The following is a 251,268-nucleotide window of genomic DNA, read 5'->3' as shown; positions in this document are numbered from 1 at the left end:
GCAGCACTTCCTCACCAAATCAGAGAGAAACATATGCCTATTTTTGACCCAGAATGTGTGCACTCATACTGGGCCTTGATACTGCTTTTGACTAGTGTGACATTTCTAACATAAATCTGTTTCAATAGGTGCTTTAACTGGTTGTGGTCATGGAATATTTTTTGTTTATTCCTTTTGATTGAACTTATTAGGACAATACTGTATATTGGACACTGTATAAAATTATACAGGTTTCAGGTGCACAATTCTACAATGCAATATCTGTACATTGTATTGTGCATTCACTACTCTAAGTCAAGTCTCCATCTGTCACCATTTTTCTCCCAGACCCTCCTTCACCTCCCTCCAACCCCTTCCCCTGCATTCACCACAGTGTTGTCCAAGTTCTTCCTTTTTCTTTCCTTTTTTGTTCAATCCCTCCACCCCCACTAGCCACCTCCCTACCCCCAACAACTGTCAGCTTGCTCTCTCTTTATGAGTCTGTCACTATTTTGCTTTGTAGTTCATTTTGGTTGTGGAATTTTCTCTGAGTTATGATTCTGGAGATGTAATTTGTGAAATCTGTTAATGACCCCATAGTATGTATCCCAGTCATCAAATAAAGGGCCTGGAAATACTCAATAAAAGTATATCAAACGGTTGAGAGGCTATATTGGTATTTGTTTGTTTGATTTTAGATATACAGGGTCCAGCAGAAGTAAGACCTGCTTGAGTGTGGTTGGTAGGGTAATGATATGGATATAATGATTTATCATTTTAATTTGAACACTTCACCTAAAATGTCATATGGCATGCTTGAGTGTGACATTGTTATGTTACATGCTCATGATTTTGCAATAAAACATTTTGTAATAAAAAAGGTGTTATTTGTTCCAGATCCTATATATTCCTCCAGCAACCTTCTAATCTAATTTGGAGCACCTAACACTAGAGGAATAAATACTAGGTCAATGATCTTTAGAGTCTAGATCTTTATTTCAGAATTTTCCATTATCCTGGTTTTTTGTTTTGTTTTTCTGAAGTGTGGATGGATGAATGGACTTTTCAGTAAACACATAAATTTTCAAGTTCTCTAATTATCTTCCTAACCTACTAAAGTAGAGTTTTGCCAGTAACTGCTTGTTAAATTTTATTTAAAGATATTTTTTTTCTAAGTGTTCTGTTAGAGCTACAGAGACCAAATATGCCTACAGAATGTCCTTAAATGGTGGAAAGACTTGGAATGAATATGGCAGAATTTAAAATGAATAATTTAATTTTTGTTCCCTTCAGATTGCATGAAATTGATAGTTTTATAGGGACAAATTCTATATGGTGGTGTGGTCAGCTACTTCATCAGGCAATGTACATGACTGATCATTTGAAGTGGAGCTCCTGTCAAGATGGAAGTTGAATCATTTTTTTAATTAAGATTAATACCAATTTTTAGGTTTATAAAAACAATTGTTTATATAATTGTCTTCTAGACTTGATAATTCAAAATAGTATGTCAATACATTTACCTGTATGAGAAGCAAACCAAATGACATATAATGGAAACTGACTACCTCGAGGTATTTATTTGTGGAACTGAAACAAAGAAAAATAAAGTAGAAGATAGACTATAGAAATGAATGAAACCTTTGAATTTTTGTTAATATGAAATTAATTGTGAGAATTATCTTTTTACTTTGATAATGGAGTCAAAATATTCCTATTGTAACTTCTTGTCTTCTGTTTTACCTCTTTTATTAAGTAATTTTTTTCTTTACCGATGAAAGTTGACTAGAAGAGTGAAGAAGGAATCTCATTGCTAGTGTAAGCTGATGAAAATATTTGATATAGGGTATTTTTGTTAATTTTTTGCAAAACCATTTAAATTATGTCTTGATGAATTTTTACAAAGCTTTCAAAATCAAAGTGCAGGTCATTGAGATATGTACTTGTTGCATTTCTAAAAAATCAAAATTTCAGCCTCTATACTTATCCTACGTACAGTAACACTTCATTTAATAAGATCTGTGTGGATTTTTTTGTTACTACATTTAGCAATTTTTTTACTTTATTTTTACTGTTGACATTATTACAGATGTTCCACATTTCGCCCACTTTGCCCACCTCCACCCCCCTTGCATTCCCCACATTGTTGTCTATGTCCATAGGTCATGCATATATGTTCTTTGGCTAATCCCTTCACCTTCTTTCATCCAGAAGCATTTAGCAATATTTTAAAATAAAATTTTTTGAAAATTTGTTAATAATATTACTTCATAATGGAGAATGTAAGATTTCTATAGATAAGGATGTCAAGTTTATATTCAGTACCATATTCAGTACTTCACCCAAGATGATAAGCAAAATGAACAGACTTGTTTCTATACAAAGAAAACTCATGTAAGGAAAATAATGCTAATCTCAATTTAAGATTAGGCCAAGTCCCCATGTGAAAACTGTGGTTCATCTTATATGTCAGCAAGTATTGTTTCCAGCTGCTTTCGCTCTAATCAAAACATTTGCGCATAAGAACAGCTGCTTCTATGCCTTGTTTTTAAACTGTTTGCAGCAAATCTAACTGGGAACGACATGTACATAGTAAGAACGCTCAGGAGTCTGGGACGTGTATGTTCCAAAATTTCAAAATAAGGAAAAAGGAAAGCCAATTCACAAGACAATTATCTTTTTACTCTAAAGCTTTGTTTCACGAAGCCGTAATAAAATTTATAATCAACACTAACATAGTGCAGATAAGAAATTTATAAAATAATTGTTATTTACAGAATAGATCCATTTAAAATTGTATGTTAGATATATACAATACAGTACATAGCTTAAGTACTTAGATAAAATATTTTGGGAAAACAGAATATGGGAACTGAGTTTGTTATGTTTGCCAAAGAAATCATCTCTTTATACTTTTTAGGGAACAATAGTTGGTATTAGCTAATTTTGCACTGTTTGAGAAATAAATATGTAATTGTTAATGTCATATTTTTGTAAAGAACTCATTTTTCTTTGTAAGTATCATCATCACATCAAGTGAAGAAAGGAGTAATTTAGGCCAGACTAACCCATCTTAATTAAAGCATTAAAAGATGTGCGTTTGAAAGATCTCAATTCCCTCCACATGTTATAGAAACAAAAACCAGACAAAAAACACAATAAACCTTCTATCCCATAGAAGTCTGAATAACCGATTAAAAATTTCACCATCTGCTCTCATTGAAGCAACAAGACTGATAGATATTCCCATTACAAACCACGACATTCAGAATGTAACAGAATGAGAAACGCAAACATCTTTTTCCCCCTTTCTTATTTGCTGTTATGGTTCTTAATAAAAACTTGAGCTATACAAACAAAGGAAAGGGGAGGATTCTCCCCCGCCCCATCTCCTAATTGAGCACTTATATCCAATAGTAGCTTTTTGCTGCCCTGGGCAGCATGACATTGCCTCATTGGCCATGAACAGCAATTATTCTAGGAGGCAGCTAGTGAAGTGCCCCAATACATCTGCTCGCTTTTCATGGGCTGGTGCTTTCCTTGATGTTGACAGCTGTCTTAATATTCCTGAGCCACCTGCCACGTAGCAAATACTGTGCTCTAAGACATACAAAGTTCCCCCCTCTGGTGGACTTCTCAGGACAAAAAGCTTAGCATTTCTAAGTTCCACTTGCATCCTTGTTTAAATGCTTTGTGGATCAGCACTTTCAGTGTATTCTTATACTTTGAGGTCTATAGTGCTAATACTTTGGGATTTACTTACAATGTGATGGACTTCAGGGTTCCTGACATACCAAATAAGCTATAGAATTACACAGTTTGTGGAAGTCATGGTGGTCACACAAGGCGGAGATAAACAGAGCATACTCACAGTAACCTCCTCTAGTAAGCCTTCCTAAACCTTCTAATTAGTATCTCTCTCTCTCTCTCTCTCTCTCTCTCTATATATATATATATATATATATATATATACCTAGATTCCCTTAGAAAGATTAGATAGATGATAGATAGATAGATAGGTAGATAGATAGATGATAAATAGATAGATCTAGATATATGTACCTTATACATTCCCTTAGAAAGATTTCCACTGTCATACCCACTTTGCTCATGTCTCTTCCATCAAACATGCTCCTGAAGAGAAAGCATTTGGTCTTACGCATCTTTGTATCTCTAAGAATGAACATGTATCTGATACATAGCTGGTATTCAGGACAGAACTAAATTTTATGGTATCTGAAGATTTGTACAACTTAGGGGCAGCATGTTCCTCTTTAAAGAAAAATGATATAAAATTAAAGATTAAATGGAAAAGTGAATAAAAGGTAAATCATGCAAATTACTAATTTTAAAAGGTTGATTAATATTACAAATATCAGAAAGTCTAGAACAACAATATTTTTCTCCACTAACTGCCCAGCATACCCCTAAAATACTTATTTTCTAATATCTTTGGTGGTATGCACTTTGATAGACTTTCATATCACAATGATCTGTAATATAATTTTCTAAACATATAATGGAAAGAACTCAGCCTTTCCTCAAGTTCGTTGGGCATATTTATTATTGATAGAAGGGCTATGCAAGCAGGTAACACAATACACTCCCACTCACTCTGCTACTGCCACAGGTCTGTGCCTGCAAACAAGGATTCTGATGAATTCTATTTTACATGATTTTTATTAAAAAGTTTGGCATACTTTCAGTCATAAAAAAATGTATACACTGCATTATTGAACATGTTATTATGAGATTACATTAATTAAAAGTGGTTCTTCCTCTTTCAGTTTTGTCTTTTGATGCCTATAATAATTTTCCACAAGTCACCTTTTGCTATTGTACATTTCAAATCTTGTTTCACCTCTACTACCCACATTGTTGGAGTTAGGAGCCTTAGAATATGTTTATATATTGAATAGGATTTCTGGTAGAATGCTTAGTGTGTTACACAATGGATATGTTGGAATTTACTCAATAACTCTGGAGAAGTTTACAACCACGTAAATATATCCCACCAAACCCAAACTAAATGTATTCCCAACTCAAATTCCCCAGCTGATCCCAAAATGCCCCCGATAACTCCAATACCAACTAACTCTAGGACTAGTGTGATGGAGGGAAAATCCAGGTAGAGACTGGGGTCTTAGTGAACTTCAGTTAAAACATTTACTTTTGTAAATTTCCTAAAAACACAGGTACATGTAATCACATTTCTTGAGTCTATCTTTGCAAAAGATTGCTAGGGAGGGGCCTTGAGGCCTCAGCTTCATCAGCTCCATAGCTTATACGAGTCTACTACTGATACTAAATGTTTTCTGAACCACTGAGTGAATGAAGGCAACTGTGCTAAATTAGCATCTCTAATATCTTCACAACCCTACAACATGTTTACTTGCTTCCCAATTCAGTCTTAGAACTTAGTATTCAGAAATGTTATTATGAGCTCATAATATAAGGATGCATGACATCTAGGAACTGAAAAATATTTGAAAAGTAAATAAAATTTAGGAGTCACTGTTTTATGGCTTTAAGCTAATTTTTCATAGACAAAGTTTCCCTTAATGGATGCAGGGCACCATATGTATTACAATTCATTCAAGTGCTTTGTTCTAGCACAAAGTGGAGGTTAGATCATCATTGTTTATTTCATGAATTAGTTGCTTTTCAGAAAAATAAGTATATATTATCATTGGTCTATATTGCCCATTTAGGGACCTCTAATAACATTTATATTATCTTATATGGTTGCAGACTATCCATTAATAGAAGGGATTCTAGCTGGATGACCATTAGCATTATTTCTACTATTTATACTATCACCACCAACACTGTTAAATATTTCAATGAAGGGCTTTACACATCGTGACTCCGATGCCTTCTCACTTAGTAGGGATAGTGGCTATTGAAGAAATATGACTATTACAGCATTTTCCTTGAGAACTCTTTTAGAGAAATTCTTAGAGAAATTTATTAGTAGTTAAAATCATAATTCAGTAATAAATCTTACTGGCTCCCACCCACCTTTATCATTAGAAAGACTTTGTGAACAATCCCCCCTCTGGACAGACATGCGGGGTAGGGACTGTTTTGGTCACAGTACAGTGGGAGACACATCTGGTAGTCATTTGACTTTCCTTTGGGGAGATAAATTATTCTCTGGGCCTTCTAGCTAGAAGGAACAGATTGCTTCATTTTCTTCCTTGCTTTCCTATTCTCTGGGCTTCCTGGTAAATGGTCCTTAAATGGAGATTCTCCCCTAAAATAATACAATTAGAATTGGGAACTTCATTTGTCTTATTCTAGCCTTCTCCTATTTTCTCAGACTTTCAGAGAAGGCAGCAAGATTTGCAAAAGAGGACACAATGGTCAGTCTTGAGGGAGAGTCTAGGATAAACCCAGCTGAAGGAAACTGGTCTGATTAAACTTTGGTGGGTTAAATCGAGCCAGAACAAATTAGGGTGGGTGCCCTGGGCTCTGCTTCAGTTAGTAGAAGCCGAGGTGCTTCTAGGAGGCAGCTTTGGGGTGGCAGAGAGGCTCCACAGCCACCAGCTGGTGCTGAAATGGCCTGGAGTTTAGGCAGTTGGAGCTACTCATAAACAACCTTCTCCTCCTCCCCCAGCTCTCCGAAGCTAGAGGTGGGATGACCCTAAGATATATTTCTTCCCATCCCCAACTCAAAACTGCCTTGGACATTTCATGTTGAAGTCATTTATTTACATAAGATTTTTAGTGAACAGGCATGAGGTATCACTTCTCTGATATTTATTCCCTTTGAGTGGTAGTTTGGCTTTAAAACAAATTAACCAAAATGAAATCCCTGGGGTGAATGGGCCACAATGTCTTCTGCACTGGCCGCTAGGGTATTTTAAAACAACAACAACAACAAAAAAAACCCTAAGAAAATCCATACTACTGCAGCAGTGAAATAAGTCAGACACAGAAGAACAAATACTACGTGATACCATTTATATGATGAATCTAAAATAGTCAAATTCGTAAAAGCTGAGAGAAGGAATGGTGGTTGCCAGGGGCAAGGGGGGGCGGGGGGCAGGGGGGTGTGAGTCAAAGGGTACGAGGTCTCAGTTACGCAAGTCCTAGAGTTCTGCTCTATGGCCAAGTGCCTATAGTTAATAGTGCCGTATTGTGTACTCTAAGATATACTAAGAGGGCAGATCTTAAATGAAGTGTTCTTATCACAAAATAGAGTAAGAAGAGCGAGCGCAGGAGGAAACTTTTAGAGGTGATGGATAGGGTTGTGGCATAAATTGTGATGATGGTTTCACAGGTATACATTTATCTCCAAACTCACCAAGTTGTATCCATTAATTGGGTACAGCTTTTTGTACTTATAAAATTTTTCACAAAAAGAGAAAAATCCATACTCCTGTGTGTTTCAGCACTTTCAAGTTTGAATCCTACTTGTTTTTGATCCTGTCGTTTTTTGCAAGAGGGTTCGCATAGTAGTAGCGCGTCATGGAGTATGAGAAATTTAAAGCAAATCTGGTTTAGGCAAAGTTACTCCACAGGTAAAGTAAGCCAGCCGAATAAGAAACAGGTTATTGACAGAGCCAGAAAATCACTTCCTTCACTTCTGAGGCTCGGATTTGCAGGCCTGGTGGGAAACTCGGAGTACCTGTTAGCTGCAGAACAGCCCAGGTCACATAAATTTTAGTTCAATAACCTCTTTCAGAAGTCTAAAAATTCCGTGCAGCGACTAGGGGATAGAAAACAAATCAGTAATTGAAAGTCAAGATTGAGCGCAAAGCCAAGTAGGCTGCAGCCTAAGCTCGTTTATGCGGGTGACCCGTTCCTGGGTAGTAGGGGTCTCAGGCCGGCGCCTGCAGCTTGAGGACCCTGCCAGCCCTGGCGGACAGCGGCGGGGCAGGGGCGCGGCAGAGGCGGGGCAGAGGCGGGGCAGAGGCGGGGCCACGGCCGGGACGCGGGCTCTGGCTCCTCCCCGGGGCGTGCCGGCGGAGGTGGGAGGCGGAGCAGCCGAGCTACGAGACGGGACTCCGCGCTGGGAGAGCGACGAGCTCGCGGCATTCCCGCCCGGATGGACAGAGCCACGCCGGCGGTCCGCCCCGAGTCGCTCTAGCCCCCGCCGGGTCCTGCGGTGCCGGGCTGGGCTACGGACGCAGGGCACGTCCTCTCCCTGCCCTCGCAGACGGCCCGGGACCGGCTGTCGCTCCAGGGAGATGTCCGGTGGCCGGAGGAGGGGCGGCGCCCCCTGGCACAGCCTCTCCCGGTTCTTCGCTGTCCGAAGCCCTTCCCGGGACAAGGAAGAGGAAGAGGAGGAGAGGCAGCAGACAGGCCAGCCGCCTGCTCCGGGCCGGGTCCCTGCCAGGTGGGAGGCTCGGGGCGTCGGGGATTGGGGTGGGGGGGCGCCCTGCGCGGACTCGCCGGACCAGGGCTCCTCGCCCGACCGCCCGCTGCCAGCAGCTCTCGTGCCAGGCTGCATTTGGCTCGCCACTTTCTGTTCTCCTTCCTCCATTGCTCAAGTTTCCTCGTTCTCGCCCAGTTCCTGGACGGGACCTCTCCCCTCTCCGGGGTTAGTTAAACGCGGTGCTGTTGGTGACTCGCGGCCGGGCGCCTCCCTCACGGGCCCGGCGCAGCCGGCGCCCTTCCCACCTCCCTCCCCGTACGGGGTTCAGTTCCCGTTCCACGTTCGCGTCTGCTCGCCAAGTTCTGGGGCAGAGGCGAGTCCCCCCGCGCGCGTCCTGCCGGCAGTAATAGGAAACAGTTGTGGGCCGGGCCGTGCCATCAGCCAGGGCAGAAAGGGCGCGATCCGACCGCCACCGTCGTGGGGAAGGTGAAGCGTGGGACCGCCCCGCCCCTCTGCCCTCGCAGCTGTTATTTTGCCGGCTTATTTAAATGTTCCCAAAAAACGATTTTTAAAAAATCGTGATACTGAGTTTCCAAGACTTCATCAACATATTAAAACCTCTCTAGTTTTGTTTACCATTACCTGGACTTTTAAATGATGCCGCCCCTCTTTCTTTTCCATTTCTCTTCGGAAACATTTTCCTTCCCAAGCAGAGCCCAGAAACTAGTATTCGAACTGCTTGGTTTCAGTAATGAAAACGTACCCCTCCTCTGTAACCTTTTCTCTTTCCTCCACCTGCTGTAAAAATCGATTTTTTTTTTTGACGCGTCTCATTGGGAAAAAAAAAAACCCCAAAAACCCAAAACAAACAAAAGAAACCCCTTTCCGGAGTCTTTCCACCCGTCCTGAAGGAAGAAGAGGGGTTAAAAGTAAATACAACTTCCCATTTTAAACTGTTGATGAGAAGAGAGGCTTAAACTCTCTCCTTCCCCAAATTGCACTAGAAGAATGTGTAACCCATGTGATTAGAAGGACGGGCTTCAGAAAGCTATATTATATATTTCATATTTTTAAAGACTTCTTGGAGGACTTCAAAGAAAACTGGATAAGAAAGAGAACTGTAACTGTGACCGAGCTGGTTCCATTTGTATTAGTTTTGTGATTTGATTTAGTCGGTTTTGTATTCCTAAGTTTCCGTGCTTGTGAAATATTTGCCTTATTACCATCTGTTAATAAAATCCCACATCTTTTCAAGGAAGCTCCTACTAAATTGGTAGACTTCTCTTGAAAAGTTTCAGCTCTTATTACTATGACTGTTAATGGAGAATTTAAAGTGCAGAGTTACACAGTAGTTAAAAATAGTTGTGAAGTCTGACAGGGCTCAACCAGAATGTCAGATCTGCGGGTGTGGGCAGAGAGCCTGTGGTGTCTGCCATTGCTGCGACAACATGACAATCATGGATAATACCGAAGCAGTGTTTAAAAGAAATCCCAAGAGGACTCAACAAAAGTTGGAAACTCCAGTGTTGGCAGAAAGGAATAGGTAGGCCAATTTCAGGTTCCTATCAGAATTATTCTGGAACTCTGCCTCCATTTCTGCACTATTTTGACTTTAAGGCACTTCTCACATCTAATTTTTTCTCTGGAGCTAACCAGACTACCAGCTAACTAGTCTTTTGTCTACTTACTACTTCTCTATTCTTATCTCCAGACAGGCCACAGGCTGTGGCCTTTTGACAATGAAGATTTTAATTGTGTTTATATGAACAGTAATTTTGTCCACATCTTTTTTAGAATTTGCCAGATGTTATAGGGATAGTAGATAATCCTTTCTGTGGGTATTTTACCTTTTAAATGAGCTTAAATCTTTGTTTCCAAGGATATAAACACAAACAAAGCCTTTATTGAAAGTTTAATGAAACAAATGGAAATGCTTAGTGGTACCAAATGTCCTAGTAACACAACACCCTGGTGTTAACAAGATTGGAAACAGAATTGCTATTTGTCACCCTGATCTTATTTCAAAATGAAAGGGTATTTTGGCTGTTTCTCTTAGAGACAGTAAAAACTTTTAGTTTTAATGGGAGCCAGGTTTACCTTCTGTACTAGTGATTTTAGATGCAGAGGAGTCCAGTCAGCAGACATGCAGGGGTTGGTGTGGTGAGGATGTAAAGCTTCCATGGTGTGCTGTAAGTTATTTGGACTTCATGTGGTGTGAATACATCAGTTGTGTGTTGAGTTTGCTGCTGCTCTAGTCTCATTAACCTTTAGCAGTTAAAGAAGCCTGTTAGCATTGACCCTGTTGTATATGTGAATCCCGGTGTGAGCACTCCAATTGCTTTCCGTAGCACTCATCTCTTAGGTGGTTGACCACATCCAGAAAGTGTTTATATTCATTTATTTTAGATTATATAGGCACTGGCAAAACTAAGTTTATAGTTCATATGGAAAGTAATACAGTAGTTAATAAATAATACTGGAATAAACTCTGTGTTTTCGCATACTCACAACCGTAAACCTACTTTTGCCCATCCTGATAGAGAAAGGAAAACTGCAATTAAACTTTTACATGGATACTTGAGAAGTTTAAGTTCCGTGGCTCCCAGTTTGAGAGTCACTGCTATGTTTAGCCAGGTTGATGGCACACAAGGAACAGACTCATGATAGAGGAGAACACAGAGGGCTTTGTGGTGGACATGGTTTTTAATGGGGCCTTTGAGGCATTAGTGGTATTTCTATAGGTAGGAAATTTAGACATGAAGATAACGATAAATTGGAAACAGGTCTTCTGTGCTGAGCCAGGGCCTGCAGGTGGCTACAGTCTGTTAGGGGCTGTATACGTTAGTGGGACAGAGTGAAAAGAGGCAGTAAGAAAGTTAGGTTGAAGCTGGATTGCCAGAGTATCAAACAGAAGGTTTGGCTCTCGATTTAAAGTTTAGAGAATTTTTACAAAAGCCTGTTAAACGTGCCCTGCTAAAATGTGAAATTTGGAGGATACCTGCTTTGAGAAGGTGATTGTTCAACTCTGTTTCTTTGCCATACCACACATAGCGGACCTGTTCATAATGAGCTCTCTACAGTGTTTGTAACCTGGGAGAGGGATAGGACGGTGAGAACAGCATCTGTCAAGGGCTGACTGCCCTTCTGGCCTGGTAGTTTTTCTTACAGCATCTCACTTAAACCTCACCCTCAGCCTGGATGGTTGGTATGCTTACTGCTATTCTGACAGTTAAGGAGACTGAGGGTGGGAAAGTTCCTAATGGTGGACATTGTTCCATGTTGGGTGGAACAGTTCTTTGTTGAACTGGACTCTTCTGTCCTTTGCAAGACATTTGGCATCTGTGACCCTGCCCACTAATTGCCAGTAGCATCCTCCAGTCATTGGAATAATCCAGAACACCATCCAGGTGGGTGGGAGGGAGAGTGATACCAGTCTAGCGGAGAATGATTTACCCCAAATTATGATGGAGTGAAGTTCAGGAGTGAGGTGGGAACTTAGGTTTCCCTGACTCAAAAGCTCTGGTTCATTTTCTCTCTCCATCCTACCCACCACCCTTCTGAGCTATGCTCCTTCAAAGCACATTAATATGTAAGTCAATTGGACCTTTCTTTACTTTGCTCAAGGATGAGTGGCAGTGCGGCCGATTTCAGATATATTTTTCTGGGCTGATCCTTTGCTTGTCCCAATATAGTGTTATTGATAGAAGGTAAGACAGCATCACTAGACTCAAAGAGGGGGACTTTGTCCTATTCATCTTGATGTCTCCTTAACTAGGTCAGATGAATAGTGAATTTCTGTTTGTTGATGGAGCATTAAAGCACTTATTAGTGGTTTTTGGCTAGGGGTAGTACACACCCACCCTATCCTTGAGCGTTTAAAAACATAGAAGATCCTAAATGTCTCTAGATAGTTTGCCTCTCAATTTAAAGTTCAGAGAATTTTGCTTGTCACCGTGTAATAGCTGAGGCTGTTAAATGCGTGAAGCCAGGATGCTAATGGCTTATTGTATTGGGGATATTCTCATAAAAATTGTCAATATGCACCTGATGCATGAGATCCGTTGGCCTTAAATTAAAATACCAACCAGTGTTGGTATTTTATATGAGGAAAGGGAGCTTTGTTTTCTGAATTTTCATGGTGACTCTATTGTCATCAGTTTGAAAGCGTTATAGAAAATAATTAATAACTAGTTTAGTTGAATAGGAAATACCTGGGTGGAGTTGAAGGCCCACATCAGCAGTTCATACCTGTAGTAATTAAAGGTGACTGGAAAATTCCTGAAGTCCTCAGTGGTATGTTTTTCTAAGAACCTTGAGTTCCCAGGTTAATGGAAAGCACAGAACCCACTCTTAGCAGTGGAGTAGAATATAGACTGTTTTAGAGTGTGAAACTGTAGTATTTGTTTTCCAAGTGAAATATCTTTCTTTTAGATTTAACGGGGTGTATGCCAGCTGCCTAATTTGAGGATTCTGTTTCTTGCTGAGGGCATTCCTTGAAAACTAACTCAGTTGTTTGCCAAATGTGTTAGAGTTGCACACGTACTTCAAATTGGCCTGCAATAAATTTATGTAATCAGAACCTCTAACTGTATTGAAACAGTTATAACATTTTTGGTGTTACCCTTTTCATTAAAAAGGTAGTAGCAAATTTTGTAAAGAGGAGAATATTCCCTCAAGATGAAGCATTTCCTAACTAGAGTTCTGATGAATTTCAGTGAAGCCCAGATATACCAGAAATGCTAATACAACTGAGTTAGCAAGAAAACACAGGTTGATGGAAATTTAAACTCAGGAAAATAATGCGAGTTCGTTCCTGAAAAGAGGATCTGCATGAAATAAAAAGTTAAAGAAGTCATATTTATTTTGAGTCTTTTCAGTCCATTAATTTGAGTGTTTACTGTGTGTCAAATATGGTGCTAAGCAGTGGGAATATGAAAATGAATGACTGACCAAAACTGTCCAAAAAGAGGTCATAACTAACAGAGGAGATAAACATGTGCCTCTCTTCCCCATTTTAAGCTAACCATGGTTTTGGTGTGTGTGGATTGTTTGGTTGAGAACACGTTCACTGTTTCATGACTGTCAGATATTGCATGAGAACTTTAATTGGGCTTTCAAAATACCTTCCCATATTATTAACTTCTCTCCAAGCACAGTTTGATTTGCATGCTTCGCCCAGCCAGTGCAGGGGGGCGTTGTGATGGTAACTGTGCCAACAGGTAAGGAAATGCTTTCCCTCTGCCCCTCCTGCTGCTCCTGGACTCGGTAGGCTCAGCAAGTCCTAGAGATGCAGGCAGAAGAGCACCTCCTTTCAGGAATCAACACTCCGAGTGAGTGGAGATCCTTACACAAAATAGCTCAGTGTCGATAGAGAAACAAATTGAAGTTTGCAACCAGAAATAACTCATCTTTAATATTTATTTAGTTGGCAATAGTGAATGGCCAAGTAATTATATAATTTCAGCAGGAGTATCCCTCAGTGTTTAACCCCTGGGAGTATTTAATTGGAAGCCGTGAGACAGCTCCTTGCTTAGTCAGGTGATTTTTTGCCCGTCCAGATTAATGATGAGAGAAGTGATGAGTACATGAAACAGTTTAGTCTGTGTTGTTATTATCATATTATTTTCTGTATGAACAACTGTGAACCTACTTTTGCCCACCCCTATATTTATGTTCTCTTAATCCTCAGAGCAACCTTACTCCATTTTACAGATACATAATTTAAGTCATGGAGAAGTCCAGTAGCTAATCAAATTCTCACAGCATCTGTGACAGACTTAGGGGTCAAATTCTCCTTCCTGAATTCAAAGCCTTTAGCATTATGTGACAGCTTCCTCTGCTTAACTTGGGAAGACCTATTTAAAAAAAAAAAAATCTGGCCTTAGAAAATGGTTTTGAATGGAAATAAAGGACAATGGCATGCTGCTGGACATCTGCCCAGACGGCCTGGGTCAGTGCTCTCTCTGTACAATAAAGAATTTATAGTCTGGCAATTGAGAGAAAGGAAAATAAAATGTATATATTTATACAATTTATAAATTTATATTCAAACACAGAAAGGGTCAGACTCCTTCAGTAGAGTTACAGATTGAAACTATAGCAGGATACCATGTTTGACCTACTTGATAAGCACAGCGAGTTTGATGGGGGAAAACCGGGACTCTCAGACACTACTGTGGGAGCGTAAATTGATCCACCGCTTTGGAGGGAAATCAGACATGTTCTGTAAGTACTATACATTCACCTACTCTGACTCAGCAATTCCCCTGTAGGAATTTCCATCAGACATAGAGAACCTGTGAACAGGCCCAAAGTTGCGTATGCAAGTGTAGTCATTGCAATGTTGTTTTAATAATCAAAAGGTGAAAAATAAAGTCAAATCTCATCAGTAGTGGGCTAGTTGATAAATCATGGTACATCCATGTAATGGAATATTATTACACAGCTATCACAAAGTATGAGAAACCTTTTTTTGTACTGATAAGGAAATGTTGCCAAGATACATCAAATTTTTCTAAAAAGCAAGATGCAAACCATTGTGTATAGTATGCTCCCACTTGTACATAAAAAATGGGAGAGTATGAAATATGTCTGTTACTAGTGTTGTGTTAACTATATAGAGGGGATGGAAGATGGTGAAGGAATGAGGAAGAGAAGGGAGACTTCATTTTATACCTTTTATACTTAAAAAATTGTGAATTTCTATATGAGCAAAAATAAATGGCTTAAGATCCAATGAATACCTGCGTATAAAAGAATGGGGGGAAAAGACAATTTATAAGTGTTTCGCTCTCGCACCGATGTGTCTCTCCCTCTTTTTCTCACTCCCTTCCCCTCTCTCTAAAAATTTTTAAAACTAAAGAAATTGGTTAATTCCTCTATGTGATCCTATCATGTTGCTCATTTGATTGAAAACCTCATTGTTTACCAAAGAATTCATTTAGTACTGCTCGTACCAGGCCCTGTCCTAGTCCCTGGGAATCCAGCAGTGAGCGCCTTGCAACTTGGTTTTTGGCTCAGGCTCTTGCGCAGTCCGTGGGGAAGGCAGAAGGCAGAGAGCGCCTAAACCTTTCTTCCCCTCTTAAAGTACCAAGATGATATGCAGGGCCTGTGGAGCCCATTCTTGAGACTCCCTTCTTAGAGGAAACTGTTTTAATCTCAGTTAAGATGTTTGTTTTTCTGTACATGTATCTAAATAATGCTTTATTATTTTTTTGATTTGTAAACTTTAGACAATTTACATTGACTCCTGGTTATGGTGGATGACAACTAAGCTATTTTATGCCTTTTTCCACTTGCCTTTACTTATTCAGCCAAAATAATTGTTATAATTTGGGGATTAAATCAAAGGCCAATCTTTAGACTTATGTAAAATACAGTTTTGGTTTCATTATTGCAACACACTTTTCAGGAGAGTATTTTTTATATGTCCTTTGTAACCAGGAGCACAAGTGGCAGTGCCAGAAATGAGAGGAAAGTGGTGTTCCAGTGCTCTCGCAAATACTAGCTTCATGTCCTTTCCACCAAATGCGTGTTATAAATGTCTGCTTTACTCTTTGTATTAAAATTTATACAAAATGTGGAACTACCTTAAGTGGGGAGATCATGTTTTGTAACTGCCATGCTTCTTATAACAAGTAATAAACTTTTAAATTTTACATTTTGATTACTGGGAACAGGGTAAGTAAGATAAAAGCTCTTACTATTTTGTCTTGATTGTCAGAGCACCAGGGAGCAAACCCAGAGTGGAGGGGTGGCACTGTGCTGTGTCAGCGCACAAAGCTGGCCGCATTGTGACGCTTTGATGTTTTTTGTAGGTAGGCAGGCACAGATTTTATTTGGCAATGCTATATATATATATTTATATATATATATGTTTATATATATGTTTATATATATATGTTTATATATATATGTTTATATATATATATAACCACTTTTATATATATAAATGTTTTATATATATATACACACACACACATTACCATTACATATCAACTATTACTTATTTTTATTTGTCTAGTCTAAATTTATTCCTTGCACTTTTCCACAAACTTGTTTTTATTTGCTTTTTAAATCAATTATAGTACTTCGTATTTTTGTCTTTTTAATAGTAATATATGCTTTTGTGAAACAAGTATGAAATTTTAAGAAAATCAAAAGAAAAAAGCACACTCATAGACAAGTACTACTCTTCTAGATCATTCCCTATGCACATGTCTACATGTATATACATTTTTACAAAGAGTTTTTACAAAATCTCTTCAGGAATTTGAAATTCGTTTTTTTCCCCTCCACTTAACAATAGTGCTGTAACATTTTCTACAATAGTACATATATTTATACAAATTATAAAAATATCAATTTGATCCTTTGAAAAATCTTAGATGTGTCATCACTTTTCAGAATTTAGTTTTAATAACTAAATGAATCTCTGCTTACATAGGGTTTGTATTCTAATGGAAAGGACAGCAAATAAGCAAGTTAAATAAATTAATATGTAATGTGCTTTGAAGTAAAATACAGGGGGGTGAGGGAGCGGGACATGATGCAGGTAGTATGTTGGGAGTAAGGTGTAGACAGGATGGCCATGGAAGCTGCGTAACATCTATTGCATCACAGCTGAGTGAAGACCTGGATGATGTTTGAGAGTGGGACCTGAACAAATATAAGGAAGGAACTTCGCAGGCAGAGGGAACAGCTGGTTCCAAGGTCCTGGGGCAGGGTCATGACGGCCCCGATGCCAGAGAGGGCAAAGACAACGGATTGGGAAACAGAGTAGATGCTGATGACGTGGGGAAGGGCGCCGGGGCCAGGTGAGGTAGGCTATGGCAAGGACTGGAGATAGTGTTTACTTTCGAAAACAGTCATTTGGGCATGGCGGGGGGTGTGTGTATTCTCACATAGATTGTTGCTTTATCAGTGTCTGGAAGAATTTACAGAGGAGAAAGGATTGAAACTGTAAGTTGGAGGTGAGGTAGGTCAGCCTTGGTCAGGGTCTGGGAGCCCTGGGACGGCACAGCCTCTCCGGTCCCTGGATCTGCAGTGCCCCTCCCTCAGGACAGTCGGTTGAATGGGATATGAATGAGTGGCCCATTTTTAGAAGGCAGCTAGAACACTGTTTGAGTTGACATCACAGCAAGAGATTCGGGGTATTAAACCTAAGGGTATGAGGTAGAGGACTGTGGGAGGATAGAGCAGTCTCTCATGCCTTGTGCAGGCAGACAGCTCGGGTACACATCACACACACTGAAATTCTCACTCTGTGGCCTGTGGCAGAACTGTAATGATGGGTCTTGTTTTGGGGGTGTGAGATGGGGGACAGGAAGTAAATTAGCCTCAAGGAAGACACACCTAAATTATAGGAGACGGGCCGACATCATGGAGAAAGGGCTCGATCAGAAGAGTCTAAGATTGCAAAGCAGCAGAACTTCATAATTATGTCTATTACCTTTCCTCCCTTCTCCCGGCTTTTCTCCAAAGAGCTCTGAAATTCCAGGGCCAGATGTTTGAACTAAAATACATGCTGTTTGATGGCAGCTTTTAGTTACCTTTTAATTTGAAACCCAGAAATAGTGCCATAACCACCTGTTTTATATTCTGTTAATGGTCATTAAAAAAATACAAAATACTACTCAACCACTGGCTGTCACCATATATGAATGGACAGTTTTCCAGATGGTTGTTTGTAAATCATCAGTGTGGAACTCTGACTTTATCCCCATAGGAGCACGGTTGCAGATGCTGGATGGGGCTCAGGCTAGTGCAGAAGAGTCAGTTTGACTTACAATGTACCAGCAGTATGTCAGCTGGCCAAAGAGAATGCTAGGGGTATCATGTGAAGCTGTGTTTCTAAGGGAAAAAAACAAAAACAAAAACCCCAAGTAGTGTAATGCTCACCGAGACATGAGCAGGCCCTTCAGGAGGGTGTGGGGATAGAGTCCATAGTGTTTTTAAAGACCTGTTGAAGGCAGAGAGGGTAGAGTCTAAGGCACTAGCAGCGGCCTCAGTAACTTTAAAACAAGGGACAGGAGAAGCTTCTGCCTCTTTGTTATAATGCTCTGGTATTAATATTGATTCCGAGTTGGTTTCTTGGTCACAGTCTCTTCCTCTACCACAAAAACCTCAAGGTTAGGCTCTGTTCCTTTTTCCACTGACCCTGCTATTGAAGGATCGTGTGGGATTTTAGATCTGGCAGAGAGCTGATCTGACCCGTTCAACTTACATATTTGAAAAATCCGATCCAGAAAGGTGCATGTTTTTAAAAGACTGTCTCTAAAACAGACACATGTCTATTTTGAGTTTTTGCAAAGCATTTTGCTACTATTGACAGTAGGGATGGAGGTGGGTAGGTAAGACGCCTTCTTGTTCCATGTTACTTTTTCATTTAGTCCTTCAAAGTGAACTCACCTCTGGAGGACTGAAATAAGGATCAAGCACATACAAGGGAAAGCCAGATTCTGGGTTTCATAGTAGTAGTTGTGTCAAGTGCGCTCTGTGGTGAGGAGCAACGTGTCAGGAAGGGAAGCCTAATGAAGGCGCTATCGAGAGAGATGCTGCTTAGTGGGCTGGGCCTCTGGAACCAGCAGTTTCATCACTCGGGGAGGAGAACGAGATGGAGAGATTTGCCCAGATTCTCTTTCCCTGTATTCAACACTATTACCAGTTCCCCTACTGCAGACCGTACCTGTACGGTGGAAGTGAAAGCCTAGAGCAGGAGGAGGATTTCAGCCAGTGCCAGGCTGAGTGAGATGAGGAGGGGAACCCTCAGTGGAGGCCCCTAGGAGTGGTGGGAAGTCCCGGTGGACAGTGAGCCGGGGCGACTGTTTCGATGTCAGGGCACTCCCAAATCCAGGACTACCCCCTCTTAAGTGATCTTGTATTTCAGGATGCTCAGAATTACTGTCAGCAATGTCATCAGCACCAAAGATTGCCTCCTTTCCAGAAACGGTAAGGAATCACAGACTCCCGTGCCTGTAGAAAGCGGGCAAGCCTCCGGAGAGCAGTTACAGACACTGTATTCAGTTCTTTAACATTTCCAGATTTTTCTGATGCAGCCCTAGTGTTGACATGTAAGAAAAGACCGAGGAAGAGGCAGCTGTGTTTCAGGGGAGGAAAGAGTGAAGAGCTTTATGCTCCCTCGCTGTGCCTCTACCCGTCTCTGAGGACAGTGTGCGCACTGTTCCTGTGAGGCTCTCTGCTGACTGTGTAGGAAGTTGCATTCTTACCGCACGAGGAACTGACCGTGGCAGAGGCCCAGCCGCATCCCTGAGCTTCCATCTGTGGTATGCACTAACAGAACAGGATTTTTTCCTGTTGGTATCACGCCATACTCGCGATGCTCAACATGCTCATTAGGGCAGCAGCTCTCTGCTGGGGACAGGAGCTCTGACAGATGTCAGTGTTGGAAAATGGGTAATCTTTCACAGGAGTGAGTTTTTAAAATAATTGGTATCTACTCTTTAAGTATCAGCACTTAATACATTTAAATATTAAGTGGAGAGCCTTCTGATCAGACTCTTCTCTTCCCTATACAATTCTTACTTGTTGGTTTTAGCTTAATATAGAATGCTCTAGAACCATTGTAAAAAATGTGGTCAGAGGGCCACCTGTGTCAGAGCAACCCAGGGAAGGGGGAGTCCGTTGTTGAAAATGTGGATTCCTACCCTGGCCAGGTGGCTTGGTTGGAGCGTCGCTCTGTACACTGAAACGGTTGCGGGTTTGATCCCGAGTCAGGGCACAGGTTCCATCCCTGGTCAGAGCTTGTGCAGAAGGCAACTGATCAGTGTTTCTCTCTCTCCACACACACCCCCTTTCCCATCCCTCCCTCTCCCTCCTTCCTTCCCTTCCTCTCTAAAAATCAATAAACATATCCTCACATGAGGATTTTAAAAAGAAATAAAATGTGGATTCCTCGGCCTGACACCAGCTGACGTTCTTGACAATCAATGCCAACTGGGCCCAGAAATCTGTTTTATAAACACAATTGCCCAGGTGACTGGGCATCTAGATGGGGATTCTGAAGGAGTGAGGGCATGGACTTTATCTGGTATGTTCACTGCTCCACCAATAGCACCAAGAACAGTGCCTGGCACCTAAAATGTATGCAGTAGGTACCTGTTGAGTGAGTGAGACCATACATACTCGTGCCATTTTCTTCTTCTTATCTGCTATGGGTTAGGGAATCTTGTTAGAATTTAATAAAAAAAATAATAATATAAGATATCTTAAGTGACAAGATAAGGGTTCTCCTCTATGTAAATTATTTGGCATCTAGAATGATCATGTGCTCATTTTTTTCATGGCCGACAGGTTTATTTTGTGTGTGGCATGAAGTAGATAGATACTTAATGACTGTGTGTTGGATTCCTGGCTTTCAGTTATGTTATAAATAAGGTTGCTTCCAAACTGAGGAGCTTTGGTGTTATTTTGACCTTGATATTTATCTAGGTTATTTTGAAAGATTAATTTCCAAAGTTCTGTTAGCTAAGTAAGACGGAGCTATTTTTAAAAACTGCTAGGTAGTCTTTTTTGTGCCTACGTGTGGTTATGAATCCTGCCTCTCACACCCTGCTTTGAGTAAAATGTGTGCTTTCTAAAAATACTGCTATTGAAGTATTCCCAGGTCCAAAAGGGGGTTAAATTGTGAGAACAATAGGAACGCCTTGTCGTCTTTCATGTGGTTTGAGATTATCGGAATCTAAGTGTTTCTCTTTTCCTTGTATTTTTAAGAGTCCGAGAGTACCACTCCAAACCTTTTAAGTCGCTTGTTTTTGTTTGTTTGTTTGTTTGTTTGTACCAAGCAGACATCTAAGCATCCGTTGTTTTTAAGTATCTTTATCTATTCTAATTTTTGGATGTTTTGTTTTTAAACCAACTGAAAATTACCTTGTTCCTGTTGAGTAATTTTCTTCCCCCAGCCCCACTCCCACACCTTTAGAGAAAGATGATGCAGAATGAGAGTGAGTGGTACATTTCTTCAAGAGACACGTTTACACACACAGACACACACACTCTTAACACTTCATTAAGAAAAAAAGAGTATCGTGTACAATTACATTGTTTCCGATGGAAGTGTTTCTGGTAAAGTAAGCAGGCAGAAGTGGAGAACCTGTTTGATACCAATTATGTTTTTATTCTTTTAGGAAATGATACTTGCGTGCATTCACAGTGCCAGGCTCAAGGCTAGGCTCTAAGACAGAGACATAAATAGTATAGTTTTTTTAGTGGGTGCAAATTCTAGTTAGACAAATGGACAACCAACCATTGTGTTAAAGAGCAGAAATGTATTTATGAGACGCAGTGGGAGACAAGAAAAGTAAAGGAGAACTAGGTGGTATAGGATTAAGAGTTGGACAGGGTGGGGGCAAATCGTTGCAGGCAGAATAAAAAAGTGATTTGCTGGCATGTGAACTTGGCATATTCTAAGAATGGGAAGGGGTTCTCTGAACCACGTCATGAATAACTATATCTATGCTAAAGACTCTTCATTTTATTCATTAACTGAGAGTTGCTGAAGGATTTTTGAATAGCAATGTGTCATGATCAGATTAACCCAAGAAGAATGGGTGGAAGCAGAGCAATTGGAACATGCGAGAGACCAGTTTAGAAGGGACTCTTATCATCTAGAGGAGACGTGGGGAAAGCTTCAGTTGAAGCAATGCTTTTTTATAGCCAAACCAAAATTTTAAAATGTGTCGTTAGCTTTAAAACAACACATTTTGAAATTTTGGTTTAGCAGTAAGATTCATGAAACTTAAACAGAGGATATAAGTTTCAGAAAGTTTTATGAAGTGTCTGGTATTAACTTCTTTTGGTGATTTCAGCTTTGAATTCTCAACTGTTGGCTTAATACAGAGTAACTTCTGTGCCGACTTACAGAAGTGTTTTTCTGGTATTTGGTTTGTATTCTTAGCGGGGAAGTAATTACAGCTACTTGAAAATACTGAGTTCTGTCTTAATCCCATGGTCCCAGAGCTACATTTTCTGCAGAGCATTTGTGTTGGAAAGAAACGTTTACCGTTTCATTTATAATCTCACTAAGGCAGTAAGTTAATAGAAAGCCCTGTAAATACTAAATAAATAGAATTTCAGAAATCTGAAGCAAGTACTAGGAGACTAAAATTAAATACTTGTTGTATGTATAGGTAGATTTTAGGTATGTCATTGAAAATAGATTGTAGTTAGACAATACACTTACAATATCATCAAGGTCCGTATCATTCTTAATTATTCCCAAAATCCCTATAACATGCTCTTTTTACATGTATTTTGCCAAGCTCTCTCTTTTTAATTGGAGCTTAAGTAGGCCAGTATTAATTGACATTTAGTTAAAAAGAAAAAACTGAATTGTAAACAACTATTGCAAAAGATAAGGCTAATGAAATAGAAAAAAAGATAAGAACCAACTTACTTTAAAAATAACTATTTGAGACATTCTTATTCTATAGATATTCATACGTATATAGGTCATAATTCTGTATTGTACAATATTATTTTATTTTCTACATTTGTCTCTGGTTTTTCCTGAAGAATTTCCTTATGTTAAACTCACAGTTCATATCTTTATCTTGTTTACATGCTTGCTTCTCTTACTGACATTTAAAAGGTGTAAGAGCATGACTGGCTCTTATTAGTCCATCTCTTCCTGCATAGAGTCTGACACGTAATAAAAGTTAATCTATTATTATAGTTTCCAGGTGTTCATGATCTTTCTATCTTTTCTTTGTTTTTTGATCATTACCATTTGTTCCTTGACTCTGAGTAATTGAACTGGATTTTTTGGATGGAAAAATCTCAGTAGCATAAATTGTGTCCTCTCTTTCTTCCCATCTGGTTTGTGTGGCCTTTACCTGAATCTGAGCTGGTACCACCTCCTCCACATTCCCTCTACTGCCAGTCCCTACGATTCCCTATGTTTTTCCACATTCTGTCATCCTCCTGCTGCGTGCTTGTCCTCTGCCTGAGTGCTTGTAGGACAAAGGTCAGATTTTGTAACAGGTCAGGCAGGTTCTTCATGATCTAGCATCCACTAACCTCTGGTCTCAGTCTCATCTCTAGCATGGTTCCCTCTGCGTCACAAGTTCCTATGCGCCAACTTTACGTTAAGAACAAACAAAACATGGCTTTCCAAAAATGCCATGTTTTCTGTTATTCCCTGCCTTTGCATCTCCTCTGTGGACATTCCATTGAGCAGGCCACATTGCTGTTTCTTGATTCCTCCTTGCCTCCATAGCATTTTGTTCATTTAGCAGTTCAAGCTTGTATCAAACTGTATTGTTAGTTTGTGTGTCAGCCTTTCCTGCTAGGCTTAGTTTTACAAAGCCCCTGACCTACTTGTTCTTTATATCCTGGAGGCCAAACACAATTCCCGGCATATCAAGACAGTCATGATACTCTTGGAGTGGAGCTACTTAATTTGCCTGGGATTACGAAAATCTGAAAACAAGATAACTTACAGAGATATAAATGTTAGTTTATTATGCCATCTGAAAGGGCATCTGTGGAGGTATTCCAAACAAAACAATTAAAATCGACTATCTGGAAAATCAGATTCTTAGGGTGCCACCTGGGACACATTTGGGGCTAGATAAGCCTGCATCTATTTTGAGTATTCCCCGAACTTGCTAGGTGACCCAATATGTTCATAAAAATTTGCTGAGTAGAAATACACTCCAGATAACACTCAGCATAGGCATTTTTTTTTTAAAGCAGGCTGTGGAGAACCTTAATAGAAATAAAGGCAAAGCATGCTAGTCCTTTCCAAGATTATGATGGTTATTTGTACACTGGTGCTCATTACTGTGATGCTGATGATCAGCATAAGAAAACATAACACACAATGGACTCACAAAAATTTCTGAAGCCCAGATGAGCATTTTTTTAAAAATTTCAATTACAGTTGACATGCAATATTATATTAGTTTCAGGTATACAACATACTGGTTAGACATTTATGTAACTTATGAGGTGATCTCCCCAGTAAGTCTAGCACCCATCTGGTACCATACATAGTTGTTACAGTAGTATTGACTGTATTACCTATGCTGTACTTTACATCCCTGTGACTGTTTTTATAATTGGCTATTTGTACATCTCAATTCTTTTACCTTTTCTAAATGAGCATTTATGAATGTATTTTTTCAAGTGTAGAGATTCAAATCAACATATTTTTAGTATAACAATTCATATATGAATCCTTTGAGAACTGCAGATAAAGGACCTTTCAATTTTTGCTTTAAACACAGAAACTGTCTGATTTTAGTAATTCACTTTTAATTTCAAAAGAAACTGTGGTTTTTATTTTTCAGTGTTGAAAATGAGCCCATGAGTACAAGTCAGAAAAAGGAAAATGTACTTTCATCAGAAGCAGTAAAGGTATAGTTTTAAATTAACATTTTATATTAAGCAAATATTTTTCTTAATTTCTGCTCATTCTTATTTTTTAGATTCTGTCTTCTCATTTTACATTCCAAAAAGAGCACTTTATGTGGACATTCAACCCCGCTCTATCAGACACTGGTCTCCTGGGCTGGGGGGTGGCGGGGAGAGCAGGGCGAAGGGCGGGTGTGAGAGGGTTGAAGGGGTGTGGTGTTCTTATCCCAGCTTGGCCACTGACCAGCTACGTGGCCTTTAGCTGAGGCATTTAACCTCTTTGCTCCTTAGTTTTCTAATCTATCAATTGCATCACCTGACTTCCACAGTCCCTTTTTCTCTAGGAAGTTCTTTGATTTATGTTGTGTTTCCTCAAGTGCTGCTGACAATTAATAGTGCTTTTGAAAGTAGAAGTTAATAGCATGTTCTGACATGCCGTTAGTGTGTGATGATATGTTTGTTCAGCTCACATATGAACTAGCTTTCCTTGCTTCTAAAGTATATATAAGCTGTACACCTAGCTAGATAGATATTGACAAGTGTGCTTAAAAAACCTTGAAAATCACAAAACCTTTTAACATTTCTTTTTACTCATAGGGATTTTTTTATAGATTAGGTGTTTGTGTTGGTTGGTGATGTGAGGCCCAGTATATGATCATGTTTTGGTGGCCATCCCACATTCATAGAGTTTGATCCCAGTTGCTGTCTTTATACATGATTTGTGATAGTCGAGGAGAAAGTGTGCACTTTCCAGGGATTTCAGCCTAAGTTAGCCTGGTCAGGGGAAGGACCAGAAAGCCATCTGAATTCTTTGTTGCTGATGTGGGACACTTTTAAACACTGTATAAAGTCTAAACGCATTAAATAAGGTCAAGATAAAGCAGTTTTTCGTCTTAATCCTGCCTTCCCCATTATTGTAAACAAGGTAAATATTTTTTGAAAGAAAAATCAGTGTCTGGTTTTTGAAATACTTTATTGAAAGAAAAAATCAGGATCACCTTGCTTCCCTTATTTTTTCTTCCTTCCTTTGTGAGTTTGGCTACAAAATCCTGCTGCCGGGTTTTATAACATCTGCCTCCGGCTCCTGTGCAGCCAGTTGTTAGCCAACTTGCTGGTTTATCGCTGCGCAGCCTCTGTGGCTTCCTTCCTCCCCTGTGTTAATATGTCTTAAGTTGCCCTACTTCAAGATTCTCTCTTCTAATTCTGTATATACAACCTTGCCCTTAAATTGCTTCGCAGGAAGTGTTACTTGTGAGATCTCAAACTTCGAAGTTTCTTTGGCTGCCAACTTTCATCTTTCCGTATCTTAATCCCTCATTGTCTCTGTACCTAGCCTTGACCTTCACCAAACCTTCCTGCTCTCCTTGTTCCCTTCTCCCCTCTTGGTCTCTGCTTGTTTCTCTACTCAGCCTGTAACTGACAGTGCACTACTTCGGCTCTAATCTCACCATAAAAAACCTTCAGTCTTCAGACTTGGCCTTCAGAATTCAATTTCCAGTAGTGCTACTTTCCACCTACAGAAATTTCATCGACAAAGTTGCATTTTTGTGGATTCAGTAAATACATATGGTGGGCAAATATAGTGGCTGGACCTTCATGAGTACAGTTTTTTCTGTCCATTCTTAATGTCTTGTTTTGCGTGCCTAGGATAATTTCAGTTTGGGACCTGGGTCCCCAGGTAAATACAACTCAGTCATGAGGCTGTTGCTCTTTGTGTTTGGAGCCTATAAAGTTACTTATACATGGGCAGTCCAGCTAGCCCACAATAGAAAGGGCACCGCGGAACTCTCCCTGACGTAGCCTGAGCATTTTGGCACAGGTAACTTTTCTTTTATCTTCTAGAAACTACTGGTAGGATTTCTGCAGGGACCTGTTGCTGCCAGGCATCAAAAAGAAGTATTTTGATAATACCAACAGTCAGCCCCATACTTTGGGGGAAATAGATTAGCAGCAGTATTTATGATCTTCTTTCATATAGTCTCAATTTAAGTTTTGGCATTTACATTTAGCAAGCATCATAAAACATGCACCTGTTTACCTTCTAATTAATAGTTTCCTGAGACACAGCACTCCACTGTAATGTGACATTTCTTGCCATACTTCCATCTTATTGACCTGAATTTTATGGTAATGCCTTCTGTGGTAAGAAAAAATGTACAACATTTTTTCTTGAGTCTGAAATGTAAAAGATTTATGTATAATGATTATTCTTACACATTTCTTCTTATGAATATTTAGCTTTGAGATACCAAATCAAGATATTGAAGATTGTTTGGTTATAAGCTTAACCTACAAAAATTAATTGTATTTTTTAAACAAATAGAGACTGTAGAAGCTTTATATTCAGACATTCAGGTATTTTTAGTTCTTAAAATATCACTTACATGCTATATAGTCACATGCCACTTAATGACAGGTGGTATGTTCTGCGAAATGCATTAGGAGGTTTTTTTCTTTGTGCAAACATCACAGAGTGCAGTTAAACAGACCGAGATGGTATAGCCTGTACCACACCTGGGCTGTATGGTATGGCCTATTGCTCATGGGCTACAAACCTGTACAGCATGTTACTACACAAAACATAAGATTAAATCAAGCACAAGCTAAGATGATGCAATTGGGAGATGTAAACACCAACTGAGGCTACTGCTGGCATAACACGACACACTATTTACAGCAACCTTCTTTTTAATAAGAAAGAATAAACTCAGTTCTTATATCTGGTCAAGATGGTGGCATAGGCAGACATGGCTCACCTCCTCTCACAACCACATCAAAATTACAACTAAAATATAGAACCATCACTCAGAACCATCAGAAATCCAGCTGAATGGAAGTCTGACAAGTACAGAATTAAAGACACCATATCCATCCAGACTTGTAGTAGCGGTGCAGATGAGGAATAAGCTGGTCCTACACACACATGTGGTGGATAAAAATTCTGGAAGGCTATCTTGGGAGCAAGGAGTCTCAGAACCACACCAGGCCTCCAGACCACAGTTCCGGTGCCAGGAAGATAAGTCCCCACAACTTCTGGCTGCAAAAACAAGCAGGGATTGAGTCGGTGGAAGAAACTGCTGGAGCCCCAAGCAGTTTTAAAGAATCTATACATAGACGCACCTATTCAGACTCATTCCCTCTGAGCTCCAGCACTGGGGTGGCAGCTTGAAAGGCACCAGTGGCATACAGGGAGAAACTGAAGTGTCTGACATCAAGGTGAGCAGAGGCCATTGTCTCTTTTGTGAACCCTCCGCCCAAAGAGTCACAGACCCGCAAGCTGGTGCCATTTCAGAGACACCATCAATCTGGCTAACACTGTTGCCCCACCTTGGAGATCCCAGAGACACTGCCCCACCCAATTTACAGGCCCGCCCAAGCTGCTTTTCTCTATGAATGGTTGGTCTTGGTTCATGCTTCACAACTTCCTAAATCCTTTCAAACAAGTCACAGCTGGCCTCAGTGAGCCCCAGGCCTACCATTAGCAGCAGCCAGCCTAGATTCACAGCTTGGCTTTGCCTGGTGATCTCCAGACTCAACACAAGCAGCAGCCATCTCAGATTGCTTTATAGCTCTCACAGGGTGGCACTGGGCAAAACACAGGTGAAGCTGACCTTGACCTTCACCACCCCAGAAGCCCCTGAGCCTGTGTACCCAGTGGGCAGCTACAGCCAGTCATTGCAGCTGACTGGCCTTGGTAAATCCCTCCCATTGACCTGCCAAGAGCAATCAAGGCTCAACTACAAGAGGAGGGTGTACTCATCCCGCATGAAGGGCGCACCTCAAGTACCCCAGCTTGGGTAATAGCGGAGGCAGGGCCACTCGACCCTACAGGACACCTACTACATTAGGCCACACTACCAAGACCTGGCTTCAAAGCAGCTCTACCTAATATATAGAAGCAAACACAGGGAGGCTGCCAAAACGAGGAGACAAACATGGAGATAAGCAATCAGATGCAGAGTTCAAAATACTGCTTATAAGGGTATTCAAGGACCATAGTGAGCACCTCAACAACATAAAAAAGATCCAGTCAGAAACAAAGGACACACGAATTGAAATAAAGAACACTTTACAGCAAAAGAACAGTAGAGTGGATGAAGCTGAGAATCAAATCAATGATTTGTAACATGAGGAAGCAAAAAGCAACCAATCAGAACAACAAGATGAAAGATGAAAAAAGAGTCCAAAAAAAAAACAAGGATAGTGTAAGAAACCTCTGGGACAACTTGAGCATTCCAAAATTTGCATCATAGGGGCATCCTGTTATTGCATGTGCTATACTTTTATGTGACTGGTAACAGTAGATTTATTATAGCAACATCACCACAAACGTGAGCAATACCTTGCACTATAGTATAATGAGGGCTAGTGTCACTAGGCAGTGGAATTTCCATCTCCATTATAATCTAACGGCACCACTGTCATATATGTAATCTGTTGTTAATGGAAACACTGTTATGCAGCACATGACTGTACAAATTTTGCTATTTTGCTAACATTGGAGCTATTTCTTAGACTTGGATCTACTATTCCACTGTAATGTGAACATCTTTTTATATCCGGCTGGTAAAACTTCCAAGTAGTCCACATTCTACCTTTATTTCTATGTGGAGTCTACAAACTTCAGCTGTAGACTCTTGCTGCTTTCATATCTACTGTTATTTAAAAGAGAGGGACGTTCTTATGCCCTGTTCCCTTCTACGTACATCAGAGGAGTATTCTTCCCTCTCCCTGCCAAGGCCAGCTTCCTAAAGGCCCCTACCGGTGGTATTTGTCTCTTAGTCCCTGAAATGTGGAACTCGCCTTAGCTGCGTCCATCCCTGGCTTCTTCTGCTTCTCTCTAAATATATTAAAATTTTAAAACACATTTGCTTTTTCATTTTAGGAGTCTGGGTTTTTTTTCAGTCTATCATTTTATGCCATTGCTATCTTTTACCCCAAAATTTTTTATGAAAGCCTGTCTTAATCACTTAATGCTTTCTAATTGGACTCCTGCCTCTCCCCTAGTTCCCTCAGACGCGGGAAGCCTAGTACTGTGCCTGGCACACGTTATATAGATACTCAACCAGTAGGTTAACTGAGTGATGGTCATTCCATGAAACTGGTGACTTCTTGCTAACCACATTCAATGGCCTTTTCTTAGTTCTTATTTTATTTAATCAGTTGGTATGATTTTCCAAGTCTTGTCTCCTTCCCAGAAATTTTCTTTTTGTCTTGGCTTCCATGATATTGTACTTTCTTTTTCTAAGATTTTATTTTTTAGAAGGAGAAGGGAGGGAGAAAGAGTGGGAGAGAAACATCCATCAATTGCCTCTTGCGTGTGCCCCAACCAGGGATGGACACCACTACCCACGCATGTCCTCTGACGAGGGATTAAAACTGGTGACCTTTCATTTTGGCCAACCAACTGAGCCACACCAGTCAGGGCTGTACTTTCTTGTTTCAGTTCCTGCAGCCTTGGCCCTTTCCTTCTGTTCCCTCCGCTGATTCTCTTCTGGCTAAATTACTTTTCATGTAGATGTTTCTCTAAGCCCTCAGCCCTCCTCATTGTCAGTCTTCCAAAGTAATGCTTTCAACCTTATTGCTTCATATTTGGGTCTTAGATCTCTGCCCGACATCCCTCTTGAGCTCCTGACTTGATTGTCAGTGTTTCAGATATTTCCATACGGATGGCCTTTGATACCTCAAATTCAGTCTGCCCAAGTCTCAGTATCTTCAGAAATGTTCTCTATAATTCGGTTGAGAGGTAGAGTTGGTGGAAGGTAGGAAGAATCATGTAACTGCTTGGGATGAGGGAAGAGAGAGCCCTGGGGCTCAAGTACCTCATTTGGAGGTTTTCAACAAAACACTTTCCTTCTAACCCTGCCTCTCACGGTGCCTTAAGTGGTACTTAGAGTCCTCGACTCTGACCTTTTCCCGGTTGCTTGAGGGGTGGATTGTCTGCCTTCTGACCAGAGTTCCCTGTTGCAGACACTCAGGTGGACGCTTTCTCTGGTCAGTTGCTGTGACTGCATCTGCCTTTGCCTTCTCACCCTCTCCTGAAATCCCTTATCTGCTAATAGCGACTCTCTTCCTCCCTTTTTATGTATAAGTTAAGAAAACAGTCCCCTTACCATCATTTTAGAGGGTTTTGTACAATAAAAGAAATTAATGTGTGGTTTACCTACAGTGTTAATCAGAATTTTTATCTCTTTTTATAGTTGAAAGTGAATCTTAGATTGTCAGTTGCCAAAACTCACACTGTTAGTAGACAAAAGAATTCAGATGCAGTTCTCATGCCATCATGCTTCCCATTTGTGAACATAATTTATAAGGTACATTCATAGATTACATTTACCCAGAAGAAATCCTATTGAAAAATTCAAAGAGCTGTAGCAGTAAATCTGTTTCAGAAATGAGTCAAATAAAATAAATTAAATCTAGACCATAGGTTGTAGTTTCTCCAACCCAGGCCTAAATAAATTGATGATTATTGGACTTGTTTTCAAGAGCTTGGGATCTGCTTTATATAAAATTTAACTCTCATCCCATTTTAGAATTGTTGCCTATAACTAATTATACAACTTTGATGATGGTTATGGGATGTTATAAAAGGCAGTGGTTGGTGTATGCCTGTGATGTTCCTATGGATAATTAAGGGGTAACAGTACTGTTAGTTATTTGAGATTCATATACTTATTTTAGTCTTACCATAAGTAAGTCATTTACTACGAAGAGCCACACACTTTTTATTGTTACCACTGTTTATTGATGTATAAAAATAGAAGAATTGAAGTTCAGGATCATCTCACTGAGGAAAAATAGTCACTAATTGTTCTTTATATTAATGCCTATACTGAGAATATAGTACCATTTAGTAAGATGAACATATTAAATTTATGTACCTGTTCATATTTTGATTTGTTTAACTTTTTTTTCCTTATTTGTTTTTTTAAAACTCTTTCTCAGTCAGAATTGAAATGGTAGTCATATTTAAATGCATTAAATGTTCTCTTGGTTAGGGAAAAATTTATTACTGAACTAATTTTAAAAATAAATTGTGACCTTAATAAATGCTTGCTATTATTTTTTTCTCAGTGATACAGATATAATAGGAGCAATATGACATCAGTTTAGTGCAGAGATTTTCATATTTTTTAACACAGAAATTATTTTGAAAAATTTTTCAACTATAATCATTCTTGTATCTCTGTATGTAAACAGAATTCAAGCAAAGCGTCCCTGTTAATGACAGGAATGAGTGGCCTCTAGCCTCACAGCCAGCCACTGCTGTCTGCCTCTGCTAACCATGGCATCTTTTTGGAACAGTTTTAAAAGTATATGTGCAAGGACATATCTGGGCTAAAATCCTAGACCTCCATGTGGTAGTTGCTTTGTAACCTCGAAAAATATACTCAGCCTCTCTGAACTTTGGCCTGCTGATCTGTAGTAGAGGGGGTTCAGTCCTTATTTCATAGATGTGTTTTTGAATTGACTGAGATAACATTTATAGCACTGCACTATACCTGACACAAACTAGCTACTCAGGAACAGTTGCCTCCGTGCCATAGAAAGTGTGGCTAAAACTTAGAAATAACTCTTTGCTTGAGAGTGGTACTAATATTTTTTTCTGGGTGAATAGCACAGAAATCAGCTCTTACAAACATTGATTCTCTATAATATTTGAAAAGAAGGCATATGTGAAGGTATATATATATTGAACTTCAGCCAAAAGTCAAAAATTCCCACCCTCTGATTGCTTCTGTACAGTCTGAGTGCTATCGGGGTGCCTGAAATGGAGAAGGCACTCTGTCACTCTGCTGTCCAGTTGACAAAAGGGACAGCCAGGGTTTAAAAGCTTGTCGAGATGGCTGATGCTGGTCTGGGGCCTTGATAGCTGATATCTCAGAATCTTGGGGTGTTGGATATATTGTGAGGTACCTGGTTTGACTTGCAGCAGCACCCGCCTATCACTGACCTAGAGTGGCCCTACTTTGTGGTATGATGGAGCACCTTATCAAAATGGAACTGAGCACGATGAGTCATGTATACACTCCAGATTTTTGTGAGTAAATTCTCCTCCATGAGTGCCTGCTATTGAGAACATTGAAGGGGACTCCAAAAAACTCTCACAGAATTAAAAACGTTTTCTATTCTGGTCCAGTGTTTTCATTGGGGAAGTCTTTACACCATAGCAGGAAGGTATGGCTGTCCCCCTGTGTTACGTCATGCTGCTTCTTTCTCTTCGCACCTCACACACCTGCCTTGGTAGATTTGATTTCTGCCTATGTCTTAGCCTGTGACAAAGCCCATCTCTGTGCGGGCCCCCCCCCCGCCCCCGCCCGGCCCCCTCCTGAGCTTCAGGGTGATTGAACCAATTGGTTGATTGACTTTTCCTGTGAATGTAAATTAGATCAGCGATTTTTACCTTTTTTTCCCCCCAACACACATGCTAGATGACTATCTTGGGTCACCTGGAATTAAGGGCACTTACTTAGCACATAATATGTAACTGCATCCCTTTATCAGAAATTACATGGAAATGAAAAATTGAAAGTTACAGATCTATCACCTTGATTCCATTCTACAGCATTTTTAAGAAGTGAGATTTCAGCTTGCTAACTAATTTTAGTAACAAATTATTTGTGACATCTTCAGAACTGGTCACAACACTGATGTGTCATGACATAAAAGTTGCAGATAACTTATTCATTATGTTAAACGATGTCCAGCTCAGGGCAAAATAGTTGATGGCCAACCTGTTTGCCTGTTCTAAATTTTTAGTGGAAAAATAATTCTTTGATTAAAAGTTATCTTTCAAACAAAATTACTTTAACAATAGTAGTATAAATAGCTCATCTCTGCACCTCAACATTAGTGGTAAAGTCCATTTACTGAAAAATGTTGTTGATGCAAATATCTCTGTAGTCTGTATGGAGTTAATCAGACAACCCACCAGAAACCAAATTCCTTATGATAAAGGTAAATAAAGAGTGACTTTTATTTAAAATTTTAGCACCATTTAAACTATAGCTAACTCAAGATATCAGTAATAATTAACTGAGAATAAATATTTTCCTCAAAATTGAGAAAATTTCTATTCTTGGTGGTGGAATGTCAGTTATTGGCAAATTTGTCAGCAATGTGTTGTAGGCAGATGTCTTGGGAGAAAGCTAACTGGAATTTTCTATTAAGCAGTTGGTTTTTGTATATGAATGCCAGATTTTAGTAACTGTTAATAATTTTAGATAATAGTCCTACTCATGACGCAAGCCTATGAAATTGTTTGCCTTCACCTTGTGGTGAAAGGGAAAACAAAAGACTTAGGGGTGTCCATTGGAAGATCACATACGGGCAATTTCCATTGTGAGAAACTTGAGTTGTTGTGGGACTTTCCCAGTCAATGAGGGTAAGAGATAAGTGGTGTCAGCAGTAGGAATAGCACTGTGCAATTCCTAGAGAGAGGGGGAAGGAGAGAGGAGGGGGGAGAGAATGAATGAGTGCGTACAACGCCATTAGACATTGTAAGCATAGTGAGTGACCAGAGATGAAATTGGAGAACACAGGAGCTAGATCCACCAAGATCTTGAATGACATGCTGGAGAGTTTGGATTCTATCCTGATGGCAGTGCACGGCCGGCCGGCCGTTGAAGGCCTTTAAGGGTGATTAAATTTGAATTCTAAAAGGTTGCTCTGGCTTTTGTCTGGAGAGTAGACTGGGGGACTGTGAGAGCCAAGGGAGACAATAAGTCACGTCATTGCTCCCAGTACTCTCCAGGCTATGGCATCTGATGTTCTGTCTGACTTTTTTTAACAAGGGAAAGCTATAGTTTACAGAAAATGGAAGAATGGAAACATAGCCCGGTCAAGTTCCATTTGGCAGGTACTGAGTCTGAGGTTCCAGGGAAGCATCCAGGTGGATGTGAGTATCTGGCTGATAGTTGGATATGCAGTCTGAGTGGGAATCATCTGATTAATTGAATCTGGGAAATGAGATCGCATAAGAAGATGCAGACACATCCTATAAGACCAGGACAGGAAAAAAAAGGACATTGAATTATGAAGTGGGGCAGGGTCTCTGAGAGAGATCATGGTCACAGCACACGGGGGAGGAAGCCAGATTGCAGGGCCTGAAGGAGTGATTGCGGGGACCGGGAAAGAAGGTGGCGAGGGTTGCTCGCTCCTGTTTAAGGAGGTCAGTAGGGAAGACAGAGGAGAAGACTGTCCCCGGACATACGCTTTTGAATGGCGGGCTTCCAGAGGGACAGGTGCAGAGCTGAGGTTCCTGACAAGACATCATCAGGAGGCAAAGTGGTTCCCCAGTGGGGGAGCTAGCCTTGGCGGAGGAAGCCTTCCTCCCTTCACCGTGAGGGTGGGTGAGGGGGGCACAGGTGCTGCTGCCGTCCTGCGGGTGGGGGCGGAGGAGCCAGAACTGCTTGGGGTGTCTCCATAAAATAGAACGAGGGTGTGGGATAGTGGAGGAGGCGGTTTAAGGGATGTGAGAAACCTTAAGAATAGCAGCTGTGGAGAATGGGGGAAGGTTGCAGACTGATTGCCAGCAGGGCTGTAAATTGTGAATTGCTGGCAGTCTGAATCTGCATAGCTGTGCATTTTCCTGCGGGTTTTTAATGCAAGACTCCTTCATTCATATGGAAAAGATAAAACCCGGAATTTTTTTGGGTGGACATGACCAAGGAACAAACAAAAGAGGCTTTGATGTTAGTGGCCACATTTGATGTTTGGATAGGAAAGATAAGAACGTTTGTAGGAACTGAAAGGGGGGACTGCGGTAAGAAAGGACAGAAGCTGCGAAGAGGCAGCAGAGCGGGTGTGGTGGGAACCCCTGGGACACTGGTAGGCGCCAGCGAAGAGGAGATGGGGTGAGCCCTGGGGGTGCCTGCGCCTGAGGTTCAGAGGTGGCCGGTTATGGGCAGAGGCAGCCCGGGGTGGCCTACGGAGCAGGCAGAGGCACAGTGCGAGTGCAGCTCATTCGAGCTGAGGTGCTAAGGAACTGGGGGTGAAGGTGTTCTCAAGGATCGTCCTTCCTTACTATGTACAGTAAAGGTAGAACCTGAGGTAGAAAGATGACCAAGCCAGGGGCCGGAGACAGTACAGGAAGAGTCACCTGGCCCTTCCCTATTTTCCACACAACATACCCTTCCCTTGACGACACTCTTAATCCCTTGACATCCTTGACCTTGTTCCCTGTGCCAGTCACCATGTTGGGACAGCACCTGCCACCTGCTAGAGGCTACTCAGATGACAAACAAATGCCATTTGGACCCACAAATCAGTTTTTATACCATTAGAAGGTAGCAGGGCTTTGGGTGTATTTTTTAACTGTTGCATCTAAGCCCCTAGCATAGTATCTTGCTGTTCATTATTTATTAAAAGAGAGAATGCTTTCAAGTTTACATTGACCCTGACTGCTGCTTGGTATACCCAGTCTCAGCCAATTACTACATTTCCCAGAAACACTGTTCCCAGTCTCCTCTGCGTCCCAGCTCCAGCTTGTCATCCCTCTCCCTGCCTTACTGAGGTCAGGGCCGATGGTCAGACCTTCCTCATTGTCTCCTCTGCTTGCACAGAATTGCTCAGGCTTCGGCCACTTTCTTACCACTTTACTTGGAAGAGGAAATGTTCCTGTTCCTCTCCGAGGCTAATGCTTTCCTTTTATTAGAAATATTAGATATACAGATTGTATATGCAATATACAGATGATATCTCATAGAATTGTACACTTGAAACCTATAATTTTATTAACCAATGTCACCCCAATAAATTTAATTTAAAAATAAATAATACTAAAAAAAGTATTAGAGACTCCACTGCTCTCTTTATCTCATCATCTCCGCTTTTCTTTCTGGGGCCTGTCATCCTTCTCTCTCATACAGCACTCACTCCCTTTCTACCCAGTGAGGAGCTGATGTACAAAACATGAACAAAAAGCTATTTTGTATGTCTTGGACCTTAAACTGTCATCTGTGTCTTTTTTTTTTCCTAGTTAAAAAAAAAATCTCTCAGAAGTGTTCCCTTCCATTTTCAGCTAACTAGTCCTCTTTCCTTGCCACTTACTCAGTGCCTAGCACCTTGAGTTTGGGGGTGTGCTCACAGGATCCTGAGCTGTGGTGACTATTTCTCCTGCATTCTGAGGGCCTCTTTCTACTCCTCATCCCTTCATTTGTTAATCCGCCACATATTTGAGCATTTTTGGCTCTTATTGTCAGGCACTTTACAAGGTGCTAGAGATACTGCAATGAATAAAACAGACAAAATTCCTTGTCCTTGTGGCTTTCACATTCTGGAGGAAGAAACAGATTAGTTAATGTAAGTGTGTGTGCATGGGGTATGTGTGTTTGACTGCAAGAACAAGTAAGAAAAACAAAGCAGAAGGGATGTAGGTAGTTTCTGAGTGGAGGAGTTCATTCTTTTAAATCAGGTGTCTGGAGAAACTTCCAATGAGGAGGTAAGTGAAGGCCTGAAGGAGGTGAGCAGGAAGGAGTCCATGGGGGTGGGGGGGGGGACCTTCTAAGCAGAGAGAAAAGTAAACGCCCAGTTCCCCCGATAGGAGCGAGCCTGATGTTTTTGAAGACTGGTGACCAGGATAGCCCTCACCTTTCTTGACCTCACAGTGGAATTTGGCATTTACTCCCCTTTGCTTTTGGAAATAATCTTTGTCCTTATGCCTTTGGAGACCAGTATTCTGGAGGGGATGACCTGGTGCTGTTTTGGCCTTCTCTTTCACTGATTTCTTCTCTTCTTCATGTCTGCCTTTTCATCTTTTTTTCCCTAAGCCTCTTTGGTTGGTCCCCTTCACCCCTGCACATGCTGTGTATTGCCGACTACATTCTTAAACTGTGTTCTGGCTGCTTACCAGGATATCACCAGGGGACAAAAAATTCAACATTTGACATCTAAATAGTTTGTAAACAATCCCCATCCCCCACAAAGGCCCTAATCCCACCTCCCCTTATACTGTATTTCTTGTATCCATTTTGGCTTAACCACTCCAATAGTTGCCCAATTTAGAAAACGTAGTCATCTATGTCTGTTATCCCTCACCCTCCACTTCTATTTGGTCATCTTATCAACCTCATTCTCCATCTTCCATGCCCCAGTCTTCTTCAGCCGTAGCCCGGCCATAATAAACACAGCTGGGCACACAGCCCTCGTCAGCCCCGCACCGCCATGCAATGATGAGTATCTTACCAGACGGTAAACTCCGGAAGCCAGAGCTGTCTCGTTAATCAGTGTGCCTAACATTTTCCTGTATTTCCCTGTAATAGGCACAAAGGGAAGAGAACAGATGAATTTGGACCTAACAGTACTACATTACAATACATTGAGTATGAAGGGAAAAACTTTTAATTCCTAAGATACACATTCCTTCATCAGTAGCCTTTATATTTTACTTGTGGAATATCAACATCTTTGAGAAAACTGAAATCGATGTTTTTTCAGTGTTTGTGCAGATCCTGAGTGCTTTCGTTCTAGCACTTGGAACAATAGCAGACAGCCCTGTTGGCAGGCGACGCGGGCCGTAGCCTGTGGCCAGCTGAACTTGATTGTTGTGTGAGCGCAGGCGGGGCAAAGAGCAGCTGTTCTACAGCAAACTTAAAATTTTAATTACATGAATACAAAATGTTACTGTGTTTACTTGGAATTGCAGTGTTCATTTATGCTAGTTTTTGTTTATAAATTTAGATACTTTTCTCTGGCCGAGTGGATTCTAATTATTGATAAAAAAACTTCTCGTAAGATTATTAGGGAAAAGCTAAGCAACTGTGACATTTTAGGAAACTGAAAAAGTGCTTGTCAGTAGACTTAAGATTCAGGAACTCTGGGAAAGCAAAGAAGCTAAAAATTGAGGGGAAAGAGAAACCAGTGATTTTTAAAACTCTAAAAATTAAATGTGAGAGCTATTGTTAATTTAGCAAAACTAGTTTAGGAATTAGTCTGTTACACTTTGAAAGGAATTATCAGGTGAAAATAATAATTTAGACAGTGAAATAAACACTTTTTGACAGAAGTTATATGTCTTGAGATTTTGATAGTCAAGAAATGTAATCTTCTTGCTCTCTTAATTCTCCCTTTTTTTAACTATTGCCCCAATATGATAAGACCCTGTGACTCTCTAAAGCTTTTTAAGAATGCAGGGTTGGGCAAAAGTAGGTTTACAGTTGTGAGTACATGAAACACAACTTATTCTTATATTATTAATTATTGTATTATTTTTCCATATGAACAACTGTAAACCTACTTTTCCCCATCTGTATTTATGATGTTGTAATAAGTAATGACCCGGCATGAGCAGTCACTCATACTAGTTATTAGAGGGGGGAAAAAAAAAATCAGAGTTCTGTTAATGTTACAGTGTTAGTTCATTAGACTCCAGAGGAAACATTGTGGCCAGAAATTACAAGACATTAAAGGGAGTAAAGGACAAAAAAAAAATGTGAATCTTCCGTACACACGAGCATTTTTACAGCGTCACCCAGCATATCTCATACTGCCAGACTGAGAGGCGTTTACGAGGTTTATGTGAGGAGAGGACACAGCTGAGTTGGGCTCCCGTCCTGGCAGAAGCGCAGCGGGAGGAGGTGGGGATGGGTGGGGCCACGTGACATTTGAAACCAATAAAAGGTGGGACTTTAGTGACTCTAAAAGGCTGGCCATATTCTAAGTGTAGAGACTCTTAGAATATGTTATAAGAGTCTCACCGGTTATATTAAGGTTCTAACATACAGAAAAGTGCTATGTATGTACTCAAAACTACCCTGACACCCAGGGTGCGAACAAACATAAAATACTATTTGCTCAAAATTAATTTCCTGGACTAATGGGCTCTACACAGTTTCGCAGCCTTTCTTTCATATGCTAAATTTTATTAGTAGTGTGGGGAACCCCCTTTTAAACTGCTTTGAATTTGAATTAAAACATGGAACAAGGTAAACAAATAACATTATAATTACAATCCTCTTGCCTTCTTGAAGATCAGCTTCTTACAAAACTTTGTCATGTGAACCTGCAGTGAGTGCCCTAAGGTGGTTTTTACCTTGGTGTCCTGATCTTGTTCTGAGTCACACTTGAGCTTTCCTTTTATAAGCACTAGTGAGCATATCATCTGACAGATGCTCCTTTTTTAAGTAGGCGAGTGAGCATGTTTGAAAGGCAGGGCAAGTCGGTACATTGGCCTAAAGCTAGCGAGGCTTTAGGGAAGAGTGTGAGGTGGAAAGCCGGCATGTTCTTTGATATAGCAGTTCAATCTTTCCTTACACAGAGTACACATGAATGAGTCTGCTTTACTAATACCTAGTTATGGGCAGGTAAAACGCACTTCTGGAAGTGTGTAATATCTGCAAGAATTCCCTGTGCTGTCCATGGTTTGCGTTGAAGAGTTTTTACCTTGAAGAGTTTTTCTCTGAATTGATGGGCCATGTTGCTGTTTTTCTTCATCTTCTTCGGGAACAGTTTTATACAACGTAGCAGCTTTGTGGGTTAATACAAGGCCGAAATGATAAAGTCTGTTCAGGTGTTATTTGTTTAATGTACTGAGTGTTTGAAAATACTGTCCATTAGCTTTGTAATAATAAAGGCTAAATGTAAATACACATAAGGTTTGCCAAGATCTGTTCCTTTACTTGTGTCCCCATATTTAACCTCTCGCTCTTCTCATTCTGTACCATAACCTCCATCAGAGCTAACTCCTTCGAAGCTGGTACCTCGCTAAACACAAAGAAGGGGAAAGAGAGGCGAGACAAGGGGAGAGGGGAGAAGATGCACAGGCATCACAAAGCCTCTGTTTAGGTCTCCTTCAGAGGGCGTGTCCTCTAGGAAGCATCCCCTGAGTTACCTCCTGGGCTCTCACTGCCACCAAATCAGGACTGGTTTTCCCAGGTGTTCTGTGCCTCTCTCCCCAAGACAGTTACTGTGTAGCATTTTAAAGTTGTGCTGACTGTGCCCTTCAGTAGATTGCCAAATTCCCAAGGGCACAAAAGCCGTCAGTCTTATTCATAAATGTATCCCAGGGTTTAGCACAGAGTGTATCATGTATATCAGTCAGTCTGTGTTATTTTTAATGCTGATGCTTGTTATCCCCTTTTGTTTTCAAAGGTTCCCCAAAGTGAGCACAAAAGGAACCGTACTGAGAAGGTGACCCCTCTTCCAGTGCAAGAAGATGCCAGAAAGCCAAATGACCTTTCCAGCTCCACTCCAGACAGCAAGACAGGAGAAAGCGATCGGCAGCCAAAAGAAAGCTTTTTCCAGTTCCTTGGTAACTTATTCAATATCTCTGGAAAATCATCTCTTGGTGAGGCCAGGCAGTCTTCTTTAAAAGAGGACCATGACAGAACTGAGAAAGGTTGGCCAAGTGCCAGGGACCGTCATGACGACGGGGTCGAGGAGGAGAGGGAGACTGTCAGTGACTCCCTGGGGGCGCAGACACTTCCAGCGGAGGAACTGGAGACCACCGCCTCTGAGCTCTCGGATACCTTCTCTTTGGATACAACGCAAGACAGTGAACAGGAGACCAGTGATTTCATAAAGTAAGTTCAGACTTTATCATTTCAGCGAAACATAAAGTAAGTTTAGAATTTGAGCCAAAATGTGAGCTTTTGGACCTAGCTTTTAATCCTTAGTTCTGTTAATTAAAGGGATTGGGGAAAGTATTCAGTAATGTTCCGGCTAGTAGCTGAAAAATTGTATGATTCTGTGTACCATACATGTAACCTAAGGCCTTCGGAGCTATTTTAGGGTGTGATACTAATACGTTTTAGGTGTTAGATTTGTCAGAGTACAAGAGTTATTTCTAAATTTAAGACTTTCTTGAGTGGGAGTGTTTTCTGTTTCTGAACTTCGCCTGTATTAGGACAGGCAGTGCGTTCATTGTCTTCACTCAGGGAATGAATGGGCTTGTAAGGTTTTTATTCATGTTCTATCAGTATCTTTTCCTTGTGGAGTATAACTATAAGGTTAAGAAAAGAAATTAAATTGACTCAATCCATAAAATTAGCGTCATGACCTTTTCCACAGCTCTAAGAAACTGAAACCGTGTACAAATTTAAGGAGTACTATGCCACGCCGGTGTTCTTTACTTGATTAGCAGATAGTCACTAACTTTTTTTCTTTTACTCAGATGAGCAAGAAAGAATATTTTCTTTTTCTATGTTTCAATCACAGTTAATATTCAATATTGTATTAATTTCAAGCATATAGCATAATATTTAGATGTTTATATAACTTACGGAGTGATCACCCCAATAAATCTAGTACCCACATAGCACCATATGTAGTTATTACAATATCATTTACTCTGTTCCTTATGCTGTACTTTACAACCCCATGACTATTTTCTAACTGCCAATTTGTATTTCTTAATTCCTTCACCTTTTTCACCCAAACCCCCAACCCCTCTCCAATCTGGCAACCATCAGTTTATTCTCTGTATCTGTGAGTGTGTTTCTGTTTTGTTTTGTCGTGTTTTTGATTCCACATATAAATGAGATCATGTGGTGTGTGTCTTTCTCTGACTTATTTCACTTAGCTTAATACACTCTAGGTTCATCCATGTTGTTGCAAGTGGTAAAATTTCATTCTCTTTTATGAAAGAGTAATATTCCGTTGTATATCTATACCACTTCTGTATCAAATCAGCTATCACTGGACACTTAGGCTGCTTCCATATCTTGACTATTGTAAGTAATGCTGCCATGAATGTAAGGATGCGTGTATCTTTTCGAATTAGTGTTTTGGATTTCTTCATATAAACACCCAGAAATGGGATTAGTGAGTCATGTGGTAATTCTATTTTTAAATTTCTGAGGAACCGCCATGTTGCTTTTCATAGTGGCTGCATCAGTTTGTCATAGAAGGAATATTTTCAACCCCCCCAAAATGTTTATAACAATGTTGGGTCCATTAGACATTTTGTGTAACAAAAATGTTCAAAATCATTAAGGATTTTTTTTAAATTTTAATTTAACCTCTAAGAATTATTTTTATTATTTGAAGAAGTCATCAATAATACTATAGTCAAATATAGGTGATAACACATGTGTGTGCTTTCAGCTAATTTCTTGTAGCAAGCTTATGAGGTAGGTAGTGACCCAGCTTACAGCTGTAAGAACTGAGACGCCCAGGGGGATATGTGTTTGCCTGTCAAGAGTGACTTGGTGGGGCTTGCCCCGTCAGATGTTTAAATGTGCTAATAAAGCTACATTAATTGAAACAATGTCATGCTGATGTAATATTTGCTACATTTAAATGTAAAAAGCTATATTTCCAGGAATTGGGATGTATAACTGGCCCAGCAATAGACATATTAGTATATGTATATTTTGTATATTTTTTATTTGAACCATTAAATGTGATGGCATTACATACTCTTGTAGTAGAAAGGAGAACTTGGGAAATTGGTTAACAATTTGAAGAAAAAAATAAAAGCTAGATACTTATCTCATTTTTTTAAAAACAATTCACCTGAAGATGTTTATTGATTTGAGAGAGATGGAGGGAGGGAGGGAGGGAGGGAAAGGGGGAGACACTGATGCGAGACAGAAACACTGGTTATCTCTCATACCCCTTCAACCAGGGATCAAACCCACAACCTTTTTGGTATGCAGGACAAAGCTCCAACCAGCTGAGCCACCCAGCCAGGGCAATACTTATCTCATTTTTATATTAAAATTAATTAAAATGGAATAACGTGTTAAAAACACAAAACTAAAAGTAGCTAACTGAATTACTGTTTTGGTGAGAAACAATTTTCTAAGCATGATAGCAATGGAAAGTATCAGGAAACAGAAGCTCAGTAGAGTGGGTTACTTCCAATTTTCAAACTCCCTTGTGTCAAACAATATCATTACCAATGATACATTAAATTGGCAAATGAGAAAAGTATATACAAAAAATGTCAGGTCATGCTTGAACTGATAAGCATTTTAGATACTAACACCAATAGAATAAATGGGCAAACAGTATAAACAAATCAGAAATACAAACTACTGATGAATAAGTGGAAAAGTTTATTCTCACTAGCAAAGAAATGTAAACTAAAACAACTTTCCTATTAAATTGATAACAGTGATAATAATTGATCATACTCTGTATGAGTCATGTTGCTAATGGCTAATTCTGGTATGCACTGTTAGGAGTGGAGGACACATTTTCAGGCAATGTGTATCAAAAACCTTGAAATACTTGTAGGTTCTTTCTGGTAACGTACAAAGGTGTTTACTGAAACATTATTCATAAGAATGTATAATTGGAAACAAATGTCCAACAGCAAAAAAAAAAAATTGTTAGATTAGGGTACATTGGTAATAAAGGACCGTCTAACACAGCACTGTGCAAATGTGGCCCTTGGGTCAGCAGCATCTGCATCGCTGGGGAGCCGTTAGAAATGCAGGTTACCTGACTCAGACCCCCGGACTCCTCACCTCTCGGGTGGGACCCAGCAGTCTTCTCACCACCTCTCCAGGTGACTTTGGTTCTAAAGGAATTTAAAATGGTAAGGATCTTGAAGCTGTTATGTGGAAATTGGACAGAATGGAAAGTTTGTGCTTTTTCTTCTTCGGTTTTAGTGAATAAGTCATTAAACAACAACAATAATGAACTTCCATGGCTGCAGGTCTTCTTAAAAGAAAGCTTTTATGAGGCCATTGCTAGCAAAAAAAGAACACTGGGCCTGGGGCATGGAGTGGAACCCAGCAGCTGCATGGCTGGGCAGGAAGTGAGGCTGGAGAAGTCAGTGTCCGTGGTTCCTGTCACTGCCAGACAGACAAGGATTGACTCTAAATGGGCACTTTATTCAGGTGTCCGGCGATCTGAGAGGACAACTGGTTATATACCCCAAAAGACCATCTTACATTTCATCTCAAGCAGACCTTTTTATAAGGAAAAGAAAAATGTGGGTAAGGGGTTTGGAATTCAGGGAAAAGGTTAGTCAGATAAAAGCAGCAGTCCAGCAGTCTTCCGAACATCCTTTCGTCTGTTGACCAGTGATTCCTTATCTGTGTCCTAGGCAGTGGATGTCTCTCCCTGGAGCCCAGTGGCTCAGATGCTATCTTGATTGCTTGCAGTCCTCCCACATGCAAAGGTCGAATTGTTTGTGGGCCTCCTGGAGTCAGGGTGGGCCCAGTTATATATCCCAGAGCCTGGGACAGTAGCTTTTCACATGCATTTATTAATAAGCTTATTAACCATAACTTAAAGCTAAAGATTTTCCAACTTTTGAGTTCCTCCAGCATTCCCCCACTGTTAGTTTAAAATATCTTATTTCTGTGAGAGCGGTTTTGGATGGAAGTAATCATTTTGCTGTTGAGCATGTATCAGCATTAGACAGTCCGGTAGGGGGATTGGGGACCTAACTGCAGGTCCACGTGAGAGGACACGTTGCATGCAGCGACAAGCTGTGATACTGGAAAAGATGAGACAGATGAAAACAACAAATGCCTAAGACCAGTAATACTAGGCAGCCAGGAGGGCAGTTTAGACAAATCAATACCAAACAATCCCTCTCTTTGTTTCGTATCAGATACTACTTCATTTACTTGCTTTACCTTATGCTCTGGGAGCTGTGACTTATCCATCATGTTGAAACAGCAGAGTCCTTTAAATTTATCACATCCATGGTTATGTCAAAAAAGGAAGTGGTCTATAGCTGCGCAGTTTTCTAATACTGTTTCCCTAACCTGTTCTTGTTCTTGACTGATGGCATTGATGGCGCGCATGGTGACATTCAAAGCTTGTGTCATAGTGCAGGCCAGTCTACTTATCTCTGTATTCAAAGAGGTTACCATTAATAGCATTACACGTATAGTCAAAGATATATAATATATTCAGCGGGGCTAAAAAGGTGCAAATCACTGTTACAATCAGGTGTGAGAGAGAGTTCCCGGGGAGCCTGGGTGGTGTGGGGCTTCTGAGGCACAGACACCGCCAGTCTTCCCAGAGAGCGTGGTCCCCCCGGAACTGTTTGCTGGAACATAGGAAGAAATGGTCCTTCCACATATTAGAAACCATCCTGTAGGCGGTTTGATGTGACCAAAGGCATACATTAGTGGTGGTGTTGCACTTCATCTTCACATCTGCTGAAAGCACAAAACAGTTTTTAATACAGTTGACAAAAGTTGCACACTCTCCAGCTAGGGCTGCATTAGCGACTTTTAAGTAAAACATTTCCCTGTCCTTTAGAGTTACCACAGGTCCCCAGGTATAAATAACGGAGTAGATTATGCTCTTATTGATATCCTGAAACACCGTATAATTTCAAAGACTTTCCGAGCAGTACAGACACCCCCTAGACATGAAGTGAAAGCTTGTTCAACATAGATTCCTCCTGCAAAACAAAAGTCAGAGACATTTAGAACATTTTTGGCTAAATATGCCCAAATATTTTCATCTTGTTTGAAAGGAATAAGGTCTCCACAACAAGGAGTTAAATAAAAAGTAATGAAAACAGTATGATCATTGCTTTCTAAAGATAACTTTCAGGTCTTCTTGAGGTTTGGTGGTCCATTTGTGTTTCTGGTGCTTTCTTCACTCTGCTGTGATGAATCCAAGGTTGTATTCCTGCCGTTTTCACTGCAAATGGGGAGGTGAGGAGTACGTCCCCAAGGTCTGGTGCGCTTCTCTTCTAGTTGGCTTTTTGGAGAGCCTGTCTTCCAGACTGAGTAGCACCTTACCTTCAGATCGAAGGACTGTAGCGAACTTGTCGGGGAGGGGTCTCTAATAAAAGCAAGGTCATTAATCACAGCTAAGGTCTGATGTAAATGTTGTGCATAGTTCTTTACCTTCACTTCCTCATCTATATACATATCTTCCACCTCAGTCACAGCCAGAAATGATTGCCCATACACGATTTCATAAAAACTCAACTGAATCCCACTTTGAGGAACCACCCTTATCCTGAGCAGGGCAACATGAAAAGCTTGATCGCAGTGAAGATGAGTTTCTTGGCACAGCTTGGCTATATTTTTCTTCAAGGTGTGATTGACCTTCTCTGCCTTCCCAAAAGCCTCAGGTCTCCTGCTGTGTGGAGTCTCCACTTGATTCTAAAAATTTACTAAAAATTTACTAAACTTCCATGTCATTTCTGAAACAAAAGCAGGTCCATTATTGGTCTGGTACTGCCAGGGAGGCCAAAGCAAGGGATTGTTTCCTTCAGTAAGGTTGTCACTACCTCTGAGGAGTTCTCAGTTCTAGTAGGATAGGCTTCTGCCTGTCCTGAAAAGGTGTCAACAAAGACTGATGAATATTTCCACCCACAGATCCTTGGCACCTGGGTGAAGTCTATTTGCCAGTCCTCAAACAGTCTCTGTCCTTGGTATTTTTTCTCTTCTTTCTTTTGATAGGGATCTGCCTTAGGGTTATTCTTCTGGCACCTGACACACCTCGCAATTACTTTTCACATGGCTTTAGAAATTCCAGGGTGTGTGAGCCTCGGTTTAATATAGGTCGTTAAAGAGTCCCTTCCGTAGTGAATGGCCTTATGCAAATGCTTCATGATTGGCTCTACCAAACATTCAGGAAGCAGGATAACTCCTTTCTTATTCGTTCCCCATCCACTGTCAGGACCTTCATTAAAACCCCAGCTCTTCGCTTTCTCTAAGGCTGCAGTCAAATGTTCAGGGTCAAATTGTGACAAGTCTAGAGTAAGTACCAACGGTATCATAAACACTCCTTTAGCAGCCTCTTCTGCTGCTCGATCAGCTAGATTGTTTCCTTTAGCCACTTCAGGGCCCTCTTTCTGACGCCCCGGGCAGTGCGTAACTGCCACCCGTAAAGGTCTCTGGACAGCTTATAATAATTTAAAATTTTCTATTGCATGCTTAATTTCCTTTTTCATTGGAGGTTGATAGTCCTCTTTCCTTCCAGATGGAACTATGTGCATACAAAATTAGAAAAGCGTACCTTGAGTTGGTTTACACATTCATTCTCCTTTTATGCGACAGTTCCACTGCCCTAGTCAGTGTAATCAGTTCACTTTCTGAGCAGAGGTTCCCAGCAGTAAAACCTTGCCTCTACTATTCCTTCCAGAGTCACAGCTGCATATCCAGCCTTTCTGTTTCCTTTGTCCATGTAACTGCCTCCATCTGCATAGAGTCCAGTCTGCCTCTTCCAGAGGGTGGTCCTATAAATGAATTCTGCTTGAATAAACCTCACCAGTTATCTCAGCACAGTCATACATTAGTGTGGCCGAGTCAGGCTCTGGGACAAGGGGAGCAGGATTTAACATACAGTTTTGAGGGAGACGTTGGTATTGTTGAAGAAAATTGCTTGGCACCTGCCCATTCTTCCAGCAGTGAGCCACAAATTTCCCTTTTGCTCCCGCAGGCTCAGCACTTGGCGGAGGTGCATAAATGGTGATAGGCTGTCCCAAGGAAAACTTCTGAGCTTCCTTGAAAGCCTGCAGATGGCTGCCACAGCTCTCAAGCAGGCTGGCCACCCCTGGGCAGTGTGATCTAGTTTCTTTGACAAGTATGTGATAGGTTAGGGAATGTCACTCAGCATTTGGGTAAGGACTCCGAGGGCAATGCCCTGTCTTTCATGGACACATAATTGTAGTAGGTTTGGAAGCCCCAAGGGTGATGCAGAAGCCACGTGCACCCTCAGGGACTCCAAGGCTTGGGTGCACTCCTTCGTCCTCTCTAAAGGGCTGTAGTCTGGTCCTTTCAGAGCTTCATACAGTGGTTTAGCAATGAGCCCAAAGTTTGGAATACAAATGTGGCAGTAGCCCGCTGTTCCCAGTAATCCTTTAAACTGTTCCCTGGTATCGAGAATTCTCTTTTGAATTATGGTTTCTTTTCTGTTTCCAATAAGACTTCTTTTGCCAGGTTCAAGCAGGAACCCAAGAAACCTTACTGCTTGTTGGCAAATCTGGGCCTTCTGTGCTAATGCTTAATAGTCACAAGGTGCCAGATGGTTCAAGGTAGTTACAGTATTAGTTAAACATTGCTGAAATGATGTCCCAGTAATTAAGAAGGCATCTATATATTGTAACAGAGTTCCTCCTTAAGTTCTTGCTCAGGGTCTCCTCCAAAATTATGAGTGAGTTATTGAAGCCTTGTGGTAAGGACTGTCCAGCAGTTGTCAGTCTTGACCCGAGATTCTGGGTCCTGCCATTCAAAAGCAAACAGCGTTTGAGAGTCTTGATCTGCTGGAATACAAAAAGAGGCATCTTTAAGTCCAATACTGAATATTGGAGGCTGTTGCTTGGGTATGCTCTTCACCAAAGTAGAAGGATTGGGACTGCAGTGTGGATGTTGTGTACAATGTCATTTATGGCCCTTAAATCTTGTACAAATCAATACTCATTTGAGTGGGATTTCTTAATAGGCAACATGGGTGTATAATGTGGAGAGTGGTAGGGCTGAGTAAAACTGTATTCCTAAAACTTCTGAATTATTGGGTGTATTCCTTCTAGGACCTCTTTCCTCAAAGGATACTGCCTCTTATTGGGAGTCCGTGTTCCTGGTTTGAGGTCGGCTTTAACAGGGGAGGCTCACTTAGCCCTCCCTGGCTTTCCAGCAGCCCGCACAGTGGAGTTTACTTGATTCTCAATTTCTTCTGGCCAGGGTCATTTTTCCTCTTCCACAGTTTCGTGAGGAGCTGCCAAACATGCTCCAGAGCTGTTGTTCCCCTGGAGAAAAAGTGATCTGAGTGCAGAATTTTGACATCAAATCCCTTTCTAGGAGAGGAATTGGACACTCAGGAATATATAAAAATTTATGAGTTAAAATTGTATCTCCCACAGCACATTCTAATGGTTTCAAGAAAAATTGGCTTTCAGGGCTTCCAGAAATTCCAGTTACAGTTATAGCCTGCCACGGGGACTCAGAGGTCTATCAACCATGGAATATATTGCTCCAATATCAATCAAAAAGTCTATAGTTTGGCCTCCCACTGTTAGTCTTACCCGAGACTCCTGGGGGGGGTGACTTTAATAGGTTGTAATGAGAGAACCTCCGGGCCCCCGTCGCTCATTGTCAGAGCAATTTCCTTTTCCCAGAATAACTCTCAAGTTCTCAGACTCTGACCTCCTTTTCCTTCGCTTGGGACACTCATTTTTCTAGTGCCCCTTTCCTTTGCAATATGCACATTGATCAGTGGCAAGCATTTTAGACAAGGGTCAGGAGCCTCTTGCCTTCCTATGGAATTGCCCCGAGGCCTGTTCCAAGAAAATAATGGCCACTTAGGCCTTTTTCTGTTCTCTGTTATTATAAACTTTGAAGGCAATGTCTACTAATTGGGAAGGATTCGTGCCTACTCCTCCCTCTAATTTCTGAGGTTTCTTTCTGATGCGAGGTGTACTTTGAGAGATAAAGGTCATATTCACCGTTATAAAATTTTCAGGCACTTATGGATCCAAATGAGTTTTTCTATAGGCCTGATAGATTCAAGAAACTCAGGTCCTCTGGGGGCTATTTTGGTACCACCTGTACCATATTTACACTTTTCTGCTTAGGGGTTCCTTTTTTAAGTCCCTCAAGGATACATCTCTTATAGTGCTCTAAGAGAGGAAGGCCATTCTCACGAGGGTCCCAGCTGGGCTTGGTTAAAGGTAGGGTCAGGAGGCCCATCTGGATTTTCTTGGTACAGTCTCCAAACCCCTTCATTTGCCTTATACAATACCAGCCTCTGCTCATCCCCCATAAGCAAAATGTTTAGTAAGTTCTAGTAAGTTCTGTATGTCTGCCCAGTTGGGATGGTAGGTAGCAAAAACTGATGAAACTAAGTCAGTTATTTTAGTAGGATCACCCCTATAAGAAATATGAGCTTTTCTAGTTTAACAGATCTGATGCAGGAAACTGAGTCTGAGCTCAATAATAGCCAATGGGCTGGCCCATCTGGCCCTACTCTCACTGGAAGTCTTCGCAAAGGGTGTTGCCCTGCCCCAGTAGGGGTTTGCCCTCCACTGAATTTGGTTCCCCAACAGGTTCGGGATGGAGAGACCAGTTCAGGCTCACCTCCAGCTCCCTCAGCTGAGTAGGGAAGATCATCCTCCAGACCTGGAGGAGCTGTGGGAATCTTGACCATGCTCACTGTAGCCTAACATCCTGATCTTCCTCTGAGCATCTGCTCTCTGCCACAGCAAATTCCCTTTTCTCTGGACCATTAATCTATTTCCTGCATCTTTATTATGTAAAGTTATAAAAGCTGGTATAGAAGGCATTTTATCCCACTTCCCTGATCTTTGACAAAACAACTCTAATTGCAGTGTGATATAGTAATTTAAAGACCCGTTCAGTCCCCAGTGCTCTCCTGAGTCTAGATTATGCGTAAACCAAGTAGTATTATAATTTAAAAAAATCCTTTTCTTTTTAGTCATAGGTTTATTAGCATAGGTTGACCAATCAGCCAAAACCTGCCCCAACAGCTTTTTCCTGGAACAAAAGCTCTTCCCCCCATTCTACCAGACAGAGCTCTTTAATATCACACAAACCGAACCAGAAGACACCTTAATTCCTGATGTCCGATCTAAGTGGTGATCCGGGACTGTAACCCTGAACCAGCAAGCACCATGATTCAATCAGGAAGTGAAGGCAGCAGGGAGTGCTGAGAGCTAAAGGAGAGCCCCCAAGTGAAATCCCTTGGCAGCTGCCAGGGAGTCTCCAGATCTGCACTGAGGGCTGCCAGTCCAGGCAGCCAGAGGGACTCCCCACAAATACCCAGGCTTACCAGTTAGTCCCAAAGTCTGTCCTGGCAGAGTCACCAGAATATGAAACCAGAAAAGTGGGCACTGCCTGTCACTACCAGAACCAATAAGCAGAAACAGGGTTGAATCTTTATGGGCTCTTTATTCAGGCGTCCGGCGATCTGAAAAGACAATGGGTTATGTACCCTAAAAGACCATCTTGCATTTCATCTCAAGCCCACCTTTTATATAAGTAGAAGAAAAGTGTAGGTAAGGGGTTTGGAATTCAGGGAAAAGGTTAATCAGATAAAAGTTGCAGTCCAGCAGTCTTGCTAACATCCTCTCATCCGTTGACCAGCGATTCTTTATCTGTGTCCTGGGCTGGGGACATCTCTCCCTGCAGCACAGTGGTTTAGATTCCATTTTGATTGCTTTCAGTCCTCCAGGGGCACAAAGGTGGAACTGCATGTGGGTCTCCCAGAGTCAGGGTAGGTCTGGTTATACATCCCAGTTCCTGGAACAGTAGCTTTTTACATGCATTAATTACTAAACTTATTAACTACATCTTAAAACTAAACGTTTTCCAACTCTTGAGTTCCCCCATCAGAAAGACATAACCATTGTCTCCGAGCTTGTAAGCAGTTTTATACATCAAGTGCCAGGAAGGGGGAAGAAAGATGTATACACCATCTGAAAAAATTGCATTAGCTGTAGGCAAAGGGGTGGGAGAAAGTATGGCAGGGCCAGCTCTGGGATACGTGCAGAGGCTGCTCCTGTGAATTGGCGGTAGGCTTCAGTCTGCAAGTAAGCAAGAGGTGGAGGTTCCTTAAATTGATGATGCCTGATTAAAATAATGTGTGGAAATAGCCACCCAGAATTTAATCTGAGGTTCCCACAGATATACCGAAATAGCAGTCTTTTGCCAGAGCTGGTCCACAGCTATAAACAAGCTAACGGTTCTTTCTCTTTCACTCTCTGGGTGCAGTAATTTTAATCTAGAACACCTTAGAATTTCCTCCTTGACAGGTTTATTTCTTTGGTACTGGACAGTGGAAAATGGAAAAGGATACTGTACCCCTTAATGCTGGTTAGTAAAGCCCTCCTTGTTAACAGAATAATTGCCTAAGGCAATTCTCCAGAACTGCCTCAGCAAAGAATGCTGATTCTTTTTGTTTGTTTTAATCTATATTTTTTTAATAAGGAAACAAGGCTCAGAAAACTAAGTAACATCCCCCAAATCACGTAGTTTATAACAATAATAGGAATTAATAACAACAGGAATAGCTGGTAGAGACTATGTGAGAAGTTTCCAACTCCTCCAAGTCCAATTTCAAGGCCAAACACTGGCTATGGGACCCAAGATCACTATATTGGAAAATTCCACAGGAAGAAATTCATCCATCTGAGACAGCTATTACAGTCTTTGGATCTTTCATTTTACAGTGCTAAGAAAAGTGATCTTGACTTAGGAGGAAAGGAAAAGACCACTGGACTCCCAGATTGACTGAGATAACAGGCTTCTTCCAGCTCCCCCCTTTAGAAATTCTACAGGTTATCAGGTTTTGAAGTACAGTTTTAGTAACTTCCTGTCAATGATTTTTAATTTGTTTAGGAAGTATATAAAAGTTGAATACCATTTTGGTTAAGTTAGTTTATTTTGACAGTATACATAAAGACTGCTTATAACTGGTTTTAGATACTATTTAAATAATATGTCTGGAAAAGCAATTTAGTAATAATTTTGAGAATCTGCATTTTAAGTATTAAAATTGTTTCTTTGGTTCTGTGATATGAATTTATTGCAAACAAGGGTATATTTAATTTTTATTGAAATGAGAATATTTCAAGTATAAAATGTTATTTTTTTAAGAGTGAATTAATTGAAGGTGTTTCACTGTCTTTCTCATGTAAAAATGCCCCTTTTTTTCTTTATAAGTTTCTAAAAAAATAAACAGATGTATTTAAAAGGGCTAGTAGTTTAATTTAGACAAGTTAATAAAGTAACCCATGAAGTACGCTTAAAAGAAATCCTCCTCAAAAGTCATTGTGAATGGTCCTGGCCGCTGTGGCTCAGTTGGTTGGGCATCATCCTGCAATTTGAAAGATTGCTGGTTAGATTCCTGGTCGGGGCACATGCCTGGGTTGCAGGTTTGGTCCCCCATCAGGGCACATGCAAGAGGCAGCCAATTGATGTTTCTTTCCCCTCTCTTTCTCCCTTTCTTCCCCTCTCTCTAGAATCAAAAAAGGTGGCCGGGGGCGGGGGAAGCATTGTGAAGGATTTTTATCTTCATGTAATTAAAATAATAAACAGCTTTGTAATTGTTTTTATGTATAGTTGACTCTGCAGATATCATTTTTAATATCCATAAAGCCTTTATATATATTGGGTAACATTTTTAAGATTGTTTTCCGTATATTAACTCATGCTTCCAATGTAATTTATATAGGAAGCTACTACTTTGTTGGATTGAAATTCTATAAAAAGTATTTTAATTCTTATATTTTCAACAGATTTATATACATGATGAGAATTTCTAATACCAAAGCTTTATTATAATTTGAAAAAACTGTCGCTGGTTTTGTAGTTTTTCTCTACATAGAAAAGTTAAAAGCCTTCCGTATTATGAAATATACTTCACCACAGTTTCTGGGATTACTTACTGTTAAGTGTTTCTAATTATATTTTCTGACAGTCTCATGCTGTTTTTTTTCCCCCCGCAGACAAGCGGATGGTAAACCAGAGAGGCCTTCAGTAACTTATGCAACGTATCAAGGTCCCAGACAAATTAGGAAATATTTGAAGCAACAGAGCATGTTAGAAACTGTGAATCCCTTGGACAGAGAAAATGAAAGTTCCGACTCTAGTACAAATGCACACATTGGTCCTGGGAGTGAGATTGAGGCTGGGATACTGTCATCTTTGTCATCCTCTAGCACAGACCTATCTATGCAAGGGCATATGCCGGGAGACCCATTAGAAGACTCTGATTATAGCAGAACAGGTCTCAGCACAGAAAGCCATCCAACAAACAACCCAGAAGTGCTGAATATTGCTTTTTCTAAGGATGTTTTAAATAAAAATGGTCCTGGGGGGCCTGAGGAAAGTAGGTCATCCCCTTCTTCTGTGACTAACTCTGGCTTTGCTGTCGGAGAATCTGACTCAGAACACCATTTAAGTTGTGTACCAGTTTCTCAGACTGACAGGAACTTGGTATGTTCAGCATTGTTTACAGGACGTTCCATTAGCACAGTTCCTCACAGCCCAGACTTTCAGGGGATAACTTCTACAGAGACTACAGCAAAAGCAAACAGCTCCATCATGAGTGGTGGGACACCAGTGCAAAGAGCAGAGCGTGCTGGGCCCGAGAGCCCTACTGTTTCTGACTTCTCTTGTAGTAAATCTGATGGAAGAGACACTACCAAACAGGAAAGTGCAGATTTGCCAAGTCCAAATAAATCAACTAGGCATGAAGACTTGCAGTCTCCAGAGAGCAAGTGTTCTGACAAGCAAACTGTAGATAACTCATCAAAGCAGGGTGCCAGGCACACCATTGCTCTTCAGAGGCATGCTGCGACAGACACGGAACTTGTGCATGAAGGCAGTAGGTTGTCTGCCCAAGATGCACAGAAAAAGTTGGCTGTTACAGAAATCAGGCAAGAAACAAGAAGTATCTCAGTCAGTGAACCCTCAACCTCAAGCCATGCAAAAGCTCCAGAAGATGAAATTGAGTTATTATCCAAAGATACTGACCAGGTGTCTGTAACAGAAACCAAAAGCCTTGATTTGGGGCCACCTGGCAAAGTGCCTCACATTCTTAGAACAAATCAAAAGGACCCTGCTGCTGTAAAGTGTATCGGTGAATCAACAGTTGAAGCACACTTAGAAAACAAAATAACCCCTGAACTGACTTATGGACTTTATAGAAGTCACGTTTCAGAATCTTTCCCTGACTCTAAGAGTCCTCAACAAGCCAAAGTATCACCTAATACCAGAACATGTTTTACCGTTGACTGTAAAAAATCAAATTTCAGTGCTTCATCTCCTACCTTTGTTTCTGGAGTTGGCATACTGAGCAGGTCAGATCCGCCTGTTGTAAAGAATGAAGGGTCTTCCATGCTCATTGAAAGTGGGGATGTTGATATTTTTGGTGTTTCCAGTGAGCCTAATGAGTGTCAAGAAGAAAATGTAGTGAATCACGTTGAGTCTGCAGACAGGAAGAGTCCTCCAGCTTGCCTTTACCGTGAGCATGCGTCTGTGATTCTTGAATCAGAGGAAGTTCTTCCCGACAGGAAAAGATACCAGGTTCCCCTGGACCTTGAAGCCAGTGGTACCCATTTGACTAGAGGGGACTCGAGATTTGAGTATAAAAGCATCTCTGAGGACCACAGTTCCACTTCATCTCCAGGCCTTAACAGAGAAGAGTTAATGCTTTCCAACAGTAAAGCAAAGAAGAGCACTACAGAGAAGTCTGGTTCTCTTTCCTTGGAAACCAAAACTAGTAACATTGCTAAAGTTTTATCAAAAGCTGAAGTTGATGGTCAGAACACTGTTCCTATTGAGTCACATTCTAGAAGAGGAAAAACTGTAGCCCTTTCCAAGATATCTGTTTCCCAAACAGAGCCTAGAGGTATTTCTCAGGACAAAATTTCTCCTCCGTTTGAAATTATAGATGTGCCGGCAAAGCCTGTTTTATCAGAATTAACCCCTCTCGAGGCTGAACAGGACAAAAGTTATCAATTGGTAGACCATGAAGAGATTAAAGAGACGTGTTCAGATGCTGGGCTTAAAGAGAATTGCCAAGCTGAAGTTTCTCCTTCTGTCTCCAGATATCAAGGTGAAAAGGAAACAGAGGTAGAAGTGTTAGGTCATCCTCCTTTTATTCTAAAAAATAATACATATGGGATTTTACCTCCTGTTCATGATGAAAAAGCCAACACTTGTGTCATTTATGAACCTTCAGATATTTGTAGGACTGAAAAGATTTCAGGTTTTGCAGAAATGGAAGAATTGAGCTTAACTAATACTTGCCCAAAATTCCAAGAAACTGACAGCACAAAAGTAAGTTCACCTTTTCTGGGTTCTAATATCACTTTGGAAAAAAACAGTTTTGCATCTGAAGATTCAGGCTTTCTTAACGTTCCCTCTGTGCCTAGATCCACAAAGAAAGCCTCTTCTCACGGAAAGAAAGAGAACACCCATGTCCTAAGTGGTGGTACTGATAGCATGTCTTCCTCCAGCGCTGAAGAAGGCAGCATGATTAAAAGGTCACATCATCCCCAAAGTAATTTTAGTTCTGTAGAAGTTACTGCAGATGTCACACATGAAGGTGCCATCTTAACTAGCCTGCTGCACCCTGAAAGCTCCTATTTAGGATTTGAACCATCTATACCAACAGGGGCAGAAGTGACCGCATCTCAGGAACATTCTGATAATTACACTAGGGAGGTATCTCTTGGTTTCCCAACTGCTGCCCAGTTTGACAGGCCGATGGAAGGAGAGACTGGAGCAGTTGCTGGGGCCTCAGCGTCAGTTAACAGCTCAGGCCAGCAGTGTTCTGAAGCATCTGCTGAGCATGTAGCAGCAAGGAAGAGAGCACGTGACCAATTTTTGGACATCAAAAGTATTTCACTTAACAAGGCTGATACTTTGATTGGTGAGGTTATTAATTCTGTTAGGGAAGACCTCAAATCCAAACACACAGTTGATCTGTGCCAGGAGCATTTAGCCAAAAGTGGCATAATGAATCCTGGTTCCCTGAAAGGAGATGACACATCTGAGAAGAACCCATCAGATGTGACACTGGCAGGGATCCAAGTGACAGAGCATTTGGAAGAGCAGGACTTGGAAAACTTGTCAGGAGCCCGAGGGGAAGAAGAGACCTGTGTTTCACCTGCGCCTGGTGAGAAGAGTCTCCTTTTTGATTCCGATAGAAAGAATGTGTCTTGTTTGTTAGAAGATCAAGCTAGGGAATTAGTCAATGAGATTATTAATTCAGCCCAAGAACATATAACAAATGATGCTTTTGGAGATACTGAGAATACCTGGGTCTCTGAACTTCAGACTAATACTTCAAAAATTCTGAACAGTGATAGTGTTACGCCTCGTGTAAAGGAGTTCTTGGTGTCAGAACAGGTAGTAAATCAAAGCACATGTGAAATTAGTGAAAATAAGGTATTAGGTAGATTCTTCACTGGAAGCAACTTAGGTAGTGACACAGAGTCATTTAAAGGAAAAGAAGTTGTCCCTTATCCAAAATCCCCATCTTCTGGAAATGGAGCTGGACAGTCTGATGCTATAAACTTGCAGGACTCAGATACTGTTTTACTAGATGAAGACTTGCCCCATAAAGGCTTAGCTGATAGAGGAGAAGCACATTTACTTCTCAAAGAGGACTCTAAAGAGAAAACGGAAATAGAATATGTGGATAATCACAAAACGGGGAGAGAGGATGCTAGAACTCTGGTATTAAATTTGGCATGGCCTCCATTCACAGATGATGACATCCATGGACCTGGGACATCCAAAAGCAGTTTGTCTGACAGCCTTGTGTGTCTATCTGAAAAAGGCTTGCTGGGACACGGTAATAAAAGCACTCCCCTTGCCATGTCTGAAGTAGGGAAAGTACACAAAAAGGATACTGAAGTAAATATAGGAAAAATGGAGTTTATCCCTTCCATGTTAGAAATGGGCAAAACACACAAGGATGCTGAATTGACTAGTATGAAAAATGAGGCAGTCCCTCTTATGTCAGAGATGGGAGGAGCACATAAAAGGGATGAAGAGTTGAATAGCACAAAAACTGAGCCAACAGCCGACAGTTTTAAAATGCGAGAAGTATACCAAATGGATGCTGAGAGGTATGAAAAAACAGAGGGATTACCTGCCCGTTTAGGGATGGAAAAAGCTCATAAGATGGGGGACACTGAAAGAGATATTGGCAAAACTGATGTGATGCCTGTCGTGTCAGAAGTGAAAAGCATCTATCAGAAAGATGCTGAGGGAATTGCTGGAAAGACTGAAGTGATACCTGCTACATTAGGAATAGAAAATATGTACCAAAAGCATGCTGAAGGTGATGTTGGCAAGGCCGGGGTGACACCAGTTCTGTCAGAAAGGGAAACTACCTTCCAAAAAGATGTTGAGGAGATTACTGAAAAGGCTGAAGCGATACCGCCTACACTAGAAATAGAAGATATTTACCAGAAGGATGCTGACGGAGATAAGGACAACATTGAGGTGATGCCCGTGGTTTTGGAAGTGGTAAATGTCCACCATGAAGATGCTGAGGGGATCCCTGGGAAGGCTGAGAGGCCTGTGCTGGAAATGGAAAACACATTCCAAATGGATGCTGATGGAGTTACTAGGAAAACTGAAATGGCACCTTTTGGGTTGGAAGTGAAAAAAGCACACAAGAAGGCAGCCCCCGCCTCTTTAGAAATGGAAAAAGCATGCAAAAGGGATGCAGAAGGGACCATTGGGACCATTGTGTCCATGCCCTCTGTGATAGAAATGGAGAGAACATCCCCAGAAGATCCTGATGGGACTATTAGGAAATACCCCATGGTATCTGCAGGGGTAAGTGTGGGGATAACATACGGAGCAGGTCTGGAATTGCCCGTTACACAAGCAGAGGCCACGCCTCCCATATTTGAACCTGATAAAGGATCCCAAGAGTATGCTGAAGAGAGTATTGGAGAAATGGAGGAAGAGCTCTCTGAAGTAAAGGAAGGCTTAATAGCACATGACAATAGACTTGCTTCATATTTCAGGGGATATGAGTCACCTACGTTAAGTAAGGATTATGAAGGCTACCCAGCCTTAGCAATGCTAGATTTTGAACCTGTGGATACCATAGGAAGGCTAGACAACAGAACATATGTTACTACAGTGGATGACAATACAAGAGATCTAGGTGATTATAGTGATGAAAAAGAAGACTCTAATCTAGCCTTCATTTCGCAGGATGAACAAGAAAGTTCTTCCTTTACTATATTGTATGAAGAACCCCTTCAAGATGAGGACAGGTATGCTACTGCCAAAGTAAGAAGAGCACACAGTCTCTTGTTTCCTGACACACCCCCCGACAGCATGCCTGTCCTCACATGTGAAAGGTCTGAGAGTAGAACTGACCTGGTCCATCATTTTGAAAAGGGTGCTAAAATAGATAGTGATAGTTCAGAAAAGTTCTTATCAGTGGAGGCCAAAAGGTACAAAGTTTATCCTTTAGCTTTGTCTCCCATTTATGAGGATGACAGCTCTCAGGAGGACATTCTGTCCAACGAGGCCTCGCCTGGGCATCATGGTTCCACAAAATCTAGAGATGGTGCCAACCAGCCCTGTTCTGTTTTATCACTTCTCCAGTCAGTATCAGAGCGTTTAAAGATGAATTTTGATGAAGACGACAGGCAGGAGTTAGGGGAAGAGGAAGAAGAATCATTGCATAAAGGAAGTCTGACAGCTACAAGGGGGGAAACCGTTACCATCAAGCTGCCAGATCCTTCAGTCACCTTCTACCCTGATGATGACCAGGAAAGGACTGGAATTTCTAAGGGTTCATCTGTAAGGATAAATGAACCAACTACCTCCAATCTGCAGATAGGTCTATGGCCAGAAAAGGCCTCCTATCTACAAAAATCTGACCTTACCTCTAAACTCCATTCTTCTGTAAAGAGTGCTTATCATCAGTATTTGCAGACTTCGAAAACCCGTTGCTCAGAAAAAGGAGCCAGATTTGGTGGGACTTTGCAGGAACCAGTGTCAAAATATTTCCGTGCTCAAGACAACTCAGGCAGATTAAGCCCATTCACAGAGGTAAGTTATTTTGATTATTAACTAGTGAAGTGTACTTTTTAATCATAAATCATCTAGAAGCTTAAGAAAATCAATGTTTTGGTGTATAAGGATTGTTTTAAAAAATATCAGAGGTTACTTTATTCCTTGGTCAAAGTGTATCATAAGTTATGTATTTTAGCTGAACTGTTACATTGAGGAAAAATTGCCCAAAATTTAAAGGCAGTGAAGCAAGTTATTTTCAAATTTTTTTTTTGCTATATTTTCAAACTAAATTAAATGAAAAGATTCTGAATTTTTCAAGGGACCATATGTGAGAAATCATGAACATATTTCATAATAGTTAAAAATATTTTAAATACTTAAAAATATTTTGTTACTTTTTTTAATCCTCACATGAGCGTACATTTATTGATTTTAGAGAGAGAAAGAAAGAAACATCAATGTGAGAGAGAAACATGGATCTGTTGCTTCCTGTACATACCCCAACTGGGGGCCAAACCCCCAACCTAGGTATGTGCCCTGACCAAGGGTTGAACCCACAGACTTTAGGTGCATGGGATGATGCTCCAACTAACTGAGCCACCCGGCCAGGGCCTTAAAAATATTTTAGCTGTTTGGTTGACAGCCTCCTCTCACTGTAGTTGCTCATTGTTCATTCAAACCAGAACAATGAACAGCCTCATTCAAAGAAAAAGCTATAACACATTTGGAAAACGCTTTGAAATTCAGTTACATTTTTCTTTGACTTAAAAATGTTTAAATATCTAATGTAAAATATTCATTGAGGGTAGGACTTTCCTTTCTGGCATTCCCAAGATTATGGAACTTTCTCTAGGAGTCCCAAGGCCTGCATCTTTACCTGGAATGGCCTTAGGAACAAATAGTAATATTTGAATACCAATCAACAGCTTGCAAGGCAAAGTCATTTTAAAAGAAATGATGGGATTTAAAGAAATGTTTCTTTAATGGTTTCCCTGTTACTTACCAAATCAAGAAGAGTTCCCGCACTCTGTGATACACAGCCTCCAAATTTGGTTTATTCAGCCTTGCCTCCCTGTGCTCTGGTTATATGCCCTGTGTTTCCTACCACTGTAATTTTTTCCAAGATGGTTCTCTTCCTGGAATTTTTTTCTGGACTTCCCCTACCCCATGTTTTTTCACTTACTGAAATTCAGTTTTCCAAGGTCTTCTCCATACCACTTCTCAACAAGCCCCTTCTGAACCTTTGCCATCACCTCACCTCCATTACCCTGGTGCCGTTTCCCTTAATTTTCATAACCTGGCGTTTTTTTTGTGTTTTACCTGTGGGTTTAACTTAGCACCCCACTTAGAGGAGTCATGAGAGCGCAGTCAACTATTTCTTCCCTCCAAGCTCTAAGCTTCTCGAGGGTAGAGACAACACATTATTTTCCTTTATATTTACCTTTATTTCCTTGTAGCACCCAGAGGGACACCTTGCACATAATGTCACTAAGTAAGCGTGATAAATTGGACTTGTTTGTGATGGCTGAGAAAGTGAGTTGTATATCTTCCCACTGATCTTTCTTAAGGCTTACTCCTTTCACTTTTATTATTTCAGAATGTTGACAGACAAACTCTGAGATGTAACCCAAGACCTGGGAAGGTAAGCGTAAGTTGTTTACGTAGAGTAATATACAATATGAAAAGTGGAGTTATTTTTAGGTTGGGAGAGTTTTAAGTACCTACTTTGAACTGATTTAGGAAAGGGTTATTTTACTCAAAGATTTAACATCTAAAGTAATGTTTTCTTTACATATTCAGGACATTTTATTTTCTATATTCTAGGACTTTTTACAATTTTAAATGCATTTTTTAAGAATAGTTATTGGGCCTGTTTTCTCTATGTTTCAGATGGTTATCTATGATCTCCATGGAAGTAAATATAAACAAGAGGTCTATTGTAACATTCTCGATGCTACCTCATGGTCCTTTCCGAATGGGGTACTGATAAAAGTTGTAAGGGGCTGGTAAGAGATCTCTCAAAATTTTATAGCATTTCCCCTCCCCAAATTAAATGTTTTTTTGCCATTTGTATTTTTTATTAAAGTCACATTCCTTTCCCTTTTGCTTTTAATATAATATCTTGAAACATTAGTATTTTATAATTTAATTGTTCTATTTCCTGTGGCAGAAAATATACTCTGTTTTTAGTGCTTAAAGCTGGCAGTTAAGTACCAAGATCTACTGTATACAATATACCAATCAATACCATTGTGTAACTGCATTATTAGCGGGATAGATTCGGTAAGTTGTGCTGAAGGCTTCAGTTGAATGAAGCATAACTTTGGAAACAAGTTCAAAATTTGTGGGATGCTAAGGAATGAGAAAGCCACGTACTTAAAGTCATTTGTGCAGCTGCCTTGTTCAAAAAGTGAAGGATTCTTTGTATAGTGTAAAAATGAGGGAAAATCTCATTTGTTTTTCTGAACCTTGTCCAGTGGATCTGTTAGAGCTAGGATTTCTCTGTCCAGTATTTCTGTTACCAACTGGTCGGTATTCATGTTGTAAGCATTATGGTACAGTACTCTCTTCATGTGATAAAAGTGGGACACATGTGCTTTGTTAACCAGGGTCAAGCAAATTAGGATAGAAGTGGAATTTGGACTTGTTAAGCTGTTGTTCTTAATATAAGTTTATAACTTTGTGTATATAACACCTATATATCGCCTTTGTGTATATAACACACACACACACACACACATATCTATATATATATATAGTAGTACTACATTCAGGATGTATTATTTCTAAGTTCATTCTTTCTTACAGTGTTTGTACTTAAACTAGCATTTATCATCATTTCAAAAATAGGATTATATAGTAATAGTGGAAAATAACCCAGATTTAAAAATGCAACTAGATAAGATGGTCTATGACTTACTAAGTATCATTTGTTTTATGCCTCATTTCTTAGGACATTAATGATCATTGATCATGTTTTTGTATTTGTTCAGCTGGATTTTGTATGAGAAGCCACATTTCCAAGGTCAGAAATGTGTGTTAGAAGAAGGGGAAAAGGTATTAAATCGTGACTGGATCCTTCAGAACAGAAAGCGCCCACAAAGAAGTTTCGTATTGGGCTCTATCAAACGTGTCTTAAAAGTAAGAGAGGTGTTGATTTTCTTCCATTTTTCATCTTGTTTTGTTTGTCATGTAGTAAAGTTGTGCTTTGATCTAGCAGGTTTAGAAATAGTTGCCATAATTTGTGCTAATTTTATTCATTTTTATTATATTAATGATAATCTTTTTACATTATACATATAAAGTATTAAATGTTAATTTAAAATGTTACTGGTAATAATATATATATAGTTAATAGTAGTAGGAATATATCATCTGGGCATCTTTAGGAAAATAGTCAATATTTCAATTCAAATATACACTTTTTCTAGTGTAGATTTCTACTCCTTTGTGTAGTTCTGTGTGTGTATGTATCTATGTGAGTGAGTGAGAGAGAGAGAGAGAGAGCAAAGTGTTAGAAGAACACTTTATGTTTAAGCAATATTATTTAATACTAAGATGAAAACAGTCTTTCAGTATAAACAAAATTTTGTTGGAAGTGCTGTGGTAGTTTAGAGGAAGAGTGAATTAGTGATAAGGACAGATGTAAGATATGGAGAGAATTCTCCCTTTTTTTTTTCTTTTTTAAAAATTTTTCATTGTATTTTTTTCATTATCATTTAAACCCCTTGTACTCTCTCCCCACTGCAATCACCACACCGTTGTCCATGTCCGGGAGTCCTTTTTCCTTTTTACTGAAAGCCACTAATCTTCCCTCCCACTCCCAAGAACTGTCAAGCCTGCTCTCTATCTGTGAGTCTGTCTCTATTTTGCTTGTTAGTTCAGTTTGTTCACTGGATTCCACATGTAAATAAAATTATATGGTGTTTGCCTTTCTCTGACTGGCTTATTTCATTTAGCATAATGTTCTCCAGGTCCATCCATGCTGTTGCAAAGGATGAGATTTTCTTCTCTTTTACGGTCAAGCAGAATTCCATTGTGTAAATGTCCCATAGTTGTTTTATCCACTCATCTTTTGATGGGCACTTGGGCTGCTTCCAAATCATGGCGATTGTAAATAATGCCGCAAGGAACATAAGGGTGCTTATGATCTTTCAAATCAATGTTTTGTGTTCCTTTGGATATTTCCCCTGCAGTGGGATCTCTGGATCAAAGGCAGATCCATTTTTAATTTTTTGAGGTATCTCCATACTGCTTTCCACAGTGGCTGCACCAGTCCGCGTTCCCACCAAAAGAACAAAAGGGTTCCCCTTTCCCCACATCCTTGCCAGCGCTTGTTGTTTGTTGATTTATTGATGACAGCCATTCTGACAGGTGTACAGGTGGGAGATGATGTCTCATTATGGTTTTAATTTGCATTTCTCTGATGCTTAGTGATGTTGAGCATGTTTTCATAGGTCTGTTAGCCATCTGTATGTCCTCTTTGGAGAAATGTCTATTTAGGCTCTTTGCCCATTTTTTAGTTGGGTTGTTTGGGTTTTTTGGTGTTGTTTTGTAAGTTCTTTATAAATTTTGGATATTAACCCTTTATCACATGTATCGACAAATATGTCCTCCCATTCCATGGGGCTGTCTTTTTATTTTGTTGATGATTTCTTTGCTGTGGAAAAACTTTTTAGTTTAGTATAGTCCTATTTGTTTATTTTTTTCTTTTGTTTGCCTAGCATGGGGAGATATATCAGATAATATATTGCTACAAGCAATGTCCAAGATTTTACTGCCTGTAGTTTCTTCTAGGATTTTTATGGTTTTGGCTCTAATATTTAAGTCTTTAATCTATTTTGAATTTGTTCTTGTGTGTGGTGAAAAAAGGTACTCTAGTTTCATTTTTTTAGCATATATCTGTCCAATTTTCCCAGCACCATTTATTGAATAAATTATTTTTAACCTATTGTATGTGCTTGTTTCCTCTGTTGAATATTAATTGACTATCAAGGTGTGGGTTTATTTCTGGGCTCTCTATTCTGTTTCATTGATCTATGTGTCTTTTTATGCCTAACATGTAGTCTTAAGAGTACCTTCAGCAGAAACATAGCACATAATTTAGCTTAATTACTCCTATGGTAGTCAAGAACATACTTTTTTTACAAATTATAGAGATTTCTTTTATGCGCTTAAAACAAAAATTGATAGTTATTTGAGTTGATGTTATTAAACCCTTGAGAGTTGTGGTAGCATACAGAAAAACGTGTATTATCATAAAAGGGTGTCTGCATGTGTTTTATATGAATTAATACTTTGCAAAACTGTAGCAAACCTATGTCTAAAAATATCTGTGTCTGCTTTTGGACCCAGTACTGTGATGAGCACTGAGGATGGGAATACAAGTAGGATAGGCTCTCTTGCCTCAGGTTGCTTGAAGACCAGAGAGAGACAGCAGAGTCACATGACCATAGAGGTGAGATGGGCTCTGCAAGCCCCAGGGGTGCACCGAGCAGAGGCATCTCTCCTGGAGGAGGTGGCACCGACTGGACTCCTGAGAGAGCAAGCAGGAGTTAGGTAGCAGAGGAAATTCGAGGGGTTTCCTGCCAGAGGATTGGTGGCACTGCAGGGAGATTGATGGCTGTAGCGTAAGGGGCAGTGTTCCTTTGTAGTGCTCACTTAATTGGCTAACTCACTAGAAATTCCTTGAAGTGAATAATTAGTTTATAGGTGGAATCTTCTAAGATTTAAATAACTTGCGGTTTTGTGCCTGCCTTGTGAATGTCAGGTACCACGCCAGGCCTGGTGGGGGGAAAAAAAAGACGAATACGATATTACAAACAGCAACCTCCTCCCCCTTCCTTAATTAAACAACAGTGAAATCAAACAAAAACTCAATCTGTTGAGAATGGGTACATAAATGGGTATTTGCACATCTGCCATTTGCTTGGAATATATTACAAGAATAAATCATGCTTGCATTTTTTTCCTTCTTCCATTGTTCTTGCAGTCTTGTTTAAATTGCCTTGTTAAAATTGCCTTGTTAGGGCCCACGTATCTTGAACAGGCTAGGAACTTTTAGTGAGGAAGGAAAATAAAACTATTGAGCATCGAATGGAAAAGACATTAGCATTGTTCTAAATATTTAACAAAGTAAGAATCAAGCATCAAACTGCTTCCTTTCTCCAGCCGTGTCAAAATGCTGCCTATTGATAGCTTTACTTTCATGGTGGCCATTCCAAATTCACTTAGGCCTTATTTCATCGCCTTGTAGTTGCTTTAACATGACCAGTCAACATTTTGATGTTCTTTCAGGATAATATGCGAGGAGGGACAGCAGCCCAAGCCGATGCCATCAGTTGTCAGCAATGGTAGATTCTGCCCCAGGGCCATCTTTGCCCCCAGTGGAAGTGACTGGGGTGGGGCAGCAGTGTAGTGAATCTCGAGTCAAGTGCCTTCTTTTCTCAAACAGGAGAAATGGATATTGCAATTACTGTGTTTACTATGCATCTTTTTTAAAGGAATGACATTTTTGTTATAGTCAGAAGTTAATTCGGTTGTCCCTTCATGAATGAGCCAAGAAGAAAGAGATCGGTTGTTAGATCAGTGACCAAAGGTATTTTATGGAAGGTGGAGACAAGTGATCATCTTACTGTTTTTGTTGACTGTAATTCTTTCCCGCCCTTCTTCTCTCCTGTACCTTTGTCTCCCTTCCAGCTAATTGCTTTAATAGTCTAAGCTGGAAAATGTCACCAAAATATATTTGTAAAGTATATATCATGGCTAGAAAAGTCTGGGAGAAAGCCATATAAACTTTTCTAAGAGTAAACTGTTTATTGTTGCTAGGCTACTATAAAGCACCCTTGAGTCACTAATCGGTGAAATCCTTTTCAGTCAACTGGAGAAGGAAAAATTGATCCTCTAGTAAAGATAGATGACAGCATAAGCATTCTTATTTTTGTTTATTTTCCATTTTTTAGCCATTGTCATGCTTGTTCCATTATGCTGTTTCCTTCGTGTTGTGGTAGACTTGAATGCCTCTTAGCTTTTTCCCTTTTAAAGTACACCGCCCAAACATTGTTTGTATAACACAATGCAGAGGAAACTTATTTGCGTGCAACACTTAGTTATGTATTCTGTTACTGCACTGCAGATCCCTGGGGGAACATGAATATGGCAGCAATTCTGTTACTAGAACTCTATTATTAACAGCAAACAAAAGAGCCTTGAAGATTGACAGGTGACTGCTCTGGACATTTCTGGCTATTTTGAAATGAAACTTTAGAAAGAAATATATTTTTATACTTTAAAGAATATTTTAGGTAATGGCTTTTTACTGTATCTTAGGAGCTAACCTTCTGAAAATAAGATATATCAGTTTACTTTTACATATTGAGAATTATTAATAATGAATAATAGGAGAACTCAGTTTGGAGAAAGGTTAAAAATTAGAAAATTACAGTTTTTAAGATTACAAAACTGATTTTAATAAAAAATACAATTTTTCAGCCCTAGCCGGTGTGGCTCAGTGGATTGAGTACCAGCCTGCAAACCAAAGGGTCACTGGTTCAATTCCCAGTGTAGGGCACATGCCTGGGTTGCAGGCCAGGTCCCCAGCAGGGGGCGCACAAAATGCAACCACACATTGATGTTTCCCTCTCTTTCCCCCTCTCTTCCCCTCTCTAAAAATAAATAAATAAAATCTTTAAAAGAAAAAAATAAAACTTTTAAGTCCCATAAATGTCACCTCTGATTGTTACTGGATTTACCTATTTTATTAAAGCATAATCATTTGAATTTCACAATGTCCTGGGTGAGAATTATGCCACTGAAACTTAATTTATATAATTAAACACCCACCACTACTGAGGTAGATTGCAGTTCAGACAGAAGCACATCTGTAGTTTCAGGAAGGGAGAAATAATTGTGGTTTTGATTCCTTAAGAAAAGATGGAGTCATATTTTAGGTAGAACTTGATTCTTAAAAGATTTTCATAAGAACACAGAGAAATATCTCTTTTAATTTCAGTGGGGGAAACATTTACAAAGCTTAGAGAGGCCAGAGGGAGAGGTAAGATACAGCATGGAGACCACTATGACTGAGGAGTTGTGGGGAGTTAGTATAGATGAGTAGGTCGGTGCCGTATTGTAGAAAAGCAAACAAATAGAGGCTTGATGTGCTTGGGTCTTGAGCCAAGGGGTGGCATGAGGAAAGCAGTGTTCTAACAAGCCCGGCTGTGTGGAGAGAAGCTAGCACTTGGCTGGTGGTGTAGGCCCGTAATTGGAGTCTTGGTCTTGACGAAGGGCCTTGACCATGGGAGCAGATAAGAGACATATACAAGTGAAATTTTAAGGAAGGTTTGACAGGACATGGTGACATTGGATATAGGATGGAATGTAGGGTCAAGTTTCATAATGCCTTTCTTCTTCAAACCAACGTGTACTAAAGAAAATAAATAGAATACCGCAAGTAGGAAAACAGATTTCCTTTACCCTCACCTCTAATTCCTACCTCTTCTATCAATGTGAATTAGGTGTACTACACGGAGGGTGTAGTGCCTCTCTGTTATTTATTTTTAATGTTCCCCATGAGATCAGCTTTTATTTAACTCCCTTCCTCCCTATGGCTTTGTTGTGCTTCTAAGAAGGAAGGCATACAGACTTTTGGCACTCAGATAGTTTGGTAACTCCGAGCATTGCTTAATGGAACAAGACTTTTAAAATCAAAGCAGAAAATATTGGAGTAATACTTTTTCAATCAATAATATGTATAATTTTCATGTTATCAGTGTAATTCCTTAGAAAAATTTATTGGTTGCCAAATGAGAGAGGTTTTAGGGGCTGGGTGAAAAAGTGAAGGGATTAAAAAGTACAAATTGGCAGTTACAAAATAGTCATGGGGATATAAAGTACAACATAGGGAATATAGTCGACAGTATTGTAATAACGCTGTGTGGTGGTGCCAGTGGGGTACTAACCTTATCCGGGGTCACTTCATGAACTGTATAATGTGTAACCACTATGCTATATGCTGAAACTAATACAAAATAATATTGAATGTCAACTGTAATTGAAAATGTAAAAAAAATAATTTTTTTTTTTTTATTTTAAAAACTGCTACAGAGAAACAGTATTTCCTTTATGCTGCTGTTGTGAAGAAATTTAACTGGACAATGAGAACAACTGTAACTGCATGTCCAGGGTGTTGAGAATACTGGACTGTGTGTTTCTTTAGACGATTTCAAAGCCAATTTTTTTTTTTCAGGACTGCAGTATTCCAGAGATAGAACTTTGCCCACAGTCTGACCCAGCATGTTGTCCTATCTACATACAGCAAGCAGTCCCTAATTTGGAAGAGCTGAATATCCCCAAATCTGTGTCCTTCACTGTGAAGTCAGGAGTGTATGTATCAATTTCTCTTTATTACAGTGATTGATAGCCACGAAAGTTAACTTTTTGTTTCACATTTCAGTAGGTGACATACATATTCCTGAAGTGTTAGTTAATTTTATTTATACTCCTACATACCCAAGAAAGACTATTGCAGGGATTAAATAGATTCTGTCTTTCTCTAGCTCCTATTAAGTCTTTGATGTATGACTCACAGGAGCAGATAGAAATTCTCAGACATTGTTCTTGATAGATGCATCCATCGTCTTTTTTCCACACCAAATTTTAGGACTGAGAAATGAAAATATGTCCCTGGCCTAAAATTCTGCCGTCCAAACTATTTCCAGAGTGTCTCAGTGCTAGTGGTTTGTGAGTGCCACTGCAGTGCAGGGGTATGGTGCCTTTTTGTGTATCACTCCGCTTTTCCTGCCAGGCAGGGGAAACTACTCTCATGTTATAGAAGAGGAAATTAAGTGATTGGTCCCAGGTTAGGCCTTTCTGATTCCAAAGGTGTCTTCAGGAGTATGGCTCTGAGTTTTGTCTTTCATCAGCCTCAGACTGGCTAGAATCACAAATTCTGTGATGCCTGATTCAACATGGACCCCTCTTCTCTCATTCACTGTTTTCACCTGTTTTGACGATGATGATGTAGAATTTTGCGGTCATTGTAGGACATCTTTCTTCATCTTCACCAACCATGGATTAAAACTCTTGGGCAGACCCAGTAATTAATCCTGTTCATGAGCAGTGTTTATAACTATCAAATTTAAGTGGGAGCTAGTTGAGTCTTTTAGGAATCTAATATCATATACCATTGCTGAGGCAGCCAATAGGCTGATACTGATTCTAAAAATATAGGTCAAAGATGTAAGTTGCCTGGTGGAGTCCCTACCTCTGATTGTTCCAATTTTAAAAAGAACGGGATATAGTAGAATGATAGTAATACCTCACTTATATTCTGCTTGAATTAAAGGGCTCACACCTTTTAAGTATTAGAAGTTTGTAATGCTTGGAAAACATATGATAGACTTACTATAGGACAGGTAGTGTTTGAAGGTCTACTTAATAACATTTTAAGTCATTGTATGCTCCTTAGTGAAGTCACATTGAGTATGTTTTATATGTATAATTGTGGTGGGTTTTTGTTTTGTTTTTATGTAGTCCTTTTTACTTTTAATTTTTACAGAACCAGACTAAGATATTCCTGTTATACTTTAACAAGCCATTCCTTTCTTATTTAGTTGGCTTGCCTACCCAGATATTAATTTTAAGGGACAAGCTACAGTTTTGGAGGAGGACCATGGGCTCTTTGAGATTTCTGCAGCAGAAATGAAATCATTGCATCCACTTCAGATGGTAAGCAAATTTAAAAGGAAATGTTTTTCCAAGTACCTGTGAATCCAAAATTAAATAGTTATGATGATTGCTCATGCATCTCAGTCCTGAAAAATGTGAATACTACTGAATTAACAAACTATTGATTCATTGTTTTTCTGTTCCTTTATATTGTAGAGAATATCTATGTGAAAATTTGTAGTTATTTTTCAGAAGACAAATGTCTGAAATTACTTTGTGCCAAGTTTATCACAATACACGGAATTTCCTTTTAAGTGTTGTTCTGTGAAATTTTTGAATAGTTAATAAACTTCTGAATTTTTTTTATGCTTATTATAAGTCACTTGTAAATTACAGTCTTCCCTTGTAGTGATGCGTGATAAGCTCAGCATTAATAATAAATGGCAGGTCTATCAGTGGGGGCTTTCTTAAAGATGAGTCTGTGCAGCATTTATTTTCTTGCAAACAGTTTTATTGAGGGACAAACTGTGAATTAAATGTTCCATATTTGTTGTTTTGTGCCTTTTAAAAATATAACAAGAAGAACTAAGATGTTTTAGGAAATTTCATAATGTGGGATTGTATTAGAAACAAGTACATTATAGAAGTAGAGTTTTTGTGAAGAGAGAGGTACTTTTTATGCTCTACAACCTTGAGCCACAAAGACATGAACCGTGATAAAAAGTATTGACAAAACTTGCAAGAAGAAGTGCTCTCTTTAATTTAGAAAGCCCAAGCAATTGTAGAGAAGACATTTCATAATAAGTGGTTTGGAAATCTCCTCTGCCAATTGAGAGTTTTTTAATTTACTAGTGCTTCAACTTCTGGTCAAGATGGTGGCATAGGTAAACACATCTTGCCCCTTCACACAACCACATCAAAATTACAACCAAAATATAGAACAACCATCACTCCAAAGCATCAGAAATCAAACTGAGTGGAAGTCTGACGACTATGGAATTAAAGACACCATATACATCCAGACTGAGATGGCAAGCTGGTACCATGTCTGAGACCACATCAACCTGGCTAACACTGTTTGGCCTGCCTTGGAGATCCTCAAAGACACTGCCCCATGCAACTTACGGGCCCATCCAGGCTGCCTTTCCATGAGAATGGCTGGTCTTGGCTCATGCTTCACAACTTCCTAAATCCTCTCAAACAAGCAACAGCTGTCCTGAGTGAGCCCCAGGCCTGGCACTAGCAGCAGCCAGCCTAGATTCACAGCTTGGCTTCCCCTGGGAACCTCCGAGCCCAGCACAAGTAGCAGCCATCTCACATTTTTCTATAGCTCAGACACAGTGGCCCTGGCAAAACACAGTTCTGGGCTGACCTTGGCCTGCACCAACCGGGAAGCCCCAGGGCCAATGTACCCAGTGGGCAGCTACAGCCCACATCAAGGCACCACTACCCTGCTCCTGCACAGCTGATCCTCTACAGAGGATGGCGGTTGATGTCAGTGGTCACAGCCAATCCTTGCAGCTGACTGGCCTGGGTAAATCCCTCCCATTGATCTGCCAGAAACAACCAAGGCTCAACTATAAGAAGAGGGTGTACTCAGCCCACATGAAGGACGTATCTCTAGTACCCAGCTTGGGTGATAGGGGAGCTGTGCTACTGGACCCTACAGGACACCTACTACATTAGGCCACACTACCAAGACACGGAGTCAGAGCAGCTCTACCTAATACAGAGAAACAAATACAGGAGACAAGAAACATGGCCCAAGTGAAAGAAACAGATCAGAACTCCAGAAAAAGGGCTAACCGAAATGGAGATAAGCAATCTATCAGATGCCAAGTTCAAAACATTGGTCATAAGGATGTTCAAGAAACTTAGTGAAGACCTCAACAGCATGAACACAATCCAGTCAGAAACAAAGAATACACCAATTGAAATAAAGAACAATTTTCAAGGAAACAACAGTAGAGTGAATGAAGCCAAGAATCAAGTTAATGATTTGAAATATAAGGAAGCAAAAAGCAACCAATCAGAGCAACAAGAAGAAAAATGAATGCAGAAAAATGAGGATAGTATAAGCAGCATCTGAGGTAACCTCAAGAGGTCCGATATTTGCATCATAGGGATGCCAAAAAGAGTCTAGAAAGAGCAAGAAATTGGAAGTCTATTTGAAAAAAAAAAATGAAAGAAAACTACCCTAATTTGGTGAAAGAAATAAACATGCAAGTCCAGGAAGCACAGAGAGTCCCACACAAGATGGATGTAAAGAGGCCCACTCCAAGACACATCATAATTAAAATGCCAAAGGTTAAAGATAAAGAGAGAATCTGAAAAGCTGCAAGAGAACTTAGTTACCTACAGGGGAGTATCAGTAAGACTGTCAGCTGATTTCTCAAAAGAAATTTTGCAGGCAAAGAGGGATTGGCAAGAAATATTCAAAGTGATGAAAAGCAGGGACACACAGCCAAGATTGCTCTACCCAGCAAAGCTTCCGTTTAGAATTGAATGGTAGATTAAGAGCTTCCCAAACATGAAAAAACTAAAGTTTTTCATCGTTCATCAATGAGTTCGTCATTGCCAAACACTATTATATGAAATGTTAAAGGGACTTAAGAAAAAGAAGAAGATCAAAACTATGAACAAATAAATGGCAAAAAATACAAATCTATCAACAATTGAATCTAAGAAACAAACTAAGCAAGCAAGAACAGTGACAAAACCATGGATACAGAGAGCGTTTTGATGGTCACCAGATCGGAGGGAATTGTGGGGGACTGGAGGAAGAGATGAGGAGATTAAGAAATACAAATAGGTAGTCACAGAATAGCCATCGGGATGTAAAGTACAGAATAGGAAATGGAGCGGTCAAGGAAGTTATACTCCTGACCCATGGACATGAACACTGGTGGGGGGATTGCCTGAGGGAGTGGGAGGTGCTGTGTGGATGGGGGCAAAGGGGGAAAAATCAGGACAACTGCAATATCATAATCAATGAAATATAATTTTAAAAAATAAGTAAATATAGCAACTCCACTCTTATTTTTATTTACTCTGTAATGCAATTAAATCTTTAAAGGTTCATGTGTGCTTAAGGACTAAAGTTCAATTCCTTCCTTGTAGTTATTGTAACCTGAAAGTATCTTTTTAATATCCTTTGCCCTGTCTACATGAATGTAGAGAAGTCTTACTTGATTTTAACGATTATAGAGTTCTATTTAAAAAATTTTAAATTTACCACAACTTAAATTTAACTGGTATGTAATCTTCACTAATCAGGTTTTTATATAACCTATATACATCACAGTTACTTTGAAATATTTTCAATATTTATATGTTTAACATTAAAATTTCTCATCATCTTTTTAAGGGTGGACTAAAAGTGGAAATGCCTATGAACTTAAAGGTAAGTTTGAGCAGACTCTTGCAGTAGGCCAAAAAGTTTGGGGATTAATCTTTAAGTTATTTGAACCATTAAAACAGAAAATAGTTGCCTGGGTATGTGCTAACAGCTGCCAGCCCGTGGATGTTGGGGTGGTAGAAGTGACTGCACAGATGAGTTGCTGAGAGCCCAGGCGGGGAATGGGGAGCAGGGTCGGAATGCACAGCTCGAGGTCTGTACTGAAAACCCAGGCAAGCGCAGTAAGCACCTACTAATAGGTGAAGAGGTAGGAAGTTTGATTTTTGTTTGGGGTCAGATATAGGTGGCAGCTAGGCATTCAAATGGAGATAACTCACAGGCATTTGGGAGTGACGTTCAAGGCGACCAAGGATGATCAGAAGGTGCAGGTAGCTCTTGTCAGACAGGTGGCAGTTTTTTAATCATGAGTATTAGAAGGGTAGAGGCAGTAAACACTGGAGTGGTAGCGGTATGAAGATTAAGCACATACGGGAAGGAAAGGTAGAAATAGAATTATGAAATATGTATAAATAGAGATTAGAAGATTAACAGTGCAGTGACCAAAGATGCAAACAAGCCTCTGTTGAATTAGGTCACAGCACCTCCAAAGGCAGGTATGGAGGCAGGGGTTTATCCATTTTTCTTCCGTCCTCCAAAACAAGACACAACTCGTCCCAACCTCCGGTTTGGGGCTTCCTAATTTATGAGTCTGACTATCATTCTCACAGTCACATAGAATGGAGTCTTTTGGAACTTTATGTCAGAGTGCATCTAATCATACATCTTGACTGTATGATGGAATCGTGCACATCTGAGTTGTTTGGTTGTTTTGTTTTTGTTTTTTTTTTAATTCTTAAGCCCGGGTTCCCCTCACAGAAATAACTCTTTTGGTCTCGGGTGTAGTCACGTGTTTCAGACCTCCCGGGTGACTCTGCCTTGTACCCAGAGTTTCAGACCAGGGACCTAATAGATGCAGAATTAACCATGACACGACCCTCCCAGAGTGACTCCCATCTCAATCTCCTTGTTTGCTGAATCAGAACTTCAGGTGCAGTGGGCCGGGTCTTCCTTCGACCTTTGCAGTTTGACAGGTTGTAGAGGTATATGAATGGAGTGGCTATCATAGCCACTCACAATTTTCAAGTTGTTCAATGTTAGTTTATGGCCTACTCATTAAAGAATTATTGCTTCCTTCTTGGTTTGAGTGTGTTCAGTATACATAGCATGTATTAAATTCAAATAAAACTTTATTACTTCCAATACAGTGCCTGTTGAAAACTTAATAAAGAAAATTGCAGGAGCAGTGCTGCATGTTTATTTGTCTGCATAATTTTATCAGTTTTTAAAAGTAAGAGATCTATTACTCACTGGTTCAATGTGTTTTAAGGATCGGATTTTAATTCACCAAGGTCATGGATTGCCAGTTGTGCACAAATTATGCCATTGGCCACAGATAGGACCAGGTGATAGGGTATGGATAGACTAGTGTTGTTAGCACTCCCACATACTAAGGGCAGCTCATACTTAGGAATAAAGAGCATCAAAATGGTAAAAGAGAAATACTTGCAGCAATCCAAATTTGAAGTAAATGAAATGCTGGAAATTTATTTCTTTCTACACTCACCTTCCCACCACCCCCTCCAATTTAAGTCAAATATGGAGTAAAAATACTCTATAGTTTTTTCAGTCATTTATTATTTTTAGGAAGCTTTGTACTTAGATTCAAGAATTTGCCTTCCTATTTCTTCCCATTGAATAGTAATGACCATAGAAGCAGTGTTATAAGAAATAGCATATATTTTCTCAAATCAATAGATAATTCATTATTATGCCCTGGAACCACAAGAGACTTTTATTTCTTAAAGGGAAAATTCCATAAATATAAGGCAGGTATGTACTAAATCCTAGCCACAGGGATAAACTTAGAAAGGTAATTCAAGACAGTTCATCCTATGAGATGGCCCTCGGATTTGGTAACCACAGCAGTGAGATCAGCCTTGAGTGTGTTAATCTGACAGAAGTATACTATTCATTAAGATATTTTATCTTTATGATGTTAAAGACTTGTTTATTCCTTGTGAATATTAGACACTGTGATGTATTATAAAAATATATTAATGAAAAAACAGTGATCCTTATTCATGTTGTCATCTTGAGTACCACTTCAGTAAATGAGTAGATATTTATTCTAAGTATCAACATGTTAAATAATTTTTTTCATATTTTTCAGGTTATTATTTATGAAAAACCTCACTTCCGTGGACAGGCCAAAGGGTTTAGTGAACATATAGATTCTGTCCCAAATTTTTTAAAAAATGATGGAGACTTTCATGGAATTGGATCAATTCGTGTCATTGGTGGAGTGTGAGTGTCATATTTTCAATAGTTGATTTAGTAGTCTATTTTTGAATGTCAGTACAAAAGAAAAGTGCTAAGCAGAGCAAAAACAGCCTTCCTTAGCCTGAAGATATAAATTCCTTTGATAATATGGGAAATAAAAAATATATTAGTTACGAATAGCTTTCTGTGAACTCTTGGTTTTACAGAGCGATTAAATACAGAAAACAGTTTCTAAAACTTCAGTGCTTAGTATTGCTAAATCCAATACAGAAATTAAGAATTGCAAATAAAATTATTTTTTCACAGATGATGAACACGAATGAGAGCCCTGGTTTCAATCCTCTCTTCTGTAGATCATGGTTAACTTTCTGTGCTGAGGAATTGGCAGTGAGCCCTCCCTCCTTAAGAAGTAGCCCAGGCTGTCTGTTTCAAAGTCGAGCACTTTTTATATTAATTACCCTCTGGCCCTGACTCCTTTTGGAAGCCCCCAAAGAAGCCCTAAGTGTAATCCCAAGTGTAACCATCATTGTACTAACCCAGTCTCAATCAGCAGTTACTGGGGCAGGAACCCCAGAAAATCTTTGCCCTGATTGGGTTGTGCCTTTTTTTTTTTTTAATCATCACCCAAGGATATGTTTATTGATTTTAGAGAGAGAGAGGAGAAAAGAAAGACATCGATTTGAAAAAGAAACATTGACCAGTTGCCTCCCATGCGTGCCCTCGGGATCAGACCCATCACTGAGCAGCTACTGTAATTTTGCACCCAATAGAAACAATTCTTTGAATATTTTTTATATCTTCACAACTATAGTAGGGGCGGAAAAAGAGGCAAAAAAATAATAATAATTGTAGCCCTACCAGGCTTCATTTTGTCAAACTCCAGAATTCAGAAGTCCCCAACCCAGGAGCCCAGAATAGTCATCCTTGGAACGTGCCCAGTGCAGCTGAAGGCACATTTAAGCAGGTCAGCGCCTGCTGTGAACCCTCTATACCCACACTGCATTAGCTACTCCAGTTACTCCGTAAAATGTAAGTTCCGTGGAGGAGCTTAATAGCAGTGTTCTCTACTGATGGTTTTAGAAGTCAAGAAACCTGTGTCCCTGAACAGTGCTCTACCACCTGCTTCCATTATCACCGCTGATAAAATGGTAGGAGCAACACTTCCCTCTGTAAATATTTAGAGAAATGTTTGTATATGTGTAGGCCACCAGGGCTAACCCAGCTCCGTGGCATTTCCCACTTTCTCTTTGCTAAATCCCCCTATAATGTGTTTTAGGTCTAAAGCCTGGTGAGGGGTTCTTTTGACTTAAACCCTAAATAAATGCTTAAAGAGTAATCATTCTGTGGTTCCAGAAGGGCTTCATGAGTAAAAAAAGAATGATAATCTTTGAATCTCATTGTGGGTTTGTAACTTTTCATTGCTTATTTGTGCTCTCTATTAATTTCTTGCTTGGCAAACTATTCTCCAGCCATTTCGAGATGTGGTATCAGACCACAGCACATACATGTGATGAACACTGCTTTGGTGCAATTCTACAACAGTTAACCTTTTGTTGGGAAAAGCCTTCCAACTATTGAATATAAAAACTATTGATCCAAGAAGCATACAACATTTGTCTTTGTAAATGGTAACAAAACAAATGTGTTGCTTTTTAATATATTGTCATGTGGAACTAGGCACTTTATCATAATTTTTTCTTGCTTTCTTGACTACATTTTTATTAATAGCTCAGTTGCTGTCCTGTGTATTTCTAGGTGGGTTGCCTATGAAAAAGAGCACTTTAAAGGCCTGCAGTTCTTGCTTGAAGAAGGAGATTTTGAAGACAGCACTACCTGTGGGGCATTGAGTGGCCCCATCTTGTCTTTCCGGTACTTACAAGCTGTGAGTGAGCGCCCAAATTCTTAATTTCTCTCTCTGTATCTTTCCACAAAACCTGGACATGACCTCTGATAGAACATGAGGTTATAAAATGTTTCTAAAACCAGACAGCACAAAATTGAACTGCTTATGTGACTTGCCTGTTTTTAACTGCCACAATTACGCCAGAATACTTATATTACTTTTTCATCTATTGATTCCACATTTTTGAGCACCTGCTTTGATAACTGCATTGTATTGTGCCAGGTGCTGGAAATATAGTGCCCAGAGACAGTCCCTGATTCGCAGAGCAGGCAGTCTGGTAGGGAAGTGACACTTATAAAAATGTTTACTATAATTTCACTGTGATTGGATTGAGCACAAAGCACTCAGGGCAATCAGAAAAAGATCAGTTACTCCTGCATGGAAGTGAGAAGAGATTAAGATGACAGCTGAGTTGAAATTTCAAGTTCAGCAGTTAGCCAAGTGAAAAAATTCAGGACACGGCGAACGGGAAAAGTAGGGGCAGTTTTAGCAAGAGATTAACATGTGCAAAGGTAAGGGTGTCAGCCAGTGGTTCTCAGCCTGGGATGGTTTTACCCTTTAGGGAGCACTGGCAGTGTCTGTAGAAAGTTTGTATTGTCATGACTTGGGGGTGGGGGGCACTACTGATGTTTTGTGGGTAGAGGCCAGGGATCCTGGTAAACATCTACAGTTCACAGGAGAGTCCCCTTACCCCCACCCCCTACTAAAGAAGGAATCATCTGACCCAAAAAGTTAATAGTGCTGGGATTGAGAAACTGCCATGTTAAGTAAAAGGGGGTGTGTTTGGGAAATGAAGCGAAGTCAGAGTGTCAGGGAGAACTTTGGCAAGGCGCGTGCAGAACCAGATAATGAGTGGCCTTGTATGCCATGTTGGAGAGTTCAGATTTTTTTTTTCTTCCTTGACTTGATCATGAGCCACTGAGGGATTTGAGACCTAGTGAGTCTGGTTAGATTAGTAGTTTCGAAGGATCTTTTTTGGTGAGTAAATCAAGAAATGGCATGGTAGGAAGGAAGTAAGCAAACAAACAAACAAAAAAAACCCCTCCTATCACTAGTTGAAATCTACCAACAGTGGAAAATGTGAAAAGATATGAATACTTATAACTCTACAGGGTGGGGTAAAAGTAGGTTTACATTCTTTCCTTTTAAATACAATAATTAATAAGTAAATAATAATATAAGAATAATAATTATCCAAAAGTAGAACTGTAAACCTACTTTTGCCCTATCCTGTATAGCTAAATAAATATTTCATATAGTCTATGATGATGCCCATTGGAAAAATTGGCATAAATTGGCATGTTAATTAGTGCTGCACACAAAATTTGCAGCATTTACAAAAATGACACACAATTTTTATGTAAATAAAAATACCCTTCAAAGAAAATCTATTCTCTTTAAATTAGATTTTTTTAATTAAAAAATTAGTTGTTAGATTATAGCTAAAGATGTTTTACTAACTCTCATTATAATATTCTAACACTTTACATGCCTACGTATACTTCATTTTCACCAAGACAGTGAGAGAGCTGTGATTCCCATCTTACAGACACAGAAACTGAACTGCTAAGAGATAGTGCCCGAGTGTAAAGCTGAGATTTGAGGACAAGCCTGCCTTACTCTGGAGCCTCTGCCATGTCATTCATCTTCCTCATTTACAAAATGGTCAGCCTAAAAGAGCACGTTAACAATGGAAAACTGGATCTCATTCAACCAAAGGTTGATTAGCATTTCATTTGTAGCTCTAAATACATGGTCACATTGCAGAATAATACACATACATATAATAAATAATTACTTAGATGAACTTTCAGTTTAGTTATTTAAATTTATGTTCATTAAAGCATTTGCAGATGAAATACACTAAAAAAACCTATACCTATTTAGAAAATATAGAATTTAAATATGTATATATTATTAAAATGCTTTAAAAACTTATCAAGTTATACTTTTAAAATGTTTACATTTGCTAGACACAGCATATAATTAGGGAGGTCTCTTTTTTAAAAACATCTTATCGAGGCATGATTGACATCTAAAAAGCTGCACACCCAGGGTCCAGCAGAGGTAAGGCCTGTTCGAATGTGGTTCGTAGGGTAATAGTATGGGTGTAATAATTTATAGTTTTAATTTGAACATTTCACCTAAAATTTCCTATGGTGTGCTTGCATTTGGTGTTGTTATGTTACAGAATTACATGCTTATGATTTTGTAATAAAAGATTTTATAATTAAGAAGGGGTGTTATTTGTGCCAGACCTGGTACAGTGAATTTGGGGATAAGTTAGACCTATGAAACTCCCCTGCCGCCATCAAGGCTGTGGACATATTCATCACCTCCCAAAGTTTCCTTCCATCCCCTTTATTATTACTGTTTCTGTGTGTATGACAAAAAGACTTAGCATAAGGTCTACCCTCTTTGAAAAATTCAAGTATATAATACAGGATTTAAAACTTTGTGATTATTACAGACCTACATACGTTATCAGGCAGAATTGTTGTGAGACATCATTTCCCCACATGGACTCTCTCAGAAGTCTTTAACCTTGGAAAGAGTGAACTGCTATACTTAAGATCTAAGTTGAAGTGATATAAAATAAACAGCCCTGGCTGGTGTGGCTCAGTGGATTGAGTGCCACCCTGCGAACCTAAAGGTCACCAGTTAGATTCCCAGTCAGGGCACATGCCTGGGTTGCAGGCCAGGTCCCCAGTTGAAGACATGTGAGAGGCAGCCTATCAATGTATCTCTCACACATCTGTGCTTCTCTCCCTCCCTTCCCCTCTCTCTAAAAAAATAAATAATTTTTAAAAAATTTTAAAAATAAACAATAGGATAGAGAGAAAAAACTGCATAATACAGTGCAGTTTTCTAATGTCCTGGCTCCAGTGTGCAGAACACTGTGGATCTACTAAGGTCAAATCCTGGACGAATTCCTTGGGGATAACATGAGCTGTGTCCCGGAGTGCTTTGGAGAGTACACGCAGAAATGTGTTCCTAACTCTAAATGAGTCAGGCAGATGTGTTGACTTGGACTTGATTATTTTTTAAAGGACAAGACCAGAAGGAATATAACAGTATTTAGGCTCCAGGGGTTAAAGAAGGAGTTTTTATTCCCTGGCTTCCTCAACAAAACTATCTTGGTAGGCTTGTTTTTCCTCAGTTTTTTACTGACTTTTTTAGATTTGCCTTTGTATATCATTTTCCGATTTTGGGCCTCTTCTCAGACCTCCAAATCCAGGTGGCATGCAGCAGACCCCGGTATCGCTCCTAAACGAATGGATGTGCTAGATCCGCACTGGTGTCTCGTGTTATGTCGCCCATGGCGGGTGGGCGCACAAGAGCGCCAGGGCCCAGTCAGCTGAGGGAGTTTATGGAATTTAAAAATAATCCAACTGCTGATCCTTAAGACTTATCTTTGGTCCTGCAGCAATGGCTCTTGGTTGTCTCTAGCACTAGGAGTACTGTACCTGAACCTATATTAAACTATCAGTGGATTTTTATTTAAAAAATAAAAGGGAATATAAATTTGAGGTCATCCCATCCTTATTCTTCTCAAGCTGTGGAGCTCCATTGGAATGAGTGTGACTTTTGAAATTATTTAATTATGCCCAAGAAAGTGGGAGTGACAGTGACCTAGTAACCTCGCAGGGCGTACTCAGGACAGGACTCTGCGTGCCTGTTCCAGTCACCTCCTGAAGAAGACAGTTAAAAATTTTTTTGTTAGAGCTCTGCCCAGAAGGGGCACATATTGATGGCAACTAGTCAACTAGATCAGATATCATATATTTGGTAGGTCTGAGGAAAAATGGAGAGAGGGTCAAAACTGGAGTGTGGTTCAGAGGGAACTTAGGAAAAGGATGGAAGGCAAAAGCTATAAGGCACAAAAAGCCAGGAGTAAACAAAAGCAGAAGATGGAAAGAGGAGAGCAACACCACTTGGGAGACTCCCTCGCCCCTTGGCAAAGTCTCTGCGAGTGGTAGACAGAGCATGGGAGTAGATTTATTTGTGAACTCATACGCTGCCAGCACTTGTACTTTTCTGTGGACCGTGTGGCAGTGGAGTCCTCCCACCCCACTCGGCTCTGGGCTGCATCCCTGCCAGGTGGCCTGTGCCTGCAGCCTGCTTCTCAACTCACCCTCCTCACTGCCATCACTCCCCCACAACCCACACAGTGTCATTTGTGCAAATCAGTGCTCTAGTGGAGTGCATCACATCATAACCCAGGATATGTTAATGAAAGGGCCCTAACACAGCACACATGCACAAATCTGTAAATTTTTTGTCTTTGTCCTGTTTGACTCCAACATAATACAATGACTGACCCATGGTATTTTTCAGCCTACCCTTGCTCCCCCATTCCTAAAACCCTAACAGGAGTAGAGAATAGGCAGTTGTGGAGACATAAGTAGAAGCAGAGGTGGCGCATTCCAGAGTCACCGGAGTGTGAGAGGAGAGGTCCGTGTATTTGAGAGCTGCTAAAGACCTTCCCCCCGTGGCTGGGCCTGACTTGGTTGGTGTCTATTGATACTGGCTCCCAGTTGCCTTGAACTACTTACACATTTTCAGTTTTCAAGAGTCAAAGTCATGTTCAGATGCTTCAGGTGATGGAAGTGCGTATCGTCAGTACAACCAGGTTCGTTAACGTGGCACCCAGGCTTTAAACATCATACTTCTGTTGGGAGCTTATCCAGGTGCTTTAAGGCAAATCGCTTATGGGCCTGTTAAAGCCTTGGTTTCCTCATCTGAAAAATGGCAGATATCTAGATAATGTTTTTATAAGTGTGTACTTATACACATACACATATATTACTTAACATTATATCATTATATATTAGTCAGTATAATTATATATCACTCAATTTCTTAATTGAAAAATGGGAATGATAGTAATATAATGTCATATATTACTGGTGGTGGCTCTTTTGAAAAGAGTGCACATAAAACTCTCAGCCGGTAATAAGTATAGGCTATATTTAACTGTTAGCATGTTAAAAACTCTTTATTCCATCAAGTGGTGGATGCATAAAAGTTTTTCTTTATACAGCTTTGAACATTTATGTTGTTTACAGCTTTTCACTATTACAAGTAATGAATCTTTGCATATAAATTGCCTGCTGTTTAGTTTCGTTAAGAAACTCAAGTTAAAAAGGAATTAATTTCAGACTTAAAGAATGTGAACAATTTCAGCCTTTTAAGTGTATTTCTGAATTATTTTCTAAAATGGAAATCCAGTGTATATTTCCACCAGCAGTGTTCCCAGACAAAACTGGATTTTAAGATCCTCGCCTTAATTTAAAAAGTGAAAATTGTGTCAGTTGTTTTATTATGAATTTATTTTTGTTAGTGAAGTTAGCCATTTGCTTGTTTTTAATTTTCTGTGAATTGTCTGTTTTTTGCTGATTTATTAATTTGGGACTTAGAGTTTTTCTGACAATTTTGTTTCAAATATCTTTTCTGACTAAAAATGTTTTTAATTTTCTCTCAATTTATTTTTTTAATAATTTTTTCTTTTGTCAAGCAGACTTTTTTTTTTAATTTCATTTAAGTGCATAAAATTCTTTCCTTCATTGCCCATTTTGTTTCACGTAGTTTTTGCTCTTTAGGCATAATTGAGACTTTAGTTTCCTTTACAGTTGGTGTTCTATATGGTCTCCTTTAAGTCATAGCAATTTACCAACTGTTGACTGATTTCCATTTATATAAAAATGTTCTGTTTTTCTGATTAAACACAGAGGCTTTTTTAAAACTACCAATATGTAGGAATAGTGACTGTTAAAATTGTTTCCAGTGCCTATTAAAATTCTTCCTGGAGCTATGTGTGTGAAAATTATTCTACAAGTATGTGAAAATTGTGCAAAGATTTAGCAATCCATAAAACAAAATGCATACATTTTTCTAAACTTTCCTCTTCCTCTTTTTAGAATTTTATAGAATCTTCCATCACACTGTTTGAATCTGACCTGGAAAGTGGGAAGTTTATTGACATTACAAATCAGGATATCTCTGACTTAGAAGAAATAGGCTTTGGAAGCGAAACAAGATCCATTCATGTTAAAAGTGGAGTGTAAGTTGTCTCCCACCTGGCAAACCTTGAGAGGTTCTTTGGTATTTAAAAGTGTCGGTTGCTCAGTTTTACATTACTGCTGTTCTTTTTCCTTTCTCCCCTCCTAGATGGGTTGCCTACCAGCAGAAGTTTTTCTGTGGAGAACAGTACATTTTAGAGAAAGGGAAATACAAATGCTTTTTTGACTGGGGAGGATCAAATAACATAATCATGTCAATACGACCTATCCAACTGGTGAGTTAAGTATGAACATAACTAATGCCAGTGGCATGTCATGGCATATAATTGAATATGTGGAACCAGCCTTTTAAAAGTGGAATTGTTGAAGTATGTTATATGTATACAAAGAGAAAACGAAACAGCATATGAATTTCTAGAGACTCCATAGAGAGCTCGTATGTGGTATTAGCACATTGATGAAGTGGCTCTGTAATTTGTAGAGTTGATTCAGTAAGCAGCATTTATTTAGTGCCTCTGATAAGCCAGGCACTGTACTGATTCACTGGAGATAGATGGATAAGACTTGCCTCATGAGTCTTGGTCTCTTTGAGGAGATAGATGTGTGGACAGTTGATGACAGAGTGATTGGTGAGAAAATGAAGTGCGTAGGCAGTGGAGGGGGAGCCGGGGAAAGGGAGCGTGCGGGGGCTGGGGACCTGGGCGCCATGCCACAGAGGAGAATGCATTGAGTGATGTCTTAAGGGACAAAGACAATTTTTCCAGGCATGGAAGCGGGGATGGAAAGGGTGTTCCACAAAAAGCGTGGGTAATAACAAATACTGCAGGAGAGTGTGGGTACCCGTGAGATAGTGTTGGGAGAGAATGGTGGGAAGTTCAGACTTTCATTCTAATGGGTATTGGGGCACATTTTTCTTCTAGCTACAGTATTACTCAAAATGAAATAGTAATAAATACAAAATTATTACAAGAGAATTCATTAAGTTATTAAGTTATTGGAGGGTCATGGCCAAGTTAAGGAATCTAGTCAGTTGGCTAGACCTTCCCCCCCACTCAATATTTTCAAAACTTTCAAAAAGACAACTAAGATTATATGGTTACAATTTTTTAAATGTTTTAATGTTTTTCAGGAACCACTTGGAATAAATGAGCCTCCACACTTGGTATGTTTAAAAATAGCCTTACCTTGGGCTTGTTAAATTGTTTACTGAAAGCATCCGTGCCCTTTCCCTCAGATAACCCTTTTGTGGCTGTGTGTCAGGGCAGTTTGCCTTCTGCTTGGCACCTGTGAGCCTAAGAGCGCCCACCTTTGTTACTGGTTGTTCTGGCCTGGATTTGTCCCAGTTCCTTTTGTTTTTTCCTTCTGTTAGAGGTTCAGCTCTGACCACTTTGGGGTCATTTTGAACCTCTGCCTCTCTTTCTTTCATGTTGCCCGTCTGTTCTTGAATGTTTTGTTCTTGTTCAGCACAGTATATTATGTGGCCTTGGGGCTTGCAATGGAGAAATAGCTAGCTGTCTTGGCATGTGTATTATGTAAATGTACCTCTAATACCTAAATAAGATTTTTTTTTAAAAACACTAGTAAAATTGCAACCTTACTTCTTTATCTCTAGTGGTAGTGGTTCGAAGGATTGGGTAATACCCTGAAGCCTAACGTTTATTATCCATTGAGGGCTAGAAATCATGCTTTTTTTTTTTTTAACTTTTTTAATTGAATTTATTGGGGTGACATTGTTTAATAAAACTATACAGACTTCAGGTGTACAGTTCTATAATCATCGTCTGTATACTGTACTGTGTTCACCGCCCCTAGTCGAGTTTCCTTCCATCACCGTTTCTCCCCCTTTTTCCCTCTTCTACCTGCCTCCACCTCCCTTGCCCTCTGGTAGTCACCGTACTGTGGTCTGTGTTTATGAGGTTGTTTTTGGTTTTGTTTTTAGCCTAATCCCTTCACCAACTTAAGCCAGTCAGACAACTACCATATGATTTCACTCACATGTGGGATCTCAGAAACAAAATAAACTAACAAACAAAATAGAAACAGACTCATAGAGAACACGCTGATAGCTGTCAGAAGGGAGGGAGGCTGTGGGGCTGGGTGAAAAAGACAAAAATGAAATTGTGCTTATTTAGTGCTTCTAACCACTTTGAGGTCAGGATTATTCCCATTTATTGATGAGCATATCGAGATTTAGAATTTATGTCATTTCACACAACAAGAAGTAGCAAAGTAGGCATTTTCTAGTAGCTGACGCAACTTAACCACATTTTCAGGGTTTTACATCACCAAAGACCTGACGTGATATGAGCAGCACAGCTATAGAAGGAAGAGGGGATGAAAGAGATTACTTCCTCTGTCTCGTTTTAAGTAACAGATTTGGAAAATTTTCTGTCAAAAAGTCAAATATATTGATTAATTTTAATTAGTTGGTATTTGCTAGCTTTATATAATGCGGAATATTTCTCTTTGAGTGTATGTTTTTTGTGTTCCTGTCAGTGTTTATGTATTTCAAATCAGTTTCGTTTACCCATGTTTCTGTTCACAATGCTTTCAGGTTTTATTTTCTGATTAACTCAGGCCTATTGGGAACATTTCCTTTCTAAATACAGGGTGGGGCAAAAGTAGGTTTACCATTATGAGTACTCAAAACAATGGAGTTAATAAAGTTTTTGTAATAATCATAACCTACATGTCTTTTTCTGTATGAACAACTGTAAACCTACTTTTGTTCCACCCTGTATAATCGAGCTGTTGCATTTGGAGACACTTCCTGCCAGATATTTATTTTGAATGTTTGTAAACTCGAACTGTGGACTTTTAAAGCACTTTTTCACATGAATCAACTATAACTAAGGAGTTAAACGGATAATTCCTAACTGCATATTTTCTGAGTTTTAAGCACAGATAACAGTCACATTCTTTGAAGCTCTGTGTCCCCTCTCCTATGTCCCTGCTCTTTTTTATGGACTTCCTTGTTCAGGGCAGATTACTCAGAGGATTTTCTTCACAGCATTTCCAGTCCAACTTAAAGAGAAAAGGAAGCAGCAGAAAACACCCAGTGAAATCAGCACCCACCCCCCTTCATTTTTCTGGATATGGCTCAGCTCTTGCCTTGTGAGATAAATGTTTCTGACAGGTTAATAGATGGACATTTGGTAACATGCAGACAAAGCCTCCTTAGTTTACCGAATATCAAAGCTCTTATTTCCACTGGACCAAATTTTCAGAACTTTTTTTTTTTTTTTTGTCTTTACTTAGCCAAATAAAAACTAAAGCATTGGCGGGCATCCTGGTTCCATTCAGCAACTAAAAAGTGTTTTCTTCTTTATGAGTAGCTGTGATCGTCAGATTGACAATTCAGATGCTGTGTTCAGATAAAGTAATTTTTTCTGTCTGTGGAATAAAGGAGAAGTTACATCTCAGAGTTCAAGTCAGAGACAGAATTTTTTTTTTAATGCTGATGATGTGAAAGGTAACTTCAAGCATCCTAAGGAAAAACCAGAAAATGTGTATAAAGATTAATCTACATCATGAGAATTATGCTAATAAAAATATTGCTGATGTGTAAAGCACCTTTTATTGAGCCTAGTTTTGACTGAAGCTCAATCACCAATCTAATTGCCAGCTCAAAATATAAAGGATCATTACAGAGTTCTTCATATTCAGCAGGTGTCCTTTTATTTTTATTTTTTATTTTTTTCCCAAACAAATAACAAACCATGTGGATCATGTTCATAATGTCATCATCACCCTGCCCCCCAGCAAGTCCAAATCAGAAATTTCCCTAAGTTAAATCTTATAACAGTGAGTTCAGTTTTCAGGGAGTTTGTAGTCAGGCACCACTCTCTGGAAATTCTAACCAGTTTCCCCCCTTTGACCCAACCAAGGACTTTGCTTTTCTCGAATCTTTTAAGTCTACTTGCAAAATATACAAGGTGGACTCCCAAAAAAAACAATTATTTTCTGGCGAGTTGGCCCCTTGTAGTACAGGCTCCCCCTGCTAGGTGCCTAGGAACCACCTGTATCAGTGCAGCGGCTGGCGTTACGAGAGGCCGCATTCAGCTGCAGGGAATTTTTTTGAAGACTCTCAACACACTTGCCCATTTCACGATGAGTGATTTACCAGCGCACCTGCCCACACAGTGCTGCGTGTTCAGTAGTTTTTGACCAAAAATGGCAGGACCCCCATGCCCAATGCTCCATATTCTCCTGCTCTCACTCCAGGCAAATTTTTTGTTTCCCCTGATAAAAGAAGTCCTCAAAGGGAAGTTTGCCGATGTGGAGGAGGTGAAACAAAAAAACAGCAGAAGCGCTAAAAGGCATCAAAATCAATGAGTTCAAAAACTTTTTTGAGTAGTGGAAAAAAGTCTCAATAGGTGTATGGCATCAAATGGGGAGTACTTTGAAGGTGACTGAGGTTTAAACATGTACGAATAAATGCACAATTTTTTATGTGGGGTCCCCCTTCATAATCAGAAGTTTGGATTTCTTTAACTGTTGAGCCCCTGTTCCATTTTATACATGATTCTGGCTAAGAAAAAGCAACTGGATATTTTTTTGTGTTGCATAATTTGGCCACATGGAATTTTAAAGTGATTATAGGATTTTTTTTTTTTTAGATTTTATTTATTTATTTATAGAGAGGGGGCAGGGATGGAAAAAGGGAGAAAAACATTGATGTGAGAGAGAAACATCAATCAGTTGCCTCTTGTACACGCCACATCCAGGAGCCAAACCTGCAACCTACGCCTATGCCCTGACCGGCAATCAAAGCAACTGAGCCATATCGGTCAGGGCTGATTACAGGATTTTTAATAGTTGTGGTTACTGTTATTGATGAGGGACAGGGAAACAAAGCTTTAGCCAAATGTCACTAGGATTCAAAGAGCAGGACTGTAACCAAATTATCTTTATAGAATCCAAAGGCCAGAAATACTCAGGAAGTACTATATCTCCAAGTAAAGAAAGCCCTTCTCTAAGCAATCAGGGAAGTACAATTATTGTAGAATATGTAATTGATGGGAAAGTACATAACACTACAATGTGCGGAGTGTGATGTAACAGAAGATTGGAAACAAGACTGTTCTTTGTTTCACAATCATCATGTTTGTATGAGGGAGCTCCAAAGGGCAGCAGAAAGTCTTTTTCAGACAGGATAGAATGTTTCTCGTAGAAATTTTTTTTGATATTGGATTAAATATAATACATTAAAAAATTCTGATATTGTGGGTAAGTTGAGTACAACCTCTGTGTTTGGTCAGTTCAAAAGCTCTTGTGTTTTGTTTGTCATATTTAGTTTGTCAGACCTGTTACTTTTATTCATATATATCATAAATGAAGAGTACATAGTAAAAAGCATTTCTGCAAATCATCATAAAGTTGATCATTTCTGCCTCAAAGGATAGTTCTAAAGAAGAAATAAGGCAATGTATGAGAAAAGGCACCTTGCAAACCAGTGGCACCGTGTCTTTTTTCCCCCTTCCATTCAGTTCCACCTGAGGGGCAGGCAGGAACCGAGCCACCCCCAGATGGCGAAGAGGGCTGGTGAGCTTTGAAAGCAGCTCCCTCTTGTTTATCTGATTCCTTGCCTATGTTCTAAGCAGCCTCTCTGAGTTTTGTACATGTATTCTACAGTAATTTAGAAAGGAAACCAAAATAGTTATATAGTTAGCATTTCACAGGACTTAACTTCCCCAAGAGTAGAAACCTCAGTTTAATTATTTTAATTATTGTAAGTCTTGAGTGCAGTGTTGGTTTCTGTAGGGACTGTCCCCAGAACATTATTATGAGAACTGTTCTGAAGCATTTGTAAGGGAGTCAGAATGAAGTGTTGCTTTTCTGGTTGTGCTCAAATTTTGGACGAACCAAATCTCATTTTAGGAGTGAAAATACGCTCAGACCAACATTAAGCCCTGTTTTTCAGTTTGGTAAATTACTTTAGTAAAGAAAAATTTTAACCCATAAATCAAAAAGATACTTTTTGCCAGATTTTGTGTGTGCGTAAATTTTAATTAATGCTTCTGAGTTTGAAAACTGAGACTGAAAGTAGAGATGGCTACTGTACATATCAGCTAACGCATGTTTAACTCACATTGTCAGCTGTCCAGGATTTGACATTTCATGGTGAAATATTGAAATATAAACCTTAAGCTCAACAATATGAAAAGAATTAAACTGGGAATACAAGTAGTGAATGAAGTAGTCATGGTCTCTCTTCTCATGTGGCTTTTCTGGTTCTTACTGTGAATTAAAACTGCATGTAGGAAACATTTTTGGAAGTAAAATGTGTATTTGGACACATGCTTTATAAACCTTTAAGGTAAAAAAAAAAAAGACTAAAAAAACTACTAACCAAAATACATGCTCTTATCAAGGAATTTAGGGGCAATTTCCCTGGACACGTAGAATTGTTCTGATACAGGAAATTGTTCCAGAAATCTGCCGCATTGTGGACGTCCTTTTTGTTGCTGCCTGCTGCACCGAAAAGATCGTGGTAGACACTTGCTGGGTCACCCTTCCTTACAGCAGGGAGTCTCTTGGTGTTTTAATGCTCCAAATACAGCCTGGTTCCAGACTTGGATTAAAAAAAAAAAAAAAAAATCTGTGCTTCCAAGCAGCTAAGATTTTCTTTAACTATGATGTGAGAGACAGTGCAAGGTACTTTCCAGATTCTCCTTACATGAAGGACTTTTTGTCCAGCTGCTGGAAGGGCGGAAGCCAGAATTAGAATAAAAACAAATACCGTATGATTTCACTCATATGTGGAATCCAGTGAACAAACTGAACTAACAAGCAAAATAGAGACAGACTCACAGACAGCAGGCTGACAGCTCTGAGGCGGGTGGTTAGGGGTGAAGGGATGGAGCAAAAAGGAAAAAGGCCTCATGGACAACAGTGTGGTGATTGTGGTGGGGAGGGGGGTGCAAGGGGACTAAATGGTAATGGAAAAAATACAGTAAAAAATAAAATTAAAAAACAAAACAAAACAGCCTTTTTTCGCAATAGGAAGTCCTGTGCAGGCCACAGGTGGTCACAGGGGATTTGTTCTCTGACCTCACTGGTTTTGGCTAATCTCTGATATCAGACTAAGCAACATCAAAGTAGAATGATACAGCCAAGAAAGAATTCCTCATAACTCAAACCATTGGCCTCTACAGCGACCATCCGCCGCTCAAAAGAGAGCTCGTACTCCTGCTGCAAACGGGTCATTAAGGTGCATTCTTAGCGACAGTGCAGACCTGTCAGTGTAGGGTGGACCTGCGGCCCACGTTATTTCAAGGCTCTGATATATTATGAAATATTTATAGGGCCCATTAATTTTTTCTCACCTAGTGTAGGTCCAAGGTCACTAGAATTGCGGATATTATATCTCCGGCCTAAAGGGAATTACAGTTGAGATTTCATGGATTTTTCTTGACAGAACTAAAATAAAAATGTGGTTGTATATAACTACAAGCTGTACATTTAAGGTATCCTTATCAGTAAACTGAATCCTGTGAGCTGAAATGCAGGACACAGGCATCTTCCTTCTTCACTGTAAACTTCCCACTTATCCCATCGCGATCACCTTCTGCGGCTGCTCCTGCGCATTTCCCGGCCCGCGCGCACGCTCGCTCTCTCTTCCCTTTTATTAACTGTGCATCCGGAAGACTGGGAGGGAGAAGTGTACCAGCCACCCCTCATACTGATCCAGACCTCCTTTGTGTTCAGCTCTAAATTGCTTATTCTATACCTGGAGCCTCATCACAGGGGGTTACAATTGTTTGATACAGTGGACAAGGATCACATTTTAGTGGAGGAGTGATTCTTACAGGTAGAATTGTTTGGGGGCTTCTGTGCCCAGTATTTTGTGCAAGAGATGTATGAAAATGGTAAATATATAATGACATTCCTGAAAACAAGGGGAAAATACGTGAGTTTAAGGAAAATGTTACCTTAATATGCATTAATTGATAATAGACAAAACATGAGTCTTATATTTCACTGAACTTTTTATAAGAACATGAAACTAAAGGTTTTATTTTACTTTTGTGATGATATCAAACAGTTGTTTTCTCTAATTGTTGTGTTGTTTTTTTAGCTCAAAGCATTCAGTAAACCAGCATTCCAAGGTGAATGTATAGATTTTACAGAAGAAATTTCTGACTTGACTTCATTCACACCATGTTCTTTCAAAGTTCTTCGGGGTTGGTAAGTATGCTTATTGAGTGTTTTCTACAGTTAGCAACTAAATTTCTTTGCAAATTTACAGAGATTACACTGGTATTGTTTTTTGCATACACAGTGAAATAAGTTAGTTTTTTATTTATTAATTACCTAATAATTAGCCTGTTTTAACTTTGCCCAACTAGTATTATTAGCCATTGTGTGATAGAAACAGAATGCTAATTAGCCCACTTTAGAGCATTTGGGTGATTTTTTTCTTACTGTTACATTATTTTGTAAATATTTTGAATGTTTATATTGTATTTTTACTGTGTAGTATAATAGAATGCTATAAAAATTAGCATTTTTTTTCAGGTAAGACATTCCTAAATTTTTAAAAATCTAATTTGTTTAAAGTATTTATCATCCCCATTTCACAGATGAGGATCCCTGGCTCAGAGTTAGGGTTGCCCCAAGATCACAGAGCAAACATAGGACCCATGATGGCTTTGGTCATTTTTATTGAATACTATATTCTTCATATTGAAGCCACATACTGGGTCTTTCTCACATGTATATGAAACTGTGTAATTCTCAAGGCTAATATGTATGTGTGTGTGTGTGTGTGTGTGTGTATTCTCTAGGTATTGACTTTTTATTATGGTAAAATATACATAATATAAAATTTAACATATTAACTATTTTTAAGTGTAAAGCTCAGCAGCATGTCTATGTATCAAATATCTACCTAATAATTCATTGAGGTCCTTTTTTTTGTTCTTCAAGAAACTTTGGATTCATCAATTCTCCTTTCTCTCCTGAACCAGGAGAGACTGGGATCTCTTATTTTCCATTTGAGGAACTTTAGTGTCCTCATTAACTCTGCTCCAGTATTGTATGACTTCCATTGGTTACCACAAACCAGTCATTGCCCATTTATTTGTCCCAAAATGCACTTTAATATTTTTATTACTCTGCTTTAAATCCTGTAGTCATTCTCTAATACCCATCAGATGTTCAGACCCTTCCAGGACTTACCACCAGCTTGTCTCATTCCCCCTATCCATTCTCCAGTCTGTCCTTATAGTGCACCGCCCCATCCTCTCCTATGCCAACAGTTACTCATCGAAGCACTTCCACCCTACCCTCTATACGAGTGGTCAGCACACTTTCTCTGTAACGGGCCAGGCAGTAAATGTTTTCAGCCTGGTGAGCCCTGCGGGCTCTGCCCCAGCTACTCCGCACTGCACCGCAGCACAACAGCAGCCACAGACTCTGCGTAAATGAACGGGCATGGCTGTGTTCCAGCAAAACTGTTTATGGACATTAAACTTGAATTGTATATAACATTCACATGTCATGAAATATCTTCTTTTAATTTCTTTAAACCATTTAAACACGCAAAAACCAGTTAATTAAAAGAAGACAAGAACCATGGTGATTGTATCAGTATCTGGAATGCTTGACAGGTCTGGACTTGAGCCCAGTTCCATCTCTTCCCCGCTGTGTAACCTTAAGCAAACTGGTTATCAGTCTGAACCTCAGTCTCCGTATCTGTAAAGGAGGGGTAGTGTGCCAACCTCAAAGGGGTCTCACAGGGTCTAAGTAAACAATGCACATGGAGGGCTAAACTCCATGCCTGACACATTGAAAACCTTTGATGAGTGTTGGCTATCAAATGCTTATTACATAGAAGATATGACAGTAAGTCACAGTGTCACAGCATTTTTGTGGTTTTCCAAACCTGGTGTAGCCAGAGGACAGTTTTGGTCATCTTAAAATACAGGACTAGAACTTAAATACACCAGAACTGAAGTAGTAACAGTCTGTTCATTTATCCCTTGGGCTCCTTCTCAAAACAGCATGTTTTAACCAAGCTTTCGATGACTGCTGGATTGAGGATAATTCAATATCAAAGATTCCAAAGGGTTTATTTCTTTTTTTTTATAATCTTAATTAGCTTTCAAATGTGCAGGTGACAGATTTTATAAACCATTGTGTGATTTTAGAAGTCTAGCTTCTAACACCCCCAGACTGAAGGCAAGTTCATCGTCAAGTAAGGGCAGAAACTTTTATTTTTTCCCCTCAAAACTTCTAATGTTCAAGGCCTTAATAATCACTATAATTTGATCCCAGAGTTTTACACTCGAGGGCACCAAATGAAGTTAATGTCTTTAGCTTAAAACAGATATCTTCTTTGAAATTTCAGCTCTATCATGTCATAGTTGGGGAGACCGTGAGCAAATCACCTAACCTTTCCAGGCCTTCATTGTGTTGCCCATAAAAATACGGTTTTATCTCATGGAATTTTTGAGGACACAGTGAAATAATACCTGTAAAGTATTTAGCCTCTGTCTGGCACATGGTGAGCAGTCAATAACGATAGCGATAGCCCTGTTTTGTAGGCCGATGGTGAGTACTTGCGCTGGTCAGCACCATGACTTTACGCCGTGCTCCTACCCCGGTTCCCACAGCATCCTGAGGAGCCGACTCTGGCAGCCGAGGCAGGCAGCCTGACCGAGCGTCTCCCGGCTTTTCTTTTTAGCTGGCTCCTGTATTACCAAGAGGACATTTCTAATAACCAGTGTGTATTAGAAGAAGGCCTGTATGCTGACCTACCTTCTTGTGGCTGCCCGACATTGACAATCAAATCCCTCAAGCCCATTGACTATGTAAGTGCTTTGATGAATGCATAATTGTAAGACTTTCTTGTCCAGTTTAATTACCATAAATGAGAATGTGACGTTGGAAGAAATGATACGTGGGCAAATATAAAAGTTTGAATAATTTAATTGTGGATTATAAACTTGAGATTCACTCATGAAGTCGAACCAGAATGTAACATGTAACATTGATATTTTCCTCTTTTTTTTAAAAAAAACCAGGAATGCTAAACTCATGAACTAGAGTCATACAGACCTGGGTTTAAATCCCAGTTTGATACTTTAGCCAGTTTGAGTGACATTGACAAAGTTATTTAGTATCCTCATCTGTAAAAGATAATAAATTTATAATGCCACTGGGATATTAAATAAGAAGATGCTTGTAAGATGTCCAGTGCATGGTGAGCATTTCATAAGTGTTAGCTATTAGTATCATGGCTGTAATTGTAATAGCTACTTAATAAAAATAATCGATCATTTTATTAGACAAATCACATAATGTTTCTACTACTCAGGTTTACAGTGCTACTTCAGGGCATGGCCCGTAACTGATACTGATTTCAAACTCTGTTTTCAGGGAAACTCGGGTTTTCCTGTCTGGTCTGTGCAGAATTATCTAGGTCACCTTGGAGGGCCACATTTATGAAGTGGTTTCTCCTTTCTGTCATATTTCCTCAGAATTTTATACATGAGAAAAACAGGGTCACTACTCTGAAACAGCAGTTCTGGGCTACCAGTTACGATTTGTGCAAAGGAAATAGGATCTAGGATATTTTCAAAATGACTAGTTATGGGGATTCCCTAGGAGCATTTGATCAAAGCAGAGATTTACAATGAGATGGCTCAAAGCCATACCTGGTGGTAGGAATCACTCAGTCCTTTCAGCCAGAGCTGACTTCAGGGGTGATATCCATGCTCAGGATCTTTGATCCCAAACCAGGCAAAGTAGTCTTATGTCACAAGGCATTCCTGGATAGAGTATTCCTGGTACAGGCTAAGAATAATCTTGGCTGCAAAGCAAGAATAGAAATAGAATCCTTGGTCTCCCTCAGTGGCCACCAACTTGGACATCAGCTTGGAAAGACTAAGTGGCTACTCATGCTTCCTGCCTGTGGGGGTTAAACTGGTAGAAAAAAAGACATATGGTCTCAGCACTCTTTCCAATTATTGATAAGGCTGAAAAGGCATTGCAAAAGGGTCCACAATTACTTGGAAAGTGGTTTTCTTTGGAATTTTTAGTGGTCAAACCAGCATACTTATTTGGTATTAACTCTAAAAGCAAAATATGTAAGTCTAGGTATTGTCTTGAAAGGATTTTATAGGACTCCACATTCAATGAGCTAAACCTAAACCAACTAGATTTCTATGGAGGGAATTTTAGAAGCAGAGTTGAAGTCAATAAGTATTACTGCTTTTCTTTGGAGAATTACAATTCTTTTACATCCTTGAAGTCAAAAATGAATGACTTAAATTAGTAGTGAAAATAGAGAAATGTTTTTAGGTAGGTTGTGTGTTTGTTTTGACCCAGTGGAATCCAGGCAGGGCAGGTGAAGGTGCCCTTTGGGAAGGATTTGAGAGCTATAGGCTTTTCACTCCAAGAACTGATTAAAGAGTATATTCAGTTTGTGTAAGGATAACACATTTCATTTTCTTAATGCCTTTGCATGGTATGTTTTACATCTTTGAAAAGTCTTGTAGAAGACATGTTTAGGCAGGCGGCCTGGTGTTGAAACGGATGGAATATAAGGTGTGTCTGGCGTCCCAGCGAAGACCCGCAGGTTACCTATGCGGGGGCCTCGGCAGGGAGCATTTCCTTGACCAAGTCAGCCACGCTCACATGAGTGGCCCTGAAGCCCCCAGCCGACCAGACCTAGGAGACTAATGTGTAAACCAGAAGGTCAGCTCGGTCATTTGTTCTGCGTGGATTCTGGTGATGAGAATGCATGAGAATTCCGTCCTGGGCATTTTTCTGTCTTCGCTGGAAGAACATGGGAAACTGAATTAGTCATCAGAAGGTTATTTGTTGAGCATAGATTTGGGTGAAGTGAGGTAGATGTCTTGAGATTAGCTTACCTGGGGTAACATTCTCCACCGAAGAGACTCCCCCCACTCCCCAGGGTCCAGTTGCTTGCTTTCTCCAGATTCTGTGCCTTCTTTCCCTGGAAAATGCTGAACACGCTCTACTGAGCCTGCTCCTCTGAGTCCTTCCACATCCCTTCTCTTCCTGTGTTCTCACCTAGGGATTGATATGCCTTTTTATATGTATTTGTTAAGACCACTCCCTATGCCACAGTCCCGTGTGATTCTGGATTCATTCTAGGAAATATTTCTGTCCAGTTGAGTTGACCTTAAAGTTAAAACTGAGGGTGGTGCCTACATATAGCCAGCATTCCCAGACATGCTGTCAGCTCACGCTAAAGGGTCACCATGGTATACTATTGAGGAGTCAAATTTTATCTTTTTATAAGATCAGTATGTTTTACAATGACACTGTGCTCCAGGCTGACTTGTATTAGTGCAGACATACGTTACATTCCAGAACTCCATGAGTGCATAATTTGCAGTCATTTTACAGTGGAAAAAGCTGGGAGCATAGTTTATAATTTTGCTTCTCACTAATGTGACCTTGGGCAAAGCAAGTTTTTGGACTCAGTTAATTCATATGTAAATAAACTGTTCAAACAAGTATTTCCAATTTATGACAGCCTCCTGTTTTGTTGCAAATAAGTATTTTGAGAATATTTCTAATTGGAAATGAAAAAGAATGTATCCAGCCTTAGGACTCACATGCTCTGTGGGAGTAAGATGGTGTATTAGCTTTCAGTAAGGTTATACTGTGATAACAGTCCCCAAAACAGTGGGTTAGGAGTGGGAGTGGGTGGGATACCTAAATGAAATGTTTCAGCATTGGCCTTGGAGCGTCTGGGGTAACCTGCCTTTACCATGTTTCCATGGGAGCAGCAGTCGCATTGCTTCTATCGTGTCTCCATGGTGCCTTGGCATGGAAATTGGCCTCCTTTGAAGTAATAATCCAATCCTGGCCGCTATAACCAGGCACAGCAAAAGAAACATCGTAACAAGAGGCTGTAGAAAAACTTCAAATGAAATTATGACAGTGATGACATAAATGATCTTAAGAAGTCGAGTAAGAATTGGCCGTTCATTCTGTGTAGGAGTATGGAATGAGGCGCACAGCTATAAATAGAAGACGACTATCAATCTAGCCACAGAATGAAAGGAAGCAATGAGTTTATAATGTACAGAGGAGTTTGGTTACTATTAAATTTTCAGCTGAATCCACATATATTTAATGCTATTAACTATTCCGTACATTTTGAAAGTGAAGGCCAACAGAAACCCACAGTAAACATCAAATTCCTAAGGAGACATTTGAAGCTTACCCTTTGAAGTCGGGCAGATGACAAAGAGCTGTACTATCACCACTTCTGTTCAACATTATTCTGGAGTCCTAGCCACTGTAATATGATTAAAACTATAAAAGTAGAAAGGAGGAAACAAAATTGTCAACAGTATCTACTACAGATAACTTACTAGGGTTAACATGGATTTTTTTGAAGTCGTAGAATACAAGATAAATAGCAATTCAACCATAGGGTACTTAGGAATAAATGTAATACAAGGCAAGTAAGTTCTATATGGAGAAAATTAGAAAAACTTTATTGAAGGACATCAAAGACAGAAATTTTTGTAGATAAGCAGACTCAATATTGTAGAATTGTGGTCTTCCCCAAATTAATACAGTTTCAATCAAAATGCTTACAGGAACTTTCATCTTTTTTTAGAGGGCAGTAAAATATGACAAGCTTATCCTGAAATTAATTTGAAAAAATAGGCGTCCAAAATAGTCAAGATATTAAGAACAACAGGCAAGACCACATGTGTATGTCATCATACAGCATAATGACTAAGATACCAGGTACAGATACAAGGAGAGACACACAGAGCGGTGGAGTAGGGCAGCATAGACGAAACTGACCGACATCAATAATGAAATGTGTAAAGTGACAGAAACAGCATCACAGTGGGGCTGTTATTCACTATTAAATAAATGGTGTTGGGACAATTGGCCCTTTGCATGGAAAAAGATAGATAGAACTTCGCTTTACTCCAAACACAAAAATAAGTTCCAGACAGATTAATGGCAACCTAAATGTGAAAAACAAACTAAAACTTAGAGGAAAACATAGGAACATACCTTAATGATATTGTAGTAGGATGAACTTAATCACAGAGTACAAGTCAGTAAATGGCAAGTGTATTAGTTTCCTATTGCTGCTGTAACAAACTAGCACAAACTTAGTGGTTTAACAACAGCAACTGTCTTGCAGTTCTAGAAGTTGTAAGTCTGTAAAGGGTTTTACTGCGGTAAAATTAAGGTGTTGGCAGGACTTCTGGAAGATGCTAGGGGACAGTCTGTTTCCTGACCTTTTCTGACTTCTCAAGGTCCCCAGCATTCCTTGGCTCATGGCCCTCTTCCATCTTCAAATTACATCACTCTAATTTCGGTCTTCTATCTCTGACCCTCCTGCTTCCCTCTGATAGGGACCTTGTGATTGTATTAGGCCTGCCTGGGTAAGGCTCAAGATTCTTCATTCTTAATCACATCTTCAAAGGCCTTTAACCATGTTGGGTAACATATTCACAGGTTTTAGGAATGAGGATGTGGACATTTTGGGGGATGGAGGTAGAGGTGAAAGGACATTAATTACTCAGCCTACCACAGCAAGCCACAGATTTGGAGAATATATTTGCAGCCCTTATAATCTGCAGAGGTGCACAGAAGAGAAAAAGAGCTCTTTTCAGTCAACTGAGAAAAAAGAAAAACCTATTTCCAGACTTGGCAGAGGATATGAACAGACATTTCATAGAAGAGAGAAAAAAATGGTTAAGGACATTCAGAGGATGTTAAACCTCACAAGTGATGAAGTAAATGCAAGGTGAATCAATAATTAGGTTATATTACCTTACTTCAGATACAAACATCCAGAAACCCGAGAACACCGAGGTCTGATTTGGTGGCAGAGAAGAGGGATCATTCATTCCCAGCTAGCTAAAGGAGTGTCAGTTGGGATGGAGGGAGGAGAAGTAAAGATGTTTGGTGCAGCATTGATGGATGAAACAAACTAGAGCACATTCATATGTGCTATGTATGTTCCTATATATGTGCTATAAGGAAATGCAATACCATAGCTAGAGTGGGTGAAGGTGAACTACAAGTGTTCCTAATGGATGTTACAGTAAGATAAATGTATGCAGTAAGATACATTTCTGTGAATTTTAAAAACAAAGGATGCATAAACATTAGAAAAGTATAAAAACGTGACAACGTCAGCATCATGGTTACCTCTAGGGAGAGGGGGCAATTGAAAATTCAGCTGCACCTGTGATGTTTTACTTATTTATATAATTTGATACCACTATCGTTAAAATAAAATGTGTTACTTTTCAGTGTTGAGTACATGGTCATCTATATTTATTCTTTTTGAAATTTATTGTAACTTTTTAAGAAGTGGAGGTGGGGAGGAAGACAACCCATTAGAAAGGTAGAGCTATAATCCAACTGACTTTCGAAGCCAAGGAGAGAGGCTCTCTGAGGAGGTTCACAGTTCACCAGTGAAGACTTCGCTCCGGGAACTGACAGACCCGTGCTTGTTGGCGAGTGACCTGCGCCTGCTTCTGACAGCTCTGCGCCTCACCTTTTTCTTCCAATAAAATGTGAGGATTGAATGAGCTATTGCATGTTAAGCCTTTAGGACGTGATAAGCACTCAACATTTAACAGCTCATAGACAGTAATTAGTATGTGTTGTGCAATATCAAGATTTGATAGGCTGGATATGTTTATATGATTTTGTTTTAAACAGGCCAAGTAACTGTTTTTGCCAGCACACTGTTTAGTGTTTCTCTGGAGTGGAATGGTGTTTGAGGTATACAGCATGGTTACTTTCTTTGAATTCTGCCCATTTGCTCTTAGTTTTTTAGCTGTGGTTCATTTGGCAAAGATTGGGATGAAATGATCTTGTCAGGCAGTCATGGCTGCTCTTAATAGCTGACTGCTAGATATTTTTAAAATAATATAACGTGTTATATATACACGCTAACCAATTAACGTAACCCTGAAGTACTATCAGCACATTTTCAAATCACAAGCAGTGATTTGAAACTCAAAGAACTAGACAGTGAAAAAGTACAAGTATGTGTAGTTTTTAAAATGTCAAAAATTAGTAGTTACTTATGCCCTGGCAGGTGTGGCTCCGTTGTTTGGAGCATCATCCCATGCACCAAAAGGCTGTGGGTTTGATTCCCGGTCAGGGCACATACCGACATTGCAGGTTCAATCCCCAGTCAGGTATGTACAGGAGGCAACCAATTGATGTTTCTCTCTCATATTATTGTTTCTCTCCCCTCCTTTCTCTCTAAAATCAACAAACACCTAAAAAAGTTATTTACATTTAAATTTTATATCCAATTATATTGAAGATGTGTTGATAGGAGTCTAGTCCTTCTAGGAGAGCACTTTACCAGGGTCTCAAAGCTTTAAATTCAAAGGGCCAACATATTTGTTAAGTGGACTGGGTAGGTAAGAATAGGGGGCCATGCATTAATATAGCCCAGCTGAGCAAGGTGGAGTCTAGTACTTTATAGATAATATTACACCTGCCAATCAGAAATATTCCACATAATAAAATTATTGTTACTTAGAACATGTTAGAACCATAGTGTAGGAATTAAGAATACAGGTTCTGGAGCCAGACTGTCTAGATTCAAAAGCCAGCTCTTCCACTTACTGTGTGTGACCTATGCCTCGAATCTTTACCTGCAAGACGGTATAACTGTACCCAAGCCAAAGGGAAGTTGTATGAATTAAATGAATGCAGTTCTACAATCCCTTATCTGAATGTATTTTGGGAGTTGCAGTTTTTTTACACTGTAAACAATAATATGGTTTATGTATGGCATAGAAGAAAACACTCCCAGAAGGACTCTGGGCAACACCTCATAATTAAACACATTCCTATCTCTATAGCAAAATATATTCATAGCTACACAAATCAGATAAATATTATTAATAGTCTTGTACTTATTCAGGTCTGGTTTTGTTGTCAAATGAACTAGTAAAAATAATTGGGCTGTTAGAGCTTTTTGGATTTCAGAACTATAGATAAAGGGTTAGGGATGGAGATTATGTATCTCATGCCTGGCACATAGTAAGTGGTATGTATGTAAGTTAGTGTATTATTACTATTTATTATTACTAGTATTGTAATTTAAAATATTAGTTTATTGGAAGAGGTTGATGAGGGTTTTTTCTTTTTTTTTCTTACTGCAAGTTTATTTACAAAATTTATTCAAGTATTTTTCTTGCTTTACCACATCCGCCCCCTGGAAACTGTATCCTCTTTGCATGGCTTGGCCTTGATCCAGGAGGAATGTCCTGTCACTGCCGACACCTAAGAAGAGTCTTTGGCCCCATCCGCTGGCTGTGTTCTAAGTTGGCATGGACTGAGGCCAGGAGATTTGTAGGGCTCAAGTTGTAGCTAAATTCCGGTGGTGTCTTTTGTCCTTGGATGGTTCAGATTACTATGGGATCTTCAGTTTTTAAAGACTATTAATAGTTTATATCTCTTCCTACTTTTATGTTTGAAAATGTATCAGAAAATACGATTATAAAATATTTCTTCACTTTCCAAATGATTACCTATTAACCATCCCTGCCATCTTGCTTACATTAGCATTTACGTTGACCCTCATAATCTTCCAAACCTTTAATTACTCTTGTAAATGAGGTATATTTATAAAGTATGACTATAAATTAAGATCATTTAAATTAAAACTAAATAGATTAAAATCAAGTTAAATATATATCACACTTCTCGGGGGAGGCAATGACTTTAACTTAGAAACAATAGATGTTCTCAAATGAAAAGTTGAAAAGACTGGACCACGTGATGATACCTTGTTGTTGTTGCTAATAATGGATGGTTGTATATTTATCTGCATTAGTCAGTTGGCCATATTTTTTCCCTTGGTTAATGTTACTGGTTTATGTTCTTTGCCCCTTTGTACATTGGGTCTCTTAGTGCAGCCTTAGTGATTTATGAGGGGGGACCCCCAAAAAACAGAATTATCTCTAAAAATTATGTATTCTTACGTATTTAACTTTCAGTCACCTTCTAAGTACTCTCCATTTGAGGCAATACACCCATTGAGACATTTTTTCCACTGCTCAAAACAGTGTTTGAACTTGTCGATTTTAATGCCTTTTAGTGTTCTGGCCATTTTTTGTTTGTTTCACCTCTTCCCCATCAGCAAAACGTTTCTTACTGAAGATTTTCATCTGGGAAAACAAAAAAGTAGTCACTTGGGGCAAGATCAGATGAATAGGGAGGGTGGGACACGGGTGTCATGCTGGTTTTAGTCAAAAACTTCTGAGCACTGAGTGAGGTGTGGGCAGGTGCGCTCCTAAACCACCCATCATGAAATGGGCAAATGCATTGAAAAGTCTTCCCAAAAAATTCACTGAAGCCGAACGCAGCCTCTCACAACAATGCCAGCTGGTGCACTGATGCAGGTGGGCTCCTTTAACACTCACCCTAGTGGGGGAAGCCTTTACGACAAGAGGCCCACCTTCCAGAAGATAATTCCATTTTCCTTTGGGTCTATCCTCGTATATAAACTCACAAAAATATTATATGATCTCAGTCATTTTCTGCAGTTCTTGCTCAAACTCCCTGCATTGTCATTTTCAAAACCATTCTTGTGATTCCCCCCACCAAACTTGTCATTGTTTCCTTAAGATAAATTTCTAGATGTACAGTTGCCAGATCATCTTTGAATTTGGGAATGAATTTGATGGCATATGAGGGATAACAACAGCCTTTTTAAAAAATGTTTTGTAGACATTCTGCAGAAGGAAGAGGGAAAATGTACACAGGTACTGTTTTTCTTAAAATAATGCTTAGCATTTAAGTTGCATTTGCATAATCTTAATTTTTTACCTCTCTGGGACTTTTTTAAAGGTTTTTTTTAAGGTTTTATTTATTTATTTTTAGCCAGAGGGGAAGGGAGGAGAAAGAGAGAGAGAGAAACATCGATGTGTGGTTACCTCTCGCTCATCCCCCACTCAGAGACCTGGCCTGCAGCCCAGGCATGTGCCCTGACTGGGAATCAAACCGGTGACCCTTTGGTTTGCAGGCCAGTGCCAGGGCCCTGTCTGGTATTTAAAACAGTTACATCAGCCCTGGCCAGATGGCTCAGTTAGTTGGAGTACCGCCCTGTACACCAAAAAGATTGCAAGTTCAATTCCCTCTCGGGGCATATGCTTAGGTTGTGGGTGTGATTCCAGATCGGATCACATACTAGAAGCAACCAGTCGATGTTTCTCTCTCCCTGTCTTTCTTTCTTTCTTTTTTTCTTTCTTTCTTTCTTTCTCTCTCTCTCTCTCTCTCTCTCTCTCTCTCTCTCTCTCTCCCCCCCCCTTCTCCCTGCTCACCCCCCCTTTTCCTCTCTCTCTCTAAAAACAATAAATATATCCTCGGGTGAGGACTAATAAAACAACCACAACATCATGTTAGCCATTAAATGCCTTTCAGGCAGGTTATCTGCAGCTCTTCCACAGCAAACTGTTAGTGAAAGTGTTGCCGATAGTTGATTGTGAGCCCTGTCCAGGCTCCTTGCCTGCCTGCCCTTCCTTACAAATCAGTAACTCAACAAGCAGTAAAGAGTGTGAAGAGGTAAGCTGAAATGCTTGTTTAAAAGCTTAAGGGTAAGATGTAGGAAAAAGTCCCAAGAGTTAAGTCAGGAGCTTATCTGTGGATAATGGCTATTTGGTTTCAGTCCCCAGTTTCAGTGGGTAATTTAGGGTCTGCTCTTGGCTGCATTTCTAACCTATTGCTGCTCTGGAATTTCAGTACATTTATTCTAGAAACTGTTGGGATGCTTCCAGTTTTTACTTTGCAGATAGCAGATGAGGTGCCTAAGCTTGGCTGCAGTCACTCAGTAACTCAGTGACTGGAGAGGAATTTCTGCTTCTGACCCAGCCGATGGCGTTCACTGAAGGGAAACCAGCTCTGGCAGCCTTTTCCTGCTTAGCTTGCCGCCCGCCACCCTGTGCACTGTGCTGGGGCCATTCTTTTCCAGTGTCCTCTAATCCCTGCTCCACACTATCCAGTCCCCTAGCACATGCTACATGTGGTTATTCAAATTGAAATGAATTAACCAAACTCAATCTCTTGGTCACAAGAGCCAAATGCTCAGTGGCCACATGTGGCTGGCAGCTACGTATGGAAGAGGGGACATACCTATATTGCCATCCCTGCAGAAGGTTCTGTGTGCAGTGCTTCGGCCCTTCCCCAATTGGCAGTTAACCTTTGCCAGATAACGTAATGAGAGAAAATAACTCAGGCACTTTCCTATTTTTAAAACCTGAAAATGTCTTGGCATTCTTTTCTGTCCTTTTATTCATGGACCAGCTCCCATCAGAGGTTCTGGACTGATGGACTGGACCTCTCACGCCTTCCCTAGAACCAGTCCTCTTGTTTTACATTATTCAGCTTCTTCCTATTCCACTACCCCCTTCCATCGTGCTCACAAGCATGCCCGGAGGCCACTAGCTCATCCCTCTCCTTCTCCTCAAACTATTTCAACTAGATCCACTCAACCTGCAGTGTCTCACCACTCACTCCTCTGCCCCTGCAGCCTAGATGCCCCTCCTCCTCTCCGACAAGCCGAACAGTCTGAGGTCACCAGCCGCCTCCTGACTGCCAAACGGAGAGAGCCCCATCGCAGTCACCCTTTCCTCAACACGGCAAACATATTCGATACTCAGAGTCTGCACTCTGGCCATGATGTCTTCTCTTTTGGCTCTCCTCTCCTCCGTCATTTGCTCAGTCAGCTGCTTCCATCTTTGTACCTCAGCACAGTTCTGTCCTCCTTCCATCTCCATTTCTCACCTGTAACTGGCTCCAGTTATGACTCGCATTCTGGGAGTTCCCAGACTTGTCGTCTCTGTGCTTGGTTTTTCCCTGAACTCCGGATGAAAAGTCCAATGTTTGTTGAACATCTCTGTTAAGATTACTCCATCTTGCCCTGACTGGTGTGGCCCAGTTGGCTGGGTTTTGTCCCACAAACCGAAAGACCGCAGGTTCAATTCCCAGTCAGAGCACATGCCTGGGTTGTGGACCAGGTTCCCGGTTGAAAGACAACCAATCGATGTTTCTCTCTCACTTTGATGTTTCTCTCCCTCTCTCTCTCTCTCTGTAAAAATAAGTAAGTCTTAAAAAAAGAAAAAAGATTATCCCACCTCTCTCTCCACATTAAAACATCCACTTTGAGGTGTAAGTCCTTAGCTCCTCAGCATGTTTCCCCTCCAAGTTCCCTCTTTGAGAAGTCACCGTACCCCGCCCCCCGCCACACCTTCACACTCCCCACACTTTTTTCCTCACTCATTCCATCTGTTTGCCATGTCTCTTTTGTCACTGTGATGGTTTTACTCACCAATTCTAACTGTCCACACCTGCCCCCGTGGTAGGTCTGGTTCTGTCTTGGGCCTGTTGTGTTCTTCCAGGTGCTGGTACTTTTACTTCCATTCTCTCTTTTCTTCACTCATATTGTTGCCAGATATAGTTCCTGAAGGCCATTTTTAAAAAGTACACACAAATGCACACATATATGCAAACATATGCATAATAATTACCCATTTAAATTGAGTGAATGATATATTCCTATGGTTCAAAAATCAAAAAGTATCAAAAGGCATGTAGTAAAAAGCTTGGCTCCTGCCCTGACCCGTGTGGGTCAGTGGGTTGGAGCATCCCGCAAATTAAAGGTTGCGGGTGCAATTGCCTGTCAGGGCACATACCTAGGTTGCAGGTTCTGTCCCTGATCAGGTCACATATGAGAGGCAGTTGACCCATGTTTCTCTCATGTTGATGTTTTTCTCCCTCTCCTTCTCTTTTCCCCTCACTCAAAAACAAAAAAAAAAAAAAATGTTGGCTCCTACTTGTGCCCTTTATCCTCTCAAAGCATATTCTACTGAAGGGCAGTCATGATTAGTTCTATATTTTTTTTAAGAAAATCTTTAATGTATATACAAGTATATGGGTGTGTGTGTATACGCGCATGTATAAGTTTTCCCTTCTTTTTATCATGGTAGCCTAGGAAGTATGCTATTCTACACTATTCTTCACTTAGTAGTTGCTTCTGGAGAATATATCTTATACGTATAGATCTTTCATATGATCTCTTTTTTTACAGCTGTATAGAATACCTCTATGAATGTACCATAATTTATTCAACCAGTCCCCTCTTGATGGACATTTAACTCATTCCCCATCCTTTGTTATTCCTAACACTTTGTAAGAAAGAACGATTTCATAATTTATTTTGCTCTTACACAAGTATATCTACAGTTCAGCTGTGAGAGTCAGTTCTCGCTACTGACTGTTCACTGACCATCCACAGTGCCTGTGGCTAGTGCTCTGCTTCTCATGCACAAGTTACAGACACTTCAGCCCAGTCCCAGTCCCTCATCCTAAAGCCTTCGAGGACCCCCCGCCACAGTGACCTGTTTCTGCCCTGTCAGTATTGGAAGAGAAGCAGGCAGCTCAGTAGACAGCAGCAAACAGTGGGAGCATGTGACCCTGTTTCCTGTTGGACTCTCTAGTCTAGCTAAATGGGTCGCCTTGCTGCACCCCTAACACACCCAGGCAATTTCTGTCTCCCTTCCTTTGTACAGAGGCACCATCCTGCTACTCTGTCCAGGCCTGTCCAGATCCACTGCATCCACTAGAGACTGACCTCACACACTACCGCATCCATGAAACTTCCTTGAATCCTGCTCCTTTCTGCTCAAAACAGTCTAGTGCTCCACTGAGCACTCTCCCAGGGCATATCCTTTCCCGCCCTGGGTATGTTACAGCACCTGTGCAGCTCTCCTGATTTAGCCACTAGTTAGTAATGCCTTAAACATAGAATGGTGCCTTGCTTTGATTTCTTGTTTGTTTGTTTGTTTGTTTGTATTTTTCCTTATCACCACAGGTCAATTTCCTTTATTTCTCTTCATCAAATATTTTTTTTCCCAAGGGCAGAAAGGGTCCTGTCTCTGACTAGGAAATTCCTAGGCTGGGGATGGCCCCTTGCCCACTCGAAGGTTTTCCTGTTTCTACAAGAAATACAGAAAAGGGCCACCAAAGCCAGCATAAACCCATTAGTGTTTCTCAGTGGCGTCCTGCCAGTTTTTCAGTTGCCCACATGTGGAGCAGGCCTGTTAGCTTACTTTTTATTATTTTTTACTTAATTTCCTGTTTTTTAGTCCCACCCCCATGTTCCCTCCCCTTTGGCAACCAGTAGCTTGTTCTATCTCTGTTTCTCCTTTTTCTTTTCTTTTTATTTTAATCCACATAAATGGATCATACAATATTTGTCTTTCTCTGTCTGGTATATTTCACTTGGCATACTATCCTCTAGGTCCCTCCACCTTGTCACAAAATGGCAAGATTTCATTGCTTTTTACTGATGAAAAATATTCCTGTTTGTGTGTGTGTGTGTGACATGTATCACATCATCTTTATCCACTCTTGTAATGAGGAATATCTAGATGGCATCTGTATGTTGGCTGTTACTAGTAACACAGTGAACATAAGCGTACATATATCTTTTCCAATTAGTGTTTTTGTTTTCATCAAATACTCATACATGGAATTACTGAATTGTATGGCAGGTCTATTTTTAATATTTTGAGGGCTCTCCGGACTTTTCCATTAGTGGCTACACTAATTTATAATCCCACCAATAGTGTGCAAGGATTCGCTTTTCTCCATATCTTTGCCATGACATCCTAAGGTTTCAAAAATTTGAAAAACAGAAGTGTTTTAAGTTTGCCTTAATAAATACTGAACATAATGCCACAAAAAATAAAAACATTTTTAGCTCACAAGAGACTTTAAAATATTGTCCACAAAATAGATTACAATTACTCCGATTTTTCATCCCCCAAAAGAATCCTAGCATGGTGTCTTGCATATGCAAAGGAATGAAAAGGCGGTATTGATTCTGTTCTTGGTCTAACATGAGGGTTTGGGGAGTACTTGCAATGCAGAAATCACCCCGTATCCCAGTGCATTCAGACTTGTAGTTAAATTAAAAATGCCTTCCTCCCGCTCCTAGGCATGTTTTTAAGAGCCTAGAGCCATGAAGTCTGCATTCTCAGTGACCTGCTGGGAAAGGAGGGTGCCATTCTCTGCCATGTTGGTTCTGTTACCAGCTGAAAGCATTAGTAGCCCTTAACATGTGACTGGAAGCAGGTGTCCATTTTTATTATGAAAATGAGATTGTTTTCCAAAACTTATTTTAAAAGACTGAATAGAAGTTAATAGAATCCACTCTCACCGGTGCAGCTTTGACTAAAACATCTTTAGAGGTAGAGCAGGAAACTACATGCATTTGAGAACCCAGCGGATCCCGGGTGCCCTGCGTCCCGACTGGGTGTCCCTTGGGCGTGGCCGCCCCGTGTGGTGATGCTTTCCCCTTTCTGTGCTGCTAGGTTTTTGAAGAACCCTCCATCAGCCTTTTTGCTCTGGAACATTGTGAGGGAAGAGAGCTACATCTAGAAGAGGCTGTGAACTCTGTTCTGAACAAGGACCTGCACTTCTACACGCAGTCCGTGTGGATAAAGAGTGGACTGTAAGTACAGAAGAAGGGCTTGGCCTGCTCCAGCCACGGCTTTAGGACAGGGTCGCAAAGTCGCTTTTTATTCCCTCACTGCTGTGGGATCTTGATCTGATGGGGCTCTTACTCCTTTTCTCTGTCAGCATAATTATAGTAGGTTCTGTGTAAGTAAGGACAGGCTGTGAGCCCTGTCTCCTGGGGAAAGAGCCCTTTGGGACAGAAGGGCTGCCTTGTGTACAGGCACATGTCGCCGGCAGGTCCGTCAGATGACCAAAACTGCCTGCGTCCACTTCCCTTTCTGAAAAAACCTAATTAAATCCGCAACTTCGGTTGAGACCATTGGCTACAAATAGATAGTGACTATTTGTAAGACCAGTAGTGTTTCACCATGTTTTGATTTGACATCTTGTTTGTTAGAGAGCTGTTTGCTCAGGGGTACTTCTTCCCAGGCGGAGTGTCCTCTGGTTTGGCTAAGCCTGCCCAGTGGCCTTGCTTCCATTCAGGCTGTGCTGGGTGGTACTCCGGGGGTTGGGGGCTGGAGGCCGGGGCTTGCACTTTTACAGTCTGGGGAGGCTACTTTAAGGAAAAGGAGAAAATTAAGGATACATAAATTAGGTATGAACTTTGCATATTTATTTAGAACAAAATGGTAAGAGACCTTGCAAATGAAAGGCCATAAAGCAGAAGCTCAATTTGCTTCCTGGAAAATCTGCCTCTCAGGTCATTCTGAAGGTTGGTTTCTCAGCCCGCCCCTCATCCTGTGCTGCTGGTGTTTTGGAATCAAAAGTCAACTAAAAAACATACACAGCCTCCATGATTAATGTAAAGAGGACTCTTTTTTTATTTTTTATGACTTATAAATTGTGTAATCAGCTCTGCATGTTTAAATATCTGGGGACAATGAAAGAGAAAGCCAAGAATATAAATTGATTTGAAAATTAAGTCAACTGTTATAATAAATGGCTTTTGTATTCACATATAATAGCATTTTAAATGTTTTTCTTCACATGGTTTGGTGTTTATTAAACATAAATTAATTTACTAAGTATAATAATCCCCATATTATAGTCCAGTATATTATTTAACACTTTGTTTGAACTGAAGTCCATATCCCTGGATTTTTATACATTTCCAGCATTTTTGTTTCTTTACATTCCTAAAACTGATATTGACTCATCTCTGAAAACTTCACACGATCTCATTTCACTCTTTTGTAGAAAACTGGTGCCATTTTACGTTGACGTTCTTATTTTCTTTGATCATCCACCTACTCTCACTGTCTGGCTTCTCTATAAGAGATTTGCTGCAGAGAGTAAGGAATCCTGAAGGCTGTCTGAAGGGCTTCCCAGGCCGCGCGGGCTCACAGAATCCTGCCGGACGCAGAGCCAGCCAGCTGCCCTCAGGGGCAAGTCGTGTTTAGTTTTGTTTAATCGCCTTGTTGTTCTGTCTCTCTGATCTGTGATGACAATGAGGGCCATGCCTAGCACACCATCCCTCACAGCTTTCAACTGTGCAGTTCATTTAGATGACTGTGTAATAAGGTAGTTTATTAAAATCTTGCCTAGATTTTGTAACTGAAACTTCCCTGCTTATCTGAAGAATCTGCAGCTGGCGCCGTGGACGAGCCTCTGTGTGGCCAGGCTGCTCATCTACCCATAATGGCGCCAACCACAGTGCTCTCTGAGGTGGCCTTGCGTCCTGTTAAGAATTTCAGATCCCCTTGGCCATCACTGCTTACTCTCCTTAGCTGTCTAGCTTGATAACCACCCAAAGCAGGGGTTGGCAAACTTCTCCTGCAAAGGCCCAGATGGTCTTTTCGGGTTGTGGGTCATTTCTGCCACAGATATTCAACTTGGCATTGTTGTGGGAAAGCAGCTGATGTTAGTCCTTAAAAGAATGGGCATGACTGTGTTCCATTAAATGTCCTGAGACCCCAGACACTCACCAGAAGCCCTGGGCTCATGTACACACCTTGACTTGGTCTGAGCACTGAGAAGGATGTGCAAAGCAGCCAGGCCTTGGAGTGAGGGAAAGACGGGATTTCTGGGGATGAGTCTGAGTCACCCTCAGCGGCCGCGGCGGAGCGGCGGAGCCCCGAAGGACATGTGATGATGCGACGAGCCTACGCTGAGATGAGTGGGACAGTAAACCGGTTTCGAGCTGGGGGACAGTGAGGGGTCTACCTTTGAAAATGAAAATGTTATGAAAAATGACTTGGTATTATCAAAGGTACACAGAATTTTAGAGCTAGAGGGAACCTTAGTTTGGAAGTAAAGACACCAGAATCCTAACTGGAATCCAAATCTCTGAGCCCCAGTCCAACGGGCTTTCTCCTAGTCATCCCAGCTTTTCCTGTTAAAAAAAAAATACTATTACATACTCTCTTCTTAAAAATATGTACAAAGGTAGATGTTAAAAAATGAACCCTCCATGGTATAATATGGGGATTGCCTTTCGTTTTGAAGTACCTCCCTTTTTTCTTTCCTGCTCTCATATAGGTGGGTAGCTTATGAAGGATCCAATTTCTTGGGAAGACAAATCCTGCTCGAGCCTAATGAGATCCCAAATTGGACAGCATTTAGTGGATGGAAAACAATTGGTTCCCTCCGTCCTATGAAGCAGGTAAGGAGAGAAGAACCATACCATCCAAAATAGCTTGATTTTCTAGAAGAAATATCACAAACCACAGCATCTGAAATACTGACCATTTCATTTAGGTTGCCATTTATGTAGCAAGGGGAGTGGATTAGAATGGGAAATGCTGTAGATTTTAACCAGTTCCTAAAATTGTATCTAAGGTCAGTGTTGGATTTTAGCTCTTCATACAAAGTCTTAGTGACCGTGTTCACTTCATAGAACATTAAGGTATTTGAAGCTCTGCAGCAAGCAGTAGAAACAAGGATGAACTGTGAGACTGCACTAGTTTCACTTTCTAAATACTTGGATTTCCCCCCCATTTATGTAATACTCAGGATGGATCCTGGCAGTTTCATTAAAATCGTATTTATTGCACAACTACTGCGTGGGCCGTGTGAGCTGCTCAGTCTCGTCTCACGGCTCTTCTCACTCCTGAGGTGCCTCACATGCACCGATACACAGAGTGCTGTCCACTCAGCTCCCAGCACGGGCTCTGCCCTCTGTCTAGACGGGCCCTCCCTCATTCTTTGCCTGGCTGCTGCTTACTCCTCTCTGTAAATCCATTTTGAGGGTCAGGTCCTCAAGGATGCCTGCTTCACCCCCTCTCCCAACCTAAATCGGATCCTGGAAGACCTGGTTCTTTGTCTGCCAGCCCCTGCATGTGGTTTGTAACCAGAGGCATGGTCAGATTGGGCACTCTCTCACTCCGCTGCAGGCCTCGTGAAGGCAGGGGCTGGGCATATTTTGCTTAATCATCTACCCCAGTGCCTGGCACATTGTAGGAGCTCAAGGGCTATTTATTTAATGAAGGAAAGAGAGTAAAAATGATGAATGAATGTTTGACATTATGCAAAGAATTACGGAGGTTTAAGGATAGAGATGATTTGGGGGCTGTAAAACATCCAACTCAAAACAGTAAAAAATGCAAAGCAGTGTGTGATCATCAGAAAGCCACAGGCGGCGCCTGGTTCAGAGAAAGGAAGCATGAGCGTGCGTGGGAGAGGCAGGAGGTTTCCGGGCGGGTGGGAAGCCCAAACTAGGCTGTCAGGGGTCCGATGGTCAGCGGATATGCCCTTTGTACTTTTCTCTAACCCCTTTAGAAAACCCTTTCTTACTTGATTCCAACAACAGTTTTTTTTAAGGCAGGAGTTGTTATTCCCCTTTCCTAGATGAAAAAATAGGGCTTGAGAGGTAAAGCAAGTTGGCAAAAGTCATTCCAAGTGTCAGAACCAGGATTTGAACCCAAACTGATTGTCTGATTGTCCTCTATAGACTGTTCTTAGGCAATCGCACTCCATTTTCCCCCAAAATAAGATCAGTATTTACAGAGTGCTGCATATATTCCAGGCACTGAGCTCAGTGTTCCATAATTGATAAAAATGCTGAGGCTCCCATGTTCAAATCTGACACATTAAGTGTTAAATTAATGGTAGCCAATAAAAAATTAACCTAATTGGGCTTGCTGCCCCTCCCTCCCTCTCTCTCCCTCGCCCCCCTCACAGACACACACGTTCATTCCCATCACTCTGGTTCTATGGGTTCAAATCCCAGCTCTGCCACTTGTAAGTGTGTGGCTTTGAGTGGGTTATGTCACCTCATTTCTTCGCACCTCACATTCTTCACTGGTGGCAGTGACTACATTGCTTACCTCTCACTATCATTGTGGGGATTAAATAATATATGCAAAGAATTTGCACAACATCTGGCTCATACTATGAGAAGAACACATTTATTTTGCAAGTATTATTTACAGTTTCCCTGGAGAGAATCAGATGCTCTTCTGAGAGATATTAGACATCAGTGGCCTTTCCTGGCAAAGAGCATGTGTACAGGATCTCATGACCTTCACAGCTTGCTTATTCCTCACTCCTGGCACAGGGGATGATGGGTAATCCCATTGAAAAGCCATGGGGAAAAAGCAAGACAGAAGTGGGAGTTCCACGTAGGTTTTACAACCATACAAAAATGTTTAACCTTATGTTGTAGGAAACGAGAATATTTCCCTCACTTTTAAAAGGTGGTTCCTTGCTAGTGAAGATGTCCCTGCCCATTGTTCAGGGTCCTGAGTACAAAAGATAGCCAAAACAGCCATGGCTGGTGTGGCTCAGTTGGCTGAAGCATCATCCTGTACACCAGAAGGTCATGGGTTCAATTCCCTGTCCCCGATCCCCTGTCAGTCCCCAGGTGGGGAACCTCGAAAGGCAACCAGTTGGTGTTTCTCTCTGACAGCGCGCCTGTCTTTTTCACTTCCTCCCTCTCTCTCTAAAAACCAATGAAAATATGCTCCTTAGGATTTTTTTAAAAAGATAGAATAGCCTCTAATTTTACATAGATGTTTTATACTACATTTTACACGTTATTCTTCTTGCAATGTGCTTTAGGAATTACCTGATTCCTATTCTGGTTAAATATTTCAAAATAGTATTTTAACTGTTTAACTGTTTTCATTTAGGCCACAGCTTTGAAAGCCAGCAAAGAAATTCTTGGTTTCAAAAATAGTATTATAGGTCATATCGTCTTTAGTAAGGCTGTTGGTACTGCTTAGTTCATATTCTTGTCTAGAAATTTAGGAATAATTAAAGTGTGATTCTCTTTGAGGTTGGGAATTGGGAAGTCACTAAGGCAATTATAATGCATATCAGTGTTTTAAAGTATAATTACAGAGGAGTCAGACTACAAGTGTGTAATAAGAGTTAATTAGTGCCTTGCTTGAGTTAATGATTAAAACTGTTGTTTGTTCCTAACACAAGTGGAACTCTGACCTCTGTGAAGGTCATGCATGTTGCCTTACATGTACGAGGTAAAGAAACTGTAATAAAGATATACTGAAGCCTGCCCTGGCCGGTGTGGCTTGGCTGGAGCGTCATCCCATAAACTGAAAGTTTATGAATTCAAATCCCAGTTAGGGGACCTGCCTAGGTTGTGGGTTCTATCCCTGGTTCGGATGTGTAAGGTCCCCCATCCGCGTGTACAGAAGGCAACCAGTTAATACTTCCCTCTCACCTTGATGTTTCTCTCTCCCTTCCTTTCTCTCTGGAAGCAGTAAAAAAATGTCCTTGGGTGAGGAATGAGTGAGTAAATGGGTGAATGAATTTTTTTTTAAAGATATACTGAAGCCTCGTGAATTAATAATTGTAGTGGGAGACCAGGCTGGATTATAGAAATTTAAATACATTACTGTTACATTATGAATGTGGAAGTTGTGGTTTGAAACAATTAAAACCTTTCGCTTTAAATGACCAGATAAAAATTTGTCCATTTGCTTAAGTGTTCAGAGTGTTTATTTCCTTAGGAAGGCTAAACATGGTAGCAATTTACCAAAATTCAAGGGGCCCCATGTTGATCCACCATAAATTTCAAAACAGAAGTTATTGTTGGTCTCACCATGATACCCGGTTGCACTTACCTAGAACTTATATTTCTCAGAGTGAAAGTCCTCCCTTATTAAATAACAGACCATTTGTTATTTGCAAAGTTCTGAGATTCCAACACCGGACCCAAGGCCGGGGTGGAGTGTCCTATATTTTATCACAGGAGGACTGGATGCCAAGTCAAGGGACTGAAAGAACAGTGTGTGCGGAGCTTCAGTCACGTGCTGTCCTTTCATCACCTTACCGACTAGCACCTTCAGAATTGGTCTCGAACTCCCTGTGTCTAAGAGCAAGGAGTGCTGGTCAGCACAGGCTTTAGAGTATCCTGGTTATATGAGGGAGGGTTTGGGTGCATAGAGACCGTGTTTCTCCACATCCATGTTAACTTTATAAAATTCAGGTAATGTACTTTCTTAAAGGGTTGTTCTGGTTATTAATTCTGACAGATAATACAATAGCCCAGAGAGCATTTAGTGTACTGACATATACTAACCTTTTTATATTAGCTCTTACAGACAAATCCTATATTTAATAGTTTATTTTAAAACTTTCTATGTATATTCCAGGTCCTGAGGATGAAATCCTGTTACCCAATTTTGAATAAGTAGTGAACAAACATGCAAAGTCTCTTTCTTTGAAAATGTGTAAAGGGCAAGAATGTATAAATGTAATAAACAGAGATTACCACAGATACTAGGGTCTTCAGCTCCCTGGGTCTTTTAAGATCTCCCATAGCAGTTATTTAGCACTTAATCCTGGCTCAGGATGGTATGTCTGATTATTGTGCTAAGTCACTGTGAGACCCTTGTAGGCGGAACTGGGCTATCATTCCTACTCCCCTGCCTCCCCAGGCACAGACAGGGCACAGCAGTTACTGAATTAACTTGTCAAATCCCTGATTCTTTACCACCCTGGAATTCCGGTGAATGAAAGTTATTACCTTTACTCTTCCAGAGGACATTTTTTCCCCTGAAAAGTGTTAAGAGATTGCTCAATTTGAGTTTTGTGCTCAGTGGTCTAAGGACTTGTCAATGGAAAATACTAATTTATACATATTTGCTAAAGGGACCAAGTGAAACTCCTGTAAATAAGCTAAATTCCGTCACCACTCACGTCCCTCCAAGCTTTTCCTCTTTGGAAGGACTGATTTCCAGATTTAACAGGATTTTCTAAATGCGTCTGTTTCTCCCCATCATAGCCTGCAGTGTATATCAGAATACGGAACCGAGCCCAGAATGAGTATCTGACAGTCACTGGAAGTGCAGCCGACACAAGGGCAACATCTGTGTGCGTTTCTCCCCACAGCGGAAAGAACACCCAGATCTGGCACTACTGCCGAGGGCTCTTCAAATCCAAGGTAACCAGCCCCCCACTGCCATTCCCTGCTTTTTGGTTTGGGGCCCTTTCTTTTGGAAACCAGAATCTTGACAAATCAAACGGCATCTAAAATAATGTAACTTCCTAGAAACAGTTTGTTCCATGATTATATAAATATTGGTATTTATATTGCTAAAGCATGTAAGTGATCTGGACTTAGAAATTTTTTGATCTAGAAAATTCAGTTTCTCTTTTAAAGCAAAAACTAAGGTGATCACATACTATGAATATGCCTAAGTGATTTTTTTAAGACCAATGATAAAAGCCGCTGGGGATCCAGATCGGACAATCTGCCGCCTTTGGGATTCCAAACATGGTGAAACTTTCTCATTTTCAAAATGTACAAAAAAGTAATTATAGATGATGAAAGCTGTATTGCAGAAAGCCTAGAAAATAAAATTTAGGTTTCTGTTTTTCTGTGATTCCTCCATTATGTTTGATGCTATGGGGAATAGAATTAAAATTTTAAAACATTACGAGTGTGTTTTATTGTTTCACCGGTGGCTTAACTCATTTTTTCTCATGCTTCAACAAAAATGAAAAGCATTAAGAAAACTAAGCTCAACCTAATACATTTAAGCTAACAGGGACTTAACATTTAATTCCAACTCAACAAACCTTTATTGAACATCTGTTGTCAGAGGCCGGCGTCCTTTTAAAAACAAGTACCTCTATTTCAGGTTTATTTCTGCACTATTTCCTCCCCTCAGCCACAAAGACAACTTTTTATAAAGCTTACTAAGATTATGCTGTAGAGTAGTCTTTTTAGATAAAGACAGTCATTTAACGTCTATGACTTGTTCACAGGATGCGCTCTCCTGGGGGCCCATACCGGTCCCTTCCCCCGCCTCTTCCCCCAGCCCTCACCCCCCCCAGACTCCCAAGGCGTGTCACCTGTCACCTTTACCTTTCTCTCTCCTAAGCTCCAGGGGCCCTTCTTTTGTCTGTGTAACCCGTTTCCTGAGCCTGTGCAGCCCAGCTGGCTCACTTCTACCTCTGTAACTTTCTAAACTCTTATAATTTATAAAAAAAGGGAAAAGGAAGGGGGCCCAATTCAACTTTTTTTTAGCAAACACAGTACTGCCAATGTCCTTCTAAACCCTTTTAGGCCACTGATACTTGTCTCGATGTGATTGGTGGCCGAGACACGCCCGGAGCTAAAGTAGCCCTATGGACCGAACACGGGCAATTCAGGCAGAAGTGGAGACTAAACAGAAACGGAACCATCAGCTCCTATCTCAGCGACCAACTTGTCCTTGATGTTAAAGGTGGGCCTGCGATGAAACCCAGGGTGTTGTGTTTCCAGATACCATTTTAAGTTCCAAACCTCCTCCTCCTCCTCCTGGGTAAAAGAAATCCTTATGTGTAGGAAAAACATTACATCACTTTATGTGTGAAAAAAGCTAAGATACACTGTTTTAACAAAACATTTAGCTATGTGGATCAAGCAGAAAAAGGCTAAAGACAAAGTCTAAGGAGGTTTTTGTTCATTAGTATCATTGTAAAATTATTTGCTCATTCTATGATCTTTGCAACGAATTTTAAATTTGGACATCAAACCATAATATACCATGTTTCTTAGAAAGGAACATTAACCTTTTGCCATGAATTGCTATAGTCCTTCAAAGCCCTCAGTTAAAACTTATGGTAGGTATTTAACCTTGTTTTTTAATTCAGCAAGGCCGGGCCCAGTATTATTCAGAGCTGTTGCTTTAATTGGGTTAGCCACAGCCACTGTTGGTGTAGAAGCAAAAACTTAGAACCTGACCACTGGCCAGAGCTCTAGGAGCGCTCTGTTGGCAGACTCACGCGGCTGGAGCACGCTGCTTATGCAGCCGCCTATTTTACCTCTTTGTTTTTCCATTTGAGTCATAGTAAGGTCCCATTTGAGGTGAATAATAGCTAAGCCTGTTTAAATTCAGTTTCCTATTTCAGACCACTTTGTAAATGACATTTTAATCTCCCCAAACAACAGGCTGAACAAAGCCTGTGGAAACTCTTAAGCACCTTTGTGAACAAATAATCTTTTCTTTTACAATTTCTACTTTAGGAGGAAATTATTATGACAAGACTCATGTAATTGTAAATCAGCCCCTGGAGGGAGAAGAAACACAGAAATGGGACATTGAAATACTGTGAGAGAATTAGCAGCATCCCTAGAATGAGCAAGGGAAGAAGGCACCGCACCTCCCTCATTAAGGAAGCTGCTTGTCCTGGCGCTCCTGGATCTCTGAGGATGAACTTTGATGAAGCTCCCTGATAGACTATTGCCGTTTACCAAGGGGAAAGCTCAGAATGCTCTTGCCAATTATTCAATGGTCCTATGAAGAATATGCCATGATTTCTGGGAAAGGTTCTAGTCCTACTTGATCTCCAGTTTGGGTGAGCAGGCTTCCTGAAGGATGTTTTCTCTCCTAGCCACCAAATACGACCCCTAGTCCTGACAGCCACTAATGAGGACACTGGTGGGGCTGTCGTCCCTGCAGGAGTTACTAATATCCCAGCAGATGCGTGTATGAGTGCAAGGCGCAGCGAAATCTATTCCTATAGGTCAAGTCATACTTTTGTGAAAAGAGTAATGTTTAGCACTATTTGAAGACATATTTAATAAACCTTCCTGTTAAGCTGCTATATTAGCTAAACCTTAAAGGTTTTCTATTGAGGCTTTTATAATTGAAGCATCATAAGTATTCAGACTTGTAACTGACCCCAGAGAGGGGCCTCAGCTTTATTAGGAAAAAGGCTTAAATACTGCAGTATTTTTTTGCAGCCGTTCTTTGCTCAGTCCTTCAACTAAAGAAGCACAAATAACCTGTGACCATCCTTGAGCTCCAAGTATTAACAAAGACAGCCTTCTGGGCCACAGGACTCTAACCAATGTTTACCTATCCTGGTGCTGAGACCTCACCCTAGATTTTGCCTGATCTGCCCTCAAGAAATGTTTATAAAGATTGTGTCACCTACATATGAGACAGATTTTCCTTTGCCTCAAGTAACTGGAAGTTTCTAATGTTCAAATTAAAACCAAGTATTAGAGGCCTCACTATACCATTTTACTACAAAAATGTTTATGTTCTAAGAAATGATAGAAAACTGTTTTTCACTCCCATTTTAAATAGCTTCTATTTAAGCAAAATCAGATAGGACATCATCTTGGACTTAGTTTCAAGTAATCATTACCACCTTTAACTAAACAATTCACAAGCATTTTTCCCTCCAGAGTTGGTCTTAAACTGACATCAAGACAACTACTTCCAACTACTTCCTCCATGCCCAACTTTTGCCAGAAAACAGAAAAAGTTCTGTTCAATTTTTATATAGAAAGATTAAGTTCTCCAACGGTATTTTTAAAAATATCAACCTATATGCACTTTAGAATGTAAAATAAGAGTGAATTGTTTAAACTCAAAGACCCACTATTTTGAGTATTTTTTTATAGAGACTTGGTCTTTCCATGTAAATATTGAGGGGGTTTTTCCCTTTAATCTCAGGCTCTTTTGTCATCTTTCAAAGCAGCATCTGTACGCCCTTACGCCCACAGATACGAGTGCCTCTCATTAGTGCGGCAGTATTCCTTAATGGAACTTACAAGGGTAACTTTATTTGAAAGGGGGTGCTTGTGTATACAATAAGGTATGTATACTGTCATTGTAAAAAACCAAGTTAAAATTTTTTCCTTCATGTTAATTGTTTAAAATTTTTCTAGAGCCAATGAGGCTCTTCAAAGAAGTTACTTCCAAAGAACAAAGACAGGTAACAATTGTTACATTTAAGTGATTGATACATTTATTGTAGTTGTGCCTTTTCTACCACACTGGATTAAATAAACTTGTCAAAAGTATGGTTTTGTCACTTTCTAGACACCTAGTAATCTCGCCATTCTTCCACGTGCCTCTATGAGAACATATGGCCAGATGACCACCAGTTACATGTGGGTCTCGCATTATTAGAGACAGACATAGGTAAAATTGTATATAACCACTCCTCCAGCCGAGTCTGTTGACTCAGACCATCAGGAGCTCCCTAGCACAGAAATCTCAGGTTTTCTTTGACTGTGTAGATACAAAACACGAGACACTTGATTCAGTGAAGGCACTAGACTACCTGGATTAAACATTCTGTCCAGAGGGCTAGTGCCAGGCTTTCCTTCTCCTCATCTGTAGGAAGTTTCAGGTCCTTGACAGAAACAGGCGAATTGTTCCAAAGTTGCTTCAATGCAGCCACATGAGACAAGGGAAAGCGAAGTCCATGAGACTGAAAAAGGATAAGCTGGTCAGATAAAATACAACTTATGTCTCTTAAGTGTCATTTTCTTATAAATTCCCAAAATTCTTAGTACATCAATATTTTTGATATCCTTCACAAATATGATACTTGCTCCAGATAGGTGAGGCTGTCATCTACAAAAATTATAATTAGACAACTTACAGAATTTGCCAATTCATATGAAAACACAGACTTCATGAAAGGCATCCTATGCCTTTCCAACAAGGCTACATGATCCAGCTGGTATCTTTTAAAGCTGGTCTGTGTGTGTGTATCTCACAGAACTGTCTGACTCCATCATCCCCATGCAGAGGCTTCCCAAGCACCACCAAATCACAGGGAAAAACACTTGCTTTAGGTTGGAACAAACCTCTGTTTCCTCACTTCCCATCATGTGCATCTCTCTCCTATTCTTTAAGGAATGATAGACGTAAACCATATTTTCTTGAGCTTCATCCTTTAAAAAAAAAAAAAAATTAAATCATCAATAGAATGTCAAGGGCTTCATGACTAGGAAGGTTTTCCAATAACATAGATCAATACCAGGAAAAATTTTAAAGCTTTGGCACTTAAGCGAAATTTACTAAATACTGTAAGGAATCCTTTTGGCAAAAAGTTGTGATATGTGTGTGTATATTATTTCATTATAGTCCTGTGTGTGTAGCAAATCATGGATAAAAACAGTACACCTGCTGGAGCATCTTTAAGAACTTGATTCAATGAAAAAGCAACAATATTTATATAGCAACTTAACGAAACATTCAGTGTCTTCATCACACCTCCACTTTTTTGCATCAAAATTGGACATTCCTAGATACATATAAATTGAAAACGTATGCACCCCATGGAGGGAATATTACTCTATTTTGTTGTATATAATGTGCACCCACATCTTTTGTGCACATTATACACGGATTATTATGCCCGTTATTAGACGGGGATATAAACATTATACCCATGTATAATGCATGTCCTTTATTTTCCCTCAAAATTTGGGCAAAAAAGTGTGCTTTATACAATGGCAAAATACGGTACCTCTCGAGACACACCAGCTATGCGGTCTCCAACTACAGGAGCCTCCCGGATGGCCTCTACTCCCCTTCCTTCCCCATCCTACCCAGGGCCGTTTCTCCTCCAGAGCCTTTAGTCTTCCCTTGTCGCCTCTGAGACAAGAGTCAAACACTTTGGCTTGATACAGAATATCCCCAAACTGACTGGTTATCAGAGTAACTAGGGTTTCTTTTTTTTTAAACCAAGATGCGTACTTTTGAGGGTTTTGTATATGTTAGAAACCAGTCCCCTGCAGATCTGGCCCTGATGGCTCGGACAGTCCGGTCACAGAGACATCTAGGTGCCACTCTCAGCCCCTCCAGTCATTCGTGGGGTGCCCTCCCAAGAAAGCTGATTAGGAGGAACAGGGTAAAGCCACAGGGCATGCGACAGTTCCAAGGGTCCTTAGAATTGTACAGGGAGATTTAACAATAAAGGCAGAGGCTCTAACCCAGACCAGATAAAGCCCAGGAACTTATAATCTTTAACAAAGTTTTCCAGCTGATTCTACGATCAGCCAGTTTAGGGAACTACTGGGCCAGGATAGGGAAAGTAGAGTATCATCCTACAGGATAGAGATTTTTTAAGAAGAAACATCAACAAAACCATAAGTAAAGACAGATCTTCACAGTGTACAGGATGGGAGAGGGGCGGAGACAGGAAGATGCATGAACAGGGTCTGTAGCTGTCCGAGCAAGATGGCCTGAAACCTAGTTGGGGGGCAGAGACCAGACACTGATCACTACAGGAGAGAAATGAAAAAGGGTTCTGTGGGGGAGCCCTCAAATGCCCAACAGGCAGGAAAATCTGGAACAGTGAGGGCTGGGCATTATATTCTCTGAAGTAACGGCACTGAGCTGTGAGAACAGATGGATTCCCGAAGGAGAAGGGCGGGGCCATCTGTTAGTCTGGTGACCTTAGGCTTGTGAAGGAAGGGCCCCGAGAAGAGTGGACCCCTCTTCCGCTCCGGATACTCACAGATCCATCCTGATCCGGCCTCACCGTGAGGACAACGTGGTCCTTAAATTGCAGCTTCACTATGCTGTCCAACCTCGGCAACTGCCCACCTAGAAAATTCCAGAGACAGAAGCCAGTTTTCAGAAGCGGAAACCAGCAGGATCCAACTTGTTTGCAGGTGCAACTATTTAAGGAACACACTAACAATCTGCAGTGAATCCAAACATGGGGTGCCCTCTCCAACGCAGGTATGCGCATACTCTGACATTTATAGTGACATTACAATTTATATCTTTGTGAGGTACATTCTCATAGTGAAGACAGACATACAATAAGATAACAATGGGAGTCGGTAAGTACATTAAATAGACATAAACATCCCTGGCCAGTGTGGCTCTATAGGAGCATGATCCCACAGACCAAAAAGCTACAGGTTCAAGCCCTGGTACGGCTGTGTACAAGAAGGCAGCAAACTGATATGGATGTCAGTGTCTCTCTCTCTCCCCACCCCGCCTTCCACTTCTCTTTCTAAAAGCAATGAAAAAAATGTCCTCAGGTGAGGATTAAAAAACACAGACTTAATACCATGGATGCCCAGTAGCTATCACAAGAGGCAGGCCCCTGCCCTTCTGCACAGAACACTCCCGTCTCCAGTTCCAGTTTCCATCCTCTATTGCTGCTTATTCTTCATGTGGCCTCTAGAGGGAAGACCTGAGTTCAAATTGTACCACCCCACCAATTACTCATTGCATGACCAGGGCAAATTACTCAGTCTGTGTAGGTCAAGCATAATGTCAGATAAAAGCCACCTAGTAGCGTTCACAGGAAAAAAAGAACTTCTCTGAACTGAACATAACCTAGTGAAATAGGACCCGCTACAAACAGGCTAGCCCTAAAGGGTCATTGGTTGGGAAAAGAGTCTTAAGTGAAGAAAAATATTCCAGACTGTTAACTGATAATCAGAAAACTCTGTTCTGTATAAAGATTAAAACATGCCCTGATAAAAAAACATTTGCTATTTTGAATAGATGCATTCAAAAACATCCTAAACTTCCCCCGGAGATAAATAAAAATATAAATAGAATCAACGTTAGAAGGGACCGTATAGATGGTTTATTCCGGTGATTCTCAACTGGTGATAAATAAGGTTTTTATAAAAGTTAGTAAAAATAATACTGTCACTCAACCTTACTGAGAAAGAGGAAAGCTGCCTGAAACCTGGCCTGGACTCACAGCCGTCCCTCAATGTTCTCAATGTTCATGAGACAGCTCCGCAGAAGACCAGCATTAACGAACAGGGCCACTCTGTGACTAAGAATCGAGACAAAACAAGACCACTCCTTAATCATGTCAGAACTCAGGCAAAAGAAGATCATCCAAACTGCAAATGTGACCAAACAGCCCCCTATCCTGGCTAATCTGAGGGACAGCTGGTGCTTCACCGGCTGTATCTTCAGCTTCATTCCATTCCTCCTGCTACCAGGTAAGGTATACAAGAGGCCCAGTCACAGAGCCCCTATTTCCTGACGGCATCCAACCCAGAGCAAAGCCCTGCTTCAAAGCCTCCTGAAAGGCACCTAACTTGGCCCAGATCCTCTAAGTCCTTTCCAACAAACTTTCACTGAGATGCCCTACAGTTCCCAACGGTGTGTGTGGTCTTCTACATCGGAACAGTCAATAAACCCAACTTTGTCCAACGATAGGAGTTGGTGCTGCTAGCCTTTGCTACTAGGACAGCGAAATCACCATCCCAGGATCACTGTTGTCATTTGCAGCCTAAACCTGTCACAAAGTAAGTCACCTGGGACCTGGGGAAGGTTAGTGATACCCCTGGCCATTCTTGCATTTCAACTGTTGACAGCAACATTTCACCCATCCCTGAGTTAATGCCAACAAGAGTATCTCCATGTTCAAGTTCTTAAAACGTCCTGAAGATGATGAACACCAGAATACCTATACACAGAATAAATATATATCTCACCCAAAATTACAGAGCTCTTATTCCCCATCATGCAGGGATGCGAGGTCTTTGCAAATGACTTGTGAGGTGCAGGGTGCTAAGGCATGAGGGCAGCACGTGTTGTCCAACCACAGCACACAAGACAGATCTAGCTCCGCATTAACTCTAAAATGCTTCAACCTTCCATCGGTTCAAAGAGGTGCCCACCTAGGAAAGCCTCCAAATATCCCACACTAGCCCCAAACCACGGAGAAGAAAACAGCAAGCTGCACCTGGAGTTGAAAGTTCTGCTCCGTCTCCCACATAGTAAGGTGGGAGTCTGTTCATAACAAAATCCTTCTTCATGTCTGATGAAAGCAGCTTGTTTGTGCCTTCCAGACGGTCTGCAAGTGTCCTCAGAAAGCCACTTAGTCTTCTCATTGCAGCAGTTGTGGTTTCCACCTGCTAAAAACACAGAGGGGAGTCCTGGCCCAGATTCCGGCAGAACTCACAGCCTGGGTCCCAGTCTCCAGGACAGTCCCTGGTGTAGACACAGATCCGTGTTACCAGGGTTGTGGGCAGGGGGCAGTCGGGGAGAGGAGAATCCCTAAGAGAAATACCCCATTATCTCCTCATAACCACCGTTCACCTTAAGCTGCCTGTTGTTTGGCGGGCGGGGGTGGGGGGGTGGGGATCAGTTTTCAGGATTTTGCCTGGAAAGGGATCCCTGGAAATGTACAGTCTCAGTTCTTGCATTTTGGAAAGCAAGTCACTATCCAAAAGTGGCTGCTTCAGACAACGAAAGTAACCTTTGCCCAATTCAGCACTAATTCACTCATCTTCTCAAACCTGGCTAAACACTGCTGCTGTTTCTGATGTAAAACCAGGGCGGACCAGAAAGCCGGGGGAAGCACCAAGGCCAGGATCTCCGGGGGGCCTCTCCCAACTAGTCATCTCGTGTGCTGAATCGACAGTCCTCCCAGCCACATTGTTTATGCACCATTTATTCAGCCAACATTGTCCACAATGCTTGTTACTGCCACCGCGAAGTGCAGGCAGAAGGCTGTCTGCACAGCACTGTGGGCTCCCTGGGCCCCATAACGTGCAACACTCCATTCACCCCGAAGGCCCTCTCGCTCAGCAGGGTCCGCACAGAAACGATGGCGGATGTGAGAGGAAGGACCCTGCGGTCCCTAGGCCTTCGGCCACAGCCTCCGCCGGCCGGGGCTGCAAATCCCCCTCCTTCCTCAGCTGCCCTGACGCCTTACCAGGAGCAGCTGCCGGGGGATGCCGGCCCGGAACTCCAGGTCTTCCTTTGCAGCATCCAACACAAGCCCCGAAAGGGTGTCCAAAAGGAAATCTCCCCATGAACTGTAACACACAGCGACAACAAAAAAGGCAGTGAACACACACAAAGCATACAAAGCACACTGATTCCCAGTAAAGCCGAACACTGTGGAAGCGTCCCCTGCATTCCAGTTCCCCTGCCCAGGCATTCGGAGTTCACCGAGTTTGCCGTTATCAGCAGAGAAACACGGGGCTTCAATCCCACTGCTTCTCCTCCTGCCCATTCCCCGACGCCCACGTGGAGAGTTGAAGGCTAGGCTTCATTCATGGTTTCTCTTAAAGATACCAGGGAATGAATATACACTGTCATAAAGTAGAAAGTTTAAGGGACCATTTTTTTAATGTTTTTAACTGTAACAAGTGTCTATGAGGAGAGCTTTGTAGGAAATTTTAGCACTCAATCATTATAGGTCCGAAAAATAACCTTTATGTGCAACAACTCCAAATGTTACACATTTAGGGTAACAGCAAGATCCCTGGACTGTGTAATTATCTGCAGTTACATGTTACAATTTCCTTTGTCCCTTATAAAACAGAGACACTCTTCCTCAGCAAAATACCCAGCAACATCAATTTCAAAAGAATTGATCTTGCAACTTGCTAAACTCTAGCCATGGCTTTATTGGAGAAGGAAGTAGAAGCCAGTGGCCAAAAATAGCATCTAGGGAGGCCATGCGGTGTTCAATTAACTTTGCTTTCTTGGGGGCATTCAGAATTGGCTCGCTCCCAAAAGTGGGACAATGAGAGAAACACACTCTGGGAGTTCGCTCTCTTTAAACATTTCTTAGCTGTTTAAAATTTCCCTCTGTGTTACCAGCAGATTTCAAATTGCTGGCTACATCCAAAATGGAAATTCACAGTATGACTTTTGCTTCTCACTCAATAAGCAAAATTAACACATTTATACTTTCCTCCCAGGCAAGTGGCAAAGGAGGACAAAAGCCACATGAGAGCACTTTGCCCAAGACATCCGCTACTGCCCAGAGACCTCACTGCTTTGCAGCCTCACATCTTTGATTGAACTTCAACCAGGAGGACACGCTCAGAGCTTTCAGCAGGGTCACAGGTGGAAGCCATACAGCAATAGCGCCTGGAGGAATTTAATTGCAGTGAAACAGAGCTCTGTGCTCTTCTAAGAAGCAGAATGGATCCTGGGCCTTTCCAAAATTGGGAATAATACCTCGTAAAGAGTTCATTTTGGTAAAACAGCCAGATCACCTGCTGCTGTCCCACACTGCAGGCCCCAAATGTTCCAACATGCCACCCTAAAGAGGTGTTAGGGAGAGGCCTTAAGGAGCACCAGGACCAAAGCACAGGGACATCTCTATGGCACAGTGGCCCTCAAGCGACCTTTTTTCCCATTCCAGCTCCATCACCACTGACACGGACGAGTCCAGCCAGGACACTGGTCATGGTGCCAAAACTTAGCTCTTCCCCAGCCCCTGCTGACCAGAGAAGGGGTGGGTGGGACCCAGGGGCAGGCTACCGATCTTCATTCTTGGGACTGGGAAATAGCGAGTCAGGTACTTAGCAGAAGCAAAAGCTAATGGGTTCAATGAGATGGGGGAAGGTGGAGAAGTGACGATGGCTTATGATGAGCCACTGTTGTAAGTAAACAGAAGCGGAGCAAGGAAAACAAGGGAGAGCCCTGACCAGTACAGCTCAGTTGGCTGGGCAGCTACCTGCAAGGCAAAAGGTCACCAGTTCAATCCCCAGGCAGGCCACATGCCTGGGTTGCAGATTTGGTCCCCAGTCAGGGTACGTACGAGGGGCAACTGATCAATGTGCCTCTCTCACATCCATGTTCTTTTTCCCTCCTTTCCCTACTCTCTAAAAATAAATAAATAAACTCTTTTTAAAAGAAGAAAGAAAACAAGGGAGAGAAAGCCAATTACTGGAAAACAGATGGTGGCAATAAGAGAGGTGAAATGACACGAGAAGCCGGGAAAGGGGGCGTGGCTATGTAACATTAACAGTGGTACACGGGAAGATGCGCGGATGTTACGTTCCCGGGGCAAACTGCATGGCTGCCAAGGCCCGAGCCCCTTTGGATTCAGAATGAACTTCTGGTTCGAGTCTCACCGTGGCCTGCCCTGCTCCAGTGGCTACGCCCCACTCCCTCAATTGTCGCCACTCTTCTCGAGGTGGCCTCAGTAACTTCCCAACCCAAACACAATGACAAGGGTATTTTTCATAAAGGACGCCTAACACGAGCGTTGGCTCTCCACTTATGTGTGGGCAAAGACAGCCCCAACCTCAGGCCAGGACCCAGCTAGTTCGTCTAGTCTCTTAGACACCAGGGTTAATTTCCCACTGCGAGGCCAGATGAGGAAGCTGAAGTATGCTTACAAACTCGTTTTGCAAGTTCCAGCTTTGAAGGTAAGAGACTTGCTGTCCCTTGGGCCTGGGCTGTCCTCTCCTACTCTGACCTTCTGACCCACCTTCTGATTCATCCTTTAAGTCTCACTCAGCTTGGGAGTCAAGTCATTTCTGAAGGCTTCACTGACGCCCCTGCTTTGCTTAGTGCATTCCTGGAAACTGCAAGTCTCCTCTGCACACCTACGATGGAATTTATCACAGCTTGGTAATTATTTGCATGCCTGTCTCCCTCCTACCACCACCTCCAGGGTCTAAGTTCTCTCGAAGCCCCTTCAGTGCAGTGCCTGCACTCCCAGAAACTAGCACAGGGTCTGATGCCTGCATACTGAATAAATGACGACTGGTGTTTTTAATGAGATCTGAACCGGCAAGGCTGCTGCATTAGGGAATCATTCACAAGGCGCTCCCACCCAGATCCTGTCATGTGACAAGGCACCTGCCAAAATGGAACAAGGTTGTAACGAGAACTGTTTTCAGCACATGTACTTTTAGGCCTGACTGCTCCAGACTACCATTCCTGCTTTAGCTTCTTAAACTATAAAAAAGTGGAAACTTTAAGAGAGACCCAGTGGTTTCAATGGTTACAGACTTTCTGTTTGGGATGACGGAAATGTTTTAGAACCAGACAACGGTGATGGTTGCAAAAGAGTGTGAATGCCATCAATGTCACCAAGCTGTACACTTAAAAATAGTTAAAATGGCATATTCCATGCTATACAGGGGTGGGCAAAAGTAGGTTTACAACTGTTCATACGGAAAAAGACATGCAGGTTATGATTACTACAATAGCTTTATTATTATTACAATAGCATACTCACAACTGTAGCCCTACTTTTAAAGAATGATTTTTTTTTAAATCCTCACCCAAGGATATGTTTATTGATTTTAGACAGTAAGAGACAGAGGGGGATAGAGGGAGAGAAGAGTGAGATGGGGAAGGGGCAGGGGGGAAGGGAGAGAGAGAGAGAAAGAGAGAAACAAACCTCAACATGAGGGAGAAACATCAATCAGTTGCCTTCCATATGAACCCTGACAAGGGACCAAACCCACGACCTAGGTACGTGCAGGTATCAAACCTGCAATCTTTTGGTGTTGGGGATGATGCTCCAAACAACCAAGCCACCCAGCCAGGGCTAAACCTACTTTTGCCCACCCCTGTATATATTTTATCACAATAAAAATATTTCGAAAACAAAGGGAGAGACAGACACAGACACACACACACTAAGCCCAGCCTGACATCTCTAACATACCTGCAGCTATGGTTCCCTCTTCCCAAACTAGGGGAGCCTTAATTTGGAAAACTGCCAGTGCTGTAGAGTCAGGTGCCTGACATTCCGGGAGGAAGCCCAGGCCCGTTAATAAAACACAGAAAGGACACTAAAGGAATATGAAGTCAGCCAAGGAGCCTGAAGACCCCCAGGCCTGGATGAGTGGGAGGGCAGTGGCCCACTCCCCCACGCCCCTCCTGAGGGCGGCGGCTGGAGCCTGCGCTCAGAGCTGTCCTGCGATGCTTCGCTGGGAGGCAGCGCTTACTTGTTCTGGTAGGTGCTGATGGTCACATGAGTCGAGTGGGCCAGCCCCGGAGGAGTGTCTGCCTGATGAATGGTCCCTCTGGGAAAGTACAGCAAATCGCCAGGCTAACGGGAGAAAAAGAACAGAGAGTTACTAAGAATATCTTCTCAGTCCTCTGTGTTTCACGGAGCCAAATAAAGGCTTTGCATTTCAATTCTCCATTCTGTAAACTTCTGTTTAGCGATTCAAGGGACCCTGCCGGTTTAGCTTCTGTGAGGCTGTCACTGTGACCCACGGGCCAGGCGAAGCTGTCAGTGCCAGAAGTCACTGCATTCTCAAACTAAAACCATATATGCCTGGAAACGACTCCGCCCCAACCCTGGGAGGTGACACTCAGGGCTGAGAAGCACGCTGCTCCCTCTCCACCCTTCAGCGGCGCAGGGAAGAGTAGGAGCTTTAGGGCCACACAGACTCAGCCACTTACTGGTGATGCTGGCAAATACTTAATCTCCCAAAGTCTCAGTGTCCTTATCAGTAAAATGGAGGCAAGAGCCCCAGATCTCACAGGATTACCTTGAGGATTAAGGAGACACTGTAGCCAAAGCTCTTGCAGTAACAATGGGGGTGGGGTTGTATTATTACTATTATTTTACCCACCAGTCCCTGCCAGTTTGTGAGGTATTCAAGGCACAGTCTATATCCATCCTATATTCCCAGAGCCTAAACTATTAGACCGTCTGGCACAAGTGACAGAGACTCAAGGAATGTTTGAATGAAAGGGTGAAAAACCACATAACCCTTCACCTGAACCTAAAACTATATGTAACTAAAGATCAGGCACTTTCTTGGGCAGGTGAGCCTCTTCTACCCTGTTCTGGCTCTCTCCCAAGCCAGTGGACAGAAATAGTCTCCCCAAATCATTCCTGCCCTGAGCTACCTCCCCGCTGATCCCACCCAGAGAACAGTCTGCGGAACAGCCACTTGAGAGCAGAGCGGCCCCTGAGAGCGGCTTCTCCACCCTCTGCAACCAAAGGAAACAGTCTGGCTCAGCGAGCGCTCAAGAAATATCAGATTTAAAAAACTGTTCTTTTTTGCCCTGGCTGGTGTGGCTCAATGGACTGGGTGCCAGCCTGCAAACCAGAAGGTCGCCAGTTTGATTCCCAGTCAGGGCACATGCCTGGGTTGCAGGCCAGGTCCCCAGTATGGGGAGCATAAGAGGCAACCACACATTGATGTTTCTCTCCCTCTTTCTCCCTCCCTTCCCCTCTCTAAAAAATAAATATTTAAAACAGCAAAAAACTTTTTTTAATGTTAAGATTTCCCTTAAAGCAAGAAACATTATAGAGCTATCTTGGTGGCTTGCGTGCCATGAACCAAACTGACAGGGAAATCAGTAGTTCAAGGACATAAATGCTTTCCTCATAGTTAGAGCTGTCATTGCTGGATGTTTCAGTGCCAGCCCTCGGAATGAGACCCTCACATATGTACTTGACTAATTCATTCACTTATTCAACCCACAAACATCTGATTAACACTTCCCCTCCCGCCCCCCATGCCAGGCCCCACGTTAGGCACCAGGGATAGAGCGCTGAATAAAACAAAGACCTGCCCTTATGCCCTTACATTCCAGAACAGAAGACAAACATTTGAGAATGGAGATCAGAAACACAATGAAGACACACTAGTGCAGCAAGAAAGATCAAAAAAAAAAAAAAAAAGTAGCAAATAAATAATGTCAAGTGGTGGTGAATGCAATGCAAACAAAGTAAGTAGAGGAAGGAGGAGGGGAATGATGTTGATCGAAGTGGGGGGGCAGGGGTGTTTGGGGTAAGAGGTGCTATTTTATCCAGGATGATCAGTGAAAACTTGCTGTGCTAGCAGGGCATTTTAGTAGACTCTAGGAAATGAGAGAGCCAGCCATGTGACTACCTGGGGAGAAAGGCTTCCAAGGAGGGTGGGGAGCAAGTGCAAAGGTCCTGAGGCCTAAAGGCACTCGGCACATTCGAGGAGCATGTGGTAAGCCAGTGTGGCTCAAGGGGAGTGAGTGAAGGTGGAAATAATGGGAAGTGATGTGAGAAGGCAGCAATGAGTCCCAAGTATAGGGGCTTCTGGATTGTTATAAGGATTTGGCTTTTGTTTTGGGTTTAGTACAAAGTCCCTGGAGGTGTGGGCAAAAGGGGCACTGAATTTCAAAAGGATCATTATGGCTGTTATGTCAGAAAAATCTGCAAAGGGGACACCAGATAGGAGGCTTTTTTAAAAAAGATTTTTAATAACATATATGTAGAGAGAGGGGAAAGGAGGGAGAAAGAGAAGGAGAAAGAGAAGGAAGATATATTGACATATATCTTCCAAGGAATTTCACTGATGTGAGAGAAACATCAATTGATTGCCTCGCAAACAAACCCCAGCTGGGACTGACCTGGTTGTGAGACTGACAACCCGCAACCACCTTGGCATGTGCCCTGACTGGAATCAAACCAGCAACCTTTGGCTTTGTGGGACACAATGCCCAACCCACTGAGCCATACCAGTCAGGGCCAGATAGGACCCTTTTGTATAAATCCATGTCCAAGAACTTTGTCCTCAACAAGTAGAAAAATGGTGACACATTTACAGAAAGAAGGAGGCTGGGAACAGGGTGGGACTTGAGACTCTGATTTGGGGACTATTAAATTTGCAATTCCTTTTATCTTTCTAATGGAGACAGTGTGTAGGCAGCTGGATGAGTCTAGAGTTTGGAGACATGGACTAAAGATATAACAAAGCATTTAAGACACATCAGTGTAGAGGGTATTTAAAACCGTAGACGTGGCTGTGGATTGAGAAAAGGGGTCCCAGAAATGAGCTGTGGCCCACTAACCTACACAGGTGGGAAAACTGGCTGAGGACAAAAGAGCAAAGGAAAATGGCTAGGACAGTCAGTGAGGTGGAAAAAGAACCAAGCAAGGGTGCATCCCGGCAGCCCAGTAAAGCAGGCAGAGTGTCCCAGTGTCAAATGCTGCCACAAGCAGACTAAGATGGGGACTCAGAGCTGACCACTGTCCTTAATAATGTGGAGGTCACTGGTAAGCCTGAGCAGAGTGGTTCTGGAGGAATGGTGGGAAGAAAAGCCTACAGGGAGGGACTCCCAAGAGGAGGAGAGGAGAGAAAACCAAGGGCATTGTGGCAGGGTCCCCAAAGAGGTCTATGTCCTGAACCCCAACACCAGTGAATATTTAGGTTACACAGACAATGTAACTAAGGTTGCAAATGAAATTAAGGTTCCTGGTGGGGTTATTCTGGATTATCCAGGTAGGTCCAGTGGAATCACAAGGGTCCTTAAAAGTGAAAGAGGATATTGGAAGTGAGAACCACAGAGAAGGCAGCACGAGAAAGACGAGGCTGCAAGCTGCTAGCCTTGCAGCTGGAGGAAGGGCCAGGAGCCCAGGATGCAGGCAGCTCCTAGAAGCTGGCAAAGGCAAGGGCCTCCCTTGCCTAATTCTCCCCTTGGGCCTCCAGCGGGAGTGCAGACCTTCTGATAGCTGATTTCAGCCAAGTGAAATCCCCTTTGGACTTCTGAACTGCAGAACTAAAAAATAAATTTGTGCTAATTTTACTAACAGAGTTTGTGTTAATTTGTGGTAATTTCATAAGCAGCAATATATTGACATATATCTTCCAAGGAATTTCACTGTAAGAGAGGCATCAAAGTAATATTTTTTAGTCCTTACAACCTACAATGTAAATATTACTGTCTCCATTTTAATAATGAAAGTCATATTTAAATAAATAACTTGCCCAAGGATACACAGCTCCAAAGTGACAGTAGATGAATTCAAACCCAGATTTGTCAGATTCCCAAGCCACAGAGCAGTGTTTCCATTACAAGGGTGATGTTCACCCCCAGATCCTGGGTTGGCAGACTTGCCACACATGCCCCTGGAGTAGGGAGGGAGGGGGTGAGACGGGATCTATGTAGCCCCCAGGCCCACCCCCATCAGAGCAACTCAGCTTTTCTAGTTCATACACTGGGCATTTACACAAGATCTCATTTGAAAAGGTTCACCGATTAAAGACTCGCATGTATACAGACATACAACTTGAACAACCCTGCAGTCCCTGATGCTCTTTCTCCTTCTAGGACATTCAGGGCTTGTCCTAATGAACTGTGGTCAGGATGGGTGTGATTAATGGGCAGTGCTCCATCTCCTCCACGTCCCACGTTGACTACCCAGAAGACCACTATGAAGCCCAGCCTTCCTGGGCAGGGCGAGGACCCAGCTATCAGTCTGCATAACTCAGCCTGGCCTCAGAGACCATGGATGGCTTAGTCTTTGGCCTAAACCTAATCAACAAAGAACCTAGATAAACACACTTCTCCAAGACTGGGACTGCCAAACTCCTCCTGTAAAGGGTCAGATAATAAATATTTGTGGTTTGTGGGCCACATGATCTCTATGGTAACTAGTCTACCCTGTGGTGTAATATGAATGCAGTCCTAGGCTGTACATAAGGAATGAGTGTGGTTGTGTTCCAATAAACCTTATTTATGAGAACAGGCATCAGGCCATTTTTTGACCCATGGGCCATAGTTTGCTGACTGCTGACCAACAGCATAAAATGTGAAAGGTACCTTTATCGTTGTGTTCAGTTAAGCCTCTTACAATATAGGCACCCATCCTAAAAAGGGAGATGTTCCCCCAGTTATTGGTAGGCAGGGAAAGATTTTAAAATCAAGAAGGGGCCACAAGGCATTGAGTAAGAATTAAACACTAATTATAACTTCAAGATGCAAGAAATACAAAAACAATAACTATATGAAGTATATCAGGAAGGCAGAATGTTTTGAATGGTTTGAATTAAGTATTATCTTATTGATACTGAAAGAATTTAAGTTTATGTTTTATAGGAAAAGATTTAAGGGTTAGGCTGGTTTCCAGTCAAGATGGTGGTATAGGCAAACATGGGTCACTTCATCACACAACTACATCAAAATTACAACTAAATTACAGAACCACCATCATTCAGAACCATCAAACTGAAATGAATGGAAGTCCTACAACTACAGAATTAAAGAAGAAACCACATCAAGACTAGTAGGAGGGGCAGAGATGAGAAACAAGCTGGTCCTACACCCACGAGTGGTGGATAAAAATCAGGAGGGAGATCTCAAGAATGAGAGGGACCCACACTTGCTCTCCCAGCCCAGGGTTCCACTGCCAGGAAGTGAAGTCACCACAGCTTCTGGCTGTAAAAACCAGCAGGGATTGAGGCTGTGGAAGACAGAAACTTCTGGAATCCCAGGCAGTTCCCCTTAAAGGACCCATGCACAAACTTACTCAGACTCACTCCCTATGAGCTCCAGTACCAGGGCAGCAGATTGAAAGTTATCATAAATATATGGAGAGGAACTGAATTGTCCATCATCAGGAGAGAGCTGGGAGCAGCTTTCTCCCAGACAAAAGTGCTGGCAAAGGCCATTGTTCCTTTTCTGAGTTCCCCCCAACCCCAACACAGAGCCAGCAGGTGGGTTCCATACCTAACACTCCATCTCCCTGGCTCCCACTGTTTGCCCCACCCAACTTTCAGACCAATCCAAGCTGTTTCCAGTGGTTTTTCCATAAGAATGACTTGTCTTGGCCCAACTTCAGATTTTCCTAATTTCTCTCAAACAAGCAGCATCCAGCTTCAGCGAGTCCCATACCTCTCACTAAGTTGCCCCATACCTCTCGCTAAGTTGCCCCAGGCCCGGCACTAATAGCAGCCAACCTCAGTTCAGAGCTTGGCCCCACCTGGGCACCTGCAAGCCCAGAACAAGACGCAGCTATCTGCAGATCCCTTTGTAGCTAATGCTGTGTGACCCTGGACAGAACAGAAACAATGACTGACCTTGGATGTGCCAAAAGCAATCAAGGCTCAACTACACGAGGAGGGTGTGCACAGCCCCCAGAGTGAGCACACTATGAGCACCCAGCTTGGGTAATAGGGGAGGCTGCACCACCGGACCCCACAGGACACCACTACATAAAGCCACTCTATCAGGCCTGGGAGACATAACAGCTCTACCTAATACATAAAAACAAACACAGGGAGGCTGCCAAAATGAGACAAAGAAACAGAGTTAAATTAAAGAACAGAACAAAACTCCAGAAAAAGAACTAAACAAAAGAAAAGGAATCTATCAGATTCAGAATTCAAAACACTGGTTATAAGGATGCTCAATAAAATTAGTGAGGACTTCAACAGCATACAAAAGATACAGTCAGAAATGAAGGCTACACTAATTGAAATAAAGAACAATTTATAGGGAATGGACAGTAGAGTGGATGAAGCCGAGAATCGAATCAGCAATTTAGAACAAAAGGAAACAAAAAACAATCAGAAGAGCAAGAAGAAAAAAGAATTCAGGGGGATGTTAGGAGGTGGAGGGACTGAGCAAAAAGGAAAAAGGACTCACGGACATGGACAATGGTGCGGTGACTGCTGGGGGAAGGGGACTATAAGGGAGCTAAATAGTAATGGAAAAAAAATACAATAAAGATTAAATTTTAAAAAGAAAAAAGATCCCAAAAAATGAAGATAGTGTAAGGAGCCTCTGGGACAACTTTAGGCATACCAACATTTGCATCTTAGGGTTGCAAGAAGAAGAGAAAGAGCCAAAAATTGGAAACCTTTTTGAAAAAATAATAAAAGAAAACTCTTCTAAGTTGGTGAAGGAAATAGACATACAAGTCCAAGAAGCTCAGAGAGTCCCAAACAAGATGAACCCAAAGAGGCCCACTCCAAGACACATCATAATCAAAATGCCAACAATTAAATACAGAGAGAGAACCTTAAAAGCAGCATGAGAAAAGCAGTTAGTTGCCTACAAGGGAGCCTCCATAAGACACTTAGCTGATTTCTCAGAAGAAACTTTGCAGGCTAGAAGGGATTACCAAGAAATATTCAAAGTGTTGAAAAGCAAAGAGCTACAATCAAGATTACCCAGCAAAGCTATCATTTAGAAACAAAGGACGGATAAAGAGTTTCCCAGACAAGAAAAAATTGAAGAAGTTCATCCTCACTAAACCAATATGACATGAAATGTTCAAGAGTCTTCTTTAAAAAGAAGATCAAAAATACAAACAATAAAATGGCAATAAGTATCTATTAACAATTTAATCTCTAAAAAAAAATAAACAGAACAAAAAAGAATCACAGATAGGAACAGTCTGATGGTTGTCAGATGGGAGGAGGGGCGGTGGAGATGGGTGAAAAAGGTAAAGTGATTAAGAAGGACAAATTGGTAGTTACAGAATAGTCATGAGGATGTGAAGTATAGCATAGGGAATAGAGGAGCCAAAGAACAAATATGCATGACACATGGAAATGGGCAATGGTGTGGGGCTTGCCTGAGGGAATGCAGTGGGGGCTGAATGGAGGGGAACAGCTTGGGCCAACTGTAATAACATAAACAATAAAATGTAATTTTAAAAAAAGAAAAGGTATAAAGTTTAACTATGGAGCTATTCTTATCCAAGACTTTTTCTCAACAACCTCACGTGCTGGGAACTGGTGGCCCTGATCTCATCTAGGCTAAGTGCTCAAAGACAGACTTTTTCAGCAGCAAGATGCCAGTGATCCAGGACACAGTCAAGCCACCTGCCTTTGTGGAGGACTTCCCAAGGGCTATCATAATTACTGTTCTTCCGGTGGCTATGTGCAGGGGGAAGGGAGGAGAGTGCACAGAGAGTCTGCTGCACAAACAAGAGGAAAATGGGTCATTCTGTAATTTTATCAACAAAAACACTAAGGGGTCCCAGCCTGTGCTTTGCCTCAGTAACCTACAGCCCAGGGCTGACCACTGTCTTAGACACAGCACAGCTGCCCAAGACCAAACCTTCCACTTTGAGTTGAGAGAAGTCGGAGGACACCAAATTTATAATTCATTCCTGTTGAACATGGCTTATATTTGGAGGCAGATTATTTGGAAAATAAACTTAGTACTTCCTTGGCTCCCTTTTACGAGTTACCGAATCTCTGGAAGCTGCACATGCTGGCATGAGCTGTCCTGCCCCAAACCCTCAGATGCACTCCCATGGGGACCATTACATGAACGGTAAACCTCAAACCTAAACTTGTCTCAGGAGAGGCGCTCACAATGGAAGTCCCATACCTTCAACGTGAACTCATGGGTTGGCTTCCCAATCCTGTCCTCTGCCTCCACGTTGTAGTCCCGAGCCAGGGGCACAGTGGGGTGGTAAAGGCGCCAGTGTTTCTCTCCCTCCAGCTGCAGGATGAACACCTACGGAGAGCCACAGGGCTGGAGTGTCAGAGCTTCCTGACAACGCATGAGGCAACGTGCTTCCAGAATATTAGCCCTCCGAGGGCTTAGACAAATTACAAGTTTCAGATAAAAAATAAAAATGAAAGATGAGAGATACATTCTATTCTACACTTCAAAGCTGCCACTACGGGTGTTAAATTTTAAAAACAGGTAATCATGAACCCTGATACTAGAAGGATATTCACTCTTTTCACTTTCATGAAACCATACTGAGTTCTCCATATCCCACTATATATCCACTATCTCATTCCTTTAAATCTTCTATCAGACAGCTAAAAGCCTATAATCTCTGATGGAAAAGCCAACCATCAAGTAAGCCTGAATGTCTATACTCCTGAATATAATCTTTGGCAGGTAGAAAAGCTTCAAGTTTTCTTTCATTCAGCCAAAGATATTTTAATACTCTGTTAAATATATTTTTAAAGAACCAAAAACTTAGAAAATGTGTTGATATGAAATTGCTCTCAAAGGGGGAAAATTACATTTTACTAATTACTGTGTTCACACCTTGTATTGGTACAAAAATAAAACTACCAAATACCTAAGCCAAAGAGTTAACTTTCCTTTAGCAGCCACGAGGGAGTGAAATTGTCACTTGTCAAGGTGCCAGTGCTTATTGAAACCATGACCTTCATTCAAGCTGCCCCACGATTTTCACAAATGGAAAAAAAAAATTTTTTTTGGCAGCTACAGAAAAAGGACAAAATGAAAGCAGATGTAAGGACTGCTTGTGACCTCCCCTTATTAAAGGCTATAGGTTGTAAATTAAAGGAAAGAAACAATCACACTTTTCTGTAGATAAAGTCAATAAATACCTATTTCATAGGAACGTGTGGCTCTTTATAGTAATAAGGTCGGAAACAATCTCTCCACTTGAAGGAGGAGCAGGAAACCAGTTTGGTGGGAGTAACTTTAGCCCAACATCTAGTGAAGTCAAAAGCTCCAGAGACCACACAGGAAGAGGGAACAGAGACCTGGAACTGAACCCTGACAACCATCCTGACCTGGCTCAGAGCAATTTCTTCTCCAAGTCGAGCAACTTTCTTCCTCTCTTACCTCGACATCATCATAATGGGGTGGCAGGCCCTGAGATCCAGCAGGGGTTATGTATACATTCGAGCCAACCAAGGAGCCAAAGTAGCATTCAAGCTTCTCCTGGATCCTCCAGAGGTCATCCTTTAAAAAAAGAAAACGAAAAAAAAGAAAGGGGGGTGGGGTAGGTGAAAGATACATTAGCAATAAGAGGCAGAACACATTCTTACCTGTTTACCAAACCTTTACTGCAGCTATTAAGTTCCAGATACCAAGAATTAATAAGCAATAAAAGAACCAACACCTCTGCCCTCAAGAATCTCCTGTTTGGTCCCTGGCTGGTGTGGCTCAGTAGACTGAGCACCAGCTGGTGAACCAAAGTGTCACTAGTCCAATTCCCAGTCCAGGTCACATGCCTGGGTTGCAGGCCAGGTCCCCAGTAGGGGGTGTGCAAGAGGCAACCACACATTGATGTTTCTCTCCCTCTCCCTTCCTTCCCCTCTATAAAAATAAATAAAATATTTAATTTAAGAAAAAAAAAAAGAATTTTCTGTCTGGTGCACACACCACAGGAAGATGTGAGCACACAAACAACACTGGAAAGGCAGGCAATCTGCAGTCACGCAGAATTTTAAACAGGGAATTGACATGATCCAATTTACATTTTTAAAAGCTCACTCTGGCTATCGTGGGGTGATTGGACTGTTGAAAAGCAAGAGAAATCAGTTGGGAAGCTACTAAGGCAGCAGCCCCGGCAAGAAACGACCAAGGTGGTGGGAGGAGAGAGGGAAAAGGAGAAAAGTCAAAATTCACTTGAAGTAGCATTGGACCCACAAAGGGGTAAAGGAATGGGAAGAGTGAAAAAATACTCCTGGGTCTCTGACTTGGACAATTAGTTAGCTCCCAGTTCCATTCACTGAGATGGGAAAGACCTGATAAAGAACAAGTTTTCAAAAGGGGAGGGAAAAAAAAGTCAATAAATACCTATTTCATATTAGAAATGTATTTCTATATTAGAAATGTTGAGTACGAGCTGCTATGACCCCCAAGTGGCGATGTTTTTAAGCAAGCTTCTGGCTGTGTCAGTCCAAAGTTCTGGCAAAAAAGTAAGAACTAAAGACGTACATTTGGGAATTCCCTGCACAAAATTGATTATTTACAGCAATGAGTAAAGAAATAACCTAGAAAGTGGGTACAGACAGGGAAGGAGGAAAGGGGCCAAGTAAATTCCTTCTCCCGTCACTTGAGAGTGTAAGTCAGGCTGAGGGGCCTAGAGAATAACCATATATTCCTGCAAGAGAGAAAGAAACCTCATTTTCCCAAGGCAGATGCATAGAGGGAGGTAGAAATTAGGCCACATAAATATCATCAGCATTTCCTATATGCCAGGCACTGTCTCTAAGTACTTACATATATTAATTACATAACATTCCCAATAACCCTGTCTTATAAGGTGCATAATATTATGATCAGCTTACAGATGAGGAAACCAAGACAAGAACACAGCTGGTAAATAATGAAGCCAGGATTCAAATCCAGACAGCCTAGCTCCAGAGCCCGTACCTTTAAACACAAGTCTATAATGCCGCCTTAAGGAATTATCTTAAAGACAAGTCAAAGGACACGGAAGAGCCAGGTTTCAGGCATATGAATGTATATTGAGCAGCACACAGAAAACACTGAAACATGTAAAGTATTTGCTGACTAAACCAATGACCACAGCTTAGGAATCAGTCCCACCACTGAACTGAAAAGGGATCTATAGTAAAAAAAATATCAAGTGAGAGGGAATTGGGTCAGTATGAAAAAAACTTCAGGAAGCACCTCTCTACAGACTACTGGGCTACTCTATTTATAGGTCTCAGCACTCAAGGGTTCTACTTAACACAGGAAAAATAATGTAATAGCATCTGAACAGCTATAACAAGTTAGTGCTCCCAAGGAGTCTAACTTACACCACGTAGGGGCCAGCAGGACCCTGCTCTGTAATTGCATATACTGTGACTGGAACCATTGGAAAGCCAGGGTGTCTCCCTTCTCAAATGGCCTGAGAGCTCAGTGTCTCCGGACCATATGGCAACTTTATGGCTCCCAGCTCAAACATCTGGGTCTGTAATTGATGAGTTTATGTCTCTTTTCTTCTTAAAGATTACCGAAAACCCTATCAACTATACAATTTTCCCTTTTCTCCCGGGCCTCTAGCTTCTAAATCTGCCAAGTGTGGCCTACTACACAGAGATTTGAAGTCAATCAATTTCAGTCCAAGTTATAGTTCCAAGCTAGGTGACTTCAGCTTCTTTATTTGTAAAATGAAAACTCCCACCCTAAGACTGTGGGTAACAGCAAAAAACAAATAACTTCTCTCCAATCTTATTAAAACTGCAAAGCAATACATACAAGTGTTACTGCTTCCCCAACACTGACTTAGCCACAACCAAGGCTCCTGAAATCTGTCTTCTCCTTTAACTTATGACTCCCAATTATGACTGGAGATGCCAAGGAGGACCCCGTAACAATGATGGGAAGGTGGAAGCCTCTCCCAGCTGGGTACAACCTCCTCTCTCCAGACTCACCCACACAGTCAAAACTGAATGCACGGCTCAGACCAGAAGCCCATGCATACACCTAAAGAGAGGCAAAAACAAACATGATGAAAGCCCTACCTTTCAATTACCACCTTTCAAAGTATAGTAAGAAAATGCCTTGAATTTGGAGTCTGAAGTCCTTCCTTAGTAGCTATGAAAAGTCACACCTGTGAATTCCAGGTTTTTACATGTAAAATGGAGACCACAATGACTTCTCTATTTCAAAGGTCTGTTGGAAGGTTCAAATGCTAACATGCAAACCCAGGCTGGTGTGGCTCAGTGGACTGAATGCCACCCTGCAAACCAAAGGCTCACTGGTTTGATTCCCAGTCAGAGCACATGCCTGGGTTGTATGCCAGGTCCCCAGTGGGGGGCACACAAAAGGCAACCAAACATTAATGTTTCTCTCCCTCTCTTTCTCCCTCTCTTCACCTCTCTAAAAATAAACAAATAAAATCTTAAAAAAAAAAAGTTAACATGCACGTGAGTACTTGGTAAACTCACCCAGATGTTTGATATATGGATTACATTACACTTACTTTGTTCCCCACCTACTTACAGCTCTCTGGTTGACTCATTTCCAGACTAACTAGAATAAGCTGTGCACATTCTAAGACCCAATAAACAAGGGGATGACCTGCCTCTAAACTTTCTATCCTGATATTACCATGACCATTCTTAAACAAATACACACAACATTAAACTTCCTAATACTCAGAACCCAGCTTCCAGTGCAAGAGGATGAGCTCCCACAGCTTAGAGGTCTCTCAACTGTTGACAATGGAAAGACCAAAAAACTAGGGTGTGCCCTAGTCTAGCCTGGGGACTGAATTTACACTTAGGAAGTTCATCTTTCCTGTTTTAATAAACATGGCCAAAGAGCTGAGTCCACACAGCAAAAACAAAAACAGAAACATTCCTGGCAACCTGGAATTGGAAAGGAGGAATGTCCAAGGCTTAAGTAAATAAGCAGAGAAAAGCCCAAGATGATTCTAAAGTAGAGAAAAGGCAGCCAAAGAGGACACCACACATATGACAAATAACTTTCTACTAGTCTGTAACCAAATTACATGTAATCAACTTCTTTGATCTTTTATGTTCATAGTTTTTAGGTATCTACAACTCACTCTTTTAAAAAGTGCTGCTTCACCCCTGACTAGTGTGACTCAGTGGGGTGAGCGCTGTCCTGCAAACCAAAAGGTCGCCGGTTAGATTCCAGTCAGGGCACATGCCTGGGTTGCAGGCCAGGTCCCTGGCTGGGGACATGTAAGAGGCAACCAAGGTTTCTCTCACACACCAATGTTTCTCTCCCTTCCCCTCTCCCCCAAAATAAATAAAACCTTATTTTAAAAAGTGCTGCTTCCAAAAAATAATAAAATTTTTTAAAGGGCTGCTTCCACCCAGGTAAAAAGTCAAGAACTGGCTCAGAGAGAAGCAACACTGAATTCAAATCATGACTTGGTTTGGCAAGTGATTTATTGGTTTAGCATTCCTTTTGGGTACTGGGGCCAAAAGCTTGGCATTTCTGGGACATTTTAACTTTGTATGATCAAGATGTAATATCTGGAATCAGAATTTCTGCTGAAAAATCTAAGAGCACTTAAACTTTATCTAGAATACAGATAGGTTCAGGATCCTTTAGACAAGAAAGGGAATCATTCACCAGATTATGCACCAGATGGGCATACTGGGGTCCAACAAGCTGTCTGTTGGGTTCAGTCATGGGAAACGTTATTGGTAAAGTCCCAGGAGCCACCAACAAAGCTAGAACTGCCCTCGTCAATATGGAACCTCATGAACTGCTCTTCCTTCTCCTCCCATGCTGTCACTTTGATTCAGCCATGGGTCACAGAAGCAGATTTCTGAATGGGGATAAAACTAAAACCCGGGACAGGCCATTGATTGTTCTGGGCCACCTGTGATGTACAGACCTCAAACCTCTACAAAAGTATATTAGCTTATCCTGAGTCTGCATTTTATAAATGCAGGAGCTGAGTGCAGAGGAGGCAAATTATTTCTCAAATGTCAATCACTGACGTAGAAAAATAAAAAGCGACCCAGTCTTTCAGACTTGCAAATCGAAGCTGCCCTACACGGGTGACTGCCACCCCTGCAGCAGCCCTGCAGGGCCCGGCTCTTCGCTGCTACGCGGGTGGGCTGCTGTCCATAAGGGTGAAATCTCTTTCTTGAACATAAAACCGGTATGCGCCTGGCCACAGTTCGGAAGCTCTGCCTAGGCCGATGCAGGCAGTAAAGGGAGGGAACTTCAAGAAGAAAATGACCTCCCTGATGCAATCATGCCTTAAATTATGACAGGACAAACCCAACAGAAATGTCTACCTGCACACCAAAACATACACCAGCCCACAGAACATGCCCCAGAAGCATAACAGTACTTTAATAAGCATTATAAACTAGCAGTGTAATTTAGTTTTTGTAGCTCTAATGACACGAAATCATGTCCATCCTGAACGTTGGACATTTTCTAACAATTTAGCCAAAAGATAACAAAGTCTCCTAATTTGGGATGCATGTGAAGAAGAAACAGGTGCTAGGTACTAACTCTTCTCAAGCTGGTGGGAAGCAAATTATCATCAAACCACAAGTTCACCCCGAGATGATCTGTGGCCAAATCTGTGGCCCGAGATGATCTGTGGCCAAATCTGTGGCCCGAGATGATCTGTGGCCAAATGTAACACTTTAACACAAACGAGGATTCTACAATGTGGGGCACCTGTTACCTTAAATCTCTGAGGTTGGTGAAACTGAATCGTTGCCCTTTTCTGATCAAAATCTTTTCTCAGCTGAAGAAAGTGCACTTTGCCATCTTTATTTAAAACCTTCTTCTTCCCATTGACACACCGGCAGACATTTATGTCTCTTCCATAGTACATACCCCGGCTGCACAGACTCTTCAGATCTGGTAACTTGAAAAGGGACTGGTAATATGCGGCCAGCGCAGGGTCATCTCTCTGAATGAGAAGGGGCTTCTGCTCCCAGAATTCCTTGAAAAAAGTCTCTGTCTTGATGGGTGAAATTAAACTTTGAAACAAATCACTGGGGCTGTCAAAGTTTAAAGTGAAGGGCCCCCCAGCTGCCTCCACCTTCAGCTGTTTACGGGGAACAGGCCCCTCTTCCTTCACAGTCCCCGTGGGCTTTGCTTTCTTTGGCATCGTTCTGTCTTCAAGACAAGGCTGTGAGGAAATGCAAACCTACCAAAAGAAAAAGAACATGTGTTGGTGTTAGCAGATTATGCACACACAACTGCGTGACCATCACGCTCTCATGAGACTATTTGTAAGTCAAGGCCTGTTCTCGCAGGATGTGATACAACCTTAAGCCAACACAATTTCTTCCAAAGTATGATTCGGCCTCAAATACCAGATTACATATTCATCTAAGGGAAATCGTGTTTTCCTAGTACACAAGCACTAAGTTGTAGAATCCATTGTTTGTTTATTAGGGAGTATAATTATCCCAACATAAATGATTCAACTATCTCAGCAATTCCCAGCCACAGCTTTAGCCTGAGGCCATTGACACAGCAAAATCAAACATCTTTAACTGGTGGCCACTGACACGGCGAAATCGAAAATCTTTCATTTGCCTTCAATCAGCACCACGTCCCAAATCTAACGAGGTGTACTTTGAGTTGCGAACACTTGACTCAGCGCTACCCACAGCTGCCCACTGACAGGCGCTCTCACCGCAGCAACCCCTGCCCCCACCTGCTGTTCAGGCAACTAACACGTCCTGGCCAGTGGTGTCATCTGGTGGCCGCAGCAAGAAGTTGCCTGCTCCCAAGTCTTCCTCAACCAGGTGAACCACCTCGCTTCCAAATCTCAGCTTATTCCTGAGAAGTGCCACTTTATCAGAAAACTCTCCCCCATTTAAAAAAAACAAACAAACAAACAAACCCTAATTAGAACTGAAAAGTGAAGGCTAAAGATAGTTATATCCCAAATCTTTAAAAAGCTGTAACTTTTCAACATTAAATCCCAACATCATTAACCTCTGCCACAGCACTCCTCCATCTTGAACGTGCACACACAATGCCTGGGCATCAAGATCTGAGGCGGGGCTGATATTCCGCGTTTCCAACTAGCGCTCCCAGGCAGTGAGCCGCTGCTGGTCCACAGACCACACAGGAGCAGCAGAAAGAGCAACGTTCCCAAGCACTGCCAAACCTCTCTCAGAACTGCCCCCAAACCACAACTACAGTCACGTTTATGCAAGCGTCCTTCATCTGGGGTTCAAGAATGCTAATTCTAATTTTATGAATCTCTTGAAACTGCAAATTTCTATTTAAACTTTTTTTTTTCCTGGGAGGGAGTGGGAGGTCCATTGTTTTCACCAGATTCTTAAAGGAGTCTCTGTCCCCAAAAAAAGCTTATAAAAATCTGCACTTATAAAAAACAAATTTTCCCAGTAACTTATTTATAGATATTAAGGTTTCCTAGTTTGTTGGGCTGTCAGAATTGCAAAAACACTGTTTTCTGCTCCTTTGTTATTACAACAAAGCTGTATTTGAACTATAATGTGAATTAAATAGTCTGGCCTGGGAATAAACCCTGGAACAACTTGTTATACAGTGAAACTAGTTTATAAATAAACCTTTAGAATGTAACCCAAATGTAAACTGAACAAATTGGGAAGTGGAAATGTCAAAATACAAAACTAGTGACCTCATTTCAGCTTCTAAATTTTGTACCCACAAATAGATCAGATCAAGTGCTTTTGGTAGGGAAACAGGGTGATGGTGGAAAACTAATAAAAATAGATATTATAAGCTTGCATTGGAGAGGTAAGGGCTTAAGCTTAGACCAAAACTAACTTCAGTATTTTAAGTTACATCATCAATGAGACAAAAGCTTGCTTAAAATGTTTCTTTCCTACTTCTAAGTTTTCCAGACCATTTTGATTTCTCAACCAAAGAATCAAGACTTCAGTGAGACAACATATTGCTAGTACTTGGAACCCAGATATGAAAACAGATTAGCCAAGCACACTGTTGTTTTACGAAAGGCCAGTTTACGTTGACATCAGGGAATTCTAAGTTCAGGACTCCTCGCCTCTATTTGAATGGTAAGAGAGACTCACTGTGTCTCAGTTGTTTGTGCAAACAATGTGGTTTATCCTGAACATCTGTTTTCCTTCTGGGAGTATGGGATTTTGGTAGTTCCAGGCAGAGGGCACTTAGGTGACCAGCTCCCTATATTAAAAAAAAAAAAAAAATCTTGGGCACTGAGTGTGTACTGAGCTTCCCTGTTTGGCAACTGTGTAGCTGTCACAACTAGTTGCTGGAACAATTAAGCACTTGGTTTCCTTTTGCTGTAATCAATCAGCTGAAAGTCTTGGCAAGCCACTGAACCCAGGAATGGTCTTGGGGAGCCCCAATAATTTGCTCACATTTAATTTTTAAAAACATTGTTTCAGAAGGTTTGTATCATTGAAAGTACCCAAGGATGAAAAAGTAATCTCATATTCAGCCACACATCTCTTATCCCTCACAATCAGTAAGTTTAAAATTTAAGGGATATGAGCAGCAGGAAGATACACATGAAAGGTTTTTCTTTAAGCAGAGTATATAAATACAGTATAAGCACACTCCCCAGAAAGTATAGTTAAACAAAGTACGTGGAATACTTAAGCCAAAAATAAAATCACTTAAAGGATTTTTTCCATCTACAATCACTAACAAATAAACCCTAACACTGCATAACAAATGCTTTTGTTAGAATATACATTTCACTACTTAATCTGCCAAAAGTTACATCATTTATTGTTTCTCTATGTTCACACTGAACTGATTTGAGGTTCAGTTAATTGAAACCGAGTTTAGAGGTTACTGGAAAAATATACTGTTTCTCTGATTCTCACACTACCCATAGTGTAAAATAACAATTCTTTTTAACAGCCACACTACACAGAACATGCAAAAAATTGTAAGATGCATCCCAATTTCAGAAACAGTAACAAAGTATATCTGAGAATCTAAGAAATATAATAACCAAGAGAATGCTTTGTCCAGAAAAATAGAGCCCACACAAGCCTGCCTATAAATCTCACAGACCACCCAAACAGAAGTGACAGTAAATATTTTTATAAAGCTAGAAGGGAAAAAAAGCAAGCTTTTAAGAAGTAATTTACACAAATACCGGATTATTATGTCATCCACTAAAACTAATATGTCAATTATATTTCTATGTCAATTATATTTCAGTTAGAAAAAGTAAAAACAAAAGCAATTGTCCAATTTGAGTTGACTATAATAACTAAAATGTAAAATGATTAAATCAAAAGAAGAGATTCAAGGTTCGTATTTTACTAACTGCACACAGATTTTTAAAAATAATAAACTAAACAATTCTGAAGGATTAAAACTCAACAAGAAAATCAATATTGATACCCATTCTACAGTGTCCTAACCTTGTCTATGGGAATATGAGCTAACAAGAAGCCGTAACACACCTTCATAAGGGAAAGGACAGCTGATCTGCCCGCTCCCAGACCCTAGCAGAGACAGTGGCACATAGATCTCGCGGAAATGTTTGCTGAGTTAATTTTTCCCCCTTTTTCATATTTTGTATATGATCTTAGAGAAAAATCTCAAAAGCCTTACAGAAAACAAAGTCGAGGGAAACACGGTTTGTTCAGTACGGATTATTCTTCTGACAGCAGCTGGCCCTTTGGTATTCAGCAGCATTGTCAGAGCAGAAAGGCACCTTAGCCATCAGTGGTTATTACCAATTAGGGGAGGGAGGTGTGTCTTTATCATCTTCAGAGCAGTATTTCACAGCGCGGTGCAGTGAACGAACGGGGAACGCTCGTTCATGGGCCCATTTCTGGGCCCCACATCAAGCCTACTGGATTAGCACTTCTGGCCGCTGGGGCCCAGAAACCTGCATTAATATAGTATGTTCTCTAAATAAATTTTAGATCCACTAACAGAGCGGATGACAGTCGAACTCAGTTCAATTAAATCCATACACACACACCCCTACCGGACAGAAATGATGTGTTGCCTGGCACAAAGTTGTTTAGGCCCTTAGAAATGTCTATCAGTTCAGAGAAGGAAAACTGGTTCTCCTGTTGACCTAAAGCTGTGATCACCAGTTACTTTTCTGGTTCAATTTTAGAGGGAAAAAATGGACTGCACCTCATTAATGTACTTTAGTGACCATGACGTTGCAAAGGATGGGGCCAGAGAGGCAAAGGGATGGTGGAAGAAGCTGGGTAAATCAGGCTCCTCCACTTAAACATAAGCCCAGTGGTAACAAAAGCCTGGCGCCGAATTTATAACTAATTAGTGGAGTAATTCGATCCCATAACTCCCAGGACTCTACTTCTGAAAACACAGTACACAGCCTGGTCTGACTAACCTGTTGGACAACCAACTGACGGGCAGCGTTCTAGAAAAATCTGGCAATGAATGACTAGGAAGGGTAGGCTGTAATTTTAAAGTCAGGGTGGGACAGAGAGACGCCGCTGCCCTCGCCCCGACCCCTGATTTCCTCCGTGTGAAGCCTGTCTCTCAGGCCCGACCTGAATCCCAGGAGCAAAGCCCACGTGGCGGCCGCGCTCGCACACAGCCCGGCCGCGCTCCCGGCCCAACCTCCAAACTTTCCGTGCGCTCGTTCCCGGTCTCCAGACCGCCGGCGGAGCACGTGGGCTGCTCCCGGTGCCCAGGCCCTCGCGAGCCGACTCCTGGACCCGGGCAGCGTCAGGCTAGACACGTCCACGCTGTCCCGGCCCCAAACAGCACGTCGGCGGGCGCCCCCCGCCCCAGGCCCGGCCGCACCGAAGCTCCCAGCCCAAGCCCCAGGAAGGGGCCTCGAGGATCCTCTCCCCTTCCCCCCGCCCCCGACCCGCGCTCGGGCGCCCGGGGGCAGCGCCAGGCCCTGCCGGTGGCGGCGCGAAGCAGCAAGCCCGGACCGCTCCACTCACCCTGGCCTGTTGCGCGCGGCCGCGAGCCCCGGGGGCGCCGGCGCTGGCTGGGGGCGGGGCGGCGTGCACACGCTCCCGGGCGGCGCGCTGGGCCCCGGTTCCCCGCCCGCGGGCCCGCAGGGTGGGTGCTACCGGCGTCTGGTCCCCTCGGGTGTTCTGTATTCACAGGCACAGTTTTCTTTTTTTGCTGTTAAAGAAAATAAATTGGTTACGCTTGCTTTGCTTTTTTTTTTTTCTTTTTCTTTCTTTCTTTTTTTTTTTTTTTTTTTTTTTTTTGAGTCGGGGGCCGGATGAACCTCTAGATTTGGGGATGTGTTCTAGTACAACCCTGTTGCTTTAGTGACTGGGGAAACTGAGGCCCGGAGAAGGCGAGCTGCCCAAGTTTAGGGAGCTGGTGATCCAGGTTGTCCACTGCTTGCTTTTGGGCTCTCTATGCGACGCTCTGCTGTTTTATACTAAATCAACTGTAATTTATATCACTGTGCTCCTGGAGAGAGAATTAATCCTGGTTTTAAAAGGATCTGGAAGTTTTGTTACTGTGGCTATAGAAGCAAAGAACAAAACAATTATATAAGTAATTTGGGCCTAAATCTCTCTCCTTTGACTCTAATTTGGGTGGGGAGGCTCGAAGGAGTGCACAGGGAGGATCTGACACCCCTCTGCTTGAGCCAGTACCTTTCTTTGCTCTGTAGACAACCAAAGGACCCATAGGAAGTTATTTCATTCTGTCAAGATAATTGAGAGCTACAGCTGTGTCCTTTGGTCCAGTGACACATGAGCAAATGTGAACAAAGTATATACTCTTATCTAAGACTTGTCCCAAACTAACAATAGCAAGACTTAAATTGAGTTCTTCTGTCTGTCAGGCACCATGCTGGCTGGGTGTTTCACAGACTCCTCACTTCATCCTTGCCACTACCTTGTGATCTCCTCCATTTTACAGTTGAGGAAAGTGAGTCAGCAGGGGATACTACCTAACACAAGTAGGAAGCAGTAGAAACAAGATTGGAGCAAAACCAGTCCACAAGTTAGTCCTTTGTCATTGTTATCTACTTCCCAGTATACCCCACAAACTTTGGGTCAGATTCCAGTCAGAGAAATTTAGCCCTTTAAGAAAAGACTATGAAAAATAAAATAAAATAACATAACCGCTAACATATTTGATATTGGTAATACACTTTGCTCTTTATTTTGACTTCAAAGCATCTACTCAAGATAGTATGTAATAGTATTGATGTTACAGGGATTCAGAAAATGGTGAATTCTCACACATGTCCTTTACATGGGAAAGTGGTACTTTGTGTCTGTCATAAAGAAAAGTCCTGCCTTGGCCGGGTGGCTCAGAGCGTCCTCCCATGCACCAAAAGTTTGTGGATTTGATCCCAGCCAGGGCACATAATTAGGTTATAGGTTTGATCCTTGGTTAGGGCACAGATTAAAAATAAAAAATAAGAATAAATTTTAAAAGAAAGTAAAGTTCTAATATCAACACACACCCACACACACACGCACACACATACACAAAGCCATTTGCCAGTATATAGAAAAGTCCTAGGATATCTAACAGAACAAGAGTACAAATTGAAGCCAGCTCTACAAGGGAAAATCATACATCTTTTATAGGAGTCCCCTTTTTGCAAAATTATTTTTATTATACGTTATTGGTTATATTACAGTTGTCTCAATTTTTCCTCCTTTGCTCTGCTCCACCCAGCACCCCCCGACTCCCTCACACAATCCCCCCACCATTGTTCATGTCCATGGGTCATGGTATAATTTCTTTGGCTACTCCATTTCCTATGCTCTAGTTTACATCCCCATGGCTATTCTGTAACTACCTATTTGTACTTCTTCTTTTTTTTTTTATTGTGTTTAAAAGCAGGAATATACTATCTGTATCATTCCGCAACCTGTTTATTTGTATACTTCTTAATCCCCTCGCTTCTTTCCCTATTCCCCCACACACCTCTCCTATCTGGAAACCATCAAAACGCTCTCCATATCCATGATTCTGTCTCTGTTATTCCTGCTTGCTTAGTTTGTTTTTTACATTCAACTGTTGATAGTTTTTTGTTTGTTTGCCAATTATTTTTGTTCATAGTTATCTTCTTCTTCTTCTTAAATAAGTCCTTTTAACATTTCAAATAATAATGGTTTGGTGATGATGAACTCCTTTAGTTTTTTCTTGTCTGGGAAGCTCTTTATCTGCCCTTCAGTGCTACATGATAGCTTTGCTGGGTAGAGCAATCTTGGCTATAGGTCCCTGCCTTTCATGACTTTGAATATTTCTAGCCAATCTCTTCTAGTCTGCAAAATTTCTTTTGAGAAATCAGCTGACAGTCTTATGGATACTCCCTTATAGGTTACTAAGTTCTTTTGCTGCTTTTAAGATTCTCTCTTTATCTTGAACCTTTGGCATTTTAACTATGATGTGTCTTGGAGTGGGCCTCTTTCAATCCATTTTGTTTCGGACTCAGTGCTTTCTGGACTTACCTGTCTATTTCCTTCACCAAATTAAGGAAGTTTTCTTTCATTATTTTTTCAAATGGATTTCTAATTTCTTGCTCTTTCTCTTTTCTTTCTGGAATCTCTAAGATGCAAATGTTGGGCCACATGAAGTTGTCTCACAGGGTGCTTATACTATTCCCGTTTTGTTTTTTTAATTATTCTTTTTTCTTGTTCTGATTGGCTGCTTTTTGCTTCCTTATATTCCAAATCATTGATTTGATTCTTGACTTCATCCACTCTACTGTTGTTTCCCTATGAATTGTTCTTTATATCCATTAGAGTATCCTTTGTTTCTGATGGATCACTTGTATGCTGTTCAGGTCCTCACTAAGTTCCTTGAGCGTTGAGGACCACTTTGTATGGTATCGGGAATTGCAGCCCCGTGCAAGCTAGGCCCCCTGTCTGTAAGCCTCCACCGGAAAGCCAGGAATGCTGGGAGGCATGTGGACCAATACTAACACGGAGGGTACCCTGGGAAATCTGACCTAAAAAATGCAACATAATTACTGAAGCTTGCTCTGCTTTGCACTGCCCTGGTAAGGAAAACACCAGGTGTTTTACTTCACCACAAGAAGATAATTTCTGAGCCCCGAAAACTGTGCCTCAATGAGCATCTGATACCAACTTGTCTGACAGACCTTGATTTAAGACAAACCTCTGTATTTCTTCAATTTATTATCTACATCCTTTTGATGTAGATTGATAGGCTTTGCATGCATGCTGTGTACCCCTGCGCATATTGTTCTCAATAAAAGCCACTTCAAGAGAAGGGCTTGGGGCATTCTCCACTGGGGGGAATCGCCACCCCCTCTCCTGACGGGCAAATTGTGTCTGGTACAGTTTATTTACCCATCCACAGGGACCGGAGAGACTCTGCGGGACAGAGGCCTCCCTCAACTGACATCCTTGTAGCCAGCGTTTTGAATTCTGCAACTGGTAGGTTGCTCATCTCCATTTTGTTTAGTTCTTTTTCTAGAGTTTTGATCTGTTCTTTCAGTTGGACCATGTTTCTTTGTCTCTTCATTAGGGCAGTCTCCCTGTGTTTGTTTCTATGTATTAGGTAGAACTGCTATGACTCCCTGCTTTGGTAGTGTAGCCTAATATAGTAGGTGTCCTATAAGGTCCAGTGGCACCGTCCCCCCTATCACCAAAGCTGGGTACTCGAGGTGTGCCCTTCATGGGAGCTGAGTACACCCTCCTCTTGTAGTTGAGCCTTCGTTGCTGTTGGCAGGTCAATGGGAAGGATTTACCCAGGCCAGTCAGCTGCAAGGACTGGCTGTGACCACTAACCACCAACCACCTCCCTCAGTGGAGGATCAGCTGTATAGGGTCAGAGTGGTGGTGCTCCAGCCTAGCCTGTAGCTGTCCACTGGGTATCAAGTGATACAGGCCATGGTCAGTCCCCACCTGTGTTTTGCCAGGGCCACCCTGCCTGAGCTATAGAGCAATCTGAAAGAGCTGCTACTTGTGCTGGGCTTGGAGATTTCCAGGCAAAGCCAAGCTGTGAATCTAAGCTGGCTGCTGCTATTGCTGGGGCTAGGGCCACTTAGCAATAGGTATGTGGGCCTGGCTCTCACTAAGCCAGCTGTTGCTTGTTTGTAAAGATTTAGGAAGTTGTGAAGCCTGAATCAAGACAGCCACTCCTATGGAAAAGCTACTGTTAACAGCTATGTTTTGGGTGGGACGGAGCCTCAGGCGATCTCCATGGCAGGGCAAACAGTGTTAGCCAGGTTGATGGAGTCTCAGATATGGCACCCATCTGCCAGCTCTGTGGCTCTGCCCACCCTTCTGCCTGGAAGAGAGCTGTCCCCCGGCTCTTGAACTTTTACCCTGATGCCAGCCACTTCAGTTCCTCCCTGTATGCCACTGGTGCCTTTCAAGCTGCTACCCCAGTGCTGGAGCTCAGAGTGAGCCTGAGTAAGTCTGTGTGTTGGGTCTTTAAAAGGAACTGCTTTGAACTCCAGCAGTTTCTTCCACCGACTCAATCCCTGTTTGTTTTTGCAGCCAAAAGTTATGAAGAACACTATTCCTGGCACTGGAACCCTGGGCTGGGAGGCCTGTGTGGGCCTGGGACTCCTCACTCCCAAGGTGTCCCTCCCGAATTTTTATCCACCACACATGGGTGTGGGAACAGCCCCTTCCGCATCTCCACCCTCCTACGAGTCTGGGTGGTTGTGGTTTCTTTAATTCTGTAGTTGTCAGACTTTCATTCAACTCGATTTCTGCTGATTCTGAGTGATAGTTGTTCTATAATTTAGTTGTAATTTTGATGTTGTTGTGCAAGGAGGCAAGCCGTGCTTACCTATGCCATCGTATTGAACAGAAGTCCCCAACTTGATGCAAAACCAGCCTTTCCCCTGTGAGATTTTCTTTATAATCCAGATTTCTTAGCATGGCAAACAAAAACCTCATGTTCATTCCCTCTTTAAACCTAAACACAGTGCCTGTCATGTCTAAACAGAAAAGGGCCCTGAATGGTGTGGCCCAGTGGACGGAGCATCATCCCATGAACCAAAATGTTGATGGTTTCCCATCAGGACTCATGCCTGGGTTGTGGGCCAGGTCCCCAGCTGGGGGTGTGTAAGAGGCAATCAATTGATGTTTCTCTCCCTCTCTCCCTCTCCCTCCCTTCCCCTCTCTTTAAAAGTAAATAAATAAAATCTTTAGGAATAAATAAATAAATAAAGGGCACAGACTTGTATACCAAACTTCAGAAAGTCTCATTATTTCACAATAGAAAATGTTTAAAAAGAGTTCCTAAAGACATTGCAACTTTCATCTACTTTGAATTGGCTAAGCAAGGAGTGGTCAACAACACAATTTTGGAGGAAGCCTTTGAAGCATTCTTGTCAAAAATAAGTTTCTATAATGTATTGACCCTAGGATTAAAAGTAATAGCTCACCTTTCAAATGACCTAATTGATAATGAAATGTAGTTCAATGTTTCTTACAACAAATTAAGTGTCAATATATTGAAAAGGAGCTATTATTATTTTTTTCAGCGACTGTGAACTCTCTGTTCCACGCTTGCCCCATTGTGGGACAAAATGTATGAGTTAACAGTGAGTGAAACAGAACAACTGACAGGGCTGAACTTTAACTGAGCCCCTGTGGACCTGGAAGGTAACAGGAGTGGGGAAATTCCCCCCCCCACCACCATTTTGTTTTCTGAGAAGTGATCACCGTTCTCTCATATATCCTGAGATAAGACCCACCTCTCTCTTCCTCAGTGAATGTGGTTCCCTTGTGTACCCACCTCTTTGGATTTCTAGGCCCCTTGCTTTACTTGGAAATGTTCCTCATTAATGAAAGCCCTTTCTATTGTGATAGCCCCGTAAAATCTTCTCCTTAATTATCCAGTACATTTTGTCTTTCACAGATTCCTTAAGAGAAAAAAAGTTTCAACTCTTTGTTAAATCAGGGGATGGCAAATAACAATAGGAAAGTGATATGACTTTGAAATTTACCAGGACTTAACAGTGTGATCAAGTGTTTTAAAGCAATGTTTACAAGGACAATGTAGGTGGCTCTGTTACCAGACAAAAAAGCGAAGTTCATCCGCCTCCACCACAAAAACAAAACTTGTGAGGCAGGTGTTGATGCAAAAGGAAAGAGGTTTTATTTGGATGCCGCAGTCTGAGAGAATGGGGGCCTCCCCATCTCATAGCTTATCTCCTCCGCATAACCCAGGCAAAGCCCAGCCATCCTCAAGCAAGGCCAAAACAAAGGCAGTGCCCAGAGTTCTTTTGGAGCTCACAGGCAGCTGCTAAGCAGTCGTCCAGGTAGCTTAGCTTGTTCCCAGCTGCTTTCTGGTTTCAGATTCCCTCCTGGAGGCTGTGCATGGAGCTCACACAGCCATAGGTCATGCCGCTTCTAAGCCCACAAGGTCATGTGCTGCACCAGTGAATGCTTTACCAGGTCATGAAGACAGAGAGAGATTCCCTCCTGAAGGCCTGTCCAAGAGGACAGGCCAGGGCACCATCAGAGTGCAGGTCCCAAGCAATGAGTGACGACCAAGAGATGGTGTTTCTTTGTTCCCCTGGGATTATATTACCTGTTGTGTGGGATGGGCCAGGTACTTTCTCAGAATGACAAATTAACTTCGCGAAGTTCTGCATTCAACTGGCAGGCTGATCTCCCAACCAATCCCTTCTTTCCCCAGGCTAGACTAACAGGTCTCTTTGGTCCAGTGCCTCCCCCTGTCTCCATTCTGACCTCAGTGGCACATGAGTCTGCCTTCCCCTGCTCCCGTCCCCAATCTGGTACCAGAAGGCAGATAGGAGGGCTTTTTCCTCTATCCAATTATCTTGCTAGTCTTGCACATGCTCAGCCTAAGAACCTCTGGCAGGCGCCATCATGGCTGATGGGAGAGACTCCCTGATGCTCCTTCAGCTCTGTGCCTCACATGTCCTAGTCCCTGTATGCAGTGAGTTGCCTGCACTCAAGGACCACCAGAACCCTGGAAACCCCACACAGCCTCACAGGCAGCATCAAGGGCAGCCTCAGCAGGAGGAGGAGGGACTGAGTGTCTGGACTGGGGGCAGGTGTCCACAAGGCATGCACTTGGTCTCCCAGGCAGCACGGCCTCACAGCCCCACAGAAGAACAGCCTCGCTAAGAACTGTGAAACTCTGTCCTTGCCATGGCCCCCAGTGGTTTGCAAAGGCATACTTTGCTGCACACCATGCTGTCAGTACTTGAACCTTCAACCTCCATCCCCAGTGAGCATGGCTCGGTGCACAAGTGGCTCCCAAGTCCCATTCCCATGGCCTAGCTCTGTCTGCTCCAGGGGCCCCTCCCGTACAGCATGGAGGCGAGCTGGGGCGGCCGCCGTGCAGAGTGCCACTCATTCCAGGTCCCGGCAGCAACTGCTGCGGGGGCACGGAGCACGGAGCACGTCGCAGGGAGCCCGGTGCTCCCGGATCTGAGAGTTACCGTCCGGAGCCAGCTGAGATGGAAGCGGGGCTCAGAAGGGACTCTGAATGACACAGAGCCCATCCTAGGGTTGTCATGGATGGGGGAATAAACATGAGTCGTCAGCTTGCCAGGAGAGGGGATGTGGCACATCCTTCCAGTGGGGAAGGCCCAGAGTCCCTTTGTTCAAAGGCTTTTATTGAAAAGGTTATCCGTGGGGCTGGGTATCAGGAATGCACAGGTTATCCCATTACATCCATTTATTAGTGTTCACAGAGAATGGGTGATGTTTTGGAGAGAACAAATGGCAGGAACATACCGATTTACATGGGTCTTAGAGGAGATTAGTAAATAAGAGCTACAACTAAACATGAGAGCGTAGTTTAGTTGGAAATAGACAGCCAAGTCCAGAAAGCACAGAGAGTCCTAAACAAGATGGATGTAAACAGGCCCACAGAGACATCATAATTAAAATGCCAAAAGTTAAAGATAAAGAAACAATCTTAAAAGCAGCAAGAGAAAAGCAGTTAGTTATCTACAGGGGAGTATCCTAAGACTATCAGCTGATTTCTCAACGGAAACTTTGCCGGCTAGAAGGGATTGTCTAGAAATATTCAAAGTCATGAAAAGCAGAAACCTACAGCCAAGATTGCTCTACCCAGCAAAGCTATCATGTAGCATTGAAGGGCAGATAAAGAGCTTCCCAGGCAAGAAAAAACGAAACCATTATTATTTGAAATGTTAAAGGGACTTATTTAAGAAAAAGAAGATCAAAACTATGAAGAATAAAATGACAATAAACACTTATCTATTAACAATTGAATCTAAAAAACTAAGAAAGAAGAACAGGGACAGAATCATGGATACAGAGAGCATTTTGATGGTGGCCAGATGGGAAGGGGTGTGGGGAATGGATCAAGAGGTGAGGGTATTAAGTAGTGCAAATTAGTAGTCACAGAATAGCCATGGGGATGTAAAGTACAGTATAGGAAATGGAGTGGCCAAAGAACTTTAGGCATGACCCATGGCCATGAACAATGGTGTGGGGATGGTCTTAAGGAATAGGGGGTGCTGGATGTGGGAAGGCAAAGGGGGAAAAATTGGGACAACTTTAACAGCATAGTCAATAAAATATAATTTTTTTAAAAAACTATGGTAAACCCATTCAGTGGACTGCTCTGCAGCATATAAAATTAGTGTGCAGGGGAAAATGGCATGACCGTTATTTATGAAAAAAATTTTAAAAATAAAAGAACCTTGCTTATGATCTAGAGAATAAAATCTGATTACAATTGACTTAATTTAGACACATTTCTAAATAGAATGCAAGTTTAATAAGTCAAGGACTAGGTTCATCTTTAATTACTATATCCCCAGCACAGTGTTTGTTATGATATGTGTTTAAATTAATAAATTAAAGTATAGCCCTGACCATTGTGGCTCAGTTGTTGGGACGTCATCCCACAAAGCAAAGAGTTACTGGTTTGAATCCCACATGCCTTCACTGTAGATTGGTTCCCCAGTCAGTGCTCCTACGAGAAGAAACTGATGAATGTTTCTTTCTCACATTGATGTTTCTCTTCCTCTCTTTCTCTTTCCCTTCCTCTCACTCTAAAAATAAACAAGTATAATCTTTAAAAAATAAATAAAATAAAGTATATAAAAAATTATTCCACTAGAAAATATGTGTTATGCATATAAAAACTCTAAAACTAAACATCAAAATGCTGTTTAAGTCTGTGTTGATGATTCTTCTCTTGCCAATTTTTTTTAATTTTTATAATGAAATTGTATTTCTTTTGTAATCAGAACAAAAACAATAAAATTAAGTTAAAAAATATATCTCTTCCTAGCTTTTCCAGAGCAGTCCTACAAAATAGTCCATTTCTATATTTAGGCAGGTTTGAGTTGGCTGGCTGTTTCTTAATCTCAGAAAGCAGCTTATTTTCTGATATCCTTGAGTTTTATCCAAGCTTACCCCTCAGTGAGCAATCACACAGTCTGTTTCAGATTGTGACCAGTAAATGAATGGAAAATCAAAATAAGTTAACTATTACATACTATGTTACTCATATATTTCCCATGTAAATGTGATTTCATTCTTCTTGAAATAAGAACCAAACCAGAAACTTGATGGCTACCTAACAGAAAAGAAGCTCACAAGAACACCTCTGTTAGCACAGACTTCACATGCCACCACTGAGAGGAGAAGGGGCTGGCTAACATCCTAAGAGCTCACTCTGAATGCTCTAATAATTCTCTTGAGCAGTAAACATATTTTATTCTTCAGTGTTAGACATTTGTTACTGAAGAATACAATGCCTGTACTTCTAGACATTAATAAAAGTTATGTTTGATTGGGCAACGATCATGAATTAATGCTCCTTAAGAGCAATGCCAAGTATATGTGTAGTAAGATAAGAGACCCCTTCTTGTAGCCTAGATTACCAAATGTATTCAGTGATGCATTTGACTTAAAATTGTGAAAAGAATATGCTCAGGGGAAGCATTAAACATCCTGAATGTTATCGTTCAAAGCAGAAGAAAAACAGCCATGTCTGAAGAATCAGAGTGGGAAGCAGGGAGCAGTGTAGATTTGTTCTGTTTACTTATAGATTTGTCCTTTAAAAAAAAAAAACAGTTATATACAGAGTATGTCAGAATCAGAAATGTTTATCCAACTGTAGTGCTCTGCTTAAATAATAGTAACAAATTCCTAAAGGACCATCGAAATATTAATCTGTTCTGTATTTTGAAAATATAATCCTGCAAAAATACCATCCCTTTTAGGTCAAGCTTAAAAACTATTAAGTAAATAGTTATAAATTTTATTTATGGTCTATCTACAATTAAATGGAGAAAAGTTTTAAATAAATTATATTAGCTCAAGTTTGGATGGTTTCCTAGGAAAATATAATCCTTGGAAAGTTCTGAAAGAATGGGAAAAGTTGTATTAAGAAAATAATATAAAGTATTCCGGAATTAACCTGCCCATGAGGGAAGTCATAATAGAAAAAGAATTTGCTTTTAAATCTCTTACACCCAGGGGGAAGATAAGTTTCTAAAACACTATGTCATTCACAGCAAAGATCAAGACCAATGTTATTTGGAAACAAGGAGGAAGTTTTTTTGTCTCTTCACTGGCATTAAATAATTCAAATAATTTTAGTTCACTTTATGGTGAAATAAATGTCAATACACTGAAAATAATACGTTTAATTTATTTCCCTTAATTCAATCACAGAAATCAAAATAGGAAGGGAAATGTATTATGCTTCCTATGATGGACTTATCTCTAAATGGAATCTTTTTTACAAAATACTCAACACAAAAGTGTACACACAACCAGTCAACACAAAATAAATGCTGATCATTAGAGGTTTTTCTGCTCAACAAACATCTATTCAATACCCACTTGACCTGATTTACTTGGTTCAGCCAAAGTTACTAAAGATTACTATGGGATATATAAATTTTATTCAATTTGTCACTCAATACCACATCTGGAAGCATCTTCAGTTATTTATAAATTGAGAGTCCACATTCCTTCGTGAACGTTATTTTCCTTTCTTTGGTGCCCCTTTTCTAGAACTCAGTACAGTATGGAAACCTCTAATTCAACATCCATTGCGTTTGTTACTTCTTGTAACTACCAGTTCACAGTTCTTGCACTCATTGATGGTAGAAATGTCATTTTGTATTCTTTCTGGGGTTTTTTCTTAGTACATAATACCTAATAAAGTGCCTGGAACATGTAGGAACATGTAGTCAATAAACATTTGATGAATAAATAGCTAACTAAAAACCACCAAAAAGCTATGAAAACAGTACCTCAACTATGAAATATAAGATGCTCTTCTCAAAGTGTGATGCATTAATTTAACATTAGGCTGGGAAGACTGACTGCAGTTTACAGTTTTGTTTTGTCCCCCTTGGACTCAGTAACATAACCAATGTATTAGTAACATAAAAGACTTGACTGGAGATGACAGAAGGACAATCTTCATGGGAATCTCAGTTGTGTGAGAATCCATGGTACCACCTTCATGTTGATGTTCTTCCTTAGGAGGATTCAGCTCAGTTAGGTAATTTGGCACTTGGCTAGCTCAGAGGGAAAAAGGTCCCCTTATATTACTGTCCAGTTTTATTCCTTACTTAAATACAGGAAATGTACATTTAGAAAGCAAGGAGGGTCCCGATAAAGCAGTTACAAAACCCTTCCCTATAGCAATGGTTTTTCTATAATATGCATACCGGTGACTCTCATTTATGGAGTCAAATTCTCCTAAAACCTTCAACTCTCCTAGATGTAGATGAGTCAACTATCAAATCTTTAGGCCAGGAGACGTCACTGGCTGACTCTCAGTTCAGTCTCCCACTGTCCAATGAACAGGCACTTGTTGTTCAATATAATCTGACTCCTAAACTGGTTTTATATATTGGGAATTCCTCCTCACACATACATACCCCAGTAAAATAAATTAAATAAAATATACACAATGGGAAATAAAATCCTGGAATAGTGTCATAACATGGTTGTTCTCCAAAAGATTCTACCAGAGAGACCTTCTCTTTATCTGAGATGAATCTGCCCTGGGGCTGCCTGTGACTCTTCCTCCAATGGAGGCTTCTTCTGAGCCAAGAGAAAAGGAATTCTGCCCTATCAGTCTCCCTGTCAAGGGAACAACCATCAAAGGCCATATTGAACTGCACCATGATGCATATTGAACTGCATCAATATTGTACATTTCAGAAATCTGATAAAAAGACTTGTTAAAGTCATGAATATAGTTTTATCAATAGGAATTACACTAAAAATCTAAACAATCAGGATTGAAAAATAGTTTCAATAAATGCTAAAATGTTTTGCTTATTTTAAAGTATTCTGGTTTTGCTTCTAGTGCCTAACTAAAAGACATTTTAATAATAAATAGAAAAAATAATAAATGGAAAACATTATCTTGGAGATCTATTTTAATAGGGATTTAGCAAAGTTTATAATTTTTTCTGTAGAGGTATTTAAGAATTATACAAATAAATGTTACAAAACTATAATGTGGGTGTTTTTTAATTTAGTCCTGGCCTGACAGACAGTTACACTCAGGCGTGTGTTTCCCCAGAAGGAAGCAGTTCAGGCTTTCCCCTTTGTTTCTGAGCAGTATGAAATATTTGGCATAAGTTTGTGAGTTGAAATTGAACATGATTTATCAGGAAAGCAATATAAGCCAATTGGGTTTGCTTTTCAGTTTATTTTTTCTCTTCACAAGAAAACGTAACAGTGGCCCAGTCAGTATGTTTTTGTCCAACAACAATATCATCTGGTGATCCATTTATGCTTAAATTTGGGGTAGGGGTAGGGAGTGATTTTAGCTGCTCTTTTAAAAATGCAAATTGGCCAACCCTTCCCATTTTTTCTGAAAAGTACATATAAATGATGTTAACATAACCCATTAAACAACTTGAAATTGGCTTATTTTTTGGAAGGAGTGAATTACCAGTGCTTTCTGGCTCCAGTGCCTGTTTGAACATAAACTGCTATTTCTCTTTAAAGTTTTACTCTGAGGGAGATAGCAGTTCTCTTTGTCACAGAGCACTGCCTAGGAAAGAGCTGTTACTAATTGCTTTCTGAAAAAAACAAAGTCACTTCTTGACCTACAGGGCAGCTTAGAAATGAACAACAAATATAACCAGGCTACTACTGGATGCAATTATTCAGAATTCATATTGGAGGCAGCAGCATAAATTCTGCCAAAATGTATATTGGGTTCGTGGGGATTTAAAAACCGAATTTTTTATTAAATTCAGATAAGTCAGCAAAGACAAATACCAAATGATTTCATTGATATGTGTACTCTGAAAAACAAAATAAATAAAACAAAAGGAAACTCAGGGATATGGAGAACAAACTGATGGTTGCCAGATGAGAGAGGTGTTGGGGGCTAGATGAAAAAGGAGAAGGGATTAAGAGGTCCAAACTGGTAACTGCAAAAGAGTCACGAGGATGTAAAGTACAGCACAGGAGATACAGTCGATAATATTGTGATAACTCTGCGTGGTGCCAGGTTGGTACTAGACTTACCAAGGGGATCACTTCGTAAAGTTATACAATGTCAGCCACTACACGGTACACCTGAAACTAATATAATATTGAATGTCAACTATAATTGAAAATTTTCCTTTATATTCAGCCAAAAAAAGGTCAGTGTTTAAAAATTAAAAAATAAAAAGACATGGAGACTATTCTGTGTAGTCAAACTAACCAGTGACCCATACCAAGTGTTGTCCTTTTTTATTTTAATTGTAGAAATTTCCATAATAAAATGAAAATGGACAAAATAAACATAAAATGAGATCACAACCAAATCACTAACCTCAGATAGCTATTTAATAACATTAATAATATATTCACCTCTGATCTGAGGGTAGAATAACTATGTACAGCCACCCAGAATACTGCTAAGTCATCCCACTCACTGGACATCTATTTTTTTATCCTAACAAAAATGTCATTATTGTGTTAAGGAAGAGAAAATCTTCTGTGAAGAGCAAGGGGGCATTTACTTTCTCCAGTATGATCATTTAGAACGGTCTATGTAATTGATTAAATCTTGCAATACACAATTCACCAGTAGACTGTTAATTTCTACAAGCTTTTAAGTTGGTTTTTCCAATAGAAATACTTTTAGTACTGGTCTTTAATTTTTCACTCTAGCCTATAAATTAGCACATAACTAAGGTACGCTATATCTTAACTATATATTTTACTGTATTAAACAGAGTTCTAAGTCCTAGAATTAGGAAAATATTCGGATGAAGGAATAAGAAAGAAAACTGCTTCCTTTCTCCTTCCTGGATAAAGATCAACACTGGGGATAATTTTCCCACGGCCCTTGCTGTTCTCCCAGGTCCTGGTATCTGGGGGGTGGTTGAGATGTGTGTGTACATGAGTGTGTGTGGTAGGAGGTGCCTTTGCCTGAACTTCATGATTTCATAGAAACTCCATTAGCCTAGCATTCCTGGCCTTTCTCACCATCCCTCAATCACTCCACCCCGGGGACGTGGGAGAAGGAACTGGCATGTGCGACCCAATCCCTTTTGAGTCCTCATTATGAAATCTGCATTGGTGTCCAGGTTTGATGTAAAATAAGGTAAAAGGAGACTATCTTTATAGGGAGAGTCCTGAGTTGCCTAGCTTAGCCAGTGACCAAGAGAATAAGTAAGTTTAATTGAGTGATGAAGTATTAGTAAGACCCTCTGCTCACAGATGTAAGCCACTTTCTCCAAACTGCTCTATCAATGGATATATTACGCTAGGTGAAATAAGCCAGGTTGTGAAAGACAAATACCCTCTGATCTCACCTATAAGTGGAACCTAATCAACAAAACTAACAAATGAGCAAAATAGAACCAGAGACATGGAAATAAAGAACAAACTGACAGAGACCAGAGGGGAGGGCGAGGAGAATAACAGAGGAAAGAAGGGGGAGGGGCAAGCCAAGGAACATGAGTAGAGGACTCATAGGCACGGACAATGGGGTGAGGGGGAACTGACTGTGGGAGTGGGGAGTGATGGGACAGGGGACAGTAATGGGGAAAAAGACAGGGCAACTGTTAACTAAACAACAATAAAAAAATTTTAAATGGCGACATTATGATATCCCTCTGTCTGTCTCATATATCTCTCTTCATTCTAAGATCAGTTTCCCTGTTCTGAAGAGAGAGGTATCATTGATTAGCCCCAAACCCATAGACATATCCTTCTGCCCTGCCCATTACTGGGGCATCTTATCCCTTGGAAGACTGCTCATCTCAGACAGCTGTTTCCGACTATCCCTATTAAAACTCCTAGTCCTTCATACCGTATGTGCTGGGCACTAATTACAATAAGAATTTAACATTTGTGTAGCACTTTAATGTTTGCAAAAGTTTTCAGATGTTTTTATTACATCATTTGACCCTGTGGAATAAAGATGGAAGAATTCCACAGTTTTGCAAACACATAGGAAGTTTAGGAGAAACAACCTGGAAACAAAGCTAGAAAGTGGTAAAGTTGGATTTGGCAGCACTTATTCTGACTCCAAATCTTGTGCTCTTTCACTTTATTTAACAACAGTATGAATATCAGGTAGAATATTTCTTTGAGGTAATTGCACCTTTAAAAGAGGATGCTTAAAATGATGGTTTCCGGAAGGTGGGAGGAGGAGACAATGGGAGAGTTTAATAGGTACAGAGTCTCAGTGTTGCAAGATCAATACGTTCTGGAGATTGGTGGCACAACACTGTGAATATACTTAACAGTACTTAACTATGTACTTTTTGGTTAAGATGATAAGTTCTATGTTATTTGTATTTTACCACAATTAAAAACAAAAAATAATTTTTAAAATGAATGACGTTTATTAATAAAAAAAGAGCCTCTTTTTTTAATGGTACACAAGGAAATTGTGCACAACCCCATCAAGTGAAAAAAAAATTCCAGGGTGAACAGGTGTGTTGCGTGGCAGGTGGGGGTAAGGAGACATAGATATGTCAAAGAAAACATAAAGGTTTGTCATAATTACTCACTGCTTCTTTCTTGTGTTAACCACCCCCCACTTAAAAAGAAAACAAGAGCACAAAACCAGAACAACAAATTCTTTCCCTTGTCACACTTTTTTCTCTGTCAATTTTCACTTCACAGATTATCTAAGTCATTACCGTTCACAGTGTGGGCAATGGGCCAGGAGCATCTGGGGCTTGTTAGCAATGCAGACGCTCAGGTCCCAGCCCAGACCTACAGAATGAAAACTGGAACCAGTCCCATGTGACGCATACACACCCACCACTGCACGTGTCCATAAGCTTCTGGTTTTCTCGCACCTGCGTATCAGTCACTATGGGGTATATGTGTGACAGAGACACATAATCACATGTTTGACAAAAGAAATTGAGGCATCTGCAATAAAGCAAAATCAGCTCCTATTGTAGCTTTGACTCAAAGGATATAAAAAAAGAACAAAGCTAGCATTTCAGGAGAACTGAATTGCCTTACAGCTCTGTTGGCTGTGAAACTTTTAGTAAATCACTTTACTTCACTCAAACTCTGCTTCTTCATTTTTAAAATAGAGACAACATTCTTTACAAGGTCTACATCAGGAAGCTGATACGAGGGTTCAGCTGGAGAAGAGGATACAAAAACATTCTGAAAAGTATGAAATGCTCTCACTAGAAATATAAAAAATGTAATGTTTTGAGTGTGTATAAATGTTTAATAAGAACTTCCTAAAGCAATGTAAATATGTTACATTAAAATTATGTGTATAAATGTATACTTATATGTGTATTTATATATATGTTCTCTTAAGTGTATGCTAGCAAACAAATTAATTTGATCATTTAGGTGTCTAAAATACAGTATTGCATGTCAGTTCTCATAATAACAGGAACTGCAGCCTCAATCCTTTGTGAAATAAAGCAGATAGAGATCAATCTATCCATATTTATTAAGCAATGTCACAAAACCATGTAACAACATTGAAAACCCAGAGGGACCTTACTCCCTGTATATCGTGAAGAGAACCTCTCTTTATGCTCTACCACTCTCCTGAGAAACAAGAAGAGAAAAATAATCCTAGCTCTTGATGTAGAGAAATATGTCATTTATTGGTTGAGAGCAGTCTGGAGTCAGGGAGATGCAGAAGAAAATCCTGATTCCTCTTGAACTGCATGGCCTCGAGGCCAAGTTGCTACCCATCGTCTATTTCACATCCATGAAATGAGGGTAACAAAGTATTGATCTCTTGGGGTTACTTTGAGAATTAAATGACATAATAGGTGATTAGCACAATGCCCATACATAATAAGTACTCATTAAATGTTAGCTGTTATTATTACCATGATCTACTTGAAAGGATATGATGGGTACATCAACCCCTTTTTTTCCAGTGATAGAATTAGCACACTGAGAAAAAGGCCTCACACAAAAGAACACCTGGCAAAGGTGAGGGAGGATGCCGAGGAAACCAGCCAGCACAGAGCATAAAGTTTGATGTTAAATTGTCAAAATCATGTAAACTTGCATCTTGACAAGGGATATGTACTTAATGCAAGAGCTGGCAACACTGTCAAGAGACGGGTTTTGATGAGGATAATCTTTTTCACCTTCTTAAAGTTATATGATAATCAAAGCAAGGCAGTATCTTCCGTGTCTCCCCGCGCTGTGTCCGCTCTTCCACCGTGACGAGGTCGTTCCGGGCTGCATGCTCAGTGGCTGACGGGAACACAGAGAGCGGGGGCCCCGCAGGTACCGTCCGCGGCCCCACGGCCTTGATGTAGAACACCTGGGGCACGGAAGCCCTCGTGCCAGAGCTGATCACGGACACGGTCAGCGCCAGGGTGATTCCTGCCATTTGAGAGGAGTGACAAACTCAGTGACGTAACCATTAAGTTCCAGGTCCTGGTGCTGGATTACACCAGGGGATATATTTTCAGAACAATATCAATCTGGTGACCAAAGGGTGGGAGAGGAGAGGAATCCCTTCATGGTAACCTAGTTCCCATCTTGAACCTATGCAAGAAGCTCTCCTTGGATTTCTTTTTCTGCCTCTGTTTGTTGCCCACATCCCCATGTCCATAAGGTCTCCTTCCTTCCATCTAAAGACTTCACAGTCTTTCAGGACTTGGTGTTTCTCACCCTCAGGTGGGCCTCTTCTAACCAGCCCAGAAAGGTAAAAATGAATTCAATTGTAAATATTCTTCTAGGCAAAAAAATTCCAAAATAATTTTTACCACCTTCCCCATCATTTCACAACTTTTACTCTTAAGAAATTGTCTTCAGCCCTGGCTGGTGTGGTTCAGTGGATTGAGTGCCAGCCTGTGAACCAAAGGGTTGCCGGTTCGATTCCCAGGCATGATAAATGCCTGGGCTGGGGGCCAAGTCCCCATTTGGGGGCACATGAGAGGCTACCACATGTTGATGTTTCTCCCACTCTCTTTCTCACTCCCTTACCGTCTCTCTAAAAATAAATAGTGTTTTTTTAAAAAAATAAAATAAAGAAATTGCCTTCGTCTCTCTTTAATCTTTTGTCAAGGAGTGATGTTTATAGCATTAAAGATAGCTATTGCCCATGTTTTTCTTTCCTGTAGAACGCTCACAGGCCATCATTATTGCTACACCTTGTCTCTTGTTACTGAAACTGCAGTTCATCTGAGATTCAGAATGGAAGTGTGCTAGCTGAGGTTCAGTTCAGTGTAAATATTTATGAAACAAACTGCTAAATGCCAGTTACTTTTCTCCCCTCCTTCCTCCCCTTACCTTCCCTCCCCTTCTCTTCCCTTCCTGTCCCTTCCGTTGCCTTCTCCTTCCCTTTCCTTTTTCTTCTCTTTCTTTCCCTTCTTTATTCTCTCGCAGGAACATCTGAGATAAGAAATCAGGATCTGCGGGACAATGGAGAAAGAAGTGACTCTGAGATTTCTTTAATAAAATGATGGCCTTGGGGAAGGCTATTCTGCGCTTACACTAATTTGTCAGAGGGATACTGCCAAAGTACAGCCTGGAGAGAAAGTGCAGTATTGTAAATATTTGAAATGCACACTAGCTGGCATGGTTTTATTTCTTAACTTCCCACAAGGGAGGTGCAAATGGAATCCTTAATGATTTTTATAAGTTGTGAGGACATTTTAATGTCAGCAGACAGAGTTCCAAACAGCAGGAAGTGCACCGTGGTTTCCTCCTAAATGTACAGACACAGCATGCGGACAGCTTTCACCAACACAGTTCTACCCTTTCTACAATAACTCTGCAAGGTTCTCATCTGAGGGAGGCCCATATCAAAGACGGTGACAACTCTGCAGAGCTATTCTATTTCAAATGAAATTTTTCTGTCCCTGTGATCAATACCAACACAATTTGGCAATTTGACAGTCACCATGGGAGGGCCCAGAATCTCACCTTCACACTGATTTTAACTCCAGAAAAAGAAACCTAAATGCTAGTCTAGCTCTTACCATTAAATGCAGGCCACTGTCTCAATGAGTTTCAGGTTTCCCTAACAATGGAAACTATTTGCATGTCAGTGGATGCTTTTGCATTCCTTGCTACATAAACATGGAGATGTGAAATTTTTATTCGTGTTACAGATGTATATGTAGCTGAAACCAAGACTATTAAATAAAACTTGCTTGCCTTTATGGAATGTTTACTCACCACAACATAGGTAAATATTATTAGCCATGTGTTGCAGAAAACAAATAGGACCTAAGAGTGGCTCAGTAATTAGCCTGAGTTTTGTCAGGAGCAGGACTGAAAACTTTCTCTCTGAGCATAGTACCCATGCTGCTCAAATGCAAACTCGCTGCCTCTCATTCTGGACCTGTAAAGGGAATTTCCTTTGTTTTTAATATTATAAACCAATCTCAATAGATAGAGCATCTCTGAAACAAGATGCTATAAAATAAGCGTAGAATATGTCAGGAAGCATAAAGGCATTTTGTGCTTTTCAACAGGTCAAAAGTGTTACTCCCTTCAGGATTTCACTGGTAAAGCTGAATGGATCCTAATGTTCCTATTTACTAGTTTACCTCATTAGTTTAAAACTTTAAAATGTGTTCTCTTACTGGTTTTCTATGATATGGAAAACAGAACCTGGTTTGTTTTTTTTTAAATGGACAGTAACATGGAGCGTAATGGACAAAATAAGGGTTTAGAACAAATATACAAGTTCACAGGCCAAATAGGTCTTGTTGTGTATTTTAAGTTGATGACTGTTTAGGCTAATAAGAAGGAATTGCATTATCTATATTTGCCAGAGAGCAATAAATTACCTGCTATTTTCTTTAAAAGGGTGCTTAACCCATCTAATTTACTATAGTTATTTATTTTGAAACTAATGTGCTAGATATTCCCTGTTTAAAATGAGCAATAAAAAGAAATAGAGGACTGTTAAGTGTGGGGAGTAAAGACAAGGACACTGAAATAAATATTCCTCAAGCAACAGAACCGGGGGTCCAGGAGTATTACAGCTACATTAAACACACTACGTCTTGAGCCACCCCTTAGAAATACATTAATCTTGATAAATAGTGTTCTTTCCAAACCCATTAAAGTTCACATCTCAGTAAAGGAAACCTGAATTATATGAAGTGACCATTTAGTCAAAGAAAGGTCATGGGTCAGGATTAGAAAATTATCTTCTCACCCATAGATACTGCTAGGCATAGTTAGAAAAGTGTTATAAGATTCTGGCCCATGAGTCTCAACTCTCCTTGAGCCCTGCGGTTTCACCATATTAGCCCTTTTTTGTAATCCTCACCTGAGAACATGTTTATTGACAGGGAGGCTGAGAGGTGCCCGGCTAATGGCTCTTGCCTCGACCTGTTTGCACAGTCTGGAACGGGCTCATGCAGGACACACACCGTACCAACAGGGGGTGAGGATCACCAGAGTTTTAAGGTGCCACGTTTTGGGGGCCACAATTTGCAGCACTGGTTGGCAGAAAATGAGACCCTAAAACCTGCGTGTGAGATGGAATTCTGGGTTCAAGTTCTGCTTATATATTCCCAGTTTGTCTGGTATCTCATTGTGCTCATAGTTTTTGGCTGGTACATCTGGGCCTTTAGGGGTTGTTCTATTCTGGCTATTGGAGTGAGCACACTGGGCATAATTTTAGTGGACTGGACTATGTACAGCCATTATCCAATGTGCAAGGAAGAATTGGATTTCTATTGCAACACTGTTTTGCCTGTGTACATTTTGGACTATAGGAAAAAATGGGGAAAATTTTAGGGAAATGGTTCCCTAAATTGCTATACCATCATGAAGTTGGAGCAGTATTGCCAGTGGTTAGGGAAGTGGGACATGGTCCCATGTGCCAGACATTCAGGTCATTGCATAATAGCACTCTTATAGAGCCCATGTTTCAAGAAGTTACAAGATGTGCTTGCAGATCTAAAGACTTTTAGCTGCCTGATATAGAGTTAGAGCATGATCCTTCCCATTGTTAAAAAAGAAAAGGATTGAAAGTGAGCTATGGTTTTAAGGTGCATAGGAGGTTGTAAAAGTTTTAAGCTTGAAAGGAAAGGAACTTTAGCTCTTCATTGCAGCTATTCTTTCCTTGTTTTCTGATCTTCTGGGGGACTTGGGATAACTTTGCTGTTTTGGGTATACTTGGAATGCTCTCTCTCTGTCATGGTGCTAGATAGAAATACCAGCTGGGGTAAGAGGTCATGTCTCTCCTGTGAAATTTGTTGGTGTACCGATAGGTGAGAGAATGTCTCTACTGTTCAGGCTTTGGGCCATTTGGACCTAAGAAAGGTTGCCTGTGTGACTTCTTGGTGCGCCAGTTGGTCTGAGACAAGATGCTAAGGCTAGTTCTAGTCCCCCCTATTTTTGAACTTTGTCTTAGCTTCAGGTTTGGTTTTGTTTCTGTTCTGAAAAGGAAATTGAAGTTTCTGAAAGTTTGTTAAAACTTCACATTAGGTTGGAAAGGAATTTTATGGTTTAAGCAATAGAAGGTATAAAGCATGGAGATGCAATTTTGATGGATATTTGGAGAACAAGGATTTTCCTTTGTATTTTTCTCCCAACTTGATCCTTCCAGAATTTGGCATTCTTAATGAGTGAGTGATGGCATAAAATTTCTTTGCATAAAACGAATGAGACCAGTCTCAAATGTGGTTTTGTTAACAAAGACTTTGATTGGATTGTCATGCCTGAAGGAGGCATGCCTGGACTCTGGTTATTACTAGAAGGCCTTGAGGAACTGAGATTGACTTTCAAAGCTAATGAAAGCCACTAGAGAAATGGCCTGGTACCTTGGTTTGTTGTGTGGTTTGTGGCCACCTTTCCAGGGAAGGAACAAAGGTTGCTCTCCTGAAAGATGGCCAGGAGGAAACTTAAGACACTTTGGGAACCTCAAGACACCTTGGGAACCTCAAAGACTTAAAGGAAAACAGGTACTGTAGGCAAAGCCTGATGATAGGTGTGTGGCTTGGCTTCTATGCCCTGAAGGGCTAACTATAAAGTTCAGTCTAAAGGTTCTCTGTGTGAGTTCCAGCAAAGCAGATTTAAAGAGCCTGTGTGATTATTTATTGCTCTTGTTGTGTTTATGCAAAGTGATAAGACAAAGCTAAAAACTGGACTTAGTCTCTTTGAAGACAGTGAGGATGATCTTAAGGAGAAAAATGTGTTTCAAGGAAAAAAAACAGTGCTCAGTTGGGGATATTAAACTCTAGCACAGCCTAGTGTCCTCAAAGTTTTGTTTCCACTTGGAAGTTGAACTGGGTTCTGTACATAGATATTACCTTAGCATGTGATAACGTCACTGGGGATGTTCAACTTATAAGCAAGAAGAATTTGTCAAATTGTCACTGTTTGATATCATTATAACAAAGGCCTAGCAACTGGATATCTTCTCAAAAGGCAATCTTGCAGTCTTAGAGATTGATTAGTTATTTGTTGTGGGAATTAACATGTGTGTTCTTCCTTCTGTTATCATAGTGTGTATGCCTATGATCTCATTTACCTGGGCGATTGTTTACATAGTAAAGGCCTCACTTAAGAAGCCTATCGGCATCACTGCCTCCTAAGACTCAACAGTTTGTCTGGACTAAGTGGTTGAGTTGGTGAAGTATGGAGTAGTCTATTGGCTTCACTTAAAACTGCTTTCTTTTTCTTCCCTAATGGTTCAGACAGAAAAGGGCCAGAAGTGTTAAAGGGGGAAATCCTAGAATATTCCCCTCAGAATAAGTTAGGTATAGTGGTCAAAAGGTCTTCAGACAAGCATGTCACACCTTACACACCTTTCTCTAAGGAAGCCAACGTTTCTTAATCTGGGACATTATAGAGTTAGTCTCTACCTTTGTCATTTAGTTGTTTTGGTTCTGTTTATGTCTTCTAACCCTCTTGCCTAGTTTGTCTCCTCCAGAATACTACCAGGATGCCAACCTGTCCAGCAGTGCCATCCTTTGGACATCGCACATGCCACTTCCCAGGTATAACCAACTGACCTGGACTTTGCAAGATCCTTTTCCCTCACATGAAGGTTTCCCTCCTTCCAGACTCCCTTCTTGTTAGACATCTCTCAACCAGTGGATAGGTAGGACTATGCCCTTGGCCAGCAGGTAGTAACTACAGATAATGAGACATTCTCCCATTTGTCTTTGTAAGATTACAAAGTCCAGAGTGTTAAAGGGGAAATTGTAACAGAGAGGTCTGGCCAGATCACTAGAGGGTGGGGAGAAACTCCTCCAATGTGAAAGCCGCCCCCTAGAGAAGGAGGGGGTTGGAGGAAACCCAAAGGTGGAGGATTGAAGCAGCAGCCAGTGCCTGGAGAAGGAAGGGACCCCTAAGAGGGATTGGGAAGTGCTGAAAGCAGCCAAAGATCAAAACCAGAGCTGGGATGTGATCCCATACCCCTAAAGCAACAGTAAACAACTAACACAGCTTATGACACCACTAGCACAGAACCTGCATATACTGTGGGGATTGAAAAGATCACAACACACATGTAACAAGGTGAGGCCCCACCCTGGTGAGAAACACAGTGCCCTGCATGGCCAGAATACTCTCCCACCTGCTTCCAGATCATGGTAGCTGCAGGAGGGGCAGGGACACAATGAGGCTGATGCTCATGGTGGGTGTTGGCCCAAATTGAATAACGAGTTGGACCCTTCAACAGCACATAGGATTTGGTTGGGGGCGGGGAGATTTAAAATGGTGGGCATGCAGAAGCTCCTTTTGCCTTCCTCGCTCATTGCCCCTGGTTGAGGTGGGGTGCAGAGCACACTTGGCACTCAGCAGACCCCAGGCCCTGCTTGAGTGCCCTTTCTCCTTCCTGTCTCTGGCAGTCAGGAGCCAACTCACAGAGGTTGACTCCTGGGCACGGGACATGTGCCCTGCCAGCAGCAGGCCCATGGGATGGCAGTACCTGCTTACAGCTTTTGCCTTGCCCTGCTTGCACATCTGGAACAGGCTCATGTGGGACACACATGATGCCAGCAGCAGGCCCATGGGATGCTGCAGCCCTGTGCCACATGACATGGGTCCTGGACTGCTCCTGTTCTCTCACCCTGATAGTGGACCACAGACTCATGGGCTGGGAACACTCCTTGCCTCTTGAGGGCACAAGCAGCCCTGAATGCTGAGGCCAGGTATACTGAGCCCATAGCATGACTGACGGCAGTGGCCTGGCCCCAGCCCCAGGAGAGAGAAAGCTGCAACAAGGCAGTGGAGATGTTTGCCTCACAAGTGCGCACTCCAGAGACAGAGGGAGCCTGGGGCTGGAGAGACAGAAACCCATCTATGTAGGAGGCCTGGACTACAGATAGGAATGGAGGGGGGACTCTGAGCATAGATTTGGTTTTCAGTCTTTTGGAGAACAAGGGGATTTCTTGTGTTTTGCAAAAGAGAATGCCTTGGAGCAGAGGAGATTCCATTCTCCCAAACTGGACACTCTGTTAGTAAAAACCTTCCTCCTTCCCCACCAATCTCTTTTTTATGGTTGTATGTGGCAGGAGGACAAATCCCATTTAGCCATGTAACACTGTTATGTTAACTTGTTATAAGTTTAGTATTGCTACTTTTAAATGGATTAATACATATATTCAAAATTCTGTTTTAATAACATGATTAATAATGATACATATATGCATACATATCCCACAAATATATAATCCCACAAATATATATTTATATATGTATATATAATTATATATACATATCTCCATATATAATTATATATACATATCCCCATATATATCACATGTATAATTGTATAGATACATATCTCCATATATATATGTATATATACACCACAAAAACAAAAGCTTTCTGGAGTTTTACTATTTTTTTAAGTGTAAATGAGTCTAAGATCAGAGTTTGAGAATCACCGCCTAAGACTAAGAAAGATATTGAGGGGGAACATGAAAAACTCAACAAATTGAGTGTGCTTACTAGAATAAGAAAAGTTGAGAGAATACATGGATTTGGACATGAGGGGAACAGTGTTTTGTTCAGTTTTAAGTGTGTTGAGTGACTGCAAAACTGAAAATGAAGTTCAGAAGGAGCTGGAAACACTTATATGAATCTTGGGACATTTATTTGAGAAAAGGACATAGATTTGGAATTTACTTTCATAAGGACAGTGGTTGGAAGTAAAAGACTTGATCCATTTGATGAAAGAATCAAAAATAAAATTTTGGGAGGGAGTTACCCATACTTAAGGAGTCAAGAAATAAGTTAAAAGTTGTAAAGATAAAAAGAAAATTAAAGTCTAAAGGAGGAGAAAATCTAGACTATTGCAGAACAATGAAGATAAACTTACTGTTTGTTTGTTTTTAAAGATTTCATTTATTTATTTTTAGAGTGAGGGGAAAGGAGGGAGAGTGGGAGAGAAGCATCAATGTATAGTTGCCTCTCACGTGCCCCCTACTGGTTACCTGGCTGGCAACCTAGGCATGTGCCCCGACTGGATATCAAACCAGCGACCCTTTGGTTCGCAAGCCAGCAATCAAGCCACTGAGCCACACCAGCCAAAGCTGCTGTTATTTTTTTTTAAATCCTCACCGGAGGATTTTTCTTTTTTTAATTTTAGAGAGTAAGGGAGAAGGAGAGAAAGAGAGAAACATTGATAAGTTGCCTCCTGTGCACACCCCAACCAGGGATTAAACCCACAACCTTGTGGTGTATGGGACCATGCTCCAACCAACCGAGCCACCTGACAAGGACTGCTTGGTTGGTTTTTCCAATACTATGGGCCAGGCATCAGCCAAGGAAGTTGACATGAATGTTCCTCTTTAGTTCTCATAGTGATCTTTAGAAGGCAGTATTAATAATCTCATTTTGCTGGTGTGGAAGATGAGGCTATGCTCTTTACCACTACACTTTGTTCTGAATTTGGAGAGGATGCTTAATTGTGTCAAATGTGTCAGAAAAAGTGAAGTAGAGGAAACAACTGAGAAAAGGCAAGTGGGACAGAGAAATTGTCAGAGACCTGCCACAGAATTGGGTAATACAGCACTGGGAAGAGTGAGTAAAGCAGAGGGGGAAATATCTTGGAAAAGACTTGAGGGTGGTGGGAATATAGCAGTTCTCTTTTTTAAAAATGCGGGGGCAGGGGGACACTTCTAATTTGTATATTACTTTACATAAATCTGCATAACAATTTCCTAACCTTGAGGGATCATATGTAGATACAAGAAGCACAGAATTTCAGGGTCAAGTTAAATGCATTTTAGCGAATACATTAAAATGCATTTACCCCAAACTGCCCTGGAACCAGCCTTTATTGCTCTCATTGCCAAAGTGTAAGAGTTTAGCAGTCAGCTTCAGGAATCTCATTGAAAATCATGTTCATAAAGTGTTAGAAATGAAATGACTTTTTCATCCTGTCTCAAGAGCTAGAAATGTGCCTCAGTCTTCAGTTGGGGTCGACGCTGCCTCACAGCCATACTGAGGTCAGGGCAGGCTGCTCTGATGTGAAGTAATAGCCATAGAATCTTATTCATTCAGATGGTATTTTTCCCTTGAAGATATTCAAGCTTCAAGTGGTTGTAGATTAAAGCTTTTAATGGGGGAAAGAGGTGCACAAAGTATTAATATTAATGACCATTTATGTCTTTCAAGTGATCTTTTGAAGTATGCATAGAGTTTGTGAACATTACCTTAGAAACCACCCTCTCTGGAATGCACTGTGTGTTAATTACAATGATTGTGAACCACTTATAACAATCTTCTGTCTAGATAGAGCATTAGAGGTGAAAAAGCAATATCGGTCAAAATAAAGGAGTTCTGCCCTGAACCAGCCAAGAAGGCAAGTGGGATTGACTCTCGGGTTCTCATTAAGTAACATGTTATCTAAGTGCTTAGCTTGGCACCTTCCACTTTGCAAGGGCTCCATTGCAGCTGAGTGAGAGCCTGTATTGGTTCCTGCAAAGTAGTATGTGTGACAGTGGCGTATGGCATGGCAGACGGAATAGATAATAACACTGGGGTGGGAACTTAATGAGGCTGACAATGTCTCTCCACTTGAAATCTCCTGCCAACGAAAATGCCACAATACCTAAAATTTAACTGTGGTTCATTCCGATTTTAGCATTTAAATCAAGCCCTAGCTTGTAACTAGCAGTAGTGTTTCCAAATGCAAGCTTCCTCTCCCAAGAAGTAATTTATTAAAATACCAAAAGTATCGTGAGAATTAGTTTGAAGTTCATTTACCCTATGATGTAAAGGTTTGTCAGGCAAGTGAAATGGACTTGGGCAAGGGATAGGAAGGTGTTCCAGAAAGGGAAAAGAGATAGATTTGTAAAGTGACACTGTTTATGCTTCATAATTTCACAGTCTCTCCTTACTATCATCCAGCCATTTGTCAGTCTGTAGCTTTCAAACCTACTTTCTGGGCTGCCAAGGAAAGAGTCCCGTTACAGTCAGCCCTTGAGGCTCTCAAGATAAACATTGTGGCTTGAGTGCACATCTCAAACTGCCCCTACTTCACTGTTTTTCTCTCCGCTTATCACCCATTTCCATTGACCTTCCTCTACCTTTCGCCCATATTAACATTTCACAAAGCTGTGGAAAGACTTACCCAGGGAAACTCTGACAGGAACAGCTCGTCTGTCAGTCCAAAATGAAACCCATGAAAGTGTTACTGTCAACATAGCGGGGAAAGGGGTTTGCAGCACAAAGAAGAAAATATGTTTTCTTAGCACAAAGTTAATGAAAAGCCTATCGTACCATCCTGTGAGAAAAAAAGCCAAATTCTTATTGGAACAGGTTTCCTCATGGGAACACCACACTTAGTGAAACAACCCGCTTCTTAGGTCCCAGGCTCTTAGGGAACATGGAACTCAACACACTCACCCTTGTCTACCCAGCACCAGCATAGGACCTGGGCCTGGCACTCCTTCGATATTTGCTGAATGAACTGAAGTGCAGTCTGTTTAAGTAAGTGTCTCAAAGATCCTCCTTAAATCTCAAACCTGCTACTCATGAATGAATTGTTAATTTTATTTTGCAGGATGGTCTTTAAAGACCTTTCTCTAAAACATGTTGTGTTGGCAGTGTCTCTGCAAGTGGGTAAGTCTTCAATACATGACCAATGAGTGCACGCAATAGTCAATAAACCATTTATTAGCTGTGACAAATAAAATAAAACATTTTATCTGAAGGAAAAGATTCACAATAGCTACTAGATCATTGAATCCAAGTCGTAATGCAGACAGCTAGGAATTCAGAGAAGAGGTCAGGGGAAGGAGTATCCATACACTATTTTTATTTCAAAGTCTCATGGGTATCAATAATTTATTGATGATAAATCTGGAAAAAAGCAATCAAACAATGGTGTTTCTTTGCTTCTTATTAGAACTCACATTGATAATATTGACTAATTCATACTGATCAAAAGCACAAATTGTGGCCACATCCACACACATAATTTGTTTGTGTTTCCCTTTTCACAGTGGCTACAAGGAAGCTTAAACCCAAAATTTTGGACCATCTATAGTAATTTTCTGAGTACCATTCTGTAATAACCATATGCTAGATTCTCTATAATACCTTAGCATTGTTTTTTATTTTTCTTTTTCACACATTTGTAATTCACATTACCTTGCTTTATTTCACAATAACTGTGAAACCAATCTTATTAAATCTTTACTAAAATAAGGCAATGAATAATGAAATGAATAAAAATGAAAAGATACCATTTATGAATAAGCAGCAAGATTAATTTTTCCATGATAAATACAGTGCATTTTGAGATAAAATTATTCAAAACAGAGATTATCGGTTAAAAACTATAAAACAAAATTATATGTGATACAAAGTGACAGAACCCTTTTATTAGTCTCTGTAGTAATCTCTTCAGAAACCCAATATAGAAACTGATGGATCAAGTCAATATGTAGGCATGCAGCTCAAACGCACATCTATCTACGCCTTGCTGAATTGGTAGAGGAGTCCTAATACTCTATTCTCAGTTAAGTGCTGATTACTTTTCTCTTCACTACCTGTTTGGAGGTTTTCTCTTACCCTCAGTTGATATATGTTTCAATAATATTAAACAACATTACCAAGGGTAATAAAAGATACACTACATAATGTATTCTAAAGTCAAAATATATGCATTACTTTTTAAGCTATTCATATTCTTGTGTTACCCATGTCGTAGCCCCACTTTGGAATTGTGTGCAATTAAGAGTTTTAATGATGGCTATAGAGTAGTATAACAGCATCTCTGATGTTATAGCTTCATATAATTATTGTGGATTACAAGGGATAAGGAAAAGCTGTGAATGCAATTCATAAAGACACTGTTAATATATATAGCTTTAAGTCTTCTTTAAATATATATTTTATTGATTATGCTATTACAGTTGTCCCATTTTTTTCCTCCCCTTTATTCCCCTCTGCCCTGCACCACCCCTCCCCTCAGCACTCCCCTTCCCCGACTTAGTCATGTTCATGGGTCATGCATGGAAGTTCTTTGGCTTCTCCATTTCCTATACTATTCTTAACCTCCCACTGCCTCTTTTGTACCTACGTTTATGCTGCTTATTCCCTGTACATTTTCTCTCATTCTTCCCCCTCACCCTTCCCTCTGATCTCCATTTCTATGATTCTGTTCCTGTTCTAGTTGTTTGCTTAGTTTGTTTTTGTTTTTGTTTTGTTTTTTCAGGTTCAGTTGTTGATAGTTGTAAGTTTGTCGTCATTTTACTGTTCACAGTTTTGATCTTCTTTTTCTTAGATGAGTCCCTTTAACATTTCATATAATAAAGGCTTGGTGATGATGAAGTCCTTCAACTTGACGTTATCTGGGAAGCAATTTTATCTGCCCTTCCATTGTAAATGACAGCTTTGCTGGATAGAATCATCTTAGATATAGGTCCTTGTCTTTCATGACTTTGAATACCTCTTGGCAGCCCCTTCTTGCCTGCAAGGTTTCTTTGGAGAAATCGGCTGATAGTTTTCTGGGAACTCCTTTGTAGGTAACTGTCTCCTTTTCTTTTGTGCTCTGAAGATTCTTTCCTTATCTTTAATCTTGGGTAACTTAATTACAATGTGCCTTGGTGTGTACTTCCCTGGGTCCAACTTCTTTGGGACTCTCTGAGCTTCCTGGATCTCCTGGAAGTCTATTTCCTTCACCAGATTGGGGAAGTTCTCTTTCATTATTTTTTCAAATAAGTTTTCAATTTCTTGTTCTTCCCTCTTCTGCTTCTGGCACCCCCATGATTTGGATGTTGGAACGTTTAAAGTTGTCCCAGAGGTTCTCTAAGCCTCTCCTCATTTTTCTGAATTCTTGTTTCTTCATTCTGCTCTGGTTGAATGAATCTCTTCAACCTCTTTCTTCTTTCTGTTCCCAATCATTGATTCGAGTCCAAGGTTCCTTCCCTTTACTGTTGGTTTCCTGTATATTTTTCTTTATTTCACTTTGCATAGCCTTCACTTTTTCCTCCATTTTGCAACCATACTCAACCAATTCAGTGAGCATCCAAATTACCGGTGTTTTGGACTGTGCAACTGATAGGTTGGCTATTGGTTCATCCCTTAGTTCTATTTTTGGAGCTTTGATCTGTTGTTTCATTCCAGGCCACATTTCTTTGTCTCAGCGTGCCTGTTATGTTGGGAGGGGCAAAGCCTTAGGTATTTGCCAGGGCAGGGTCAACCCAGGTTGCTCTGTTGTAGTGCCAAATGTGAGGGAGGGGTCAGAGAGGGAAAAATGCCGCGTGCTTGGCTCTCCGCCCTCTTTCAGTCACTCCCCACACTTCCCACAAGCAAATTGGGCCCTTCTGGTGCTGATTCCCAGGTGGGTGTGTTTGTGTACGTTCTAGGGTCCTGTGGGTCTCTCCAGCAGACTCTCCTGTGAGGCTGGGAGTTTCTCTTGCTGCTGCAACCTCCACAGGTTTTTATCTCCAGAGGCTTTGAGGCTTTCTTTTCCTGCACTGGAACCCTGGGTTGAGTGGTCTGTCTCGCTCCTCAGCTGTTCCTCCTGGTTTATGCACATGCAAACGTGGGACCACCCAGTCCACCAGCCCCCTCCCGGCCTGCGTGGTCTTCCAGCCACTGCCTTGCCACACGTCCTCTCTGCCCCAGCTACCCGTCTCCGCCCCTCCTACCAGTCTGGATGAATGTTTCTCCTTTAGCTCCTTAGTTGTCAGACTTCTATACAGTTCAATTTTCTGGCAGTTCTGGTTACTTTTTGTTTTTAAATTTATTGTCCTTCTTTTGGTTGTGCGAGGAGGTATAATGTATCTACCTATGCTTCCATCTTGTCTGGAAGTCCTGCTTTAAGTCTTGAAATAAATTTAAATAACAGGAAATGTTTTTACATGTAAATCCCTGAATATTTTTTTTGTAGGGGGTAATCAAGCAAGAGAAGTATTGCTCTGTCCTGTGGTTTCTCAGGGAAGGGGAGATCAGGGGTGGATCGTGGTTAAAGCCATAGTCCAGAGAGCACTCCCTTTATCAACAAGGAAAGGTGTTACTGCTTTGGAAAGCTGTGGAGTCCTCATTTTGGGTAATAAAGAGTCTGGCTCCATTTTTGACATTTGACTGCTGACAGTTCTCTAGCCCCTTCCCTTTCTGCCCTACCCCTGGGCAAGCTAATAAGAAAGCCAAGTGCTCCCTCTTTTGGCATCCAGAATTAAACAGTGGAAGTCCTCCCTGATACAAGGGAACCCTCACCCCAGCTCCACCCTCTAACACCCTAACACCCCAAGCCAGCCGCCCTTCCTTATTCGCTCAGGCCATTTTCAGACCTGCTGGGAGCCTAGCCTGTTCCCCCCTAGAAAACCCCAATATGTGAGTAATAAATTTCCTTATTCCTTTTTGGTTTGTGTGTGGCACCATAAGTTTTCACATGTGAACAAAAATTTAGGTGGAAAGGTGGAAAAGTCCATCACCTCAATCAGGTTGCCACAGTTTAGAAATGATGATTTATGAAGGAGAGAAAAGAGCTGGGAGCCCTGGCTGTTGTGGCTCAGTGAATTGAGTGCTGGCCTGTGAACCAAAGTATCGCCAGTTCAATTCCCAGTCAGGGCACATGTCTGGGTTGCGGGCCAGGTACCCAGTAGGGGGCATGCAAGAAGCAACCACATTGATGTTTCTCTCCCTCTCTTTCTCCTTCCCTTTTCCTCTCTAAAAATAAATAAAATCTTTTTTTTAAAAATAGAGCTGGGAGTTGGCAGCCGGGAATAAAGAAGAGAGGAACAATAAATGGGGAGTCAACCCCACAATAAGTTTCAGGGAAGTTTTTATTCCTGGAAACTGCCTCCTTCAGAGACCAGTTAATGGTAAGACCTCATCTTGTGTTGAAAGATGATGATATTGATGGAAATGGTGATGATGCTGATAGCACTAGCTAATATTTATTGAGCACTTATCATATGGCACACAGTATTCTAAGTTATTTATGGCAGGCAGTATTCTAAATTATTTAAATGTATTAGATCATATATCCTCCCAACCCTTCAAGGTAGAGAATATTATGAAACCAATTTAAAGATGAAAAAAATTGAGGCATAGAGAGCAAACAACTAGTCCAAGGTCACCTTTCTAATAAGTGGTAGAGTTGGGATTTGAACTCACAGTCTTTCTCCAGAACATATACACCTAGCCACTACATTATGCTGTAATAAAGAACACTTGTTCAATACATGACTTAGGGGCAGGATTCATTTATTTCCCTTTGCAAATGTATAGTGAGAGAATTTGAAGGACATTGAAAGAAAAGAGGGGACAGAAGCCCTCTCCTGCTTGTTAATATTGCCAGGCGGTGGTGAAGACAGTGCTGAAGGGAAAAAAGGGAGAACCTCGTGGTTCCGCTATCAGATGGAAACTAAAGTTCCATAACTACATGGGTTGTAACTGCACAGGTCCACCTATACACAGGTTTTTTCATCTTGTAAACAGCACAAACTTATGGTATTGATAAATACAGTACAGTACTGAAAATCTATTTTCTCTTTCTTATGATTTTCTTAACAACACTTTCTTTTCCCTAGTTTACTTTATTGTAAGAATACAGCATAAAATACATATAACTTACCAAATATTTATTAAGCAATTGTTTATGTTATTGGGAAAGCTTCTGGTCAACAGTAGGCTATTAGTAGTTAAGTTTTGCAAGGAGTCTTAAGTTATACACAGATTCTAGACTGCAGGGGTCAGTGCCTCTAACCTCTGCATTGTTCAAGGTCAATTGTATAACTATACTTGTGCTTCCTGTAACCAGACTCAGAAATATAGTTTTGTTTTGTTTTTTGTTTTGTTTTTTTTTCTATAGAGGTGATTGTGGTGGTGGTTGCAATGATAGAAGTGAATATAAAATATTTTTTAAAATTTTTAAAGATTTTATTTACTTATTTTTAGAGAGAGGGGAAAGGAGGGAGACAGAGAGAAAGGGAAACATTGTTGTGCAAAAAACATAAATCAGTTTCCTCTCACACGCCCTTAACTGGGAACCTGGCCTGCAAAATAGGATGTGCCCTGACTGGGAATTGAACTGGCGACCTTCCGGTTCGCAGGCCAGCACTCAGTCCACTGAGCCACACCAGCCAGAAACTTATTTTTGATGAGCTAATATGTTTAAACAGAATACAAATCTGAGAAAAGCATTTGAGTTTAGCTCTCAGGAGACCATGTTTAATAATTCATAGATGATGTGAGGCAGAACAATCACATACTTGTGAATAAAATAAATTTCTAAATACTGACTTTTTTAAAAAACTAAAAATAGGCCCTGGCTGGTGTGGTTGAATGGACTGAGCGCCAGCCTGTAAACCAAAAGATTGCTGGTTTGATTCTCAGCCAGAACACATGTTTGGGCTGCAAGCCAGGTCCCTGGTTAGAGAAGCAACCAATAAATGTATCTCACATACATTGACGTTTCTCTCCTTCACTTTCTCCCTCCTTTCCTGTCTCTCCAAAAGTAAATAATGTCTCTCTAAAAAAACCTAAGAAGTGAATAAATGAGCCTAAATATGATTATTAACTTGGTATTTGAATAAAACTTCCAAAATGCTTTACTCTTAGAACACATTTTAATCTTTCTCATTAAAAAATGTACTTATTGTAACAAATTTAAAAATACAAATTAAAAGTGTTGAAATTAAAACAAAAAATTCCCAATGTGTACCTACTTCTCAGAGGTACCCACTGTTAATTTTTATATACATTAAAATATATATGTATAAACACTTTAAAATAATGAATATTCTACTATAACTTGGCTTTTTAATTCTTTAGTTTATTATAGATAACTATTACTGCTACAGAAACAATGTATGGGTATATTTGAATCTATTTCATTTATTCTTTTTTTTAATTACCAAAATTCAATTTCTTAATGATGTAACTACACGGGAATATTAAGAATTTTAGTGCATTTAAAAACACTTAAAAACTTAATTCTATGCAGTATGTTTTTCAGTGCAAATATTTTGTCTTGCTTTAGACAGACTCTAAAATATGACCAAAAGAAGATAAAAAATCAGCTAATGTTGGACTTGCTTGGTGAGGCTCAAGAAGTCTGACAAGCACCAAATAAGAGACAGTGGAGCCAATGGAATGGCTTATTGGTAACATCAGAATTTTTAAGAGGATAGTTGGATATATACTAACAGATACTTGTACTTCAAAATCTGAAAAAAATGTCATTGCTATTATTATTACATATGTTTATATTGTAATAATATAAACAATGTGCAGGAAACAATACTATTGGATTTTTATGCTTTATACATATCACATTTTAATAGCATCAAACATTGGAAAGTCCTATTTATAATTTTTTTAATATATTTTACTGGTTACATTATTACAGTTGTCCCAATTTTTCCCCATTTGCCCCTCTCCACTGGTATGCTCATTCCCTCCAGCAATCCCTCCCTTAGCTCATCCATGGGTCATGCATGTAAGTTCTTTGGCTACTCCATTTCCTACACTGGTCTTAACATCTCCCTATCTATATTTTACCTACCAATTATGCTTCTGTTTTTTAATTGTTGTTCAAGTACTGTTGTCTCCATTTTCCCACCCACCAGTCTCCCCACCCCACCCTCCCCACCTCCCACCCTCAATCCTAACCTCCTTTGGTTTTGTCTATGGGTCCTTCATGCATGTTCTTTGATGACCCTTCCCCTTCTTTCCCCCATTATTCTCCTCCCCCATCCCCTCTGGTTACTGTCAGTTTGTTCTTTATTTCAATGTTTCGGTTATATTTTGCTTGCTTGTTTGTTTTGTTAAGTTCCGCTTACAGGTGAGATCATATGGTATTTGTCTTTCGCCCCCTGGCTTATTTCACTTAGCATAATGCTCTCCAGTTCCATCCATGCTGTCTCGAAGGATAGGAGCTCCTTCTTTCTTTCAGTTTCTTAATCCCTGCACCTTTTCCCCCTTCTCCACCTTCCCCCTCCCAACAGATAACCCTCCAAATGATCTCCACATCTATGATTCTGACTCTGTTTCTGTTCTGCCTGTTTGCTTAGTTCGTTTTTAGATTCAGTTGTTGACAGCTGTGAATTTATTGCCATTTTAATGTTCATAGTCTTGATATTCTTCTTTTCCTTATATAATTCCCTTTAACATTTCACAAAATAATGGTTTGGTGATGATCAACTCCTTTGGTTTTATCTTGTCTGAGAAATACTTTATCTGCCCTTCAATTCTAAATGATAGCTTTGCTGGATAGAGTAATCTTGGTTGTAGGTCCCTGCTTTTCATCATTTTAAATACAGTTTGCCAGTCCCTTCTAACCTGCAAAAGTTTCTTTGGAGAAATCAATTGACAGTCTTAGGGAAACTCCTTTGTAGGTAACTATCTGTTTTTCTTTAGCTGCTTTAAGGACTCTCTATCTTTAACCTTTGTTGTTTTAATTATGATTTGTCTTGGTGTGGTCCTCTTCAGGTCCATCTTGTTTGGGACTCTCTATGCTTCCTGGACTTACATGTCTATTTCCTTCACAAATTAGGGAAATTTCCTTTCATTATTTTTACAAATAAGTTTTCAATTTCTTGATCTTCCTCTTCTTCTGGAACCCCTATGATTGAGGTGTTGGTACATTTGAAGATGTCCCAGAGGCTCCCTGCCTATCCTCATCTTTTAAAATTCTTTTTTCTCCTTGCTGTTCTGATTGAATGCTTTTTTTCTTCTTTATGTTCCAAATCATTGATTTGATTCTTGGCTTCATCCATTCCACTGTTGGTTCTCTGTGGCTTTTCTTTAGTTCACTTAATATAACCTTCATTTCTGCTTGAGTCTTTTTTATGTTGGTACAGTACCCAATGTGTTCCTGGAGCATCCTGAGAACCAGTGTTTTGAACTCTGCATCTGATAGGTTGCTTATCTCCATTTTGTTGAGTTCTTTTTCTGGGGTTTTGTTCTCTTCTTTCATTTGGGCCATACTTCTTGGTCTCCTCAATTTGGCAGCCTCCCTGTGCTTGTTTCTGTGTATTAGGTAGAGCTTCTTTGACTCCCTGTCTTAGTAGCATGGCCTATTGTGGAAAAGTGCACCTGTAAGTTGTATGGAGCAGAGCCTTAGGTAATCGCCAGGGCAGGGCAACCCGCATTACCACACTGTGGCTTGGTGTTGGGACAATGCCACTGCCTGGCCTCTGGAGCTTTGCCCCGGAGGATGCCATTTCCTAGCACTCTCCCTGATGCCTGTCACTTCTATTTCTCCCCGTATGCCACTGGTGCCCTTCTAGCTGTTGCCCTGGTGCTAAATCCCAGAGGGAGTGGGTTTGCCTAAGTCCTAAGTCCGTTGTGGGCTATTTAAGAGGAGTTACCTATGAATCCCACAGTTTCTTCTGCCACTCCAACCTCCCCTGGTTTTTACAGCCAGAAGCTATGGGGACTTAACTTCCTGGCACTGGAACTCTGGGCTTGGACTGGGATCCTTTCCTCCCAAGATATCCTTCCCAATTTTTATCCATCACATGCGGATATGGGACTGCTCATTCCACACCTCTGCACCTCTCTGCACCTCTCTGCACCTCTCCACACCTCCCCGCACCTCTCCACGTGTCTCCTTCTCTGCATCTCCACCCCTCCTAACCATCTGGACAAATGTGACTTCTTTAAATCCTTGGTTGTCAGACTTCCCGTACAGCTCAATTTTCTGACATTTCTGGGTGACATTTGTTTTGTAGTGTAGCTGTAATTTTTGCTGTAGTTGTACAAGGAGACAAGGTATATTTACCTACACCTCATTCTTGACCAGAAGTCCTATTTATAATTTATGTGTCAAAGTTATTTCATCATAATGGTAAAAGCTATAGATTATACTTTAATACATATCATTATTTATCACATGCATTCTTTTTTTTTAAATATTGATCTAATTTAATACTAAGAGCTTTAAAAACACTGATTAAAAACATGCATATTTACTTATATTAAGAAAGACAAAGAAAGAAAAGGAGAAGAAGAATGAGGAGGAGGAGTAGAAAATATATCAAAATAATAACATAGTTATCTCTATGAGGTGGGATTACAAAGGCTTTTTCTTTAAACTTTTCTAAATTCTTTTCAAATCATCTACCATTTATTCATTCATTCAACAATAGCTATTGAGCATCCACTATGCCAGAGATATGCACATGATCAAAATAAAAACTATGTTACTTATAAAATCAGGAAAGCAATCAATGTTATTATAATTAATAGGATTATCTGTGCAGCATGGAATTGTCTACATGGCACAGAATCCCAAGCAATGTAGACAAATAATGGATTGAAAAAGAACAGTTTCTTTAAGATCTAAACTAAATGGATGTTGGTCCTAGGAAGTCCTTTAGCTTCTTGGTGATGTAAATTTTGGTTTCTCTCTTAATGACACCAGCTTTTAGGTAACAACTTGATAACTTCTCTCAAAGGGCTAAGGTCAGAGTAGAGTACCTTTGGAGAAAACATCACCACCCTCAAAGCAGAGTGAGTACGAGTATTCTAGCCAGGGAAGCTCTGAGCCCTTGGGTCAGCCATTGGCACACTCTCTGACCTCAGCATGGCTTCAAGAATCTAAAATGGTATCTTACATAGGTTATGTCTGAAATCACCCGTAATGCTAATTACCGGAGAAGAGGAGGATACTTCTAACTTTAGTTAGAAAGGTTCAAATATAATTTTTAAAAGCACCTTGGATAAGTGCTGCCAAAAATATGTCTGTCATAGTAAAGAATATATACTATAGGCCCAATTTTGAGCAGATCTTCTATTTTCTGTTTGGGGCAATGATGTATTTGATTGATTCATTCATTCAGCTGATGTTTACTGAGCGCTGAGCATGTGACAGACACATGCCAGGTGCCAGAAGCAATGGTGAACAAAGCAGACATGTCCCCTGACTTCTTCCTAGACACACACTCATATAATAACGCAGTTAAATAAACACGTATTTCAGGTAGCGGTAATGCTTGTGAACACAAATACAGATAAGGAACGGTGAAGCAAGAGGCCCATTTTAGATATGATGGTTAGGAAAACACCCTTTGAAAAGATGGTATTTGAAGAAATGCCTGAATGAAATGAGGGAGCTGGTCATGAGAAGACTGGGGTAAACGGGAGGAAAAGGCCAGAGCAGAAGCCCTGCCGATGGAATGAGACAGGTGTTTTGAGGACAAGCAAGGAGGCAAGGATGGGGAGAGTAGGTTGTGGTGGAGGGGTAGGGGTAGTGGGCAAAGTCAGAGATAGGTTACATAGGGCCTTTTTTGTCCTGCTGAGAAGCATGAATTTTGATGTGTGTGTTGGAAAAACACACAGGGTGGTTTTTGAGTAGGAAAGAATTGTGATCTTTATGTTTTCCAAATACCACTCTGCTGCATTGAGAATAGCCTGCCCAGGCCCAAAACAAAAGTAAGGCCTCTAGTTAGAAGCAGGTGCATGAGGAAAGAAGCGGTGTACTGGAAAGGTGGAGATGCCCACCTGTAGAAGAAGAATGATATTATTGGCCAAATAGGCCCCTTGTTTGGATTCGGGTCTTTTCACATGTTACTTTGCAAACAGTAGGTGCACAGTAAGTGCTTATGAAGCGTCCACATAAAATACTTTACCTGTGCTGCTATAGAAGGCAACCACTGGATGCACTGAACTCCTCAAAGAACTGAGAAAGGGAAACATGCTCATCAGTATTTAAGGACCTGTTTCCATGTTTCCAGGATAGCATGAGATCCTCTTCATTGTAGGCATCTAAAACAAGAATAGAATATTCTTAGAATAAGTTCTTGTAAGTTCCACGAAGTCTCCAACCATGTTTTATACAGCTCTGTATCCTCAGTGCCTGGTCAAATGACATGTATATATTAGGAGCCGAAAAATGTTTTCCAATACCCACACCTAACAAAAAAAAAAAAATTAGACCCTGATGACTGACATAGTGTGGAGGCTTTTCTTGTGCCCAGGAGATGACTTAAAAGTCTTCAAGTGAGTAACTCAGCTCTGGCTGGTGTGACTCAGTGGACTGTGTGCTGGTCTATGGATCAAAGGGTTGCTGGTTCGATTCCCAGTCAGGGCTCATGCCTCGGTTGTGGGACAGGTCTCCAGTGTGGGGCACGCGAGAGGCAACCATACATTGAAGTTTCTTTCCTTTGCTTTCTCCCTCCCTTCCCCTCTATCTAAAAATAAGTTAAATAAATAAATAAATAAGAGTCTCCAAATAGCTGCTCCCATGTTTGTGTGATGTCACAGCAGTGCCTAGCAGTCACTGACCTGACCTTGATCTCTAGGTCCCTTTAGTTTTACAGATCATGTGGATAAAATTCCAAGATGAGCTGAGCTCATAAAGAATTTTCTAATCAAATAATGTTATAGAAAGTTTCTAATGGATTTGAGGAGGAGCATCTGTGTAGGAGACATCCACTGAGATTCCAGCATTTTAGCCTCATTATAAAAAATTGCATTCAGCTTTTAAGATGTTACATCAAAAACAGCTGATGGGTCAGAGTGATTGACAAGAAGCTGACGCAGATGCCCTTGACAGGGCTTTGATTAGGGGGTCTATGTCTAGAGCTGGATTTGGGGGGAGGAGGGACCCATGTATACTTAATGAAAGATTGTGACTCATATGGGAAAATGAATTCCAGAGCTTTCCAAACCTGGAAAGTCCATGTCAGTCTATGCGGATAACATTAACGAGAATACATGTTTAGGGGAGCTGTTTCTTTATAATCATTGTGGAAACCGAAAAGTGTATAATTATCAAAGCATAATTTTTTTCCCTGAATCTTCTCATTTGAGAGACAATTTGTCATCATCCTTATAAAAGAAAAAAAAAGAAACTACAAACTTTGGATAAATATACTTAACTTCTAGCAAGATTTTGAAATCCTTAAGAGCATGCTTATTTACATGCAAGTTTGTGATGGTATGCTCAGGCCATGTGTGTGCACTCCATCGGGAAGTGAGACTTACAGCTTTCCAGTTCAAGGGAACAATTTTGAGTGTCAAGAGGAAACCCTCTGAAATCCATAAAGCACATGGCAGAAACAGTTATCCTATAAAAAGAATAAAAAAAAGAAAACTGCAGATCATTTAGCCATATGGTCAAATAAACATGCAATACCGAAGCCTCTCTTACTGTTTGCTTGTTCTGCGTGCATTATCAAGGATAATGCAAAGCAGGTGTTGCCATGTTCCATCTGAATAACATATAAGGAAACAAACCCAGGAGGGTGGATAATTTGCTTTACGCACAGCTAATGGGTGAATTCCTACTCTAATAATTGCTTCTGATCTCACTGTTTCCTGGTCAGCTCCCTCTCTATTTTCTGGCTCCAGAGTCTTCAGAAAAGTACACTTCAAAGTGAAAACACTTTTAAATAGATTTAAATATTTTCTGCTTTTTGGAAGAAGCAAACTTAGTTTCTAGTAATAAAGGGTTGGGATGGTGGTAATCAAAACCTATGGGTAAAAGTTTCTCTCACAAAACAAATTTACCTGAGGAAATTCTCTTCCCAGGAGTGAGGAAAAAGCTCAGAGCATTTTCAGTTATAGAATTATGTGCACAATGCATAATTCAGGTGCTATTACGTTAAAAGGCTTGCATAGTGATAAGAATTGTTTTTTTAAATTTTATATTCTCCTAGAATTTCCTGGCTTCAGGCAGAGGCTGAGCTACTATGATCCTACATCAAAGTAGAAGCTCTAGTACCCACAATAGCAGATCAGAGGTTCATAAAAGGCCCCAAGTGAGTCTGCAAAAACAAAGGCAACAGCTGCTCCTACCCATGGTGCCCTCAAGTAAATCAGAGAAGCAGAAGTATTTTATCTTCCATAGGTTGAATGCTACTGTCAATAGTCACCTAGCAAAATGCCATGCTAGGGAGATGTCTGGATGACTTTGCGTCACAAAAAAGTAATTATTTTGGCAGATTCCTAGTACTTTTTTTTAAATTTTTTTAAGACTTTATTTATTTTTAGACAGAGGGGAAGGGAGGAGAAAGAGAGGGCGAGAAACATCAATGTGTGGTTACCTCTCATGTGCCCCCTACTGGTAACCTGGCCTGCAACCCTGGCATGTGCCCTGACTGGGAATTGAACCAGTGACCCTTTGGTTTGCAGGCCGGTTCTCAATCCACTGAGCCACACCAGCCAGGGCCATAGTACTTTAAAGTGTGAAGAGACCTCTGAAGTCTTTGAGTCTATCTTCTTCCTAGTAAGCATGAATAAATTTACCAAGAAGGTTAGGCGGGTGGCATTTAAAAAAATAATTATTCACAACATTTGTTAAAGAATGACAGTAAGAAAAACTTTATTGAGGGGTGGACCACAATAATGGGGTTTTTAATAAGGGTGAGAGATTGGGCACAACTCGAACTACAACAAAGTGGGCATTTACAGTCAAGGAGTCGGATGGCGGTCAGTGGACAGGAAGTTACTCAGAGGAAACATCAGGGGTGAAGGGAGATAAGGGCTTAAGGGGTTCTTGCTGAAGGCAGGCCTGGGCGATCAGACGTTACCTGGAGATGGTGGAGGAACCCGATCAGATACGACGGGTGGTCAGATATTGAGGATGGGGGATTTAGGCTAAATTGCCTTAGCAGAAACAAACAAAAAGAACTCAGAAGTCAGGGTCTAGGTGAGAAAAGCGCTCAGAGGAGCCTGAGTAGTTTGGTTAAGAAAAGAATTTTGTCAATACATGGTACAAGAACTGAGCCTGGAACCAGGTGACCTGGCTCTGGGCTTGGAGTGGCTCTGCTTTCAGCTGGAATAGCTATGCTGACGATAATTTTGAGTCCTCCTATGTTCAGGGATTTCCAAAAACCACTGTCAAGGTCAATGATTAGCTAGAAGGACTCACAGAACTCATCAAAGCTGTTATATGAGAAGTTACAATTTATCCCTGGCTGGTGTGGCTCAGTGGATTGAGTGCCAGCCTGCGAACCAAAAGGTTGCCAGTTTGATTCCCAGTCAGGGCACATGCCTGGGTTGTGGGCCCAGTTCCCAGCTGGGGGCATGCAAGAGGCAACATATCAGTGTTCCTCTCCTTCCGTTTCTCCCTCCCTTCCCCTTTCTCTAACAATAAACAAATAAAATCTTCAAATAAGAAGGAAGAATTTATTTGTAATGAAAAGATTAGGTTAAAATCAACAATGTGAAGGTGCATAGAGCAGGGTCCAGGATAGACCAGCTTCTAGTTGTCCTGTTCTAGTGGAGTTAATTCTCCTAGTAATGTGTGACCACGCACAAGGAGTATTGCCAACCAGGGAAGGTACTGAGCCTTTGGAGTCCAAAAGGATTAATTGAGGCATCACTGACATAAGTTTGGCTGACTTTAGTCTCCAGTTCCTCCAGAGGTATCATCCCATGTGACTCAGGTCCCCTATCATAAACCACATAGACAATCTGGTGTAGCCCACTGCCTCAGGGTAAACAAAGACACTCTTATCAGACAGGATATTCCAAGGACTTAGAGATTACCTCCCAGGAGCTGGGCTGTCTTTGTTTAGAATGTGCAGGTTATAGACAACCAATTGAGTTAATTCTTTAATGGATATCCCTTCATCAAAATAATTCAAACAGTTGATTTCTCATGAAGCTTGACTCCAGTACTTATTAGAGTCCTACTTTACTCCTATTGAAAGTACTATTGAAAGTACTATTGAAAGTAGTACTTTCCTTTCATTGAACTTTTAAAAAACAATGACAGCCTTTATGAAATGTCTGACAGTAGTATCTTTGTACGTAAGTGAACATGTTTTTAATGTTCAAAAATAACAAAAATTAACAAAAATAATCTGTACTAGTTTCCTATGGCCACTGTAACAAATTACCACAAGCTTGATGGCTTAAAACATCAGAAACTATTATCTCACCATTCTGGAGGCCAGAAATCTAAAATCAAGGTGTCAGAAAGACCCCGCTCCCTCCAGAGGCTCTCGAGGGAAAATTCATCCCTTGCCTTTTACAGTCATGGCAGCTGCCAGCATTCCTGGGCTGGTGGCTGCATCACTACAATCTGTCTTAATGGTCGCATTGCCTGGACTTTTCCTCTGTTTTTTTCTTATAAGGACACACAGTTGCCGTAAGGTCCCAATCAGATAATCCAGGATAATTTCCTTATGTCAAGGTTCTTAACTTAATTACAACTGCAAAGGTCCTTTTTCTGGTGTATACAGTAACCTTGATAGACTCCAGGAATTAAGACATGGGTATCATTGGGGCAGCCACTTTTTCAGCTTATTTCAGTATCTTTCTGGGATTTCTAAGGCATGAAAAAAATTAATTACTTAAATTTACCAAACACTTTTAGAATTACCTATGATAAGCTATTTAGGATTTTATTAGGCTAAAATGACATATGGTACATTAAAAATGGAACACTGTTATAACATAGTGTCAGAACTAATTTTTTTTAGTGTGCTTATTGATTCTGGAGAGAGAGAAACATTGATTGGCCATCTCCTATAGACACCCTGACTCGGATCAAACCTGCAACCTAGGTATGTGCCCTGATCAGGAATCGAACGCCAACCTTTTGGTTCATGGGACAACACTCAAACCGACAGGGTCACATCAGCCAGGGCAGACCTAATGCTTTTAATAAAAAACATCAAAAATGAAGTAAGGAAATTAGCAGGAATTTGTATGATGACTATACCTTCCCATGAAAAGTGAAGGAGACAGTTAAGAAAAGCATTAAGCTAATCCAAGATTCCAAGACTGCTTGGTGGCATGCAGGGGTGGGGTGGAGTTGCTGAGGAGGAAAAATCACATCTTTTGTTTGCCTCCCAATTTCCAATATCGCTAAACAGACAGCACTATTGTGCATTTAGTGTGAAGTGAGACCAGCTTTGCTGTAGATAGCCACAGTGCAGGCAGCCAAAGGCAGCAGACTGCCCTCCTCGCCTGAGACTAAAGAGGACATTTCCATCAAGGTGTATGCACAGCATAATGTTCTCCACAGTCATATCATGAATGAAGAATCTTTTAGAACTGACAAAAAGATGTCAGGCACCCAAATCTTTTTGAATTATCTATGATCGAAAGTCATGCTTTTGCTTGTTGTGCTAGGAAAGGAGAGCCTTTCAATCTTTCCAGTAATGCCTGAGATAAAAAGTCATTGTAAAGTCCTAGGCAGAGAGAGAAAGAAAGAAATCAAAGGCAGTAGGAACATAGTTCAGGATGACCACTCAACACCATTAATCCAGATTGATTGCTGTGGTGTTAATGACCTGTAAGTGAATGGCTTGTCTTGTATTTTCAGCTAGATTCAGGATGAAGCAAGTGAGCTCCAGTTGCAGAGCCTCTCCCTCGCCTGAACTCCAGTGAACGTTGAGAGTTTCGGGAAGTACAGAGTATTCAGGCTGAGGAAGGAAAGCCAGTTATAACTGGGAAGCATTTCTACATAAGCACTACGGTACATGTTCTAAAGAGACCCCCGAAGAAAAGGACCTAAAACTCCATGCTCTCCTATTTTATCTTTGTTTCTTTTTTCATTGTGAATAAATATTCCCTCTTCTGTAAATCCTCACCAGGGGATATGTTCATTGATCTCAGAGAGGGAGAGAGGAATGGAGAGAGAAAAAGGAAAGGAGAGAGAGAAAGGAAGGGAGAGAGAGAGCGGAAGGGAGAGAGAGAGGGAAACATCAGTATGAGAGAGAAACATCGACAGGTTGCCTCCCATATGCACCTTGACCAGGGATCCAACCTGCAACCTAGGTATGTGCCCCAGGTATGATTAGGAATCAAACTGTCAAGCTTCTGGTGCATGGGACAACACTCCAACCAACTGAGACACCTGGTCAGGGTGATATTCACTTTTATAACTGATTTTGTGTCTATAAATTTTATTATTTTTGTTAAAGAACCACATTCCCCTACCCCCCAAGCTGAATAAACCACAGTTCCCCAAAACCAGGATACAGCATTTATTAAAGCTATTAGTGGAATGAAAGTTGTCAGAGGCACTGGGACAGAGGCAATGATATTCCTCAGCTAGAGAGACAGAAAGTAGGTGCCATAAAAATGGCGGTTCTCAAACTCGGATGTGTGAAAGAATCACCTGTGAATTTGTTAAAATAGCACATTCTCCAGAAGTGAGTTCTCAATATGGCTTAGGAATTTGAATTGTTAATGTGCACCCCAGGTAAGGAGGTAAAGATGAGGGGGAAAGCTGTATTAACATCATGTTAGCAGAAAAAAAAAACTGGGTTAGTCAGTAATTTGAGTTTTGTTTGGCTCTCACATGCTCCATTTAATATTTTGTTTGTTTGAACAGAAACTCTCCAAGTTTCATCTAAGTCATTGGGTGTGGACAATGACAATATGTTTCACTTTTCATAACTGTTTACTTTTTAGTATCATGTACTTCCTAATAATACTTAAAATTTTCTTGAATTAACACATAATAGAACTTTGACATTTATTAAGCAACCAAAGGACAAGTCTCAGTAAGTTGCACATAAGTCACCAATTAACTATGAGCTAGTTTGCTTTTTAAAGGTTCAGAAGAGAGGTACATTGTATTATTTCTCTAGCTTAACCTAAGAGTATCAATACCTGTAATTTTGGATTAGGATGAGAGTGAATAAACATAATGATTCATTCATTGCCATATCTCTACAGGGAGTTGTGTGGATTACTGACTGCCTGGATTGCTTTAATAAGCATATATATAGAATCAGATGCTCAACCTGATCTGAAGGTCACCGGGCAAATACTGAACCTATAAAGTCAAATGACAGGCACTGTGGCACATCAATGATATATCGAAATCACAATTAACTGGAACTATCATGAGAAGCAGGCGGAACAGCATGTTGGAAGAAGAGCAGGACAAAACTTACAGGGATTGAAAATGAATTCGGTGTGGGATGAGGGACGGTGGGAAGATGATCAATGAGAAGCTAAAGAAGCCGACAGCAGTGGTCACTGATAATCAGAAAGCCTTTTGAAATTCGGCATGCACTCCATAGTCCAGTTTTGGCTGATGCGGAGTACCAAAGCTGACCTTATTCAGGGGAGAAGAATGAGGTTCAGTTTGGGGGTCAGCAGGATGGAGACAATGAGAATTCTTTCACAGACTGGGTCATTCAGGGATGATTTAGATTAGTCCCAGAGAGGGGAAACGAGAGAATGTTCCTGGAGCACAAGAGTCTCAAGGAAATGCCAGTGAAAGCAGTCTTTGAGCAGGGAAGAGCTGATACCTCCTAAACAAGACATTTTTGAGTAGTGAGTACTACTAGTGCTATTCCCATTAGGAGTAGGGTACTTAAAATGAAAGAAATTTCATTTAAGTCTTGATATTGAACTGAAATAAATATTAAATTAGGTAATGATAAGGACTGGAAGGCTATTAGGTAAAGACTGAAACAAAATTTAACAGGTATTAAAAGACTTTCAGAACTATCTGGAATTTTTATGTGTCCAGTGATTGTTTTTATTCAGCATTATTGGATAACAATAACTAGTTGGAGAAATCACTATAAATAAAAATATTAAGATACATATGAAAGAGTATTTGACGTTACAATGTAAGTAATTTATAATTTCTAAGTCCTGCTTCCTTAAAAGATCCCTCTCTCTTCCTCTCTTCCTCTCTTCCTCTCTCTTTCTTCTCACATTTTTATCTTTAATTGTGGTATTTGTATATTACAAAAACTATATAAAATCTAAATTTCAAAGCTTAATTCAATGAAAAACAATATATAAGCTACAGTTTATACATCAAAAATATTTTTATTCTAAAAACTCTCCCAAAGCAACTTTTGAAAATTTCATAAGAACACACATATAAAAGATTTCAGAAAAGGGAATGAAATGCAAGGATTAACACACATAACAATGTATATGAAGTGACTAAATCGACTAACAAACAAACTAAATCTTTCCAGATGCAAAGAAATGAAAGTATTGGATTTGCCAAAAAGTCCATTTAGTTTTTTCTGTAAAATAAGACACAGTTTTCATTTTCACAAATAACTTTATTGATTTGGATATTTTGAGTATGTGGCTATCTCCTGCTATTGGCTTCTAGTGAGTAGAGGCCAGGGGTGCTGCTAAACATCGTCCAGTGCATAAGACAGCACCACAGCAAATGATTATTTGGCCAGAATGTCTATAGCACCAAGCAACTTCACAAACCACTTTTGACACATTCAATCTGTCACAGCACATTTTATATACTGCACAAATCTTTTTTTTTGTTTGTATTTCAGTTGTGTTTTTACCTTTCCTGAAATATTAAACCATAATACACTGAAAATATTGCATATTTTCTTCTATCTTCAATATTAAAATGGCTGCACAAAAAATGCACCGATTTTGATGTTTTTTTTAATGCACACTGATATGACAGTCGTCACAATACAATCTAAAAAAATTGTTTTGAATGAAGTTAAAGACAACAAAGCACTACTAGAGCCAGCATATGGAAAAAACATAATGGATTTTTTGACCAGCCCAAAAGTTTAAATCCTCCCTATTCTTGGAAGAGATATTCCCTGATTTTATTTTTACATTCCCCCCACCACCCACAAAAAAAAATCAAGCTCCCATATTTAAAGTAGAAAATGAAGAACAAGAAGCATTTGGCTAAGGGTTGCAGCCTCAAAAGACTGCCAAGACCAGGTGAGCAACATCAGTGAACAAAGCACGATGAATCCAAGAGAAAAGCCAGGCCTGGGTGCCAGAGCAAATGCGAGGGCACGGCCCACCTGGGGGCGTTCACAATTACAGTGTTTAATACTCTGTGGGAAGGGAGGAACAAAACTTCAAAACCAAGTCCAGAATTTAATCCAAAGCAAAAAATAAAACACATTCAAAGCTGCGTCTTACCAGTGAGAGCCCTTGTCATTAACAGTTGCATACAGTATAGCGTTGATCAGAAACAAAAGAAATCCTACAAGAGATGATGGGAAAGACAGCACAATTGAAGAGAATAAAATTAAATGGAAAGAGTAACTCATATATAAGAATATACATCATTGAGGTAAGAACAAGGAAATGGACATTGAAATTTCAAACTATTAAGAACTCTTTATTAGGCATAGAAAAATATACTAAAGTGGGCCACAGCAAGTTCTGAGACATTAATGAATTAACAGAATAGTAGTAGGTAAGGAAATGTATCTTAAAACAAATAATGTATATTCTTGTGCATATAAGTTAGCCATGTAATAAACATTATTTTTTAAAGTAAAATCCTGAAAAACTTTAAAATTACTTAAATGAAAAATGGGTCTGGTAATTATGTAGACAAAGAAGGTGGTTCTAAGAAGTACACAAAATAAAATGGAAAAATTATGGTAGGGAACATTATATCTTAAAAATAGCTAAAATGATGAAAACTAGACTAAGAGAAAGAAAAGAGGAAACAAAAAAGCAAGATAGCCCTCACCGGTATGGCTCAGTTGGCTGGGCATTGTCCCACAAAGCAAAAGGTCACCGGGTCGATTCCTGGTCAGGGCACATGCCTGGGTTGCGGGTTTGGTCCCTGGTCAGGGCACATACAAAAAGCAACCATTTGATGTTTCTCTCCCTCTCTTTCTCCCTCCATTCCTTGCTCTCTAAAAATAAATAAAATAACATCTTTTTTTAAGAAAGCAAGACATACAAAATGACAAAGAAGACAAAAAGGCTGAAAGGAAGGGTGAAGATCCTAACGGTTCATCAGTGTGATGTTTTAGGGACACTGTTTGCAGTATAAGGCTCCATGAAAATACAGACATTCAACTGCAAACTAAAATAATGGCAATCTTTTCTAAAAAATATAAGGAAATGGACCAAATTTTCTTAATTCAAATTTTTAGTTCCCATGAATTTAAAAAAATATTATCTTCTGTTATTGTTTGTCTACAGATAAGCAAGATTAATATTAACTGAAACATCTGAAAACAATCCATCAAGTGTGGTTTAATTGTCTGCCATTTTATGGATAAGGATCCATGGTTGTGATTTCTTATTTTCTATATATTATGATCATCCTTTCTTCTTGCACGATTGTTCCTGATTCCTGTTATATAACTAAATATATCACACTGTCTGACAGCACTCCACCACTGTAAAATCATTACAAGGAAAACAGAAGAGTAGGAAAGGAATAGGAATTGGAATCAAGGGCAGAAAGAAGTGGATAGAAGACTGTAAAGTAACCACATTGCTATTAAGCAAAGTAGGAAAACTACACAACATACATAATTAAAATGATCTGTAGAAATACCAGTGATTTTTTTACATTATTGAGTCTCCATCCTTTCAGAAAAAGACCAATATCCCACGGAGAAACTTAACCACGTTAACCTCTGAAATGCTGTCAATGCTTTCAATCTGGACGTCATTTCCCGCTGGCACTGGAGAACTTCAGAAAGACGAATGGGTAACACACTGAGAAGTTATTAAAATTGTTTTGCATACACTCAAAGCAGAGAGAGAGCAATGTTGCAAATATATCTTCAAGTTTGTTTAACAACACATTTCTCTATTATTTACTGCTATATTATTGTACATTCAATTATAATAATAAAGGCATATATATAAATGTTATCCCAAAAATCATTACACATTCATTTGGGAACAATTCAATAATTTCTTTCTTATAGTAAACTTATAATACAAAAGTGGTATTTACAGTTTTTTTGTTTTGGGTTTTTTAAAATTGGTAGTGATTTAAAAAGGAACAACATTTTGACAACACTGTCTAAGAGTATGTAGAATTCTGTATTCTTTATGGTGAATGACCCTATTTTACAGTCAAGAAGTGGAGGTGTCATGAAGTTGAAGACTCTAAAAATCTGGAAGCCTTTACTCTCCTGCTAAAAAATCAGCCTCTTTCACCTGGGCAGTGCTTGGCAGTAGGAGGAAGAATGATGACAGTACAACAATACACAGGGACCCACATATTCAGAAACGGCCCTTCCCAGATCATTAGTAACCACATTCTGCATTGGGGATGAAGCAAACATTCTTACAAATGCATTTGAAGAGAATATACTGAAAGTCAGAATTGGAGCAACTTCAGACAGAGAACTCCTGAGCTTTGTTTGCAGTTGGGTCTCAGAATCAGCTTCATGGACCCAAAGAAGCTGAATGATGATGCAAGAGAATCCAGTCCAAGTTGAGGCCAAGGCATTTCTTTGTTTCACCTCACAAGAGGTTTCACCATTTCCTGTGTGAGGTGATGCTGATGTTAATAACTTCATTATTTTGTATTGTGTATGAAATTTAATGCATGTATATGCTAAAATAATTTATATATTTATACACATAGTCTTCGTATGTTTTCTTTCCATAGTGACCAATTCTCAATTAAATTTCATTGTCTCTATATAGTCTCAAGTTTAAAAAACACTTTCAACTATTGTTGAAAAATAGAAATCTTGCCTTGATAGATCCCAGGTGGCTATTTTAGTCAAGATTCTGGGATTTCAAAGAGTGAGACCAGAAAAGCTTCCTTACGGAAGGTCCATTAATGTCTGGATGTGCTACATGTGACATATATGTGCATAATTCAATAAGGCACCTCATTATGCACAAAACGTTATAAAACAAGATATGCCTTGCCAGTCTCTGTCCACCATCTATGACGTCCCCATTAATTGGCTCACGTTACCTTCACTTCATCAGCACAGATTCCCTTTTCCATAGGTCTGTAGCGTACGCATCATGCCTTACAGCTGGCTGGGCACTGGGCCTGTCACTTGAATATATTTCTGCTTCAATTTTCAGAAATACCTTACTTGCATCTTAACTACCGGTTTCCTGCCATATTGATCAATTATTTTCTACAACATTAATAATGATAATTCTGTAAATAATATTGTTTAATGACAATTATGATTAAGCATTAACTTGGGAACTCTGTATTACTTCTTTATAGGATTCAGCTTTGATGCTTTCTGTTTGCCTTTCTCCTTAATTAGTAGAGATATCAAAATAAAAATTCACAGAAAGATTTCATCCAGGGCTCCACTTAGCCTTTCAGTATGAGTAAATCTTCCCATTGATTCCGTTACTCCAAGGGAATGAAAGGTGTGGAGAGGTCTTGGAGAGGCAAGAGAATATCCTGAACAAAATTCTGTCATTAGAGTCACAGACTAGAGTTTGAACCCAGCTCCACCACTCATATTGATCTAGGGTAAGTAACATCTGGATTTAGTTTCCTCACCTCTTAAACTCAAGTTGTAGTATCACTGTGGAGACTCATTTGAGGACCGGAAATAATACGCAAGTAAACTTAATTGGTCCTCAATAAATGACACTAAATAAATGTTAATGCTACTGCAGTTTGGCAAAACTGTGAGCCTGTCCCTAAAATGTAAGCTGCTACTCCCAATCCTACACTCAAACATTTAGATAATCAGTCCATTACTCACTGAAAAAATGATACAGAGTTTCTACCAGCACATGTATTTTTTAATTTTATCCTCCACATGATTTAACTTTTTTATTATTTTCATTTCTTTATCTTTATACTTTTTCTGCATAATTTCTTTTTTAACTTTTTATTTTTAAATCATGATTATTACAGTTGTCTCAGTTTTTTCCCCTTTGCCCTCCTCCACCCACCCCATCCCACCCCCCTCTCCCACAGTCAATTCCCACTCTGTTGTCCATGTCCATGGGCCATTCCTACATGCTCTTTGTTTAGTCCCTTCTCTTTCCACCATTGTCCTCCTTCCCCATCCCCTCTGGTCACTTTCAGTCTGCTTCATGTTTCCATGCCTGTGGTTTAGTTTGTTCATCAGTTTATTTTGTTGAATAGATTCCACTTATAGGTGAGATCATATGGTATTAGTCTTTCACCAACTGGCTTATTTTACTTAGCATAATATTCTCCAGTTCCATCCATGTTGTCACAAAAGGTAGAAGCTCCTTGTTTCTTTCTTTCTTTCTTTCTTTCTTTCTTTCTTTCTTTCTTTCTTTCTTTCTTTCTTTCTTCCTTCCTTCCTTCCTTCCTTCCTTCCTTCCTTCCTTCCTTCCTTCCTTCCTTTCTTTAAATGCAGACTTTATTTATTTATTTAAAATGTCAAGATCCATTATAAAATATTTAAAAATTTAAATCCATTATAAAATCTCAGCAATTAAAACAACATGACACCAGCACAGAAATAATCAAGTAGATCCATGAGATAAAGTGAGCATTCTAGAAACAAATGTATGTATCTGTCTAACAATGTAATATATGATTAAACTGATATTTCAAATCAATAGCGAAAATAAAGCTTATTCAACAAATAAGGTGTATGGACCACCATTACTTGAAATAAAACAAATATAGAGCCCTATTTCACACATTATACAAAAAATATACAGGTTAGTTAAATATTTTTATGTGCCAAAGCAAGCACAGTGCATGTATTTAATGACAGAACTTGAGAACAACTTGGATTTAGGATCTTGTGACTTTTAAGTATATTCTGCTTGCTGATAACTGTCTACAAGCCTGGAGACAATCCTAAAAGCCACCTTACAATGACACATCAATGCCACACTGGACAAGCACTGAGCCCTCAGAGATTTTTGAAGGCTGGTGTGAAGTGGGGTAAAAACGGCTTGCCCATTAGTAATAGGATCCTGTAAACATCTTACATTTCTTCTTTCCTCCCTCTGATTTATAACTATCCTTGTGGGGATAAGTTCCTCTATTTGCAAGGAAAGCATTTGCCTTTGGATATCATCTGACCTCATTTTTTATCCTTTGAGCTCCATGTTTGAGTGAGTCTTATTCCTGGCTCTAGAAATCTATACTGTACCCTGACATTCTTGAGGACACATTAGAGAGTGAGGGGCACATAAAAGCAAGATGCAGAATCACAGAACTTTGGAGCTGGATAAATGCTCTAACTCTCATTCTTTTTACAGATGAAATGCCGAGCCCCAGAGAGAAGGTGGCAATCAAGCAGATAGGTTAAAAAAAATAGTGGAATTTATAGCCATATAAACCTGAGTAAATGACAGATTTCTGCAAATCTCTTAAATTTTCAATTTGCTCCCCTGTAAAATAGGGGAAATAAATATATGGTCCCTACCTAATATGGCTGCTGTGAGACCGAAACAAAGAATGCACGTTTTGTCTTTAGACTACTCCATTCAAATATCTTAACCAAGTTACTCACTACCTATGGGATCAGTAATACTTATAACAACATTAATAGTAACTATTTCAGAAATTAAAGAAGACACAAATAAATGGAAGCATATACCAAGTTCATGGATTGGAAGATTAACATCATTAAAATATCCATACTACCCAAAACAATTTATAGATTCAATGTGATTCCTACTAAAATATCAATGATATATTTCACAATATAGAAAAAAATATTTCAAAAATTTATATGGACCCATAAACGACCCCAAATAACCTCAGCAATTTTGAGACAGAAGAACAAAGTAGGAGGGATCACAATACCTGATATCAAACTATATTACAAGGTAACTGTAATCAAAACAGTCTGGTATTGGCATAAGAAAAGACACGGATCAATGGAACAGAGTAGAAAGCCCAGAAACAAACCCATGTCTCTACGGTCAATTAATATTCAACAAAGAGGGAAGGAGCATAAATTGGAGTAAAAAATAGCCTCTTCAACAAATGGTGTTGGGAGATCTGGACAGCTACATGCAAAAAAAAAAGAAACTCAACCACCAACTTACACCATATACAAAAATAAACTCAAGATGGATAAAAGACTTAAATGTAAGTTATCACACCATAAAAGTCCTAGAGAACATAGGCAGGAAAATTTCAGATATTCCATGCAGCAATATTTTCACCAGTATGTCCCCTAGAGCAAGGGACATAAAGGGAAGAATACACAAATGGGACTATATCAAATTAAAAAGCTTCTGCATGGCTAAAGAAAACAGCAAAATGAAAAGGGAACCAACCATATGGAAAAACAGATTTGCCAACAATACCTCAGACAAGGGTTTGATCTCCAAAATACACAAAGAGCTCATACAACTCCACACTAGGAAGACAGAAATGCTAATTCAAAAGAACCTATGCACCCCAATGTTCATAGCAGCACAATTTACAATAGCCAAGTGCTAGAAACAGCCTAAATGCCCATCAGCAAATGAATGGATCAAAAAACTGTGGTACTTTTACATAATGGAAAACTATGCAGCAGAAAGAAAGGAGGACCTCCTACCCTTTGCAACAGCATGGATGGAATTGGAGAGCATTATGCTAAGGGAAATAAGCCAAGGGGTGAAAGACAAATACCATGTGATCTCACCTATAAGTGGAACCTAGTCAACAAAACAAACATGCAAAACAGAACCAGGGACATGGAAATAAAGAACAAACTGACAGTGGCCAGAGGGAAGGGTGAAGAAGGGTAATGGGAGAAAGAAAGGGAAGGGTCAAGTCAAGGAACATGTATAAAGGACCCATGGACAAGGACAACGGTGAGGGGGAAGATTGAATGTGTGAGAGGGGGGTGGGCAGGGGATAGTAATGAGGGAAAAAAGGGGACTACGGTAATTGAACCACAATAAAAAAATTTTTTAAAAATAGTAACTAGCCCTGGTCGGTGGGGCTTACTTGGATTGAGCACCAGCCTGCATACCGAAAGGTCACTGGTTCGATTCCCTTTGAGGGCACATGCCTGGGTTGTGGGCCATGTCCCCAGTTGGGGGCATGCAAGAGGCAACTGATTGATGTCTCTCTCATACATTGATGTTTCTCTCCCTCTCTTTCTCCTTCCCTTCCCTTCTAAAAATAAATAAATAAAATCTTTTTTAAAATAGTAACTATTTCATAAATACTATTAATTCTACACAGAAAACATTTGAAATATAGTAAAAATTAAATATTAACCATTATGATTATGGTGTTGATATCCCAGGATCACTAACTAGGTAGTAGCACACACATTTATAGCCCTTTTTAAGTATATCCATCTGGTTTGTATGCATCCTGGGACAAGGAAAGTTAAACGAAAGTTACACATTTGATGTGCATAGTGCATTCAAATATATTATGTAATATATTATCTCATGTTCTCATTACAGCCATTTGCTAGTTAGCTAGGCAGAACCTATTTAGCTCCATTTGACACAGGAGGGAAGTCATGCTCAGAGGGTTTAGAGACTCTGCGTGACACCGAGAGCTGGTTAAGGCCGGGACCCCCGGCAGGTCCTCCAGCTCTCAGCCCAGCCCTCCCGTTTGACTACCCACGCAACTTTTACAACTTTAGCTTTTGTCTTCCCTCTGTAGCCAGTATCTAGATGCTGAACTGACTTCACTTTAGACATAAAAATCATCATCTGTAAGACTGAAACAGAAAAGCCCTTAGTTACGGGAGATGTGTAAAGGGTAGGGAAAACATAAATAAGGAAAATGAGCTACAATTTATAACCCAAGTTAAACAAAAAACTCCCCTAAATTTATACCCTCCTGTTTCTACATAATGAGTCAATTAATCTTCTAACGCTTTATAAAAGTAAAAAGCACTGCAGCAGCAGCTGGTTTTAATGTTAAAGCTAATTAGGAAAACACATTAAGGCAAGAGAAGTGCTGAAGCTACATTTAGCTCAAGAGGAAAAAAGTACATGCATGTGTTTTTGTTATGAACAAGTATAAGGAAGGAAAAGATGAATTAAAGCTTGTCTTTTTATGTCCTGCAGTCTCATTTCTTTAGGAAGGCAGCCTTGAGAGAACAGAGAAATGGGTCACTGGTATAAGAAGCTGTTCTAACCAAGACAAGAGAAGATTAAGGACTATATTTCACAGAGCTACCACTCTGACGCATCTGACCGAATGTGTAGCTTTTTCTGCCTAGACACACTGGCTATTTGGACACCTTTGTGCCCCAGTCCATGATTGTCAGAAAAATTTCTTAATCATGGGATTGTTTGCCACCTCCCACTGAATAGCACATTTTAATTGCATTTTTAATAACCCTACAAAGTAGCCTCAGGGGGGAAAAATTGTATTCTTAAAAAAAGCATTCTCACATAAAAAAGGACTGTACATGTACCTGTAGCTCATCAAGATAATTGGCAATTAGGGACAATATTATGTTTTTCTGGGGAATGGGAATGATATAGGAAAGGAGAATGAAGGTATAAATGTTTTGAAATAAAAGCAGAGGGCACTTAGTAATCTGCAGCAGTATTTCTCAAATTGTAAAATGTATTCACATCACCTGGGGATCTTGTTAAAGTGAAGATTTTTATTCAGAAAGCCTGGGGTGGGGCCTGAGTTTCTACATCTCTAGGTGACTCCCAGGTGATTCTGCTGCTGGTCCTTGAACCACTCTGAGAGACAAAGCCTTTCTGGCATGTTTTTTTTTTCGAGGTCCAAATTCAAGGACAGTCATTTTTCTCTCAATCCTTCTATCTTTCAATTGTGTAAAATAGACCCACAAAAATCCTTTCCTCTGGCATACGAATTCATTTAATTGAGGAACCTAACCCAACATTAGGAATTAGGGCAGCTTTGGGAGTCACTGTGAAGAGAGCATGTGCATTATTTTTAGCTTCTAATTGCTGCTCAGGAAATGCCAGTGCCAAGCCATTCCTGTGAGGTTGGCGCCCCTTGCGGCTGAAAAGACCCATAGCCAGGCAACTTGAGCATAAGATTTTCACCTACTAAATAGTAGTAGGGAAAAGAGTTCAGATACTTTTTGTAGAATCATAGAGACAAGGTACAGAACACCTGTGTGATAGTCGTAGCGTATATTATCCAAATAGTGGGAAAATTTGGTTGGGGGAAAGAAAAAGATCTATTGAGAATGGTAGTTAAGTTAGGCATGTTTAGGAGAATTGTGGTAGCACTGACACATTTGAGGATTAGTGGTCTAAAGAAAAAGAGAAACAGTATTAGAAGTAAAAAATGGACACATCTTCAAACCTGATTTATTTCAAGGCTTCTAAAGTCCTAAATTAGGTTCAATAACTGAGAAATTCTCTGTAAAAACAAAAATTAAACTCACTAAGACTTAACCTGATGCTGATCATCTAAATCAGTAGTTATCAAATAGGGCTTTCAGACCAGAAGCAGCAGCAGCAGCAGCATCTAGGAATTTATTACAAATGCAAATTGTTGTCCGCACTCAGATCTAGTGATTTTAAATTTGTGGGGGGAGGGTCCAGTAACCCATGTATTAAGAATGCCCCGGGTGATTCCGATGCTTACTAAAGTTTGAGTCACTAATCTAGTAAAATGAAAGCCAGACCTTTAGAACTGCAACCCAATGGATTCCAGGAAATTAAAAAACAACAAACAAACAACCCTCACCATAACAAGTTACCTGACATAATTTTTTATTTTGCCACAACATAGTGAATATCAAGTCCCCCGGCCCCATCCTGAGTACTTGAAGTGTTAGTCATTTATCAAAAGGCTGGCCGTGGCCCCAGCCCTGGCCCCAGCCCTGGCCCTGGCTGGTGTAGCTCAGTGGATTGGCTGCTGGCTTAAAAACCAAAAGGTCACTGGTTCAGTTCCGCTCAGGGCACATACCTGGGTTGCTAGGCCAGGTCCCCAGTTGGAGGTGAGAGGCAACCCAACCGACTGATGTTTCTCTCCCTCTCTTTTTCCCTCCCTTCCCCTCTCTCTAAAATTAAATAAATAAAAAAATTTTAAAAAGCTGAACCTGTCCCACAGCTGAAGGAGCCTGACTTCTCACCTGCACATTCACTTTTCTTGTATCCACACATCCAATATTCTGAAAAGTTGTCTATTCAGGAATTGTGGGAGTGGGAGACTTAGGTCATGGACAGAAGAGTCCGGGTAGATTTAGCAGTAGGGCGGACAGTTCCGTTTAAAGAGCTGACTTCACCACATCCTTTGTATGTCTGGAAAACGTGGCACTCTGAGTGATGGACACATGAAACAACATGAGAGGAGGGAAGACTTTGTTACAAGTATGTACTTCTCATATATGGCTTTCTTCTGCACTCCTTACCTGCCATTGCATCTTGCTTCCACGACTTACTGCCTTTTTCGTGTGTGTGTGGCCTTGAGCAAATCTCTTAACCTCTCTAAACCCCAGTTTCCACACTGGAACATTAGGGACCATGACAGGACCCTACTTCCTAGGGTCATTGTGAGGATGGAATGAGGTAGTGCACATTGCCTGGCATGCCAACATTTATATCAGTCTTCATTACTAAAAGTGATCAAGAGAAAAAACCTCAGCAGAGTTGTTATGAAGGGAGACAGACATTTGGCATACTAGTTCTTCCACGACAGCTAGGTGTTCCAGCTTATGAGAATATTTAATAAGATTTTATGAATATCATCATGTAATACAATTTATAGGTTTTAGTTGAAACAAGTTGTTGTATAGGCAGGATATATCCATTCACTATTTATTGAACATATACTATTTACAATTAGTAACTAGTATGGATATTTGCTAAAGATAGTTCTCATTTTTTGGTCAATTTATAATACATAAAGACAAAATAAATGATCAATCATTCCCATTCAAGAGAATATCATTGTAAAGGTTTTTTGGAAAAAAACAGCGATCTCCTCCCATAGAAGTTCACACCACAAAGTCAGGAAATCAAGACAGATCAATTTAAGAAGCAGAAGCAAAAAAGAAAAGTCTCACAAATAATGGGAAAACAAAGAAACACCCCCCCGCAGCTGAAGGGAAAGAAGGAATCTCCAGAAAGAGAACTAAATGAAATAGAAGCAAGTAAACTATCAGATATTGAGTTCCAAACAACAGTTCTAAGGAAGCTCAATGAGCTCAGTGAGCTCAGAGAGAATTACAAAAAACTACAGGGAAACTATAAGGAACTTACTGCAAACTATATCAGCATGAAAAAGGACATAGAGACTATCAATAAGAGACAAGAGGAAATGAGGAATATAATTCTGAATTGAAAAACACAGTAGAAGGAATCAAAAGCAGGCTAGATGAAGCAGAGGATCAAATCAGCAAGCTGGAGGATAAGGTAGAAAAAAGCTCCCAGAAAGAGCAAGAAAATGAAAAAAGACTCAAAAAGAATGAAGAGGCATTTAGGAAAATGCAGGACAACCTGAAATGCAATCATATCTGTATAATAGGGATACCAGAAGGAGAAGAAGAGGAGCAAGGGATAGAGAACCTGTTTGAAAAAGTAATGATGGAAAACTTCCCTAATTGTAGGAGAGAAAAGTCACACAAGTTTAGGAAGCACAGAGGGTCCCATTCAAGAGGAACCCAATGAGGCCCACTCCAAAACACATCATCATTAAAATGGCAAAGATCAAAGACAAACAGAGAATCCAAAAGGCAGCAAGGGAGAAAGAGGTAGTAACATATCAGGGAGCCCTGGTATGGTAAGCAGCTGACTTCTCCACAGAAACACAAAAAGCCAGAAGGGAATGGCAAGAAATATTCCAAGTAATGAAAAGCAAAGGCCTGCAACCAAGACTGCTCTATCCAGCAAAGCTCTCAATTAAAATGGAAGGTGAAATAAGGAGTTTCCCAGACAAAAGAAAGCTAAAAGAATACACCTCCACCAAACCAGCATTGCAAAATATGCTAAAGGGACGGCTTTAAGATGAAGAAAAAAAGTCTATGAACATCCAGTTCCTTTCACAGTCACCAATACTTGATATTACCAATATTTTTAATACTTACTAATCTGATTGTGACAATGATGTGTTATTTTGTTACTTTATTATTTTTTTGAAACTAAACCTGTTTTTGTATATTTCTTGCCTATTTCTATTATTTTTAAAAAGCTTTAAATAACTTTTGGGTATTCTTTATACATTTTTTGATTAAATGTTTGTAGAAGTTTTTCCCTAAAAAAGAAAAAAAAACTATTAACCCTTTTTTAGATGTATTGAAAATACTTTCCTATTGCATTACTTGTCCTCTAACTTTTTTTATACATATATTACTATCTAGTCTTAAATGTTTAATATGGTCATATTGTCAATATCTTACTTTATAGCTTCTCGGTTTGAATATGTTATTTCGGGGTAAGAAAAATATTATTTTGTATTTTCTCCTAAAAATCCTTAGATTTTACATATTGATTTTTAACTCACCTGAATATTTTTTGTATAATGTGTGAAATAAGGCTCTATATTTGTTTTATTTCAAGTAATAGTGGTCCATGCACCTTATTTGTTGAATAAGCCTTATTTTCCCCATTGATTTGAAATATCAATTAAATCATATGTTACATCGTTAGACAGGTATATACATTTCTGTGTAGGTGCTCATTTTACTTCATGGATCTACTTTATTATTTCTGTGCTGGTGTCATGTTGTTTTAATTGCTGAGACTTTATAATGCATTTAAATTTTTAAATATTTTATAATGGATCTTGACATTTTAAATAAATAAATAAAGTCTGCATTTAAAGAAAGAAAGGAAGAAACATCCTTTGAAAGAAAGAAAGAAAGAAAGAAAGAAAGAAAGAAAGAAAGAAAGAAAGAAAGAAAGAAAGAAAGAAAGAGCTCCTACCTTTTGCAACAGCAATAGATGGAACTGGAGAATATTATGCTAAGTAAAATAAGCCAGTCAGTGAAAGACTAATACCATGTGACCTCACCTATAAGTGGAATCTATTCAACAAAACGAACTGATGAACAAAATAAACCACAGGCATGGCAACATGGAGCAGACTAAAAGTGACCAGGGGGAAAGCAGAAGGAGGAAAATGGTGGAAAGAAGGAGAAGAAACTAAACAAAGAACATGTATGAATGACCCATGGACATGGACAACAGAGTGGGAATTGACTATGGGAGAGAGGGGCGGGGTGGGATGGGTAGAGGAGGGCAAAGGAGGAAAAATTGAGACAACTGTAATAGAATAAACATGATTTAAAAATAAAATAAAATAAAATGTAAAAAAGGTTTTCTGTTTTCTTTTTTTTAATTAATGGCATTTACTTGTGTTTTTGGTCTTCATTGTTTTAAATTTTCAGCTTTATTTTGACAGTGAGATGTATTGTGACTTAGAGTTTTGTAAAGAAAATACTCACCTCCAAATCCAGGTTTCATTGTAAAATCGTGGTCCTCCATATGGAGAAGTTGCTCATATTTCAGGGGCCACACTTTGGTATTGTCACCTTTCCTCATTCTGGTTTCTTGTTTGCTGTCCCTCCAAAGTGGAAATATTACTTTTGAGATACATACAATTCTGGATATTTTGATTTAGGTTAGACTTCTGTGTTCAACTTGGTATCCTCTGAAATATATACATAGAAGCTCATGTTCTCAATTCATATTACCCACAACCAAAGCTCTGCCACCATTTACTCTTTATCATATAAGGGTGGGGGAGGTGTGATAAACCAAATTTTGGGGCATTATAAATGACAAACTGAGTTTGGATGTACAGTAATGCACTGATAGGCAATGCTTCTCAGAATGTGGGTTTTAGACCAGGAAAACCTGGTCACTACCACCAGGGTGGAAGTGATCAAAATTCATATCCACAACCACCACCCCAGATCGCCTCAACAATAACCCCAAAAACAGGGCTTAGGAATCTGCATTAAACATGCTACCCAAGTGATCATGAATCATTGAAGTTAAACTACTTTTGCCTGAAGACAGTAAAAAAAAAAAAAAAATTGCAAAATTGTAAACGGATGAAAATAGTGTTTTACAAAGACAAAATAAGCAGAAAGTATGGATGCGGGCTGGAACTAGAACTAGAATCTCTGTAGCGAGTTCTAGAACTTGAGGGATGGCAATGGGAATGGAGAGAAAACCAAAGAAAAAAATGAATGGATTTGGCAATTGATTGGGCCTGATGCTGAGTCCAATTATGAGGTAGGTGAAGTCTACTTTTTCACCTACAGTTCTCTAGAGCAAGGCAAAGTGGGATGTGGCCTCTCTGGCGTGCATAGACGCCTGATCTGGCAGTAAAGCCCTGCTACTCCTGGGGTCTGTGAATCTGGGCAAGCTGCTGGCATAGTCTCCTTGACTCAGTCTTGGTCCTGTGCTACAGACTCCTCAGAGATGTGCTAAGTGTGGCGCCAGAATGTCTGTGAAAGCACAGCCCCTCTGTAGGTGACCCACAGCAGTCAGTCTCCTTGTCCCAGGTGCAGGAGACTTTGCTCAGCTCCTTCTTCCAGAAGAGCATGCCTGTCATCATCACCGTCATCATCGTCATCAGCAGCAGCAATAACACAAGACCCTGAGGGGCCTGCCAGGTGAATTCAGGTTACTCTGAATTTCTGATGTGCTTTTGCATTAATAAATGTGTTCTGCAGCAAAAAGATGTAAGTTTTAACTTAAGACTTGTGGATGCAATTTCTTAACTCAGGAAAGTGACTTTGATGGTGAGAATTTCACATTCTAAAGCAGCTAGTTGAAGGAATATGTCCAGACTTACAGGTGCCTGTCATTCATTACCCAGTATGTTCTTTCAGTGAGGATATTGCAGGCTGAAACACTCAGAGACTTATAGATGTATTTTTGCCATTCATAGAAATGGGGAAGTTGGAGGGAGAAGTCTGTTTGGGTAGAAGACAATGAATTTGATGTTAAACACGTTAAGTCATTATATCCTACGAATAATTAAACACATAGAACTATTTCTTCCAAGGATATAGAATTAACTAAAAAACATCTTTCAAGGAGCTAGAATGAATTATTTATTTAAAAAGTAATAGCAGCTAGTTTTTATTAAATGCCTACTATGTTCAAGACCCCATACCAGATGTTTTGTAAATATTATCTCCTTTGGCATACATCTGAATCACCTGGGTGCTGGGCCCCATGCCCAGAGTTTTGGATTCAATAGATTTGAAGTCTGATCATTTACATTTATAACAATTTCTCAGAAGAACCACTGGTCTGGAAAATAGTAGACATTTAATTAAAGCTAGCTAGTTATCATTTTAAGAAAATGCAGTGTAACTTTGGATGAAAACTCATGAAAATTTGTGAACTCCTTTGTTAATAAAGTACAACTAATGGCACATAACGTGTCATTTTAGAAGCATAACTCTTCCTGAGATTGAAAAGGATATATCTTAAATTAAGAATCCCAAGAACACTGAACACAGAGCCTGCTGTGAAATGCAGTTCTAGCAATACCTGAAAGCACACGTTTTTGCCTGAGGGCTCTTTTGCTGCACAGTGAGATGTCCCACATTTATTTGTATCCGGATTTATTTATACCTCATCTATTTCTCAAAAAGGATTATTCAGCTTATATACCATCTAAAAGAACTTCGAAATCTATATACTCTTTCACACACATTTAAGTAGACAGCTACAATTTTTTATCATAAAATTTTTAATTACTTAAATATTGATAATATAAAACTTATGTTCCTGCTTTTAATGTATCCATTGAATCTACATACCGACACTATGCATTTTTAAATACATAAATAATCTGTTCTTTGAAAATTAGAAACTTTATCTCATTCCTTGTTTTCTTTGAACTTGTATTTCCATTTTAATTCCTCCCTAGAATTTTATTGCCTCATCATACTTCTTTGCAAGGAGATATGTATACACATTGAAAATAATTTTTTAATGCTTTTATAACTATTACAAATGGAGCAAAACATAAATCATATACATGTTGATAAATACTTATTAAAATTATTAATAAAATTTTATTGATAATGTAAATCTTAATGAAGTGATGGTACATTATCTCCAATTATTTTTTGTATCTGTATATGGATATTACTCATCACTGCAATGAAACCAGATCTACCATAAATTCTATTACTAATTTTTATTCTTAAAATTTTAAATTTTTTCTTGACGTATAATTAACATAATACTAATTTCAAGTATATAACATAATGATCATCTACCACATTCACGGTAACAAAAACATTTTCTCTCTTTTGATGAGGACTTTTAAAATCTACTCTCTTAGCTACTTACAAATATGCAACACAGTGTTATTAACTGTAGTCACCATGTTGTACATTATGTTCCCATGACTTACTCATTTTATAACTGAAAGTTTGTACTTTTTTACCCACTTTACCCATTTTGCCCACCCCCTACCTCCTGCCTCTAGGAACCAGCGATCTGTTTTCTGTATCTAAAAGCTTGTTTTTTTGTTGTTTTTTTGTTTTGTTTTCAAATTTCACACAAAAGTGAGGTCATATAATATTTGTCTTTCTCTGTCCGCCTTATTTCACCTAGTATAACATCCTCAAAGTCCATCCATGTTGTCACAAATGGCAAGATTTCAATTTTCATAGCTTAATAATATTCCATTATATATCACGTCTCACTTATCCATTCATTCATTGATGGACACCTAGGTTGTTTCTACATCTTGGCCATTGTAAATAATGCTGTGGTGAACATAGGAGTGCATATATCTTTTGAAGTTAATATTTTCATTTTCTTTAGATAAATACCCAGAAGTGAAATTGCTAGATCATTTTGTAGTTCTATTTTTGATTTTTTGAGGAGCGGTTTTCCACAGTGGTGGCACCAATTTACATTCCTTCCAACAGTGTACAAATGTTCCCCTTTTCTCCACATCCTTGCCAGCAGTTGTTATTTCTTGACTTTTTTATTACAGCCATTCTAACAGGCATGAGGTGATATCTCATTGTGGTTTGGATTTACATTTCTCTAATCCTATTTTTTAACTTTTATAGATGAAAATATTGAAAACCTTTTTCAGATACATGTAAGTACCTGGAATTTGAAGAAGTTTTGTTTCAGCAATATAACTTAATCTTTTAAGTTCCTTCTCATATTTTGAAATTCACATTGTAATCATCAATAATTATTTCTAATAATTTGTAACCTGACAAATTAGATTCTTCCTTCAATTTTGTTGAAAGCAAACAAAGAAACACAGAGAGAGAGAGAGAAAGGAAGGAAGGGAGGGAGGAAGTCACCCAGTTTGGAAAAAAATGTTATTTTAAAGTAATTCACTACCTCAATAATAATATTTATAATGATCTTCTTATATCTAGGAGGATTTTACACACTGGGGCTCTACACATAGTAAGATTTAGGAAGAGAGAGAAGTATGCTTTTATTTTGCCAAAAGAGACAGAGCAATCATTAAAGGAAGACTATGCGGGACTGCAGGCAAGTTTTCAAGTAGTTCAATTTCAGAAAAGAGATCAAAGAAAGTCAAAGATCCAGAAATGATGGTTTTAAAACCATCTATGCCTACATGCCCGTCTGAGAGGTTGCATGCATCCTGAGGAGTACATTCTACTCTTGGAGTATAGGTGCCCTATTTGAAGTTCCCTGTTTTTTGTTGTTGTTTTTTTTAAGACATACGGGGTGGGGCAAAAGTAGTTACGGTTGTTCATATGAAAAAAAAACATGCAGATTATGATTATTACAATAGCTTTAACTATTTTGCATACTCACACCTACTTTGTGTCTCCTGACTTCTCCCCTTTTCTAGAAAAAAAAATTTAATTTTTAGTAGCCATTGAAAGAAAGCTTTTGGAAACTTCTGTCTGAGGAGAAAGGCTTTTAGAAGGCTGTGTTCTGATAGGATAGAGCAAAGAAATCTCAACTCATGGAAGAGTCTTACATCAGCATTCTCAGTCCCTGTCTTCTCCCACCAAGTATTTATAAGCATTGTTTGAGAAACTGGAGGTGTAAGTCTTGGTTATGGTTATCATTTTTCTCTTTGAGCACAACCTTTTCCTTCCTGAATGAAACAAATGGAACATTTCTATGCTCCCTCCTCTTCTCAGTATCAAAAACTCTACTCTAATTTTGTGACTGAGAAACTGGGGATCTGGGTGGAAGGAAAAGCTGGATTTTGAGTGGTTTCAGGGGGACTATGAGAGTCTTTGAAAAGGACATATGAGGCAAAGAATTAAGGAGTGTTAAACTGGTTGAGAAAAAGCAAATACATCTAAGTCATTCTGATGCACTGGAGGTTAAAAAGTGGCATGACAAACAACCCATTTCAATTGAGTCACACTCACCTAGTTGCTTTACAAAAGTGCTTTCCCAAAGGCCTATGTGTTTGATTAATTTACTAGGATCAGAACTTGAAAACAACTAGGTCTGGCAGTGAATAGACTATCCAGGAATATATAATTAATAAGCGTATTAAAAATATTTAATCTAGAGGTTAACCATGAGATACAAATTAAAACCATAAGTACTATTTTATACCTAATAAATAGCAGAAAACTAAAAATCTAAAAAGTATCATTAAGAATATGATGAAATGGGAACATTTATACTTTGTAGGTAGCAGTGTAAATATTGGCAAAACCTCTTCAAAAATCAGTTTCAAAAACTATCAAGGTAATTTATATTCTTTGACTCAGTAATTCATTTCTAGGAATGTAATATTTTTTGTTGGTAAAGAAAAAAATTACATGCATGAAAATGTTTATTGCTGTTATTCATAGTAGTGCAAACTTGAAAAATGAATGTTTAAGAATAAAATAGGTAATTCTGGTGTTTTAACCCAAAGTAATTATATGGAGTGATTAAAAATACCTTTATAATGTCCATCAGACAATGTCAAAAATGCTTAAGTTAGAAAAAAACCCAGCAAAATAGTGTCTATACTAATTCTAAACATGAAAAATCATGTAGGCATATAAATATGGATTAGAAGTGAATTTGGAAAAGGGAAAGCATAATTGAGATTCTCTGTTTATTTTTCCACATAAAAATCCACTACTGGATTTGTGTAATAAATATTTTATAAATTATCTAGACCAAACTGGACCTGCCATCTAGGATCCAGCCATAGTATTCCACCTAACCATCCCATTCTTCTTGTCATTCTAGGAGTATGTCCTGCTGCTAACATAAACTTTTTGCTACTTAAGCTCTATTATGAACCAGTTCACACAGACCAGCCTGCTTTCCCAAATAATGCGTAGGTAGCATTTAAAAATTTTTTGTGGACTTAGCTTTTTCTTTAGAAAAATATAAAATGAAGTAAAAATATTCTATTAGGCTATATAAATGCAAATCCAAGAAATGCAATAAAGTAATTGGAAAATCGCTTGATCTAATTTTTGATCACCAAGAAGATCTTCGTAATTCTAGATCCAGTATTTATACTAGGTCCCTGATGCTTTTTAGATTTCTTAGAGAGGACATGGTCCATTATCCAGAGGAATCTGTGGCTTTGACTGAACTGCCACTGAACACCTGAACTCTGGGAATATATGCCTGATGTTAGTCAACGGCCTCTTACAATGGAAAAACCTATGCAGGAACATTTCTGTGGAAGAGCTGCCACCGGGTATGCCCCACCTGAGACGACGACAGTTCCTAAATCTTACTTGGGTCTCTCTATTAGATCATGAGCTCAGTGATGAGGTCTCCGTTTCCTTACCAGCAAAATGAGGATATTGGACCACATTAGGAGCTGATCTGCAGATTTTCTTTTCTTTTCTTTCTTTCTTTTTGGATAGCCCATCTGGTGTATTAAACTAGAAAGTTTCACATGAAAATCTGAGTTTCCTGCTTCTTTCACAAAATCAGAAAATCTAGCAACACTGGACTCAAGTTCTGTTATAAAAAAAGCAGCCTGGACCTGAGCAGCCACTGCCCCAGAGGAGCTTGCAGCCGACAGTTGGCACAGTTTCTCTTCTGTCTTACTTGCATTTGCATCCCTAGAACCCTCTCAGCTTTTACATTAGGTTCACGCATGTGCTGGTAAATGTTTAACAAGTTGCTCTCCAGGGGGGAAAAAAGCCCTATTTGTAGCATTTGCTGATTTCCATGATGTAAATATAGTCCCACCATGGCTGATTTCAAGCTGCTGACATGACAGAGATATGCACAGCCCACAGTGAACTGTCATGTCATATCATATCATATCATATCATAATCTATTGTAGCATACACTATAGCTTATAGGATAGGATATAAAAAGATGGGTTGATACATTATAGTATAGCATTTCTACTATACAGACGTAAATAACCTCAAGAACTATAGGTAATTGTAAAATACGGTAATTAGGAAGTGGTGAGTTTTAAATATTTATTACCTTAGTTTTTAAAATAATTACTTGGTTGTATGTTTACATAACTTAATTTTTAATAATGTTTACTTTAACAGCCAGCTAATAGATTTCCTGAAAATTTAACAGTTGGCTCTTGCTAGCCGATTTAAGCAGACTCCACACTCTGCTCATCATTCTTACGGCCTGAGCTGGTGCATTGTTCCCCTAGTATCCCTAAGCCCCCACCCAGAAGATGACAGACAAAAGGCACTCGATACAATTGTTAAAAGAACGAATTAAAATTAAATGAGTCTCCATTTCTAATCCTCTTTGCATCACTGAGGAGCCAAATCTCTTCCCTAGGCCAAACAGGAACAGTTTCCACCTGCCATAACTGAGTTTATTCACCACCACTGCTCCCATTTTCTTTCTGAAAAACAAAGGGAATCTTTAGATGTAAGATTTTAAAAATATTCAGAAGAAAAGGGAATTTGGGAATAAAGAATAGGATTATATTCTGAATGAAAATAGTTAATAGCAAAGCATGTGAGGGTCTGCTTGATTGTATGAAAACTGGCTCAAAATAACGCACATAACTGTGAGGTAATGCGTATAAATTTACTTCATAATTTTCAAAGAAAGATCATGCCTTTCTTCCATGTTCATGCTGTTGATTTTCTTGCATTATTGAAGAATGGAGCATTTGTTCGTTCGTTCATTCCTTTGTTACTAATAATCAGACTGGGTGTGGGGCACAGAATCTCATAGTATTTATTTACCTACTAAGGTCTGAAGAACCCTGCGCTACTTGCTCTAGAAACCACCTTATAAAGTAATTTCTCTATTTTTGTCAAAATACCTTAAAATCTGCATGGTAATGTGCCTAGTGACAGCCTAGAAACTGACTGGCTGGATTATACGGTTCCCTCCGAAGAAACGCCTGGCTTTCATTCTCAGTGGGTCCTTCTGAATCAGAGTCGGTGGTTTATTTAATCTCTCATGCCCGAGAGGATTTTTCTTTAAAAAACAAAAGAATTAGATATAAATTTTAATGAATCATATTCTAGCTTATTGCTGAAAGGGGTACTACACATAGGCTATAAAGAAGTGAAAATAAACATGCTTGGCCCCATGCAGCAGAAACCCTAAGGTTCCTTCTTTATTTAAACAGGGTCTAACATGTAAGTTTACTCACATGTGGACTCTAATGAACAAACTGAACTTACAAGCAAAAGAGAAACAGACTCAAAGAGAGCAGGCTGACAGCTGGGGCAATGGCAGGGATAAGGGGGCGGGTGGAGAGATTTCACAAAAAAGAAAAAAATGCATGGGTACAAAAAACAGGGTAGTGATTGTGCGGGTGAGGGCGTGAGTGGAGGTGGAAGAGGGTATGAGGGATAAATGGTGAATTAGAAAATATAAATTAAAAAAATAGTGTCTAACAGTGAGAACATCTAATATAAGAAATAATCCCTACTCCACTACCAAGAACTAATGTTCTCCTCCTGCCCCTTAATAACACTTTAAAAAATACACATAGCAGATTTTCATGCAGCAACTCTGCCATGGGTAGCGGGCCAGCGTGATGGCTGAGGTCCTCTGACAATCTACTTTTTCACCTACACATTCACCAAACAAACTGGGCAAACCTCCTGTTTGAGTAGCAAATAATATTTTAAGCAGTCTCTATTTCAAAAATAGATAAAATATACTATACAGATGTTATAAGCAACCTGAAAAAAATATAGTCTGATGGAATAACCCCATATTTCCTAAATATTGCCTTGCCTGATTGCCTTGAAGACTCAGAAAGCGGTTAAACTAGACAACAGTTCATGTCATCTCAGATCTGGGTGTGGGAGAGTATGGAAAGAAAGTGTGGGAAGTAGGCCTTAATTTTCAAGAGCAGACCAGGACCAGGCATAGAGAATCTAGTAATCTCTTCTTCCCTTCCCCTCACACCTCTTTTGTTTTTGGTCATTCAACCTGAGGCTTCAGATAGATTCATTAGATTTTTCTGTTCTCTTTCCTGATCTTATTGTGAGGGCTTCATAAATATTCAAGCTGTGAGGGCAATCTGGCTGAAACATCTGTCACCCCATCGATTGCCAAAGTCAGCTGGGTGGTATTATTCACCTTCATTCAGTTTCTCCTACTGGATCTTTTTAGAAATCTCGCACTTGATGAAAAGGAGTCTTTCCTCAACATGTCATTCTTGGTTATTAAATGTACATGGGTAATACAGAAACAGTTGTTCCAGCCTGGGACCGAGGGGATCCCTAGGACTTTTAGTGCTAAAACCCATAAAATCCCCAGCACATTGTAATGAACTGGTCACTCCAGTAGTTAGCTATGCTGCCTTACTACCATGTCCAAACATGCTCTCAATTATTGATGATAAATAATAATGATGATGTATTGACATTTGATGATGTTTTAAAAGTATGGAACCTATTCTTGAAAGACAATACATGGCTTTAATGCTTTTCAATACTGTCTCATCAATACACGAAAAACCATGCACCCTGCATGTATTTGACATTTGAAATTGGTTCTTAGACTACTATTCAAAAAAAAATCTGAAGAAACATTGTTTCCTCAGTAATACATTAATAACAAATGTATTGACCATTGAGGAAATACATTCCCTAAGAGAAAAAAAAGGTACCTATGTGAGCCCTTTATCTGTTGTCTCCAAAAATAAGCAAACACCAGCAGAGATCCAAGATTCTGCCCTTTCTGGCGCCAGCCAGAGGTGATATGTTTCCATGAGTGAATGCTAGCTCTAGAGACTGTCACCACCACAAAGATGTGCTGCCATTACAGATAGGTTTCTAGGTTTCCCGCACGCCTGAGGCAGCTGGGTGGTAACTGCATGGACCACACTACGCTTTCGCGTTGGCTCGCCGTGTTCATTTCATTGAAGGGGAGCACGGCTGGGGAGGCTTCTTGATTTCAGCAACAGCACAAGCATTTCGTGGCAAAGTGATCTATGAGCAGATGAAGAAGACCGACAGGGAAGCCAGGATCATCTCCTCCAAAAGAAAGGAATGCAGATGGGTGCAACCAACCCTGTTATCAATATTGCTTTTGAGTCTTTTAGAAAAGTAAATAGTGTGCCAGGTAAAAGATATCAAGGAAAAAAGAGAAGCATTGCCTTTAGTGCTGGTCTTTGGTTTTAGTAGATTAAATTCTCATAGCCTACAGGCAAACATCTGTCTGGCTCATCAACAATTTAGGGAAAACAAAGATTTTTTTTTCGTTTTCAGTTTGTAAGCCTTTGGTTACTCTTTCCAGGGAAGAAGGTTTTTAGAGAGATGCTTGATCCTCTGCTAAATAAACTCTCAGCTGCAGTATTCAGCAGACAAAGAAGTGAGGTTAGGCATTAAATCCCCTTAATCCAACACACTAGCATTTAAGTATATTTCATGACTGGCAAAATAATATGCTTAATGAGAACAAAAATGATTGATTTATTTTCATTACACATTTGAAGACCTTTTCCTTTATTTCACGGTTCATTTTTCATCCAGAAAGGAAATTTTCACTCTCTAAATGCATATAGATTATCATAGTATAAAAAAATTAAATTATTACTTTTATCAAATTAATAATTATATTTTTAAATGATGGTTTATTCCATTGATATCAAAATGGTTTAATTTTAGATTTAATAGTATAACAGCCTGACAGCTAAAAAATAAGTTTTGGGAAGTGGTTAAGTTATAGACTACCACACTTACATTACAGCCACACACTCTCCTAAAAGCACTTTGCATACATAGAGTAGAAATATTAAGAGAATACTTTTAACTGCTATATGTTATTTCAATGTGTGGATATATAACATTTTATATATTCATTCTTTTGTTGACAGACATTATTTCTAATTTTTCTATCATAAGTAATTTATCATAGACAATTCTGCAGTAAAATTTTGTAAATATTTCCTTGTATACATGTAAAAAGTTTCTTTGGAGTAAATAGCTAGAAGTAAAACTGCTAAGCTGAACAATTTTCACATCTTCAAATTTACTGGACACACCAAAGTGATTGTACCAATTTACAACCCCACTAGAAGTGAATGAGACTTCTCATTTCTTAAAATCTTTTTAAACATTAATATTATCAGGCTTTTAAATGTTACCCAATCTAATAGATGTTGTAGGGGTTTTTTTATTTTAATTTCCTTAATGGTTAAAGAAATTTGACCATTTTTTTTCATGTCAAAATGTAATGGGCCAATAAGCTTTTCCTCTTCTGCAAAGAGCCAGTCAACAGAAGAAATGTAAGAAAAGTTTCTGGGTTTAGTCTACTGTTACTTTGGCTGCTGGAGGACTCCACTGTGGTCAGGTTTGCGTTCCACCTCAGTATTGTCATGAGACCCAGGGCCCCGACCCCCTGGCCCAGTCCTCTTTGCTACCTAGGCTTACTCTCTTCGTTTAGTGTCACTAGCCAACATTTCCCAAAATAGTTTTGGCTACACTGGAGATATTTTGTGAAAAAGTTTCTCCGCTGAGTTTGGGAAACTCAATACAGTTTACTGATATTACTCTTTTAGGAATTCAGAGTTCACATAAGGGGCTTAGTGAAAGTGCTCCTGGCCTTCAATAACATGGAGGATGTCCCTTCGATGGTCTAGTGTCAGTTCTAATCCTTCTGATCTGTTGGAAACATTGGCCCACCCCATCTCTCCCTCCCATTTCAAACATTTCCTTCACCTGCCTTCTGGGATACTGTTCTCTCTGGTTTTCCTCTTACCTTTCTTGTCCTTATCCTTCAGTCCTATTATCTGATTCCCCCCCCCCCCGCCCCCGCCCCCGCCACTTCTATCAGATCTCATGAAACTGGAGTCGCCTTGTGCTCAGCATATTTTTTTTTTCTCTCAACTCATTCCTTTAGGCATCTCATCCAGTCTTAAGACTTTAAAAACCATACACATGCTAAACACTCCCAAATTTATGTTGTCAGTTCAGGCTTTTCTCCCAAAACTCCATCTCATATTGCTATGGTCTGAATGTTTGTGTCCCCTGACCCACATTCATATGTTAGAATCCTAATCCACAAAGGTGATGGTTTTAGTAAGTGGGACCTTTGGGAGGTGATTAGGTCAAGAGGATGGAGGCCCCATCAATGGGATTAATGCCCTTCTATATGAGACCTCAGAGAGTTGCTTTATCCTTTCCATCACATGAGTATATAATGAGAAGCCTGCAACTTGAAAGAGGCCCTCATCTTTCCATGTTGACATCCTGATCTTGGACTTTCAGGTCCCAGAACTATGAGAAATAAATTTCCGGGGTTTTTTTTTTCTTCAAAATTTTATTTATTTATTTTAAGGAGAGGGAGGGAAGGAGAGAAACATCAATATGTAGTTGCCTCTTGCGCACCCCCTACTGGGGACCTGACACACAACCCAGACATGTGCCCCAGACTGCTTATCAAACCAGAAACCCTTTGGTTCAAAAGCCAGCACTCAATCCACTGAGCCACACCAGCCAGTGCTAAATTTCTGTTGTTTATAAGCTACCCAGTCTTTGGTATCATATTATAGCAGCCTGCTTATCAAACTGTCTGCTTACTATTTCTTCTTGGATGTCTGAAAAGTATATAACATTTAACATGTCCAAAAGTAAGCTTGTTAACATTGTCCTCTTACCACCTATAACTGATGACAATAGTGTCTCCATCTCAACTGATGACAATAGTGCCTTTTTTTGACTCATCTCTCTCTCACTCCATATTCAATCTGCCTTAAAAAATATATCCAGGATCCAAGTGTTTCCCTCAGCTACTACCTAGTCTTTTAGTCATCTTCATCTCTTGCTTGAGTTATTGCAGTATTGCCCTAACTGGTCTCCTTGCCTCTTCCCTTGCATGGTTTCAGTCAGTTCTCAACACAGCAACCAGTGATCCTTTAAAAATATGTCAGAACAATTTACTCCTCTCCTCAAAACTCTGCATTGGCTCTTCATTTCCCTCAGTTGAAAAAGTTTTTACAATGGCTAGCAAAGCCCTACATAATCTGTAACTCCTTTCTCCTCCTTGCCTCTCTGACTTCTACTATGTCTCCCCACCCCACCCCCAGCCAGCTGTTCCACAAACATTCACCTGTTTGCTGCTCCTTGAACATCCCACCTCAGGATCTTTGCACCAGTTGCCACCCTTGCCTGACACATTTTTAATCCAGGTATCTATATAACTAACTTCTTTAACAAATTTAAATATTTATTCAATGGAGTACATACTAACCATCCATTTGAAAAATGCAGCATGCTCCCTTTCCTCCAACAACCTGTGTTACCACTTTAACATTTTTTATATATTAGGTCTATTGTTCATTGCCTCTCTCATCCTGCTAAAATATAAGCTCTGCAGGGAAGTGATCTTTGTCTGTCACATTCCCTGGGGTATCCCAAACACTTATAACTATTTTTGGCATACAGTCAGTGTTTAATAAATATTTGTTGAATAATTATTAACACATCAAAGGCTTCAGTTAAAAAAAAAGGCCTTTTTAGTTCTCCTAAGTTCTGTGTTTTCTAAACTTAGCTGACCTCAGATCTCATTCTTTTATAAATCCACAATGCCTACTAATAGTCTTTTGAAAAAAAAAGTGCTCCTCCAGAAGAGCCAGTTTGGAAAATCTAGGTAGATATAAGCTTTACACAGCTTCTTCATTTCAACTCTATGCCCCCTACTGTCTCAAGGCTAATTTTGATGACTGCTAAACTTTTAAGTTCACAATGAAATATTGGTAGCTGAGAAAGAGTAAGCAACACTGACATTAAGAGGGGATTTCTTGATGCAAACTTTGACCTGAAGGAATGAAGTACTAAAGCAGTTGCCCACCTTTTAGGCTAGCAGTGAAGCTATTTGTGGCACACATTTTTCAGAAATATCTGGCAGAAAAGTGAAAGGTCACCAGTTGGATTCCTATTTAGGGCACATGCCTAGGTAGCAGGTTCGGTCACGGTCAGGGTACGTATGAGAGGCAACCAAACAATGTTTCTCTCTCACATTGATGTTTCTCTCCCTCCCTTCCCCTATAAATAAATAAATAAAATATCTTGCAGATCATAAGCCTTCTCACCATCACTTATCAATGCCAGGGTGTCCTGGGTGCCCCCTTCCACAGTGTAGAGATGAATCAACAATGCAAATCCATCTGATCTCTTTATTAAATAATCTTTGCCAGACCAATGACTCATATCAATATCAACATCAGGGAGAAATAAAGCAGTTGTATTTTGTCACTTATGAATTTTAAGTGGGAAATGGTTTGCATAAGAGTAAATAAAAGGCAATGGTATAGGCTACAAAAATTGGCCCATAGAAAGTCTCAGAATTTCAATTTAATTACAATAAGACATCTGTTTCTGTTGATGCTGAATCAACTCCTTAACCTTATCCTTTTAGTGCTTTCTTTGCAAACCCAGTAAGCTTCTTAAGAAAAAAATCAGAAAACCACATCTGTCAAAACTGGAAAGTGGTAACTACCAGGAAACAAAATGAATCGCCAGGTCACTGTTGAATTTTGTAATGTTATCAGCTTTCCCTCACATACGCTGTCCTCCACTCACTCTTCTTCCACTTTGATGATGGCAGCCAGTTTCATTCCTTCGGCTGGGAGCCAAAGAGAAAACTGGGATAGTATAGTTGTGTCCCCAATATTCATCTTGGGATATGTAGCTATTCTTTTGCTTACAAAGAGAAAACAAAAGGAAAGAGAAGGTCTTATTTAGATTGGATCAAGAACATCTGTGAACAACAAATTCTAAGCCTCCAGAAATTTCCCAACGTGTCTGTGTGATGTCACATAGGCAAAATATTTTGAGTGGGAATTTGTAGAGTCATAGAATGTTGATATGTCAAGACCTTTGGAGATCATTTAGACTACCCCCATCATCCTCATTTTTATATATAAGGAAACCAAGTCTGGAGAAATTATGTGCACAATTTATTTACTTTTCTTTCTTTTTTTTTAATTTTATTTATTTTTAGAGAGAGGGGTATGGAGGGAGAAAAAGAGGGAGAGAAACAGCAGTGTGTGGTTGCCTCTTGTGTGCCCCCCACTGAGGACCTGGCTTGCAGCCCAGGCATGTGCCCTGACTGGGAATTGAACCGGCGACCCTTTAGTTTGCAGGCCCGTGCTCACTCCACTGAGCCACATCAGCCAGGGCTACTTTTCCTTTCTTTTTTTTCCTTGATACATTAGAAATATAACATAGTTAAACCTAGGTTCTTCACTGTCTCTCATCTCAAACAATTTGGTTCTCAACCAGGTTGTTCATGGAAAATATGTCTTGGTTGTCAAACAAAACTCGGTTCTTGACCAGACAGCCCTTTCATACTGATACTTTTTTGATCAGTCACACATCTCTTTTATTTATTTATTTTTAGACAAAGGAGAGACTACATAAATAGGAGTCAGTTTACCACTAAACCTCATGCTGTTAACATCTCAGGAGCCCTGCCTGATGTGGCTCAGTGGATTGAGTGTCAACCTGTGAACCAAAGAGTGACCAGTATGACTCCCAGTCAGGGCACATCCCTGGATTGTGGGCCAGGTCCCCAGTAGGGAGTGCAAGAGAGGCAACCACACATTGATGTTTCTCTCCCTCTCTTTCTCATCCCCTCCCTATCTCTCTAAAAATAAATAAAATCTTTTTTAAAAAAACTTTTTAATTCTCAGGAAATTGTGCTGTGAATATTTTTGTGTTGGGTTTTGTTTTGTTTTGTTTTGTGGCACCTTATTATTATTAAATATGTACAGTAAGTCACCATGGGTCCTAAGAAGGTTATTGATAGCAGCAAAGTGAAAAGGAAAGTTATGAGAACAACAACAGAGTTTTCAAAAGAAATAATTGCAAAGTGTGATAGAAGTGTTCGCGGTGTGTCTGATCTGGCTACTGAGTATGGCATGGTGAAATCATCAATTAGCACATTTTTAAATCAAAAGGAAGTCATTAAGAGTGTTAACGTTGCCAAGGGTGTGAAAGTGCTCACGAAATAACAATCACAAGCAACTGAAGAGGTAGAAAAAGTGTTGTTTGCGTAAATGAAAAGCAGAGAGCATTTTGGAGGCAATGATATGTGAAAAAGCGAACAAGCTGCATGCTGACTTCCGGAAAGACACCCCTGGAACGAGTGCTGAAAGTGATTCTTTCAAGGCCAGTAGGGGGTGGTTCAGTAAATTTAGGAAAAGAAGTGGCATTCATAGTATAGTGAGGCATGGGAGGCTGCCAGTTCTGACAAAGTAGCTGCTAATAATCTCATGACAGAATTTCAAGAATATGTAGAGGGCAAGGAATTTGTTTATCAACAAGTGTTCAGTTGTGATGTGACAAGCCTCTTCTGGAAGAAATGCCGAAGAGGACCTACATCACATAGGACGAGAAGTCATTGCCAGGACACAAGCTAATGAAGGACGGGCTGATGTTATTGTTGTGTGGGAATGAGAGTAGAAACTTTAAATTGAAGTCTCTACATGAGTTTTCAAGAAAAATAATGTCATAAAAAACAAATTGAATGTGATGTCGAGAGCTAATAGTAAATCTTGGATAACTAGGCGTTTTTTATTGAGTGGATTCATGAAGAGTTTGCTCTAAGTGTGAAAAAAACACCTCTGAGAAAAACAATTGCCAGTCAGGGCACTTCTTTTAATGGACAATGCCCCTGCCCACCCTCCAGGCTTGGAGGCCAAATTTGTAGAAGAGGACAGCTTCATCACTGTTAGTTTCTTTCTTTCTTTTTTTTAAAGATTTTATTTATTTATTTTTAGAGAAAGGGGAAGGGAAAGAGAAAGAGAGGGAGAGAAACATTGATGCCTGAAAGAATCATCAATCAGTTGCCTCTCGCACATGTCCCAACCAAGGACAAGGCCTGCAACCCAGGCATGTGCCCTGACTGGGAATTGAACTGGTGACCTTTCACTTTGAGGGACAACGCTCAAGCAATTGAGCCATGCCAGTCAGGGTATCACTGTTAGGTTCTTGCCGTCTAACACAACTGCCCTCATCCAGCCCATGGACCAGCAGGTCATTCCTAATTTTAAGAAATTCGACACAAAGGCACTCTTTCAGAGATATTTTGAGGTGACCTCCAAAACTAATTTAACTCTCAGGGAGGTCTGAAAGGAATGTTTTAATATCCTCACTTGCCAAGATTTATAGGCAGAGCATGGGGGGGAAGTGTCTTCCAAAGCCATGCAATCAGTCTGGAAGAAGTTGTAGCCTGAGTCTGTTGCTGGAAGAGACTTTGAGGGCTTTGACACTGAGCCTGTGTCTGTTGTGGAAGGGACTGTGTCTCTAGGGAAGTCCATGGGCTTGGACATGGATGATGATGATGATGATGATGTGGAGGAGTCAGTGGAGGCCCACAGCCCTGAGCTAACCACAGAGAAACTGCAAGACCCTCAGAGGGAGCAGCAACAGACAGCAGCTGAGGAGCTATCTTCAAAGGAGGAGGAAAGGAAGATATTCCTACTTCACTAACCAAGAAAATGCTTGATAAATGGGGAGAAATGCAAAAAAAAAAATAATTAGATTTTATTTATTTTTTAGAGAGGGGAAAGGAGGAAGAAAGAGAGGGAGAAAAACATTAATGTGTGGTTACCTCTAGCATGCCCCCTACTGGGGACCTGGCCTGCAACCCAGGCATGTGCCCTAACTGGGAATCTAACCAGTGACCCTTTGGTTCACAGGTTGGCACTCAATCTACTGAGCAGCACCAGCCAAGGCAAAATGCAAAATGTTATTGAGAAATATCGCCTTGACAAAGACATAGCAAACTGTGTGATAAACTTATTCAATGACAATGCAATGTGTTCACTTCAGGCAAGTGTTAAAACACAGGCAAAAACAACATCACTGGATAGGTTTTTAGGGAGAAAGGTGCCCAGTGAGCCCGAGGCAAGGTCTAGTGGAGCAAAAAGACAAAGGAGATAAAGAAACCCAAAAGAACAGCTACCTAACATTTTTATGGAAGGGGACTCCCAAACAGTAGCATTCCTCCTCTTCACGTTCAGTCATCAAAAGCTCTCAACATTAAAGGTAAGTTCGAGTATGTATGTAAATTTTCACTTTTTACGGAGTATTTCATTTTCTTTTAAATTTTCATTTACATTTCATGTTCTTTTGTTTTTAAAGTGTTATTTATAGATTAAATAGTGCAATAGACTTTCTTATAGTGCATATAAGAAAGGTTAAAACAGAGAATCACTCTGGGGTCTGGAATGAATTAATTCAATCTGCATTATTTTTAATGGGGAAAAAAAAGATTCGGTTTTCGAACAAATCGCTTCTCACATAGCGTTCTGGAACAAATTAATTTCCAGAACCAAAGTTCCACTGTATAACCTGTCGGTGCCAAGAGCAGCCAGTAGAGGGCATTTTCTATGCCTCCAAAACACTTCTCTCACTCAAAAATAGTTTTCTCTTCCATTTCCCAGAATTTACAGAGCCCCAGTAAAGTCTCTTTCCTTTCTACCACCCTCTTTCATTACGCTCCCACTTCATTCCTCAGAAATAGAACCGGCTGTGAGAGGAGCGGGGAACCTGAAGAATCTAGCTCTGCTTCAGAGGATAGGAAGAAAGTGGGTGACATTAAAATGATCATCATAGTGTAATAGCACAATAATACCACTAGATGTCAGCATAGGTCCCACATCCCCAACCAGACTATGCTAGGTACAGTATCAAGTATTTCCCTTACTAAAAAAAAAAAATACCACACAAACAATACTTTGCAGTAACCACTACAGGTAAACTAAATTGAGAGATTAATGATATAATGCCAAATGATTCAGGCAAAAAGAAAATCCCTGTTATCGGGGAAAATGCAATTATTTATCTTAAATGAAGAGTCACTAATGATGTTGATTTTCTGAACACTGAGCATATTTGTAAGGTTTTACTTCTTTGCTAGAAGAGCAGCATCTCATTTTATCTCTAGGAATGCTAGCTAATAGAGGTAAACACCGTAGAAAATTAAACTATTAAAATAAAGTTCCTGTCATGAGTAATGTATTAAAAAGGACATGAGATTTGACTCTGAATGGGGATGTGGCAATTACTATATGACTTTCAGGAAGCTTCTTAACCTCCCTGGACTTCCATTTCCTTTTCTGCATTCATTAGGTAAATTAATTTAAGGTGACTTTGAAATCCCCTAGGAGACAATAAAATATAGGGGTTAAGACTGTGCTCTTTGTCCCTGGCCAGTGTGGCGTCATCCTGAACTGAAGGTTCCCAGGTTGGATCCCCAGTCATGGCACATACCTAGGTTGCCAGTTGGGTCCTGGTCTGGAGGAGTACAATTCCCCATCTGGGCGCTTAAGATCCCCTGTAGGCCTGGGTCTGGAAGGCAACCAGTCAATGTTTCTCTCTCACACAGATGTTTCTCTCTCTCCTTTATTTCATTGCTTCTCTCTGAAGAGCAATGAAAAAATGTCCTGAAGTGAAGATTTTTAAAAAATAAAAAAATAAAAAAAATAAGTCCTAGCTGGTGTGGCTCAATGGACTGAGTGCCAGCTGCAAACCAAAGGGTTGCCCATTGGATTCACGTTGTAGGACACATGCCTGGGGTTGTAGGCCAGGTCCCCAGCAGGGGGCGCGCGAAAAGCAATCACACATTGACGTTTCCCTTCCTCCCTTTTCTCCCTCTCTTCCCCTCTCTAAAAATAAACAAATATAATCTTAAAAAAGAAAAAGACTTGTTTTTTAGAGCAGATTAAAGTTCACATCAAAATTGCGAGAAAGGTACAGAGAGTTCCCATATACCTTCTTTCCCTACACATGTATAGACCTTCCATCAGAGTGGTATATATGTTACAACTGATGAACCTACACTGATACATCATTATCACCCAAAGTCCAAAGTTTATATTAAGCTTCATTCTTGATGTTGTACATTCTATGGATTTGGACAAATGTGTTATGACATGTCCCCATTATGGTATCATATAGAGCGTTTTCACTGCCCTAAAAATCCCCTGTGCCCCACCATTCATCCCTCTCCCCTCAGTCCCTGGCAACCACTGATCTTTCTTCTGTCTCTATAGTTTTGCCTTTTCCAGAATGTCATATAGTTGGAATAATATAATATGTAGACTATTCTGATTGGCTTCTTTCACATACAAATATGCATTTAAGTTTCCTCCATATCTTTTCATGATTTGATAGTCTATTTTTTTCAGTGCTGAGTAATAGTCCATTGTCCTGATGTACCACAGTTTATCAATCCATTTACCTACTATGAAGGATGTCTTAGTTGCTTCCCAGTTTTGGCAATTATGAATAAATCTGCTATAAACATCTGTGTGCAGGTTTTTGTGTGGGCATAACTTTTCAACTCCTTTGGGTAAATACTGAGGAATGTAATTGCTGGGTCATATGGTAAGAGTATGTATAGTTTTTTAAGAGACCACTAAACTGTCTTCAAAGGTAGTTGTACCATCCTGTATTCCCATCTCTGATTCATCTGCCTGCCTACCAGTACTGGCAGGATCTATGTAAAGCACCTTTTATTGTGTTAATCACCTCCTCAAAAAAAAATTCTTGAAATTTGAGCTTTCAAGGGCCACCATAGATACCATTCATTCCACTAGTTCCCATTTGGTGTTTCTGAGTTAGGGATTGAAAAATGAAACATGTTTTAGAAAGGTTAAGTTGCTCATATAACAAGGATGAACTGACACACAGAATGGTGGCAGAAAGGAAACTATTTATTGTGCTAGTGAATGGTTACCTATAACAGAGCAGTTTCAGGAGAGTGTTATATACAAGTTTAGACAATAGGAAGTTAAGAGACAAGGTAGAAAGGAAACTCGAACAGCATTTGTGCACAGCAACTTCTCTCAACAAAACAAAGGATGTTTACTAATTAGGATGAGAACTTATATTTGAAAAGAGTAAATATAACAATAACTTTAAAGTTTTAAAGCGAAGAAGTTATTAATATAAAGAATTTTGGCATTGTAAAGATTTTGACCCTGGCCAGTGGGTTAGAATGTTGTCTGGATACGCCAAGGTTGCAGGCTTGATTCCCGGTCAGGACACAAACAAGAATCAACCAATGACTGTATACATACGTGGAACAACAAATCAATGTTTCCCCCCACCCCACCACGCCGCCTTCCTCTCTCCAAATCAGTAAGTAATTTTTTTAAACATGTAGGTGTAATTATTTTTAAAAAGATCTTAAAAATGGGCCACTTTTTTTTTTATAATACAAAAATATTTATGTGAATGTGTCACTGCAGAAAATTATACATTTTCTCCTCTGATTAGTATTCATTGGTAGACTCTTTGGTCCTACTCGCTTATCTATGACCTTTGACATTGAAGGAGAGACTGCTACTATGAAATACCTATTTATGGGTTATCAAGAGTCCCAAATGATCATTAACTTTCCTCTTTATTATGTATTATTATTTGATAGGTGTTAACACACGATAATGAAAACCAAAAGTGCAAAAAGGTTATAAACTGAGTTTCATGCGTTTTTTTTCTGTGCATTTGTCCACAAGAGGCGCTGTGGTACTTTGAGATTATCAAAGTGGTCTGGAAATCAAAAAGAAGGTTAGAAGCAAAGTTAAAGACTTTCAGTAATAAAATTCTACCATAATATTTGGATGGCTGGGCTAAGTGCCCTGCCTTAGTACTGCAAGGAGGCTCTAGCTGGGTTTCTGTGCAGGGATTAGTGCTGAACAAATAGGTGGCCCCTCCAGGGAAAGAAAAAGAAAATACGTTGGGGGAACAGTGAGTGATGGCTTCTGCCACCCTCCTGATGCAAACTGCTAGCCTACCATTCTCCAGATCAATTAAGTTTCAGGAAGGTGGAGAGGATTCTTAAAGCATCAGTCCAAAATACTATGCAATGGCAGGGCAAAATAATGAGAAGAGTTAGCCATCTCAAGATGAGATACTAAAACTTCTATTTTTTCCCCATACATCAGCTAACATCTGAGATAAAGAGGTAGAACTCTAAATAAATTTCAAGAATTAAGCCACTGTGAGATATTTTTCAGACACCTTTACCTAATTAACTGGGAAGATACTGTCTTTTCTTTAAGAAAGTAATAAAGGAATTCTTGACATTTTTATTTTGTCTTCTTTGAGGTATTTCTAAAAAGCAATGAAACCTAGAAAAGTGACTAAAAATTAAGTGAATGTTTAAAAGTCCTAACTTTAATTTATACTTGGGAGACTTTGTGTGGTTAAAAGCTCTTATAAGAGTCAAAGTTTTATTCTCCACCCCACCTCCCATTCTTGACTCATTTTTTAAAATGTCGGGTATAATGATTAATTTCATGTGTCAACATGCCCCCAGTCCCAGTGCCCAAATACATAATCAAATATTATTTTGGATGTTACTGTGAGGGTATTTTTGGCTAAGATTTACATTAAAAAAATTTTTTTATGTTTGATTTTAGTGAGAGAGAGGAAGGGAAGGGGGCAGAGAGAGAAAGAGAGAGATTTGTTGTTCCACTTATTTATGTATTCATTCATTGATTCTGTACCCTAACGGATTGAACCGCAATCTCAGCATTATCAGGCTAAGGCTCTAATCAACTGAGAACATGACCAGGGCAAGATGTTCATTTAAATTAGTATATTTTGAAAAAAGCAGACTGCCCTCCATAACGTGGGTAGGCTTCATCCAATCAGCTGAAGACCTGAAAAGAACAAAAGACTGGCATCCCCCAAAGAGCAGACAGCCTTTTGGCTTGAACTGCAACATTGGCTCCTTTCTGAGTTTCCAACCTGCCAGCATCCTGCAGATTTTGGACTTGCCAGCCTCCATAACAATATGAGACAATTCTTTTAAGTAAGTCTCTTCATATTTGTCACACACACACACACACACACACACACACACACACACATCATTCCTATTCGTCTTGTTTCTCTGGAGAATCCCTGAGAGTTAGGGTAGGAGAGGGGGGTAATCATCTTCCAAGTATCTTTTAAATACTCAAGTCAAACTTTCTTTATTTTTAGAGAGAGGGGAAGGGAAGGAGAAAGAGAGGGAGACAAACATCAATGTATGGTTGCCTCTCATGTGCCCCCCATCAGGAAGCGGCCTGCAACCCAGGCATGTGCACTGACTGGGAATCGAACCAGTTGGCATGCTGGCACTCAATCCACTGAGCCACACCAGCCAGGGTTAGATACTCAAGTCTTCATTGTGTGATTGTACATGCTGGTTCACCTCATTTGGGACTCCATTAACATCAGTTGGAGATAGGAAAAATTTGGTAGATTCTGAAGAGAATTTCTCTAAAGAAATTTCACAGTATGAGTGAATTATATGCTTCTCATATATGGCATATAGACCAATGTAGCTGAAACAAGTGATCTAAGTACAGTAATTACCAGAATAGCATTGCTACCCAGTTGCTTGTGCACTGAATGTTAGACAAGTTTTCAAACTTAATTTGAGAAGAATAATCTCCAAAATACTGCGTGTATGTGTATATGTATATATATCATATAAATATTTAGATGTTTTCTTTGTCTTTCAAGATATATTTTCTATTTTAAAATAATGTAGCATGTATCAGTTTATTTTTTTCAAATGTTATTGTAAAAATCTTAGAAAATACAGGAAGCAAAAATAAAAAATAAAACCTTATGTAACCCATCTACCAAAAGATAGTCACTTTTAAAATGTTGATGTGTTTCCTTCAATCTTTTATTGATGGGAATTGTATCTAGAGCCCCTCCCTCCATTTTTAAATGGATATACAGTGTACACAGATTTGGTACTGCTATTTTCAAGTAATATTTTTTAACATTTCCCTGTGACCTATTCTTGGTTGTCTCATACCTTTCAAAAATGTTTACGTTTTCTTCATTTCCAGTCAAGAGAGGATAACATCCAACAGAAATATACAAAGTATATTGATATGCTGAGAAATGCAAATACATGCGTTTACTTTCTTTTCTGAAATTGTTTTTTCAAAACTTTGAAATCATTGTTTTCATATTTAACTACAACACTAAGTCTCTAATACAGAAGGAATATAAATAACAATGTCTTTAAGCTAAAATACAAATTCCCTGCCAGGCCCTCAGATGGAATAATAAACTCAAAAGCTACTTACACTGACATCCTGTAGCAGGAGGTGGCAAACTAGGGCCTGTGGGCCAAAACCAGCCTGTCGCCTGCTTTTGTACAGCCTGCAACTAACCATGGTTTTCACATTTTAAGTGACAGGAAAAAATCAAAATAATAATATTTCATAGCACATAAATGGTATGAAATTCAATTTGAGTGTGCCTAAATAAAATTTTATTGGAATATAGCCATACTTATCTATTTACCTATTGTCTATGGCTGCTTTTACACTATACAACAGTGTGCTCACAACTGAGACCATATGTAGCATTCTTACCGCTTCACACTGCTGCTGCATACTACAAGGCACAGTAACACATTTTTACTCAACAGCATTCCATGCCATGCATATCACCGTCCTGTGACATTTCATTATTTTTATTACCAGCATACACCTGCCATGTCAAAAAAAAAAAGTGGACCTAAAATATTCCATCTTTAAAGTACAATGAAATGTGGATTATTTTGATACTTTGTTATCCAGTGGCAAAGCATTATGTTTATTAGGCAATGAGCCTATATCTGTGCTACAAGAATACAACATACGTGACCCTAGCCACTTAGCTCAATTGGTTAGAGTGTCAGTTTGGTACAGCAAGGTTGCAGGTTCGATCCCATCAGAGGATGTAAAAGAATCAATCAATGAATGCATAACTACATAGAACAACAAACTGATGTTTCTCTCTTTCTTAAACCAATAAATAAAAATTTTTAAAAATACAACATATGTCGACATTACCAAATCAAGTTTTCATAATATCCCCAAATCACACGAAAGTCAGAAAAATTATAAAAATTAAATGACTCACCATAGTAAAATTTCTTCAGAAGAAAAAGTAAAAAAGGAATGAAGGAAATGAGGCTGCAACCAAAATTTCCAAGTGGTTTATTTGTTAGCCATGCAAGAAAGTTATTTATTTATGGTATGTGGATTAAATGATGATTCCTTGCAGCAGCTAAATATAAATAAACCTGTTTCAGACCATTAGCCTTTGAGTGAGAACAGCTGCTTTAAAGTGTTGAGGCCACAGGGAACAACATCAATAGTCAATTTAAATTATTTAGTGAGCGCAAATTATTTTGAGCAGTTTTCCGTGGCTCTTAAGTTGGCAGGTGTTATTGATACTGCTCATTTGTGCCTGTTTATTCAAGGAGTCATTGTTTGGAGTGACTGAAGAATTAGCTTCTGTGAATCAGCTGCATGCAACTGGTGAGAATATTTTTTAAGAAGTTGAAAACTCTATACCTAAGGTGAAATCAGCTATGATGTGTTAGATACAACTTATGTCAGTAGAAACAGGCTTACCCTGACAGATTGCCACTTGTGAAAATATAAGTTGTTTAAATCCCATGGTTATAACATCATTGTACTGTATTATTAATCAACAGGTACTCTGTAGAAAATACTTGAATGTACCATGTGTCACTGGACCAGCAGTGTCAACAATGCATTCCATTTTCAATAGAAGGAGCAGCTAAATATCCTCACTTGCCCTAACACACAGGGTTTTATTGTGAGGGGTTTTTTTTTGTTTGTTTGCTTTTTAGGTTGATTGATTGAGAGGGGAAGGGAGAGAGAAGGAGAGGGAGAGAAACATCAGTGTGTGAAAGAAGCATCCATGGGCTGCCTCCTGCAGGTCCCCAAACCAGGCATGTGCCCTAACTGGGAATCAAACCGGTGACCCTTCCGTGCGCAGACCCTTGGGTGTGCAGACCCTTAGGTGCGCAGACCGGCACTCAATCCACTGAGCCACACCAGCCAGAGCTTATTGTGAGCTGTTTTTCTAGCTCGGGGCCAAACATGAAATTTTTTTGTTAAGTGAGAAGAACCTTCCTTAACCACTATTGTGGAACACTGACTGGATGGCTTTAGAATTCTTTTTGCTAATTTGCTAATTGTAACCATTCAATGATACTTCTTAATGAAGTCAACTGTAAACCTGCAAGACAACACAGCACTTATTCTATGGTAAAGTCATTTTGACAATAAAAGCAAGATCTCCATTCTAACATATTTGTAGTGGTTATATATTTTGAGCTCAAACTACAGTTTTAGCAAATATAGAGCTCTCAATGCAAATACAAAGGAAATTTTTATATTTCAAGACCCATTTAGTTGTCCCATTGAACAACTTTCACTTAACTTTAAATAAGAAATTATTGGATCACACATGCTAAACAGAAAATGTCCAGAAAATAATCTAATTCTATAATTGCCTTCCAAGAGATTAATATGCTCAATTTAAATCACACACCCTTGGATTGATCTTGGTGAGACAGTGTTTGTCTGAGTGAAAAGACTAAATTTGGGTAAAAGATTAAATATATAAAATCTCATTACAGACCAGGACTAACAGATGAACATTTCCAATAGATTCTGATGATAGGGAGTAACTTTGAACCCTAATTAAGAGAAATGTTATCTACCTGCCCAAAAAAGAATTTCATTCTTTAGTAGACCTGTCTTACAAAAACTTGTATTCAATATTATTGTTCTAAATTTCATCAATGAAAATTTGAAAATCAGTTTTCTCTCTAGTTATATAAATACCTATATAATATCTTCAATTTTGCCTCTTAGCCCACAAAACCTAAAATATTTACTATTTTAATAATAGTAAATTATTTAGGGATTTGCAGATCCCTATTCTAGACGATGTAAAACCTGAGTGGGAAGTTAGCCTGTAGAAGGGAAGAACGATTTCAGACAAGACCTCCTGGTCAGATGAGTAACAACAGAGTCTATGAAAAACAGTAAAGTTATCAATGCCAAATCATATGAACATGCTTCCTTCTTCTTACCTTTTTGAGCCAATCTGTAATACCAGTTTATTCCAGAAGATGGCTCCCTTTATTTTCCCAAAATTTTATTAAAAAAATTTCCAACATACAAAAAATTTGAAGGACTATTTACTGAACATTATAAACTCACCACTTTGATTCTCTTATCAAAATTCTGCTATTCTTGTTTTATCTCCTATCTATCCATCTATCTATCCCTCCACCCATCTTGTTTTTTTGATATATCAGTATCCTTGCCACCATATACTTAAGCAAGTATTTCATTAACTAGTGCTCAATATTTACTCACAATTTCCTTTCTTTTAAAGTAAAATTTATGCTGGCTTGCGAACCAAAGGGTTGCTGATTCTATTCCCAATCAGGGCACATGCCTGGGTTGCAGGCCAACTCCCAAGTTAAGGGCGCACAAGAGGCAACCACACATTGATATTTCTCTTCCTCCCTTTCTTCGTCCCTTTCTCTAAAAATAAATAAATAAATAAACAAATGAACGAATGAATGAATGAGTGAATAAAAGACTGGTGATTTAAAAAAATAAATAAAATAAAGTAAAATTTATACACAGTGAAATGCTCAAATCTTACAGGGACATTTCCTGAATTTTGACAAACTGTGTGATTAAGCCTAAACCCATAAAAATATAGATCATTAACATTAACACAGAGAGTTTCCCTATACCCCTCCCTATTCAACACTTCCTGTCCAGCCCAGAAGCAACCACTGTTCTGACTTTCTTTCACCACAGATTAGTTTTGCATGGTGAAGAATTTGATGTATATGGAGTCTTACAGTATATACATTTTGTAAGGCTTCTTTCTCTTAGCATAATGTTTCTGGAACTCAGGTTAATGTGTTAAATTCATTCCATTTTATTTCTGAGTAGTAGTGCATTGTATAAGTATATATTATAGTTTGCTTATATATTCACCTATTGATGGGGCACCTAGGCTGTTTACTGTAGGTATTATGAATAAAGATGCTATAAACATTCCTGTATGAAGTCTTTTTACTTTAATTTTTTTTAATTACAAAATAATACAGGTGGTACTTACTTTTCCCATTTTTTTTAGGAATGAATTGTGGGACTTAAACCTTTTCATCCAAAAAGTTTCATTGTTTGAAACTTTTTACCATGGAAAAGTAATTAGAAGAGTACATCACAATTTAGAGACTATTCCCCTGCCCAACACCCAGTTTCAATATTACCCACTCCTGGTCAAACATTTTTTCTTCCATGCCCTTACCTACTGGACCCACCCTCCCATTATTTTAAGGCAAATCCCAACCATTCTACTGTTTTATCTGGAAATATTTAGTATATGTATCTGGAAAAGTAAACTTTTAAAATTAAACATAATGACAGTTCAGTGATAACACCTAAAGAATTAATACATCTTATTATCATCGAAAAATCCAGTCAGTTTTCAATTAACCTGTTGCCTGTCCAGCTTGTTCAAATCGGGCCTCAAATAAGATCCACACATTGCAATTGGTTATGGGGGCTCTCAAATTCTTTTCACCAACCAGTGTATTCACGTAGGGCGCTCGGGCACACCCCATAATTAAGGTTTAATGCTCTTTAGTCGCTGTCTTGAACGTCAATAATTATACCTTTGAATTTGTTTTGTAAATGAAGTACAGTGGGGCGATAGAGCACGTGCTAGGGGCATAGGGTCTCAACTCGCAAACGGGCCCACGTTCTGGGGCCTCCTTACTTTGTAGGGACCAGTCCTAGAGAGCTGAGGGTTCTGCGGTCCTGTCAGCCCATGCCAGCCTCTGCCTCTCCCTCCCCTCTCTCCAAAGCTGGCAGCAGCACCGCGTATTCCGCCAGCGGCTCGATGCCCACCCACATCACACGGTATTGCTCTCGCTGCAGGCTGGGCCAAGAGGACGCTGGAAGGGATGGTCGACCCCACTCCAGGGCTTCTATTAACAAGTAAAAAAAATGTTTAAGGTGGAGAGATAGATTGCAGAAGAAAGAAAATAGCTTAGTATTTTAGTACCTTGAACAGCATCTTTCTCCTGCTGTTGGCAAAAACAAAAACAAACGCACACTGGGGGCCCTGGAAATTACTTCTGCAGCTAGTCCTATCCATAGGTGCTTCCCCTACCCAGTCTCCCTTCCTCCTTTTCTCAATTCACATGTTGTTGAAGAAATTGTCACGCTAATTGCACCCCTGTGGAGTCATTTCACATTTCCCTCTGTCCCCTTATATTTCATATAATTGATAGATGACTTGATTAGATGTATATTTTTAAAAGAATACTTTATAATTTTTAATTTTAAGAATAATTCATGATTTTCAATTTTTTAAAAAACTTTTTTAAAAGATTTTACTTATTTATTTGTAGAGAGAGGGGAAGGGAGGGAGAGAGGGGGAGAAACATTAATGTGTGGTTGCATCTCATGCATCCCCCACTGGGGACCTGGTCCCTGACTGGGAATCAAACCTGTGACCCTTTGGGTCACAGGCTGGCACTTAAGCCACTGAGCCACACCAGCCAGGGCTCATGATTTTTAATTTTAATAGGGCTTTGCAATTTTAAAGAAAGCTTCATAATTTTTAATGCTGTATAATTTTTAAACATAGTAATTTTCTAACCTAGTTACTAGTCATTGCTTTCAAAGTCCTCTTGAAGCCAATGCCTGACAGTCCTGGGATTGCCCAGCCTATCGGAAACCATGGTGGCAGATTGTGATACAGGAACAATCCCTCCTCCACCTGAGAAAACAAAGTTATTGCAAGAAAACACTCAGAATGCACTTCTCGGTTTCTAGGGGTGGTAAACAGAGACGCACCATCCAGATCCCTCTTCAAAGGCTTGCTGCCCAGCAATGGGTGGTGGCCAGCAGCGCCCTCCAGCTGTCAGCAGGGTCCCTTAAGGGAGGTCCTACTTCCCTTAAGTCATGACTCTGGTGTAACACACCTGTTGACTAAGCAACACGGGGGTATTTGGCCCTATGTAGGATACTCTGACAGGCAGTATTTATTCCAGAGCTCCTAGCAGGGCTATGTTCAGTTAGACCAGCAGTTTATTTAACTTCTGCCTAATATTGCTTTCTCCCTCTTCTTTCACAGGACTTGACCCCTAATAAATACCTTGCACTCTAAATTCAATCTCAGTAGCTGCTTCCAGAGAAGCCAGCCTGTGCCACTAAGTGATGTTATCATACGTATTCTACTATTTACTACTATAGGTACACGACTCCAAATATATCCTATTCCTAGCTTCCCACTACACGGTTCCACCTTAATGTCCCATGGCATCTTAAACCGAGTCTTTCCAAAACTGACCCTTTCCCCCAAAAATATGCTCCCTCCTCCTCTCTTCCTCTGACAAATGATACCATTGTTCACTAAGTCTCCATTTTCATAACTGCCTTACCTCCTGTATTACCATTGTTATATTAACAAATTATTCCCAAAACAATAAACATTTATGATCTCACAGATTCTATGGGTTCAGAATTCAAGAGGGTCTGTCTGGGTGGACACTGGAAGAGCAAGGAACACGTTCTGCCCCAGGGCCTCTGGAGGGAACCCAGAGACCTGGATTTTAGTCCAGTGATACTGATTTCAGACCTCTGGCCTCCAAAATTGAAAGAGAATGCATTTCTGATATTTTTGGTTACCAATTTTGTGGTAATTTGTAATAGCAACCATAGGAATTTAATAACCATAGGTGAAGTAAGTATAAAGGTGAAGAAGCAGCACTGGCTGGAGTGGGTCAGTGGATAGAGAGCTGGCCTGTGAACCAAAGGGTTGCAGATTTGATTCCCAGTCAGAGCACCCGCCTGGGTTGCGAGCCAGGTTCCTGGTAGGGGGCGCTCAAAAAGCAACCACACACTGATGTTTCTCTCTCTCTCCTTCCCTTCCCCTCTCTTTAAATATAAATAAGTGAAATCATTAAAAAAAAAAAAAAAAAAAAAGGTGAAGCAGCAGTGAAGAATGCTCTTTCTCAGGGGGTATGTAGAGCTGAGAAGAACTTTTGGTTCAGAATTGCTTCATAAATAAAGGGAATAGAATACAGCTGAGCCTTTTGCCTATAAAAGAGTATAAGGATAAAGTCAGCAAAAATTTATGTATAGTGTTATAAACTTGTACTTTATGACACTATATAAAATGGTGTTAGGAGTTTCTGTATCATTCCTTCTTAATCCAGGAGTGTTTGATTTAAAGCGTGATACACACAATGTGTTACAGAGAACCATGAAATGCCAGCTCAAGAATGTCATCCCAAGAGTTAAAGGGCTAAAATCCTTCATACCTAGTTTCCTACTTTTCCTTCACAGAGCTAGTCTAGCCAAACATAATTTTGAAGACTAATAAAACAAAATATTTGTAAAGTTCCTGGGAAGAAACTGTAAATGCTGGGGTTCTGTGGAGCAAACAGAACTAAATTCTTGCAGGTAAATCTTGGCTCTATGCTCTGCTCACCTCCAGCCCTTGGAATTTGTAAGAAGCCAGGACTACTCCAGGGAAATCAAAAAACAAAAAAAAACACACACATTTTTAACAATCAAGTATTTCTTTAATCAGCAGTGACTTAAAAACAGAGTGGATGAATGTCATGGAAGCCTGCAGCATTCATCTGCCAATAGTCTATATAGACACTATCTTCCCAAAGTACACCAGGTATTCTCAACAACTGGTCAGAATTGGCCAGACTGCCAAATTCTTCCTTTGTTTTTCAATGCCACTCATTTCTGTTAACACATTCTTGAGACTGGTTCCAACATTATTGTACAGTATTCTTAACATTAATTAGCCAGTTTATTGGACTTTCCAAATCTCTTCAACGACCTAAAGAACGTTTTTACGGGTAAGCTGCTTATATAGATAGCATTAAATCAATCAGTACATGTGTTTCCTAGGATTGTCTCTTGCCATTCCCCATCCATCATATATGCCTTAAGTATCCAGTATTACAGAAGTGCTCAAGAGATGGAGGCATTGGCCTTCCTGTGGGTCTGGCCAGAGCTCTCTTTTCCAAGCTTCCGAGCTAGGGCTTTGCTTTTCTCTGTGCAACCATCCATCCCTGGGTCCATTAGCAGCAGCCCCACAACCTAGCTCTTCCCCGATGGCAGTCGTCATTTTGCGGTACTATGGCGCTTACTTACTAGGGATTTAGTAAACTAAATGAACTAATTTATGTAAATGCTTTAACATACGTCTTGCCACAGAGCACTCAATGAGTGCTAATTATAATTAATGCAAAGAGCACAACTCGATTCGCACGGCCTGGAAGACAGGTCAGATGTCACTGCTTTTTCTGCAAATTGTGAATCTATTAAAATTTATGTTGACTGAGGAAAAATGGGCAGAATACAGTGGGCAGAAATGCGATTTTAAGTTTTACCTGCGGGATATTTGTCTGTAGGCCACTGAACTATAAGACGGAGTTAACATTTCCTGCAGCAGGATAATGGCTCTAGTACACTTGCCCTAGAAGAGAACGTCTCCGAAATCTACCACCTCAACCCTAGCACTTCCTCCGCCTCCTTCAGAATTCCTCAGAAGGTAACCGGCGCCTAATAAAATGCAGGTCCGTCGCCTGGCTAGGGTGACGTCATCACCGAGCGCCGGGGTTAGAGGAGGGTATTGGGGGAGGAGATTGCCTCCAAGACCCAATAAGGCCTCTTCCCATGATCCTCTCCTTCTTTTCTCCATACTTCCTCCTCTCCGGCAGCCGCAGCCATGAAGTAAGCAAGACCTTTGCATCCCAATCCTTTTCCATCTGCGGGCAGATCGCCCCTTCGGTGTCCCGCAGATGGCCTCTGTCTGCCATAGATACCCTCCCTAATGGGCTTTCGCTTTTGTTAACAGGGTCGAGCTGTGCAGTTTCAGTGGGTACAAGATCTACCCCGGACACGGGAGGCGCTACGCCAGGACCGACGGGAAGGTGATAGGCCGCGTCGGCTAAATGCGATTTGTGCTCCGAAGAGGAACGACCGGTCTGATTCGGTCTAGGCGGGTTCAATTATCACATCATTCTTGGTCCCTGAAAGGCTTGCTTCAGGAACTCAGAAGCTTCTAAGTGAACTATTGTTAAGTTTTGATTTAGTGTGAGGTCGAAAATGAGTTGTGTAACTTCAGTGCCCCAGTGTGAGGAGAATAGGACATAAAATTTGGCTATTTTATGAACACAAGACCTCTGGAATGCCGGGAGGGACGGGAACTAGATGCCTCCTGGAATTTGACACCCCGCCCTCCCCTGCTCTTAAAAGGCAGGACCGTATACAAAAGATCTTCACGGTGCCACCCAGGTACCTGCCAGTTGTGCGACAAGCCATTTGGTGTCTGTGCTTAACTTGATAAAATGAGAGTATAGAACTATAAGTTAATGTGCCACGGATTTCAAGCTCAGCCTTTTTCTACTTTGTTTATTTGAGTAGGTAACTTCTGTACTTTGAAATTGTTGTGACAGGTTTTCCAATTTCTTAATGCAAAATGCGAGTCGGCATTCCTTTCCAAGAGGAATCCTCGGCAGATAAACTGGACTGTCCTCTACAGAAGAAAGCACAAAAAGGGGCAGTCGGTAAGTAAAATGCACTTCGATGTACTGGGGCTATCTCTGAAGTTTAAACTCTGGTCATCAGTCACTGCTCTCTGTGAAATTCTTCGTAAATGAGAAAGTATGTGAAAGTGCTCTTAAACTGCACATCATCAAACAGTGAAGTGAAAATGATTAACATAAACAGTGTCTCCTCACTGTTTATATCTTATTAGCCTCACATTAAATGCCAAGTTCAAATTTGAAAGCATCCCTTTGTTACAGTGAGGTAAACTACATTAAGCATACTTGGGTTATAGGACACCATGGAAGAGTTAAAGGAGTTTATGGTGTTACAGTGAATGGAAGTTAAGTAATGATTATGGTAATTTGGCTTTGATTATAGTTATAGGATTAGCCGTAACATAGGTATCAGTTTTCCAGCATTGTAGTTTGTTCTCAAGATTGGTTGTGTTTTCTGAGGTGCTCTTTTAGCTTGAAGGATGTTTGGAGAAAAGTTTAAGCGCTGTGGCAGTGGGGTATCCAGGAGCCTTGGAATATTTAGGCTTGTGACACATGCACAAGTCTTGGTGAGGATGTGGAGAAAAATACAACTCTTGTGTGTAAGATGGCACCAGCACTGTGGAAAACAGTTTGACAGTCTCTCAAAGTTAAACAGAATTATTATAAGATCCAGCAATTCCATTCCTAAGTATATACTCAAGAGAATTGTAAGCAAGATCTTAGCACAGGTAACTGGGCACTCACAATAGCCAAAAGACAGAAACCACCCAGATGTCCTATCGGTTAATTTGTGGGTAACAAAATGTGGTATATGCATTACAGTGGGTGATTATTCAGCCTTAGAATGCTGACAGCCAGTCAGCATAGATGAACCTTTGAGACACTATGCAAAGTAAAACAAGCCAAACACAAAAGGACAAATACTGTATGATTCCACTTTTATGAGGTACCTAAAGTAGGCATATTCATAAAGACAAAAAGTAGAGGTTATCAGAGGTGTGGTGGGGGCAAGGAAGAATGGGGAGCTATTATTTAATGGGTGCAGAGCTAGTTTGGGTTGATGAAAAAGTTCTGGAGGTGGATAGTGATGGTTGTTGCAGTAATTGTGGGTGTAGTTAATGTCACTGAATACACTAAAAATGCTTTAAAATGGTTAGTTTAACGTATATTTTACCACAATAAAATTTTTAAGATTTATATATACATACACACACATATATACACAGGTAAATAGTGGTATTTTCTACAATAAGATTTCATCTCAGTAAAAAGTTTAAAGTAAAATGAGTGTTTTAGTTAACCACAAATGTTCCCTGTTCCATATATTTTAAATTTTCTTGGACTTTGAGGTGCACTTCAAGATCTTTTTACTCAAATGTACTGTAGATTTTTAATATACAATCTGCAGCAGATGTTTGAATAGTACTCTTGTCTTGATTCCTGGACATACCCTAACACATGATGGCTTTCCTGTCATGATTTTCTAATTTGATTATTTCTCCCAGTGACAGTAGTATGAGTAAAAACAAAATAGGTGAGTTGAGGTTTGATCATTTTTTCCAAAAGTAGATTTGGTAATAATAAAGTATTAATCACTTTTAAAGTACTGTCCAGTTAACATCCTTAAAGTTTAACTTTTTGTCATAAAAAATGGCCAGGATTTGTGACATGGTTTAACTAATTCATAATAAAAAGGCCAGAGAGAACTCTCCTCTACCCTTTCAATGTGTGATATATAGTTATAGCAGGAGAGTCCTCACTTGATAACGCTGGTACCCTGAATTCTAGCCTCCAGAACTGTGAGAAAGTAATTTCGGTTGTTGATAAGCCATTTAGTCTGGTATTTTGTTGCAGCAGCCCAAATGGACTAGAGCAAATACTAATCTTAAAAGACTTCATTTACCCTATCTCAAAGACTTACTAACTCATTTCTCACCCAGATTCATGAAGCACGGTTCATAGGTGTGCTCCCCATCTTTTTTGTTTTGCAGGAAGAAATTCAGAAGAAGAGAACCCGCCGTGCAGTCAAATTCCAGAGGGCCATCACTGGTGCTTCTCTTGCTGATATAATTGCCAAGAGGAATCAGAAGCCTGAAGTTAGAAAAGCTCAACGAGAACAAGCTATCAGGTAAGGAAACCTTCATTATGAGCATTATTTAGGTTTAATAATCAGAAGTTTATAATGTAGTCTAAATGGTTTGTTGAAACTTCTATATGTAACAAAAGCTTTTATACAGTATATGTTAAACTGGCTTGGTGGTTAATGACATTGACAACCCCTTTGGATTTATCCTAAAAATAATTGGGGGTGGGGAAGGAAACTTTCCCAGACCACTACAGCTCCTTGTTAATAAGCTGTATGCTTAAGGAATAAAGTGCTTTGCCTTATCTTATTTTTAATCCTACAGGGCTGCCAAGGAAGCAAAAAAGGCTAAGCAAGCCTCTAAAAAGACAGCAATGGCTGCTGCTAAGGTAATTGTGGGATTGTCTTGGATTTCTTACTTAAAACAATAGAAAAACTTATAATCCAAATTGTGGTAAATACAAGTTTCAAGTTTTTAAAGAATTTAGTGTAAGGCTCTGATAGAAATGTTCATAACTGGTTTCTGGGTGTTTGGGTGTTGTTTTACTTAAACAGTATTTTGAAATTTTAAATGTACAGAAAGATAGTAGAGTTTACCTGCTTTTCACAATGTTGTCAATTTAGATAACCATAGTTAAAAAAATAATACTGGTCCTAAATGATTAACAAAAATGTCCTTTTTCGTTAAGATAAAATTCAGTGTCTCACATTGGACAGAGGGGTGATTAAAAAGAAGTTGCATGTAATAATACCACATAACGTCTTTTTACAGGCTCCCACAAAGGCAGCACCTAAGCAAAAGATTGTGAAGCCTGTGAAGGTTTCTGCTCCTCGTGTTGGTGGAAAACGCTAAGTTGGCCGACCAGATTTTTAAATAAAGACGTAACAAGTTAAGAATTTAAGAGCTAAAGATTTTATTTATTTTTTAAAGAGAGGAGAAAGAAAGGGAGAGAAACATTGATGTGAGAGATAAGTTGCCTCTTCTACACACCCTGACTGGGTACCAGACCCACAACATAGGCATGCGCCCTGGCTGGGAATTGAACCGGTGACCTTTCGTTTTGCGGAACAGTGTCCAACCAACAGAGCCACACTGGTCAGGCCAAGAGCTAAGCATTTTTTAAAGATAATTTCTCTGGAATACTTCCTCCTAATGTTAAGGTCTCATACTTGGAGAGGTGTTAAAGCCAAACGTATAATTAAATGTTAGCTTTGCTCAACCTAAGGTGCAAGGGCACATTATATAGACTGCACTGCACACTGTCTTATGGTTCTAAGTACTAGGATGCTGTGTAGAGTTAGTAAAGATGCACTTTTTTCTATTGCTTGTGTCTGTAAAAAGTAGACTTTTTATTTTCTTCCATGTTAAGTAGACACATTTTATATTGGGTTTGCCTTTTGTTCACTGGTATGTCACCTCTCACCATTAGCTTGATAACTGAGTTTTAAGCACTTAAAACTATCAGCTCTATTAATCTGTTTTTATTTTCAAAAAAGAAGTTTAAGTGATGAGCACATTTTCAGTAGAATATACTTAGAAATTCCCAAAGCAGTTTGTTGATCTGGGAGTTTGACAGAGCCATAGTTAAAATTGTGGAAATGCCTGAGTAGTCTGCTTATGTTCAGGAGGTATATATGTATAATATGTGATATGGAAAATAATAGTAGTCATAATTGATGGTAAGAATAGTGTTCTACAGAAAGTAGGTCATCTTACCTGTATGTACCACATTGTTCCAAGTTTCAGGGATACAGTGAACAAGTTCATGTCCTCCTGAGAAACATGCTTTTACATAGAGAAATACTATGTGAAGGAAAAACCAGACATCAACACTCCCCCTCCCTCCATTTTATCCAAAGTGATGGAATTGATTATCCTTTCCTGTTGTTTAGGGGCTTTTTTTTTTTTTTTTTTTTTTTTTTTTTTTTTTTTTGGTGTGGGACGTAAAAAATCAATAACAGTCCTTTGGGAGACTTAAACTAAAAAGATGTGTAAAATAAATATAAGAAATATGCAAGATATACTGACTAGCTTTTGCTTAGAAATATTAAGATGTTGCTTGAAAAAAGAAACCTTTTTATTGTAGTATTTTCTTTATGAAAATACAGGGAAAATAAGATTATTTAGCTGTGAATAAGGAAAGCTTAAAAACAAAATAACCAACTTGAATGTTGAGCTATAGATTCTAGTATTTGGCCACAGAATTTAAAAAATCCCCTTGGAGCACTCACTATCTTCTGGTCTAGATGTCTTAATAAACTGAAACTGCCAGTCCTAGTTACCCGTAAATGCTGGGTAGCCTGCAGACCAGAAGGAGCTACAGAAGCTCATGTGTGGATACAGGCCCCACCAGGTTCAGAGACTTGTACAGGATCTCAGGTGACCTCATTAGTCTGCTGGTTTAGCCAGAATTTGCCATCTCAATCATTGTTAAGTGCACAGTTTATTGGTATTGAGTGCATTCACATTGTGGTCCTTCCATCCCCATCATCTATCTCCAGGACTTTGCCACCTTTCCAAACTGTCCCCATTAAACAGTTCCCATACCCCACAGCCCTCACCCAACCCCTAAGACTGTAGGACTTATCTTTTGATTTCTGTCCTGGGAATTTGACTCTGGGGACCGCAGGTATGTGGAACCACACAGTATTTGTTCTGTGTTCTTTTTCATGCCTTATCATTTTCTTTTTTTTTTTTTTTTTTTTTTTTTTTTTAAGATCTTACTGATTTTTAGAAAGGGTAAAAAGAGGGGGAGAGAAACATCAGTCTGTGGTGCCTCTTGTGTGTCCCCTAGCGGGGACCTGGCCTGCAACCAGGGCATGTGCCCTGATTGGGAATTGAATAGGCAACCCTTACGTTTGAGGGCTGGTACTCAATCTACTGAGCCATACTAGTCAGGGCTGTTTTCCATGTTAAATGCTGCCTTTGCTGCTATCTCCCATCATTACCCAGGAGAGCCTATGGGACTGATTCCTGGGTGTAAACCTGCTGGTCAGAGGGTGTAAGTTGCTGACTGCCATGGGCCCTGCAGACTGATGTGCGAGATTGGACTGAGCTCTTCCGCAGCCCCTTAGGGGTGGTTGTTCCCCACCCTTGCCATTGCATCTAGCATTGTGGTTTCAGCCCTCCAAGGGCCTCAACTGTGCTCATCTGGAGGCTGTTGCCTTCTACCCCCTGGCCCTGGGCCCAGGCCCCTTCCTACCCTGTTTCTTTTCCAGACTGAGCCCTCAGAAGCAGTTCACTTTGGAGATTCTGTCAGATGCCTCAGTATCTGACATATACTGACCATTGTGGTTAGATACCTTTTACATGTGGGACAGCCAGCTCATCCTGTGGATGGGATAAAACCTCTTCCAGAGTGGGCTCCTGTCCCCACTCACATGTTCCCTGGGCTGGTCTGCCTTTGCCTCCTGAATGTGGTGAAGACACTGGTAGCCACACACTACAG

At 40.2% G+C, this 251,268-nt stretch overlaps 4 protein-coding genes across 8 annotated transcripts; 2 read left to right on the top strand and 2 right to left on the bottom strand.

Annotated features, from left to right (window-relative positions):
* The first annotated feature begins 7,959 nt into the window (after window positions 1-7,959).
* On the top strand, window positions 7,960-121,116 carry CRYBG3 (crystallin beta-gamma domain containing 3). Of its 3 annotated transcripts, none has more exons than XM_054577398.1 (22): window positions 7,960-8,323; window positions 24,613-24,679; window positions 40,769-41,199; window positions 54,012-60,102; window positions 61,664-61,708; window positions 61,957-62,072; window positions 63,060-63,207; window positions 69,314-69,450; window positions 70,680-70,794; window positions 74,102-74,137; window positions 76,362-76,495; window positions 78,227-78,353; window positions 84,296-84,438; window positions 84,546-84,672; window positions 85,527-85,559; window positions 92,478-92,587; window positions 95,088-95,214; window positions 109,768-109,907; window positions 112,391-112,514; window positions 117,099-117,257; window positions 118,386-118,545; window positions 119,328-121,116. In XM_054577398.1, the coding sequence occupies exons 1-22, from the start codon at window positions 8,175-8,177 to the stop codon at window positions 119,414-119,416; spliced, it is 8,808 nt and encodes a 2,935-aa protein (XP_054433373.1). In that variant the 5' UTR covers window positions 7,960-8,174; the 3' UTR covers window positions 119,417-121,116. The 3 variants fall into 3 exon arrangements, with proteins under 3 accessions (XP_054433373.1, XP_054433375.1, XP_054433374.1); XM_054577399.1 differs by lacking the exon at window positions 7,960-8,323 and adding an exon at window positions 9,688-9,845; XM_054577400.1 differs by lacking the exon at window positions 24,613-24,679 and having other exon boundaries at window positions 8,268-8,323.
* On the bottom strand, window positions 121,081-149,551 carry RIOX2 (ribosomal oxygenase 2). Of its 3 annotated transcripts, none has more exons than XM_054577402.1 (10): window positions 149,403-149,551; window positions 145,397-145,867; window positions 140,095-140,214; window positions 138,868-138,996; window positions 130,752-130,855; window positions 126,758-126,860; window positions 125,783-125,954; window positions 123,572-123,660; window positions 121,914-122,000; window positions 121,081-121,531 (listed from the first exon to the last, which is right to left on the bottom strand). In XM_054577402.1, the coding sequence occupies exons 2-10, from the start codon at window positions 145,826-145,828 to the stop codon at window positions 121,373-121,375; spliced, it is 1,395 nt and encodes a 464-aa protein (XP_054433377.1). In that variant the 5' UTR covers window positions 145,829-145,867; window positions 149,403-149,551; the 3' UTR covers window positions 121,081-121,372. The 3 variants fall into 3 exon arrangements, with proteins under 3 accessions (XP_054433377.1, XP_054433376.1, XP_054433378.1); XM_054577401.1 differs by lacking the exon at window positions 149,403-149,551 and adding an exon at window positions 147,756-147,848; XM_054577403.1 differs by lacking the exons at window positions 138,868-138,996; window positions 140,095-140,214; window positions 149,403-149,551 and adding an exon at window positions 147,756-147,848.
* Window positions 149,552-162,447: 12,896 nt separating this feature from the next.
* Window positions 162,448-222,323, bottom strand: GABRR3 (gamma-aminobutyric acid type A receptor subunit rho3). The gene is given in 14 exon segments (XM_054577251.1): window positions 162,448-162,546; window positions 162,548-162,685; window positions 162,687-162,725; window positions 168,167-168,404; window positions 178,582-178,734; window positions 190,043-190,062; window positions 190,064-190,178; window positions 191,400-191,482; window positions 195,336-195,432; window positions 195,435-195,516; window positions 195,518-195,559; window positions 200,721-200,787; window positions 212,377-212,493; window positions 222,199-222,323. Coding segments are annotated over 14 exon segments (1,386 nt in total). The 3' UTR covers window positions 162,448-162,476.
* Window positions 222,324-244,850: 22,527 nt separating this feature from the next.
* RPL24 (ribosomal protein L24) lies at window positions 244,851-248,716 on the top strand. Its single transcript, XM_054577397.1, has 6 exons — window positions 244,851-244,921; window positions 245,046-245,121; window positions 245,647-245,757; window positions 247,728-247,864; window positions 248,145-248,208; window positions 248,592-248,716. The coding sequence occupies exons 1-6, from the start codon at window positions 244,917-244,919 to the stop codon at window positions 248,670-248,672; spliced, it is 474 nt and encodes a 157-aa protein (XP_054433372.1). The 5' UTR covers window positions 244,851-244,916; the 3' UTR covers window positions 248,673-248,716.
* Window positions 248,717-251,268: the final 2,552 nt, after the last annotated feature.

This window comes from Pteronotus mesoamericanus, unplaced genomic scaffold (genome assembly GCF_021234165.1).
Source record: "Pteronotus mesoamericanus isolate MK-2021 breed Mesoamerican mustached bat unplaced genomic scaffold, CSHL_Meso_final contig_42, whole genome shotgun sequence".
NCBI classification, from domain to species: Eukaryota; Metazoa; Chordata; class Mammalia; order Chiroptera; family Mormoopidae; genus Pteronotus; species Pteronotus mesoamericanus.
The sequence above is the reverse complement of the archived record's forward strand: the minus strand, read 5'-3'. Positions and strand labels throughout refer to the sequence as shown.

Excerpts from the sequence above, each read along its gene's own strand:
- CRYBG3 (XM_054577398.1), top strand. The coding sequence starts at position 8,175 with ATGTCCGGTGGCCGGAGGAGGGGCGGCGCCCCCTGGCACAGCCTCTCC. Across the intron at positions 85,560-92,477 it reads TAAATGAGCCTCCACACTTG|CTCAAAGCATTCAGTAAACC; the intron begins GTATGTTTAAAA and ends TTGTTTTTTTAG. Across the intron at positions 92,588-95,087 it reads TTCAAAGTTCTTCGGGGTTG|CTGGCTCCTGTATTACCAAG; the intron begins GTAAGTATGCTT and ends TTTTCTTTTTAG.
- RIOX2 (XM_054577402.1), bottom strand. The coding sequence starts at position 145,828 with ATGCCAAAGAAAGCAAAGCCCACGGGGACTGTGAAGGAAGAGGGGCCT. Across the intron at positions 123,661-125,782 it reads AGCAGAACTTTCAACTCCAG|GTGGGCAGTTGCCGAGGTTG; the intron begins GTGCAGCTTGCT and ends GGAATTTTCTAG. Across the intron at positions 121,532-121,913 it reads TGGGAAGTGAGGAAACAGAG|TCTCATGGACTTCGCTTTCC; the intron begins GTTTGTTCCAAC and ends ATCCTTTTTCAG.
- RPL24 (XM_054577397.1), top strand. Across the intron at positions 245,122-245,646 it reads ACGCCAGGACCGACGGGAAG|GTTTTCCAATTTCTTAATGC; the intron begins GTGATAGGCCGC and ends TTGTTGTGACAG. Across the intron at positions 247,865-248,144 it reads CAACGAGAACAAGCTATCAG|GGCTGCCAAGGAAGCAAAAA; the intron begins GTAAGGAAACCT and ends TTAATCCTACAG.